The sequence below is a fragment of the Hydra viridissima genome, unplaced genomic scaffold (genome assembly GCF_058129835.1).
Source record: "Hydra viridissima isolate aposymbiotic clone 2 unplaced genomic scaffold, HvirCarnegie_v1 scaffold_1, whole genome shotgun sequence".
Classification (NCBI taxonomy): Eukaryota; Metazoa; Cnidaria; class Hydrozoa; order Anthoathecata; family Hydridae; genus Hydra; species Hydra viridissima.
The window spans coordinates 37983776-38262979 of record NW_028324300.1 but is presented as its reverse complement, the minus strand read 5'-3'; the positions used below and the strand labels follow the sequence as shown (position 1 = coordinate 38262979).

General features: G+C 29.1%; 16 protein-coding genes, 1 long non-coding RNA gene and 1 pseudogene across 39 annotated transcripts; 12 read left to right on the top strand and 6 right to left on the bottom strand.

Moving 5' to 3' along the window:
* Positions 1-8269: 8269 nt before the first annotated feature.
* On the bottom strand, positions 8270-9839 carry LOC149894852 (uncharacterized). The gene is made up of 4 exons (XM_090091449.1): positions 9740-9839; positions 9039-9308; positions 8634-8933; positions 8270-8424 (listed from the first exon to the last, which is right to left on the bottom strand). Exons 1-4 carry the CDS (start codon positions 9792-9794, stop codon positions 8318-8320), a joined length of 732 nt encoding a protein of 243 aa, XP_089947575.1. The 5' UTR covers positions 9795-9839; the 3' UTR covers positions 8270-8317.
* A 13395-nt stretch (positions 9840-23234) lies between these two features.
* Positions 23235-26507, top strand: LOC149894851 (transcription factor Jun-like). Its single transcript, XM_090099273.1, has one exon. The coding sequence runs from the start codon at positions 24603-24605 to the stop codon at positions 25674-25676; it is 1074 nt and encodes a 357-aa protein (XP_089955399.1). The 5' UTR covers positions 23235-24602; the 3' UTR covers positions 25677-26507.
* Positions 26508-42409: 15902 nt separating this feature from the next.
* LOC145189021 (phenylalanine--tRNA ligase alpha subunit-like) lies at positions 42410-50749 on the top strand. The gene is made up of 14 exons (XM_090088829.1): positions 42410-42617; positions 43017-43159; positions 46265-46402; positions 46513-46620; positions 47028-47146; positions 47261-47353; positions 48362-48490; positions 48761-48876; positions 49070-49160; positions 49421-49520; positions 49673-49841; positions 50129-50206; positions 50304-50418; positions 50626-50749. Exons 2-14 carry the CDS (start codon positions 43019-43021, stop codon positions 50732-50734), a joined length of 1506 nt encoding a protein of 501 aa, XP_089944955.1. The 5' UTR covers positions 42410-42617; positions 43017-43018; the 3' UTR covers positions 50735-50749.
* Positions 50750-64813: 14064 nt separating this feature from the next.
* LOC145192557 (prestin-like) lies at positions 64814-88414 on the top strand. The gene is made up of 18 exons (XM_090094810.1): positions 64814-65145; positions 65385-65495; positions 66597-66769; positions 69668-69838; positions 70151-70297; positions 70410-70492; positions 71023-71170; positions 75373-75483; positions 81273-81350; positions 83806-83901; positions 84052-84158; positions 84321-84387; positions 84881-85090; positions 85345-85485; positions 85833-85887; positions 87708-87817; positions 87935-87994; positions 88205-88414. Exons 1-17 carry the CDS (start codon positions 64857-64859, stop codon positions 87989-87991), a joined length of 2154 nt encoding a protein of 717 aa, XP_089950936.1. The 5' UTR covers positions 64814-64856; the 3' UTR covers positions 87992-87994; positions 88205-88414.
* Positions 88415-91474: 3060 nt separating this feature from the next.
* LOC145192409 (cellular tumor antigen p53-like) lies at positions 91475-106723 on the top strand. Of its 3 annotated transcripts, none has more exons than XM_090066667.1 (9): positions 91475-91821; positions 94623-94687; positions 96733-96773; positions 103048-103275; positions 103444-103753; positions 103913-104126; positions 105663-105852; positions 105962-106059; positions 106234-106723. In XM_090066667.1, the coding sequence occupies exons 1-9, from the start codon at positions 91793-91795 to the stop codon at positions 106316-106318; spliced, it is 1260 nt and encodes a 419-aa protein (XP_089922793.1). In that variant the 5' UTR covers positions 91475-91792; the 3' UTR covers positions 106319-106723. The 3 variants fall into 3 exon arrangements, with proteins under 3 accessions (XP_089922793.1, XP_089922806.1, XP_089922800.1); XM_090066680.1 differs by having other exon boundaries at positions 105962-106063; positions 106234-106408; XM_090066674.1 differs by lacking the exon at positions 91475-91821 and adding an exon at positions 92929-93027.
* Positions 106724-109532: 2809 nt separating this feature from the next.
* Positions 109533-121279, top strand: LOC145191901 (polypyrimidine tract-binding protein 1-like). Of its 3 annotated transcripts, XM_090076683.1 has the most exons (15): positions 109533-109679; positions 111031-111111; positions 112241-112280; positions 113158-113199; positions 113380-113604; positions 113854-114036; positions 115040-115251; positions 115331-115470; positions 117298-117419; positions 118687-118720; positions 119096-119188; positions 119927-120075; positions 120215-120282; positions 120455-120593; positions 120677-121279. In XM_090076683.1, exons 3-15 carry the CDS (start codon positions 112254-112256, stop codon positions 120746-120748), a joined length of 1506 nt encoding a protein of 501 aa, XP_089932809.1. In that variant the 5' UTR covers positions 109533-109679; positions 111031-111111; positions 112241-112253; the 3' UTR covers positions 120749-121279. The 3 variants fall into 3 exon arrangements, 1 of the variants encoding a protein (XP_089932809.1); XR_016449196.1 differs by lacking the exon at positions 118687-118720 and having other exon boundaries at positions 109557-109679; XR_016449195.1 differs by lacking the exons at positions 109533-109679; positions 111031-111111; positions 118687-118720 and having other exon boundaries at positions 112102-112280.
* Positions 121280-122601: 1322 nt separating this feature from the next.
* LOC145192729 (uncharacterized) lies at positions 122602-135587 on the bottom strand. Of its 4 annotated transcripts, XM_090084827.1 has the most exons (20): positions 135382-135587; positions 133863-133993; positions 132505-132611; positions 131367-131471; positions 130246-130328; positions 130073-130159; positions 129855-129934; positions 129199-129220; positions 128957-128992; positions 128740-128757; positions 128480-128509; positions 128362-128388; positions 128247-128276; positions 126930-126959; positions 125317-125346; positions 124190-124555; positions 123769-123855; positions 123548-123597; positions 123250-123294; positions 122602-123074 (listed from the first exon to the last, which is right to left on the bottom strand). In XM_090084827.1, the coding sequence occupies exons 1-20, from the start codon at positions 135519-135521 to the stop codon at positions 122977-122979; spliced, it is 1602 nt and encodes a 533-aa protein (XP_089940953.1). In that variant the 5' UTR covers positions 135522-135587; the 3' UTR covers positions 122602-122976. The 4 variants fall into 4 exon arrangements, 2 of the variants coding, with proteins under 2 accessions (XP_089940953.1, XP_089940962.1); XR_016451712.1 differs by lacking the exon at positions 128740-128757 and having other exon boundaries at positions 128942-128992; XM_090084836.1 differs by lacking the exon at positions 125317-125346.
* Positions 132446-135562, top strand: LOC149894850 (uncharacterized). Its single transcript, XR_016451715.1, has 2 exons — positions 132446-133660; positions 133788-135562. It is a non-coding gene; the product is annotated as an uncharacterized LOC149894850 (long non-coding RNA).
* Positions 135588-138640: 3053 nt separating the features above from the next.
* On the bottom strand, positions 138641-141857 carry LOC145192315 (ATP-dependent DNA helicase PIF1-like). Of its 4 annotated transcripts, none has more exons than XR_016452971.1 (8): positions 140923-141857; positions 140646-140791; positions 140353-140481; positions 140000-140180; positions 139546-139792; positions 139313-139400; positions 139054-139196; positions 138641-138913 (listed from the first exon to the last, which is right to left on the bottom strand). XR_016452971.1 is itself a non-coding variant. In XM_080069548.2 (8 exons), the coding sequence occupies exons 1-8, from the start codon at positions 141797-141799 to the stop codon at positions 138695-138697; spliced, it is 1956 nt and encodes a 651-aa protein (XP_079925674.2). In that variant the 5' UTR covers positions 141800-141857; the 3' UTR covers positions 138641-138694. The 4 variants fall into 4 exon arrangements, 2 of the variants coding, with proteins under 2 accessions (XP_079925674.2, XP_089945230.1); XR_016452972.1 differs by having other exon boundaries at positions 140398-140481; XM_080069548.2 differs by having other exon boundaries at positions 140074-140180.
* Positions 141858-142451: 594 nt separating this feature from the next.
* LOC145192360 (dual specificity protein phosphatase CDC14A-like) lies at positions 142452-159240 on the bottom strand. Its single transcript, XM_090089108.1, has 19 exons — positions 159072-159240; positions 158764-158854; positions 157270-157345; positions 153885-153977; positions 152469-152548; positions 151656-151722; positions 150847-150909; positions 150724-150760; positions 148992-149042; positions 147646-147820; positions 147482-147537; positions 146860-146947; positions 146368-146418; positions 146160-146215; positions 145896-145993; positions 143991-144196; positions 143732-143779; positions 143543-143635; positions 142452-143141 (listed from the first exon to the last, which is right to left on the bottom strand). Exons 1-19 carry the CDS (start codon positions 159115-159117, stop codon positions 143066-143068), a joined length of 1551 nt encoding a protein of 516 aa, XP_089945234.1. The 5' UTR covers positions 159118-159240; the 3' UTR covers positions 142452-143065.
* A 7347-nt stretch (positions 159241-166587) lies between these two features.
* LOC145192730 (cytoplasmic polyadenylation element-binding protein 1-B-like) lies at positions 166588-172815 on the top strand. 5 transcript variants are annotated; one of them, XM_090073965.1, is made up of 9 exons: positions 166588-166603; positions 167541-167619; positions 167767-168200; positions 168713-169007; positions 170198-170311; positions 170557-170652; positions 170768-171189; positions 171791-171974; positions 172563-172815. In XM_090073965.1, exons 3-9 carry the CDS (start codon positions 167805-167807, stop codon positions 172577-172579), a joined length of 1524 nt encoding a protein of 507 aa, XP_089930091.1. In that variant the 5' UTR covers positions 166588-166603; positions 167541-167619; positions 167767-167804; the 3' UTR covers positions 172580-172815. The 5 variants fall into 5 exon arrangements, 4 of the variants coding, with proteins under 4 accessions (XP_089930091.1, XP_089930083.1, XP_089930103.1 ...); XM_090073957.1 differs by lacking the exon at positions 166588-166603 and adding an exon at positions 167134-167258; XR_016447944.1 differs by lacking the exons at positions 166588-166603; positions 172563-172815 and adding an exon at positions 167121-167258 and having other exon boundaries at positions 170844-171189; positions 171791-172032.
* A 3988-nt stretch (positions 172816-176803) lies between these two features.
* Positions 176804-182033, bottom strand: LOC145192062 (uncharacterized). The gene is made up of 3 exons (XM_080069202.2): positions 181472-182033; positions 177639-178551; positions 176804-177484 (listed from the first exon to the last, which is right to left on the bottom strand). The coding sequence occupies exons 1-3, from the start codon at positions 181571-181573 to the stop codon at positions 177300-177302; spliced, it is 1200 nt and encodes a 399-aa protein (XP_079925328.2). The 5' UTR covers positions 181574-182033; the 3' UTR covers positions 176804-177299.
* A 9738-nt stretch (positions 182034-191771) lies between these two features.
* LOC149894848 (uncharacterized) lies at positions 191772-199720 on the top strand. Of its 2 annotated transcripts, XM_090085943.1 has the most exons (7): positions 196736-196853; positions 197233-197435; positions 197578-197800; positions 197906-198022; positions 198099-198278; positions 198359-198462; positions 199286-199686. In XM_090085943.1, the coding sequence occupies exons 2-7, from the start codon at positions 197250-197252 to the stop codon at positions 199565-199567; spliced, it is 1092 nt and encodes a 363-aa protein (XP_089942069.1). In that variant the 5' UTR covers positions 196736-196853; positions 197233-197249; the 3' UTR covers positions 199568-199686. The 2 variants fall into 2 exon arrangements, 1 of the variants encoding a protein (XP_089942069.1); XR_016452034.1 differs by lacking the exon at positions 196736-196853 and adding an exon at positions 191772-191870 and having other exon boundaries at positions 197906-198278; positions 199286-199720.
* Positions 191870-196945, top strand: LOC149894849 (uncharacterized; annotated as a pseudogene). Its single transcript, XR_016452031.1, has 3 exons — positions 191870-192025; positions 194792-195298; positions 195486-196945. The product of XR_016452031.1 is annotated as an uncharacterized LOC149894849 (transcript).
* Positions 199721-204017: 4297 nt separating the features above from the next.
* Positions 204018-221140, top strand: LOC149894847 (uncharacterized). Its single transcript, XM_090085924.1, has 10 exons — positions 204018-204331; positions 204422-205014; positions 209734-209849; positions 210214-210334; positions 210952-211062; positions 214333-214436; positions 219076-219223; positions 219299-219371; positions 219486-219543; positions 220761-221140. Exons 1-10 carry the CDS (start codon positions 204229-204231, stop codon positions 220858-220860), a joined length of 1527 nt encoding a protein of 508 aa, XP_089942050.1. The 5' UTR covers positions 204018-204228; the 3' UTR covers positions 220861-221140.
* Positions 221141-224186: 3046 nt separating this feature from the next.
* LOC149894846 (uncharacterized) lies at positions 224187-224942 on the top strand. Its single transcript, XM_090079934.1, has one exon. It carries the CDS (start codon positions 224187-224189, stop codon positions 224940-224942), a length of 756 nt encoding a protein of 251 aa, XP_089936060.1.
* A 5692-nt stretch (positions 224943-230634) lies between these two features.
* Positions 230635-272544, bottom strand: LOC145192558 (MFS-type transporter SLC18B1-like). 7 transcript variants are annotated; one of them, XM_090093227.1, is made up of 15 exons: positions 272136-272544; positions 267706-267801; positions 258501-258574; positions 257647-257794; positions 256724-256792; positions 256529-256619; positions 255975-256064; positions 253542-253621; positions 253343-253438; positions 253117-253214; positions 247571-247666; positions 244643-244717; positions 234376-234442; positions 234182-234208; positions 230635-230826 (listed from the first exon to the last, which is right to left on the bottom strand). In XM_090093227.1, exons 1-15 carry the CDS (start codon positions 272391-272393, stop codon positions 230809-230811), a joined length of 1383 nt encoding a protein of 460 aa, XP_089949353.1. In that variant the 5' UTR covers positions 272394-272544; the 3' UTR covers positions 230635-230808. The 7 variants fall into 7 exon arrangements, with proteins under 7 accessions (XP_089949353.1, XP_089949351.1, XP_089949365.1 ...); XM_090093225.1 differs by lacking the exon at positions 230635-230826 and adding an exon at positions 233626-233723; XM_090093239.1 differs by lacking the exons at positions 230635-230826; positions 267706-267801; positions 272136-272544 and adding exons at positions 233626-233723; positions 259190-259328.
* Positions 240766-241392, top strand: LOC149894845 (periculin-1-like). Its single transcript, XM_090093264.1, has 2 exons — positions 240766-241026; positions 241184-241392. The coding sequence occupies exons 1-2, from the start codon at positions 240849-240851 to the stop codon at positions 241390-241392; spliced, it is 387 nt and encodes a 128-aa protein (XP_089949390.1). The 5' UTR covers positions 240766-240848.
* Positions 272545-279204: the final 6660 nt, after the last annotated feature.

Genomic DNA, 279204 nt, shown 5'->3' with positions numbered 1-279204 from the left:
TTTAGTTCTTCTTTTTCTGGGGTTATTTTGTTATGGATAAAGAAATGTTCCTCTTCCAGTTGTGGGCCATTCATTTCATCATCTTCCTGATTTATAGTGTTATTATCTTCATGGTCTCCTGACATGTCTACTAATACGCTGTTATCTGAAATGTCGTTCTCCAAAGAGCATCCTTCCAAAGCTTTGTTTGGTTGGTCAGCAATTGAACAGAGAAATATGTCATCTTCATTTGAAAAGTCTCCTTCGTAAGTTCTTCTGGATAAAGCATCTGCGCTCCCATTTTTTCTTCCAGGTCTGTATTCAACATCATAGTCATATGATTGCAATAGTAAAGCCCATCTTGTGATCTTTCCAGTAGGTTCTTTGGAGTTTAATATATAATTTAATGGTCGATAATCAGTAACTATTGTAAAGCATTTACCATGTAAATAAGCATGACATTTCTTGACTGCAACAACTATAGCTAATGCCTCTCTCTCTGTTACACTAGCTTTTTGTTCTCTGGCTGAAAATTGTCGTCCTCCATATAAAATTGGTCTTTCTTTTCCGTTTATTTTTTGACTAAGAGTAAAACCAAGTCCTGTCGCACTGGCATCAGTTGTGAGGATAAACTTTTGGGTAAAATCCGGATAAGCAAGTAAAGGTTCTTCAACAAGTCTTTGTTTTAAAATATTGAAAGCTTGTTGACAGTTGTTAGTCCATTGAAATTTGACTCCTAACCTGGTGAGATTATAAAGGGGTGCTGCAATTTTACTAAAATTTCTAATGAATCTGCGGTAGTAGCATACTAATCCCAAGAATGATCTTGTCTGTTTTACATTTTTCGGTATCGGATAACTTCGTACGGCAGATAGATTTTCTTGGTTCGGTTTTATTCCATCCTTAGTTACGATGTGGCCGAGGAAGGTAGCTGATTCTTGCGCAATATTGCATTTGCTAGCCTTCAGTTTTAAGTTTGCTTCTGCAAGTCTCTGAAATACTTTATCAATATGCTGAAGATGTTCTTCAAACCCAGTAGAGAATATGATTATGTCATCAATATATATTAAACAGAATTTCCATAACTCTTCTTGTAAAACATATTCCATCAGTCGCTGAAAGGTGCTAGGCGCGTTACAAAGTCCGAATGGCATCACGTTGCATTCGTATAATCCTCGGTGTGTTATAAAAGCTGTTTTCTCTTTAGAAGTTTCTTCCATTTCAATTTGCCAAAACCCACTCATCAAATCTAGTGTTGTAAAATATCGCGCACCGTTGAGACTGTCCAGTACGTCATCAATTCTAGGAAGAGGATGTGAATCCTTTTTAGTCACTGCATTAACTTCTCTAAAATCAATGCAAAGTCGCACTTCTCCATTTGGTTTTGGAACTAAGATAACTGGTGCTGCCCAAGGACTCACTGACTTTCTTATAACGTTTGTCTTCAACATCTTATCCATTTCCTCATCGATTTGTTTGCGTTGCATAGGAGAAACTCGGTAGGGTCTTTTTCTAATCGCTGCACTATCTCCTGTTTCGATGATGTGTCTTATGAGATGTGTTCGTCCAAGCTGCTCTGGAGATTTAGCGAATATACTTCGGTGTTTTACCAATAACTTAGCAATTTCAATACGTTGTTCCTCTGTCAGCTTAGAATTTCGTATCGTTGACGCAAACTCTTTTATTTTCTCATCATCTATGATGGAGTGTTGAGTATCTATGTTTGATAGACCCAGTTCGTCTTCTGGTATTTTGATAAAAGGTATTCGGTATGTGATACCTAAGAGCGTTTCACTCGGTAATTCTTGTGGTTCCATAGATAGATTTGAAATTAACAATGTGATTTTATTATTTTCACCGGATAAAAGAGTAGATTGAAGATATACATTACTTTGATAGAGAAGTTCTGGATTTGGTTCGAAGCAATAATTACCTTTAGTTGGGAGGTTGCAGGAAACTTGTAAAATGGATGTTGAAAATGGTTTCAAAAATGTTCGTTTTGTCGTAAGGATTTCTCGGTACTCGCTGTCAAGCTGGTGTGGCTTGCTTTCTGAAATAGCATTATGCTTTAACTGATAGGGACTGTTTTCCAGAAATAATTTGCTTTCTTTAAAATTTATGATTCCATTGTATTCCGTGAGAAAATCCTTGCCAATAATAACATCATAGTTAAGATCTCTTATGACATAAGTTTTAAATGGGTACGTACGTTTTTCGATCTCGAATTGTAATATAAACATTCCTTTGAGGGATAAGGTGTGACCGTTGGCGGTGGTAACTCGTGGTATGTCACTTTTTTGTAATGTTAAATTATTTCCAGCATTCCTAAGTGTTTTGTAGATGTCGTAGCTTATAGCAGTGATAGCTGCTCCAGTATCAATTAATATTTTTGTCCGGAAGTTGTATATCTTTCCCCATATGCTAAGATTTGCTGTTTGAGGCACATTCTTCGGTTTAAACATTCGATTCGTAACTTGATCAAATTCAGGTTTTTGACTTAAATCTACATGTCTGACTGGCATGGTTGTCTCTTCTAGTATCTTTTGTTCGCAATGTTTAGGAGTGAAGTGTTGATGTGTAGCGTGGACATCAAACTCGGCTTTAGAATTATCATTAAGTATTTCTGGGTTGTTGTTTGTGGCCATTTCGTCAATGTTGTTTCGATCAATTTCTATATTACCTTCAATGTCATGGGAACTGCTTAATGAACTTGCTTCATTTTTGGTAATTTGTGGATCTTCACATTCGATGTCACTCATATCTTGGGGTTCGCAAGTTGTTGCATTAGGTTGATCAAAATCTTTCTTGTTCGTTTCCTTGTTCTCTTGTTGTAGTAGATTTCGTCCAGTAATGTTTTGTAACAAATATCGAAACTGGTCCTGTAAACAGTTCATCTCATGGGTGATCTGTTTATTGTTCTCACGCAAGTTCTGAATCTCCTGTTGTATATGTTTATCTTCTTTTTCATTTGGGGTGTTGAAGTGTGGACGATTCATTCTATAAGATGTATAATCTCTTGCTGATGCATTGTCGTAATAATCGGTGTTGGTTTCATATGGGTAACTTTCATCAAAAGTTGACATCTGATTGTTTGTGTAGGGGTTATACCCGTAATCATAACAGTCGTTTCTATAGTAATCTTCTGTATCATCATACTCCATGGTTATGTTATCCTCATATTGAAAACCGTTCTTGTGATATTGAGTCATATTATCTACGCCAATTATACGAACTGGCAATTCATTCCTTTGATTTTCATGGGTGTCTGTTCGTGTATTTTCACCGTTCCTCCGGTTGTCATTTTGTCTTCTCGGTCTGAAGTAATTATCTCTATAATTTGGTTGTGGATTATTTGAGGTAGTAGATCTCCAATTTTGGTTATTCGAATCGGGTTGAGTGTATTTATTATCCATGTTTCTGTTCCAGTTATCAAAATTTCGTGGTGTCCATTTTCTATTGTTTCTCCATCGCGGTTGTTGAGTAAAGTTTTTCCTGTACTGATACTGAGAGTTGTTATTTTGTGGAATTCTAGGATCTTGGTATTCCTGTCTGCATTGTCTTGCTAAATGTCCCGCCTTATTACATACATAGCAGATTGGTTGGTTAACTGGAGTTGTATTGCAATCCTGATTATTCGTTTGTCTCTGTAGACGCATTTTTAACTTTCTGTTCTCGTCTTTGAGCCTTGCAACTTCTCTAGTCGCATTTTCGGGATTAGCTAAATTCGCAGGTGTTGTATTATATGCAACCACTGGTGGTGCATCATTCTCAGCGAATGTTACAGTGCTAGGTTTAACCAACTGGTTGTGCGCTTTTGTCACGGCCTTTACTACTGTTTCAATTATGCGAGCGTTATCATCGATGTTAACTGAATTATTTACTCTTGCGATTCTAACTGCTTGTGTGTATGTCTCTGGTTGGCTTAAAAGAAGTTTTCTCTTTAGATAAGAATTAACTCCTTGAATAAAAAGATCTCTTTTGGTTTCTTCCGAAACATTTAACTCTTGTGACAACTTCTCTAAATTTGCTATGAAATGTTCAAGTCCTCTTTCTCCTTCTTTCAATTCATAAAGTTGGGTTTTCTTCATCCAAATACGTTCTGGTGGTTCGTACTCATTCTGAAAAGCTTGTTGAATTAGTTGTAAATCTTGTTTTGTTTGGCTCGGAAGGGATTCATAAAATATCGACGCAGATTTACTTAAGCAAAGCGGAAAAGCGCTAAGTTGTTCGCTATTGTCCCACTTGTTAAAGGTAGCTGTTCTCTTAAATTGAAGGAAAAATTCTTTAACGTCATCATCTGGTCCTCCGTTAAACTGTGGTAAACTAGACTTATCAATTGCTGGTCTAAATGAGTTTGCAATCTTTTCTAACCAATTAAGAGTGTTTCTCTCATCGTTTTGTCTAACCAGAGAAGCTTCCGCTTCTTGTTTTGCTGTAGAGTTCAAAAATCGTCTGAAAGCTTTTTCCATTTTCTTTTCACTTATCATTTTATCAATATACTCATCTCGCCAATCATTTTCCTCATGTCCTAGTGAGTCTCGATCAAAATGTTCAGTTGGTAAAACTTCAATGTCGGGTGTGGTACAACTGGGTGCAGGTGGTGTTTTTGAGTAAAATAGTGGTAAAACATTAGGATTATTGTTGTTATGAGGTGAACCTGAATGGCTCGCCATAATTTTTTTGTGTTGAAAAAAAATGATGTTTCACTGATTTATGAAGAAATTAGTGAATAGAGTTGATCTCGGTAGGACCTCCAGTGTGAGGGCGGTGGTTTTTTTCTTTTTATTTATTATTATTATTTTCTTTTTCGCTTGCAGTAAAGAGGAAGGGGAAGGGGAAGTTTGGGTTTGGTGTTGTTTGGATTAGGTATATGGAGGTTGGGAACGAGGTTAGTGGTCTGGGGAGTATTTGGTTAGGAAAGGGCTAGGTTTGGGAATAGTTTGGTTAGGAATGGGCAAGGTCTAATCAAAAAGGCTTAACTTGTATTCGCCGTCCTCAGTATGTTCTATAGTATAAAACTCAAACAAATGTTCTATTAATGTGTAATGGTAAGCACTCTTATATTTGTGTGACGTAAATGTAATGGCGCGGATATGCTAAGGTGTGCGGCAAAGCATCAAACTTTTCAATAACAATATTTAACTCATATAGTAATAACAACAATAATATTAATAATCGGAATGCAAACAAAAGTACTTACTACTGGTTCTTCTTCTCTTACTTATTTTTCTTAATAAATATTCTCAAAAATTCTCATCAATATATATTCTCTTAAAATTAACTCATGCAAATATCAATAAATCAATACAGATAATAACGCTTATCTAAAGTTACTCAAATATCTTTTCTTACCAATTCTTCTCGTAAGTTTCTCTTTAAAATCTTGATGAATACTTCTCATAAAATTCTCTTTAAATCTTTAAAAATCCTTTTCTCATAAATTCCTTTTTTTTAAATCTCTTAAAACTCTTTTTATAACAAAATCCTTTTTCTTCTTTAAAATCCTCTTTTAAATCTCTTAAAAATTCTTTCTCTTAAAATTCTCTTTTAAATCTTTTCTTCAAAAACTCTCTCCAAAAACTGTCTTCCCAAAAACTGTCTTCCCAAAACTGTCTTCCCAAAACTGTCCTCTTTTCTTTTTTTTGAACTTTTTATAGTTTTCGATTGTTTACCGTTTTCCTACTTATTCATCATTTATTTATATGACAGGTTGAATAAGTTTCCGTGCATACATCTTTTCTTGGTTGTTGTTATTTTTACTTTTCTTTTCGCTTTATCGTTTATTCATATGACAAATTCAATAAGTCTCTGTGTGTACGTCTTTTCTTGGTTGTTGTTGTTTTTACTTTTCTTTTCGGTATATCGTCTATTCATTTGACAAATTCAATAATTCTCTGCGTGTACGTCTTTTCTTGGTTGTTGTTACATTTTACTCTTCTTTTCGCTTTATCATCTTATTCATATGACAAATTCAATAAGTCTCCGTGCGTACTTTTTGTTGGTTGACTCACTCTTTTTTGTTCGAATATTATATGCTTGAGTTGGGTAAAACTTAAAGATAATGTTTACAATTTTATCATTTTCCCTCCTCACAATACGATGATTGTGTAAATTTATTTTTAGATTTGATTGATATTAAGAGGTCACTCAAGCATGTTCTGTAATAGGATAGAGTGATAAGTAACCCAAGAGTTAATAAATCTATCATTTACTTATTAATAATGCCTGGAAAATGACTGGTTTACAATAATATACTTTTGCTAATACAAAATGTATGTATGTATGTATGTATGTATGTATGTATGTATGTATGTATGTATGTATGTATGTATGTATGTATGTATGTATGTATGTATGTATGTATGTATGTATGTATGTATGTATGTATGTATGTATGTATGTATGTATGTATGTATGTATGTATGTATGTATGTATGTATGTATGTATGTATGTATGTATGTATGTATGTGTGTATGTATGTATGCATGCATGCATGCATGCATCAACTGTTATTTTATTAAATTATCTGCAAAAATGGAACAGTATAAATTTAATATAAAATAAATTTAGTATAAATGAAACAGGATAAATTTTAAAATCAAGCTTAAGTACTGGGTAAAAAAGACCCCAAAATTATTGGTTACTAAAGGGCGAAAACAAGTTGATAAATTATGCTCCAATAAGCAATAAAGCATTTTGCCAGGCAAATGGGTGGATGACGAGTGAGATTTTCTTAAAATAGCTGGAATATTTTTTGCACTGCTCTAGTGCATCAAAAAAAAACAAACAGTTCTTCTGTTAGAAGGCCACAATAGTCAAAAAAGCTTGGCAGTTTTGGAATATGCAAAAGAAAAGGGCATTGTACTATTTTGTTTTCCTGCACGCACTGTACACTCCGTGTCCAACCACTTGACGTTGGATTTTTCGGTCCATTACAAACATATTATGATCAAGAGATGCAGCCATGGCTAAAGCAACATCCAGGTAGGTAGTTTTTTAAGAAGCTGGTCTTTTTAACAGTGTATATTTAAAAAATGCTTTGTTAGTCAATGCTGTGCATACTTTTGCCAAAACTTGAATATATCACTGCAATCCAAATGTTTTTCAAAGACTGGTTGTTTGCACCAATATTAACAACTGAAAAAGGGGATCAGGCTAAGAACAAAGATGAAATACAAGTGTTTGAGAAACCAACACATTTGAAAAAGAATTCTCTCCCGTTAGAAGCTTACACCTGCATTGGATCTTCTGTTTTAACGCAAGGGCTAAGATCTAGCATACAAAAGTTGTCTCTGGTGCTATTAGCAACCCCTAAAATTGAATTGAAAAGGACACGAAAACGAGCAAAAACTGGACCTCTGAATACCACATTGGATATCCAAGAATTAAAAGATAAGGCAAAAGAAAAAGATAACAAGGAAAAAGAAAAGTTTGTTTGAAAAACAAAAAGAAAGATGATAGTTGAAGAAAAATACTGCTATGAGGAGATTAGATGAAATAATAATGAAGTTGATTTTAAATCTGATACAGCGTGTTTGTATTGTGATAAAATTTATTCGTAATTTTGCCCTAAAAAACCATGGAGTTGTTGTCAAAAATGTCAAATCTTGGTGTCGTTGATTGTGTGCAGGCATAAATAGAAGAAGAAAAAAGAGAGATGAGGACTTTAAAGGAACAGGTGTTACTGGTTAAAGACAAGCAAAGATTAACTGTCGTTTTACAAATATCGCTAACGTTGACATAAACTTTTATCCAACTACTTGGATAGAATTGAAGTTAAGAAAATTAGTGAACCGGGATCAATTATGAGGTTGAAGGAAAACAAAATTGATGCACAAATTACATGTAAAGAAGGACCAAACTTATTTAATTTTAAAGAGTAATTCGCATTTTGATAAAATTTTCTGTTATAAAATATATTATAAAGTTGATTTACAATCTTTTAAAACTTCTGTAAGTGAAGTAAATTTTGTTAGTTTATTTTTTCCCCTTAATGCATGTTTTTTATGGCTGCAACTTTCCGTAGTTTTGAGTGATTACTTTGAAAGTTTTTGGAATTGTTTATCAAAGTAAAAGTGCATTTATTAGATTTATTTATATAGGCATATATGCACCCAAAACCAGTTTTTTTATGACAGAAGATTTTGGTACGGTAAGTTTGATTTAGCGGAGTTGAACAAACTTTCAGAATTTGATTATCTCACTATCATTAGTTTACGAAGTATGTTTTTTTTTTTTTTTTTTTTTTGTTTTCAAAAAAAAAACTTTTTTAAAACGTTGCGAGAAGATTTAATTAAACTTTTAAATAGCTTCATAAAAAATCTCGACGCTTAAATTTTATTTTCGTTCGATATATTCAAGAAAACCAATTTCTCGATGATGAAACCAGAATCCGGACACCAGTAAAAATACCAGCAATATTAGCAATAAGAAAGAATGACGTTCTAAAAAGTAAGACGCGCTTCAATAATTTACTTATAAATTTAAACAAAAAAAAAAAAATTGTTTTAGAAACATTTTTAGAAAAAAAAAAAATTTCAAACCATAGGCAAATTTTTGCCATAACCCCGGACGATTCTTTACATAATACTAAAATAATTATAACAAATACTTAAAAATATAAAGTAAAAAACCCAACCGTAAGAAGACGTACCCGTAAAAACGACGACCGCCACTTCAGTCACCGTTATGCATCGATCTACTTCATAAACGAATTGATAAAACCCCTCGTGCTTTCTTGAAGCGTTTCTAATTTTAACAGCACTTCCAATAAAATTTTTTTCCACCTCAAGATAGGAATGTGGCAACATTCTTCTCTCGTTCAACTTATTTTTGAAAATCCACTTTGACGCTCCATAAAAATCCACGTTGACGCTCGTTTTTACTTTAATTGATATGTTTCCGCCTTCTCTGATGTAGATGCTTCGAGCTGTTAGAAGTTCCAATCGATTGTCTGTTTAATATATAACTTTACTTACATAGTATAAATAAAAGGGTTGTTTGTATCTTCATTTTCACCGTTTTTTTTTTTTAAAAATACAAATTTTACAAATTTTACCTGGTACAATGAGTTCAAACAAGAATGTTCTAGTAGCTTCGGAAGACCGTAAAGTTGCGTTGTAAAGACCACGGTCGTTTATATTGACTCCAGATATAAACAAGGAACCATTTTTATTAACTTGATATCGTCTTCCTGAAAATATCTGGCTTCCATCTTTAGTCCAAACAACATTTGACTTTTTTATGAATGATTTCAGTGTCAAATCATTTAAATCTAGGAGCGTGTTTCCCCCCCGACATGCAACACGTTTACGATATCCAGGAGACGCTAGAAGATATATATGTATATATATGTGTGTGTGTGTGTGTATACACACACACATATATATATGTGTGTGTGTGTGTGTGTGTGTGTGTGTGTGTGTGTGTGTGTGTGTGTGTGTGTGTGTGTGTGTATACACACACACACTCACACACACTCACACACACACACACATATATATGTGTGTGTGTGTGTGTGTGTGTGTGTGTGTGTGTGTGTGTATACACACACACACTCACACACACACACACACACACACACACACACACACACACACACACACACACACACACACACACACACACACATATATATACATATATATCTTCTAGCGTCTCCTGGATATTTTATCTGATATATATATATATATATATATATATATATATATATATATATATATATATATCAGATAAAAATTAAATGTTTTAAAAATCTACTTTGAGTCACACTGAGCCAGTAGCAGAAAAAATTAGCGAAATTGAAAAACCACATCGAAGTAAGAGTAACTTAAATTAAAGAACAAGAGTTTGAAAAAACGAGTTTGACGTCATTAGATTAAATTGAAAGTCTTTACAAATTGTATATTTCGCCAAATTGTATATTTCGACAAAATTGTGTGGAAATGTGTAAAAAAAACTTTTTTCGCGATATTTAAAGTAGAGATGCAACGAATATTAGGTTCTGTTTCTTACAATGCGTAAGTACTCCATACTTTTGAACTTCTGCTTTTGTAAAATTCTAACAAAAGTTTAACGGAAGGGATTAATAAGTTTTAAAATATAAAAAAATTTTGGATTTTAGCTGAAAGAACTTCGGTTTTTAAAGATTTCCTCCTCGATATTCTATCTGTCCGCGTTGATTTTCTAAGACATTCACATTCGCAAAACAGGAAACATTATCTACTTCCGCTTCCTTTTCCGCTTCCTTTTATTGTGCTAAAATACTTCCGTTACATTCCTAATTTATATCATATACTTCCAAATAACCGGTATAAGTTGTTTGTGATTTTGTTACCCTGCAAATTATTTCTTTTATTATTTTGTTTAGCTCTTTTAATAAATTATTGTCAGATGTATTTTTTCTAATCTATTGATTGCAAGTGAACAGGGAAATAAAATTATAAATGGTGGCCAAAGTTTCCTCAGTTGACGGTAGCGTAAATAGAATGTCTTCGAACCTCAGAGTTGACGAACATGTCATACAGTAAAATCCTCTTTCAACGAACCTTTGAGATAACGAACATCTCGTTCAATAGAATCTCTAGACGACATACGTAGTATCCAAAATCTGCTTTTTGTAAGATTTTATTTTAAGCCAAACATTTTATCTTACTTGTTAGTGAAACATTTTATCTTATTTGTTAACATGTTTTCAAATTGCATTTTATTTACTTTTTCTCTTTCGATACTTAAGAAACTTTTAGTGCTAGAGCTGCAAAAAAAGTACCCGTAAAGTAAAAAATTTTCTAGTACTAGTTCATTCATTTCGTTTCTTATAAGAAAGAATAACGTGTAATCAGACAGAAAACTTAAGCTATAAAACGTGTTACTCATGCGAAGCAGGCGATTTCTTTCCGTGAATTTTAATTATGCAACAGAATTTACGACTATTCTCTAATAATATTAAATCTTTGATATTAAAGAAAAACAGTAATTTGAAAATACGAACTTTCCATAGAATAGCAAAAATAGAATTTCCTATAACGTCCTTTGCAAAAATGTTTTCAGTGAATTAGTGTGGCTATGAAAATAGCCGTTTTTGATTTACAGAATCCTCACCATGACTTATAACATGTCTAAGGTTTGATGCACACAGAAAACTTGATTTCGAGGTAATCAAACAGGATATGCTGTTGCAAACCTGATCCCAAAAATGAAAAAACCGATGTTCGGGGAACCTCTGCATCCACATAAATTCGGACAAATAAATCAGCTATCATTTCACGGCGAGTAAACCATAAGTTCTACACCAGTGAATAGTGGCTTCAATGTTGCATTTGAGTTTTGTTTCTAATTCTGTTAAGAAAAGAGAGTCAAAATTATTTGTAAGTCCTTGAAGAGCCATGACGATGTTTAGATAAAGGAATTTAAAAAGAAAGGGGTTAGTGAAACGTTCTTTTTTATACGACTGCTATAATAAAAATAAATTTTTACGGGGGGTTAACTTAAAGTATGAGAAAAAAAAAAGTCAATAGTTTTAAATATTTATACTTTTAATATAAAAAAATTTAATAGTGTCTAAATTATTGCAATATATAACTAATAAAAGAATTTTTTAACTTATTTGATAAAAGTTTCAAAAGATATTCTAGAGATTAAATTAAGTATCCCAGTTCAAGCAAATTTGCGTGATAATTTAAGCACGAATGAATTCTCATAACATTCTATTATTAGAAATCTTTGTTATGAAAAATAAAAACCAGGTTGTAAGTACTTAAAAAAGAAAAGTTTTAAATAAAAAAAAAATCATTATTCAAAATGGCGTATATTAGAGATTTGTCGTAGGGGAGACCGGGACAAGTTGGCTACAGTTTTAGTTTTTGAGCTCTGCGCATTTCTGGGTGAACTTTTTTGAGGATATCAAACTGCAGTTCAAAAGAATATGAATTTAGCAAGCATGTTCAAGTGCAAACATTAAAAAAAAATTGTGCCAACTTACCCCGACCCGGGGTATGTTTGTTGTTTTACGTAAGAGTCGTATTGTAAAACGAGTTTAATTTATCAATATATTATAATAGCATTGTTATACAAAGATTCGAAAAACACAAAGAAGAGATCGTATATCACAGCAGGTGGTAGAAGAGTTGCTCGAGTCCTTTGTTGATTGACAGGTTACTTTAAGAGAGTGAGGTTTCGATGATCACGCTATTTATTAAGGGTCTGCGTATCGTTTCATTTCCGTATTGTTATCATGTCGATACGATGGCGGAAAAAAAAGTGTCATCGGAATAATTACGACAAAAATTCGGCATTGTAATTAGTTTAAATCCCGGTATATATTGGAACTCTCGTCAATCCGATTGACACTTTTTTTCCGCTATCATATCGGAATGATAACGATACCCTTATCATTTATACATATTAACCAGGGGGACAATAATTGTTTTATGACGATTTGATTACCGCAACATTTATACATATTAATCAGGGGCACATTAATTGTTTTATGACGATTTGATTACCGCAACATTTATACATATTAACCAGGGGCACATTAATTGTTTTATGACGATTTGATTACCGCAACAAAGCTCTCTATACTCTCAGGGTAAGTTGGCACACTATATAAAAAGAGACAAGTTTAGAAACATTAAGTATCTATTTAAAGCGCATCTTTTTTATGAAAACTCTTAATAATTTTTTCCAATATATTTTGACATTATTATTGCGAAAAGTTGTAAGTTGACACATGTTGGCAACTAGCCCTGATACAACACTGAAAGATTAATGAGTTAAGTGAGAAGGTTCCATGTGAATTTTGGAAATTGTGTCAACTTACCCCTGTAGCCAACTTGCACCGGTCTCCCCTATATTTTTTTACTTTCAGATTACTTTCCATTGATTTTGAGACCTATGTTTTTATACAATTCTTAATTAGCAAAAAATTCTCTATTAGAATCAATCATAAATATAGGGGGAGGGGGAGAAAGTCGTGAAGCGCTCGACTTCTCTCCACACCTTTGATTTTATTTTTTGTAAAGTAAATGCAATTTGAATAAGTATTTTTCAAGTGCAGAAAAAATCTGAAGTTGATCAGAAGAGCTAGTATTCTATCCCAGCAAACACACAACGTTGAAACAACGTTGAAATAACGTTGATCGACGTTGATCAACGTTATTTCAACGTTGTTTCAACGTTGTGTGCTTGCTGGGATGTTTTTAAAAAAGTAAAAAAACCTAAAAATTTAGCCTCAAAAACGATGAAGTCCGCTATATTTGGCTTCTTTTTTTAAAATAGTTTTGAAATGATTAAAGAAGAAAAACATCAAAAGGTTAAGATTGCTTGTTTAAAACAGCCTGTGCAGTTCGCTTGGTAAATAATAAAAAAAAAAGATTTAAAATCTTTAACAAAAGTACGACCATTTGTATAAAAAAAAAATTAAGGAGTATGTTTGACCTGAGCTAAATGTAGAGTTTAATGTCTGTCTGGATGTAATTTGTTCAAATTGTAGAAGAAACATCTTTTTTGCTGGAGAAACACTAAACTGGATGAGTAAATTTTCAAACTGGATGAGTGTCCTTTCTCAAGTACACAACTTAAAATTTATTTAAATTGACTGAATATCGGTTGTATAAAAATGAATAATCCGGTTTTGGATTTTAGCTTAGACTCCTCAAAAGCAAATGAATAGTTAAGCATACTATTTATTTTCAAAAAACCGATTTCAGACCATATGGGTTTTGGTTTACTTGAGAACAGAAACAATTGAAAGTAGTGAATGTTCCAGATCGTTGGTCAACAGAAGCAAGTTTTATCCAAAAAAAAAAAAACTTGACAAGACTGAGAGTTTTTTTATTTACCAAGTTAAAGAGCTGTTAAAAAGTACAATTTCCCGATAAGCATTTATTTCCACCTAAAAAATGAATAAAAGAAAAAAAAAAAAGAGAATGTGCAAAAAAAAATAAAATGAGACACAAAAATATTGTTTCGATCATTTCTTTGCATTTACCTATCCTGTATCAATGTACAAACATGGTTAAGTTGATGCGATTTTGTATGTTGTTTTAATATTAAGCTGCATCTAATCAACTGATTAAAATAAAATATTGATTTTATTAATCAAGTAAGTTTAATGTGCTGAGTGAGTTGATTAAATATTCAATATTAATCAAATTATCCCATACTAATTGGATAATTCATATTATTCAGTTGATTAAAAATGGAATGGTACTCAAAAAATCTGTTTGTTTTTTTCTTCTAATTAACTGAGACAACTTTTTATGAAGAAATATTTTTGAATAACAGATAATCACAAGGAGTTATACACTATTAGTTAGGTTAACAGGTCAAGAACCAGATGTAGTTACTTTCCTTCCAAGAAGAATTTAAAGTTGTTAAATATTTATTTATGAACGTCAATAGAAAATTTCAAGTTGTATACTAATTTAAGAGTAAACATTTTTCTTTGGGATGTCATGACAATTGTTGTTATAGAAAGGCTGCTTTGAATTTAGTTAATTTGTCAGAAACCCTTGATCCCACATCATGTGAGCTTCAGGCATGAAAAAAAAAAAAAAACAAACAAAATGGAACAAGAAGACATTGAGAGTGGCCACTTCTTTAAAATATCTACAGGCATGTAAATTTTTATTATCCTAAGTTAATAATTAAAAATAGGTTTATATGTTCATATAAAATTTAAATGCACAAATACAACACTCAATAGATATAAGGGTTTTAATTAAGTGATTATTTTGGTTGCTAACAAATTTTTTCTAAACGTTTGCATTGTAAAAAAAAAAGCGCTTGCATTGTAAAAAAAAAACGCTTGCATAGTAAAAAAAAAACGTTTGCATCGTAAAAAAAACGTTTGCATTGTAAAAATAACGTTTGCATTATAAAAAAAGGCGTTTACATCCTAAAAAAAAAACGTTTGCTTTGTAAAAAAAAAACGTTTGCATTGTAAAAAAAAACGTTTGCATTGTAAAAAAAAAATGTTTGCATTGAAATAAAAACGTTTGCATTCTAAATTTAGAGTAGGGGTAAAATACATTTCTTTTTAAGGTGGGAATCCATTAACTTTCATTGTTGAAACTTAAAGACATTAAATTTTCTTGAAAATTTTTTAATCAGATATCATTTGAAACAGTGAGGGAATTAACTTCTGTAGTGGACTAGACAAAAAATTTAACCCGTTACGACACTTGGTTCTATAGTCGTCGAAGCGATGTTCACTATGTGGCATGATGGCAATAGCCGTCTAAAACAAAAAAACGTTTTTGGACACTGAAGCTGAAGCTTAGTGTCATGTTTTGGAAATAATTGTTTAGGTTGAATTTTGTTTTCCACCTGTTACACGACTTGCAGCTTCAGTACGCACGTGGTTGCAGAGGGAGTAGTGCGATCGTGTTTTCTCTTTAAATGTGTTGTGTTATTGATACATTTAACTATATTTATTGTTTATACTGGTAAGTATTTGTTTGTTATTAATTTTAAGCTTTAGAAAAAAATTAAAAAATAAAACTTAGCATTAAACTTTGCAATCAAACACGCCCATATACTAGGTATAGTAGAAGGCAAATTTCAAAAATACTGATTCGATTAAAATGAGAAAATTTTTAGGTTTGTATTTGCTTCAGTCCCAGCTAAAATTCTCCAGCATTAGAAAACTCTTTTCAATTGATGCATTAAATTACCACCCTTCACAAATGTCTGGAAGAAGGTTTGAGCAGATTTTGAGGTACTTTTGTGTAGAAGAAGAAAATTCAAATGAACTTTTGAGGAAAATAAAAATATTTCTTGATTTGCTTATACAAAAGTTTGCGAATGTATATGCACCAAATGAAGCATTATCATTAGACGAATCTTTGTTATTATTTCGAGGAAGGCTTTGCTTTCGCACGTACATGAAAGGCAAAAAGGCAAAATACGGTATAAAGTTATACGAACTTTGTTCAGCTAAAGGCTATGTTTTGAACATAGAAATATACAAAGGCTATCGAGAAAACGAAGAGAATATGACAACTATTGAAAGTCTTGTAATGAGATTGAAGCAGTCATATTTAAATAAAGGCCATCATTTATTCATGGATAACTATTACATTAGTCTCCCATTATCTAACAAACTATATAGCAGAAAGACACATGTGACAGGAACTCTTCGTATAAATAGGAAGGGTCTGGTATAAAATGGTAATCTTTCATCTACTGGATGTAGCAGTGTTGAATTTTCACTACATCTTCAAAGATAAGACAGGTTATCAAATGAAGTTTATAGAATACAGGGAAGCAATCATACGGTATAAATCATTAACAGGATGGAAGATGTTTAGTTCAATTTAAAGGTGCACGAATCCAAACCAATAAAATGAACTATAATGGAACACAGCATTTTCCTAAGAAAATTTCCCGCCCTGAAAATTATTAACGAAAAACATATTTTCAGCGTTGTTATAAACAGGGAATAAGGAAGGAAACATAATATTGCTGCAAGAATTGCATATCAAAACCTGCACAGTGTCCTGCAGTTTTTTTTTTACGATATTCTTTACATTCTTGAGATTTAAGTACTTTTCCTATATTATGCAATTAAATTTTGTTCGCAACATCTCTCTGCGACAAACATGGTTTTGGCTTTTTTTTTGGGCGAATGATTGATTTTGCTTTATATTTATCTTTAAATCCTTCCACTTCCTGCTTTTTTTTTTCAGTAGATCGAGTCTCTTTATATCTCTGCAAAATAAATCCAACTGAAGATGGAGCCACACCGGTCAATTTTGAAATGTCAACAAGAAAAATTTCCCAATCTTTTTCTCGATTCAATATTTGTTTACTCTTTTTAACCCGATATCAATGATAACCAATACTCAACAACAATACAATCAAACAACAACACATCAGCTTTCTTCTGCTAAAAAATAAGAAAAATCTGTGAAATAGTTTTTAAGTAATTAATGATTAAAGGGTGCTGAATTTCATCGTTTTCAACTGATATTTGCGTGAAATGTCAAGCAAGTCTTTATTTTCAATCCATAAGTTGAATAAATCTGGATGGCCAACCTATTTTTTTATAGTCTTTGTTTTGGTTTTTCTCAGAGTCTTTTCAATCCTTTCAATCATACTATCAACTGCCCAAGATTTATTGTTTATTTTTTCAAAAGGTAAAACAATAACATATAAGTCTTTAGCATTAGCTACTGCTATCAAGCAAATGTCTGGTTCCTGTAAACTTGTAAAAAATTTAAATAACTTTGGACATTGCTGTTCTTCAATGGCTTTGAGGGGGTTTGAAAGTGCAATTGCAACTTTAAACTCTAATTACGAATATTCGGTTGTACCAAAGAATATTCAACAAAATATCTTTCTACACTTGTATACGATAATGCAGATTTCAGAGAAGAAACTCTTAGCGGTTCTGGAACAACCCATATTGCACATGGTATTTGCATACAAAAACTGTCTAATTTTAATAAACCAGATAATGATTTTTTTTAAGTTAGCAAGCGCATAAGGACTGTAAATGTTGAATTGAGTGAAATAGCAGTTTATTTTCTGCTGGCTGCATAATTTAGTGCGGCCGTGGCGCACTGGTTAGAGCGCTTGCATAATAAGCAAGGAGCTCCAGGTTCAGTACGAGCTTAAGACAAATTTTCGTGTCACGGTAAGGAAGGAGGCGTGAACTTCCTAGTTAAATGCACTTCCGCGGTGTGCCCTGTGATAAGATCGTTGGATCTTCTTGGGGGCACCTAAAAATAATAAAAAAAAAAAAATAAGGACAGTAAATGTTGAACTGAGTGAAATAGCAGTTTATTTTCTGCTGGCTGCATAAGGACAGTAAATGTTGAACTGAGTGAAACAGCAGTTTATTTTCAGGGAATCTCTTAACTTTACACAATTATTTGAACACAAAGATGTGGTTATAAATGATACTGACATTTGTCAGGAATATTACAGATATCTTGATTTAGCATACATCACTTGTAAATTATCTCAGTTAGATGCAGCAGGAATTTTGCAAAAAACAGATGCTAAGATGGAAAAACAAAAAATTTGTTGATCGAATTGTTGGTAGACTTGGGGATTTCCACATGCTCATGTCCTTTATGTCAGCTATAGCTAAACTATTTAAAGATGCTGGTTTACAAGTAAAATAATTTTTTTATATATATTTGCATATATAAAATATTTGAAGGTTTTCTGCCCTTAAAAAACACTTTTATTTTTGTTCTGCATGCTGTTAAATTTACACAAATATATAAATTTTGTTTCATAAGGATATGCTCATTGAGTATATCCTTAAAAAATAAAACTCTTATATACCCATGTAAATGTATGTATAATTGGTTATATATTAAAAATATTTCATATATTTATATACAATTTCGCATTTATGCAGTTACAGCTGCTAAGAGCGGTTTTTAGATCACTATTTTATATTACACGATAAAAATCGATTCACTCGATAATATAAAATTAAATCGTAAGTTTCTCGAAAACTGCAAGAGGAAAACTTGGGAACTTTTCAAATTCAGAATCAATATACTTTAAAACGCAAATTTGGAAAAAATAAATTAGTTCTGAGAGGGAGGTCAAGAAAACTGTTTTCTGATAACATTTTTACATCACGGATCGCGGTCTATGTAATCTGAAATCTTATATGTAACTGGAGTAGTGTTTTGCACTGCAGATACTGTATATACTTCTTTACTCCATCTGGTTGTGTGATCGATTATGAATTTTGCGGAGCTGTGCGTAGTGCAATTTTGCGAATATTGCGCATTGACTTTGCAGAAATTCATCGCAAGACCGTCACCAATACATTACGCATATAAAATGAACGGTACTGTCATCAACGTACATCTCCTGTAACGCAATCTTTTATCTTATCTGAAAATTGTTCTGATTGACTTGCAAGTGTCACTTTCATACCTTTAATACGAGTTGTCTTTTATTATTAGTTATTAAAAACTACTGCTTTTGTAAAAGTCTTTTAACAGTCACATTAAAATAAAATTGTGTTTATTTTCAAACAATTTTAATGCTAATTTCACACAAAAAAGTAAATAATTATCATTTGTAGAAATAATTAAAATTTGTTAAAGATAAAAAAAATTATAATTCATGAAGTTAAAAATATTTTGCTAATTTTTTTTTTTAGAAAAAATATTTTTGCATGTGGACTTATTATTTTAATATACAAAATACTATTGACAAGATATGATTAATTTTAATTTACTTATTTTAGATCACTTCACTGAGTTATTTCTTTTCAATTATCAGATTTAATATTTTCAATCCTACTGGCGACAAAAATTACGTTGTTAATTTTTTAAACTTTGTTTTATAAACAATTTTATCATCAATAGATTACGAATCAGTTTCAGTTTCAGCCTTTTAATTGAACGAACTTCAGTCATAACGTAATTTAAAAACTTTCTCTTTAGGCAAATTAGGTACGCAAACAAGTTAAAGATGCTGATCACATTTGGTATACGGGCACACTGAGCGTTTTTGGCAGGTTGGCAGAGTGTATACACTGTGTAGCAGAATTCTGACAAAATAAAACTAAATTTTTAATATTTAAAAAAAATCGAACTTTTTTTTTTTATATATTAACATCGAAGTGATAGGCTTTAAAAAAGAAAACGAAGATTATTGATCTTAAACTTGAAAGCGATTTTAACGTTGTTTTGTTTGTTTGGGCAGTTTCGTTGTAAATTAATTTGTTAAAAACCAATTTTTTAAAAGGGAAATCTAAAAAAACATGTTCTTTCAATAAAAAGAACGCAATGCAGTAAAAGAATGTGTTGTAGTAAAAGAATGTAATGTAGTAAACAGTGATAAAAGATAGAAATTATCAATATGAATAGTAATAATGACAACATGCATTTAATGACATTAGTACTTTCCTGCTAATCTATTTTCACTTTATCTAAACAGGATTTTAGTTACAAAGCTCTGAAAATCCCCCTCGATAGATTAGAACAACTTATAACTTGAACTATTTTATCCGATTTTCAAAGAAGACAGAAAAAGATCACCGAGCATAACTACATTACTAGGTTCACTATAAATAGAGTTTTGACCTACTTAGATGATTGATTGGGTAAAACAGGACTTGAAGGTATACTCTGTGATCTCGGTAGAACTCTGAGCAGACCTTAAAGTTCTATTTTACTAAAATCATTGCAAGTAGTTATCGGGAAGAAAGCACAATTAAAACAATAAAAAAAAATATAAATTAGTTAAGTTCATTAAAAGCTTTGAGAAAGTTGAATTCAATTCACATTAATACTAATGCTAAATATGCTAAATATGCTAAATATGCTGATTAACAACATCAAATCTTTTCAATTGATATTTTATGTACAGTTTGTATTTTTCTTTTTTTTTCTTTTTTTTTTTTTTGTTGTATTTTCCACACAACTCTCTCTTCAAAAACTGAATTTTATAAATATGAAAGTAATAAATATTATTTGTGATAAAGGTCAAAGAATTTTGCCGGTCAAAGAATTTTTTACAGAAACTTAACGAGTAGATCTCTGAATGCGCATGCGCTTAAATAACAAATCAAGAAATGATTTCAATAATAAGTTAAGTAAATACATTTGGAAATACATCAAAATTGTTTCGAAATTTTTTCAAACTAAACATACAGCAACCGATCATATTTTATTTGCTAAAAAAAAAAAAAGTTTATTTCGATCAATGAGTTCAGAACATATTTATCAAATTGAACTCCTCCCCCTCATCACGTTATTTACTTTTTGGGAGGGTTCAAACTCTTTTGAAATACCGGCTTTAGACTAGCTAATAAGCTGTGTTGGCGTTGTACCAAGATGAAATCAGACTCATAGAGTGTAATCTTTTTAGATGTTTTTTTTAAAGACTAAGATATGAGAGCCGTTCAGTGCACAAATCGATTAAATCTATAAACAAAAAAAAAGTTAAGAAATGCGATGAAATAATTTACAAAGACTTTTTTTGTAGTTAAATGGTTTTCATCTTTATTTTTTATTGAAAGTTATTATAAATAAAGCTATGACTGCAACAAGTGCTTTGACACTTCAATTTAGGATTTTTCAAAACGTGGAGTTAATCGAATTCTGTATTGAATGGCTCATATGATACTTTCCCTTAAGCCGGTCTAAAAAATTTTTTTTGTCAGCCAAGTTTTATTGACAGCTTTTGAACGTTTGTTATACACTTAACAGCTGTTTACAAAATGACGAACTGGTATCACGACTAATATTTATTTTAAAGTAAAATTTCTTTGCTTTAAAACGATTTTTTTTATATTTGTAAAAAAAGCTACAAAGAAAAAAGGAAAAAATTGTTTTATTCCTTTCTTTTTATCATCTCCAATTTTTGTATTTTTAATTTTAACTTTTGATTACTTTATTTAAGTTACTAATTTATTTTTATTTATTTACCGGAGCGTCATAGTTTTTGACATTCAATTAAACGCAAACAACAAGATTATGAACAACTGATTAAAGTAATTTGAAGTAAATGAGAGTAGATCACTTATATTTCCATTTGTTTTAATTTATTTTAATCTATTTTTGATATAAGATTAATTTACTTGAAGTAAGACTTGTCAATTTACTTTAAGATCACAAAATTTTGTTTTAATGCCAAAGAAAATAATGTTAAAAATATCTTAGAAAAAAAAAAATAAATTAAAATAAATTAAGTTAATTTGTAATGGTTTGGGTACTCTAAACTTAAAAACTGAATAACTATCGGAGAATTTGTTATGGAGATTAACAACTTAAGGCTTCAGTACAAGTGAATTAACAGTGCAAGTGAATTAACTCAAAATTAATTAAGGTTTATATTCAAGAAGCTTAGAGAAAACGAAAACAATATTCATAAATAAACCTCAATGTAAACACTAAAATCTAAAAAATTCAATGAGCACTTGGAGAGTACAATAAGAACCAGAGGCTAATATATATTGGACACTAAGTTAAGCGCAAAAAAAGATATATTCTAAGGAATGCGGAAATTCCAAAGATGAATTGTTAAAAATAAAGATGATTGAAATAGTTCCAAAGTTTTAAATAAATCCCTAAGCAGTAAATAGTGTTATCTCATCTCCAAAGTGCAAAGAAGAATATATTCACCTGAAATACATTTTAATTCCCGTCATCGTTATTGACGAAATATCTTCTTTATTCTTCATGGTTTCAAAATAGTCAACTAAAATTACCCATCAGAAGATTTTGCCAATATGCTCCTTCCTGAAAATTTAATCTTAGTGAAAGAGTTGTAAATAAATAATTATAATAATAAATAAAGTAAAATTATGATTGAAAATATGACCGATAACCTGAGAATAGTATATATATATATATATATATATATATATATATATATATATATATATATATATATATATATATATATATATATATATATATATATATAATCATGTCTTTTTTTTTATCTATTTCCCCTAATTTTGGCATATACATTATCCTGTAGACTAAAACTTTATTTAAAATTTCAAGGACTTGCATCCCTATTGTGTAGTATAATTACAGTCATCCCTGTCAACGTGTGATATGTAGTGTGCTTTTTAACAATGTGAGATAAGAAAAAATCAGTTAAATGTCCCAACAATAAAAATAACCCAGCAACAAATTTGTGTAATTAAAAAAGGCAAAAACATAAATGACATTTTGCAAAGAAAAGTGTGATCAATTAAACGTAAAGATTTTAGTTGATAAAGAATGATCAAGGCGAGAAAAAGAATGATCAAGGCGAGAAAAAGGACGTAGATAAACTAAGAGAAGAGAAAAATTTATTTTTTTGTTTCATTTTATAAAAAATGACATCTAGTCACTCCTCATAAAATATTTGAAATTAAAAAAAATTAAATAAAATAAGTTAAATAAGTATTGAAGTTTTTCAAATAACAAATTGATTTTTCAATTGCGTTTTTTATGTGTGTTAATATACATTACTTATCATTTATCACTTTATTATTATTATATTTTTAAATACTCCCTCTGTCCCAAAATACTGTTCCGATTTCTATTCTAAGTTTTTTATGAAAGTGGTTTTTTATGAAAGGATTTTAAGACAGAGGGAGTATATTTTCTTAAACTTGATAAATAAAATTTTATTAAATATCATATTTTGTTAAATTGACTCAATTATTATATACCAAATATATTTTTTAGTGTTGAGTTTAGTCAAAAACACAATCTGGCACGAAAATTATTGCACGCCTAACCGGATATCTATCCTTATCATTTTGATTTTTTTTAAAATGATATTTCTTTCAAATGTAAAAAAATTGAATAATTGGCTCCTCCACATCTTTTTATTCGAAACTGATTGTAATCTAACAAACGTTATTAAAGAATGAATGGCTGCTTGTTTTGTTTAAGTCCGAGCTGCGAATAATTTGTAAATTGTATTTACATAAAAATATTTGGAAAAAATCTTTATGGTACCTAATGCTTCACAAAATCAAAAGATTAAAGAATTATTAAAATCAACGAAATATCAAACCATCCTTTTGTGATTAATGTACAGGTAATTTTCTAATAGTCTTTTCATAGAGCTGTTTCTAAAAAAGAGGTGAGTAACTTTACATCAGTATTACTTGACGCAGCTTTCAATTTAAGTAAACATTTAGGTTGCTCCTTGAGGGTTGAGGGCGCTTTTGGATTAAAAACTAGTTACTCAAAATATTATGTGATGAGAAGTCAATCACGTTTCTTACATCTCTAAAAGTTACTTTAAGCAAACCAATAATTATAAATCAGTAATGAAGTTAAAATTAATTAGGGATTTGATGTGATCACTTTTACAACCAAGACAGCTAAACTGATTACATAAATCTGTTGCGGTCTAGTTTAAGTTTGCAGTAGATATTATAATGATTATTTGGTTACAGGTACAATTTTAAAATTGGAGGGCTTTTCTTATTTCATACCTTTTTTTAAAAAAAAAAAAAATTTTCCAATTTACTTTTTAATAGCAATTTATAAAAAATTCATTCATTTATCCATTTTTTTTCTAACAAATCGTTTTTTGTTTAAGTGAGCTGTTTGTTTCACAAACTTAATATCTCTTATTTTGATTATCGTCATATTATTGACGAAACCTTTCATAAAATGTTTTTCTATTCGACGAATAAGTGGCATAACTTTTTAATGAACGAAAAACGCCTTAGATGGAATAATTCGTTGTGACGATCGAAGAAATAGTCGTTTTATGACGACTCTAAGATAAACGGATTAAGAAAAACGTACGCAAACGAGTAAACTAATTTAAATTGCGTCATAGCGTGGTCCGATTTTCAATAACATAATGTCTGTAAATCAAATATCCGTAATCCAATACATCTGACCACGAATAATTTGATTAAATTTTAACCAATCAAGATCTTTTATTATCAGATAAGCCAATAGGAGCAAGAAACTAAATAAAAGTCAATCGCTATCTGAGAATAAATCATTACTCATACTCCTTAGGTCATCGGTTATATTTGTAAAAAAGCTACAAAGAAAAAAGGAAAGCAGAAGCAAAGTAAAAATCGACAAAAAGAACAGAAGTGTGTCATTCGTGTTGCTCATTAACGAAAGACATTCACTGAATAAAGTGTTGATATTTTATATTTGTTATGTCCCAAGTTGCTTTTTACGATAGATTGGTAATGAGCCAACAAAATTACGATAAAAGTGCTCTTAGCTTGAATTTAAATGGTGGGAGATCAGCAGTAAGTAGTCGAAAAAGAAAATTTTTGCAGCCATCCGCTGCTCTTCTTCAAAGTCCTGATTTAAAACTTTTAAAACTTGCTAGTCCAGAGTTAGAAAAACTTATTATACAGAATAACGGATTTATACCCACTCCAACGATTGGAAATACGAGTTTATCTCAAGTAGGCGATCATGCTGAAGACCAAGAAAGTTTTGCGCGAGGTTTTATTGAAGCTCTTCAAAAATTACAACAAGAAAATGACATCAAAGATTCACCTTTGGCTAAATCGTGGAGTTTTTCAAGAATAGGTAACCTGAGTCAGTCTAGTCTTTCTTCATCTCTGCCAACTTATCAGCAAGTTACTAGTAATAATATTTTACCTAATGTGTCAAAATGGGGCCAAGTTGATCATAATTTAAATACAGTGCCTGTGATTACTGCCAATGGGAGTCGCTATGACAATCAATCACCACCACAAAATCAAGTTAAGTACCCTACATCAACATCAACAGGTGTTGTTTCAACAATTGGATTGGAAACTTTACCAAAATCAAATTATTACATTTCAAAATCTCAGCAATGTAATATTGAAAAGACTTCTCATTCTATGTTAACTTCTGATTTATTATATCCTTCTTCAAATAATTCTTTAGTTTCTGAAATAAAAACTGAAGATGATATGCCACCATCAGTGGGATCATCAACTTCAAGTATGAATCTTGAAATGAATCCTATAGATTTGGATGCTCAAGAACACATAAAACATCAAAGGAAAAAGTTACGTAATCGTTTGGCTGCACAACGTTGTCGCAAGCGTAAGATTGAACGTGAGGAAACATTAAAATTAAAAGTAAAAGAACTAAAAAGCAAAAACAGTGAATTAACAAATCTTGCGAGTAAACTTAGAATGCAAGTTTGTGAACTGAAGCAGCAAGTTATGCATCATGTTAATGAAGGCTGTCAAGTATTTTATAAAGATGCAGAAGTTGAAAGCTAGTTCTTAATATGTTTTTGATTTTTAAAAAGAAATAGGTTAAAGTATATTTTTGCTATAAAGAGCCTTTTACCTAGAAGTTTATATATAAAGGGATTGTTTTAAGTTCCGATGCATGAATGGCAACTTACTGTATGCTAGAAGTAAATACTTTAATTTAAAGAGCTTTTTAAAAACACCTAAAAATGATGTTTTTGTTGGTGTGTTTAAAATTTGTTTTAAAATCCAAGATTGCTACCAAATCAAACTTACAATGAAGAATTCATTCCCTTGTTTTTTTTTTATCTTCTGTGAATTTTTGCATTAAATTCACTTTAGCACTAGATCCTAGCATCAAATTTTTGATCAGTTTTTTTTTTCATTAAAATATTTTATAGCTTCTGTTTCATTATAAATTTTTAAATCTTCTTTAGTGCTTCAAGAAATAAAATTTCTGAAATTGCTATTAAAACAAATTTTTTAAATTGCAAATAAAAGTTTGCAAATTTTTCATTTCTTTGTATTATTTTAGTATATATTGGTTGTACATTTTTTTAAATATGTTTTTTCTTTTTATTTATAATGGTTTCCAATCTTGATTAGAATTTAGGAGACTTGAATTTTTTGATGTTTTGTAAACGTTGGAAATGTTTCTAATTTCTTAATTTCCCATTCTTTTTTTTTTTTTTTTTTTTTTGTTTTCTTTTCTTTATTTTTCCCCCTTTTTTGTGTTACAATTTTTATACATACGCTTTGAAGAGTTTATTATAAGAGATTTGTTTATATGAAGAGAGAGAAAGATATGCAAGTTTATTTGCAAATATTTATGTATTAAATAAATCTAAATTCGTAAAATTCAAGTTTTTTTCTATTGAAGATATTCATGTACTTAAGGATCAAAGCAGAAATATATGGAATTAAACTGTTTACACGGAAATATGAAATATCTTCTTTAAATTGTCGTCGTTGAAGGAAGAAAAATCGTGATCAATATTTTACAGGCCTCGTGTATTTCATCGTGGTTTATTTATGCGATATGGTTTTTAGATAATTCAAATAAAGAGCGTATCCTTCTTTTGTCAATGCATTATTTAATGCGATTCTTTATTATGAATATAGTCCTTCTGAAAAATTTATTGGAGGCTATAGTTTGAATGATAATCTTTAACCAGGAAATTATTGAAAAAATCCTATTAACATAGATTTCCAAAAATAATATTAGATAATCGTTTAATCGCCTGCTCTGAAGATGGCAAATACCCATATCGGCAAAAATATTTCCTCTGCCGCCAGCTAAGCTTATTTATTTATCGCCAATATTCCGTTTGTGTATCTTTTCAATGAAGTTTCAGTTTATCTGTTTTTTTAACCATAAACGACTTTCTAAAAATACTTAAAAATACTTTAGCATGTTTCAGGCCGAAAAAATGCTGTCAATGCTGGTCTGCCGTCATTTTTTTTTTTTTTTTTTTTAATAGTTATGTTTTTTTAATGTTTTACAATGAAAATTTATGAAATTATTTGTCAATTTTACGGTGACATTACGAAAGATTTTATTTTGCTTAAATTTCATGATTCAGCTCTAAGATATCCAAAAGTTTATATTTAAAGAATTTTCTTAACATCTTAGTTAAAAATGCAACAATAAAAAAAATAAAGTTCTTTAATATTAAAGTTTTTAAAGAAAATCAAATTATTATGGGAACAAATTCAACAGATCCAAGAGTTTAAAAGGATACCAATAGTTCTCTCTAGCTTTTTTGAAAGATAAGTCGAGCTTCATCAATACACCCCTGGTAATAAATTATTCATTAAAATCAGTCTGTTATCGTTAAAATTACCGTGGAAAAGAATTTACCGGTAGCGAATAAAGACTTAACTATAATCTTGTTGTAAAGTTTGTAATCGTTGTATTTGATTTGTTTCTCACATCCGTTTAATAATCTTATGCTATGTTGTAGTGACGCAAATAAAATAAAAAAAAAACAGATGATTGTTTCTGTAACTATTTATATTCGTATGAATATTGTATTAAATTTTCTACCAAATCTTTTCATATTATTTCTTTATCCGTAAAGTTAATCCCTGCTTTCATCGTTCTCTTGAGAACCCAATTCTTTTACCAACTACGATTCTATAAAAGAGATTCAACTCGTTATTTCAGAATCAAGAAATGACGTAAAAATTGCAGTTGTACGGTAATACAGTTGTGTAAAAAACATACAACGATTTTTCGTAAAAAGACTGCCAAGTTCAAAATTATGTGTGTGTGTGCGTGTGTGTGTGTATGTGTGTGTGTGTGTGTGTGTGTGTGTGCGTGTGCGTGTGTGTGTGTGTGTGTGTGTGTGTGTGTGTGTGTGTGTGTGTGTGTGTGTGTGTGTGTGTGTGTAAACTCGTAAATAAATTAGAACTAAGTACCAAGTAATACGTAATTTAATGTTAACCAGTACTAAGTGCCGACTTTACGTAGCCTCCTTTTTAAATTATTTTATGTAGCTTCCTTTTTACAATTATGAGTATCTTTTCTTTTATTCGAGTGTAACAACATAAAGCTTGGTAGTTGTTTAATTTCACCGTTATTCATTTGTATTCTTAATTTCAAAGTAGTTTTTATGTACTTTTTATTTACGACAAACAAAAGTTGAGCAACAAGTATTTGCAGATGAGAGCCTGGAAATGAACTGATGAAATTCGATGAAATCTATGTTTAAAAAGTTCAAATTATTTACAAGAAATTTTTAAGATTTGATTTTTATAATTTATGCATATATCTAAAAAATTAGGGAATTTTTGTCGTCAAGTTATTTTAGCGTAGGCTCATTTAGTCGCAAGATAAAATATTTCAACTGTAGTCACAAAATATAATATCGTCTAGAAGATCGTCATTGGTCAGCTGTTTTCGTAACCAACTTCAGTGACTTGTCATACTTTATGTTGCTTCCATGTAACCAAAGTTAGATTACTAATTTTAGTGATATAGCAACGTGTTTTTAAAAACTAATTTTTAAAATAAACATAATTTTATAGTATAGAATTTGTTTTAGAGTAACTCTTAAATCTAAGTTCACTGCCAACAAGATCATTGAACATGTACCTATTCATCAGTCAGAAAATAAAAAAAACAAACTCTTAATAACAATATTAGTACGTTTTTTGCTTGTCATTTTTCCAATCAATTTACTTTCGCTTTTGTATTTGTTTATAAATTTCTTTTATTTCTTCTTGCCACAGATTATTTGTTCCTATATAACATTTTTTCTGTTAATGCATAATTATCAACCACACCACTGTCTTAAAATATACCTTAACCATCGGTAACTTATTCGAAATCTGCATCGGTTGCCATTTTTTGAGCCCTATATAAAGTTTGTTCTGTCCTTTTGATAATTTTTATACTTCAGTTTTTAAAATGATACATCAAAATAGATATTTAAAATGACTCAGAAAAGAAAATTTAAAAAAAGTTGCTATTTTTTCCTGCTTGTTTTTTTAGATAAGACATTAACGGTAGCGTGAGTTGCCGCAGGTTTTAGAAAGTGTTTATCGTAATTACCTAGAGCATGGCTTTTCTTTAAACATGGCTCTTGAAATCGAAAATAATTCAATTATTGTTTGACCTAAATAGGTTTTTTCTATTTTTTGTAAAGTCTTTTTTTACTAACAATCTTATTGCCAAGTTAATTTAGTGGCAGACCTCCAGCTTTATTATATGCAATTAATATGTATTAACACAATTTACGTTTGGCAATTGAAATCAAGTGAAAATGGAAAGTATTTAAGAATGGCAATATTTAAATTAAAGATTTTTTATTGAGGTTAAGTTATGATCTATTGCTTAGTAAACAAGCACAATAAAAAAGTTGTGAGGCAAAATACATGAGCTAAAGCATCCTTCTGAAGTCATTGTCCTTTTGCGAAGTCACTGGTTTCCTCCTTAAATATAAGTTTTACTTTTAATATCAAAATAAAATTCAATATGATGCTTATAATTACTTTAAAAGCACTATAGAGTTGTTTCCAAACTTTTCATTCTGAACCAAAGCAGGATCTGAGGGTTGGACAGAGGGACAATACCCCCCCCCCTCCAACTAAGGAGCATGGTCTCATGCCCACAACAATTTTTTTTTTGGTAATTTTTCTGTAATATTTTGTTTAATTTTTTTTTAACCTAAACTTCTAAGTCATTTTATTAAACCTTTATCTCCCCCACACTCCAGACAACCTCTCCGCTCTCCCTTCACCGGAGAGCGGAGAGGTTGTCTAAAACTTACATAAAAATATATAAAATGATACCTAAAAACATATAACATAAGAGCAGCTAGAGAAAAAAAAAACACATTTATGGTGTATATAGAAATCATTAGTTGAAATAAATAAATAATGATTTGAATTATACATAACTTGTTTGACATTTATTATGTATTCAAAATAAATTTCTTTTTTTTTTGAAGCTTCATTCATACTCAAACAGTTCTGACACTGATTCATTACAGCCATGTCTGCAAAAAAAACTGCTGGACCTCAGTCGTGCAAAAAAAAAAATGCTGGACCTCAGTCGTGCAAAAATGTTTGAGAACTTGAAGGTTAGCATATATTAGCATACACTTCTTGTTGTATTGAGAGATGTTACCTGTTAATAGGTACAATTCTCTCAATGCACAAGAATATGGAGGAGTTTTTGTGTTAAACGGTTCGTTTTTCCTTTGGGACAACAACTCTTTCTTAAAGTCCATTCTAGTTCTCTCTGTATTTTAATACATGATAAAAATATCAAAAGGATTTGGCAGGTTTTTATTGGATATAAGGTTTTGTGAAACAGTTTGATATGTTCTGAAATATTTAGGAACATATTTAGCTCCATTTTGATGATTTCAAATACCGAAGCTTTCTTGTGACAGGAGCTTACAACAGGGTTTCACTGCAGTTTGGAAACTTTTTAGGACATTTTTAAAAATGAATTTCTGAAGCACTAAAAAATGATATTCATGGAATATTGATAAAATAAAAGTTAAAGATAAATGCTTCTCTCACCTTATTATTAAATTTGGTCTCCATTTTTTATGATCACTGCCTCAAGCCTAGGACGGAAGGAATGGTAGGTGCTGATTACATAGTCTCTTGTTTTTGAGTTACAAGCACGGTAAATACATGATTTTATTGACTTGACACTTGAGTGGGCCTTTTTGCAAGCTTTATTCTCAACCACGCTCTACACACTGTAGTCAAGGGGATTTTGAATGGGGCTGAATGGTGGCCAAAAGTGTTTGGGCCAGAAATTAGCCGTATTGTCCCAAAAATATTGTTGGGTTTTTCTGGACCCACGATAGGGTGGATTGTCCTGTTGAAAGATGTAGTTGTGTTCTGAGAATGTCTTCTTCTGCCACGGCATAACATAACGTATTAGTAAGCTGATATACAAATCAGTGATGTGACATTGGCTTCTACCTTGCACCCTTTATGTTTTAAAATGTACAAATATTTCCTTAAAAATTTTACTCAATCAATTGCACTATATTACAAAAAGGGGTTCTCCAAATAAAAAGGTAAAAAATTTGAGTTTGTAAGAAACAGAGCTTGTGCAACAGGTGGTTCTTTGAACCATTTGAACCATTTGAAGAGAAAGGCCGACCAATACAAAAATGTGACATTTGCTTCTCTAACTAAAAACTCCTTCTAACACAAATCCATAAACAAAATAAAAAATTATTATTTTATTGTGGTAAACAGTTTCAGTGAAACGAAAATTCGTGCGACGTTTAAATGGTTATTTTTTTGCTTTTCAGGAAGAAAAAAATATACTTTAGCATAATTCGTAAACATTCTTTGTTAAATTTGTTTTATACGATCATTATGCATGCCTGTACTAAGCAACTTTATTTTTTCATTTCAAGTTTGTTATTATGTTGGGTTCAAAGTGCCTGGTATGAATTCCAGACATTTTTGAAAACAAGTTGAAAATAGACTTTGTAAAAAAATGCAAATAGTTCCGTAAAATAATGAATTAATTTTTTTTGTGGAGAAATTTGTGAGAATTTGCATACTTCTGCATATCTCTTGTAAGCTACATACATTCCACCTCTAATACCTTTTTCAACCATAAGTAACACATTGTAATCTGTAAGTTACTCAAACTTAACATTAGTTACTTTAAATGCTGCATCACAAGATGATTGCAGGAGCAGCGTTATATAATACAGAGTCTGAACCATTTTTATCTATGCATTCATCTCTAAAGTTTTTAATATTTACTTAAAAGCCTGGCCAAAATCTGTGAAGAACAAAAGAATAGAGTGTAAAGATATAACCATGGCCGCCGAGAGGGGAGGGTGGACGGGGAAGATTCCCGGGGCCCCGTGTATCTACAAACAATTTTTTTTAAATCATATTTTAAAAGATATAAATAGTTTTGACTTTTAAAAGATTAATTAACTTTTATTTTTAATTTTCAACGCTTCTATTGGTCCTGGGTATATAATTGATCATAATGAGGGCCCCTTAAGAAAACTTCCCCAGGGCCCGAATATTCTCTCGGTGGCTATGAATACAACTATTATATTATGTAATTATTATATTGTGTAGTTATTATATAATCTAATGATATAACTCTTATTAACTATGTAATTAATATATATGATACAGCCATGTAATTATCAGCTATAACTGTTATATACAACATAAATATGTAACTATTGACTATATAATTTTTCTTTATGAAGTTTTAGGTTAAGACAATAATCTTGTTGTTTGGGAATGAAAAAGGTGAATTTTTATGATCTTTTTTTATGAGTCTCACAAAATATTAAAACATAATTTATAAAACAAACTTTGGTTGGTTTGGTTACATCAGCTTGGTTTATATGATTACATTAACTGAAGGAGCCGATGTAACCAAAGCAACTCTTTTTGTCAAAACATGGAAGATAGAAATAATAAAAAACTTTTCAAATCAAACGTTGATCCATGGAATTCAACAATTAAATTAATTGCGCTTTGAAATGAGGAATGTTGCGCGAAATCGCGCAGTCATTCAAGCCTCTCACGCTTCATTTTAGTTGTTATATAAAAACGAGCATTTTGTTACTTTTCTCTCTCTTACAAGAAAAAAAGACCGGTCTAGCACGCTTACTTATAAATAAAAAATAAAACTCTTTACATCGTATACAAGTACTACGACAAGGAAGCCGTTAGCGGTTGGGTCATTCCATATAATAGTAAAAAAAAAAAAAACAAACTGAATAGTTATTTCTTTTCATACTATGTATTTGTGGGTAGTTTGAAAAACTTCTTTAGCCGTGAATCTTAGAATCCATATTTTTTTATAGTATAGAGATTTATTAAATTTGACTTATATTTTGATTTGGGAGCTGATATTGAGGCATACAATGTCACTTTTGACAGAAAAGTTGGGGTTCCAATAACTTGCAGTTTATAATTTGCACCTTTTATAGTCTTTGAAAAGCTAACAGTTCAAGTTCAAACCTACAGAAATTCTAATTTTGCAAAAGTATTGTTTAAATGAAGTTCGAGATATTTTTTAAAAAAATGGTGACTTTTTTACAACCGAAAAGATCTGCTGCCATCACTGCTGCAACATCAGCGAGACTTTAGTCTTATACAAACGACATTTTAAGGTGTAAAATTCGGATAACTTCACACCTGCGTTTGTATTGAAGCTATCTTAATGAGTCAAAATTTAATTTTTCATGAATTTTTTTTATCAGATTTTTAAAAATTTTAACGCGGAGAATTTGAAATGATTTCTGTTATTTGTTAAACACAAATTTTACAACTTTTGTTTTATCTGAAATTTTTGAGTTGTTGTGCAGTGTTATCCAAATATATAAAAAATAATCTTCATTTAACACTTAAGTCCGGAGTATTACTTTTGTCATTACAACTTGCAGTGAGCTTTGATTGCATTAACACAATTTCAATCTCCATTCGTTTGAGTTATGCGGAGTTAACCGGAACATACTCTGTGTGTGTGTGTGTTTATATATATATATATATATATATATATATATATATATATATATATATATATATATATATATATATATATATATATATATATATATATATATATATATATATATATATATATATAGTAAGCGACAAATTTATTCAAACTATGTTTTAAAATATGTTGTAGCAATAAAACAAAAAACAAATTGATTTTACTAATTTTAATAGAAATTAAAAAAAAAACTGTTGTAACAACTATTAATAATTTAATAATATAAACTATAAAATTTGCAAAATTAAATCTTATTTCTAAAATAAATGAAAATTATTTAAAAGTTGTGATATTAGGTAGCGTCAAAAGTATTCATACCTCTCAAAGTTTTCTTAAGTATATCCAAGTTTTTGTTTTATAGTTAATAAATATTTAGTATGAAGTCCTTGGGCATCGATTACTGTTTGTAAGGGACGAAGAATACTATCAATTACTTTTTTAAATAGTCTTGAGAAATATTAATGTCAAGCTGCCTCTAAAGCTTAAAAGAAATTTTTTTTATTGATACTGTGCTCATCCCTATTAACTTTGTCATCCAAACAATACCACAAATTCTCAATTGGATTGATATCCGGACTTTGAGCAGGCCAATCCAACAATTCTATTTCATTTTCTTCGAAACATACTTTGGTAATCTTACTGGTGTGTTTAGCATCATTCTCTTGTTGGAAGACGAATTGATCTGGTAATCCTAATTTTATTAAAGGAGGGTTTTGTTTCGTAAAATATTTACATATCCAACTCCTGTTAATTTTTCTTCAATTTTAACTAAGTTACCAACTCCGTTGTAACCAGGGCTGTGGAGTCGGTAAGCTGCTGTTCCGACTCCGACTCCGACTCCGACTCCTTGATTTTATCATGGACCGACTCCGACTCCGACTCCCGACTCCGACTCCGACTCCTTCATAAGTAACCAATTTCTAACAACAAATAGTTGTTTGTTTTACTACAGTTATTTGTTCGTAACAACAAATAACTGTAGTAAAATGTTAACATCGGCTATTTCATCACTATGATACAAATAATCCAACCACTTAGTGCTTTAAACAATATTTATAAGAAAACAATTTCTGAATAAACAACTGTTCTGAACTCTGGTTATGCAATAAACTCTTATGCAGTCGCTAATAACATTATGAATTTGTCAAAATCATGTTTGAAATATTGTCAGTTGGACAATATTTCAAACATGAAAGAACTTGTTCTTCTTTAAGTTCATATTCTTTAAGAATCTTTTCTACTGAGACCTGGAGAAATTCGCTGGTGTGATTAGTTTTGGCGTCTTTTACTGCCAATCTCTTGGTAACTGCTTCATTTTTTTCAAAAAAGAATTAAATATTGATTGCAAAATAGTTCACTCTGTTAAGAAACACAAAGCGTCCCTTGAGACATTCATTAAGTTCTTTTTTTGTTAAACAGCTTTTTCAATCACTAATTTTCTAATATTCTCTCTCTCCAGAGAAACAAAGCTAATTGAATACTTACAGTCTTTCTGTTTGTGGAGCAACTCTTTGGTGCTTGGTGGTGGCACGCCTAGCTTTCTACTAAGAATATGTAGCACAGTGCCAGACAATTTAAGTCGGGAGTTAGGGGATCACGAAGTTATATAGTTTAATGGAAGCTAGAGGAGAGCGCAAGGGAGGTGATATATGATTCTCAGTGATAAGCAGCAAAATACCCTATTGCTTATCACTGTTTTAAAGGCCTAAAAAGAACATGTCAAACTCCTTGTCCTCCAGTTGTTGCAAACTACAATTTCCATTGTGTCTGGATATCCTACAGCTTTCAGAGCATTCTGGGACTTGTAGTTTTGTAATAACTATAAAATCCTTATGAAAATTATGAAACTTTGAAAGATTTTTTTTAAACCGGAGTCGGAGTCGGTACAATTTTTCCGACTCCGACTCCGACTCCGACTCCAGCCAAAATGAGCTCCGACTCCGACTCCGACTCCACGACTCCGACTCCGACTCCACAGCCTTGGTTGTAACTGAAATAGCCCCTAACAAGTAAATTTGACAGTGGCTTTTATAGTTTTTTTGTCCAAGGGTTTTCCTTTTCTTATCCATACATTTGGTTTTTTTTTTGGAATTCTTTAGTTCAAATTTACTTTTATCAGACCATTAAACTGGTTTCCAAAAATTTAGTAGCTTTAAAAAGTGTTTTTTTACAAAGGCAAGGCGTTTAGTTTGTTTTTTTTCTCGAAATAAAAGGGTTTTTTGTGACGCGGGATCCATAAAACCCTGCAGAGCGAAGTTGACGTTGTATTGTTCCTTCAGAAATGTTCACGTTTAGTTTCTCTTTAATAGCTCTGGCAGAAATAACAAGCTCTCGGTTTACTTCTCTTACAATAAGCTCATCTAGATGTTGTTTTTGGTGGACGGCCTTAACCTGCTTTACTTAGCACATTTTCATTTTTTTTATACTTTTGTATTACTGATTGTACCGTTGCCTTGCTTTTATTATATTTTTCAGCAGTTTTTCTATACCCGAAGTCATTTTCATGATTATCAACAATCATTTGCCGAACCTCAACACAAATTTCGTAGATCTTAGGCATTTCGGAAAACTTTTGAGATAAGATTATAAATATTTTCAATTTTACTTTTGTGGTGCAGACAAAAAATGTTAAATAACTTACCAGCAAAAAAAAATCAAAAAATATACTTACAGCACTAAATAAATCAATAGGTATGAATACTTATATCGTATACAAAATTGCACTTTTAATGTAACATACTAAACATAACCAAACATAATAACTTAACATCTTAATTATCAACACAGAATTTTTCTTTATCATGTTTAAGCGTATTTTTTTTTTTTTTTTTTTTTTATAGCTACAAAGAATAAACTACTGATCTCTATAATAACTGGATAGCGCAACTCCGAGCAAAACTTCTTATTTTTTGACGCCAAAATCGCCATATTGGAAAGCCCCAAAAATTTTAATCCCGTAAGCTTTAAGTTCTGTTTTTCGGCTTATCGCTTTATCGCTTTATCGCACATATCAGATTTCATTGTTCTGGGGCTTTCCAATATGGCGATTTTGGCGTGAATTTTGATATTAGAGATGCGCTATCCCGTTATTATAGAGATCAGTGGAATAAACACGTTAGAGTATGAAAACAAAATTTTGCAATGTGCTAAGGGTTTGAATAAATTTGTCGCTTACTGTTGCGAAATGGTACGCAATACAAGGTGTTTGTAAACAAACAGATTAGCATGCTTATAATTTAACTAGTTACGTTTGTCTTTTTCATTCTTAAATTTGGTGGTCACTACTTAGTTATTTAAACTTATAAATACCTAAAATACATCTGATAATGAAGCCCTAAAATTGTAAACTGGTCAAATTAAATCCTTAATGTTAGTTTTTTTATAAAAATGAAATTTTATCCGAAATTTCCGAATTTTCGTTTCAATCCGAAAAACTCGTTTATTTAGTCATATATATGTCCAATTCAAAAACTGCTTTTTTTTTTCGAAAACCAACCGAAATTTTTTAATTCGAAAAACTTCGGAGTTATTCGAAAATTGTGCGACCAGCGGCATATCAATATTTGCTTGATGTAGATATTTCAACATTACTAGGGCGAACAAATTAATAACTGACCACGCGTTAATGGTTAACCAGTTTATAATTTACACATATTTATTAGCAGTCTATTAAAGTAATTAAATCCCTCGTTTGCTGTATTTTACTTATGCGATATTGTTTCACTAATATGAAGCCATACCGCGGGTAAAAGAGATAAAAACATTTCGTTAAAACATTCAGATTTTATGGAATGCTATATTGATTGGTTTGGTGATAAATCCACTTTTTGGATGAAGAAAAGCTCCTTAAATGGTCAACTACTGAAGCGTTTCCTCTATATCTAAATACTAATTTCTCTAATTTGAAATTTTTTATCATTTGAAAGTTCAATGTTAATCATGAACGTTACATATTTAAATTTATTTAACGAAAAGTTTACGAGAAAGAAATGTGCAAATGACAAAAACGCGCTAAAAATTGTTAAAAAATGTAATGAATAATCTAAAAATAAATCCATGAATAATTTTCAATTAAAAATATTTTGTAAAAAGCAATTTAATCGAAACTTAAGTCAACAAATCGAGAGGTTAGAATTATTTTGTTCTATCTCCCATTTTAAAAGTTGGGAGAAAATGAGTTATTAATTTTATTTAGTTATAACAACTTTTATAATACGCATTATTTTATAATTTTTTTTCAAAATAATTTCCTTAAACATAAATTATTTAAAGTATAAGTTATTATTTCTTTATAAATTAAAGCTAAAACTTTAAACAATTTTTACTTTTAGAAAAAATCAAAAACTTTCTCCAAAAGTTTAAACTTGGAGATAGAACAAAATAATTCTAACCTCGCGAAATGTTAAAACAAGTGGTAAAACTAATTCTAAGGCTTGTTTTAGAAGAAAATCCATCCAAGTGGGGATGCATCGTCCGCACGACGTCCGTAAGACTTCCGTAAGACGTCCATAAGACGTCCATAAGACGTCCATAAGACGTCCATAAGACGTCCATAAGACGTCCATAAGACGTCCATAAGACGTCCATAAGACGTCCATAAGACGTCCATAAGACGTCCATAAGACGTCCATAAGACGTCCATAAGTCCGTAAGACGTCCATAAGTCCGTAAGATGTCCATAAGACGTCCGTAAAACGTCATGCGGACGATGCATGCCCACTGGGATGGCGCAAACATTGCCAGAAGTATTGCAATTGTGGAAGAGGCAATTAGCCTCCTCCTCCCTCCCTCCTCGCTTACCATAACTTTTGTCGCAAAAACTTAATGCCAAAAAAAATATGTAAAGACCTTCCAACAGGAAAAAAAATTTAAAAATTCTGGAAAAATGCTGTAACTAGAAAAATTAAGACTGTGTTAAAAATACATTCCACTTCAGCACCATAAGAAAAAACAATTGCGAAAGTTTTCTCTAAAGTGTCACGGTAGAAATGAGTTAAGCTCTCCTTGTCCCAAAAGTAACATTTCTTTAATTATATGGTTAAATTTCCTAAGGTTGTTTTCAAACCTAAATCAAAAGATCTTAAACGATACACCGCATTAAAGTTACCAAGGGTTCAATAATTCTCTTTTTTTTCTCTCTCTGAAATTCATTTTTTTACCTTTCTTCTGGGGTTTCTTTTTAACACGCTACCGAGCTCAGGTGCTTCATTCGTTACCAACCCCTATGCTTCATTTTATTGCACTATTTTTTCAGCTGTTTTCTTTAGTTTACTTTTAAAAAGTTTTTTTTTTTTTCTAACTAAAACCTTGTTTACAACTAATATTTCTTCCATAAATTTAAACATTACGAGTACTATATACTTGCCATGTATTTAGCAAGTTTTTTTATTTGCTAATTTGATCAAAAGTTCTTATAATTTATTTTCATTTGAAGAATTTTGTGTGACTACATAATTGTTAGAAATTACCGTTTCCGGTCATTTTATCGCTTTTGCTGAAATAAAAAAAAAAGTTTAGAAAAAAAGAATGAAAAAAGGCTTAATCTTACTCTCCATCTCGCTCTCACTCTTTCCATAACTCGGATGCTTTAAACTGAACAAAAAAACTGTACAAAAAAAAAGTGAGAAAAAACAATACAAATTTCTTTCATGTAAATCCTCAACCCTGCACTAACTCGACCCATACCTCTTTGAGTGTGAATCGTGCTTTGAGTGTGTTCAGCTTAAATTAGTAAAACTCATTTATATAGAGTTTTCTTCCGGAACAATAATTACAGGGATTTGCGAATGATGCAGAATATACTTACTTGTACTCCCTAAGACTAATCTTGACAATGTACCTAAACCACGTTTTCCAACAATAACAACACTAGCTTCATATTTTGCTGCCACTTCGCATATAGCGTTCCCAACACAGTTATTGTCACTGTCTATAACAGTCAAACATTTAATCTCTCTTTCTTCGCACAAACCTTCGTATTTCGCAGTGAGATCTTTACTTTTTTGTATACTTTTTTCAATTTTTTTAAGTTCTTGATCAGGTTTAAAATTTGAGCATTTAGGGGTTTTATGAATGTGAACTAGTATAAGAGTATCGTCCTGCATGTGATAATTTGCGACATACCAATTAAAAGCATTCATACTGGCTTTACTTTCGTCGATCGCTACGCAGTTGTTCCTTCTACCTCCCATAATTACCGCCTGTGTAAAGTAAACAAATAATTTAAAAATTTAAAGTAAAAAAAAAAACAAATGAGGATTTAGCTCGACAAAATTTTAACTATTAAACAAAAAATTTTTTAAATTTTAAGTTCATGTCAGAAATGTTGTTATTAAAGTTTTAGGAATTTCAATTATCTCATCGTCATTAAACAAAAGCTCAAATTACGTAATTTTGAAAAAATTACATAAGCTTGACGAAACGAAACGAAGACTCATTAGCTGAAAGGTCGTCTTATAAATAATTGGATTGTTCTTCTGCTTTTAATCCAATTAATAGACCAGATGGTCAATTAAAAAATATATTTTACCAGATGGTCATTAAAAAATATATTTTTACCAGATAATCATTAAAATATATTTAGACCAGATGGTCTTTTAAATATACAAGTTTGTATAGATTACTCAGTTTTAAATAATGAAGATGAATCACAAATGAAATATATATTTATAAAAAATTAAAGAAGAAAATTTAAGATCATGTAATCCAAAGCTTATACGAAGACTTCAAAGCACTGAACAAAAAACAGCAAAAAATAATCCAAAATTTCTCCTTTCACTCGCAATATTAATAAAACCAGAATCATTGATGCCAACTAACAAAAATATAGTAATTTTAAGGAAAAATTCTTATTCGTTTCACACAATTAAATCTAAATAATAGTTCATAATAAAGTTTAAATGAAAGATATTTTTCATTGAAACTTTTTATCAGACAAAAGTTGTTGACATTTTGTAAAAGACGATAAAAATCTCTATTTCAACAGCAAAGTTAAAACGAACTCCTCCGTAGAATACAAAATAAATAACAACACTCCGTCATGGATTATTTAAAAAAATCCCGCTGAGCTTTTCCACTTCAAACTATTCGTTGAAAACTCGTTGAAAACTTGTCGTAGGATGTTTTTTAACAATTTGCTTTGCAATAATCTGTCTGGAAACAAAAAGTTCAAATAAGTAAATACTTACATAAGTAAATAAGCATCTAATTAAACAAATTATTAAATGAATTAATTGTAATATAATAAGAGACGTGGGGAGGTATTGTATATATATATATACATACATATATATATATATATATATATATATATATATATATATATATATATATATATATATATATATATATATATATATATACATATGCATATACATATACGTATTTCAACCCGTTGATGGACACTTGCGTCTATAACCGTCAAAGCGAAGTTCATTATAAGGCATGACGGCAATAGCCGTCATGCCTTATAATGAACCGTTGCGGCTATAGCCGTCATGCCACATAATGAACCGTTGCGGCTATAGCCGTCATGCCACATAATGACGGCAATAGCCGTCATTATGTGGCATGACGGCAATAGCCGCAACCTATTTCAAGGTGCTGAATTAATCAAAATTAAGTTTATTTAAGCAGAAAAAGTAAAACTATAATATAATTCTAATATTCTAGAAATTACAAAAACATTTAATGTTAATTTTCGAACTTCACTTGATCCTACTGGTCCGTAAATGTTTTAAATACAAAAATACTGCATTTTTTACTTGTATTTTAAATTCTTTTTTTTGGAAAGTATTTTGTAATTTATTTGAAATACTTTTTTCGAGAAGTATTTGTAATTTAAACATTCAAAATATTCTGCAAGGCCCGCGATGTTGTTTGACGGACAAAAATCTTGAAAAGTTGATTTGGCTGAAAGCCAACGGAACTTAAAACTGTATTTGAGTAATTCTCTTGTTATACTATAAATATGATATGCTGAATTAATAAATTTTTTTCACAGTAGTGTATGTACACTTATTGATGGACATAAACCACTGCTTGACCAAAAGTATTTTGAAAGTATTTTGGAATACATTTCAAAGTATTTTGTAATCGTATTTAAAATAGTAATAATAATAATAATAATAATAATAATAATAATAATAATAATAATAATAATAATAATAATAATAATAATAATAATAATAATAATAATAATAATAATAATAATAATAATAATAATAATAATAATAATAATAATAATAATAATAATAATAATAATAATAATAATAATAATAATAATAATAATAATAATAATAGTAATAATAATAATAATAATAATAATAATAGTAATAATAATAATAATAATAATAATAATAATAATAGTAATAATAATAATAATAATAATAATAATAATAATAATAATAATAATAATAATAATAATAATAATAATAATAATAATAATAATAATAATAATAATAATAATAGTAATAATAATAATAATAATAATAATAATAATAATAATAATAATAATAATAATAATAATAATAATAATAATAATAATAATAATAATAATAATGATAATAATAATAATAATAATAATAATAATAATGATAATAATAATAATAATGATAATAATAATAATAATGATAATAATAATAATGATAATAATAATAATAATAATAATAATAATAATAATAATAGTAATAATAATAAGGTTGACGCAAGCCAGATTTTATTTTGATATTTGGGGGAAGTTATATTTCATTCCGAACCTAAAGTTTCCGGTAGTACACAACTTTCATGACGTCGAATTTTGTGTAACTGAACGCATATTTTATATTCTTATATACCTTTATGCGTCACCTGTAATATAGGATTTAGTGATCGACTGTTCCAGTTGAAAGAATTGACTATTTATTTATTGTGCGTTTTTAAAGTTATATATACATAAACAACGAATATAGGTATATAAATATTGTATATATCTGGTTACTTGACCTTTATTTTGAATTAATCTTAATATTTTTATCTTAGCTGTGTGTATTCAAATTGGAGCTCTATGTTATCAATTTTCTTTATAATAGTAATTTTGCATATAAAGTTGTGACAAAAACTAGTGAAGCTGTTTCATAAAGAGTCTTAATTCAAAAGTCATAGAAACAGTTAATGAAAATGAACAGAATTTTAATTTTTAACAATTCCTACTTAAACTAAATTGAATAACAAGTTGCTACTTTATGAGAAAGATAGTTTCAATGATTTAAAACTCATCATAAAAATTCATCACAAAAGTTAACACATATTAACAACTTTAACAAAGATAAATATGGTTAATATATTATTAGATTTTACTTTTTAAATAGATATGACTGATCATATTGATCTGCTTATTTTGGAGCGTGTAGCAAATCTAGGAAGTGTTGATACCTATGAGTTATCTAAAGAGTGTGAAAAAGATCACCAGATTTTTGTTGGCGCTGTTAAAAGACTTCAATCTCTTGGAAATGTGAGTTTAAGTTAAAGTTTAAAAAAAGTTTAATAAAACCAAAGTAATGATCTAATACATCAGTATTATATTAAATGTATGTAAGTATGTATGTATGTATGTATGTATGTATGTATGTATGTATGTATGTATGTATGTATGTATGTATGTATGTATGTATGTATGTATGTATGTATGTATGTATTTACACACATGTACACAAGTATTGTCCCAAATAAATTTATACTTTAAGTAGTTGTAGTTATATTTTCTATTATCATGCAGTTTGCTCTGAAATATCAAAGTAAATTATGTCAAAGTTTATACTACAAAACCATCAAAAATTTTATTTTTTGGTGGTTTTGTAGTATAAACTTTGACTTTTATAAATTCTCTAAATAAAAATGAAGTACAATATCATAAATTTTGTTTGTCTAAAGTTTTAGTTTCTATTCCGATCAGTTTTAGTCTCTATTCTTATCAGTTGTATTTTTTACTTGCATAAAGTTAGTAAAGTTGAAGTAAATTTATAGAGTTAATTTGGAATTTTAGAGTGCACAAAATAATTTTTTAAAACAAATATCACATTGTTAGACATGTTACTGACAAGTTATATCTGTTATAATTTTAAGTATAATATACAAAGATACAATAAGAATGATATGGCATATAAGATGTGATATAACGTATAGTACAAAGAGCAAAATAGGACACAGCAGCAACATCCTGCAAGAGATTCTCATGACACTTTTTTTCTTTTGAGTAATTTTTCTCTTGTTCTCTTTTTCCTGGTGTTTAATCCATCTCTACATGGTTTGCAATTTCGGGACCCAAATATCAAATGACAGCAATCAGAAATGCAGAAATAAAAAAGTTGTTCACTGTTGTAGCATCAGCAAACTTAGTGATGTTTATCAGGGGGTCTAGGAAGCTTACAGACTACCATTTTGAAATTAGGAATAGATGGAAAAGGTTCTTTCCTTAAAGTTAGCTTCACCCATATTCTTATGGAAGAAAACAAATAACTCTACAAACAATAAATATGACAACTGTAAAAAAGGAAATGCTGGTAGCAACATCACAGGACACTCAAGAAAATTATCAGAATGTAAATGTTGTCCTTGACCTTATCCAAGTTCAAGAGAAATGTCACACAGATTATTTGGTTATCTTATGTTACCTTAATCTTGCAAATATCCTTTGTGGTATTCCCACAGCAGCTAGCATCCATGCTGTTGATATGATGTTTCATCATTAAACCTTCAAAATTCTGGTCATCCACATACATTGAAGGTGTTTAACAACACCATACACTTGCCAATCCTTGAGATTCTTGACCACAAACTTGTGCTTAAAACTGTTCCTCCAATGGAACTCCATATACTCTTTGATTAGTCAAACACTTGTGTAAGAACCTCTGTGGTCTTAAGCCAATTACAAAAAAATGATTAACAGCACTGCACCTCCGAGTTCAGCTCCGGCATGGTGTTCATTTCAATGGGAATGACTGCATAAAGCCTCTGAGAGTTATAAACAAGTTGCAAGAATTCTCTAAAAGATAATGCTCTGTGCAAGCTTTTAGTTTCATTTATACTCTTGTTGATGTTGTCAAAGCTTTTTATGTTTTCATTTATACTCTTGAAGATGTTGTCAAAGCTTTTGATTTGGCAAGAATTTGGACTCAAGTAAAGTTATATCAATCTTCAAGTTTCAGTTTTCAAGTTTCAATTTCAAATTTTCAGCTGAAACATCTAGATTTACTTCATTTCACTCATAACCATGTTTCATTCCAATTAAAACTGGCATTTAAATTTGATGCCAAATTTGAGCAGTTGCTGTTAACCATCCTAATTAAAGTGAGACATTAAATTCTAAAATATTTCAAGCAAAGTTATTTCAATCTTCAAGTTTCAACCAAAGTTCCACGCATTGTTTTATCACATTCCTCAATTCATCAAAATGAAGAAAACAGCCTTAGGGATCTTCAGTGAACAGGGTACAGAAGCTCTTCATTCCAATTTTAAGGGGTACTGGGTAAATAAAAACAAAATCACACCCAAACTTTGCCAGCCAACTGCTCGAATTTGGCATCAAATACAACAGCAACAGTCCAAATCACAAATTCCTATCAGAATATTCTTTAAAAAAATGTCTTTTTAAAAAATATTCTGATAATATCTTAATTTATGCAATGGTATAAAATTATGCACAGATTTTTATACAATAAGAAACTAATGAAGAAAATTGTTACTTCTATACAAGAAGTCAAAACTATGCTATGTACAATCAATTTCTATAGAAATTAGAAAAACAAATTAAAATTGAGAATATATGAAATTTTATTTGTAATTTTCTAAAATTTGTATATTACAAATTTTTGCAAGTAACAAACTTTAGGCTTTTTTTTATTTGAAAATAACTTTTGCTATGGTTTAAATCTGTTCGTAGAATATGTTACTTTGCACATTCCTGATTTTAGATATGTGCAAGAGCACATTAGTTCATTTAACTTCTTAAATAAAAATATAAGTTAGACTGATTTCATGACTTTTACAAAAGTAGTTTTAGCAATGAAATTTTGTACCACGGTTACATTACAACTTAATGCAAGTAGATGTTCTATTGTAAGTGTTGAAACGTTTTAGAATTTGATATCTCACTTTAATTAGGATGGTTAACAGCAAATGTAAGTTACTAAGAGTCATTTCAAAGTTGAAATTACAATTCAAACGTAAATCAGTAAAGAGCAGTTCAAAATTTGTTTAATTAATTTAATTTTACAAATTTTTTACCTGCCACAAACTGCCAATCAATAAACTACGATAAAGGTTTTTTTTTTATTATAATATTTGATTTTCTAGAGTTTTATAAGAAATTTAAAAAAAAGTTAGATTAATCCTAAAATCTAAAAAAGACATAAAATATTAAATATTTTATTTAAATAAAATATAAAAATATTTAAATCAAATGTTAAAAACTATATAAATCTAAAAAATCTATTATTATTTTAATGCACAATTACTGTGCTACAACTTTAAAGAATCAGTAAAAGATAAATATTTTATGATTGATGAAATGAACTCTTTAAATTTTTTATTCTCAAAAAATCTGAAAATATTTTTGTAGGTGATACAAGCAACATTGCGTCAGACAGAAAAATGGGTATTAACTTCTGAAGGATTGCACATGGCTGAGGCTGGTAGTTACGAAGCAAATGTGTTCAGAGGGGTTCCTGCTGAAGGTCTTTTGCAAACTGATTTACAAGTAATTCTTGTTTTGTGATTTTAGTTTTTTTTGTTCTATAAATCTTAAGAATTAGTTATTTTTTAATCTTTTCCCATCAATTAAAATTACATTTTTTTTACTTCAAATAGAAACTTTCTTTGGGAAAAAATTCTAATATTGGGTTCAGTAAAGCAATGTCTGAAGGATGGTTAACTCTTGATAAATCGTGCGAAGGTGGACCGAGAATTCACAGAAAAGTAATTTACTTGTTTCTCAGATTAAATGAAAACAATTGTTTGAATTTATTAAAACCTCTAAAAAGTTTGACAAGATTTTTAAATAAAAAGAAAGAAACAAAACTGTTAAAATTAAATAATCAAATGTTTTAAACTAATTCGTTGTGATTTCAACCTCTCAGCATTAATATTAATTTTAGATATAACACAAAACAATGTTTAAAAAAGTTTTAATAGAAGTTGGTTTTGAGCAAATGCTTATAATTTCCTCTGGTAGATTTTTATCTTTAAATTGATTTAAAATAACCAGTAACATGTTAATAATAAAGTTCAGATTTTTGTTGTTCCCTTAAAATATTTTTTTTATTTAAGACTTGTGTGCAAGCTAATTGAATAGGTCAGATTTGGTTTTATGACACTTTTTATAGGTTGATTCAATAGTTGATCATGTACAAGAAATGCTTAAAAAAATACATCTTGGCGACACTACAAATGTTGATGAATCAAAAATTAGTGATCTTAAAAAAAGGAAACTTGTTACAAAAGAGTAATCTTTTTTGATTTTTGTAAAAAAGTATTTTTATGACAGAAAGTGATTTTTATTTTTTGCTGAGTTTTTTCTAACATTCATTAAATATCATAAACCCTTATGTTGTTTCAGGGTTCTTAAAAGCTACGTTGTTACAAAAGGGGATGATTTCACATTAACTGTTCAAAAGCCTGATGCAGATTTAACGACAGACATGTTAACAAGGTTAGATGTTTTTTTTGTTTTTTTTGTTACCACCTCTTTTTATATTAAATAGGGAATAATCTCTTTTGAATTGCTTTTATCCTTCTGTGTTTTGTTTTGTGAGGTTGTTACACAAGCTCATAAGTGGTAACAAATTTTAAAGTATTAATAAATCCATAAGTATTGAAAATTGTGCTTTATACCTTTTTAATTAATATAATTAAGTTTGCATTCTTTTCTTGATGAATTTTAAATGCAATTTTAAATATTTTTTAAAAATAAATTTCTTGGTTAATTTTAAATTTTGGATTATTGTAAAAGATTTTTTAGATTTATATAGTTTTTAACATTTGATTTAAATATTTTTTTATTTTATTTAAATAAGATATTTAATATTTTATGTATTTTTTAGATTTTAAGATTAATCTAACTTTTTTTTTAATTTCTTATAAAACTCTAGAAAAATAAATATTATAATCAAATAGGGTACTTGCATAGTTTAAATTGAGTGATATTTCTTTGGTAAAATTTCTTCTGAAAATTTTGGTTCGCTTAAAATCATAGAATGATATGAAATACGTTATTAAAATGTTAATATTTAACAAAAAATTTGCTTATTAAATCAGTTTTGTGCAACAGTGACATGACGTTACCACAAGTAGTTTTGAAATAAAATTAAAAAATCATTCAAATGCAAATATATCAAGTTTGAAAAATTCCCACAAGAAAGAGGTCATCTTATGCTGCTCAATTTAAGCATACGATAATTAAGTATTCAGAAGGTTAAAGTAATTAGGTATAGGAAGAAAGTTTAAACTAAAAAAATGCTAGTACAGAATTAGAGAAAGCATGACAGTTATAAAATTTTGGATTTAATTTTGAAGATTAGTTTATACATCTAGATGTATGATTGTCAACATTATATTTATTCATTATTTTTTGATAATTTCAATTTTTGTAAGTAAAGCTTTTTTTTTTACTATGTACAATCATTAAATATTTATATATTTATAAATATTCTTTTTTTAGTGGATCATGGAAAACAAAAACATTTAAAGAATATAATTTTGATGCTCTCGGTGTCCCTCCGACTTGTGGTCACCTACACCCACTTATGAAAGTTAGAACCCAGTTTAGACAGATCTTTTTAGAAATGGGGTAATTTTGTATGTGGATTTACAATCAAAATAAACTATAATAAAAACATTTTTACATCATGTTGATACACATTTATTTCTAATCTTCTCAAATACATCTCTCATTTTCTTCTCTTCTTTATCATGCTGAATAATCATTTTGTGTTTGTTTTCAGTTTCAGTCTCAGTCCTCTTTATTTTATACATTTATTTATTTTGTTAAATGTAATATATTTAATGATAAATATTTATAAGTGAAGAAGTTTTGGAAAACAAAGAAATTTTTTCTTAGTTTCACTGAGATGCCAACAAACAACTTTGTTGAAAATTCATTTTGGAACTTTGATGCATTGTTTCAGCCTCAGCAGCATCCTGCAAGAGATTCTCATGATACTTTCTTTCTTTCAAGTAATTTTTCTCTCTTGCTCTCTCTTTTGATTATTTGCATTTTGTAAATGAGAGGTAGTTACTTCTCATTCACTATTTTTTAAATATATACTTTTTTTTCTTTTTGTCATTTTATTTGTGAACTTTATTTTTTATTTCCAACTTTTTAAAAAATTTGATACCATGATTTTTTTTAATCCCATTTTTTTTGTAGAACCACAATATGCAAGATTAGATGAATTCCCACGTGATTATTTAGAAAGAGTTAAAAATGTTCATGAAGTTGGTGGTTTTGGATCACAAGGGTAAGTGAGGTTTGGGTCACAAAGTCAAATGCTCTTAGTACAATATTTGGTTGAATTGACAAAATAGCTAATAATACTAATTATTATTTAACTCTTCCAGTGAAAATAAATTTTAATTTCAAAAAGTTCTGAATTATAGATACAAATCGTTTATCTCTAGAAAAAATGTTGTCCTCCAGTTTAATGCCTCCTTTTAAAAAGGATCCTAAAGAGGAGTTAAAAGTTAACAAAAGCAAGAAACAAAAGTTTTACTGTTTCAGGTACCAGATGAAATGGCAATTAGAAGAGAGCAAGAAAAATATATTGAGAACACACACAACAGCAGTTAGTTCTAGAATGCTCTATAAACTAGCTCAACAGGTCTGTTCTTAGGTCTAAATATTCATATCATACGAGTAAAGAAATTCTGCATTTTAGAAACTACTTTATAAATTTTTTTTTTTTTTTTTTTTGACTAAAAGTATTTTTTGGTAAAAGATGGCTGCAATTTTTTTTCAAATTTTTTGTTATAGAAAAAGTTTAGACCGGCCAAATACTTTTCAATTGACCGTGTCTTCCGTAACGAATCTCTTGATGCAACACATCTTGCAGAGTTCCACCAGGTAGAAGGTTTGGTCGCCGATCGTGATTTAAGTCTTGGACATCTCATAGGAATATTGTATGAATTCTTTAAGAAATTAGGTAAAAATAATTGTCAATTGACATTAAAGTATTTTGGTCTGATTCTTGAACTAAAAGGAAAGAAACCGAAAGAGTATTTTAAAATAATTTTTTGTTTCTTTACTTTTACTGTTTGGTAAAAACGATTTTTTAAATTTTGGATTCTGAATTAAAATATTTATTAGAAATTTGAAATATTAAATTTGAACCTTTTTTTTTCCCCGTTTTTTATGGGATCATAAACAGCTATCGTATTGTGGCGTCATCTGTTAGAGCAAACATTTTTTTAATGATTTGTAATTTTTAAGGAATTGAGAAATTACGTTTCAAACCTGCATATAACCCATACACTGAGCCAAGTATGGAAATTTTCAGCTATCACGAAGGTATGATTATTTTATTTACGACTTCCTAGAGTTCCTGTTTCAATTTGTTAATATTTTAAAAGCCTTTCGTGGGTCTTTAAATGTAGACTTTTTTAAGGGTTAAAGAAATGGGTAGAGGTTGGTAATTCTGGACTCTTCCGACCTGAAATGTTGCTCCCTATGGGTTTACCACAAAATGTATCTGTTATTGCTTGGGGTGTGTCTCTAGAACGGTAAAGAATTTATTTTGTTGGTGATTTGTTTCCTTTTGTTTTTCGGTGAATATTATTTCTTGAGTTTAGTGTGAACACCAACCCGGTATATTATAAGTTTAATAAAATTAACATATTTACAAAAAAGTTTATAGAAAGAAAAGCTTATATTGAGTTATTACTCTAGTGCTTGCTCTTTATTAGTTTTTCCAATTTCTTATTTTATAGGCCAACAATGATCAAATATGGAATAAAAAACATTCGTGATTTGATTGGTCATAAGTTAGATTTAGATATGGTCCATACTAATCCAATTTGTAGGCTAGAAAAGAATTAGAATGACGTCTTTCGATTTTTTTTTTTTTTTTTTTTTTTTTTTTTTCTGAATTTATGAGTTTAAGCAGTAATCTCATCCATATCTGTTTTCTTATTCAACGTCGAAGATTTTAATTCACGCAGTATCTAAGTTAAAAGTTAGTAATAAGTTTATGACAAGTTAATAGGAAATAAGTAAATAAGCCATGAGCACATTTTCTTGACCAAAGAAAAAAATGCTTCCACTAACAAAAAAATTTATTGTACTAAAAATATAATTGTGTTAGAGGACCAATGTTCTCAAGTTATGCCCCCCGTTGAAATTAATCCGAATGGAAGTTTAATTGAAAAGTACCTCTTTTAATACTAATAAGTCTCAATCAACTATTATTAAAAAGTACTGCAACATCGCATCTCATAAGATGTCAATCTGCATTCCTTTTACATAATTCACATTAACGCAAGTAAAAATTCCGCTGTTACCATTAAAAACACAACCTCTTCCTCCTTCAATAGCTTCGCAGAGTGTACACCTGTTACAGTATCAAAGAGAAAGTGCACTAGAAAAAAAAAGTATTTTAGAACTAATTGGGTGGGGGGGGGGGGGTAACTACGAAATCCAAAAAGTAATATCTGGAATAAAGAAGAAAACTCAAAGAGAGGAACGAGATCCTTCGAAACTTTTCAAAAATGTCTGTCTCTGCAACATTGCTTTTTGTTAACAATTTTGAAATTGTTTTGAGAATATATTTTCTTTTGTCAATTTTAATGTACGTTCAATTCATTTAATCATAATCACACAAATATAAGATCTGAGTCGTCACTCTCAGAGTTGAACGAGTTAATTAAACAAGAACAATCAAACGATTCACGAAGCACATAACCTGTAAATGTATAAATCAACTTGAAATGCTCATAACAAAGAAAAAACCATTTAAATCTTAATTGTGCTGCAGTAAGTGTAAAACAAAATGACATGTATCCCTCAGGTAATGTCGGGTTGAGACTAGGCTAAGCTAAGCTAATTGTACATTCACTATTCACAACAAGTGCCATCAGCAACAAAACATACTTATCCTAATTCTAAAAGCCTACATATTTTTATGAAGATAGGTAAGTTCTGATAGAAGATTGCAACGTTTAATGGAAGCGATGTTCTTAGGTGTTGTGTTCAGACGCTCTGAATTGACACTAGTCGCTGGGATTGCCAGAAGTGATTGAGCAAATTTACTAGACAAGAAAAAAGACTTTTATTTTGCCTCCACCATATCAGTGGACAGCCATTGCGCCCAATCGCCATATCTTTGAAATATGTCTTCACATTATGATCAAGTGCACTCGTACTTGAGACGTCAGCATCAGCAATATTGTCGTTGGTTGCAATTACTGACATTATGTTTCAAAGGATTTCCACAAGCATGTTGATTGTATTGCTAGGGTAGACTGTCACTGAGTAACGAAACTGGACTGGTGTTGGTCCTGGACCTAGTAGTTCATTGAGTAGTTCACTAAACCTTTATATGTTGGTCGCCAGCTTATTAGGTTGTTTGCAGTAAAGCGACTTGTACCTGAGATCTACCAGTGTGTAAACTGCATCTGGCTGAACCTAATAAAATAGTGCAGTATATATTAAATAAGTATGACTATGATTATATATATTAAATAAGTATGACTATGATCAGTAATGGAATTAAAGTTAAAGAAAGCTTTATATGGAAATAGGTAATTAATAGTTAGTGCGTGATTGATAATGACAGCGAATGTCGAAAAAACACTGAAATAAACATATCTGAGTGTTAGTGTGTAAATAATTTTTGCTGTTAACTCGTAAAAAGAAGGAAATCTCCGCTATAAAGATGTCTTCGCGCTAGTGAAATTCCAGAGCCTCTATTTGCAACACCACTGATGAAGCCTTCTAATTTCTTGTGTAATTCACGCAGAGCTGGTATTTTCATAGATCACGTTGGGTAACCTTCACCACACTCACCACACTCACCGTTGGGTAACCTTCACCACATAGCTCTCTGCTTGCCTATTCAAAAAGACATTAAATCATTACATAACCCTCGGCTAGTTTCCATTCATTTGTAGTGTGATTCTCCACCTTGCCAGTTAATTCAATTTCGGCTGATAAGGGCGCTTTCTCTTTTATAAGGTGTTGAATCATGTAATAGTCGGAACTCCAACGCGTTGATGCATTTATAATGAGCTCACGTTCATCTCCATTTAATTGTCTTTTTTTTTTTTGAGGCTGGCATCATTAATTGATAATTGAAGCCTACGAGCAAAGCAAGGTAAGTTTTGGCACATGTTCATGGTTGCTTTCACATTACTACGATTTTCTCAAAGAACGTATATTGTTACTGTTTTTTGTAACGACTAGCCTTCAATTGACTTCAAGAGATTTCAAGAGATTCTAATAGTGCTTTGCTTGTACGTGACACAGCCACGAATGGTTTATTTTCCAGTGTATGTAATTGCATTTGAAAATCAGCATTTAAATTTATCAAACAAAAAATATATAGGAATCCAGTACGCGAGAAGACCAAATGTCCGTGAAAAAACAATAAGATGACATGCCAACAAACTCAGTAGTAATGCGATCAATCATTTCTCGTTTCAAATTTTTGTACATAGTTGGCACAGCACAGTCCACAGTTTTGTTACAATAACTGACTGTTGTTTTCCAACTTCGTTTTCTTCCTTTTTTTATTTTTTTTGCTTCTTGTGCCCTTTTTTTTATCATGCTCTGCTGATTCCTTTTTTTATCATGCTCTGCTGATTCCTTCTTATGATAACTTCTCAGGAAAATAAATAAGCCAGTTGTAGATGAAAAAGGACAAGATATTTTTTGACTGCTTTTTCCAGTTTTACAAAAACCAAAAAAAGTATCGTTAATTTTACGCCTATCAAAACAATTCCAAATAACGCTCCTTACTCTCTCGTCCTCCATTTTCAAGCCTTTCAGTAATATTTTACTAGCACTTTACAACGATTTTCTAAATATCGAACTAAGGTTTGGAACTCGAAATATATTCAATTAATTAAACACCTTTGATTTGAGTTCGATTATCGAATAAACTCGAACTCGAAATTTCGAGTTTCGCAAACCTCTACAGGGTAGTTATTCTGTGTAATTAAATGGTCCAAACTTTGGCTTTAAAACTACAGAGGATTTTTTTGTTAGTTTGTGGTATTCGAATGATTGCAAATTATAATTTTTAACACGAATATCTAAACTCTTCCTTCCCAAAACGGTATTAATATATATAAATGTGTTAGAATGACAACTTTTTGTTCACTGCCGATTTTTTTTTACAGAATCGAAAAGAAAGTTGCTGCCGTGTTTTGAGCCTGGAAAACCAATAAATTATTTTATGATTGAAGACTACACGGGAAAACCATGCCAAATTTCCCAAATTTTCGTATTTAAATTCTTTTTATCATATACTAGTGCTTACCTATTCTGACGATGTGCATACGAAAAACCACTATTGTCGAGGACTATCGAGGTGTTATCGAGTTCTATCGAGGTGTTTTGAAATGCTTAACAAAGACTACTTAAGTCTTGAAACTCAAAATTTGATTTTTCTCAAAAAGCTACAAAAAGTGGACCATTTTTTCTCCTGTAGTCCTCAATTTTTCTTTTATTGCTGTTTTTTTATCGCCGTCTTTTATCGCCGTTTTATTACAATTTTTCTATTATCGCCGCATATTTTCTTTTATAGCTTGAAATAACAAAGTCCATTATCTTATTTTACAAATTTTTTAAAATAGTTAATGCATACTAAAACTTGCGTGCAAATATTGTTTTCTGATTACATAAGAATTCGGATAGTCTTTTCTGATACGAGTTCCATCAAGGTCATCATTCCCCCTGCAATTGTTCAAGGATTCTGTTTTATGAACAAAACTGATTTTATAAAATCATTATATATAAAATCATATTTAATAAACATATAAAATCATCTTATACGAACCATATATGATGATCATTTAAAATCATCATATATGATAATCATATAAAATAATCATATGTGTAAAGTTTTATCAGTCACTCGTCATGTTGCAACTTTGCAAAATTGCACAAAACAAAATTCCAGGTTCAAGTATCCGGGAAAAAACCCCTTATTTTTTATTTCTTGGGGGCCTAGTTTCTAGGGGGATTTTACCTTAGAATCGAAATTCAGACGCACACTTTAAAGCTACAATAAGATAAGATTAAAACTTTAGGACTTGAATCCACTATAAAAATATGCACTATTATCATTTAGGATCAGTTTTTTTTTTTGAATTAGCTGTGAAGTAGGCGTAGACAACACGTGCAGTGTGGTTGCACTTACAAAAAGAATTTCTTCTAAAATATTTTGGTTTTAATTTCATTTTTCATCTTTTTATAGATTTTCAATCAATAAAATTTCTTGTGGTTTGTCAGCCGCTGTTTCTCGACAAAGATTCATTTTGCTAAAATAGATTTTCGGACTGTAAACCTTTTTTTGATAATGAAAACCTCTTAAAGTTCATTTTGAACAAACTGCAAGGTTGAGTGCATTAGATTGATAATGCAAAGAAAATTAAAAAAAAAAAGTTTTTGATTCGTTTTTTTTTTTTTTTTTTTTAAAAAAAACAAATTAAGTGAAAATAGAAAAGCATTCGCATAAAAATCGAACCTTAAAACGTTGAACTTTAATTAAAAATTTATATAAAATAAACATTTTTTTTTTAAAAACTAATTACAATGAAATAACAAATTTTTTATTCATAAAATAAAAATTTTGGAAAAATAATTTAGTTACTTTTAACTAGATATCTAGTTAAAAATAACTAATTACTAAGAAAAGATAAATTCTTTATACATAAAAAAAAACATTTGGGGAAAATAATTTAGTTATCTTTACTAAATATCTAGTTAAATCTAGTTATTATATATCTAGTTAAAAAATAACTAGATTAGTTTTCCCAAATGTTTATTTTGTATATAAAAAATTTGTCATTTCTTACATTATGTCTTTCTTAAAGCATTGGACTTTATTAGGTCACACCACGGTAATAATTCCTGGCTTTTTTGGCGTTACTTGAGCTTTGCGATTTGCAATGTTGTTACTTAAGCGCGTGGGTAGGTTTGTGACTTGAGCACGTGGTATTTTGTTGCGTAAACACGTGGTACGTTTTGCTTCGCTTTTTTGTGCATGGTAAGTTCTGCTTCGCTTTTAAAGAAGCGAAGGCTTTTTTACTGTAGAATTTCGTAAAAACATCAACAAAATACTTTTAAAATTTACAAAAAAATATAATAATCCACTTTAAGAATGTAGAAATGCTTATCTGTTTTTTGAAATCAGTATTTAAACTTTGAAAACAGAATATCATTTTATATTTTACATCATTTATCGTTTTATCGTTTATTAAATCGTTTTATCGTTAATTATATCGTTTTATCGTTAATTATATCGCTTTATCGTTTAAAACCTTTAATAGTTTAAGGAAAATTAATTCTCACACGTTGTGTTGTTTACGTCTATATTACAGTTTTTCACTTATAAATTTTTTTTTACCATTGATTTAATCTTTTAAATACTTTGGATTGTCGCCCCAATAAAAAGTTAATATATTGAATTGTCAGATTTTTGTCGCACAAACTAAAGATAATTATAATGGATGATTCTGCACTGCCAAACTCATTTACAGCCCGTTATTCTGAGCTTAAGTGATTATAAATTGCGGTTAGAATGATTATGAACTTTGGTATGAACTTGTGCGTAAAAAAAGATCTTATCCAATTTGTATTTGTTGTTAATTATGAAATCAAATTATTATGTAGAAAGCTCTTTTGAAATTAATTCATCGGTCGAATGACCTTATCGGCATGGCGCTTTATCGTTCTCTATCACTGAGGCAAAATAAAACTGCTAATAAATTCTCAAATTCTCACTGATCTTTTTAAAAGCTAACAACTCCTGCAGATTGTTTAAAAGTTTATCTCCTTTTCCTGTATATATCTTTAATCCTTATAGAGCTTCTTCTTTTGTGATGTAATGTTACAACAGCGTTACTTATATTTTTTTAAAATTGAAATCATCCTGGTTTCTAGTCTTTCGTTCTATTCTTAACTTAAACTTATACATTTATGGCTTGTTTTTTGGATTGTACAATTTTTACTGTTTAAGAATCATACAAAAGTATTGCTTGGATTTAATGACGTAGGATTTTAGCAGGTTTGTTGGCTAAAGGTATCTGTAAAAATTTAACTCAATAATTTGGATTACATTTTTTGAAATATTAGGATCACTGCGGTGGAACTCGGTATAGGCTTATTTAAATCGATATAAGCCTTGTAACCATTGAAGTTTCATTTACAACTTGTTTACGAAGTTTTTTATAACGTGTTAAAAACGTTCTTACAACGTGATTTTAACGTGTAAGAACGTTTTTAACACGTTATAAAAGCCTCGAGATATTTCTTAGCTTTCTTTGTGTTTTTTATTTTGGTTTAATGTTTACGATTTGTGATTCGAACAAACTGCGTTGTTCTTGTTTACTTTTCTTGTTTATTTTTCTTGTTTAGGTCCATCTTAAATAAAATTGAAGCATGGAGCCATCAAAGTTCATGGCTCCATGAAAATCCTTTAATTTAAGAAACCAATTTGTATGATTTTAGTATCAACCAAAAAACTCGATCACAAAGCATTCTGATGACTCCGTAGACGTAAGCAATAAATTCAACGCAGACGTATTTATTACGTCTGCGTTGAATATCGTGCAACGTCATTGTTATGTCATTGGTTTTAGATGTTACATTAAACCAGATAATTTTTTTTTGTCAAAAGAAAATTTTTTTGCTCTCTTGATTCTACTGATTCTAACAATATATTAAATCCGAACCAAGTTTTATAAAAACAAATTGAATTTTGATTGGATAACTCGTTAAATACCTTACATAGGAGGATCAATCATCTAGGATCAACTGATTTCTTTTTTTCTTTCTTTCGTTTTTTCTCCAAAGACAAAAAAATCAAACAAAAAGCTCCTATATAAAGCTTTTTTCAAACTGTATATAGGAGCTTGTCGAGCTTGATGCATGGGCAGGTGCAGAATCTTGCTGAAAGACATGGGGCCTACCTTCAGAACGTCTTTTCATCCAAGATTTCACCACATTACTCAGATAGTCCAAGTCTCCCTAAATTGAATTAGTTTTACTTAAAACTAATTGTTAATAAATCAAACCATTAAAATGAATTATGTGTGAACTCGTATTTTTATTAATCCATTACATTTACGATGGGTTATGGACGTCTAAAATGTTTTGTGACCGGAGCTTTTTTTTTTGGATTAAGCAGGTGTTTAAAAATTTCACAATTTGTCAAGCTAGCATTCAAACATTTCCATTTTTTCTCAAAGTAATTTTTTATTCGTCAATTGTATTGTTGTTACATTTTTTTATCTGTTAAACCATACGTAAGATAATCCGCTCAAACAATGGCTAATAGTCAAAATCCTCTCTTGAAAGTAAACTGCCCTCTGGAGAAAAGAATCCATCACCAAAAATAAATTCAACCACTGCAATTCGTATTCTCGAGTAAAAAAGTTTTTTTATAAAAAAAAATTCGGTTTGTGATAGCAAATTTTTTTCATTCGAAAGCAAAAAATTTGAAATCAGAGCGTTGATAGTGTCATCAGTGTTTGACGTTATAAAATGTTTTGCTACCTGAAAACTTTAAATTTCGTTGTTTGATTTCATGTATAAATTGTTGATTTAATTGCACAAAATCAATTTTAAGTAAGATCTAAATATAATGAATTGATAATTTTAACTAATTTTTAAATGCAACTAATTCTTAATTATAGTTAAGAATTAATCAGAAAATAATTGCAAAAATTTATGAAAAATAATTACAATAGTTATTGTGCAAATTTTTCTCAACGCATGTTTAAAAAATAAGATAATGTGAGAACACCCTGAAAACGAATCCCCTCATTTCTGGTAGATTCTTTCCGTGAGGCTGTTTTCCGGGGTATGTCAGGAATTTTTTCTAGGTTTTTTCTTCTTCATAAGGTGTTTTTTTTTAGTGGGAAATATTTCCTAAAACCATAAAGCATTTTTGTTTTAAACTTATATGTATAATGGTATCATAGCAACAGATCTGTATTACCTTTTAATGCTAGTGTATTTAAAATTCTTCCGTTATGGAAACTTGTTTTAATATTAGGACAAATATTTTTAAAATGAATGAGAGGCCACTGTAAACGTTTAAAATATTTCCCTACGAAAATTTTCATCACTAACATTTAATGAAATCACCATAAAAAACCCGACAAGTATTTTTTCAATTTGCAATCATAGTTTTAAAAAGTTACATTTTGCATACACCCGTCTTGTGTCTCATAAGGAATTTTTCTAACTGTGTTTTTTTTTTACATTTTTTCCGAAATTAATTTCAAAATAAGAAAAAATTATTTTTTTAGTCGAATAAAAACAAATGCTACTGGGTTCATAAAGCTGATGAAATTCAATAAACTTGAAATCGAAAACACTCATCATCGTAATTTTTTTTTTTTTTTCTAAGTGGCTTTGTAAAGTTAAATTTTAAAAATCAATCTACTTTAATATAAATAGGCTGCCATATCGTCTGGAATTATGAGCAACGTGTAACTGTTGTTAAAACAGTTTTACAAACGTCATTGATATTTTGTAAGTGTTCATTTCCTTTATCATCGAAGTTTTTTTGATTGTGAAATTAACAACGTGCTCTCCATCTTCTCGGAAAATTTTTATTCTCAAAGAACATATTTTACCATGATTTTTGTCTTTTTGCTTTCTAAAACTTTTTTTTTTCTATGCCTCAAAATTCAAAACATCAACAAATACAATGTTGATTTTTAAAAAAATACACGTTTTTTGGCAACTTTCATCACCACGTCAAAAGAATACGACGGTAAAGCTGTAGTGGTGGAGTCACTTCACGCTGGGCAATCAGTTCAAGAATTTACTAAGTGGTTTTGGTACCCAAAGAGCAATTTTTGACATTTCAAAAAGGTTTAATGAGACAGTCAGGAATCTTCATCATCAGACTCAAGGAGATCTTCAGCGAAGATCCTATTATCTCCATCCGGAAACTGAGTAAATAAATGGATTTGGTTGAGAAATACAATCTTGAGAATAGCCATTAATGATGACCTCAGGTACAAATCCTACGTCCTGAAAGTCAGGCATATGTTGTTTGCTGAAACAAAGACAATAAGAGTGGCTAGTGCTCCCTTCTTTTAACTTCAATCAAGCATGAAGCAAACGGCAAAATCCGGTTTCTCAGCGATGAGAAAATCTTCACTGTAGATGCCAAAGTTAACAGGAGAAATGATAGATAATTATCTCAAGACCCTAAAGATGCTCATTTCATCATGACTGTTTCATGCGAAGGTTATACCACTCTACTTTTTCCAGAAGAGCAAAAATGTCAACAAGGAAGTCTACTTGGACTTTCTGAGTAATGTGGTGAAATCTTGGATGAACAGACGTTCTGAAGTTAGGCCCTATGTCTTTCAGCAGGATTCTGCACCTCCCCATGCATCAAATTTAGTATAGGGTTGGTTTGATGAAAATCTGCCAATGTTTTGGTCAAAGCGTTTATTGCTTCCAAACTTGTTGGTTTCTCGTTTAAATTTGTCCCATACAGAGTAGTTGATTGGATTACTATGTATTGGACACGTTAGAACAACAGACCGACAATTCCACCCATAATACTATTAACTCTCTAAAGCTAATAGTTCCAACTCGTACATAGGTTTGGAGGAATGAGTATGTAAGGGTGTGGGGATGCATGCTAGTTCTGTGTAATGGTAGCACTCTGAACAAATCATTTTAAGCGCGTACTTTTGTTTGAGCAAAAAATTTCTTCTTTAAAATAAAAACATTTTTTTTCTTTTTCCTTTTAGATGCTGTTATTGTCATTTATCATTTCTCAACTTAAAAAAAGTTTTCCTAACTTTTTCTTCTTTTCTCTCATGGCCCTTTATCACACGTATCCAATAATAAATCTCCCTACCCCTGTGTACCCATCCGCTTTTCCCACAGACGGTAACTTTTCTTTCCCACCTCTAACTCTTTTGTAACCTCCTCGTAATCTGACTCTTAAGCACACCCCGTGTAAACGCCCTCCCTCCCCTATTTTGCATTTTCTCGTTTTGACTTTTTATATTGGATTCTTTCTTTAGGGCGTTGGCATCTTTTCATTTTTTGCTTGTTAGTGTTTAAAATATTAATGGTTGATTTTTGGAGGTTAAATCGTTACAAATGGCATCTTGTTTAGATTTCCAATTAAAATTAATTTCCGCACTGTATACATAATGTGTATTACAGGAACTGTGTACACTATCTTTTTATTTATTTTAAATTTATATTTCTCGTTGCTTTTTTTACAGCGCAGCTAATTTATTTTAGGAAACACGTGATGTAAGCTGACTTTTTAAAGCAATAAAAAAAAATGATGTGAAATGGCAAATATAAATATTTGGTTTCACTTTTACAAAATGCATGTTAGAGAAAAATATTATTATTATTTTTATCTTCTTAAGAAGTTAAACCATAGAGAGATTGATTTGCAGAGATCAAGTTCCTTAAAGTGTGCTAAAGTTTTCTCATCGTAACGCAATGAAAAAAGAGACTCACTTTAGCCTTATGTATGAACATGTAACAGAGCTCAGTCTAGCAGTTCATATTTAATCAAGCCAACAAAAACTAAATCGTTGAAAACAACTGTTATCGTGTTCTTTATTTAATCTGTACCGGCGGTTTTGCCTATTTTTAAGCTTAGATTGTTAAGTTTTTAAGTGACCCCTCATACTGAAAACATATCAACAGTGAGTATTTAATCAAGCCAACATAAACTAAATCGTTGAAAACAACTGTTATTGTGTCCTTTATTTAATCTGTACCGGCGGTTTTGTCTATTTTTAAGCTTAGATTGTTAAGTTTTTAAGTGACCCCTCATACTGAAAACATATCAACAGTGATTACGGAAACGGTTAGTACTTGTAACAATGGTTACTAAGTTCAAACTTAAATAATTTTAAATATAGTTTAAGTTGCATGCTAAAAAGTAGTAAGTTTTAAAAACGGGTCTTGCAAAACATTTGTCTTCATCTTTCTTCCCTTCCAGAAAGCATTGCCAAACTTCACGGATTTCAAATCCAGCTGTCTTGCACTAAACAACAAAATGAATTTTTAATCTTATGAACCCATGAAGAAGCCAATTATGATCAAGCAGCACCTTTTAATTAAACCGTATTTGAAATATTATAAACTATTTGTGATCATGTGAGATATTATATGATCACAATTTTACAAAAAAGAATTATATCGCCACATGTGAGTGAAGTTTCTTACTTTAGTTAACTTTTGTCTGACGTTGGTCTAATTATTGTCAAATCAAAATATCAATTTTCTGGTACATTTGAGCCATCGAGCCAATGCCAATTTTCTGGTACATCTGAGCCATCGAGCCATCTTAATTTGAGTCTCCTGTTTACTTCTCAAATGCTTCTAAACTATCCTTTTATGTTATCCTCCCTATCCCACCTATTTACTAAATGCTTTTTCTAACAAAATAGATTTATCCGTCACCCACCCTCTAAGTTATTTATTATCCATCCCCGTTCCCCTGTCTGTTTTTTTGTTCAGATGATTTTAACAACGAAAAGAATTCCAGTGGACTAAACTAGTTGTTCAATAAAACTAATATTTTTACACCAACAGATGTCAGCTAAAATTCATACTTTAGTTTTAAAAAAGATCAATTTTTTGTGTTTGCATTTCTAAACATTTGAATTTTTAAATTGATAAAGTTTTTGCATTTCAATTTTATTGGAGCTGTGGATCCCTTGTACTTCCCCCTGGCTTCCTTATTGAATATAAATGGATGTACAACGGATATGTGTTTTTTATGAGGCTTTTAAATCCAAATGAGTACCTTCCAACATCATCCTTAAAATTTATTAAATGACAAATTCGAAAAAAATGTTTTATTTTGCCGCTTGTTATTTTTGTAAATTAAGAATTATTTATTAAAATCTCATTATTTATTTCACGGCAGTACCGTAGATTTCCTAATTCCGAACAGTCCCTAATTCCGAACAGCTTTGGTTCACTTATTGTTACATCTTTTATTTTTGTGGGATTTTTAAATGGAAAACTGATAAATAAATTGGAAGACTAGGGTAATAAGAACATGAAAAAATATTTTCAAAATGTATATTGATAACATTAAATTTTTTAATTGCAAGCAAAACATTTTTTAGAACCCTGAAAAACCAAAAATATAAAACCGACTTATATTAAAAAGACAATTTAAATTGCGTACTGTTCGATGTAGAACTTCATGGTGATTATTTATCTGAAAAAAAAATTTAAAAGTTAGCAATACTTCGTAAGATATCTTAATAACAGTACTTTTCTACATAATTAAAACTTTTCCCAAATTCCGAACAGATTTTGGAAAGCACTTTTTTTTGCAAAAGTTGGCGTTTTTATGCGCAAGTAATTAACAATATTTAACAATAGTATTTTAACGACATTAACTTATAAATGCTTTTAACCTTTTTATTGAATTTCTAAACGTCTTGTATACCTTACGTAATAAAAAAAGCTTCCTATTTGATTAATCGGGAAGCATTCGCTTAGGCTGCATTCATCCTGATACTTATAACTGAGATTTCTTCCGGTTAACTGACAGAAACAGGCAGTGGCCGTGAAGGTTTTTTTTAACTGATTACAAAAAAATAATGGAAGACAGGATCTTATAAATAGATAATGCACACTCTGAAAATAAAAGTAATTTTAAATTTTAAAAATCTTTTTACCTAACTCTAATTTAGAGGTCTACGCTAGTATAAACTATTTTAAATTGAATGCCATTTTTTGGGATTTGATATGTACGTTCGGAATTAAGAACACATGCTCCTAATTCCGAACGAAAACTTTACTTTTTAAATTGAAAAATTAACAGTATTTTTATAATAAATATACTTGTTGCTTAATATGGTTCGATTCAGTTTAGGTTCCAGTTTATTTATTTAAAAAAACTAATATGAAATTCAAAAAGTAAGCGGAGTTATTCAGCTTTAGGCACGATTTTGTCCGGAATTAGGGAAATCTACGGTAACTGTTCCAAGAAAATCATGCAAAAGAAAAAAAAAATTCGTATTTGGAACGAAACTTCTTTTTCGATTTTATTTACAACGTTTAGAAAACTATACGAAAATCCTTGCTTAAGAGTCTAAATCAAAAATAAAAATATTGTATTTTTTATAACACATAATCTCCGGTAAATTGTTTTCACATGTGTTTGGCATGTTAAATTACTTGCCGAGTTCCGAAATGTTAAATTTTACTAATTTATGAGGGACTTTGTTGTAATAGTTAGACATAGTTTAATGTTTAATCTCTTTTGTATGTTGTATATATATATATATATATATATATATATATATATATATATATATATATATATATATATATATATATATATATATATATATATATATATAACATGCAAAAGAGATTAAACATATATGCATAAATAAATAGTAAAATTCTAATATTCTGAGATTCCAAAAATTCCTTAAAACTCCTATTAAAACAATGGTTTTTAAAAAAACCAGGCACCATTAAGTTGAGTTTCCTAACAGTAATTCATAGTTCAGCCAGGTTAATTTTCCTAATAGTTTCTTAATATATTGACAATTTTTTACAGATGAGTTTTTAATGAAAAAAAGCTGTAAAGGCTTAATATAGACCTAATCAAATAATATATTGAGCATCAAATTTTGATGCCTCATCTCTCTCAAATATAACAAATTTAAATAAAAAATACACCAAGCTATGATATGCATACGCACATACAGACACACACACACACACACACACACACACACACACACACACACACACACACACACACACACACACACACACACACACACACACACACACACACACACACACACACACACACACACATATATATATATATATATATATATATATATATATATATATATATATATATATATATATATATATATATATATATATATACATGTTTACTTTTACAGTTGACAATAAAATAATAAAGTTTACATAAGAAAAGTTCTGAATGGGAGAAAGAAGTTTTTTGATCAATCGTCCAATATATACTGAAGAAGAACTGAATCATTTCCGAAAAAATTCTGGGGAGGATGAAACCAGTACTGTTTTTAAACTTGCTACTTGCCTTTATAGAAAGGTTAAAAACTTAAAACTGCATTTAACTTGCCGAAATGTTATTAAATTTATTTCTTCATTTTTCCCTGTGATAAACTGGCTGCCAAAATATGATGTAAAGAAAGATTTATCAAAAGACATATCATCTGGCCTAACACTAGGGATTTTACAGATTCCTCAAGGTGAGTTTGTTTATCATGACATATATACATGCGGACTTATATATATATATATATATATATATATATATATATATATATATATATATATATATATATATATATATATATATATATGTATGTATGTATGTATGTATGTATGTATGTATGTATGTATGTATGTATGTATGTATGTATGTATATATGTATGTATGTATGTATGTGTATATGTATATATGTATGTGTGTGTTCAAATTTTTTAGGTATGGCCTATGCCATGCTTTCAACTTTACCAGCAGTTTATGGGTTGTACACTTCATTTACACCATCAATTGTTTATTTTCTTATGGGGTCTTCTAAACATCTTTGTATTGGTAAGTAAAAAGATTATGGTTGTATAATTTTATTGCTTAAATGAACTATCTACACAATTGTCTGCAGATTCTTAAAAAAAATGATAAAGTTTTCTTGACAGGGTTCTATCATTATACTCCATTGATTTAAAAATGTTTTTGAAATAAATTAAGATTGATTTACTTTTTGGTATATCAACAATAATGTCTATTAACAACTACATGGTATGTAGACTTCAAGTTCAAATATCAAGAAGAAAATTAAGATATATTTGTTGATAATGTTTGTTTTATTCAGTTGTGACTGTATGTAGTGCCAAATATTAAATGATCAAAGTTTGCTTTATTATGAATTTATTGTTATTATTTACAAACTTCAAATACCTTTTTTTATAATTAAGTTCTAGCATAAACAACTGAAAGTAAGCTGAAAAAAAATTGCATGGTGAATAAAAACAAAACCAGAAAACCTTTTTTATAAAATGTTTACTTTACCATAAACTATATCACATTGAATTTTTACTAAAACACTCAAAAACTCAAAAACTTTTTAGTTTACAAATTAGAGTTAAAAACAGTCATCTGAGGGCATCATCATGAGGGCATCATCTGAGGACATCATCATCCTCTGAGGGTATCACATGCATATTTTACTCAGCGGTAACTTTTGTTCCCATTGTCATGTAAAATCAGGTAGTGTCATATAAAACCAGGAATTTGAGTTTTGTGTCAAAGTTATTTCTGATGTCTCATTTATATTACTGCTTTTGAAAATTGCCTACCATTCTTGTTTTTTCATAATGCAATATATTGTATATAATCTGACTTTCAATTCTTTAATGTGGATAGAAGTATGTTGTTTCTATTATCACCTCATAACTGATATTTACAAATCCAGATAAAGCATGTAGAAAAATTAGTATCAGAGGGATATCTGAACAACAAATTTTTCATGATATACATACATACATACATACATACATACATACATACATACATACATACATACATACATACATACATACATACATACATACATACATACATACATACATACATACATACATACATACATGCATAAATTGCTTACCTCCTTACAGAATTTGAATTTATAAATTATAGGAACATTTGCCGTCACCTCATTGATGGTTGGTAAAGTTGTGGAAAAGCAAATGGCTGAGGTGTCAAACAGGAATGTCACTGTTTTCTGGAATAATTCTACTATTCCTCAAAATGATGAATTACTTAGAGTTCAATATGCAGTCACTGTTTCATTTCTTGTTGGTGCGCTACAGGTATAGGTCACATGTATTTAATTTAATGAAGTATATATATATATATATATATATATATATATATATATATATATATATATATATATATATATATATATATATATATATTCATATGGTTTATTTTGAAGTTGAAGTACACATTTAAATGTTTTTTTTGAAGTACACATTTAAACATTTTTTATGAATACTTTTTGTGCAAATATTTATAACAATGTACTAAGCTCCAATAAAAATTTATATTATTTTAAAATTTATTTAAAGATTTTGAGTTATTTTCAAAAATTTTAGCATTTTTATTTTTAAGTTAGATTTGTAATAAAAATTACAAATTATTTTGCAAAAATAGTGCTCAATTATACAAGCTCACTACTTCTTGTTGCAAAATAATTTGCTAAAATCTCCAAACTTTTTCTAATGTCTGTTGATCAAACAGTGTTTTGTATGTTTTACATCTTAAATATTTGTTGAATTGTTTCACATATAATTCTGTTTAACAATTTTAAAAATTCTAAAATTCTGAATTTTAGAAAAAATTCTGTTTAGCAATTTTTGTTATGAATAGCAGATTTAAAATAAACAATTAAATTTTACTTATTATTCAGGCTGCTTTTTTGCATTTCAATCATTTAGGCTTTATATTTTTAGGCTTCATTTAAATAATAAGTAAATATAATATATAGGTGTTGGACAAAAAAATAGGAACACCAGCTTTAAAAAAGTTACTTCATTGATGCATATATATACCTGTTTACCTCATTTATGAGAGTTAAGAATGAAATAAAATTGCTTGCTTTTTCATTTTCGTAAATATCGTCGATTTAGAGGTAAAAACTATTAAGTAATGTTCTGATGAAAATTGAGTTAGACCTCACTAAATGATTTTTTATTGACATTCTATAATATGAAAAACTGGTAAGTGTCTGTAATAGTATCTAAAAGCATTTCCAATTAGAAGTTGTTAAAATAAAGAATGTCATAGTTTTAAAAGTAGTTGTTTAAAATATAAAAAAATTGGTATCCATTTTTTATTAATTTTTTTACTAATGCTAAGTAATTCGAGTTAGACCTCACTAAGTGCTTGCAGTTGCCATCGCTCATAATAATGTTGAAAAGAACAACATTATCATGAGCAATGGCTATACACTTCAACTAATCCCTTGCAGACTGGGGGGTTTAGAAAACCTGAGCTTATAATATTGATGTTTAGCCATCATTCCCTTGACATTCCATTCATGTTCCAGGTCTTTCAAGCCATCTTTTATAATGGATGGCTTGAGAGACCTGGAACGTGAATTTGGCTTTTTGCATGCCTTTTTCTTCACTGTTTTGCAGATTGAATAATCAAGTGAATTTAATTCTGGATGATGGCAAAAGGTTTCTAAAAACTGTAAAGTCATTTTGGTCCCATGACTCAGAGCTCCATCTTATTAGAAAACATACTGCCAGATATTCTATTCCCAGATTGGAATATGTGTTCCACATTCTACACAATATCACATACTTTTTCAAAAGGTATGTGATATTGTGATATAAACCTCTGTTTTTTGCTTTTTCTTTCTCTTTAATTTTACACTGTTTGAGCAACACTTTACATTATTATAGACTAAGGATGCTTTGTATAGCATACAGGTGGGGCACTGTTACCTTTTTGAACAATAAATCAATCATTTCTTCTGGTAATGACACAGTCAATGGTAAATAGCTTCTCCTCTGACAAGATTTTGATCATTGATGAGCTTTTTAAAGAATTTTAAAACTTTTTCGATTGTTCTAATCTGATAGCTCTCTGTTAAAAGTTGACTGATAGGGCTGAAAACAATGACCTCCAAAAGAGTCTTAAGAATCCTTCTCATGGTCTTTTCTTCAACTTGGTAAGTATGATTCTACTTGACATGCTTCTTAAGTTGTTCTTTAAACTTCTTGTCAATTTTTTCACAGAAGTTGGCATCTGAGAAAAAGTTGACAAGAAGTTCATCACGTTTTTTTTTCATCACGATTTTTTTTTTTTTTTTTTTTTTTACCTTAAACTGTATTTTTAGTCACTCCAGATATTCTTATCACTTCTCTAGTTGATAAAATTTAACTCTTCAGTTCTTTTTGCTTCCGTTCTTTTTAAATCAAAATTATTCTTGTTCATTTTGTTGTTATCAACAAAACACAAAAGATAAAAAAAATCCCAATCTTTTTAAGTCACACAAACTTTCTAAAAATAGTTCTGCATATTGTTGCTGCACCCTGTAGAAATATTTATCTAATTGATGCTAAAGATTGATGATTCTAAGAGATCATCAAACGAAAAGTTTCCTTGCCTTTCATGAAAGTTTGAATGTTTCAATGAATGTTTCAGCCTGAGTTGTTAAAATATTAACAGTTGGCTGTCAGTATTTCCTGGTAATGTTTTGAAATCTTTTGATTAAAGTAAAATAAGGGTATTGTAAACTTAACCATTAGTACAAAACCTTTAACCAGTGTTGCATTAAATCTTAATCTATGAAGAGGAAATTATTACAGTTTGTTAATAGACAAGTTTTTTTTTTTGGTTTTTTTTTCCATTAGGTTTTTTTATATAATTTAATTAGAAATTAAATGTAATTTATTGTAATAAAAAAAAGTTTACAAAAGTTATGTTTAAGAAATAAAAAACTTGTTGCTTGAAGCTGTAGCTCAAGATGACAGCAGTGATGAGGTCCTCAAACTTTTAGGCACACTTAGATTCCTTATTATGAGAAACTAGCTTGGAGTGTGATGGATTGCAAAAGAAAAAAGTATTTAAAGATTTATCTATTTGAAGAGCATAGAGTTTCTTTACTTTTTGAACTTTTTGTAACATGAGATTTGCTTTTACTTTAGGTTTTTTTTAAGGTTGCTTGATATCATCAGTTTTTGTATTTCTTGTAGGTTGGCCTAGCCGTACTTCGGTTTGATATTATTACTGCATATCTTTCAGACCCTTTAATAAGTGGCTTTACTACAGGTGCTGCATGCCATGTTTTTAGCAGTCAGTTAAAACATATGTTAGGAATGCAAATACCTGCAAGTCAGGCTGGAGGCTTGTTTGGTTTATTCAAGGTAACATTATACAATATACAAATGCTCCCATATCAATATCTTGTTTTAAAAATGGTAGTTTATTTTTACATAGATTTTAAGTATATTAAAAATTTTTATTTACATATACACTTTAATTTTTACAAAACACTTTTTAATTTATTAAAAAAATTAAAAAGTATTTTGTAAAAATTAAACTCAATTAAATGGTATATACAAAAATATAAAATCATCAATCTATGAGAAATACAATAAATAAAAAAGAATGAGACAAGCAATGTTTAAAATGATGATACAAATGGTGTTTTAAACTTTGATTTTTCTTAATTGTAGCTATATTATTATGTGCTCAAACATGTCAAGCAGATCAACATAGGTGTTCTTTTGCTTGGAGTTATTTGTGTAATTCTCCTTCTTCTTATAAAGTACATCAGTGACAAATTCAAGTTTAAAATTCCTTTACCAGCGGAACTTATATTGGTTAGTACATTTATTATTTTCAAAATGATTAAACAGTTTTTGTTTTTAAATACTTATTTATGATGCTACTGATATTATGTTAACATGAGTAAATATTTTGTTTTACTTCCAGGTTACAATCGGAACAGTTTTATCATATGTGTTTAAGTTTGAAAGTAAATTTCATATTCCTATTCTAAAGGATGTTCCAAAAGGGTAAAATTTTGTTCTTTGTGTGAAATTAAACAAAAAGTTGTTTTTTTTGTAGCTTTTTGTTTTCAACTTAAATTTTTTTTCATTAAGATGAAAACAAGTTGTATGGCGTTATATTTATATATTGTTATATTTATACATATATATGTTATATTTATGGTTGTTAAATTTCTTAACGCGTTGAAGACCGCATTGCAAAATTGTATTTCTCACATATGGACTGGCTTTTTTTTTTTTGTTAATTACGTATATTATTTGTGCCCACCTGTGAGCACGTGGGGCATTAATGTTATTGCGGAGTGACCCGCCAATGGGCATGCAGTCTTTAACATGTTAAAAATGGACACAAAAATAATTAGTTTCTAACTCCAAGCTTTTGTTTATTAATTTGACAACCAAAATCTGTTTTTAAAAGCAATTTACATATTTGTAAATATATTTTATCCATTTTTTTTATCAATGTTTTTTTTTGTTTTTTTTTTTTGGCTTAAAGAAAATTTTGTTTTAACTATTTTATTATTTTTATGTTTTAGCTTTCCCCCTCTCACCTTGCCAATTTTTAGTGTCATGAGTGATATGATGGTTGATTGTTTTATAATTGCTGTTGTTTCGTTTGCCATAAACATATCAATTGCAAAAGCGTTTGCCAAGAAGCAGAACTACTTGGTATCACCTAATCAGGTTTGTTTTTGTTTTTTTTTAACAAGATTGATGATCTATAGAAAGCTTAATTTTATAATTACAAATTATATATATATATATATATATATATATATATATATATATATATATATATATATATATATATATATATATATATATATATATTAGGGTGGTTTTTTTTTTTTTTTTTGAATTTGATATCACCCTTTTATTTGGTGAGGTTTAATAAAAAAAGTTCACAATTTTTTTTTGCAAACTGATGATGGGAAGTGGTCCCCCACACCTGCTTGTAACCCCTTCAGAACCCCGTTTTTGTCTAAAATGACATATTTCTAAAATGTATTAAAATCAGTTAATGTCAGTGTTACATGCATCAGTTTTACTTATTACGATTATAAAAATTATAAGAATGTATATAGCAATGACCTATTCCCAGACTCCACCCTAGAAATGATAGGTCCCGGAGCTGTTTTTTAAGCCCTTTTGAGACCTGTTTTTGTCTAAAATAATATATCTCAGAAATCTATTAAAATCAGCTTGTCCCACTGTTACATGCATCAGTTTTACTTATTAGTGTGATAACAATAAAACAAATGTATATAGCAGTGACCTAATCCCACACCGCACCCTCAGGGCGCCAGGACCCGGACCTGTTTCTTAAGCCTTTTTGAGACCTATTTTTTTCGGAAATGATAAATTTCTGAAATGTATTAAAACAAACTATTGCCAGTGTTGCATGCACCAGTTTTACTTTTAGGGTGATGACAAGTGTATGAATGTATATGGTGGGGGTAACTTGGGGCAAGGGGAAGGGGCTAAAGATACAAAAAGCTGTTATAAGTACTTAAAAAAGGTCTTTTTTTTTAACATTTCAGTTTTTTTAATTGTAAGTACCAGTGGCCCATATCCCCCAAATGGTGTTCCTCTACCAGCCATTTCTACCTAATTTAAAAATAACAAAATTGTAAATGAAACTTTTAAAAGAATTAAAGTTTTTCTTATGCGCTCAAGAAAACATATTACAAATATATATATACATATATATATATATATATATATATATATATATATATATATATATATATATATATATATATGCATATTTGAGTAGATTAAATTATTGTTATTTGGACTGTTTCTTTGTAGCTTAAGTTGAAAAATTTTTTCTATGATACTCAACTACTTGGTAGAGAAGCTGATGTTGATTGTCATTTTTTGCCAAAACTTCATTAAAGTCAGTGGCTAATTTAACTGCCCATTCTGCACAGTCATTAACCACTTTCATGGCACGAACTATCTTACAAGCAAACTTGTAGTCATCACGATTAGCCCAAGTTTTAGGAAATGATGTCAAGAATTCTTTTGGTAGATTGAGAGAGTCAAACAAGTTCATTGAGCGTTGTGTAATAAAGTTTGCTATAGAAAGTTTAGAGTATGTATAAATCTTGTTTGGAGCAAGTCTTCTATTGTCACCTGGTAGTGGTTCTTTTTGTAAGGCATTTACAATATCCATTTTCTCTTCAACAGAAATTTTATAACTGAATAATGGGAGAGCAGCTAGATCTTCACTGAAATACCATAACTGAAGTTTAATTTTATTTTTTGCAACATTTGCAACTTTGCTATCAACTTGACAATAGTTCTCAATTACTTTTAAAAGAAGGAGATCACTTATTGGTGCTTCTGTTGTCAGAGGTGCTGAAAACCAGAAGCATGCATATATTGTGGTTATGAAGAGACATATTCTTCTTAAAATCCCAATTTCTTTCTCTGTGATATTTAACTGATGATGAAAACCAAAAATTTTTGAACAGTATATACCTTTAGCCATCCATATTGCACAATGGTAAGCCCCAGGAATGCAAATAGTTGTTGTATCATTATTTTCTCCCAAAAGGAGAAGAGCTAGTCTTCCAAATTCTTTACAATCATCACATGGTTGCGTTTCCTTTAAGTATTTTCCACCACATTGGATTTTTGAGATGCAAGCCACTCTTTTTCAAATTTTTTAAGGCATCCAGCTCCGCTTTTATCACTTTCAAGTGGTTAAAACTTTGATTTTTCTATTAGCTCCCACTGGGACTTCACTCTACCAAAAGGTTCAATGTTTGGCCCTTTTGAAACAAAAAATGCATCAAACACTGCATTTGCACAGATTTCAAGAATATGATGTCGACAGGCTAAAAACAAAGCTCTTCGATTTATTGACTTCTGTATGACAGTTATTGCCCCATTATGACTTCCTGTATTACTTGCAGTTGTGTCAAAGCAAAGACCTGCAAGATGCTCCTCAACGCCAGGCCATTCATGAATGAACTCAACTACCTTTTGTCCCATTAGAGCGCCAGTACCAGCAGGTATCTCAAGGATCCCTAATAATTTCTCAATATCTAAGCCAGATACAACAATTGGCAGACATTCACGTCTGGTTCTAACAGCATTCGACAACATTTTACCATTAAAATGAACAACTAGTGGAACCAATGGTTGAAAATTTTTTCTTACTGCTATTGCAAGAGATTCACGGGATGTAGTTCGAGCTTCCATTAGAGTGGAACATAAAAATGTTAGTTTGTTTACATCAATACCGATTGCAGCTAGGGCTGGTGTGACAACCATCATTCCTTGTCATGGTGTTATTTTTGTTCGGTCTAATGCTGTATGAAAGAGTTGATTGTCAAAAATACAACGTTTGGATATTGTAATCAAGAGATGACTTGTGCCCATAGTAGAATGTTTTGAATTATTTGGACGATTAAAAGCTTTTTGTGTTTGAATTGACATATTGCAGTAAGAATTTTCATTCAAAGAGTAATCTGAATTGCAATCCATTAATGTATCTGTAGATATAATCTTACTTTCTTTATGTTGTTCAAAGCGCCTTTTTTCTTCAAGCTTGCGTTTTCTGTATTTTACAACTGCTTTCTATAACATTAAGTCTTCCAATGTCATTAACATCTTTCGGGGACCTCTCTGGTCTATCAGAAAGTGTTTATCTTCATTTATCTTGATGAGACAATCCCATTCACCATGGGCAATATCAAAAAGTGTATTCATCTTGGTAGTGAATTTTTCTTGATAGCTATGTTAAGTAGCTGGTTTTCTACTTGTGTGCTTAAACACTTGGACATGTTGCTTGTAAATACTCTTTAGTTTAGCAACTACATCAGGCTTTGCTATAGTTGGAATATTAGCTTTAAACTAGGAAATCATAACTTTCTGCAACTGTGTTGCAGGATATTGAAAGAGTTGAATTTTTGATTATCATTTCATAAAAAACTCTACGTAGGGCAACACCACTTGTTGGCTACTGACTCGGCCCATCTATTGTTGAGAGAATGTCCAACTAGCAAAACATTTGTAGTTGAGCATGTTGCTTTCTCTGAAGCAGCCATCTTCTTAAGTAATATTTTTATACTTTTTTACTATAATAGAAAGAATATAATAGAAATGCAATATATATAGTTGTATGATACACCCCCCCCCCCTATTTTCCCTACATTTTTCAATAATGAAATCAAAATATGCATTTGGGAGCGATTTTTTATAAATAATGCTGAGGAGGTAAATCTAAATTTGGTTGTACTTTCCAGTCTTCTGTGAACAATCTATGTTGTAACATTCTAATACTCTATATTATTTTTTTTTTAGATCAATTTATATAGCAGTATTTTATATGAAATACAAAATTTTGGTCAATTTAGGGTTCCGAAATAGGGTTTGGGGGACCACTTCCCATTTTCAGTTTGCAAAAAAATTTTAACTATATACTTTTTATATCAGACCTCACCAAATAAGAGGTTGTGCAATTTAAAATTAAAAAAACAATTTTTTTCCATATAGTTTTGTATGTATGTATATATATATATATATATATATATATATATATATATATATATATATATATATATATATATATATATATATATATACATACAAAACTATAAAACTTTTGTAAATTTTAATATATTCACCTTAGTTTTGGTAGGCAGTGTACATAAAACTAAGTACTGTTGTCAAAATTTTGTTCTTAAAATGTAATCATCACTCTTAATTTTTTAAACTTTTTTAATTTTTAAAATTATGTATATATACAAAGCTATAATTAATATATAATTTATAATTAATATTTTAATCATGAGAATGAGGCGAATTTCATGAGGATAACGTTGATTTACATAGTACATCAACACATATATTAATGATTATATTTATCTTAGGAGCTTTATGCTTATGGCGTTGTCAATATAGTTGGAAGTTTTTTTTCTTGTTTTATTGCATCTGGGTCGCTTTCACGATCAGCGTTGCAGAATAGTCTTGGTAGTACGCAGGTCTGTACTTTTTCTTTTTTAATGTTTTGGTATATTTTTTGTTACATTATTACAAGATGATAAAAAAAACTTGCGCATTGTGCTCATTCAACATGATCTTCTAGTGAATTTTTTTGGTACCATATTGGACAAAAAAAACCTTTTTTTCTGTAAAAAATTTGTAAGTTCTCTCTTAACATATTTACATTAAAGATATCATGTAATAACCCAAAATTCAATGAATAACTTGTAAATTACAATGAATCATTTTTTGAGAATATGGAATCCAAATAATGTTTCATTACTATTATTACAATTGACACAGACTAGAAATATGAGAAATGAGCTACTTTGCCTTTATTGAGTGTATAGTTTAAAAGGGGTAAAAGTTACTTTATTGTTTCTTCTTTCATTTTTAAAATCTAAATCTGTTTTTAAAATCTCCATGTGTCATTTCTTATTTCTCCAACTTAAGTATGTACTGACTCAGAAAGCTGTTTTATTATGTCAGAATTAGATTCCTTGAAGCACAGTTTTCTCTGGGATGATGAAAACTTGTTGTTGTTTTTTTTTTTGTTTTTTTGTGTTTTTTGGATTTTTGAATCCCAACTATATGATCATGGTCAAAAATTGTTTTAAGGTAATTCTTGTCTATTTTTTAGGCATTCTCAGAACTAAAAAATATGTTAGCAATCATATTAGATGAATATTTTTTGCTTTAAAAAGGTCAACCATGAAATTGCCATTGGATCAATTTTCTAAACAAACTATGTGATTCATTTTTTTTTATGCCACCTATTTTCAGAACATTTTTGAATTTGATAAAAATAACCATGTTTTATGGAGAGTTACATTTGCCACAACAATTTGATAATCATTAAGTTCAATTGCTGTATATTGTTTTGTATAAAAGGGAAGCACAGAAAATTTAGTAATCATTGTTATTATCAATTTTTGAAATGAAGTTGTTTCAAATTTTCAAAATCAAACAAAAAATGACATTTATGAAATTTTTTATTCAAAGAAAAAGATTATTTGTTAGTGTCAGTTGACAAAATTTAAAATGAAATTATGATTTAGAAAGTAGATGACTATTTTAAAATAAAAATTTACAACAAAGTTATGATTTAGAAAAAAGTCCCAAATCATTCTAGGGCAGTTCAATTGATGTCCCAAGCCCTTTTTCTTTACAAAATCTAATGTAATAATAATAATAATAAAAATATTAATAATAATAATGATAATAATAATAATAAAAATAACAATAATAATAAAATAATAATAATAATAATAATAATAATAATAATAATAATAATAATAATAATAATAATAATAATAATAATAATAATAATAAAAAATAATAATAATAATAATAAAAATAATAATAATAATAATAACAATAATATTAATAATAATAATGATAATAGTAGTAGTAGTAGTAGTAGTAGTAGTAGTAGTAGTAGTAGTAGTAGTAGTAGTAGTAGTAGTAGTAGTAGTAGTAGTAGTAGTAGTAGTAGTAGTAATAGTAGTAGTAGTAGTAGTAGTAGTAGTAGTAGTAGTAGTAGTAGTAGTAGTAGTAGTAGTATATATATAACTGATTCGATTAGTAAACAACATATTATTTAAAATGTATTTTTTGATAAAATTTATTCCTGTTTCACATTTTAAACAAGGGTTAAGCTAATATATATTAATAATGCTATTATAGATTCATTATTTTACAAATACATTTATACATTTTATTTAATCTTGATGTAAGTTTCATACAATCTATTTCATTTGCAAAAGATCTAAGTTGTCAAAAGTGTGTCAGAGATTGATACCTGATGAGTCCACAGTACTTCTACTACTGAAGACATGTTCTACTGGAGCACTAGAGACAGGCTCTGCCAAGACCCTGAAGGCTATTCATAACTGTGGAGGTATACTCTCTATGTCCATTGCACAGAACAAGAGGACATTATTTCCTTTGATTGTTGAGGAAGTGACTTAGTTCTAGTGCTGGAGTAAACTTTCTTTTGTCTCTTAATAAAAATGCTGAAAAAAGACCTATATCTTCAAAGCTACGCTCCTCTTGATCTTCATTATTGACAAAAAGCATAGCATACTCAGTTTCTGCAGCATTTTGCATAACTCTAGCAAAATAATTAAAAGAAAAGATTGTAAGTAAAAAGACAGATTTGTTGACAGAGAAGTTTCTATAAAAGGCAAATGGAACAACAGAACTAATTGTGGCTACTGAATTGATTGTGAACTGATTCTTCCCTTGTGACAAATATGTTGCTTCTCTAAATGGCTTGAGAATGTCCACCAATTCCTTCAACTGGTTCCACTTTCATATTAAAATAAACAACTCTTTGTGCCCACCCTTTTCTAGAAAAAGGCAAAGTTTTAATTTGTCACATTGGTGAACTGCTTGAACTTGTTTCAGTACTGATTTCAATTTTGTGTTGACACTAGCAGGCATGCTTCTTTCCCAAAATATTTTGGAAATGAAAGAAGTCACTTTTGTTTCATTCAATCTTCCACCACCAGCTGAAGAGGGTGAGCAAAAAGTAGCAAGCGCTGTTTTTTGCAATAGCAGCATCCACTGTTTGCTGATTTTCCTATGTTAGGTCATTCCAGAGCTCTGGGTCTTCAAAGTGATGATCCAGGTGCTCTGGAATTTCCTAACAATATCCTAATGGTATAATCAAGTTTTTAAAATCAAATTGTTCTTTTGACTGTGTGTGGTTGTTTTAAGTGGTTCAGGGCAAGAGATTGGAATTAACCTGTACCCTCCCTTTATCTTTTTCTAAACTGTGTACAATACCACCAATAAATCACTTCATCTTTCTGTTGAATGTTTATTGTGCCTGAAATATGGTCTATATTGTTTAATCAAGTTTTCAGTTGTAAACGTCTTTCCATAGCACTCTGTATTTTTAATGCAATTTTTTGTGACACACAAGGTTGTACTTACTACCAACTACTTTGATAAAAACTTGTTTTCTAAATGTAGACAGAGGCAAGTTGCAATTGATTAGTAGATCAGATAGTATTCCAAAGATGATAGCTTTCTGCTCTGGCTATTTTTTGCTATACAAATCAACACAGTTCTCCATAAAATGTGTGATTTCAGGCTATTGCAGTTCATTTCTGATGCTTTTGTTTGCATGGTGTTGTCCTTATCTGTAAGATGTAAATGTATTAATCAACTGTGAAAAAGTGCTTTATAAAGTGCACCCTGATGTTACTGTTGTATTACGTTTACCAAAACTGCATAGCTAGTAAACTTACTATTCTTAGTGAAGTTTCAAGCATTGAATAAAGTTGGAAGTTGTTGAGTCTTTGTCTGTAATTAAATTCCATATGCTTTGCATGTTGCAATCTTTTTTTTTTGCTAACTACACTGTTTTCTTTGCCTCCAAAAATATTTTTGGTATTATCTTAATCTTAATAGCGGTATAACGAATTAATTTCATTTTAAGTAAAACTAATATCTAACTCTAGCGTAATGCAAGCAAATAATGAAATGTTTACACTGAATTTTATTCGATTGTATAGTATGTGTGAACAGTAGCGTGCAAAAGTTTGTAAACAGCTAAATTTTTCAAGTTTTTTCATCATAACTTTTTGACTTTTCGCTGAAAATGAATGAAATTTTCAACGATTGTTCCTATAATGTGATTATATAGTATAATTTACTCAAAAAAATGATAACTTGTAATGGAAAACATAGCCGTGCAAAAGTTTATAAACAATTCCAAGCCCCATTAAGAAAATCAAAATTTCATTAAGAAAAATATATTTATATTAAAATTAATTTACTGGAAATAATATTTAACTTAAATTTTATCTAAAGAATAATGGGAAAGTCAAAGGAGTTGTTAAGAGAAAAGGAAATTTTAACAATATGTGCTGAAGAGGAGGATTTCTTATAAGCAAAATTTTTGAGCTTTATGATGTGGCTAAATCAACAATTAGCGTACTAGTTAAGAGATAGAAACCAAAAGACACTTGAAAACAAGCATCGTTCAGGCCAAAGATAATTACAGAACATCAAGATAGAACTTTGGTAAGAAAATCAAAACAAGATTCCAGCAGAAATGCTGTCAAATTAAATAGCATTTTGAGCAATAATTATGTTGTTAAGTGCAACGTTGATACTACAAAACGTTGCCTGCATCAGCATAGTTTGTTTGGTCATTGCCTTGCCAAGAAACCATTAATATTATTAAATAATTGCTCAATCGAAATGAAATTTGCAAAAGATCATTTGCATTGGACTTCAAAAGAATGGTCAAAAGTTTTATTCAGTGACAAATCAAAATTTTGTATGCTTGGTAGAAATGTTATCAAGTACATGAGATGTTTGAAAGATGAAAGATTTGCTCCTAAACATCAAATGCCAGCAGTTAAACATGATGATGACAATGGTTTGGGGATCTTTCAGTTGTGATTCTATTGGTCCTCTTGATTCCATCAAAGGCATGGATAAGAATGTATGTTTAGATATAATCAAGAATGTTATGCTGCCATATGAAAAAGACAAAATGCCTCATGGTTGGATTTTCTAGCAAGACAAAAATCTAAAGCACCTTGCAAATTCTATTAAAAAATTTTTTCAATTTGAAAAAAATTCTTACTTTAGACTGGTCCTCTCAAAACCCAGATTTAAATCTAATAGAACATCTTTGGGAACATTTCGATTGTCAATTGAAAGGTCATAAACCAACCAATATAAATGATTAGTTATTCCAGGTGCTTTTGGATTGTTGGGCAAATATCCCCATAGATGTTCTGATCAACTTAGTTGACTCTATGCATTGTTGATGTTAAGCAATGTTAAAATCTAGAGGCTATCCATCATAATACTAATGTGGTGTGATTGAAAATTGTGGAGAAATTAGAAATTATATCTCTTTTTTGAATTTTTTCATTTGTTCATAAACTTTTGCATGATTAAATTTTCAATAAAATTTAAATTTCTTCCTTTCATTACAAGTTTTCATTTTTTTGAGAAAAATTATGCTATGTAATCACATTATAGAAATAATCATTGGAAATTTCATTCATTTTCATTTTTCATTTGATGAAAAAATTTAGCTGTTTATAAAATGTTGCACACTACTGTATGTATGTATGTATGTATGTATGTATGTATGTATGTATGTAGGTAGGTAGGTAGGTAGGTAGGTAGGTAGGTAGGTAGGTAGGTAGGTAGGTAGGTAGGTAGGTAGGTAGGTAGGTTGGTAGGTAGGTAGGTAGGTAGGTAGGTAGGTAGGTAGGTAGGTAGGTAGGTAGGTATTCAATCAAACATTTTACCAAACCTAACAAACACTTTGGAAAGATTACACTGTATTAGGACTAAAACTTTTTGCAGGAGAAGTTTGCATTTCTCTCTGCAAATGATTTTTAAGCTTGAGTCATTAATTTGTGAGTTTTGAAGTTGAAATCAACTCACAAGTCAATGATTTAAGTCTGAATAGAGTCCACAATTCTGAAATTTACAATCAAATTTTAATTGAAAATCAAAATAATCAAAGATAGGCTTGAATTTTTGTTCAGTATACTTTTTCAATAATCACAATCTACAGAATAAATATATCCATTACTCGATAAAGTCATTTGTTTGAATCATAAAACTAGTTACAAGAAAGAAGATGGCTGTTTAAGCCTAACAACATCTTGAAAAAATTGAAAATAATTTACAAGCAACCATGAAACAAAACATGAAATGTATTTTAAGATCCTCTTGTTAAAGTTATAGATGAAGTTTTTGTTTTAGTTAGATATAGCGCAACAAGTTTTTATTTGTTTGATTTTAGCTTGCAAACTTCATCTCTGCTTTTTTGGTGTTGTTGGCCATGGCTGTACTTGCCCCATACTTTGAACCACTCCCCAATGTAAGTTTACTGTTTGTTTATTTATCTTGAATTTTGAAAAAATTGTTTGTCACTTGAATAATCAACAGTCGAATTCTTGCAAGAAGATAAGTTTCCTCATAAAAACCATTCTCGACCCTAGTTATTGTTGATTGCATATTTAACCCCTTATATACTGCTGTGATTGACATCAAAAATAAATTGCAAATATGTACAGAATTTAGGAAAAAACATGACGAGAGTCATAACAATGTTGTTCATGAGATCAGCAGAATTATTTGTTTCTTTTTCTTTCTTTGTCTATGTTTTTTTTAAAAAAAACACGCTCTTCTAAACACTCTGCTAAAAAATAGCAGAGCTTATAAAATGAGCTGACATAATATAAAAGATTCTGTTTGAGAATTATTAGTTTTGTTCATATTTGCTTGTTATATCATATCAATAGGGACAGGCGAAAAACACGGTAAAAAAGTGCGAAAAACACGGAAAAAACATGGCATCAAAATGCCACATTTTTATTCATAGTGAAATAACTTCAATAAGCAAAAACTGTGTTTTAACTAAGATTTTATGACCGTTTGTTCAACTTTGTTGCTGAAGTCTCTAAATTGAAATTATTCACTTAGCTCTTAGCTTACTGAATTAAAAACATTACACGACAAATGAACACAGTAGGGGAGTATCCCTTGGAGATTTCTCATAGTCTTCGTCATGTAACTGGCATTGTCTGTAACAAATGCACTGACTTTATTGAAGTTAGCGTTGAACTTGTTCAGGATCTTAATAATTGTCTGACTGACTGTCGTTGCATTAACGTTTTCTAAGTAGACCAGGTTAACTGTTACCGCCTTCATCTGCGTTTCATCAGAACTTGTTACTGGTAGTATAAACAGTATATGTAGAACGAAACAACCTTGGGAATCGCTGGCCTCATCAGTGGCTACAACAACTTAAGATGCTGCTTCAACACGGGCTTTCAATTCATCATGAGTAGCATCAAAAACTTTCGGTAGATAATCGCGCCGTAGGTGACTTGCACATGGTAGTGCCCCAAGGTTCTTCACTTTCGTCTGTAAATATTTCTTTAGCTTAGGATGATCACGTTAGTTTACCGGTATGTTAGCTGCAGTAAATGCCTCCACTAATTCAAACTGAGCAAGATTTCGTGCATTACGTGACTCAAATACCGCCTTAAATGCACCTGTTATTGTAGCTTGCTTCTTCGCACGAGTTTCATTTGTTTCATCAAGACTTTTACATTTTTGAGTGTTCATAGGTGTTAGCAAGTGTCTATCAATCGTACCTTTTCTCGTATGATCTAGTGTAACGTTACAACTTGTGCAAAAGAGACGGCCATCGTCGGCGTGCAAAGTTCCCTTGGGATACTGTTTTGCGCGCTCGGCACAAGAATCATTCACGGTGTTCATCAATATAGTTAAATGTAAGATGTTTATTGATTGACACGCAACTCGTTTACGAAAAAATGGTAATTACTAACCGGAAATGACAGATGAGTTGACGTCAAGCAATTACCACTAACAACAAGTAAGTAAGAGAATAGAGCGAGTTAATTTTAAAAAAAAACAGAAAGTCACGGTAAATCTGACAAAAACACGGATTTCTCAGAAAACACGGAAAACACGGCAAATGACGAAAAACACGGAAAACACGGCTTCCGTGTTTTCGTGTTTTTCGCCTGTCCCTACATATCAAGTTTGTTTAATGCACCCTGAGCATTAAATGAAGCAACTTCTACCAATGTGCACAATTCTTCATTACAGGATCTGTGATAAAATAAAATGAAATACTGGACAAACCAACAGTGCATGCATATTTATAAAACAAAAAATGGAATTTACTGTGGCTTTCTTGTCGACACCAAATACTTGAGATTTTACTGGAATCTATTGTCCTACACTTGCTTGGTGTTTCAAAAGGTCTTGAAAGCAGCAAAGTTTTTGCGCAGGCTAAAACTTTACATGCAGGCTAAAGCTTTGTTGCTTTCAAGAATGTATTAACAATAAAAGGAAATAAGATAATTTAAACAATATTGTAGCAAATTTTGAAAAATCATCCAATAAAATTAAATTGACTCAAATTTCTTAATGTTTTTTTTTTTTCTTAATGATTTTATTTTAAATTTAAATTTTTCTTTGGTTCAGTTCAAGGCGTTCAGTTAGTTTCAGTTAATTACCATAATTTTTTACTAATTTAATATTTGTATAAATTTTGATCTAACATTTACATTTTCTTTTGTTCTTTTGCTTTTAATGGTTGTCATATTATAATTTGGTGTTGTCATGAACTTTTATTTGAGTATTTAGCAGATTTCAGGCAATTTTGTATTAACATCATCTTAACATGTTTTTTTCTAATGCATCATGATTTTTTCAAAAGGTTCTTTCATTTACACTTACTTCAAAATTCACATGTTAATAAAATTAATCCTGTTAATGTAAAAAAAATATATATTTAGGCCATACTTGCTGCTATTGTTTGGGTAGCATTCAAAGGCATTTTCAAACAGTTTTCTGAAGTAAAACCCTTATGGAAAGTTTCGAAAGCAGATGCAGTAAATTTTTTTTTTTTTTTTTTGCAATAATTGATTATGAAAAATATATGATGTTTCTGTTATATTTCTGCTGTTGCTGTTGGTAGCAACAGCTGTAATAATTGAAAATATTTGAGTGCAAACAAATTTAAAAGAATCTATACTTTTAAGTTTATTTGGATTGCATCTTTTCTTGCTGTTGTTTGCTTTGATGTTGATATTGGGCTCGCTATTGCAGTTGGTATTAATCTCACTCTCTCTGTAATCAGATCGTCCAGGTGACTTTTTTTTTTTTGTTTTTTTGTTTTCTAATTTTTAATGATAAGAAATTTATAGTTATTAAGTATAAGATTTTTTGTAATATAGTTTGTTTTTCTGTTATTATTGTAGTAATTATTCTTTGTATTAATTTTGTATTAATCATATATCTTTTGTATTAGACCTTCTTATGCACTGCTTCAAAACTTTAAAGACACTGAAATTTATATTGCTTCATCTGGAAAAACAGTATAATGTTACTCATTTTAAATGTCATAAACTCAAAGCTTATATAAAAAAATTTACTCCGTTTTTATATAAGTTTTGCATGATTTTAATCTTTTGCTGCACTCAAAATGATCCAATCACTGCAGGTTGACTTCTAATCATGAAAAAAAGTCCACCATAATAAATTTTGAACACTCATAATTACTGAATACTTCAGGTTTAATTTAAACCTATGTTCACTTAGCACACTGTTAATTTGAAGCTTTGATTTATCATTCCATTGATTAACTGGACAATTAACCAATGGACGAATCACAGCTTCAAAAATTTGGTACAATGTTTTTGTAGCCCAAACCTTTTTTTTTTGTGTGCATCACTGTTTAGCTTTAAGTTTTTTTTACCTTTAAAAAGCAAAGTGCCAACTATAGGTTACTATAAATAAAAATTTTAAAGGATCCTTTGACTCTTTCACATAAAAATCTGAAAACTAAATAAATTTTCTTTTTTTTTTTAGTTCAGCAATATTCCTGGAGTAAAAATATTTCAATATCGAGCCCCTCTTTTCTATGCCAATGTGGAGCACTTTCAAAACAGTCTTTACAAATCTACAGTACACCCAAATTTCTGCACTGTTGTTGCATTAGATTCAACAAATTGGATCGATTTGACTGATGATAATGAATACTTCAAAGACTATTCAAATATAAATTCAAAACATGATTCGGTAATCATATTAATATGTTTTAGTTTGTTTTTATTTGTAACTAAAAATAGAAATTCACGTTTTTGATAAACAAATTGTTATGTTTATAAAAACTTTTCCTTTTTTTTTTTCTTTCTTTTTTTTCTTTTATTTTTTTCATATTCATTTTATTATTTATTTTATGTTTTTAATATTTATTTTATTATTTTATTATCGGTATAGATTCCATATTATTGCAGTCAACATAGTTGACTATTAATTTTTTGCTATTGCAGCATCATGAAAAGCCATGTGAGGAGTCAATAAGTCTTTTGTCCTCCAAAGAAAAGCTGATGAGGCGTTCAGTTCATACTGTAATCATCGATTGCTCTCAAATTTCTTATGTGGATAGTATGGGAGTTACTATTTTGTTAAATGTAAGATCTTTTTTTCTGTGAAATCATTTATTACAATTATATTTGATTTCTTATTTGTATTTTGTTATCTTTTCATTTCATAAAAAAAATAATGGCTATTTCATTTATATTTCTATTTTCAACGGGTTTTCATTTCTAAAAATTTTTTTTCATTTAAAATTTTTTCATTTGTAAAAAAAATTGAAATCCTTGTTCAAAAATTATTTTTTTTATTTTAAAATTGAAAAACTTTGAAGCATTTTGAATTTCAACTAGTTTTATTGGTGCTCATCCTAGAAAGAAGTAAAAGAATTTTTACTTCATAAGGATTTTATAACATTTAAATTGTTCCTTCCATATTTTTCTAGATATCACAGGATTTTAAAAAGATTGGCGTCAACTTCTATTTGTGTAATTGCCAAGGTAAGTTCTTCAAAATTAAACGACCTACTTTCGGCCTTATAAAAAATAGTAGACCGAACTGTCTTCCCATGTGAAATCTTCCCTACTTGTTCTGACTGAAATTTCATATTAAAGCAGCGACATAGATTTTAATTAGAGAAATTAAAATTATTTCACTAATTGGTCTTTTTACAAATAAAAATAGACTTACAATATCGGACAGAGAAACAAAATATATTTCGTTACCGTCAACTGTGAAAACGTGGTCTGTTGTTCTCCGGTATTGCTTCAGGAATGATACAACCACGTCTGGTTTTTTTTTTTGGTAGAATTTTGTAATATAGCAGTGTAAAATTTATTCTTATTCGCTTGTTTCCGAGTTCGCTCCGTTTTTCAATGAAGTTATGGCCATTTTACTTTTTAAAAACTTTTTTTACTAGTTTCCCAAATCAAATCTTTTACTTGGTTATTCAAACAAAGTTGGCGTACTATCACAAGTTATACATCAAAATTTTTGTAAATTGTCTGCAACAAGTTTTCTCCGAAACAGAGTTTTGCTAAATCAATCTTTTTTACACGTAAAAACACTCACTCAAAGAATATTTATTTTACCGCTGATGACGTAAAAAACTTTGCACATCTTTTTGTTAAATAAGTAACTGATAGTTAACACTTTTTTTCATTATTGAACTATTTATTGTGATACACTCCATATAGAAGTCACCGACATATTTGCACTGTTATTGAGGCTTTGTCCAAATTCTTCTGAATGTCCGAAATCACCCCGTTTGACGGTATTATTAAAACGGTTCGATGAATAATTTGCATAACCAAAGTTTCATTTTAGAAAAACAAGACATTCTAAAATTTACTTGTAAGTAATGTTTTTCAAAAAGTTACCATAATCCACCAATGTTCAAAAACGGTGTTTTCATCTGTTGAAGTATAGAGCATATCGATTGGTGCAAACAAAAGCGACATTGATTTTAGACAGCAAGTTAGATGTTGCAATGGCCAGATTAGTTCTCCGACTTAAACTCCATTAAAAACTTGTGGTGCGGCATTGAAAATAATCTCTGAGGCGCAACACAAAAACTCACATATCTATCAAGTGCAGATCTTGGGCTAAAATACCTGTTACTATGTGCTAGAAGTTTATTGACTTGATGCAACTCAGATACGCAATAGTTACGCATTTAATTATGATAATATCAGGTCTACCGGAAAGTTCTGTACGTATTTGGAACAACGTAAAATGCAAATTTTTCTTACCGTCAATGACTTTTAGCCTTTCTGCGATCTCTGACGTTGTCAGAAAAGGATCTTGCTCCAACATGGTCTCTACAACATCGTCATCTATTAAAGATGGTCGCCCAGAACTTGGGCGACCATCTTTAATAGATGACGATGCTACGTCAGTATGTATACATTAAGTGATAAAAATAGAGAAGCAGACATGCGCCAAATAAACATGTGCTTACCTGTCGAAACTTGTTGTGATTAAAACGGACGGAACTTTCCAGTAGACCTAATCCATACTCGAATCGAAATCAGACCTTGAAACTTTTCAATTTAAAGCGACAAAGTTAACTGCTATTTTTTTAAAAAGAACTTTTTGCCTTTAAAAGAAAAACGTTCCAATTCATACTAGGAACATTTTTAAAGTTAAAAGTGATATAAAATATTTTCATTTTGCAGGTTTTTTTTTTAACACACTGCTTGTTTTTTTTTTTTTTTGTTTTTTTTTTTTGTAAAAAACGTGAATACTTAAATCAATTTTTTTTTTCTTTTTTTCCTGCAACTAAAATCACAAAAAGTGATTTTTATTTTTATTTTTAAAGGCAACTTGCTTAAAACCCTTGAACTGGGTGGATATATAAAACAAAACGGTTTTGAAAGTATTTTTGTAACAGTTCACGACGCGGTGCAAACCGCAACCGCAATACCACACGTAAGTTGTTCCTTTTTTTTTTTTTTTTTTTTTTTTTTTGCGCACTTTTTTTTTAAACTTTCGAAACGGTTGTAAATCCTACTCTTCACAATATATATTTTTATTCTATTTTTATAGAACAATCTTGCGTGCAAACCAACGGATATTTTACTTGTGGAAGAACCGAGCGCTTAATGTGTATGTCAACAGATTTTTTAGCTTGGTTAAAGTGCAAACTCTTGTCTCGGAAATCATCTCTCTTTTAAACCAAATAGATTAACGTCATTTTTGAGAGGGTATTTTTATAAAGCGAGTCGAAAGTTTTGTTTTTTTTTCCCAAGACAGCGATTTTTATATGTTCATATTTATTGTATTATAATCTTAATTATTATGTTGATTATACTTTAGGGTAAATGAGACCATCGAAAGTCGTCTTAATTATTTTTTTAAAAAAAGGAGCCATTAGTGTGTAAATACAATGAGCTTATTGTATAGTTCAGGTTTATTACCCATAATTTTTATATAAACAATTTATGCATCATACATGTGTCATATATATCATATATGTATCATATATATTTCATATTTCTTTTGTTTAAATAAAAGCTATTGTAGCAACTGATTTGTGTTGTCGATAGAAGACTAGTTACACCGAGAGACTTTTTTTGCTAACAATGCAAGCGTCTTTCTTTCACTAACCTTTGTCGACTTAGTAATTTTATTACTTTGTAATTATATTAGGCCTTCCATGCTTATGATCCCTTTCTAGATGCTGTTACGCATTTAGAAAAATAGTAATAGAAAAGTGAATTTTTATTGAATAAGTTCCATAATGTAACTCGAGGTAAACGTTATACCTTGATTTAAGTGAGAAGTGTTAAAACATCACAAATAATGCTGTTGAAATAGTTTGTAAATTTTTCATTGTCGTCAGATTCGAAAATTTTTCGAATGATTCAAATAAAAACTAACATCCTTAAAAAGTACATAAAACACAAAATTTTCCTTTTGAAATTTTTTACTTTTAAAAAAATCTTAATTTCAACATTTTTTTCTTCTTTCTTCGATTACTTATAACTTTTTTCGATTTATGCAACTTTATTCCAGTTTTTTAGAAAAACTCGAGCTGCACAGAACAGGAATTAGGGTTAACTGTTCAATATTGGAATAAAACCCGACATATCAATAAACCCGACGTTAGTAAACCCGACAAATCAATAAACCCGGCTCCTTACTTGAATTAGATCTAATAGTTCATTTCCGAAAAACGATGTAAACAGTGAGTTTGCAGCAATTTTGCTGTATTAACCACCTTGTGGTGGCACTTTAACTTCAACATATATAAAAATTTGATATGCATATGAAACTAATGATGCGTACGAAGCGTGGAGTATAAACAGTCAGACGATTTCTTTTTATGACCTTTAGAAGAATAAATTCTATCGCATCGTAAACTTGAAGTTTCTAGAAACTTGATCAAAAGTAGAAACATATTTGATTCCTTACTATGTATATTTAAATGCTACAATTTATAATTCCCAACATATTTGATTCCCTACTGTGTATGTTTAACTGCTACAATTTATAATTCCCGACAAATTTTTTTAATAAGCCGCAATATTAACTGAGTAACAATAAAAAAAAATATCAATTCTGCATTCTGTGTTTATCAGTTTTTGTTGTTGTTTGGAAAACAGTTCAAAAAATTTTTAACTGCATTCTGCTAAACGAAGTTTAGTTAATGTTTCCAATACCTTTGTACAACTTTTTTTTTATTTAAAACAGAGAAACGTGAAAAAAACGAATATTTAAAAACGAATATTTAGAACATCTTCGGACTTGCATGCTTATTATGGGTTTTTGTTTTTTGCATTTAAACTTAATTTATATTTTGTTTAAATGTAAAAACAAAAACCCATAATAAGCATGCAAGTTTTCTTATATGAATGAATTGTTCCTTTTCAATGCACATTTCATAACGTTTACCTATTTTCGGATTTGAATAGATTTTTTAAAAGTTAAACTATCACAAACAAAAGATTATCCCAGCAGTTGAAATTCAAAAATAATTTTAGAAAAAGGTCAAATCTTGGCAAACAACTCTATTTTGTTTATTGATATTAACTGGCTGGTTGTCTACATAGCATTGCTGCCGCTGCATGCCCAGAAACCTTTATTTTGGAAAAATTACTTAAAAGCTTTATTTATTTTCAAATCTTGAATTCAATGTTTATTTTAAAAATTGATCTTTGATAAAAATTTACCTCAAAAATTTTATCAATTTATGTTTAAAACTAAAATAACTTCCTGCATAACACTTGATTACCTTACGAAAAGGTAAAAATCTAATTATTTGATGGTCACTTATGGCTGAGAGTATATTTTATTGAAGTCAGCTTTTACTTCATAAAACAAATTACCTAATGTCTAATTTTTATGTCAGATGATGCGCCAATGTTATTTTCCCTAAGGCTTAGACTTAAGAAAAATTTTAGCCCACGTTTTATCGTGCATGTCGTATGGAGATGTTTAAAAACAAATAAATCTTTGGGGGATTTTTTCAGATTTAAAGTTCAAACCGTACTTTTTTGCAAAACTAAATATCCGTGTTTGGCTCAACTATTGGGTAAGCGAGGTTAAAAAGCTAACTCTTTAGAACAATTTATCAGTTCAGTGATCTCTAAGATTTCTCTAAAACATTTATGTGTGGGTGTTTTGAGTTCTTAAGCAAATACTTTAACAAAAGGGTGTTTCATTAGATTGTTGGGCGTTAATCTGACATCAATTGTTAAAAAGTTCTCTTTTAATGTTATGATATAGCAAGAGTTTAGAGGAACTCACAGCTCCATATTTACAATTTATTTATTTTATATTTTATATTTATTTAGCGAATATACGGATAATGTTATTTGGCGCTTAATGTGTAAATATTTGGCTTACGGTTCAGTTGAATTAAAGTACTCTGAAAGAACTTCTTTCTTTAAAAGTATATATTAAAACAAATTGCAACGTTTGCAATATCAAAAAAAATTTTTTTTTTCAAATCCTAAAAAATGTACATTCCAATTTTGGTTTCGTTTTCATATTTTATAACCCAAAACTCTTTTAAAAAATCATTTGTAAAATTATTATCCGATTAAATGTACCAATTAGATTGGTGTTGATTATTTCTAAAAATCTCAAGAGTATAAGTTTATCCTCAAAGATGAAATGAGATAATAACAAATATTTTGAATTTAACTTTTAGGGCTGCAGTAATAATAAACCTTTGGTTCTAAACGTTTTAATATAGGATAAAAGAGTGACACAGTTTAATGATTTGATTAATGACCTAAAAATTTGTCAACTCAAAAGTATTTGAGGGTATCACAAATCGGTATCTTTCGAAAATATAGATAAATAGATTTTTAAAAAATAAATTTGTAGAAGTAGAAGTTAAAAACAAAACTTGGAAAGTTTAAATTTGAAAAGTTTACAGAAATAAATGAAGCTAAACATTGAAACAGATTTTGAAGCTTTAGAGATTTGATATTGCATAGGGCTTTCAAACCACCAGAAACCTCTGCTTGAATTTTTTGTTCAAGAATGTTCGTCTACGTAATCGGTAAATAATGACATCATTGTTTGCTTAATTAGAGTAACTCACAAAAAAGTATCCGTTCATATAATCATAGATTAATAAATATGGCGCATTTCAAGAGGAAAATCAAATTCTTCTATGTCAGCAAATAAAGCACGTGAGCTCGAGCAAACAAAAATGCATATCTAACTCAATATCATAAAGAGATTTTTATTAACATGCCAGCATATTTGCAGACATATCAATCATTATTTTGCATTAAAAATTGATAAAATATTAAAGAAAATTATCTTAGAAGTTTTAATTCTAACGGTTTATAAAATTAGTCACAATCTTTGCTCAAGCTATTGCAAGTATTTACGGGGGGGACGTTTGAAAAAAAAACCTAAAGGCTACCTTCGTTTAATTTTTACATAATGGTTATTTGGAATACAATGGAAGAGGGGTTCGTTTTTATTACCGTATGTGTGTATGTATGTGTTTTTATATGTATTCATGTATGTATGTATGTATGTATGTATGTATGTATGTATGTATGTATGTATGTATGTATGTATGTATGTATGTATGTATGTATGTATGTATGTATGTATGTATGTATGTATGTATGTATGTATGTATGTATGTATGTATGTATGTATGTATGTATGTATGTATGTATGTATGTATGTATGTATGTATGTATGTATGTATGTATGTATGTATGTATGTATGTATGTATGTATGTATGTATGTATGTATGTATGTATGTATGTATGTATGTATGTATGTATGTATGTATGTATGTATGTATGTATGCATGTTAATGAAGTAATAACTGTCATGTTGTCGTATACTTTTTTCCCCCTACTTTTAATTATATATTTATTGGAAATAAGAAGAATTTTGGTTGAAAAGTTAAAAGCTGTTTTTAGTAATTAGACTTGTCAACTTTTTCTTAATTTTTCTCATGTTTCAATCTCCACTTGATTTTTCTCATGTTTCAACCTCCACTTGATGCCATCAGCGTTGCTTAAGTTCAAAGACTAAACTTTAATCGCTTAAAAATTATGCAGGATTATCATTGGTGGTGGCGTTCATTTTTGACCAGTGCTTTTACCGGAGTTTATTTATTTGCTTATTCCGTACATTATTTCATGACCAAACTATCCATCTCTGGTCACACTAGCATCTTTTTATATTTTGGATACACCATGATAATGGTATTAACGCCATCAAATTTGATTTAATTGATGTAAAAGTAAAAAGCATATTTGTATTTTTTGTATGGATAAAAAAAATTTACTTTATAAGCCAGGCTATTCTTTCATCTAAGAAAGGCATCCGAATTTCACTCTAAAAATAGACATTCTCTGTGTGACGTTAAGTGATTACAAAATCCTTAAAGAGAAATTTTAATTAGGCGTGGAATTCATGTGAAATGCAGCGTTTTTGAAATTGATAAATATTTACTAATACGTTATTTGTTTTATTAAAGATTACTGAAAAACTTCCCTGGGAGAAAATATTTTTGGATTTTAAAATTCAAGTAAACTAGAGTATGTTTTGCACAACGTAATACGCATTATTAGGGCCGTTTTTGTTTGAAAACGGCCCGACACATTTTTAACTAAAAAAATCCTTTACGGCATCTCGTGCAATTATTTGGTCGGTAAGTCTTTCGAAAACATTCACACGCATGGATTTCGTTCAAAAGAAAGTTTATTAAATTTAAAAAGTTTTTTTGGTAAAAGTTTTTAAAGCGATTGGAGTTTCTGTCGCGTATCATTAAAACTTCATTGCTATGAAAACATTGCTTTTAGAAAAATCTAAGTTTTCTTATTTCAACAGTTTTATAAATACCATTTATTAATATCATATACGAGTATCATATATAAACATTTTTGTAAATATATTTAAGTCCTTTAAGTTTCATTCTTCTTTTATGATTTTTAAATCACAATTTACTCAAATAACATTTCATAACAAAAAAATTGAAAGAAACTTTTCAAAAATTTTTTCCTTCAAGCATTTCAATAAATTTTATTAATGCTCTGAAAGATAAACTGGCTTTTGCATACGTATAATTATTATAATTATTATGTATAATTATTGTAATTATTGCTAAAATTTAAATAAATTAAACATTTGATCGTTGAACTTTCCTGAAAATTCTGATGTGCCACTTTGTGGAATAAAAATTGTGAAGAGTTACCAGATTGATGCATTAGATTGGTTCTTGTACAGTGCTTTATTTTTTTATGTCTTAGGCTTTATCTACATTAACTTTGATTCATTGAGAAGATATCTAAAAATTGATCTCCCATGACCTTCATAAAGCGAATCATGCGCATATTACAAGTTACATAATATTAATTCGTACATTAGCCAAGATATATTATGTATACTATGCAAAGAATGTTTTTGTTTGGGTGAGGCAGCACCCTCCCCTTCCTATTCTCTTCTTATTGCTTCTTGAATGAGGCTATCTACTCGTGATTTTAGCTTTTTTCTTTTTTTTTAAACGAAAAAAGCTAAGCAAAAGAGGGAGGATTTCAAACGGCCAAGGTTGTGCTGAAGTTTATTTGCATCTTAACTGAACCATTTTATTTTTAAAACATTTTATACTTTTAATGAAAATTGAAATTCTTAAATTCATCCATCTGGAAGTAAATTTTTTGGGATGTTTTTGTATTATTTATAATATTTATAATATATTTATAGTATATTTTGTAATATTTATAGACTAAGTTTCGTTAAGTCTAAAATTTTGTTAAGACTAAAATTTTGTTAAGACTAAAGTTTTGTTCTAAAGAATTTCACATAATATAGAAAAAAGGAGAAAAAAAAGAATGGTTTCTACAGGTGAAAGAGTAATTTGGATTATAAGAAGTATTAATTTCAACAAAATTTCAGGATGTTTAAATAATCAAATGTATAATGCAATTTAAGACAAATCCATTTCTTTAAGCCAATTAAAAAAACGACGGACCATAACGTAACTAGGCAAAAATACGCAAATCGAGAATATAGGAACATCAATAAACAAACCTTAAAAAAACTAAAACTAAATTAAAAAAAAAAAAAATCTCCGTTAAAATTGACTTTTTTTTTTTGAATTTCTCATCATTAAATTTTTTTTTTTGAATTTCTTATCATTATATATTTTATAACTTACAATTTAAAAAGAAAACTTTTTATTTTTATTTATTTCTTTATTTCTTTATTTATCCATTATTCTGATTACTTTTTCATTTTTATCTTTAGAATGAGCACGAACCATGCGGCGCCACCAACTTGTTTCCAGCAACTGATGAGTATCCATCAGACAGGTAATTTATTTTATCTTGTAAAATTTTTCTTTTTTTCTTTTTCTTTTTATTTTTTTTCTTTCTTTCAATAAGTAAAAAACACCGAAGAAAAAAAGATTTTAAACTTTTGATAAATTAAAAGAATTTAAAATGTCAAGTGAATAAGAGAAGTGAATATTTACTTTAAATTTTTTTGTAGCAAATTTTTACCATTATAAAAGTAAAATTTGTCAATAATTTTATACATCAGCAATTCGCGCCTCTTTATTTTTACCATTTTAGTAGACAGAATTTATTTTCCTTAATAATAGAAATGATACTAGGGTAAAGATATGTAAATTACTTACATTTTAAAAGTTGAAAACACGATGAGAAAATTAGGGTAGCTGTTTTTGGTTTGGTGTTAGATGACAGGTTTTCTCACCATACTGTGTGACGGTTATTACTTGCCATACGGGTCTTTTTGTTTACGGCAAATTTTCGGCGCGAATAAATCTCGCCAGAATCTTAGGGGAATGATTAAAACTTAATCTATGAAAAAAAAAAAAAAAATTCCTGGTTTTTACTTTTTTAAAAACAAGTTAAATAAAGGAATTTTTAAATTGAACTACTTTTTGTCTTCTCCTTAAAAAAATAAATAAATAAAAAAATTAAGAAAATGTTTTAAAAAATTTATTCTGTGTAATCTCCATTATATACCTCCGTCCTTTTTTCCGCCACCTATCTCTGTCAGCTCTTATTCTTTAAATCTTTCTGCTATTTCAAACTCAAAGTTTGGCAGACTTTCAGATAGTTAAACGTGTGCGTTTCTTTCGTTCAACTTTGTTTTTAAACGCTGTTATCAACTCAAGTTGTTGTTTTAAAAGCTGTGGACTTGTTGCGGCATCATTTCAAAGCTTCCACTTTTGTTTTATAGTACGGAATAGATTTTTCCTTTTTATCGGTGTATTTTACTTGAAGCTAAACTGCGCTCGTCTCTTTCACTTGCAATTGATGGCTGTCCGAACGCTGACGAAAACGGACAATTTTTGTGTCTTAACTGCTGATGGGACGAATACAAGATTTTAGAATATCAAGAAGCCCTGGTATTTGACGGGCTGAAAATCTGTTTGAAAATCTGGCTGAAAATCTTTGTTTATACAATACTAAGACTCGAGAACGGTCGTGATATGCAGTTGTACACGGTGTCATTTTTTAAAGTTACAACTGATTAGAAAATATTTCTTAAAGCATTCTTAGTTCCGTATGATTTGATTACTTTCATATTTGCTCGTCGAGTTTTACACCGGATTTCACACAATGTTGTGGTTTTTACATTCACAAAATTTTGCTTTGTAACTTTGTAAAAGTAAAGTAAATATTGTACTTATAAATAAATTTAAAAGAAAATTTATTACATGATAATTTTACATATTGATAGTTAACTAAATAAGTTCATGTTTAAACCAAAAGTGAATTTTTCAAATCTCAAATTAAATATTCTATTGTACACACTTAAATATTCTATCATAATAATATAATATAATATATATCCATGGCCGCCGAGAGGGTGGAGGGGGTGGAGATGGAGGTGGAGGGGGATAGACGAAGAAGATTCCCGGGGCTCCGTGTGTGTACAAACAAATTTTTTAAAATAATTTACAAAAGATTTAGTTTTAACTTTTGAAAGATTTAATTAACTTTTATTTCTAATTTTCAACGCTTCTTTTGGTCCTGGGTATATAATTGGTCATAATGAGGGCCCCTTAAGAAAAATTCCCCGGGGCCTGAAATTTCTCTCGGCTGCTATGTATATATCATATATTATACTTATTATCATTATATATTATATTTTGTATATTTGAAACTTAACAACTTTTGAAACTGTTTTTAGTTTGTTTTTTTTTTTTTTTTTTGTTTTTTAATTTTTGTTTTGTGTTTTTATTTCTATTTTGTTTTGCTTTTTTATTTTCAATTTAAAAATTTTATACAGTTTAGTATATATATTCCCATAATATTATCTAACATGTTACATTCGGTATATTCACAAAAAAAAAACAAAGTTTTTTAGGTATATTTATCTTTAGTATTAAAATCAGAAGATTCTCACGATTCCACAAGTTCTGTGGTAAGTTTCATGTTTTTGTTTTTTTCTTATTTAAATTGGCATGATTTTTTGACCCAAAATAAAATTTTACGTTAGCGTGCTAATATGCACCTTTTGGTTTTGCTATGGAAAAAAATTAAAATCTTAGAACTTTGGAATTAAAAAAAAGAACATGTTGAACTAAAGACATTTAAGAAGGAAGATACAACTTAAGCAATGTCTGTGCGCCCACCTCTTTTTTTATCTACTGTCTTATTTTTGCGTCCACCTTTTTTTTATCTATTGTCTTATTTATTTACAATAAGGTTTCAAAGCGTTAAATTTTAACTGCATGGTAAAAATTCTAATTACATGGAAAAATTTATTTGACAAATTTATCAAGAATATCATGGAATAATCGTTTTTGGATTTTATCAGTTAAAACATCTAATTTAATTCTTAGGGTAAGGTTGCCAATATTGTACCCCCTAAGATAAAATTAAAAAATGTAGACAACCTACTGAGTAGAAATCTGGATTTTCAATTGGATTTCATAATTTAGGGATTGTTTGTTGTAAAGATGTTTAAAAAGCTCAAAATTTAAAAAGCGTTATGTCTCGAAGAATCAAACTAAAAAAATAGCGCTAAGAGTACAATTAAGGAAACTTTCTTGATTTCAATTACTTTACAGCTTTGAAAATATTTTATGATTTTAGATTTAAGGGATTTAAAGAACTGATTAAAAGGAATGGTTTTTATAAAATTAGAAATTAGAAATATTCTAATATAACATAACATAACACCTAACTCCCCATAATATAATGAAATGAAGTTTTTTATTTAATAAACTCTATGCAACTTGAATTTTTTTTATTCTGGAAAATGCCGAAAACAGGTATCAGCACATATGGTACAATTTTTATTTAAATTGTATGTTTACCAATGGGTTAGCTAAGATTAGAATAGAGGAGGAAGGTAGGTATTAAAGATAGTTATATTAAATAGTGTAAAACAATATATACTATATCTGTTTTAAAAACAACCACACTAAATATTGTAAAATAAAATACATAAAAACATTATTTTTGGCAAAAGTTTCAGATATATTGTGTCTGTTTTTGATTAACACCTGCACAGTCAACATGACACCAGCCTTGACATATTGGTAAAACTGAACTAGAGAGTGCATCTTTTTAAGGACTGTTTGTCAATATAAGAGTAATACTGAAATTTTTCTTTTTTTGTTTAAGTGGTGAAGTTCGTTTTGTAAGTATGGATATTTCTCTAATTGGAATCTCAAAAGGAATTTGCTAAACTTTACACGCATTTTTTAGCGGTCAGAATGGTTGCGTCGGTACAATTTACGCAACTAATCTGACATTCAGTTAGTTAAAAAATTTGACAACTAAAAATAAGATATTTTAAATTCTAGGTATTTATTTTGAATTTAGATAAATTATGCTTTAACATAAATACACTGAACAAATCATATCTTCTACTTTCTTAAGTGAAATACGCTAAGCCATGAAAACCTAAAATAAGAAATCTCCAATAACAAACCAACAAGACCTCACTCTGGCCTTAATACAGTTGGATGACAAAAAAAACAGTTGACTACTTAATTTTATTCAGCAAAGATAAAAAATAAATTAAAAAATTTCTTGTGGGTTGTAAAAATAACGAGTTATGTTAAAAGTACAATATAGACATCGGTACAATATTAGCAACCTTACCCTACGATTAAAACACCTGCTCAATAACATAACACGGGGTGTTTCAAACAAACAGCCGAGTTGTGTGTGTGTTTTTTTTTTTAGTTCTTTGAATACTTATAAAGAACAAGACTATTAAACAGTTTGATTCTTTATAAGTATTCAACCAAATAGTTTAAAGGAAATATAACTGAAGACTTATAGCAGCAAATGAACTCCAAACCAAATCAAACAATCACACAGAAATTACCAATTATTTACCGTTAGTTGCTTTGCCGATTTAGCGGTAGAATGATACCTCTGAATTTTTTAAAAATATTTGAAGACCATAGGGGGAGAAAAATAGACATGTCATATTTCGCAACTTTTGAGAAGTATGGATTTTAAAGTCTGAATGTGTTTTATTCTTTTGTAGGATTTTGTTTTATTATTTCATTGGATATATTTTTAGTATTTTTACAGTTGATTTTTCGATTTCAGTAGCTTTATCTCATTTTCACTCCATCTGTGTGTTTCTTCTTGAATTGTCGATGGCGATCTAGCTATGAGTTAGTTTAATTTTTCAGTCATTTGGGTCAGCCACGTTCATAACCCAATGAAATCCTCCCCCTTTATCTGTATTAAAAGGAAGTTTACCCTCACAGATGAAAACTGCCGTTACAAAATCAAAAGGCAATTGCTTTGGATCGCTGAATTTATAAGGAGTTGAGCTTAGGAATGATGTCTTCATTTTTAGTAAATTAGGTTTAGCTTTTCCTAATTTGTACCACTTTGCGAAAGGTTTAGTTTTTTTTGACACCTTTTTTCTCCATCTTTATGAGGTATTTCCATGTTTGACTCCTGCTTGCTGTTGTAAAAATGTCTAGAATTTCATAGAAGTCCTGAAAAAATATAAAAAATTTTTAAATGACATTACCTAACATTCAAAAACAGTACCAACAGTTACTTACAGAGCTGCAATTTTGGTTTCAAGGTCTTCGTCACAATAAGCTTTTGTCACCAATATTATAATAATCAGCTTTTTAACAGAATATTAGTTGCCTAAGTCTGCTAAAGTTACGAAAGCCTTAAAGTAAAAAAACTATTGACAAAAAATACACACAGTTTTAGAACTGTTCAAATCTAATATAATTTGATTAACTTGACACATAACAGATATTGAACTGACAAACTCAAAAGTTTGTCAATTCAAGTTGACAAACTCAAAAGTTTTTCAAATCAGCTAAATACCTATGTATTTATTTCAAATCAGCTAAATACCTATGTATTTAGCTGATTTGAAAAACTTTTGAGTTTGTCAACTTGAATTGACAAACTTTTGAGTTTGTCAGTTCAATATCTGTTATGTGTCAAGTATAAAAACTCGCAGGTCATTTCAAGTACGTAAATTAAAAAATGAAAATAAACATTTAAAAAATAAATAAGTAAATAAAAAAAAGAGGAAAACAAAAAGAAGTATGCCGATTAATTCAAACACTTTATTGTGTGGGATGTAAAAATTTTCCGTTTAAGAAAAAGATGTTGTTAATCACTTGACATTTGAATTACGAAAAAATTCCCAGTTACGAACTGTTATACATACGAGATTTTAAATTCCAAACGTTTTCGTTAGACATGACATTTTTAAGTAAAAATTCCAAAAAATAGCGTTATTTTGAAAGGCCTGGCGTAAGAGGTCGTTAACAAACAAATATGTAACACATACACAAAAAAATGATAAAATTTTCTCACAAAATTTAATTATTTTTTTTTTATTTACGTTGGTGGACACCTAACTATCACTTAATTAGAATTTGACAAAGTTTCTGTAAAATTTTTTAAAGCAGGAACGTTTACGAACTTGAATGTGAGCTAACGAAAAAAAAAATTCAAGAAAGTTATGACTGACTTTAAAATTTTTACCTATTTATAAAAAAAGAAATAACAGCATGTCGTACCTTCTCGTAACAACGTTATTTCTTAATCTTATGGAACTTAAGGTGGTAGAGCACAATTAAAATACAAATATTTGATCAAAATATGAAAAAAAAAAATTTTCATTCATCTTATCTAAAATTTTATCCTCTTTCTTTTGATGTTAGTATGAAACTGAAACTATTTTTGGAAATGTGTTAAAAATCTACATTTGCAAAATTATTTACCTTAGCAACGCCATAGCAACCACAAACATACCCTCGTTTATTATATACGTTGAGCAAAATTGCAAGCTAATTTGTCTTTTTGTTGTGTCTATCATGCTTTTTATTGTTTATTTATCAACTTTGCTTTTAAAGAAATTTGAATTTTGAGAATTTTGTTTTTCTTTATTTTGTACTTATTTTTGTTTTTTCTGCAAGTTGAGTTTTTCATATTTTATCAAGATTTCAAAACATGATTTTTTCTGATTGAATAAAGCTTTTGTTCTGAAATTTTCAGGACATATTCCTAACAACATTAGAATTCATTTGACAGATAGATTTTATTTAATTGTTTTTAAAACTCATTATTTTTAGTTTTAACTTCTTTAAACTGCTTGTAAATCGTACTAAATTTAACTTATCTTAAAAAATAGGTCATATCTTTACATATAAAAGGACTAATTAAAATTCTATCTGTTAAATGGAATAAAATAAGTTCATTAACAGATCTGCAAAGTTTAATTAATGGTTCTTAAGTCTAACTCAAGTTAACGTGTTTTGAAAACATAAGAATTAGATCTTTATTTACACTGTTTTTGCGCCATTATGGGTTTTTGGTAAAGTTTTTCAAATTTTTTTTTTTTGCAAAAACATTTCATTTCTCTTAGTGAAGCATTTCTGCATATTTTTAAAACTTTTTTTTAAATCTTTCATGAAAAGTGTCTTTTTTGTGCTCTACCACCTTAAAGCTCGTTATGCAGGTGTCTAATAATAACAAAAGAAATGGTTCACTGGAGCTGTTATTTTACTTACTACAAGGACCAATGTCAAACACGAACCATGTCATACAACAAAGCTAGTTTCTGTCTGGAATATGTTGTTTAATATTTTAATTTGTTTTTGAACAAATCCGATTCTTATTTTTAATTTAAAATTACAAAATTAACTTTTTGAACCGTCGTTTTGTCAACATGATGTTAATAAATTGTTAACACCATCTTAACAACATGACGGATTCAGTATTTGATTGGCTTATATTCTCAAATACTTATGGCAGGCGCTGATCCAGGAATTTGTAACTGTGTGGCCACATTTTATTTTCACGGTTTAAATTTCGATAAAAGATTGATATTTTAGCATTTTTTCACAGCATTTATTGATTGAATAAAACGTCGGGAACGTATAATAAGAACCGTTGTAGCCATGGCAGGAATCTATATAGCCAAAATTCGTAAATTACAGCAGACAAATTTAAATTTTTATTAAATATTCCCTGAGCGAAAAAACCCAAAACTAACGTGGCTGCCGTTAAATTTAAATTATATGGCCATTGCCACAATAGCCACCCCTTAAATCCGCGCCTGTATGTTGTTAGTTAAATAACTTTGATAAATTTGTGAAACTCGATCGAAAAATTTGAATAAAAATGAAACTTGACAAGCTTAAACTCGAATTATTTGAAAATTTTTACTATTTTACAATTTTGTATCGAAAAACTTGCAGTCTAGACCATGAAACTCAGAAAAATTGTAAAGTTATTTGAAAAATCAGAGAACGTCTTTCAAAAAGAGAAAAAAATGTACGGAAAAAACGCTTCAATTATCTGGAGCTACTCGACTTTCCTCCCTCATCATCAGTTTCCTAAAAACTCTAATCAACTAATGTTTAATCAACTATTCTTAATGGTTTTCTAAAAACCATCATCGGTTTCAAAGAAATGAATTTTATTTCAAAATAAAATGTTTCTATGTTTAAAAAAACATGTTTTTCATATCTTTTGCTGAAGCTTTTGTCTGTTCACGATAACTTAACCTTGAAAACTCAGAAACTAACAACCTGTTTGCTGTTTCTCTGTTTCTGACTCTGGAAGCCATTGCTCATATCTATCATCCTCTCAAAATATTAAAAAGAAAAACCTAAATGTGACTAAACTGGTCATAATTAGAAATTTTATGCAACCTAGTATAAAAAATGAAACTAACATAGATTAATAAAATAAATGGTTTGAGAATAAAACACAGTTTAAAACTGTGAGCCTATTTTTATTTTATAACATTTTCAGTATGTTTTTTTTTTGTTTTTTTATGTGAATTTGATAAAACAGATTTAATAGAAAAAAAGTAATGAACTAATGAACTTGTTAGTGATAAACTTCAACCTTTAACTCTCTTAATCCAACTTGGTTTTGCTAACCATAACAATGAGCTTAAGGCTGAAATTAGTGGTAATCAGAGCCATAAAAGCGTGGCAAATGTTAGGGACCCCAAATACTAAGAAAAAAAACAAAAAAAAAGCTAATGAAAAAAAAGTCTTAAAAGTCTATCAAAGATGGTTACTCTTTTATAATGTTTAAAAAATTAGAATTAGCAATTTTAATGCACTAAGTTTTTTAAAACTTTTGAAAAGTTTATTTGTAAGAACTTTTTTATGATGCTTTGAAAAAAAAAAAAAAAAAATTTACAGTAATTTATTTTACCTTATCAACAGGTTTCTTTTTTAAATGGTGACTGCGCATTTTATGGACAAGAACATTCATCACCACAGGCTCACTACAATCATATTCAACCAATAACTGGTTATACTAATGGGTGTTCTATGTTTGGCGATGTTACATGTGCCCAACCAAATGTTTCAAACATAACAAACACTATGGAGCATTCATTGCCTTCATGTCCTAGACCAAATAATTTTTCAAATAATCCCCACTTGGGACTGGTTGGTCTTGTATTTTTTATTTTTAGAATGTTTTTGGTTTTTTGTGTATCAACAGATCTTATCATTTTTATTGAAATTTCTGACCCTTGTTCACTTTTAGTTTCTACCCCTATTCATTTTATAGATATATCATCTTTATTGATATTATTGTTAGTGAATGATTTTTAGCATGGACATACTGGGCTAATGCAGACAAATATGGATCTTCCAGATACAACCAACTTTCCTGGAGAATATAACTTTCAACTTTATCTTGGTCCACATACTGATAGCGCTACAAAATCTGCTGATTATACATTCTCTGCAACGCTGAAAAAACTTTATGTTCAAAGAGCATCACAGTGCCCTTTTATGTTTAAGACAGGAAGTCGCCCCCCTGCAAATTCATATGTCAAAATTTTACCAGTATTTAAAGGAACTCATGTTTTGAGTGAGCCAGTAAGAAGATGCTCCAATCATGCTGAAGGTGAAGAAGAAGGTGCACCTTTTTTTTAGCAGATTTTTTTTGGTAGTTAATTTTTTTTTTAACTTTTTTTTTAAGATCCTGCATCAAAAGATGATAGAGTTTTTTAAGATCCTGCATCAAACAATCAAAAGGTTTAAATTAAAATTTAGCAAATCTTTTTTTGTTTTCTAGGAACTCCACGTTACCATTTTATTCGTGCCAGTAATCGTCAGTCTCACTATAATCATTCTGATGACGGCCGTTTATTTGTTACAATGCCATACAGTGGACCTCAAGTTGGTGCTGAGTACCAAGTTGAGCTACTATCATTCATGTGTTTTAACTCATGCGGTCATAGTAGCCATTCTAAGCGAAGAATCGATGTTATTTTCATCTTAGAGTGCAAGTAAGTTTATTTTTCCAGTAAATACAATATCAATGCCATATTAAAATTTGTTAACATTTAATCTCATGGTCCCAATTAGTCTTATTAATTTTTATTAATATTTAATCTCATGGTTCCTTACTTTCATTTAAGCGACATAAACCCAACAATAGCAAAAAATCTATTTTCTTGAAGAGAGAAGAAGAAAGTTGTAAAAATTAAGAAGGGGGTAAATTCAAAGATCATCTCATAATTCCTCAAATACTTGAAGGATTAATTTAATTCTAGTTTAAATACTTATAGATAGATGTACAAGTACTGAAAATCTCATTTAAAAGAGACTTATAGAAACAAAAAGAGAGAACTAATGGCATAAAAAAATGATCATTTAGAATAACTTTCTTCTTCATTGTAGTCTTTTTCTCAATCAATATATTCTTTCCTAATAACTTTCATTTTTTTATGCATTTTTTAAAAATTTTTAATGTTTTTATGCTGAAAATGCACATCAACAAATATTCAAATCAATAATAAATAAATCTTTAAATCTTTAAATAATAAATCTTTTCATCTTCTCAATTTCTTGTTTAATAACTTTAGATATAACATGTTTTGCATTTGGACAGGTCTGACATTTCATTAAATTGATATGAACAGACTTAATGATATTATTGTATGGGATATGAGAAAGAGCTTCTTAATGGCTTCAAAATCTCATGACTAATTTCTTGAAAGGCAAAGACAAATTAAGTATTAGCAGCATATTTTGTAATACAAAGTTATTGTTGTTATGCAATCAGGATTTATACTAATGATCTCAACAAGATTTTTCAATATCTGAAGTTCAATAGATGTATTACAATGGCTTACATTAAATCTAATAGAAGATTGTTTAAGAAAGGAAAACAAAGAGTTGTTTTTTTCATGCTCAAGACTTGTTGTGTCCAGAAGTTCTTTTTTTAAACTCCTTTGTTTATTACTTTTTATTACCCATCTAAATAAAGTTAGTTAATGGTATATAAAGATTTTAGATCACCACAAAAAATGTTTCATACAAAAAGCAGTAATAGCTCAAAAATTTCAGCTATTAAAAAAATAGTTCTGTATATTTTCAAAGCTCAGTTTAAACTAACTAAAAGCCCTAAGTTTCTGCTTATGCAAAATTTTAATATTGTGGTTTGTTATTAACTTAGGCCAAAAACAACCAAAACACTTTGTTGCTAAGGCTGTTGCTAAGGTGGAAATTTTATGTCTTTAAAGATGTTAGAAAAACCTAGTTATAAAAAAAAACAACAACATGAAAGAACACACATTTTCGGAAAGTTCACATATTTTCTTAAAGAACACATATTTCTCTTTTAAACTACACCAATAACAAAAATTTAATTTTTTTTTAAAAAAAAAACTGTTTTTTTACTAGACCACCTTAAAACAACAATAGTAATGAGTTTGTAGGGGGTTTTGTCAATGACCAATAGATATTAAGCACAAAATAAGTGTTGAATACAAATAAATACTAAAAATAAAATAATTATAAGAATTTTCATTATTTTTCAGTGGACATGTACTTGGCCGTCAGGTAATTGAGGTACGGGTTTGCGCTTGCCCAGGTCGTGATAGAAGCAACGAAGAGTCAGGATCACCAAAGTCTAGTTTAACTAAAAGAAACAGAACAGTAAGTGTGAGAAAGAGTGAGAAAAAAAGAAAGCTCTCTAGTAATACAGGGGATCAAGACTTTATAATCACTGTAAGTATTTAAGTAATATTAAAATCTATTTGGAAAAATTGTAATGAAGTCTCTTGCATTTAGAAAATAACTTTGCTTACGTCAATTTAATGAACAGTTTTACATTTAGACAAGTAATCCAGTTTTCTATCAAATTTTGAGGCAAATCTTAGTCACCTTGGAAACACAACTACCTCAAGCTGATACAAGTCTGGCAGATAGCATATCGTTAGTAAATGAATTTTTTTAAGGAGTTTGACTTTTGAGGATGATAAAATGATGCTTTATTTATTTGTAAATAGTTTTGAAAAATTGAAATTTGAGTTAAATGCATTCAGTAAATAAACTCATAACTTCAGCATAAAATTTTATTTCATTACAGAAATTGAATTTTTTGTTTAGGCCCAACTCTTCAATATCAAGTCCCGGGAATGTTTTTAAGGCTTTTCAAGAAATGGAAAATACAGATGATGAAGTGATGGGTTAATTCAATTTGTTTCTTTAAAATAAGCGCGAAGTTAATTTTAAGTCCTATGGACTTTTTGATGTTGCTTTTGTTATTATTAAAAACTTTTTTGGTTTTTTTTTTTTTTTTTTTTTCCTCCTTTTATTTTTTTATTTCTTAGTTAAAACAACTTGTTATTTCTGAGAGCATTTAAAAAAAGCAGGTTGTAAAATTATTTTCTAGCTTTGGTATTTTTATGTGAAAATAACCAAAAGAAATTTATTATTTCTAAGTTATAAGCATGTAAAATTAATTTATAGTTTTGGTATTTTATGCGGACCAGAAGAAGCAATTTCTTTTTATAAAAGAGAATACTTTGTAAAAATCTTTTGAAATTTTTATGAAGTCCTTTATTTTTAGAAAATATTTATGTACCGTGTTAAAAAATTTTTTATTTCCAAACATTTACAGAACTCGGGAGATCCCTGATCGGAAGTTGTCAATGTACAGTGGGACGGGCTCCTGTACTTGTAGCTTTTGCTGGTGCCTTAAAATTAGTTAAAAAAAAAAAAGAAGAAGAAGAAGAAAATCACAAAATGCTGCATTTTTATTATCCTTAATAAGAATAACGGGAGACCGAGGGGGGGGGGGGTTTCAACGGGCAAGTTGCAACAGTGCTGTTTAAAATGATTTTTTTTTTATTTCCAAATATTTTTAGTTATAAAATTTAAAACCTTAAAATTCAAAGTTGCATTTTCAAACATTTTTTTGGACTTACTGTTATCTAAAACTAAAATTATAGGAAGTAAAAAAATCTTTTTCAAACGCGAAAAGCTAAAAAAAAAAGAGAGATTTTTTTAAGGAAATAGTAAAGATGTAATGCATAAAGATAGTTTCATACAGAGGTTTCCAATAAATTTCTTTTGGAGCATTTTTCTTAAGTAAAAATTTATGAAACAATAGAAATTTCAAACTAATTTCAGACTTCTTTTCTGAGGATTTTGCAAACTTTATATTTTGAAAGTATTAAGTTCTTGCACATTTTTTTTTTATCATTTTATTTTCACAATCACAGGATAGCTAAGTTTTATGTTAAAACAATCGATGATGATTAACAATGTCAAAGATAAACAATCGATGATGATTAACATGCCATGAAGATCTACTTTATTACCCTGCAGAAGTTTTTTAAAAAAATCAACGTTGTTGAAAGTAAATATAGTATTTTCAGTTGTATTGCAAATATCCTTTGTCTCCCCAATACTAAAAGAAATTACTTCAGCTTAAAACTCAGATCTGACCATGGTAAATAGTTTCACACAGCGACAGTTCAGTTTAAAGCAAAAAAACTTGGCGGAAGTTCTATAGCCTATTGAAATGCTTTCATCGCTTTTCATTGGTTAAAAGAAACAAATAACCATTTTTGTTGCACTAAAACTCAATGCTCTGAGTAACGAGTTACAAAGTTCAACAAGTCTTTTCTGAATTTCTATTGGTTGTTAACGTGGCAGACCAAATACTTAACAGGTTTGAGGACAGGTCTCTATATTGTCAATCCAAAGATTAACAAGTTTCCACATTGTGAAGTACGTGCTATAGAGTATGCGATTGATCATTTATTTAACCAAAGATTTAAGGGATGAAGCCATGCCGAAATTGATATGATAAAGGATGCTATAGTACAATCCAAAGTTTAACTCAACCTTGATAAGCTCCAAATTTCCAGCTCTTCACCTGAAGAGAATTCATTACAGTTACCTGATAAAGAAGATGCAAGCATTGTTGCTTTGAAACAGCTCTACTGCGAACAGAATAATAGAATGTTAGATAAATATCATTAATTTATTGAGGCTAAGTGTGAAGTTGAATGTGATGTAAATGATTGATATGGAACAATACAACATTGGTATGATAAGTGCGTCCACCTTAGCAGATTAATAAGGAAATTTCTCTTTATTCCTGCCTCTTAAGCTACAAGTATTCTTATCAGACCATATAGAAGGATCAATCTTAGCACAGAAAAAAATAACTGCTAGTATTCATGAAAGAGAAAGTGTTCAACGTACTAACTTTTGTGTAATGAGTACATGACTACAATATAATGTAATTCTGAACAAATTTAAAAAAAACATTTTTTACTCAAAAAGAAAAGATCAACTGAAATTTTTTTGTTTTTTCTTCTTGATCAACACCATGCGTTTAAGAACATAAACCTCTGCTTGGCAAACATTGTAATAAATAGTTTCAATAACCTTATAGAATACTGTTCAGCCGAGGTGCAATGTGCCTTTTTTCCCATATTATCCTAAGTTAAAAATACCGTATGAATATTTTGGGGTGAAATAATTTCTCGAGAAAGATTGTTATCTGAAGTTGGACAAAAAAAATGTGAGTTTAAGTGAAATTTAGTGAAATGGCGCATGATGAAGTGCTAGTTATCATGGGTTAGTTTGTGCATATTTATTCGAGTTTATCCCATAGATTCCAATGCAAAGAGAAACGATGGGAAAATCCAAACTTTTCAAAAGATAATTTAGTGCTCCCATTTGGACTGGACTCACACAACCTCATAAATAAATAACTCGGTTCTACATTTAAGGGTAAATAAGAAAGAATATTGAACACGAACACAGCTCTTGTAGACATTTTAAAATTTTAGCTTCTTAAACACAAATGCAGAAGTACAAAAATTTTAAATAGGTATGCAGAACATTAAGTTAAAGTTATGTGTCCCCCCAGTTTTTAAAGTAACCATGTTTTACAATAAGAATGTCTTGACATTCTATAAAGGTTAGTATCCTTGTCAGAGTATGATTAAACATACTTTGTAGAGGAGTTGAAGCAGATGTTTCTGTCACAACTACACCCTCACGATAACATTTCTGTCTTTCATTCTTAAGTGAAGGATAAATATCTGCATTCTGCATTATAGATGAACTTCTGATCATTTGATACTGTTCATCAGAATAATCACACTAAATTTTTAACCTCAACGCATCTTTAATTTTCATTTTCATCGGAATCAATATTTATTTTTATCGGAAAACTAACCTCTATATTAGTTACATTATCACTCAATTTATTAGCTCCTGGTAATTATATATTTGGGTTTTTTTGTGACAGTTTTTTTTTTGGATTTTGACTCACTGTGCTCTGAAGCAAATGTTAAAAAAAGTGTTTACCACTAAAATTTCAGAAGCGCTAATCATGTTATCTCCGTAATGGCAAACATGTATCACGCAGTTTGAAACTCAGCACACATTCACTGAGATATTTTCTCGCCACGCTGCCCTTTTAACGGTTAAGCAGATCGATCTTTCTCTGGTAACACAGAACAAATTGACTTATCCAATTTCTTTGTATTTTCATCTAATTTACTCTTTATCATCTCTAAAGATCAGGGGCGCTACTGCAGTTTCTCCCCCCCCTTTTTTTATTTTTGATTATGATAGAGAATTTTATGCTGATTCAGAAAAATATAAAAACATGGACCTGAAAATCAACGGAAAGTGCTCTAATTCGAAGTCAAAGTTGTAAAAAATCCCACTAAAAACCCTAATATTCGCCATTTTTTTTCAAAACGCTTTCATTTTTAACGAAAGTTAATTACCGTTACATTGCGCAATAAAAAGACCTGGTTTCCATCAGCCTTTGTATTAATATTTTAAAGTATTATAACGAAAGTGTTATAACGAAATGAAATTAATGGAAGATTTTAAATAAAGGTTGCACGTAGAATGTGAGAATGTAGACAAATTGATGAATAATTATCATCGTATTGTACGCTGGTTTTTTTTATTAAAAAAACGGTTTGAAGGTTACTATTTCTAAATTTTACATGTGATAAAACAACTATGAACTTAGTTTCAAAAGTTCTTCTTTTAGGAAACAAAACTGTTGAATACTTTTTTAAAATTCATTACAAAAGTACATTACTTGCAATATAGTTTATTCTCTAATAAATCAAAAAACGGCTATTTTCATTGCCACAAAAAATTGCGCAAGATAAACATACTTTAACGACTTTTTTTAACGTAAAAACCATGCTATAAATTTATTGCTTTTGTCAGCTAAAAAATCATTATCTTGATATTCTCAAAATGGCGAATATTAGGGTTTTTAGTGGGATTTTTTACAACTTTGACTTCGAATTAGAGCACTTTCCGTTGATTTTCAGGTCCATGTTTTTATATTTTTCTGAATCAGCATAAAATTCTCTATCATAATCAAAAATAAAAAAAAGGGGGGGAGAAACTGCAGTAGCGCCAAGATCAGGTATGGTATGCTCTTTTCTGCTTGGGAGTAGTTATTATCTACTTCTTGTTTCGTTTTCTTAACATCATGTTGCTAATCAAGCTCAAAATCGAAAAAGTTATTCAGTTAGTCTTCTCTATAGACCTATGGGTTCGCAAAATTAACTTCTATTGTTTCACTGTAATTTTATTTTCAGAATAACTGTGGCTTTTTAATTTTGTGGTAAATAAGATCTGTGGCTTCATGCAATGTTTTCTCTAATTATAAATAAATTCATTAAGAAATTATTAAAAATTAAGCTTTATTTAGCTTCATAACAGTTTTAAGAATACTAATTTTCAAGTTTGCTGTATTTTTTAAGAAGCTAAGTACATCACTGTTTAAGGCAGTTTTTGTAACTGTCTTTCTGAACTAAATTTCTTATCTCTGCTTATTCTTTTGCTCAAAATTCTTTTTATATTATGGCAAACTGTCTTTTTAACCTGATTCTCTACTTTTAGATATCTGTCTAGAAAGCAGTGTTTCTGATCTCTTTTGTTACTTCATTGTTATCAATCTTTATCGTGTGCTTCCCCGAGAAGGTAGGCTATCTTCCTTGCTACGTACTGAGACCTTGTGAAATCCTATCATTTTTATTCCATAAGAACTATATTCTTAAATACATATTTAAAGCTTTTCAGAAAATAAAAGTATTTATTTATCAAGAGTAATATATATGCATTTGCCTTAAAACTGAGCATATATTAATATGTATACAGTTTTTAAAATCAAAGATTGCCTATTATCTACCCCTCATGATAATTTGTATGCAACTTAAATCATATTTTGTAAAAATTCTTTGTCCTGTTATAAGTAATCAATATTTTCTAAAAGTACTTGAGTTTTTCTAAGTGTTTAATTTGTTATAAGGCCTTATTTTTAAATAATAATAGTTGCTATCCTAAAGACTTTTTAAGATTTAAAAGAAAAAAATTTAAATTTTTAATTTAAAAAAAAAAAAAAATCAAGTTTTTTAATAGTTCTGCAATTTCTTTGACCAACTGATGTTTGAGCAAACTCAACCTAATGCTAACTATTATAAATAGTAACTATTTAGATAGTTAAGTAATTTAGTAAAAGTTTAAAATTTAAAAATTGTGGCAAAGTAGAAGATAAGTTTTTGTTGTTATAGAACGACAGGTTGGATTTATAGTTTCATTTTTGACTTTCCATCATAAGGTTATTTTATAAAGACCAATAAAAAAAAAAACAAAAAAAACAAAAAAAACAAACAACTAAACCACAGCTATAAAAAAAAGTTTTACCCACAATTCATGTCGCTAAACAAACTCGGCGCCACTCGGTACGTCAGTTTACTAAAAAGTTGCAGACTACACTAAAATTACATTTTCTGAAATTTTGTTCACCTTAAAGTCTAAAATTTAAAAGATTACATTTTCCCAAGGTAGTTTTTAAGTAGAACTGAAATAAATATCTAAATTAACTTAATATTTTCAATAAATTGATATTTTTGTAAGTATTGTTCTATATTTGTTTACAAACCATAAGCCAACTCGGTAAGACGTTTCTTTATTTTCGACGGGGCGCTGTCCATTTTACGCTCCGTGATTTTAATCTTAGCAGTTCGTCCGACTGCTTTCATTACTCATCTTAAACTTCCCTTCCTGTCTTTCTACTTACTTCTCGCTCTCATGGCGTCTTTTTCTTTAGGGCCGTGCCTGATATGAACCAAAGCTCGATTGGAAATAAGGTATGTTAGACAACTTGTGTATATATACTAAAAATAAACACGTGAGCATTTTCGTCGTCAAAATGCTGATGTATCCGTTAAAATCGCGTGAAATAATTATATTACACGCAAAATATGATAACATTTTTACATTAGAATCACACTGATACTGTTTTATGCTTTGTTAAACCTTACATTAAACCTTACATTAAACCAAGATAGCAAATAGGTAATAAATATGCATTGCTATGTACATATAACGTCATATTCTAATGATTAATATTAGATAGAGAAATACTCACCTTAATGATGATATTTTATGAAACTTGAAAATTAAATCTAAGTTCTAGAAAGAGATCTATAAAAGCTTTTTATATGTTGAATCTTTTTTCTTTTTTTTTTATTATCTGTGTAAGTTGCTAACTAGTCTGCAATTCCAAGAAAATATGTTGATGAGTCTTCTTTTTATTATTATTATTGTTTGTTTATGATTAAGATTGGTTTTAGTCATTAAAAGTTAAATTTAATCATTAAAAGTTAAATTTTTAAAATATTGCTTATATATTTAAAAATTAAAAAAAAAAAATTTTTTTTTTTGAGTATTCTTTTGCAATTAAATCACCACTTTTATATTTGGATTAGCTCTTTTTTTTTCGTATTGTTTGACCAAACTTTTTTTTTTTTATCTTGATTTTTTATTTTATTATATTATATTTTATTATATTATATTATATTTTATTATATTATATTATAAATAACCTGAGTTGAAGATTCTAGTGCTATTAAAAGTTACAAAATGCTAAATTTTAGAATTAAATTTTAAGATACTGTTAAGAAGTATTTTTCCTCAACCAAACATTCGAAAAAATGTTTAAAGGGTTTTTTTGATAAATTTTAGCGCACATTTCCTGACGACTCAAGCGATATGGACACCAAAAAGGTAAAATGTGCACCTTTTCAAGTTGTATAATGAAATATGTATGTATGTACGTATGTATGTATGTACGTATGTATGTATGTACATATGTATGTATGTATGTATGTATGTACGTATAAATACAAAGGAGTTTAATAATGCAATTTTTACTTTGTTAAAATAATTTTAAGATTTTTTTTCCAGTCAAAGCAAGATCAAATGCCTTCAAAAGTCATTCACATTCGACAAATACCTATGGATGCGACTGAGCCAGAAATAAAATCTTTAGGTTTACCTTTTGGTGAGGTCACAAACATGCTTCTCATGAGGTCAAAATCACAAGCATTTCTTGAGTTACAGGATGTTGATTGTGCTAAAACAATGATTAATTATTATACTTATGTTTCACCAACTATTCGTAATCAACCTGTAAGTAGTTTAGTTAGTCTTTTTCCAAAAAATTTAATTTTTAGTAAAACTGATACTAAATAAATTATAAAAATGTGATTTAAGTTGATTATCAAGCTGAAATAACAATTGATTTTCTTCTAAAATATATATGCTTGGAATCTTAAATCCAAGTGAAGTTTTTTAAAGAATTGTTATTGTAGAAGAACTATATTGCTAAAGAAATTTTGTAAACAGCAAAGTAGTATTAATGCAGAATTTATTTAATAGGTCTTCTTACAATTTTCTCAACATCAAGAGCTCCGCACTAACAACCAGAATAACCAACATCACAGAGATAATGATCATCGTAATGGAGATTCATCAGACAATAGCAGGGCAGTCAGTGGATGCGTTTTAAAAGTTATTGTTACAAACATTATATATCCTGTTACAATAGATGTCCTTCAACAGGTAATTGAATTTTTTTAACAAAATTTTTTTGCTTAGTTAAATTTGTTATAGTCTTTATTTTATTATTTTTTTAAAATCAAAAACAACAGTTAAGTATATAAAAGTTAGGGACAAGGAATAACTGATTTTTAAAAGTTTAAAAAAAAAAAAAAAAAAGTTAAAACTTTATAGTTTAAAGATCAACTTACTCAACTGCAAGTTTCAAGCACTTGAAACTATGTATACAGATTATTTAGGGTCTTAGCATAATAACAAGACAGACATCTGATAAGCAATCTAATTTTACACAAAGATTTTTTTCAAGGTGTTTTTAACCTACTTTTTAATGATAAAAGTATTCTTAGGGAAAAAAAAAAAAGAAACAAACTAACCAAAGCAAATATTTTTATAATTTCTATCTCCTGCTTGAAGTCTGACCAAGAACGTGTTTTGTAACTTCTAATTTTTGTTGTTTTTAAAAATAAAAAAAAATAGGAGATATTCATTGTTTCTCTTGAATAAAATTCAATCAAAGCTTTAAATGATGTGGCTCGATATTTTTTTTGAGTGATGTGGCTCGATATTTTTTTTGAGTGATGTGGCTCGATATTTTTTTTGAGTGATGTGGCTCGATATTTTTTTTGAGTGATGTGGCTTGATATTTTTTTTGAGTGATGTGGCTCAATATTTTTTTTGAGTGATATTTCATATTGACAAATGGTAGTAACTCCCTAATATGAAGACAAATCTAAAATTTCTTGTTTTTTCCTCTTAATCTACCTGATATTGAGTAATTAATCACCAACTTGATGATGGTTATTGTTATCAATTTCTAAAAGTGCATTTCTTTACTTTTCTTAGTTATGATTATTATTAATTTATCTTTATAATGTGTGTTGGAAAAAAGACGCCACTACAATAAACCAATTTTAAGTTTATACAAATTTTGGTTGTGCATTTTAAAATTATAAAATATAAAAATTTATATCTATGTTAAAATACAAATTTAAAAATACAACTTTAGGTGTTTCAAAGATGTGGAGAAATTCAGAAGGTGGTTACATTCATTCGCAATGACCAGTTTCATGCTCTTATTCAGTATTCTAATTCTAAAGAAGCATCAGCTGCAAAAGTACTTTTTGACAAACAGAACATATATAATGGTTGCAACACTCTGCATGTGGAATTCTCAAGAATGAGTGAGCTTACAGTTAAATACAACAATGAAAAAATGAGGTAAATTTATTTTCTTTTTTTAGCATAGTTTAGTATAATTGTGTACTCATTTAAGATATATTATTAAAATCAACTTTAGAGATTTCACAAAGCCTGACAAATCTTCGAGCTTTGATAATGTAAATGTTCAACTGCAAGCCATGCAAGCACAGATGAATCCTGGCATGCTTCCTGTTCCAAATTCTTTTCCACCACAATTATTTACTCAAGGATTTAATTGTAAGTAAAATAGTTAGAAATTAATTCAATAATCTTGTTACAATTATACTAAAATTTCAAGATGATACTAAATATAAAGTTGGTCATCTGGGTAACAGTCATTCTTAAATAACATACACTGAAATGTTTTATTTAAAACATACACTATTTCATCTTATGTTTTAAATAAAGCATCTCAGTGTATGTTGTTAAATCATAAATTTTATATATTCCCAAAAAAAAGTATACATGTATATGTAAAAGTAGCATATTCTGTTTGTGGCCAAATATTTGTCAACAGAATCCAAAAATTTCTGATAACATTGTTTCTGCTAATCCTTTGTTTGTTGATATTTTTTTGAAATTATTGAAAAGTAACTTTTTAAAGTATTTGAAAGTTTATTGAAAAATAGCTTTTAGAGATTTTTCTAGAAGAAATTGAATTCTAAAATTAAAAACACAGAAAAAGAAATTGAGTTCTAAAGTTAAAAACTTGATCATTCAAGTAAAGGAAGTCATACAAGGAAATATTAGTTTGTTTAAATTTTTTAACACTTATATGTTTACTTTTGAAGAAATTTAAAGCAACTGGATTCATTGACAAAAAAAAAAGCCTGTTAGGAAGGTCCAAAATTACCACTGAGATGACAGAAAAGTTGTTAATCCTTCTAAGGCTGATCCTGGAAGGTCCAAAGTCTCAATACTTCAATATTTGTTTTCCTGTTCCTATGGTCCTGAGACCTTACTATAGTGCTTTAATATTATGGCTACATCTTTATTCAAAGATGTAATCATAAAATTAAGTTTTAATCTTGAAGTAAATTAAAATTTATCTGGCAAAATGTAAAAACTAAAACAATATAAATTCTCTAGTGCTTAACAAGAAATGCAGCACCAAATCACTTTGATAACTGAAATTTGTACAAACAAATAAAAGTTATCAATAGTAGGATTAAAACTTTATATTTTAAGTTTTATTGTCACAAAAGGCACTACAGTATGTTTCCTGGTTTGAAAATAACTGTGAAGTGTGACACAACTAGAAGCAGTTCTATTAGCAATAATTTTCGCCTCATCTCTTCTCCTTATCATTAGCTTCAGCTAAAATGTTAAATGCCTTCAGTGATTTTCTTACTTGCACTTATCTTTTTACTCAAACACGCCCTTCTCTATTGCTTTTTTTATTTTTTTGAATGAAATGCAGTTGTTCAGAATAAATGCATAAAGGATGGATATAAATTGCTTATTAACCTAGCTGAATTAATATTATAAGTTCTAGAACAAGTTATTAATAACTAAGGTTAAATTTTTATACTGTTTGCAACCTTGGTCTTCATGTTATTTTTATTTTGTAATTTTTTCTTTAAAAAAAAAAGTGTTTAAAAGTGTTTGTTTTTTTTTAAACTTAAGTTATGTATTCTGATATCTGCAATAATCTCCAAAAATTTCAACCAAGGCCTGATAATTTGGGAAAAAATTTAATGATTGCTATTTCTGTTTATAAATTTTGGCTGCTGTATATTTATTTAAAGATCGTTCATCTAATTTAAAGTAGCTTACTAAGTACTTATGACCATCACTATAAATCCATTCTAAATTCTGTTTTAATAATCATTTTTAAGCTACACACACCAAGACTTTCAATTATCTGAGTCACAATTAATAAATATTAAGAAAATGGTACTATTATCTCATGACTAGCAACTATTACACAATTGTTTAAGATGGAAATATTTTTATGGTTTTCTAAATCAATTATTTAATTTTAATATCATCCTAATTGAAAACCAAAATAAATGCTAAATATTTAGTATGCAAATTACAAAAATTTTCTCTCTTTGTATTTAGTTGGTGGAGGTTTCCCAAATATGATGGGCAGTCTTAGTCCTAACAGTAACTTCAACCAAAATATGGGTAATAGTGGCAGTCGCCAAGGGTCTGTTCTCCTTGTAAGCAACTTAAACGAAGATGTAAGTTATGTTTTATCTAAGTTTTTTCTTAATTAAAATTTTCTTAATTTTTCTTAATTCTAACAATTTGCTTAAAACAATCAGCTTTTTTTTCTATCAAATTATCAGCAAACTTTTTTTTTACTTTTTTTTTTTTTGTAAGTGTTAAAACCAACTGAAACTATTTTGAATGCTGAACAAATCTTTATAAGACCAACTCTGCTTGTTTTTTATATTTTAACAAAATAAAGCTAAAAAATACCGAAAAAGCTGCAACAAAAAGTAAGCAAAAAGTTTGCTTGAGTTGTATTTTGTACTTTTTTTTGTTTAATGTAAAGAATGAAATTGGTTCAAACTTGATAGGAGTAGAACTTTAAAATTAATTTAGTTTTTTTGATGGAATATATTATTTAAATTTATTTTTAAAATTATTTCCAATTTTTCTTAACTAAAAAATTTCAAAATGTTTTTCTATGATAAAAGTAAAACTCATTTAAGTTTTTTTTTTTTTTTTTTTTTTTTTCAAAAAATTCATTTCATAAGTTAATAATGGTCAAACTCCTATCTCCTGTACCTAATTGCTAAAGTTTTCAATCTCAGTCTGTGTTATCTCAACCACTTTAATGGGTCCATCTAAATATAAATCATCTTAAGCAGGTTGTTACAAAGCAAAATTGTAACTATTTGCTTTCATAGTTCTTTAAAAAATGATTTAAAACATCTTTATAAGAATAATTTCAATAAGAATAATTTCAATATTTAATTTTAGAATTAAAACAAAGTGTTTGTTTAGTGTTAGATTTAAGAAAGGTCTGAAAATATTGAGTGAACATCAATAACAAAAATTAAGAATATTATTTAAAGAAACCAATAGATTGAGATGCTAAAGTTTTAATTTTCGGAAGAATGCAAACTGCATCATTTATGTCAATTATGGTTCACCAAATTTATATAAAATTAGTATTTTTTTTTTTTAATATACCTAAAAGTTGTAAAGCAAAACTTATTTAAAAAGAAAATGTTTAAAAAAAACATTTTTATTGAGTAATTTTTTGTTCAGTTTGTACCTATTTTATTCTATACATTCCAAAAATAAGTAAGAAAGGGTTGTTGTTTTTTTTGTGTGTGTTTTTCTTAATTAAAAAATATTTTTAGCTGACATTTGCTCAACTAATAAGAGTACAAGCTCTTATTTACTCTTCTGTTCTTTGTGATGTTCACAGAAATTATCCTGTGTTCAGTTCTGCTTTTAATTCTGTGTTTCACCTTTTTCATTCCGTTCTTGTAGGAAATCTCCTGTGATGACCTGTTTATTCTCTTTGGTAAATATTTTTCTCTTCTCCTTATTAATTGAAAATTTCACAAGTTTCAGAAATTAAAAATTTGTAGCTTAGCTTTTCTTCATGAAATGCATAATTGATCTTTGTAGAGTTTCTTTAAACAAGTGTGTTAATCTACTATCTTAATTCTTTGCCCATTCTACTTAGTAATCAAAATTTTCTTTAATTTAGAAAACTTATTTTTATTTTTACTAAATTAAGTTCTAATTGAAAATAACTTTTAATACATTCAAAGTTTGTTGTGATCTTTTGATTAATTCATAAATTTTTTTTGTTAAATATGCTTTGCTAAGAAGTCCAATTTGATTATTACTTTTCTGCCCTTTCAGCAATTAATTTATTTTGTTTTGTTTAAAGGGCATTATGGAGATGTGTTGCGTGTAAAAATATTGTTCAATAAAAAAGATACAGCGCTCATACAATTTGCTGATGCTCAACAAGCTTCTACTGGTACTTTTTTTTGTTTCTTCCTAAACACTTTTTTTTTTGTCAAAAATCTTTTGAATCCCATGAGGCACCATGGTAATTGTTATCATGTCCTGAAATAATTTTTTTCAATATAGCGAATAGACTTAAATCATTAAAAATAGTAATTGTAATTTTTTGTTGTTTGTCAAAGTCCTTTACTTGATAGGAATAAATTACACAGGCCAACAGTTTTTACATTTTTTTTTTGTGTAGTGTGTTTTTTTTAGATGAAACTATTAATCTAATTCTTTACAAGATTTAAATTGTTTTCTTTGTCTAAAAAAATGTTAAATATATTAAAAATATGAAAATACATTATTTGTTTTTTTACTCTTAGTCAATTATTATAGTTGATCGAACTAGAAACTTTTACTGTTGGAGTAGCTCTAATTTTTTGCTGTTATATTAATTTTTGTACAGTTATCTTTTAAGTAATTTTTTAAGTCGTAAAGTAATTTTGCACAGTTTTTCAAGTATTTCTTTGGAATTTTATTAAATAAACAATTCTTAGCCTAAAAATCTTCCCTCGCTTTTAAATAAAAAGAACAAAAAGATCATATTTTTCTTTATCTGAACAAACTTTTTGTTTATAAATATTGAAGAATAAAATGATTTGTATTTTATTATTTCTAATCATTTTTAGTTATTATTGTTCTGTATTTGTTTAAGTAAAAAAAAAAAGTCTAAATTAGGAGCTTTCTTTTTCTCTCTTTTTCGCAGCACTCCAAAACCTAAATAATGTCACTTTATTTGGTAACGAAATGCGAGTATCGCGATCCAAGCATGACAATGTAAATATGCCCAAGTCTGAAGATGAAGGGAAGGAACTAACAAAGGATTTCTCAAACTCTCCGTTGCACAGGTTTAAGGTATAAAAAAATATATATAAGGAATTATATATAATATAAAAGATATGTATAATAGTTTGTAGTATTTACATTATATTTTATATTTATAATTTTTAACATTTTTTTTTTTTTGAACACATTTTTATTTTTATTTTTTCAGAAACCCGGATCTAAAAACTTTCAAAATATATTTTCTCCAATTCAGTCTCTACATCTCTCAAATATACCGTAAGTTTAACTTCTTCAGTAGGTCTTCACAATTCTTTCTCTCCCCCCCAGTATAGGTTTTAATTGATATGAATGTAATCTTTTGTATTTGATTATCTAACTATAATAAAATTTAAAATATAACTATTTGATTATACTCAACAAATAATGATTTGTCGTTATTTTTTTCTAGTGAATCTGTAACAGAAGATGAACTTCAGGAAATGTTTAGTGAGTATGGGACAATTAATAACTTCAGATTCTTTCCTAAAGATAGAAAAATGGCCCTAATCCAAATGAGTACAGTAGAAGAAGCCCTTATTTGTTTAATTGTGAGTACTTTATCTTGTGCAATTGAGCCATTTTTAATTGGTAGTGATAATTAAACACATAGTTATTTTTTTTTTTTGTTTAGAAGCTTCATAATCGAAAGTTAAACGAGTCCAGTCATTTGCGTGTCTCATTTGCAAAAAACGAAATGCAGTGAAAATAAATGTAAATAAATCATGTTATTTATATTCACGAAAACGACCGTATTTTGCTTTAACAAGTGGAATTAGATTTTAAAACGATGTTTAGTCTCGTTAAGTCAAGTTTCAATCAATGTAATCTAACTGGCCATTTGCTTTAACTTTGTTTCTTCCTTGTAAGTTTAAAGAAGTAGGCTGCACTTACATTGTATTCTCTTTTTATGATCAGGTTTGTATTTAATTGACTCTTTCGAAATGCTATCTCATTTCTAAATCTATGATGTAATGTAAAAGCTTTTTTTTTTTAAATCTACATGTTCTTAGAGCACAGAAGACTGGGTTGTATATTGTTTGTTATTATCATTTTAAATTTTTCTTTCAGTTTTCTATTATTTCTTCATATTTCAGGTGTCGCTTTTAGTGATTTCTAAGAATTTCATTTTTATAAGCTTGATTCAGTTACGGTTCTATTGTTTTTCTCTTGTATATGGAGAGAAATAGGACAAAGAAAAATGTATATTTATATATTAAAAACAACTTGTTTTTAACTTTTTCTTAACTTTTTTCTTCGTTTGTTGTTGTTGTTTTGTTTTTTTTGAATTATGAGGACATTTCATTTGAGATGAGTGTCAGAGAGATTTTTAAGATGTTTCTGGTTATTATTTAATTGACTGAAAGATTTCGTGGTTATTTTTCTGACTCAATAGCAAATAAGTGGTCACGAGAAGTTTTGAGAATTCACAGTAAAGAATTTTTGAAGAAAAAAAAAATTACACCCAATTTGTCAAGAACTCTACACAAATCTCCGAAATCAAGAACAGAAATATGAATCTACAATTGACAACTTTTCTTCCTATCGTAGGACCCAATCCCCTTAAACATATCTTTAACTTTTTAATTCCGCTGCACTTGTGTTTACATACTACGTATATTTAACAATTCAGAGCGGAACTCGTTTTTAATTAGCGTTAAGTTTTGCAAAATGATTGCTCGTCAGTGTAATTTGAGAGCGTCATTAAGGGCCTGTTTATAAGGAAAGCGGGCTGGCTCGTATACCAAGATCTCGACGTTGTCCTTATTTCAACCTACTTTTATTTTGCGTTTATGAGAATTAACAAACTAGCCCGGATTGCTATCCAGGCCAGCTCGTTTATTCATATAAACTAGCCAGCCCGCTTTCCATATAAACAGGCCTTAAAAGGAAAATTTCAAGAAAACTTCAATATTTGGGAAGGTTACTCTTTTTAATGTCGAATGTTCACCTTTTGAGATGTTTCAATTACTGACATCAAAACAAAGCTCATTTTTATTTCTTTTTTATAAATTTGTGTTGATTTTGAATAACTATTATTTATTTCCATGGCGGCCATTGTTTGAAATTTCACTAGAATTTAAAAATTTGTGATTGATCTCACATCGATTGAGTAGGTCAATAACAATTCTGGTGGCTCATAAAATTGACCTCAGCTAGGCTTTAGCCTACCTGACCAGTGCGTCAAAAACGCACTGGTTAGTGGACCTGGATGTTCTAGAAGGTTATGGAAACAGTTCGCAGCTTCGTTTGGTTTGAAATTATTATCATCATTAAATCTTGAACTCGTGATGTTCTTAGATGTTCATCTGGCAACACGTCACGCTTCAACCCAATCGATTGATACTTTCCGAAAAACTGTCGTCAGGTGAAATTTTTAAATATAGAGTACTCACAGTGGATGTTAACTATATTTGTTCGTTTTTCCGTCTAAAATATTTGTAGACCAAGCAATCTAATAGCGATGTAACGGATTTCTGGATATCCAGTCCTAGTTTAAGACTGACTGGTGAGACTTAAATATACGACATAAATTCTGCGAACTACACAAACAAAAAATTAAAAGTTGTGTCATATACTAAAAATCAATTTTGTTAATACACTATCCATTCAATTCACCGCCCATCAATCAGACTTTTTTTAGCCTGATTGATGGAATTTCAAGTTGTATCATATACAAAAAATCAATTTTGTCAATACACCATCCACTGTAACTTTTACAACCAAGTGGACAGGTGGAGTTAATACGAACGTCTAATCTCCTCCGACATATTAAAGATATCGAGTTTTTAAGACCATTTAAAAATTTTCAATTTTCGAGAAACTGAATTTTAGTGTTACAAGAGGTGAATTTTAGACGCTTAAAAAATTTTCAATTTTTGAGAAACTGAATTCAAATGTTGTTATTTTCTCTCCGCAACCATGGCCACCGTTTTATTCTCGAGATGAAGATTTCTTCTTTTTCTTTTTACTTTTGGTGGACTCGTCACTTGATTCAATTTTTTCTTTGGATTTTTTCTCTTTTTCACGCTCTTAAAAAAAAAAACAGACATTTTTATTTTGAAAAACTTCAAAAACTTTATCGAAAATTAGTTTTAAATATAAGAATTTTTAAATCTATATATATATATATATATATATAATATATATAAAAAAAATCTATATATAAAAAAAAAAAAAAAAAAAAAAAAAAAAAAAAAAAAAAACCTTCTTCGAATGTGTAAATTTTTGTCAACAAACTTTGCAGTTCTTCTAATACAGAAAAAAAAAAAAGTAGATTAAAAAAAAGTATTTTGAACTGAAAGAGAAAAAACCAATAGTTTCATGTGTGTTGTTCCTGTGTCAACCTGTGAATTGGTCTTCCTCACTTTTAAATATTCTCAATAAAATAAAAACATTTGGAGTTTGATTACTGTAGTTATCTTAAACTTTCTCTATTTGTCTTAAGTTTATCAATTTTTTTTACAAAACTATTAAAATTGATTTAAGAGAAAATATTTGAAACCTTCAGTGCTTTCTTTTTCCTTGTCTTTGTTTTTATCCTTTTTCTTTTTCCTAAAAAAAAAACCATTAAGTTTACAAAGATTGTGTGAAAAGTATATGTAATAAAAAGCAGCAGTTGCAATTGTCTTACGATGGTCAACTGCAACAGACGTCACCAAAATTACGGTTCTTAAGTTTAAAAAAATAACCAGAAAAAAAAAAAAAAAAAACCGCTTCACTAACTTTGTCGACACTCGTTCCGGCGATTTTGACAATGACTTTTTGGATTTTTTTCGAGATGGCGACTTGGAACGAGATTTCGATCGCCTTCTAAAGTTTAAAATATAAATAAAATAATTGATTTAAAATATAAATAAAAAGCTTGATTAAAAATATCACCTGATAAATAAACATGACATTAACGTTTGGGTTAACAAGTCGTGGTTTATATTTAATTTAGGAAAGCATCAACCCATATGAGTAAATTTTATAATGTCAATTCCTCATTCTATCAAGATTCATCGATTTTGAGCTTAAAACGGTTCATCAATGAGCAACTATCAGGTGCCTATAAACTATCAGGTGTCTATAAACAATCAAACTTTGATGTGATTTTCACAAACATTTTGATGTTATAGAAAAAAAAAAACGTATTATAAAATGCCTTGATTTCTTTCGGGGGCTTCTTGTTCGAGATCTTGATTTCTTTCGGGGACTTCTTGTTCGAGATCTTCTTTTAGGACTTTTGGATCTTGAGCGTCTTCGGATACTTCTTGACCTGGACCTTCGTTTTGGACTTCTCGACTTAGATTTCCGCTTCGGAGATCGTGATTTGGACTTTCGTTTTGGACTTCTTGACCTAGATTTAGTCTTAGGACTCGCTGATTTGGACCTTCTGATTGGACTTTTAGTGAAAGACCTTCTTATAGGACTTCGTGACTTTGATCTCTTTCTTGGGCTTATGGAGCGAGATTTTCTACGAGGACTTCTTGAACGAGAAATAGAGCGACGCGATCTTCTTCTTCGATCTCTAAATGAGAATCCGATGAACTGATGAAAAATTCAATTGTTGAAATTTTTCAAAACTTAATTAGGCTACCTGTATCACGTGATATTCACGGAGCCATTATTATTCTATATAAAGAATATTTCTGAGACGTCATTTACTATAAGTAAACGAAATCCTTGGACGTAAAATATAGCTTTTTACAAGTATGAAATACTTTGAATCACAAAGTAAATTCTCAATTCGATTAGTTTTATTGTTGTTGCTTATTTTAGTAAACGAGCCTGATGTTTACAGTAAAGATAATGAATTTACATTTGAAATTTTAAAGACACGAGAAGAATAATGACGAAGTAAAGAAATAGTAAAAAGGTATGTATATATATATATATATATATATATATATATATATATATATATATATATATATATATATATATATATATATATATATATACACACATATATATATACATATATATATATATATATACATATATATATATACACATATATATATACATATATAAACATCGAATTGTAAACCAAATAAAAAAAACTTATTTAAATTTACAATCACTTATAATGATCGTAGTAAGTATTGTTCACTAGTTCCGTGTCTTTTTTTTATTTACCTTTCGTTCGATTGTTTGAAAACCCAAAAAGGAAAATTGTTACAATGCCAGTAAAAAAATGTATAACATAATAACAACTCAGAATCAATAAAAATTGCGTTGAAGATTCAACAGAAATAACTTCTGATTTTTCTGAAGACAATTTTATACCTGGAGGGAGTTCTTCTTCTTCGAGGTGACCTAAATCAGTGAAATGACTTTTTTGTTTTAACAAAAAAAATTCTAACAAAAAGTAAAAAGCAAACAAAAAAAAAAAAAAAAAAAAAAAAAAGAAAAGAAAACCGCATATTAAAATTGTCAATATTTTAACTTCCTGAAACTGCAAACAAATGTTGAAATATTTTCAGTAAACTCAATATGTTAAAATTTGGCGTTAAATCTTATTAAGAAAATTTTCACATATGTTAAATAAGCTATATAGTCAACTTAGTTAAAAGTGAAAGAGGTTCATGCCACCTGTCAGATGGCAGAGGTTGGGTTCTAGTCTTGAGAGATGATCCTAGATGATCCATAAATGGAGTAGAATTGTCATTGTGGTGAGGATGATCGATTTAAGGGGTCTGAGGTATATAAGGTAGGTTTCTGGAAGAGATGGAAAAATTAATACATTCTACAAGGTATTAATTTTGTTATTATATTAAATTGTTAATAGTTGTACTTCATAGTTTAACATTTTGTTAGTTGGTTGTATATTATTTTAACTTTCAGTTAAAACTATTAATAAAAACTTATGTAATAAAACATCTCAAGTTAATGCTGCATTTAAAATTGAAATTAAAGAATCATAAAAATATTTAACTCTGCAAAGTTCAAAAGAGCAACCTCTAAATATTGCTTAAAATTGCTAAAAATTTGTCACCACTCTAAAGTTTTTAAAATCAACATTTCTAAGTTTGTTCTTTTTTTGAACCACCTCATTGAATGCACTATAACAATCCTGAGTACTAAGAAGTCCAAGCAAACCAAAGCAGATCTCTCCTATCAACTTTACTATCAACTAAAAAATCGGATATCGATGCTCATAATGTCATGCTGTGTATTTAATGAAATCAAAGAGTGTAATCTTTTAAAGTTGTTGGAACCTTATAAAATCGGGAAAGAAGTTTTAATAAATTTAAACAGTGAATAACAAATTTACTATTAAAACTCTTCTTTCTTCTCTCTTTCAGATATTGAGAAATTTAGTCCTTGAAAAAATTCTGCATAACCTTTATTTGTCTAAATTGAACTTGATTTAAAAAATCAGAAATTTATTATTCTCAAAAAGTACATCTTTAAGTGAGGAAGCCACCCAAAAAAAATGCAATATTGAATCATTTTCAGTAATGAGTGAATTTGGATTTCTGGCACGAAGACATTAGGATAACTGGTGTAAAGTGGCAGACCATATACATTGCAAGTATTAAAAAAAGTAAATAAGGAAAGATTTCAACAATATGAAGAAACCTTGACTCCAAGATATTCACAGGACACTATTGACTTAATTTAAATAAACTCAATAGACTGTTAATAAGCTTCAGTGATAATTTTGACTTGTTCAATTGATTTGTTAGCTCCTGTAATCTATTCGTGGAGTAACTTAAAAGAATTTGTTTATATTGACTATCCCTGAAATATTTAACAGCTTGATAAAAAACATTCATGCAAAAAATAGATGAGAATGTTTAGAGAAAATTTAATAGAATAGTTTATTATGCGAAAAAGTAAAAAGAAATATTTAAAAACTACAAAAAACTATTCATCTCAATTTCCATATCACTTACCTTGAGATGCTCCTCTTTCTTCGAGGTGACCTTAAAAAAAAAATCTTAAAAAATTATTCTAAACAATTTTAATCTTTATTAAGAAAAAAAAAAAAACAACAACTAATATATTTAACAAAAAATATTCTTAAACACTTAAAAATTATACATACTTAAAATATTGGGATTTAAAATTCTACAAAACAAGTTGTTTTTGTTTAACAACTTTTAAAAAAATTTACCACATAATAAAATTAATTAAAATTATTTCACTGACTGTATCTAATCTTGCTTACTTATGATTTAAATAAAAAATCCTTCAGTGCATACGCGATACACATGTGTTTATCATTAGGGAGCGAAGATGTATCATTTAATGATTAGTCCATCAATCATGTTTGATGCATTAAACAACTCATCGTGTTCAATGGATTGAACTCAATTAGTTTGTTTGATGCATCAAAAATGATTAATTGAACAAAAATGTACCTGAATGATTTACGATGCATTTTATAAAATATATATAAAATGATATAAAATTACTTACATTAGTTGTTTTTTCAATTTCCAATTATGTTCCTTACAATGTCTTTACATTTCACATGAGAAAAAACAACTAACTAACAAATAAAATGAATTGTAAAGCATTCAATTAAACAGATCGTTTAATATATTGTCAATCATAAATCGTTTAATTAAATGACTTATTAATAAGACACATAACAATGAAGTTTTTTTGATGCATTCTAATGCATTGAAATAATCATTTGTTTTGAGATTGCCTTATTGAAGATTTTTTTTTTACTAAGATATTTTAACTTCCATACTTCCATACCCATTTAACATTTGGTTTTAGTTGTACTTTTTTGTTGAATATTTGGTTTGGAATCACTGTTTCAAAAAAAAAAGAGGGGACCATGGCCATCTTTTTTCCATAAATAAAATTCTTTATTATCAGCATCCAGTGTATGATCAAATTTCCCTTAAAAACTTGTCTTAAAAATCTTTATTTATATTTTATTTTAAAAAATATATTTTATTATAAAAGCCTTTATTATAAAAGCATTACAGTGAAAATGAATCAGGAAAGTGTAAAAAAAAAAACTTTATTCCTTTAAAAATAAAAATAAAAAATTTCAGTGAATTTAAAAAAATCCAAACAAAATCTTTCACACTTTAAATAGTTTATCCCAGATGATGAATGGACTATTTTAAACATCGCAACCTTGTTATACAAATTTAGAATGAACAATAAATCTCTGAATGTCTTTTTATCAATAATTTTCAGAAATTAGAAATCTCTTTAAAATAAAAAAAAAGTAACAAAAACAAATTTACCTTGATATACTTCTTTTTCGTATAGGTGATCTACAAAAAAAGCATTACATTATAGTTGTCAAAACAACATAAAATAATTAGAATAAACAATGCAATTTGTACCAAGCTTTTTTACCTTGAGATGCTCTTCCTTCGAGGGGATCTAAAATGTTAAAATAAACTATGTTAAACACAAAAATGTCATTGTTTAAACAAAAATTTGTAAAAATGCTTAAAATATTTTATAATAATACCTAGAAATACTCTTTTTCCTCAATGGAGATCTAAATAATAAAATCCTTATTAGCTGAGCATCATTAGCAAAACAATAAAAGCAATTTCTTTATAATATATATAGTAAAACATCATTAAACAACTCATAAAAGACAAGAAAAACAAACAAACTTTCAATCTTAATAAAATTTCAAAACAAATTAATTCTTTTAAAACATAAAATAGAAAAATATTTTGGTTACAATAAAACTAAACATTAGAAGCCTTTGGAGAAACTTGCCTTTTTATTGATCTTGACCTAAATAGTAATTCAAAAAAAAAATCTTAATCAACATTAAGCTTTACAAAACATTTTTTTATAAGTATTGATCTTCACTAAAAAAGTTATTATCCTCAAAAATTTCTCAATAAGACATCGCTTGGCAAAAAATCTATGCAGTTAAACAAATTGTTATGAGAAATGTTGGTTCAGCAAAGTTTACCATTAAACAAAATACCTTGAACGTCGGGTCCTAGAACGACTACGAGGTGATCTGGAAAAGCAAATTTTTACAAAAGAGCTCAGACTCTGAGACTTAATGTTACGTACAGTAAACAACAAAAGAATAATTCAACAATACAAGAAAAAAATAATTCAACAGTACAACAAAAGAAAATTTCAACTATACAACAAATGAATAATTTGTATGAAATAAACCAAAGTGTTTCCAACCCTTTTAAAAAAATAAACATTTGTTACCCTGTTCGACTTCTTCTGCTCCCTAAATTAAACAAACAAAAACAAAACCAAACAATATTTACAATACAAAACAAGTATTAAAAAACTTAAAACAAGTATTAAAAAAAACTTAAAACAAAGCATTTTTTTCCCGCCTAATCATCTTAGATTCATTGTTAGATCAATTTGCTTATCTAAATACTTATCCTACAAAATGGTGGTCTTTTCCAGTCTATATTCCTGTCTTACATATTACATAGCAGATTAATTTGCTTATCTAAATATCTTATCCTACAGAATGGTGGTCTTTTCTCGTCTATATTATCCCGTCTATATTCCCATCTTATATATTACATAGCAGATTAATTTGCTTATCTAAATATCTTATTCTACAGAATGGTGGTCTAGAGTTTATTCTAGGAATTCATTTTAGCAAAATAAAAAGTGATCATTATAAAACCAAATGAACTTTAAAAACCAAAAAAGCAAATAATTAAAAAACATTCAAAAGGTCAGCAAACACCTCACAGAATCTAAGAGGAAGGAAATTTCAAAAGTTCATCTTTTTAGTAAAATATCAATCAGAAGATATTTACTAAATAAAATAAGAAAACATTGATGCAAACTAGTTTATGCCCTAGGATGTAGGTTGATTGTTGAGTTAATTACAGACTCACTGGCTTTACGAACAGGAGTTCGACCAATCGCAATTTGTTCACTCTCTGGTTTGATAATAGGATGCTTTGAATAGTCCACTCTAGAAGAAAAAAAGACTATTTACAACATTTACAAGACATTTACAACACTCTATCATCTTATAATAAAACTTGTTTTTATGAGAAACTAGCAAACAATTTCACAGATCAAAATCTGTTATTAAAAGAATGTTTATTACCTCAGGCAACGCCCACCAAACAAAACACCATTATACTGTAATGCTGTTGGTACAGATTCTATTGCTGTAAACTCTACAAACGCATACCTAATGAAAATATCATTTATTAGCATTTAGTGGTCATTTTTAAATTATCTCTCAGATACTTCAGGAAACTTAGCAATTATACGTACTTGCCAGTATCTCCTTTACACATGCGTAAATACTTGACCTCCCCAACTCCAGAGAAAAATGCCATTAATTGATCAGCAGAAATCTACAATGCAATTGTTGAGTTTAAGTTAATGCAATAACTATATTTATAAATATTTTACACAAAGAATAAGAAATGTTAGCAATAGCACAATAAAAGTTAAAAAAAAGTAGTTTTTACAGAAGACTTATCATATGGGTTTTCATATCTCATATATTTAATTTTATATCATATGGATATTATTACTTATTAATACTTGGATTGTTGTAAATAAGCATTGAAAGTATTTGCATCTACAATTATTCCCATGTTTATTGGCGTATTTACATTTAGCAGTATTTACATATTTGTAGTATATATAATCAGTGTGTTTATATTTAGCAATATTTAGCAGTGTATTTAGATTTTTTTAGGTTTTGCAAACAAAAACTTGGACTCAAATATGAAGTTTTATTTTAGTTTTCAGTTTTTAAGTAATTTTTTATAGTTCTCTTTTTAAAAAAAATCAATAAAAGATTTCAAGCCCAAAATATTGATTTTAGGATTTCGAGCTTGACTTGAAATTATCAGGTTTTATTTAAATACTACGGATACTTAAAATCAAACAGGAACATTTTCAAACAAATCCATTCAAAAAAAATGTTTGAGGTTGTCAAAGTCTTATCCAAACATTTCTGTAATATTATATAGTAGTTTTTTAAACCATCCTTTAAAATTCATGAGAACAACAAACAAATACCATTCAACTAATGAGGCAATGCCCAAGGTTGCTAAAAGTACATTGGATTTTAATCTACTTATTTGGGACTTATATCTCTTTTAATACTAATTTGTTCTAGGTTTTTGTGATTACGTAACAAACTTATTGAAAATATCACTTAGTGATGAAGCTAACATATCAGTTTGATTTGTTTATTCTTCCAACAAAGAGACAGTTAAAAAAGAATTGATTTTAGTCCATATGACAGCAAGACAACAAAAATTGATATAGGCTTTTTGTAAGCCAGAGCCTAATCTAGAAACTTCAAGTTTTTTAATTTCAATTAATTGAAATAAGACACATATCAGGTCTTTAGAAAAGAACATTTGCTTTTAACTTACATCAGCTGGAATATTTTGAACAAATATAGTTCTGCGAATCTCATCAATTTCAACTGGGTCTGTAGCAGTTGTAATAACAGGAACAGGCGGAAGTGGAGGAATTTCCTAAAAATAAATTTATAACAATATAAATAAATAAAAACATTTTATAGTCTTTCGAACAAATACAAATGCTTTAAAAAAATTAGCTGCAATCTTTTTTTATGATTTTTTATACAATTAAGTTGAAAAGAGTTCCATTAAAAGGTAAAAAGAAAACAGAAATAATAAAGCCACAAAGTAAAAAAAATGATAACAAATACTATAGACAAAGCATTTTTTGCATCAAAAGACTAACTAATTAAATTGCATAACCCTGGGCTACTAGAGAAAAAAAAGATAATTCCATTTTAATCACACCTAGCATTGATTTCCTCAGTTTGAAGTTTTATTGTACTTTATTTTGATTCAGCAAAAAGATCTTATATTGTTTACATAACTCTCCATTCTACAGGTACAAGAAGTAACCTTTGAATTGCAGCAGTCAATCAATCATGTCAAAGGTTGAGCCCAGTGTCTAATAGTGTGCAAGAGAATCTATTAATCCATAATAGCCTTCAAGAAAAAATTTAATTTTAGCGTTCTGAATTTGAAAGATCCATGGTCAGACGAGGAGCAACTGGAGCAGCCATAATATCATAATCGTTACCTGAAGACTCAGCTGCCACACAGGAGTATGATCCACGTGACCATTAATTGGACTTCCATCATGTCACAATGGTTTCTTTGGGTCATAGATTGAAAATAAAAGTGATTCATCCTTTAACAAATTCCAATTGCCAACTGCAAAATGATTAAACTTTGAACCTTTATTGTACAAAACCCTGATGAAATAATATGTGGATTCTCAACCAGTAACTCTCAACATTTAACTCTCATTTCAACATCTCAACTCTCAACTGTAACTGCCATTTTATCTTCTTGACATCATGTGACAAATAATCATTCTTAAAATGTTATTTAAGTTTGTCATTAATGTTACTCACTTTCACTGAATGTTTTTAGGACATATTAGCTGATAAAATCTCTTTCTCATCTTCTTTTGGTTTTAAACTTTTTTTACTTATCTTATTTACTGCTAAAATTACTAAAAACTTACATTATCACTTGGAGGGATGTGATTCAACAATCCTGCAGTTGGCATCCCTGCATAGGCATTTATAGACTTCAATAAGCTTACACATTCGTTTTCTTCAGGAACATCAGCTAAAATTATAAAATTATCAATATGCAGAATATATACACTGTAGCATTTTTAAGGTAACAAGTATTACCTTCAATTATCTATTACAAAACAAAATATTTACCATTGACAGTGCAAAAATAAAAGGCAGAATTTGCCAAAAATGATCATTTGATCTCCTAAAGTCTAGCTGGTCAAACTGACGTGAAAATATTATAAAAATAGAATTTAAAAAAATAGAAATTAAGGGAATACCAAAAGGCAGAATCACCTTAATGAAATGAACCAGAATACATAACTACTGCTGGTTGCTTTAAAACAATGACTTACAACAATAACTGAAACAATGCCAATGAACAGAAATTTGATTGACAATTTTCGAAATAGAACAATTCTTTATTTAATACAAAAAAAAAAACTGTATAAAATGTAAAATCATAAATAGTATGAAAACAAATAAGATAAATTAAAAAAAAAAAAGACATAAAAATATTAATTGCTCTATCAATTAATATAATGTAAATCTTAGAAAACAACTGATATTATAAATATAAAAAAGAGAAGCTTGAAATTTTGAAACTTCTAATAAATGCTTTTTAATTTTTACTGAACGCTTTTGAACTGGTTTTTGTTGAACTTATATTTCATTTTCGTTATGTTTTTCTTATGTCAATTAAAAGGAGAGACAAAAATCAGTTGTTTTGAAAAAAAAAACTGAAGATGAGATTTTTTAGCTGTGCCAAAACTAACAATTCATCAAAATGGAGTTGAAAATCTCTGTACATTTCACTGAAAAATTATTTGGAATAATACTTACATCTTTAGCAAAAAAAAAAATCTTTGTTAATTAGTTCCAAGTATTTAGTTGGTCTAAAAAACTTTAAGAACATTTAAGAAAGAGGCCCTCATTACACTTGAAAATTTAAAAACTCTACAAGCTATAACTTAGTTTATTCTGTAGTACAAATAAAATGTTAATGTTTTATGATAAAATGTCAAAATGACACAATATTTTTTAGGAAGAAACATCAGTAACAGTTGCAAAAACATATTGTAGCTGCATAAAATATAAGTAAAAATATAAGAAAACATATTGTAGCTGCATAAAATATAAGTAAAAATATAAGAAAACATATTGTAGCTGCATAAAATATAAGTAAAAATATAAGAAAACATATTGTAGCTGCATAAAATATAAGTAAAAATATAAGAAAACATGTATTCAAAAACTTTAAAACTTGTCCAATCAAAGTGATAACAAATAATGTTCTTACTTCGATTGATTGGTACAACAATGAGCGCCTTATCAATGAACACTGTGTTGGTAAGATGCTGTGCTATACCACATTGTTCTGAATTATCGTACTGGATGTAACAAAGCTTTACTGCAACTTTTATGTTTTCACTAAAACAAAATGCTACCACTTAACTTTGCTGCTTTTCAAACAGTTTCAATCACAAAAACTATTCTGCACCAGTTTAATTATACTTTGTCTGTGTATTAGTCAACAACAGAAAACACAGTATTTATTGAAAATACCAATGTGTTTACATATGATACATTATTAGGTCATTAAGCTTGCTTTGTCAATGTAGAGTAACAAATATTACAAAATATCATTACAGCAAGTAAATCTCTTGCAAAACTTACCAACAGAAAGTCTTAAGATCATTTATTTTTAAAGCCATTTTTTCTGACATTTTTTTGGGAAAGATTTATGATTTATTGCAGCTTTTGGTTTTTATTCAACCTCTGTGGATTTTTCTATTTCTTTTAAGACATTTTGAAGTAAATAAGCCATATTGCTTTTCTTAAGACTCTTTTTAAAGATATTGCAATATATTGAATCATTGATAAACTTGAATTGCTCCCTAAGCTGTCTTTTAAATAAAATTTATCGCTACTTATGTATAATTTACTTATATTACAAGGTCATTATGATTTACCAAAGTGTTCTGAAAACAATGATTGTAGAGAGCTAGTGTGATATTCCATACAAAAGTCAGAAGGAGTCATATACCACAGATATTTTAGCTTTTAAAATCAAAGAACAACTTTTACCTCTGTTAAAAGTCAATTCACATGCAGCACCAGTATGTTCTTTACAGTGTTCTTAATTATGTTAAAAAAAGATTTTTTGATCTTTTTTAAAATACTTTCTCCAAATTATTTATAGGAATCTACTAGAAACACTTTAAATAGTTACAATTTAAATTAACTCAAAAATGAAGACAGAGGTTACCAACCTTTCTTTAAAAGAGTCATATAAAAAAGAAAAGCTAAATTTTTGAAATAAGCAGCACTAAGTACACATAAATATTTTTAAAAATATACCTTTTTGATGGCTTGTATTGAAACACACCATTAAATAACAATTGAAATAGAGAAATTCAATAACTTTATTTTTGTTTGTTTTCTGCTTTTCATATAAAAAAAGAGCAACCTTAGAGGATATCAACTTATGGTAAAACTGATAATAGAAAACGTGAATAAATAGAACTAATTTTTTGAATATAGAGAAACAACAACAAAAAAATGAACAGGGGAAAAAACAAGATCTAATCAGCTTGGTAAAAAAATTGACTTAAACCTAACTTGAATTTATTTATTTCAAAATTTTACTATGGAGCAGACCTTTCTTCACCTAAAAAGTCTTTTAGAAAAACAATCACATGATAAGTATCACACAAGCTTTATAGTAAATCATTAAAAATATTTGGAGAAATTTCTTCCTAAAAACATTTCTGCTGAAAATATTACTTAACCAATACACAGGTATAAATTATGCTTACTCTGAGGGATACAGCCTTATATCGGTTACTGTTCCAAGAAAACCAAATAAAGTTGCCATCTGCTGAAGTGTGGCACCTGGAGAAACATTTGTTATTTGTATGACCTTTCCAGTAAAAGAATCATCTACTTTTTCCTTCATTTTTCTCTTTCCATAAACTTTTATGCCATTTAAAAGCTTAACAAAAAAAATTTAACATCATTCAGTGAATATTTTTTTAATACTGTATTAATACAGCAATATTTAACACTGTATCAAAAAATTACTGTAATACAATATTAAAAATACTGTATTGTTAATAAAATTAATAATACAGTATTTTTAATACTGATACAATTTTTCTTACCACTGACTACATGTTTTAACACTTAATTAAAAATCTGATTAATATATTTATCAGCCTTTTCATTTTGTTTGCACTCTTTAGTGCTAAATATAATTCAACATCGAAATAAATAGTGATAACTTAGTGTAACAAGGAGAGAGAATAGCAAAAAAAAAGCTCGTCGGACAAGAAATAGAGTAATATCTTTTCACTAGAGTGACCCATTCTTACCCATTATGAACAACCTGAACTTAGACTAAAAACGGCTTTTATCTTAAGGCCGGTTTCAAAGACTGAAGTTCATTAAAAGCGGCCGCAAAGATTTTGAGTTAAAGTAAATTTTTTAAAATTCGGAAGGAAAACGTTAATGACAAAACAAATGTCACTTGTCAATCTTCAGGAAAATTTTTAAAAACTTGCAGTTCTTTCGGAACGAGCTATAAATCACAATAATTATCTCTCCAAAATATAACTCGTTTGTTTCTAACCCATCTTTTATTTGAATCAGTGTTTTTTAAAAGGGCTGGTTTGCTCAAAACCCGTTTTTGAGAAAACTAAAAAAAACTCTTTATATCTTTTAATATTAAATATACAGAATTTGTGTAATACATTTTTAAAAAACATATGCAAGAGTAACATCTTAGCACACTTTGATAATTGTTATAACATTTCGTTTGTTAACAATTAATGTATGAAATTTCGAAAAATTGGCCCTTTTAAAAAAAATCGAATATTTCGAAATCGAAACTGCTTACATTTTCCGTGTTTTGCGGCTAAAAATACGAATCAGCTGGAGAGTGATTTTTTTAAAAAGGGCGTATTTGAAGCAAACTTGCCTTTTTAAAAAAAATCGAAAACTTTCAGGTGGTTTTATTTGTGTAAGAAGATAAAATTTAAACACATTTTTAACATAAACTGATGAAGCCATCAAAGAAGGACACAAAACACACAAAAAGTGAATTTCAAAAAAAATGTCAAATCAGCCCTTTTAAAAACACTGATTCATTTACTCTCGATGGTTTTCTGGCTTCTCTTTACAAGTGTCAGTACTTATTTCTATTTCAATGTCAGGGATAATGCATAACAACTGAATATAATTTCAAGGTCTGTGTTTCACATGACACAGAATGTCGTTCACTTATAGGGCTTGGTTCGACGCATCACTGAGTTATTGTAGCAGGCTGCTACTTGGTAATGCACTTCGCCTTTGATGGTTCCCACCAAATCATATCGCGAATTCGAAATTTTTCCTCCATATCATTTTTTGCCGGAAGGTTCTCTTTTTTCAACCCTTTAACACTAATTGGATAGCTGTATATTTTGTCAATTGGGCTTATATCATTTTTGTTGGCTGAAGCATTATACCAATATATTGCTTCCAGTATTGACACTTTTAATCGTTCTGCTATTCTCTTAATTGTACGGTGGTTTCTTTCCACAATTCCATTTCCTTCAGGATTATAAGCGGCTCGAAACTTCCCTCCTCCACTGCTTTTAATACTTTTGAATTAATCATCTTAACAACCGCCTCCTCTGCCACCATCATGTCCTCCTCTGCCTCTTCCTCTACCACGTCTACCACCTCTCTTGTCTTCAAGAGATATAACTTTGTTAAGCAAGCGGTCGGGGTTTTCTCTATCTCTCCATTTTCATTTGACTCTCCATTTAATACCATCAAAAACATGATCTTCATGATCTTTCCTTTTAATTTCAATTTTGTTGACTTTATCTTTGTTCAAAACTGCTGTCCTACAATTGCTCAACCCAAACTTCGCTTTTCCAATGAAGAAATGGAGACTCCTCCTAGTAACTTAATGGAACTCATTCCGAGCATCATATTAACTCCAAATCCACTAAGATCACGCAATCGCGCACTTTAATGCTATCATCCTCAAGAGTCAGACCGATGATTCAATGCATTCATGAACCTTTCCTCATTTCATCGCTCATTAAATTATCAAGTGCCTAAAATGAAACACAAACAAAAAATGAAAACTTGTGCACAACTTGAAGAAACCAAAAAGGTTTTTCTACTTTATAAAAGAGCGATTTAATATCAACGCTGTGTCATTTTCAGTTTGAGGAAACATTTGATTCTGATTGGCCGTCTCTCCATCACATTCCTATATGGAGAAAATGTTTTTCTTTTTTATTGCTGTAGTTTTTCTTTTCATTTCTTAAATATTTTTCTAATAAGCAGAATAGAACATTAGTCACTGAATTATATTGGAAATTATTAAATCAATATTAAAAAAAAAAAAACCCGTTAAATGCAAATAATCAAAAGATTGATTGCGAAAACAAGCAAAAAAGCGTTCAAATGGTTAGAAAAACATGTTGTAAAAACGAAATTAGACTGGCAGTGGGCGTAAATGCCACCTTTATAACTACACCTGCCTTGTATTTCTTCTTCGATTACAGCTGTTTATTTTCTTTCAGTCAACATAACTTCACTTTTCAGCTTTTTGCCCATGTGCGATAAGTATGGCTGACCACGGTTGTGGAAACTTTCCTTACATTTTTTGTGTAAGTTTATCAAAAACATCAAAGAAACACGACAGAGTTTGTTTAAAAAATGTACTTGCAAGCCAATTTAAGTATATTACTTTATCAACATCAACAGTCTGTGTATGTGTGTGTGTGTGTGTGTGTGTGTGTGTGTGTGTGTGTGTGTGTGTGTGTGTGTGTGTGTGTGTGTGTGTTTATACATATATAGTCTAGCGAATGAAGTGACAAATTAAATTTGATTTGGAAATTTTAAAAGCTCTTCGAAACTGTAAATGCGTTTCAGTTATCTAATATAGCCGTTATAAAATGTTACAACATAAATAGTTTTGTAAAATAACAAAATAAATACTCTAAAAATTAATAAGTTAATTAGTATTATTTACTTAGAGAGAGAGAAGAAAAAAAAAAAAAAAAACGACAAAAAGGGTGAAAAAAACAACAATTTTCGTTTTCTTTATTTAATGATGCCAAGTTTAATACTTTAATAATCTTCGTTTTCTTTATTTGATGATGCCAAGCTTACGTCGCGTCTTAACTTGATGTAGAATTTTAGAACGTCTTTATGGGCACGAACGCAATTACGAGACATGTCGAGAACGCGCAAACCTTGGAGACTTTTTGCACGTGATAGTGCGACGTAAGCTTGACCGTTCTCAAAAACACGACCAAGCGACACTTCACAACAGTCCAAAGTTAAACCCTAAACATGAAGCGGAGTTATAAGTCTTTATTTGATGAAAATCGTTCACAAAAATGCTACTTAGAAAATTTATTACGATCAGGAGAAGAACCTTGTTATAAAATACGGAATGGTTGGCAAACAATTTACGAACTTCATACCTGACTTTTATGAATTGAAATTGCCCAAGCCAACTGGAGCGGCAGTTGCACTCGAGAAACAGCTCCGGCGAGAGTTTTGTAAACAAATCTTTCTCGTTTAATTATCATCTCCATACCTTGAGCAAAACGGACCAAAGGTAAGCCTAAAATAAAGCTGGCGCTAACTTTATCTTGCCCAATTACATTAAATTGTCTAACTAAAAAAAACAATACAGAAAGAGACGGAAAATCTACAAACAGTATGTTATTATAGTTTTACCATCTTTATCTGATAAAAACTTGATGACTACACCACGTGCACCATTAACAAGACCTCTGCTGACATCAAGATTTTTCGTCAACATTACCTATTGAGATAAAAGAAGCCAATTAGTGACAAAATAAACAAATGCTAAAACAAATGACATAGACTAAAATGAAAAGTATTGGTTTATGATAATTTATGCAACAACTCAGACACCAATCAAATCGAACAATAAAAAAAATGAATACCTGGGCTCCAACTTTCAGCTCCAACTTAGATTGGATAGGAAGTTGTTTATTCATTTGTTCAGTATATTCTTTGCTGCTATCTGAAGAAACAAACACTTTACACTCGGTTTTTAACTCCTTCATTTTCGTTTCGTTGATTTCCTCGGCGCTGTTTTTGTGAGTACATAGTCTCGTTGCCTGGATACCTGCAACCTCGATTACGTTATTTTGTGTTGCAACTAACTTGCTGTAAACTTCGTCTGGACACCTGAAAACGTTTTTATTACTTTATTTACTCTGATTTTTTTTGTACTCTAAAAATATTTTGTATTCTTTGAATGATTAAGTTATATAAAAACTTATTTTATATATGTAAAAAAAAAAAAAAAATGTGTTGATGATTAATTCAAATAAAAATGCACGCAACAGCTATTATAAATCTTTAACTAAAAAAATATTTCAAATTTATTTTTACTTAGTGATATACTAATCTCGGTGTCTTGAAACAGGTAAAATTCCCAATGTAAAAGTCTAAAAAATTTCTCTCACTTTCCCACACGAATGTAACGCAATAAGTCGATGAAGTCTTCGTCTTTTTGTCTCTTTACTTCTGTTAGCTCCATAGAAACCTGCATGGTGTCCTTCCAACATTTTGCCTGCTCATACAACAGTTATTTTTATTACAATTAGTAAAACTATTGAATGAAAATTTTGTAAAAACTTCGAGAAGTACGTTAAAAGTGAAGAGAAAAAAAGTTGAAAACTCTACTTTAAGGTTTTTTATACAACCTGGAAGCAAAATTCTACTTTAAAGGTTTTTTACACAACCTGGAAGCAAAATTCGTAATTTTGAAGTTGATTTTTCTTCTTTACCGGCGGAAGCTGCAGAAAATCTCCACATGCAATGAGTTGTATTCCACCAAATGGTAACTCAGAATCACGTACAGCACGTGCAACCTGAGATATTAAGAAGTAAATTCGTAGAAGTTGTCTTAGAACAGCAATTTACATCGCAGAGGTTAACAAAATGTGCAAAGATAATGAATAAGAATCTTACATGGAACTTATAGCAGTGTTTTCAGTAAAAAAAATCAACAAATTTTTCATAACACTAATGAAACCTGCTCAATTTTGTCAAAAAACTCAGCATCCACCATCGATATTTCATCAATTACAAGTGTCTTGCAGCGCTTCCAATTTCGAATTACAGATGGGCGAGATGCTAACTCAATGCACTGCTCTAGACTTGCTTCACCAGATCCAATTCCTAAAAAATATTTTGACAAACTACATTTTTAATTTTATAAAAACTTTTAGAACCTAGATATTTTTTTAAAACTCCTGTACATTAACATGTCAAAAAAAAAAAAAAAAAAAAAAAAGAACAAAAACAATCACCTGCAAAGGAGTGAAGAGTTACTCCTCCAATTTGACAAGCCGCAACTCCTGTACTTGCTGAAGCAACTGTTGTTTCTGGTGGCAAAGCACCAATTATTCTTTTTAGTAAATAAGACTTTCCTGTTCCTGCACTTCCAGTAAAAAAAACATTGAACCCTTGCTTTACAGCATTTATAACCCTATCTTGCTCCTTGGTCAATAAGCAGTTTATTTTTATAGCTTTACCTTCTGATGAGTTCAGATTTAACAAACTGTTATTAGGATTATCTGTTAGAATGGTTTTAGGTTCTTTTTTACTATTTCCTAGTTTCACTAAACTAATTGCTGAAGTTGAAGAAAGAAGTCTTTTTCTTGAGTTGTTATCCATAATTTCAAGCCCACGCTTGGTAGCTCGTACAGGAGTAACTTGTAATGACGAATTTGAAACTTTTGAATTTACCAAAGGACACTTAGTTATTTGCTTGTCTTTAAATGATTTTACATCCTGCAATGATAGCGGACTTATCTCTTCAAATGACTTCCGTGCATTTGAATATAATTTGACACGATCAGTTGTTGTAGACTTATGAATGCCTGTTTTAACTCTCAACAGTTTTAGAAAAGTGGCTAATTGATCAGGAGGAGCATTTGAAATTAACAAATTTGTAAAAAGTTTTTGGAACATTATTGTTGTCTTACCAATATTTACAAACTTATCTAATATACAAAACTCTTTTAATATGAATGCTTCACAAGCAAATTTGAGTAAAATATCTCGAAACTGGTCACGCCCTAGTTTTACATAAACACCTGAAAATTCCTGACGCTTTTGAATTTGTCCTTGTTGATTCAAAACTTCTACAATGATAGTGCACTGTAAGTTGCCAAAAGATTCCATTCTATTAACTTATTACCTTTAAAATAAAAAAAAAACTTTAAAGACTTCATGGCTGAAACTCTATCTCACAGCTAATCTTTACATTTAATTGTAATATGGGCCTGCTAGAACAGAATCTTGTTAAAATGTTCCACATTTAATTTAAACACTCAAATATAAACTTTCTGGAATGCTGATATTGGATGGAACTGGAAACTAAATAATTTGTTAGTTTCAATGCCTTTTATAACAATCATTAGAAAAAGTAGGCTATGAAAAAAAAAAGTACAATTGCTAATAGGTTTTTGAAAAATAGCTGAATTTATTTAAATAATAGATGTATTTAGCTATAGAGTATATAGATAACAAACCTAAACAGTAGTGAAACCAAAAAAAACGAAACAAATATAAACCATGGCACCAGTTTTTTAAAACATTGAATACAAAAAATCTGCATTTTTTATGTTTAAAAAACAAAAAAGGAAAGCAAAATTTGAAAGAGCAAATTTGAAAATAAATGTTTCAGTTTCAGAAAGAATTCATTTTAACCTCAAAAAAAAAAAAAAAGAAAAAAAAAAAGGGCTACATTTCCATGTTAGTTATTAAATGCAACAAAAGTATTAGCCAAAACCATTTTATACTTAAAACAATAAATAAATAAATATAAAAGTTCACTAATATTCCTTTTGTTTAAATTCAGTAAAAACTGCAGTAAAAAATTCTTCTCACATTTGATGTTTCTTTAATGGATTAGAACAATTTAAAAAAAAAAGCTTTATAATCATAATTATAGAGACCTTGACAATACTTTTTTAAAACCGAGAGAAAATAAAAAACTATCACTTTTTACAAAAGTTTTAAAAATGTTAAAAATAAAAATCCATTAAACTTCATATAGAGAAAAAGTTGTCACAGGGAAGTAATAATTCAGTAAAAGATTTAAAATATTAAAACAAAGACTTTGGGATTTTGATTTTCAAAACAAAGAATTTTAATGTTTTAAAAATACAAAACGTTTTACAGTTAATAAAACACACACAAAACTTTACATAAATATAATTCATATTAGACCATGAGAAACTTATCAAATATATATCATTTTACCTGTGTCTAAGTCACTAAAAATTTACAAATTGAAACTCAGTCTTTCTATCAAACTATAAGCAAATAAAAATATCTTCAGCAAAATACCTAGCTGATATGAACTAGCACATGGAGTCATTTCATTTGAAAACTGTGCCATTAAAGGTTTCTTGACCACATCGGAATGCATTACAAAACAATAGTTTAAACAATCTTTGAATATGCTGCAGTTATATTAGTTGTTAGACTAAGATCTATGTTTTTTTTTCCATTGGAACGCCTTAGAAAGGAAATTGAATTATGTTTAAAAATATCGCATTAAGATTTATACCTCTAATTTTTTAATCAAAATTTAAAAAATCTTTAATTAGAAAAAAAAGCTGTAAAAAATCACCTACCTGTTTTGTTAAAAATGTAAAATTTTTTTGTGTTTGCTTTTATTATATTAAAATAGTTAACTGTTTCTTATAATATAAATATTTTCTGATTAGTATAAATCAATTAAAAAATCCTCATAATTTAAAGGTCATATTAGATTTTGATGGGACATCAAAGTAAGACATCTATTAACTCATTATCTTAGAAAAAGTTAAATTTGTGACTTGTTAATTCATCTTATAGTAGAAAGCATAAATATTTCTGACAACAAACAGATCATTTCAACAACAAATTAAAACTTACGATCTTAACACATGATGGCTAGTTGAAGCTCTAGTAATTCTACGAGAGTTTGTTAACCGTGATTTTTGAATATTATTACCAAGTGATGAAGATCTTAAAAAAAAAAAGAGAAAAACAATTTAAGCCTAAAGATTTGAAATAGAAAAGAGAATTTAAAATTTTTTACAAACAAGATCTGTCAAAACATACCGAGGTATAGCTTGCAACTTTGAACGAGTCATCATGCCATCATTTAAACTTAGAAGTAAAATAAAAAAAAAAACTATGATGCAATATTACATTAAGAAAAAAAAATTGTGTTCATAGATTTAAACTTTTTCTTTATGTATTTTAATGTTTTTACATGATAGCAACTAAAACAACGTTATCAAATGCTGTTTTAATTATGCATAACAAACATAACAACATACTAATAACCAAACAACAAAAACAACAACTAACGACCTACTGTATTTTTGAATGAGCGGCATTCGAATTGGTACTTCGATTCCACTTCAACATAAGCAATTCATCTCCTTGAGTAATCTCTGTAGAGTCAAAAGATAATGATCGTCTTGTAAGAGGAACATCTGTATTATTTTGTTTGAGATTGTTATTGGTTTCTGCACTCTCAGAAATCAAATGGCGATACGTTGCACGCAGAGGTTTAGTTTCCTGAAAAAAAATTAGGATCTTACCATTGAAATGACTTTTCAACACATAAAATATTTTCCATTTAATATATTGGTTAAACCAATTGATTGACACAATTACACAATTTACAGTCAATCAAATTTTTAGTTTTAGAGCACATCCTCATTTTGTGACATGTAGTGAATAAAGGAATAGTTTAAGTTGATAAAAATAGTATTAATTTCTTAACTTCCACGAAACAAAAAAATATATATTTTTTCACTATTCAAAAAATTAATTTGCTAAACAGCATTAAAAAAATCAACATGAAAAAGTGTAAAATCACAGGTACAGACAAGAATACAGAAACATCAATATAATATTAAGAAAGGTATGACTAAAACTGTTGATGGTAAAAAACAAAGAAGTTAAAACTATTTGGAGAATCATAGGCCGGCAGACAACTTTGAACTCTATTCTATTTAAAATTGTTCAAGTTAAATCAACATGGTGGAGTGAACTTAAAGTCTGAGTAATGTTTAAAAAAAAAATCTACATATTATCTCTGAGCAAAGAAATTGCAAAAACAACAACAGCAACTATATTACTTAATGCATCATAGCAACAATATTAGTCAATACACCTTAGAAACAATATTTTATGCACCACAGCAACAATATTTTGAATGAATACTAATACTAATTACAGTACAATCTCTCTAATTCGAATCTCCTTAATTAAAAAACCTCTGTAATTCGACTATATGTAAAGTCACTGTGAAATGCGCTTAAGAAACTCTTTCGTTTAACTTTCTATAATTTGAATCTCTATAATTCGAAAACCTCCATAATTTGATTGGATTTTTCGGACCCTTTAGTGAGAATCTCTCTGTAAATCAATTTTTTTAAATTTCTCTTGTGTAAAAAGCTTGTTAACCATTGAGTTTTTTTTTTTCAAATTTCGAATATTTTGAGTTTTTGAAAAACGATTAACGTGAATTATTATCTTTTGTTTTAAAAACATCATGGGATCAAAGAGACCGCTTAAAGAAATCAATTTAAAGCGGAAACACGATGTTCTACTGGAATTGGAGAATAGAAAAACAAATAGAGGTTTCAAAAATCTTTGATATTCCGCCAAGCATTCTTTTAACCTGGAAAAAGAATAAAGATAAAATCTTTGACGTTTTTTGTCAAGGAAATTCGGCTAAACAGGTGAAGGTTAATATGTATTATCATGTCAACAAAGCTTTACTTAAATGTTTCAAACAAATGAGCTTATATTCAAAAAAGGCGATCTAAAATTACTGACTTTTTTTTTTTAAAAAAAAAAGTTTAAAACACATAATCTCTATTGCATTTAGGCCTAAGAATCATTATAATTCAAAAATCTCTCTAATTCGAACACAATTTTTTCCCCATGAAGTTCGAATTAGAGAGATTGTACTGTATTACAATATTATTTTTTACAATTGTCTATATCACTATTTACTATTGGCATACACACAGATATAATTTTTATATACATACATACATACATACATACATACATACATACATACATACATACATACATACATACATACATACATACATACATACATACATACATACATACATACATATATACATATAAATTAAGTATGTTAAAAATATACCCAACAACATGAACTCAAAATAAAACTTAAAATAAAAAAATTTTTTCTAAATTAAAAACCATCAATAAAAAAAAATACAAAAACCTTTTGCAATTTTTCAAGTTTGAAATCTTGGTTTGAATCAAGTAATGAGATTGAATCAACAGCATGTAAGAGATGCTCTATGTTATTTTCTGGGGGGTCTAAAACAAAGATTATTTTTTAGAAAAACTTGTTATTATCTCATAAAATATCACCAATAGGACTTATTTATTTAGGCTATGAACACTATCAAGAACTAATTACTGTTGATCTGATTTGCTATAAAAACAATAATTCAGCCATATTATTTTACTCTTCAAAACTCACCTGACTTTAATCTAGATTTATAAATATCTCCTTGTATCCACATTGCCATTTGTTTTCTAAGCACAGTAAAAAGTTTATTTACTAATCTACTCAATTTCTTTTATAATTTCATTTTCAAAAATAATTAATCCAACAAAAAATAACAATCTTAAAGGGCAATAATAAATTTGTAACAATAACAAAAACATTTGTAATAACAAGTGCATACTCTTCTAAAAAGTGTTGTTGAGGACCAATAATTGATCCTGGACGACACAACCTAAACAGCAAAGTATAATCGCAATGTTTAAAAAAAAATTCATTACAGAAGTAATTATAATTACTTTTTTTTTTTAAAAAAAAAAAATTTATAAATCAAATTACAAATAACTTATTGCAGTAAACTTTTATTTTTAGAAATTAATTTCATTGTTTTCTTACTTTGTTTCTATTTTACTAAAAAAAAAAAGTAAAAGTAGAAAAAGTGTTCTTTTAAAATCAAATTTAAATTACCATACTGGTGATTATACTGGTGTATATGTCAACTTACATACCAGTGAATAAATCAACTAAATGTATAAGTTCATTTTCAACCAAAAAAGTATTTTGGTGGTTTAAAACTGATGTATAAGTTAAGATGCATTTTTAACATCTGAAAACTTCTCAAGTCCCTAAGATATAGTCCTTAACAAATTTCTTGAACGTAATAAATTTTTCATACCGTATCCATGCAATAGACTCTGCTGCAGTAAATCTATAATGCTTCATAATGTAGCAAGCTATCAAAGTTCCCGTTCTTCCTAAACCCGCTAAAGATAAAAAAAGATGCTAGTAATTTATATATATTTTTAAAATTGTCTTCAGTTTATTATTATACTGATCATCATTTTCCTTATTTTTCTTTTAAAATTTACTAAATCTTCTAAAACTCTACTTTAATAAAAGGGTTTTAACTAATTTTAAAAACATTTAAAATTAATTTACTATATTCACTCTGTAAAATAATTTTCCGCATAATGAAAAATTATTTTTAATAACATTTATTAACTTTTGATTTCTAAATTATATATTTTTAATTGCATAACTATAGTATCTAAATTCTGTAACAATTAGTTTTTTAATATGCAATATTTTTTTAAATACACACAATTAGTATTTTGTACTGAGATGCAATAAAATACTTTTGCATATTTACTCTTATCAATATATTATATTTTGTTTTTATAGATTATGAAAATTTAGGCAAAAAGTTACTGTTATCAGTTTGTATTTAAAGAGCATATTTAAAAAGAATATTTAAAGGGGGTACCTTTTGGGTATATCTATAGAAAAAAAACCCTTACCTTTACAATGCACTGCCACAGCACCCTTAGTGTTTTCAGCAATTGTATTAAAACGTCTGAAAGATAAAACTTTGTCAATCAATTAAAAGTCTAAAAAAAGGCAAAAGTTTATTGAACATACATTAACTTAATAAAGATAAAAAAAGAAGAGAAAAGAAAATAACCTGACTATACTATCATCTGGAATGCTTCCATCAACAAAAAATAAGTCATAATGATCGAAACCAGCATTTTGGAATCTTTTTGCATCGTAGAGCTTTTTATTTAGACGGACAACAGCTTTAATATTATGTTTATGAAAGTATGAAAAGTATGATTCGGGAGAATGTTGTGGGTAACCTAAATATTGAAAAACCTATTCTCAAATCTTAAGATAAATAACTAAACAAAAACTTACTAAATAAAATTTTACTAAATGTCTCAAAATATGCATCAAAATGTAGTCATTTGTATTTTATTACATAATTTTTAACACTTTGTAAGTGTCATTATTTAAATATTCTCTACTACTAATATCTGTTTAACATGACATCTTTCAGTTTGGGAATTGTCTGCAATATGCAGGTTCTTTTTTTTTTCTTCTTATATTGGAAGTATAGCCAAACTTATTTGGATAAAAATAGTTGTACTTTTTTGGATAAATTACCCAACTAATTTATTAACAAAAGTTTTATTTATAATTTGTTTTTCATCAGAAGAACTTTATTATCATTATAGATTTCATGCAATTCTAATTTTAAAATTGTGCTAATGAGTCTACTGATCTAAATATTATTTACCTGCAAATGATGAAATAAAAACAACTCAGACAGAAATAGATTGAACATCAAACAAATAAGATGGAAGAACTTTTGGTCAATTCAAACAAAAAGCTTTGAAAAATATGAACTTTAACTATGATCAACGACGAAGAAAATTCGTCACATAATGAATGTAGTTGTCCAGATTTCATTAAGAAATTCATGTGCAATAATTGTTGGTTTTTCAATTCAAATAAAGTATTATAACCTCTCCCCTCCCCCCTTTCCCCCTCCTGGCAGCAAATGACATTTCTGTTGGTGAAAAAAGAAATTGTGGGAGACCAAATAATACTGACCATTTATTTCAAAAAATACTGACCCAATCATCACAAATACTGACCAAAAAAGTTGTACCCATTTATATCTTTAAATGTTAGTCTGATTGGTAGCATATAACCATTTGAAAATCTTAGCTAAAGGATGGTAAAGTTACAGAGCTCCTGGCCTGTTTCATGTTGATGTTACATGCTTCAATGCAAAAAAATATGTTAAAAGTGTGAACTTCATGTTAAAAATTGCAGAACAAAAGAAAATGTTGAAAGTATTTCAGAGATGAATAACACAAAATAGATGAAAACAACAAGAAAATAATAAATAAGAAATAAAAATAACTATAACAACAATAACAAAAGTAACTGGGATAGTTATACTGGGATGTTGATCATGATGAAAATAATCATGAGATGAAAAATTTATTTTAATTGACATACCATTAAAAATTTTGGTTTCTTCATGTGGTCCAGCAAGTGCAAGAAATTTCCCTAAAAAATATTAAAATTGCAGCTCATCATATGTTGAGATCATTATCTGAATATAATTTTTTTTTTTTTTGTGTACAAAAAAAAATGGCTTGACTTAATTTGATAATTCCTTTAAACAATATTAAAGTTTCTTAAAAACATTTGCTGGTTAAAAAAAATTCGATTACCAAAAGAGCTGTAACTGTTTGAAATAAAACTTTGCAATTGAAAAGCTTTCTGAGAGAAGGAAAAAAATAATTTGAAAAAAACTTGTAGTAAAGTTAGAAAAGAGAACTCAACTTTCTTGATGCATTTTTATACCTGATTAAACATATTTTAACTGATTGTTAAACTATGAAACATTTAATCAGCTTGAGATATCGATAGAATGCATTTTACAATAAAATTAAAAATCGTTGATGAAAATGTCATTATTTTGAATCTACAAATGTTATGATGGTGGTTCTGATCAAATCTCAAAATTTTAGACTCAAACTATGACTAGTTAAAAAGAAATTGTTTATAAATCCTATTAAAATTGTTTTGTTGATTCAGCATATTTTTGAGCAGTTTTTAATTTTTTTACTTTTAAATTTATTTGGGCTGAAATCTTTTCATTGCACAGTTTATTTTAGAAGTTTTAAATTTATTTAGGTTTTAACCAGTCTCTCTTTCAAGTGCCTCGCTGTGACAAAAGTGAAACTTTATTCATATAGGAATATATGTTCAGAAAGCTGTTTCTCTGAAAGTAATACTTCAATTGTTGTAGCTTTAGTTTTAGTATAGACTTTATTGTATATACTCTCACTTTGAAAAGCATGATTTGTCAAAAATTCGTCAAGATTTTGTGAAGAAAACTGTAAGTAGCACCATTAAATATAACTGCTTCAATGATTTGAATATCCTGAAGCAGAAGTGACACGGTAGTCATGATAGGTTTCAAGAAAAAAACTCTTAAAATGATTTGAATCTCTACAAGATTAACAGAAGGTGATGCAGAACATTTGCTCCAACGTATGAAATCCTTCTGAATATACTCATTACTCTGTGACATAATTATTTCCAGTAGTAACTCTCTTTTCTAGATTCATCAATTTTTCAAAAGAACCTTTTTTTTTTAAAATTCTCTTATAGTGAAAACTAAAACAAATCTGTTATGCTTTTTAATTCTTTTTTTTTATCATTCTTAATTATTTCTCTGTGATATAATATATATATATATATATATATATATATATATATATATATATATATATATATATATATATATATATATATATATATATATATATATATATATATATATATATATATATATATATGTATATATATATATATATATATATATATATATTGTAATTATTTTTAAAACTAAATTTCTTGTAACAACTCTCTTTTCTAAATTCATCAATTTTTCAAAAGAACTTTTTTTAAATGCTTTTTAATTCAGATTAAAAAAAAATTTTTTTTAAGGAATTTAAAAGTTTTGTATATTTTCTAAAACAAATATATGCACAATTGTTTTTATTCTCATGATCCCTTAAATGAATATTTTGATATTTATTTTTATAAGTATTACATTTACATTAACTTTAACTTATATATTTACATTTAACATATTTATATAATATTTATATGTTAATATATTTATATAATATACTTAGTATAAAAGAAGTATAGCATATTAGTATAAAAGAAGTACCAGGAAGTATCCAGTTGAAATCACCATTCTCGACTCTCTAAAAAACAAAGTTTTCACAATCAGAAAAAGCTTTGATTGGGTATAACACATTAAATTATTGCCTAAAGTATGTAAAAAAAAAACCTCATAATGTTCGTATTCCACAGGATCAAATTGCTCAAAATTGAGGAAGCCATTTTGAATTGCCTAAAGTATGAAGCAAAACAACATTTTTTTTGAAGTTTTTCTCAAATGCCAAACTTTTTACACTTGCAAAAAGTTCTGTTCTTAACATAGTAAAATAGTTTTTTTCTAAAAGTTTTTTTTTCTGAAGATGTGTGCTGCAACACTTAGACAGTTGCACACAATAAAGATTAACTTTCTGGGGTGTTAATATTACAGGATAAATTGCAACTTTCTCATTAAAAAAATAAAATTGCAAAAACACAAGAGAACTTGTTTTTTTTAAATATATGCTAGTATTACAGACAACTTTCTCATTAAAAAGGTAAAATTGCAAAAACACAAGAGGACATGTTTTTTTAATACATGCTAATATTACAGGCAACTTTCTTATTAAAAAAATAAAATTGCAAAAACACAAGAGAACATGTTTTTTTTTAGAATAAAATTTGTTCAGTACTTTTTTATGTTGAGGATAAAAAATCTGTGAATTTTGTGAAATCTCTGAATTTTTTTTTAATGCAGTAAAATAATCATGCAAAACATAACAAATTTGAGTAACCTAGGTAACAATCCACACAAAACTAAATAGGCTAATGTAAAGAAAACATTTTTTGAAGATAATATTTGGAGCAGATTGAGTCACACTCAGTAAGCCTTTTTTGCGTGTACTTAGGGCATATTTTTATACTTGTAAATGAAGTTTAATAGTAAAGAGAATTTATAAAAAAGGAATTTGGGCAAAAATTACACAATTTTAAAAACTAAACCTTATGTACACCATTTAATACATCAAGTATTGTTAAGTTATATGTGCATCCACCAAATGAAGCATCTCTAAAAATAAGAAAACCATACCATTAAACCATATTACCAATAATAAAATTAACCATAATATTTAGCAATATTTTTTTCATGAGCATGCTAAAATTTATTTTATAGTTTTTATTAATTTAGCATTTTCTATAAACAAAACTGCATTAAGCTCTCATAAGACTCAAAACCATTTCACATAATTTCTGTCATTTTGACTGGTTAACCCAAACTACTCTAAAAGAGTTATTTCAAAGCCTACGTAATAGTGAACCACATGACAAATTTGGTGCAAGATCATTTAGTCTATTAATGGTAATTCCCTTAGTCAGCTTAGGGAGAAAATCTTAAAGATGAACCAAATAAAGAAAAGGCAGCAATTATAGAACAGCTTTAAAGCTTCTTGTTACAGACAATATGAATGCCTTGAATAGACTTTTCACACAATATTTTGCTTAAGTTTTGTTTATTGCGGCTTTTTTTTCATACAAAAAATAAGATCAGTCCTGACTAAATCCAAAAGCTATATTAAAAACATAACTAATTAATTTATTAAATAATTTAACTATTGAAATAATATAATTTAATAAAATAATACAATTCATAATAATAAAAATAATAAATAAAATAATAGACAAAAATTGCAAAATTGTAATCAAACTTTATAATTTTAAGTTAATTACAATATATGTTGACTAAAAGGAGAAACATAGTTTACACAAAAGTTATTAATTGTATAAAGGAAATGAATTTATCATAGTTTAACAAACCTGAAAGGTAAATATGGGGGATTATGACCAGCAACAAGCGGTCTATATGCATCTTCAGGGCTCATCTTCAAATATATTACCTAAAAAAAACGTGTGCAATTATAATTTTAAATTAATTGGGAAAGCTGTTTCTCTGAAGATCCTTTTCCCAAGAAACTTAGAACTTAAGTCAAACAAACAACTTTTACACTTTGATGAATCTTTAATATTTGTTTTGAAAACTGTTTTTAATTAGTTAGGAATACGTATTTTTTGATAATATTTATATGTATTTTTGCATACTTTTAGGGGTCAAAAATGTTTGATACAAAGATTGAACAAAAAAAACTTAAACCAGTAATAAAAATACCCCTAACATCTAAACAAATTGTAAAAAAAGATTTGTTGTGGTTGCAGTGACAATGGTAAAAACATTTAAAGATCAATTGAAAACATGCAGCAGTGTTCTATTGTTACCATGAAATTTATTTGGAATATGATTCAGAAGATGATGGTGAATTTTTATATCGCTCATAATTTAAGCATGTTTTCTTTATTGGTATTATATTTATCTCAAGTGTATCTTTTATTCCTCCTGTTTCTTTCTTTTTCTTTTTTTTTTTTTTGTTTTTTTTTTTCTCCTCCTCTTTGCTCACTAAAAAATAAAGATATTCTTTTATTTCTTGTGAGTTGTTTTAAGGATATGAAAACAGCGATAAAACATTTTTGTAGCTCATTTGAGTTTCTATAACATCAAAACTTATTATAATTAATTATAATTTGTTATAAATTATAAGGTATTTTGTATTATTTTATAGAACTTTACAAAAAATGATTTCTAAAAATTTGTTCTTCATTCTATAACATTAAAATTTATTATAATTAATTAAAATTTATTAAAATTACAAGGTACTTTGTATTATTTTATAGAACTTTATAACAAAAGCTTTCTGAAAATTTTTTTTATTTTAAAGGGATCACAACCAATTTTTTGATATTAAACAACCCTAGTTAAACAAACTTTATTAAATGGAGAAGAATGACTGAGATTAATTCAATATTGTGTTAACATTAGAATACTTGCTGGATAATTAACAAGCTTGATAAAGGGATGAGCACATTTGTAAGGAAATGAGCTTACAGTATATAGTTTAACAGAAAAAATACCTTAAATTACTTAAATTAGCTTACAGTATATAGTTTAAAAGAGAAAATACCTTATATTACTTAAATTAGCTCACAGTATATAGTTTAACAGAAAAAATACCTTATACATAGATATATTTGGTCAACTAAATTCAATGACACTAACATTCTTTTTTGTGATGAGGATTCTGATTTTATTCCAATAATACTAAATTGTTAAATGGCTCATAAATGTAATACAACCAGATTATTTATGGATGGCTATAAATGTAATACAAATACTAATCTTACTGCAAAACAACCAATCAGGCATGCTGCATTTGTCCTTTTACGATTATCAAATGATGTATAATGTACAAAAACTTTTTTTGATTGTGAAGCTGCCTAAAAAAAAAAAGAAAAAAAGCCTTTTTTAATTATTCAAAAAAAAAAGTCAAGGGACAAAAAAATATTGCAATCAAAATGTTCTTTTTACCTTAAAAAGCCTAAATATTCTTCAAAATATAAATATAGTATATAATATATTACTAGGTGTATAACTTTGCTTCTGCCATTTTTTTCTCAAAATTTAAGGCTTTACTTTAAAAAATTGATAGTAATTTATGGTTCAAGGTATTGTCCATTGCTGGCCACTACTTTTTCCCATCTATCCAGCAGCAAAAAAATCCCACATATCAAAAAAACTCATCATCTTTTGACACAATCCACGAATCAATTCGATATTTCACTTCATCATAAGAACCAAAATACTGATCAGCCATGCCATGCACCATTGATCGGAAAAGGTGGTAATCAAATGGAGCAATGTCAGGAGAGTATGGTGGGTGTGGTGGAACTTCCCATTTCAGGGTTTCTAAGTACATTTTTACCGATCATGCCACATGGGGGCGGGCATTGTCATGCAGCAAAATCACTTTGTCAAGCCTTTCCTCATAATGTAGCCGTTTTTCCTTCAGTGCCCATCTAAATCGCATCAGTTGAGTTTGATATTATTTGCCTGTAATGATTTCACTCAGTTTAAGCAGCTTGCAGTACACTTTATTGAGCTGGTCCTACCAAATACAGGGCATAATCTTAGAGCTGTGAATATTGGGTCTGGCTGCCAATGTGGATGCATGGCTAGGAAAACCCCATGATTTTCTGTATTTGATATATAGTAGTGAACAATTTCCTTGCTTCTGAACCATTCACAGGGCTATGAGGCACTTAGAGATGGCTAGCTGAGTCATGTGCAATAATTCTGCCAACTCTTCTTGGGTTTAGCACGTGTCTTTGTTGAGTAAAATCGTCAACTAGCCATCTTCAAACACCTTTTCCCTTTTAATGCCATGCTGGTCTTCGATGTTGAAATCACCATTCTTGAAATGTTGAAACCATTCACAACATGTTTCTTCACTAACAGATGCCTCACCATATGTATCCAAGAGCATTTGATGAGCTTCAGCTGCAGACTTGTTTGAATTGAACATGTAAAGTAAAACTTCATGCAAATGACAAGAACTTGGCTTGTAAACTGACATTTTAAAGCTATTAGTAATATATGAAGCAAGTACAAAATCATTTATGTTTGGAATTGGTGCTTTTGACAGATATATAAAGTTGTCAAATGTCACTTTAGACCCAACAGTTCTATTTACCATGTATCTCTAATGCTGCCTATCAAAAAACAGCAGAAACAAAGTTATACACCTAATAATTATAGGGAACTATATGTAGCACATCATTAAGTGCCAAAAGTATTATAATAAAGTAACTCTAGAGTGGTCTTAAAAACTATTCAATGCATATTTGGAGAACTTGTATGGAAAATACTTACTACTCTAGAAAAACTCTACATAGTTCATCTGTAACTATTTTGTGTCATCTGTCTTGAAACTGACCTAACACTAACTTTATGAAAAAGTTAGTACCAGATCAACAATAGCTTGTACCTTTACCTAGCGGTCTTAGATTTACTTTATTGAAGATAAAACTTAAACATGTTTAGTTTAGTAAACTGGCCTTTGATTTGTATTTTAATAACTATTAAGCACACTTGGACCAGGGTATCTTTGTTTAACTGAAAATTCACCTAGCAAATATAAAACATTTCTCTAGAACTGACACACATGCAGAAACACATGCAACCTTAAGCATATTGGAGGAAAGGTCATAAAAAGCTAAACTAGTTTACTAATAATAAAAATAATTATAAATGGAACTAAATTAGTATACACCAGCAAAAATTATATATTTGGATAAATTCAGAAGACACATTATACAGAACAAACTACCACAAAATTCAGTTTTGTCTTTTGTTTAATAAATATCAAAAGCAGCAGCTTTATGTAAATGCTTTTTTAAAAAGAATAAAATGACTATCCCAAATAACCAAATAATATAAAGTAAGGTAATCAAATTGAATATTAAAGTAATTTATGACACAATGCTTCATAATTCACTTTAATATTCAACTTGATTCTGCAAAAAAAAATTTGTTTAAGAATATTTAATTAAATCTTCTGTTTATGAATTTATTAATTAGTTAGAAGTGTTACCTGTCCAAAACACTTTATACATAAAACAAAATTATTAACTAAAATTTAATCAGATTTTATATAAATATTTATTTAAATAATGACTTTTTAAAAATTTGAAAAATGATTCATGATCATATAGTTGATCATTCGACCAATTGTAACTTAGACTTTGACAGTCATTGAAAACTCATCGATTTAATTTTTTATTCTTGAAGGTCAGACTAAAGTCTAATAAACAAAAGGGATGACAACCAGCTCAAGATAACTTTTTTTATTTGAGCTTGTAAATGCAAAACTTACTTTGTATGGTATTATGAATTATATAAATAGATTATATATATATATCAATAAATTGTATAGCAATATGAATAAATTGAATTTTTTTTCTACTAAGGTAATCTTGTTCTCAATTTCTTGTAACTGTTTAATTGTAAATAATTTAAGTATTACAACAATAGATATAAATAATAAAATGCACATATTAAATTAAACAATCAAGGAATAAAGTTTTTTTGGAAACATTTTTAAATATCTTTATTAAAAAATCAATAATTCAGTTTTGTATTGAGCTTTATAAGTATAACCTTTTCAATTAAAAAAGTAAATAACAAAATACAAAGTTAGATATGAATTTCTTATTCGCATTTAAAAATATTAATAGAACAAAATTCACTATTCAGATCTACAAAAGCTATTAGTTATCGAAATTGATTTTTTTTCTTTTTTACATAACTGTTATTACTATGAGTTAATAGTTATTAATGTGATGGTTATTATCAAAACTATCATTGCTGATACTACCTCTACTACTACTAGTAGTAGTAGTGGTAGTAGTATTAGTAGTAGTAATAGTAGTACTAGTAGTAGTAGTAGTAGTAGTAGTAGCAGCAGCAGCAGCAGCAGCAGCAGCAGCAGCAGCAGCAGCAGCAGCAGCAGCAGCAGCAGTAGAAATAGTAGAAGTAGTAGTAGTCATAGTTAAAGTTTTTGAAATTTTATTAGTTTAATAATTAGTTTAATAAAAATACTAATTTATTAAATATTATAATAAAAAGTAAAGGTTATATTCTCTTAAATAATTATAACATTGTAAACTTTAAGTATTCATAAAATTGTAAAATGTCAGAAAGGATTTTTAAGATAATTTTAAAAAAAGATACCTTCAATTTTTTATTCACTTTATCTGAGTAACGATAAAGCATTGAAATATTGAGTGGCCCAAAGTCAGAGTAAAAACTAAAAATACAAAAATATATATATAAAAACCATCCACAAGCAAATATTAAAAGTAAGCAAATTTTAATAAACTTGTTACACGAATATAACAACAACCACTAATATGGTTGTACATTATTTATACTGAATTTCATTAATTTTTTTTTTTTTAACAGATACTTTTTTCAATTTCAATCTAAAACACAACTAAGAGATTTGTTGTAAAAAAGGGATACAATTTAACTCGTAGCTAAAAGAACATAGTTGTTCCTTTATGTTTAAACCATTTTTATGAAAACCAATAATAAGTTCATTTATTAAACCAAAATAAATATAATTTTGGAAGAAAAAAAGGATATATAAATATCAAATTCAAATTAGTGGGAAAATTTAAAAGTTTCAATATGAAAGTACAAATTTTTAAAAATTTTCATTTTATGAGTCTTTCTTTGAATATAAATCAAGTAAATTGGTTTGAAATTTTATTTGATAATTATTACTTTTAATCCTTTCCACTCTTTCGTCGAGTGTGGCTCGACATTATATTTCTTACACCAACTCCTGTGTCAAGTTAGACTCGACAATTTAGTAACACAATTTTTAAAAATAATTTAAATTATCAAATGTATTTTTTTTCTTTTAAATACTTAATATATCTCATTCTGAATATTCTGAATACGCAAAATACATATATTTTGTCAAGTTTTGCCTTTTAGGTACTTTAAAAAAAAAATTAGGAGTTCAAAGGGTTAAAATATTTACAAACTTTATCATTAACCACAACAACATTTAAAATAGTTTTTTTAATGAAGATAAATATAAATAAAGAAACAGTAAATATTGTATTTTAAGCGTAAAATGTTTGCAGATTCTTCTTGTTATATATGCAAAAAAGAAACTGTATTCTACTAAATCATTTCATCTAACACTTTTTATTTTTATCTTACAGCTAATTATGATTGAAAAATATTATTTAGCATTTTTTTTACGGAACTACACTTACAAAACTACACTTTGTTGGCTGATTTTTACTCTATTAAAAGCTAACAACTATTTTATCAAGTAATTTTTAAAATAATTGACTTTTTTTTTTTTTTTTACTAAACTACATTTTTTAATCTCCCAGTTTGAAAATCTAATGCTCACCTCTGATAAAATGCTTTATCAAATTTTAGAAAAAAAAGTTGAAAATACCTATGCAATAATTCAAATTATTAAAAAAAAAAAAACTTTTGTATTCTATAACTATGACAGCAATACTTAATATCAATAGATCATTAAAAAGGTGCACAGGCAACTTTTTAGAGAGATACAGAAATTCTACCACAAAGCTTTATGCTCTGTTTCCAAAATTAATATTGCATGTAGGGGCTTAAGTTAAAGTTAAAGAGCATCATAAAAATAATTGTTAAATATTTACTTAAAAAATTTATACTAACTTTTCATATATTAACTCATCATCAATACAAAAATAATGAAGAGAAGGGGACGCTCGAGGTTTATTTCGTAGAGCTACAAAGTATAGCCGATCTAAACAAAAAAAGTTAAAAAGAAAATGTAAAACACTTTAACAAAATCTTACAAAAATTAATTACAGTGTGCTTTTTATATTATCATTTTCTTACATGTACTGGAAAAAAATGATAATATGCGGATAAATTACCTGACGTGTATACCTAGCTACGCTTGCGTACACCTGACCCCAAGCTTTGTAACAAAAGAAGTTGAGAGAAGTTTTAATAAATACCTTTAATGAATTCACAGGCATTTGAAAGATCTTGATCTTCGAACATATTATAAAGAATGAGAATGTAAAATACTGTTTTTGTTAGAATCACTGTGTTAAAAAAATCTGGCTCAGACTTTGCGCCTTACTCCATTTTAAAGTTGTGTTTACGAAAATCTCGGTTGTGTTTCGCTCAATTAATACTTATGAGCCAATCAAAAGGCATAAAAAAAAAATCGCTCTCAATTTAAAAAACTGAGGTCCTCCGAATGCAAAAACCGAACTCAAGTCTGACTTCAAATGTGAAGTTTTGTTTCAAAAACGAAAACTTTGAAGGAATTAAATTAAATAGGATAAAAAAAAACTTAAATGTATCAAAAATATTTTGTATACGAATGTGACATGAAGAGGGTTGATCGACAACACAAAAGTTTTTATTTTTTATTACAAGTTTTTTGTAAATTGTTTTAGTTTAAAAGTAAGGGAACATGGGGTAAGATGACGAATGGGGCAAGATGAAAACATTTTGTTATCTTCAAAACTCAACTAAATATGAAATCTGACTGTAGCTGAGAGGGAAGTAGATTACATCTACTAGATTTATTTATGCTTTTTTTATAAATATTGTTTTCGTAATCAAAGATAATTATTAAAAAGATTTTTCCTATATTGAAGGAAAAAAAAATTTATCCACTTGTTTTTGATTTATTTCATCATTACATCACCAGCCAAAGGTAAGCAAGAACTCCTCATTCAATTTGTTCAATTTGTAAGCCACACAAGTAGTATTAAGTTATGATGACTTATTTATGTAGAGTTCTGAGTCATTTTGAAGATTAAGTAGCCTAGGGGCAAGATGAACGGGGCAAGATGACTCGTTTGTCCTTTCGCCAAAGTACATGTTTTACCATAAACCTATACTGTAATAATTTTTGTGTAGCTTAGTCATTATTACATCGCTTTATTATGCATTAAAATGTTTTGTTTTGCATTTGCTTTATTTTGTTGTGTTGTGACGTATCTTATTAACTAGAATTTAGGATATCGTGTTATTTGAGAAGATAATGGTGTAATGGAATTTACTTTTTTTAAAATCGCCATCTTGTCCCGCATACGGGGCAAGATGATAATTTGAGGTAACTTTAGTTAATGAGTTTTTTTCAGGTTTATTAACTTTTATATGGGTTTTTTTTATACATATGGGACGCATAATAATTTTTTTCCACTTTTTGATAAAGTTTTACTTATTGAAACAGTTATTGAATAAGATATAAGTGCTTTTCAAAACGTTCGTCATCATGCCCCATGTTCCCCTATATGGAAGCAATTTTAACTTTTATAACTTTTTTTGATACCAAGCGACAAAATTGATAAACAATGAAGAAACTTTGACCCAATATATTTCCAATTGAAGAAGTGACGTTTGTTTGACTTTTTGAATAGCAAGATGGGCAACAAAAAAAACATTTTCGTTTTTGTATCTTTAACTTATTTTATTCGAATTATACTAATTTTGTGCTGAGAAAAAAGAAAATGGCAACGAAATTTTTTTAATCAGCTCAAGTTTCTGAGATATACAATAGCAATCAATTTGTATTTCAGTTCATTCTCAACAGAGCAATTTGAGATAATTTACATTTTTTTTTAATATTTGAAGTACATATTTTTTTAATTACAGATATATTCTAACAGTTTTAAACAAAGAAATCATGGTATCAAGCTAACAGGTATTGAGATGATTATGAGGTATTGTCAAGAGACCGTGATCTTTTTGCATGCGAGTTCCGGAGCATCCTTATACATAAACCAACAGTAATCGGCAAGCATAGTTTTATTCAAACAACCCCTATATTTTTGTGCAATTACAGAAATATCTTGGTGGAACCTCTCCCCATGTTCATCAATAACAGCTCAACAACTGTGAGGGTAAAGAATTCTAGTTTTGAGTGGAGGAAATGAATCTTGAGGGACATGTTACATCCACGTTGGTGGTATTTTTGCAGAAGTACTTTTACCAATTTAATGTAGTTATCATCTCCTTGTTGCCTAAAAATTCACAAATCACACCCTTGAAATAAAAAATACCCTTTTAACTTTTGCATCACATTTTTGGAAATTCGCTTTTCAAATATTTAAAAGCCTGTCCTTCTTTGTTCAAAGTTTTGACAAAGTTTTTCATTAAACCCAACTTAATATGTAAGGGTGGAAGAAGAACATCTTTTGTATCCACGAACGATAAGATTTTTTTCATCAGAGTTAATATTTCTTGCAGGCTAGTGTTATTTAATTTCCCATATATATAAAAAGCAGCAATATTTAGTATACCATAATTGCATTCCTAAAAGTATGGCAATGACTTTTAGATCACCCCATTTGTTCCATTTGTGCTCATTGTAACTGATTGAGTTGAGGAGTGCTTTCATGTTTATGTAAGTCTATTTCATGTGAACTACATGAGTCTATGAATAATCTCTCTTAGCTTAGATGAGTCTATGAATAATCTTGGATCATAATTCAAACTGAACAATAAACTAATCCAAAGACATCAGTTCAAACTTTAAGACTTTAAGATTACCTTTCTTCTCAAAAAAAGAAAGCAGGTTCTGCTGCCGTTTTCTAAAACTTTGACATAAAGTTGCAGAAGATTCCACTGCTTCAATCTTGACCCTAGAAGTTCTCGCCTTTCCTGTGACAAATCCAGATCTGGAACAAGATTATTTAATTCTGCATGTCTCAATCTGTGTGGTGCATCACAAAAATATTAACACAACTGGTAACACAAAATTAGGATCATTTGATTTGGAAGAATTGTTTTCTTCTTTTTCTTTTATTTCTACTTCCATTCTGCCTTCATTTTATACTTCTAAATCATAACTTTATTACATACTTTCTTGGCATGTTGATTTGTCAAATTTTACACTAGTAAATGAAAGAAAAAACTAAGAATGGATCAGGCTAGAAACTTTAGCAAACGCACATATCTCATATCACAAGTCTTAAATATAAATAAAACATTATAGACAAACAAAAAAATCTTTTTTTCAAATAATGAAAATTTGTACCCTTGAGAGAAAATTTTTGCATTTATTTCTTAAACTAGAGCTAATATGTAATTTTTCAAATCATTTTTGAATTCAGCAGGTAAAAAAACACAACAAAATCACTGTTGGGCAGTGTTATTAGAGAAAAATTATTTAATTATCTGGAAATTTTTTACCATAAAGTGAGCGTAGTGTAACTTGATTAGGTAAAAAATGTAAATACAAGTTTTTAAATGCTAAATTTTAAAGAAGACCAGTTATAATATGTTTAGATAAGTTATATATATATGTTATTAATATATGTTATAATAAGTTATATATATGTTTAACATAAAATACCTGACGTTTTTATTCCATGGGTCTCACGCTGGGTGAGCTAACCAAATTGAGTAATAAAAAAACTTCAGGCCTAAAAAAAGTTCTGAAAGAGGTATAGCAACTGAAAGGCCCTGCTCTCCTCCTCTTACAGCCGTCCCTGGGTTTTTAAGGCCCACTAGAGCAAGTTTGCCCTGGCCTCTTTTCTTTTCTCAGCGGGTTTCGCGTAATCTGTTAGTTCTAAGTAGGTATTTTTTATTAGCTCTTTCAGCATACTAGTTTAATAGGATTTTTAAACGTTCTTTTCCAATGATTCAGACAGATTATTTTATTATTCCGTGTAATTGTTGTTTAATATTTTTTACTGGTTTTAGTGATTTAGTTGGAGCGAAGGTTTGGGTTCCATTAAAGAATGCGTACTGTTAAGTTGCAATTTGTAAAAGGTTCTTTTTCCTAAAAGATAACATTGAAATTTCATTTTGTTTTTATGTTGCTGTTTTTTTTTTTCACTTTTCTTAACTTTTCTTTATAAGTGTAATTGTGTTTATTATTAAATTTGAAGAATTTTTCTGGATTTCATTTCTCTCGGTTTTGTTAAAATGTTTTTAAAATTTCGACCTGTTAAAATTGATGCGAATAAACCCTAGAAAAATAACGCAAATAAAAAAACACGATTAAATAATGCGAACGAATTCTGTTTTAGGCATAAAAAATTTGCAGATTTTTCTTGTTACATATTTATCTTACTTTTTCTTAAACATATTTAAGCTCGACTGGTCTTTTAAAACGTAGAATGTCGGGCATAAAATAATTTTGAGATTTAAGGCTACAAAAGCTGTTTAGGGAAGTAAACTCAATTACGTGAGAAATGAAAAATAACATTTCTTCGGCAACATGAGAATTTCCAATGACGTAAATAAAAAGATAGTTGTAAAAGAATTTTTATAGTTAAAACATTAATAAATTTAATTCACAGTGAAATTTACACAACACACGATTAAAAATTAAATGTCACCAGACTGCCCTAACCGAATATGCGGATTGCTTTCTTTCTAAATGGCATGACGTAAGTAAAACCAGGTAATGAAATTCTTTATTCAGTAACTTAGTTTGGATAGGAGCAATAAACAATGTAGTTTTATTAGTTGTCTTATTTATTCTAGGGGGTCAGTACAAAAAAAGGACATAAAAAATTCAGCGGCTCAGACGGGGGTATATTAGTTCTTAAAACATTTAACAAGAAGAAAACAATTTCAGATTTGTCGAAATGCAATGTAGTTGCGGTTTTTTTTTGGTTTAAAATGACTTTTTTTGACACGTGTCGTTAGTTGATCAAAAATGCCGTACTTACTATGCTGAAAAATATTGAAGAAGCACATTTACCATGCCCTAACGACCCCTTCTCTCCTTTTTTTCCTACGGCTCTGTTTTGTAACTGTAATATATAGGTATGTGCGTATCTGCGATTTACGGCACCGATTTTAAAGTTAAAATCTGTGACCATTTTTTCACCGCGTGCTCGAGGTAGGTATCGTAAGGATGGATTTTTCTCGTCATTTTTTTTAGAATTTTATATTGACTTAGATAATATTTTAAAAGTAGAGTGTTGTAAGTTTATTGCAATCTGTTTTTTTTTGCAGTTACTAACGTTTTTAGTGATTTCATTGCTATTGAAAACTTCATTCCTGTTCTGGAAGTGAATTGACATTGAAGGGATGATGGGTTTTTTTTCTAACTTTTGAATCAATTTTATATATATATTTTCTATGTACCTGCCAAATTTTATTGAAAAATAATGACACGCTCATATTCTATTTTTGCACGCAGTAAAGGTACCAAATATTCTTCTGTTGGAGAGGTTGGGGGGGGGGGAATTAAGTTTATGAACCTTTTGTATATTTGACTTTTTTATTCATTAAAAAATTATTTTTTTAGAAAAATGAAACTTTATTTAAAATATTGGTGATTTTTTAAAAGTATTCAAAACATGATTTACACACAAAAACACACAAAAAAAACCATATTCTGTTATTAGTTGAATAAAAATATAACCGAGGCAAAGTAATGCTCTAAAAACTAAACAATGAAGTTCTATTATAAAACCACCGTAAGCCGAACGCTAATTTTTTAAGTTGGTTGCAGTTTTCCTAAGCATTCCTTATAATGAATTTTTGTCACTTAAGTGGGCATAACTTTTAGTAGGATCATTAGTTTTTTATGAAATTTTCACCATCGTTATACTGATTTAAAGCTCTTTACAATGATGTAAAATAAATAAATAGCTGAATAGTTTAAAAATTTTGCACACATACCTATAATATGCAAAGATTTTTTATGAACCTTGCAAGAAATATAAAATAGTTCAATGAAAGAATGAAATTAGAAATGACTTTAATTTCTTTCTTACTTTTTTTATACATAATTTTTATCTAATATAATGCAGTTTTCGAAAATTTTGCAAGTAAATAAATCAATAAATAATTAACAAAAAAAGATAAGATAACTACTTGTAAAATGCATTTGTGTCAAATGCGTTCTAATTTCGGAAGTCGTGACTGAGAATGACGCAAATAAAACGTTCTAAACATAGCATGACATCAGTAAATTTCGGACTAAAGGTGCGTTCACTTTTTGAACATTAATGATACATAGCTTTTAAATGTTGAAAAAGTTATTGGAGTGGAAAGTTGTTTCATGACTACTCTTCAACCATGAATAAATAAAAAATTTTATTCTCGGCTCACCGACACGGGTATATACAAGCCCCGGTTTTGTTTTTTTCTTTAATTGTAATAACTAAACCCAAGCAATTTTTACTGTCTTTTAAGTGAAGATTAACTTAAGTCATAGAAAATGCGAATTTGTTGCTGAAACAGTCAGCAGTCAGGTTGTGTGCGCAGCATTTTTTCTCTAGTAGCAAATAAAAATTAAAATGAAACAAAATTGTATGCTTAATTTAACTTTTTTTTTTGATCGTTTTTTATTTATTTATTTATTTATTTTGTGTTTTCTTTATTAGCTGTATACATAAAATAAGTTCACAACGTAAAGTGTTTTTGTAAAAAGCATGAAAATCATGAAATTAATTCTCATTAACGAGTTTTGTTCTTATTTTTCGAATTGTACCTTATTTAACAAACAAAAATTCACATTTGCAAATAAAACTAAAAACTAGAAATAAAATTATATACAAATGAATAGTCACAAAAAAATTATGTTTCTAAAAGTTGCAGGTGTTGGCAATGAGGTGTGGATGATTCATAACGGCTTTATATGATTTGTTCGATACAATCTTGTTTATAGGTTCCTTTCATAAAATTATAACGTCAACAATTTTTAAAAAGATTTTTTTTTTAAATTTATAAACGATGAAAGGTGAATTTTGTATTCTTTTTTAGTCTAAGAAAGGATAATACAAAATTTTGAGATAAAGTTTATCTCTCGGTAAAACACCAAACCCCTGGTAGGTTGTTACAAAAGGTTGTACAACAAGTTTTACAATTAGTAATGTGTTTAAAAAAGAAATCGACATTTTTAAGTATTACTTACGTCGACAAACTTTCCCTAAAAAAATCTTTTAAATGCAAGCTTGTTTATCGTTGATTGTTTTCATATTTATTAAAAATGTAATAAATACAAGTATTAAATATTGATTATCTACAATAGAAATAACTAACAATTCGACAAAGTTAAATAAAGTGAGAGAAGAAAAAAACAGTCACAGAAATTTAACAATTTCCAACAGGAAGTTGGTTGAAAATAGAAAGCGTGATAATCAAATGAATGATATAAAAATGTTTTTGATTAAAATAGTCGATAAAGAAAATCTGAAAAAGAAATATATTGTCTTTAAGACTTGATACCAAGAAGTAGAATGAGCGTAAATTAGCAAATTTAAAATAAAATGTAACTAGAAAAAAAAATTATAAATCCTATAAAATTACTATTGATATTTTAAAAATAAACTTTGTATAGACTTTTAAAACAGAATTTTTTATCCTTAATACGTAATTAATAAAATATTTTTACGATAGCAATAAATAATCTCCATTAGAACCACGGAAAATAAATAAAGAAAAAAAAGAGAAAAAAGTGTAGCAAAACAAAATAATAACATCAAATTTCATTCAACAACAGAAACACTAGTTACAACAACTACAACTGCAGCAACTGCAATTTACGCTTTCACAATAAAATGTACAAGCTATTATTAACTTAAAGCAGTATACACATTTTATTTATGTTTTTTTTTTTTGTTGTTGTATTTTTTTTATTTAACTTTATGATATGGTCAAAAGGTGGCATGATCAAGTTATTTTGTTTTGAATGAGGTTTAATTTTATGTTTAATTTTTTTTTTTTTTTTTTAATGAGTTTAATTTCGACAGATAGCTAATATTCAAAAAACTTTCGAAATTGAAAATTCTCAACCAAAACATAAGTGATTAAAACCAGGACTAAAAAAACCATGACCAAACGGTTTTAGAGATATAACAACGACTAAAAAGCCCAAATCGCGTAATTTTGAGGGCATAAATTCCCCAAGGGTAATTAGTTATTGGAGGGTAATTAGCACCATAATGATTTCAGTATTACAAATTAAATCAATCATACTATCACGTTAAACTATTCAAGTTAATAGTTTCCTAACTACAAAAAAAACAAAAACAACTATTTATAACAGATGTTTATTCGCAGATTTTAGACTGGCGTGACGAATTTCCATATTCCCTAAAGACAGCGGCATGATTTTAATTATTTCTATTACATTCCTAATATAAAAAGCCACCACAACGTGGGTTCCATAAAACATCTTACTTAGTGTAACGGAGAGGCGAATTCCTGAGATCATGGTGGGTTCTTATTTATCATTTTATAGATTAAAAATGAAATAATGTATAAACTTTGCAAAGAGTGAAAAAGAACCAAAGCCTTCAAGCTTCATGGCATGGTGTTCTTATTAACAATAATAGCTAATATTATTTTTCTTAAAATTTATGACGATCATTTTAAATTACGAGGTTGGCAAAATAATCGCAGCCTAAATCTAAGTAATAATCATAAGTGAAAGCATGATAATCATCGAATTTTTATCATGATGACTACAATTCAAGTTTCCTTTTTCTTTATTTCAGTCCACTGATGATTTTATCTCTGGAGCTTTATGCGACAGACTTACTCAATTGTTGGAACCTATATCTGGTTTGACAAAATGTAAGAAGAAAATTTCTCTATTTATTTACTGAAATAAGTTGAAGTGTTTAAAATACGTTATGCTTATTATAAATTCTTATCACATTATGTGTTGGGTAAAGCTTTTATAATTTCTAACAATAAATGAAACTGTTTTTTTTTTTTTAGCTTCATTCCAGCAAGAGCCCAGATCTCAAGCGCCTCCAATGAGCAACTTTATAGAGAAGAACAACTTAATTTTAAAAACTGCATCTCCGAACCACAATATGGCAAGTTCATCATATAATGGGGATTATTCCATTCCGCTAAGAACCATAGAAAACAGGACAATAACAGAATTTCATGGAACGCCTCGGAATTCAGAAAGTATAAAGTCATCCAAAGAACGTTCATCTGGAAGTAATCGTCTAGATTATTTAGTTTATTCTCCAGAGCTGAATTTCAATAACGGAAGACAGTTAAGTTCAGGAGATAGTTCGCAGCTATTTTGTTCTCAGCCGCCAATTAGTATGTACACGCCTCCACATTCACGGAATACAAGTCCCGATGGTCTCTCTTTATTAAAAAATCTATCTGTTGCCCAACTAGCCGCTCTAGCTCCAGTGAGTAGTTTTTTTTTTTAAAACAATAATGTTGGTATAAAGTTATGAAAGTGGTTTGTAAAAAATTGTAAATTGATAATAAACAAACAAATACAAACAGCTTTTTGAATAAAATGATTTATGCCAAAACGTTTATGTGACGTGCATAATGAAATGTCCAAACTTTTCTCCGTCTAAACTGAGACAAATTATATAAAAAAAAAAGATTGCATTTTGATTTGCAATGCTGATAAAAAAAAACCTAGCGATGACGTTAACCATGGTCTCATTAAGATTATTCTCAAATTTGACAAGTTGAAGTAACGTTCCATTTATGGTAGTAAGTTATGAAATTGCTCGATGTATTTAAACTATCACGTATTTTTTGGACTAAAACAACACTTTCGTCTGTTTATTATTTTGTCAATATAGGCTGCGTTTAACAAAAAAAGAAAAAAAATAATAATGATGATAATATAAGTTTTTTTCTCTTGTCTCTATTTATTTTACAAAAATTTAATATTTGGTTTTAGTATGGTTGTTATCAATCTTCGCCAGCCATGCCATACACACGGTATTCTCCTTCATCGCTTACACCCACACCGCCTGCAACACCCGATTATAATATTTTGTCTCCTTTGTCTACAAATCAAGAGATAGAGTTTGCTCGCCAAAGTTTACAAATGTCGACCTTTGGAATGCCTGTCAGCACAGATTATCCCTTGGAAAATATATTAATGGATCCTCGGTGGAACACTCTCGGAGATTATTACAGTGCCTCACAAGACATTCTTGAGCTTGAAAGGCAAGCCCAAAATAATGTTCATGGTAAGTGAAAACAGGATTGATATCTTCTTTCGAAACACTTTATTGTAAACTTAACTATATTTTATATATTTTTAACTTTTTTTAAAAAAAAAACAGTATTCATCATGAATATAATAATTCAAATGAAAATAAGGTTTTTTTTAAGCATCATCAAAAATTCATTGATATATTTGATTAACATCTAACCAGTATCTTAATACGAGTTTGAAAATTAAATTACATTGATAAAAAATATATTTCATTTTTCGATAAAAACCATCAAATTCGTGTTGTTGTAAATCAAACCCTCGATCAAACTTCTATGATAGCTTCAAAAAGATTTCATTTTTTAAAAGAACAGATGAAATCAATATTCTTTTTAGAGAGCTCTTCTTTTTTTTTTTTTTGGAGGGGGGGAGGGGAGGGGGGGGGGATGTGCTATATCATAGTAAACAATCAATTCGGAAAAATTATACCAACTTTTTTTTATATAACGAGTCTTGAAATAAAATAATTAAAGATCTCTTTTTATGCTTAACATTCATCTTGTCTTGTTTATCTAACTGTATAAACGAGTAATCAATAAACATACTTTTACAAACATTAACAAATAAGAATTCGAAAGCATCTTCTTAAGAGTAAAATGACAAATAACAGCTTTATAAGTCGATATAAAAAATCAGCCTGTATTTATCTTCGAATTAAAAACATCAGTAAATATGCTGGTCACAACTTCTTAATTAAAGTACAAAAAACTTTAAAACAACTTTTTAAGAATTAAGTCAGATAAATATTAGCAATAAATCTGATATTTGAACTGTTAGTAGAATCGTGTTTATGTATCAAATTAAATTCTTGATGTAGTATTGAAGTCCGTTGGTGAGCTCGAATAAAATAATCATCAATAAAAATAAAAAGTGGTCGGTCGAAGTTGAAGTTTCGTTATTAAAAACGTTGTAGTTTTTTCTTATATCAGCATTGTTTATTTAATGATTTTTATTCTAAAAAAAAAGAGTATTGCTATTTAAAATTATGTTTATTTAAAACTTATTTTAGAATTAAGTTTACTATTTAAGTTTATATTCAAAAATATCTTCAGTCAGAACAACTTGATATTCATGAAATTTGCTTTAAATTTTAAGCCTTTTTTTTTTTTTTTTAATCTTTAAATTTTGGCCTTAATTTAGAGCGCATTTCTTTAATCGTTTCAGAATCGTGCGAACCATCTTTCACTTGGAGTGGCCAGTTGCCTGCTCGAAATTACAAAAATCCAATATATTCAAATAAAATATTTTTGGGAGGGGTACCATGGGATATAACTGAAAGTAAGTGTTGAATAAAACTATTTTTAGCAAAATTTATCTAATGCTTTTTTGAAAAAAAAAAAATATTTTAGAAATCAGTTTTCATTTTTTCTTTCAAGCAAAAAAATGTTTTTGAAAATTTTTAAAATATTTTTAATTTACTCGTATATTCTTTTTTTTTTTTTTTAATTTTATCGAGTACTCTCCTTGTTTTTCAATTATTTCAAAGAAAGATAAAATAAAAATATATTGTTCACATATTTTAGCTGGACTTCAGCAAGCCTTTCGTCCATTTGGTCCAGTTAAAGTTGAATGGCCTAACAAAGATATGAAGATCCAAAGAAACCCCCCAAAAGGAAGAGGTAAAAAAAAAGATAACAGTAATATCACTAATATATACATCTTATTACATATACAACTTAGGAATGTATTATGCTATTCTTTTTTGTTTTGTTTTGTTTTTGTTTGATAATGTAGGTTACTGCTATTTGCTATTTGAATCCGAAAAGTCAGTTAAAGCACTTCTTTCTAATTGCACGCATGATTTTTCCAGCGGCGGAGATTGGTATTACAAAATATCTAGCCGTCGAATGCGCTGCAAAGAAGTTCAAGTCATTCCTTGGGTTCTTAGTGATAGCAACTTTGTCCGTTCAACTTCGCAAAAACTTGATCCTAATCGTACTATATTTGTTGGGGGTCTTCACGGAATGATTAATGCAGAAGCACTTTGTCAAATAATGGATGATCTATTTGACAATGTAATCTATGCGGGAATAGACACTGATAAGCATAAATATCCAATAGGATCTGGACGTGTAACATTTAGTAACCATAGAAGTTTTATGAAAGCTGTTCAGGCTGCATTTATCGAGATTCGATCAACAAAGTTTACAAAAAAAGTAAGTTTAATTGCCTAATAGTAATTGATTATAAATCGGTAAGTATTTGATTGATTAATAATATATTTAATAGTAATCGGTAAGTATTTGATTTAATTGCAAATTTTTGCAAAACATTGCCCAATATAATTGGATCCTAAATGAAAAGCATGAAACAAGCAAATTTTCACGAGTTAAGAGATTTTGCATCATAAGGTATTAGCACGCTGAAGGTCCATTGGACAATAGAATCTGGAAATACAGCTGTCTAAGATTTTTATAGTCGCTAAGGATTCTTATGTATTTAACTTATTATTCATTCCTCATAAATAACCAGCTATATTTTTATTTTTATTTTTTATATTTTTTTAAACAAACAATAATTGGAAAAGAACTGAGTTACTAAAAGCAAGATAGTTGGAAATGAGATTAAAGAACAAAATCCGATGATAATAATTGATTATTTTTCATACATTTATTTTTCATACATTTATTTTTCATAGATTTATTTTTCATAGATTTATTTTTCATAGATTTATTTTTCATAGATTAATTTTTCATACATTTATTTTTCATACATTTATTTTTCATACATTTATTTAGCAAATTGCATTTGTTTTAGGTTCAAATTGATCCATATCTTGAAGATTCAATGTGTAGTACATGTCATATTAACCCGGGGCCGTTCTTCTGCAGGGAGCCTCAATGCTTTAAATACTTCTGTCACTCGTGCTGGACCTGGCACCATTCTCTTGAAAGTCTACGCTTACACAAGCCCATGACTAGACATAGCAAATCAATCAATGGTAACTTTTAACATGCTTTTGTTCATAACTGAAATTTGATTATATTTTCGTCAGGTTAGAATTATTTTGTTTTATCTCCTATTTTAAACGTTGAAAGAAAGTTTTTGATTTTGTTCTATAAGTAAAAATTAATTAAAATTTTATTGTTACTTTTTTAAGAAATAACTTATTCTTTAAATGATTTATATTTAAAGAAACTATTTAGAAAAAAAAATTTAAAAATAAAATGTATTTTAAAAGTAATCATTACTTAGTAAAATTAACAATTTATTTTCTCCCAACTTTTAAAATTAGAGATAAAACAAAATAGTTCTAACCTGACGTTTTTATTAATGCCACTTTTAAGGAGTTGTTAGTTTAGAATAGAAAAAAGTTTCCTCGTCTATGGATGATTTGTTTTTTTGCTTCATTGAACAAAAAATGACTTATAACTAAAAACTACGTTTAAATAAAGCAAAACTGAAATTTAACAATGGTTTGTTTATGCTTCTGTGAAAACCACTTTCTTTTCCCAATTAGTAATAATGTTGTTTTAGATTTATAATAGATGACGGTGCTTATTTCTAGCTTTTATCCATTTTTTTTTAGGTATGATGTATTACTAAGTGGTGTTGATGATTTCGTTCAGTTAAATAATATATATATATATAATACTCTCTTGTACATAATATTCGAGTTTTTTTTTTCATTTTCCATGCAGCAGGGATTTATTATAAACTTTTAGTGAGAGCTATCATTTTCTAGTTTTTATCGCCGATTGTACCTTTTTTTTATATGTAGCAATGTTTGTTTTAAAAGTTTGTAAAAAATATCTTCTCTACATATCTATTTATTTACGACATTTTATTTGAGATTTTTTTTGAATTATATATATATATATATATATATATATATATATATATATCCCTTTAATCTGCTATCGTGTTCTTTTTTTAAGCAACTAAAAATCTACCTTTTTAAATAAAGCTTGGTTTACATTAAATCAGTTCTTTGAATTGTTTTTGCGTCGTTTTAATTAATTTTATTGGAACTTTTATTAACAAATCAAAGATTAAATTCACTAATATATCTGTAAAATTTTTTTAAAAACCATATTTATTTATGAAAATATGTTGGACTAGTAATAGTATAATATATTAGTAATTTATATAGATAAAAAATAATAAACGAATATTATAGATAAAATTTCCGTCTTCAAAAGTTTATTATTCACGCTTTTAAAACGGAACAAAAAAAAGAATAGTTACTTATAGTAGAGTTTAACAAATAAAGAAGAAAATTGCTTGAAGATTTTTTATTTCTATATTTTGTTTTTATTTGCCGATATTTGTGTGTTATTTTATAGTGACGCTTTTCAAAGCTATGAAGGATTAAACCAACCCGCTTATTTTAATGTTTTAGCTTCAATTTCATGTTGCTCTTAGTTCTTCCATCATATAAGTTCTATATATTTGGTGTGTGTGACCAAATAAGACTCACTCTTAGCTATTAGTTATATACACTTAAATACAAATACAGAGAAGGGAGATAGAGGTTATAGGTTTGGAGTCAAATGGTGTAAAGGGTAAAATTTTTGGGTTTATTAATTAGGAAAGGGCAAGTGCTTGCCCTTTCCTAATCAATAAAGGTAAGGATCAGTGTTCCTCAGTGAGTTTTTATATTCACGTCTAAGTATAAAGATAAAAAAATTTATTAAACTTCATACATTGGCAATTAATCCAATATAGAACTTTGCATTGAAGAGTTCATATAAATATCTCTTGGGAAATATTTTAGAGTATGGCAACCAGACCTCCCACATAGTGTAACAAAATATTTCAGCAGTTTAAACTTTCTATTATTTATTATCATAATTTAATAGTTATTATCATAATTTATCAACAACAGTTTTGAATAATCAATGTAATAAAATCAAATAATCTTACATTAAAATTCTGTAAGTAAATTCCAACAATAACCTCCTGGTGAATTAATTTAGTAGTTTTATACATACAACGGAAGCGATTCATTTTCTTTCTAGTAAAAATTTTAAGTCTAAAAATATTAATTTCTGAGTAATATTTGTAAAAGACAAGTTTTTTTGCCTCATCTTCATTAAGATTTTATTAGACCTTCATCTTTTTCAATGACAGCCTCTTAACCTGGACAGAAGCTATAAGGGTACTCCTTTGACGTAGAATTCCAAACTTTTGATGAGCTAAAGACTTAAGATGAGCTAAGACTAATTATGGTTTTTTGCATGCCTTGCTCTTCATAACGCTCCAGATTGAATAATCACGTAGATTCAAATCTATGCTGGATATTCAAATCTGGGCCAAAAACTTGGAAACAGTGTTGTACTTGGAAACAGTGTTGTCATTGTGGTAGGGGGTGGCGGGAGTATTTTAAAAGTTGGAGTCCAATTCAAATAAATATTTAGGAAACGGGTATGCGGAGAAAACTTACATTAATACAAAACCCTAGCCATTTATTATTGGTGCTTCAATTTAAAAATAGTTTTTAGTGACATTTCAAAATTATGTCACAACTTTTTAAAAATTTTTTTAACTTTGTAATTAAAATACAATTAATTTTTATGATTTGAAAATTAAAAAAGTATTACATTGAAAAAGATTCCGAAGAATAGTTATGGCTTTATTGTTAACTTCATCTTCAACAGAGAGAAGTCATTCAGTTTAAGCCCATACTTTTAAAAAAAATTGAGCTGAATAAAATTCTCATAACTTAATGCATAATTATATAAACTTATATGAACTTTTATCCAAAGTGTCAATTTAATATAGGGTTAGGTAGTGGTGATGCGTGGTGAACGTGATACAATGTAATAAAATTCTGAAAATTTGTATAGTACTTTTGGACCAGGAAATATGTGAAAATACCCTTCATGGGTTGTTACCAATTTTAATCTTTCCTTAGATTTTGTAAATCTTTATTATTAATTTGTAAATCTTTCAATAGATTTGTAAGTAATGACAATTCAAAAATGATATTTCCACACCTTTCTTGGTCCAGCAAAACAATTGAATTCACTTGCTACACCCCAATTGAAAACATAATTACTCTCATCAATATACTAATGAACCTTTAGGTCACTGGTGTAAAACATTTCTCTCAAAAGTACTGGAAACCAGTGGTGTGAAATATTTCTCTCAAAATATATTTTCAAACAACCACCATCAAATGAATGTAGTAAGTTTAATTGATTACAAAAACTGTCTGAGTTTATCTTCTCTTCATTTAAAAAATATTTAATACTTTAGTTGGTTCCATTCCACCTTCGTATCTTTTAATAAATGAAAATAAAATGAAAATGAAGGAATTGGTCTAATAATAAAATTGCTTGTGAAGAGGAAAATATAAATATAAATAAAATATATTATATATAAATATAATAACAAGTTGTTGGCTTGTGAAGAGGAAAATATAAATATAAATATACTATATGTAAATATAATAAATTGTATTATATTATAAATTATATATTATACAATAAATTGCCTAGAGGAAATTACAAATAAAATATAAATAGATATCGTAGAATCAATGAAGAGCGAATTAATTAGAATGTAACTTTTTGCCATGAGATTCATGATACAAAAAGCTTCTAAAGTTTCTAAAAATTTTTTTTTCTTTTTCTTCAACTCAGTTTCTCATATAAAAATCTAAATTTTCTAAACTGCCAAGTCATTCACAAAACAAATCCTATCGTGTTTTTTGAACACTTCTGTTTTATATGTCTTACAATGTGATGGTTGTGATTTCTCTTATAATGCAAGTCCGTGAATACAAAACATAAAAATGCGCAGTTAAAGCAAAAGTTTACACAAGTGAATGTTTCAAAGAGTTCAGATGTTGAAAGACTTTAGTAAAAACTGGGGTTCTTTAATTTTGCTCCTTCATTTTACAATCCTCATGTTTGTTTGTTTTTGTTATTTTTTTTTTTTTTTCCATTTTTTATAAGTCTTTTACAAGACTCATGAGAAAAAGGTTTTTTTTTTTAAGAATCTTTCTTAATAGTGTAAGTGAAGGAAGTTATGATGGGTTTAAAAAACAATCTTTATTTGTATTGGTTGTTGGAATTTTTTTTTTTTTGCAAAATCTAAAAAATTTCGTTTTTCTTGTTTGTTAAAGTTCTCTTCAAAATGGTGAATACATAATCCAGAGAAATTTGTTTTTGTGTACAAACCTAATCCACCGAGAGCACAAATCTACTTCTGCAAGACTTAGTCTGCTAGGACTTAGCATTTAGCACTGTTATACTTAAAATTCTTTTTTTAGTATCGTCGTTTTGATGCACAGCATTCACTTTGGGCATTTTATCAAACGAGCAAATAAAGTATTAAAATTCAAAATTAAATTAAGTTAGCTATGATTCTTGAATAAAAACCACACAAAACAAAATACAGAACTGAACTTAAGCTGGCCTACTGTTTTTCTGACTACTTTCTGACTTGGTAGCAACAAATCCGGCTGTGCTTTCAAGTAGGCCATGTTAAAATATTTTTATCAAGTGGGCTGTTTTTTCTTAGCGTCATCAGTAAAACTTCACCTCCCAATTTATGTTTTGATTTTTACATTTTTTTTGAGAAAATCTTTGGTGAAAAAAACTACTTTTTTTATTTAATTGAACTCTACATAAAATTACTTATCATTTCTATGTTTCTGCTAAACACTTTTATCGTAATTTCCAAAATTATTTCACTCAAAATAGTTAATTATCCTTAATACCTCTATTAATCCATTAAATATCCCTCGTTTTACTTTAAAACCCCTCATTTTACGGATCCATCGTTTTACGGTATTCCTCGATTTAAGGTAAAAGCCACAAATAATTGTAGAAACAATTTTATTAGCTATTGAATATCTAACGATAAAAACCATATTTTATATACAAATCACTAAATGCAATTCTGAAAAACGTCAAGCAGCAACTATGAGCTTGTGCACACGCTTCTTACAAAACAGAACAAAAAAATTTTAAAAAAGCATTAAGCGATCATAAATAGAAGAAAATTAAAAAAAAAAAAAAAATATTTTTAAATCTGTTATTTGTTTATGGTTTAGAAAGATTTTTTTTTTATGACTTCGAAAGATTTTTTTGTGTATCACTAAACCAAATTTTTTTTTTTGTTTCTTAGGGGTGTGTAAAAGAAAATTTGAGAACAGAAAGATCAGCTTAAATCTAGGGGATTGGAAACGAAATATAATATTTGAAAATGAAATAACTAATAGATAGTAAATAGCAATAAAAAAAATATAAAAGTTTATAAATATCGGAAAAAAGGAGAAAACAGATGGCGCTGTATAAACAAAGATCTTAAAGTTTTAACAGTTAGCAAGATGTCTTTTCGTATGTAAAGACAAATGATCAGATCTAGAAAATGTACGGTGACACCGTAAGCAACGAAAAGGCCGCTGACCAGTGTGTTTCCTAAAGTGTCGGGTTAGCTCATCAGACCTAGCAAACCGCCAAGCGCATCCAGTCCATGAGCATGCATACGGTTTTTCGCCTAAAAAGAAAACCAAACTCTTAGTAGAGACTTTCACTTCGTTTTTTGACATCATTTCAAGTACGATTGACAAAAAACAAAACAAGAAAATTATTCAAAAATTCTAAACACGAAAATTATTCTAAGCACGAAAATTATTCGAAAATTATTCTACCTGTGTGAGTTCTTTGGTGAGCTTTGAGATGCGAAGACTTTGTGTAGCTTTTTGTGCAACCCGGATGCGTACATTTATGCGTTCGCGCCGCAGCACGTCGTACTTGGTTACTTTCAGCCAAGCTTGTTGTGCTTATTGTTCTCGGTTTCGCAGTATATAAAGGATTTAACTTCGAAGTTTGAGTTGATTTTAAAAAATGTTTTTCAATTAATCTGGGATCTATATCTACGGGCGATATAACAAGTGGCCGGGCATGATCACCTTGCTTTAACTGCGCTATGTTTGACAGTTCAGTTAAGTTTACGGCAACGGGTCCGCGGTTTGTCATTATACAGTAATTTTTAGCTGGGTGATACGTTTCTAAACGTATTGTATTCTGTGGGCTCACAATTTGATAGCATTCTGTAGTTCCACCATTAGATAGAGTTGTCAAAATAAGCTGAGGGGGGACTGCCTCTAAAGAATTTGAGCTGTTAGATTGAATACTAAGAAGATTCTGAGAATCTTGTAGAACTGTTGTAATGACAGGTGCTTCAAATCGTTGACGCTGCTGTTTAGTTTCAGACCATGAGACAACATTAGCATCTTGTTTATTTAGCCAATGGCTACTAGTATCTATAAATTTTAAAGGAACAGGTAAATAATCAGTAGGAGATGGCGGTAAAACATCATCTTCAACTTTAATATAAATTTGATTTTCTTTTGATAAACTCTTGTCATGATTGCTTATCTCAATATCATCGGTTAACAGAGGCAAAACATCTAAACTCTCTTGTTTTACTTTGATTAAACTGTCTTTAGAGAAAATGTCGTCAATATTTGCTGTAAAATGATCATCTGGCACCATATAAGAATCTTCTACACTATCTGGGAGCGAATCTTCACTAGAAGAACCTTCAAACTCTTCCCACAACTTAAATGACAAAATATCAAGTAAATAAAATCTTCTTCAAGATTACAAAAAAATAAAAGAAGACATTAAAAAAAGAGATAGAAAAATATAGCTGATAAAGAATACAGTAGCAGAAAAGATCACCACAGCAGAAAAGTAGCAGCACAACACACCGGCCACTCAGTAGTAAACATGTTGTTTAAATTTAAACATCGTTTTTTTTTGGACTTGATATTTCAGGATTTTTCGTAATTTTTTTTTTTGAACCCATTCAATTAAAAATTCATCAAAATAATAACTTTATTTACTACTAAAAGTGAATTATAGTGATTTATAAAACAGGATATTTAAATAATTCCATTTTTATGGAGATATTTAAACGGCTATGATATGTCAGTTAATACGCAGCTGTGCTCATCGAATTTAAACAACTGCATCTTTTACAGAGCACATCATCTTTTAATTTGATTACCGTAAGATATCAATCTCAATAATTTGTTTCTCGTCTGTTGCTTAAAAAAAAGGGAATCATCAACAAGAACTATCTGCAAGATCACCATATATGGTAAAAACCGTAACAGACGTAATAAGAGATTAAAAAGAATGATTAAACCCGTTGCTATGGTTTTTTATCAATGCTAATGATTTGGCATGAAGGCGATGTGAATGCTTTGGCTATTATGCTGATTTTATACTTAACTAATATAGAAAATAGAAAGAAATATAAAAGAAAACAAACTTTTCTTTTAATAACAACCCTGAGACTTATTTTGAAATATTTCTTAAAATATATCAATTCTTAAAGTTGTAAAAATGATTGGAATTTGCAGAATCTTCGTCTTTTAATTTAATAAATTTATACATAAAAAAGTTAAAACATTAGACAAAGACTGAAAGTAATAAAACTCGTGCTCAAAATATTGTTCATAGTAAAATTCATGTCAGTATTTCGTTATCAAACTTATAAAATTGTTATAAAGGTTTAGTAAACAGCTTTTTTTTTTTTGAAAAGAAACCAACTGATGAATGCAACCCATTTACATAAGAAAACAATTCCCAGTGTTTCAACAGGGATGCAAAGTTTTCTGTTTTGATATTTCTGAAGGTTCATCATATAATAGAAAGACAAAAATAAATGCAAGATACGAATTTTTATGCTTAATACGGGATTAAGCTGGTATAACCAGTGACCGCCTCCCCAAAATATTATTTTATAAAACTTTTTAATGTTACAAATATCTTATGCTCATGCATCTGTTTCTATTAAAATAAAATCTAAATGATTTTGGGGTCCTCACAAATCATAAGAGAACTTCAATCAATACATCATATCTATTCTTATTTTGGTTATTTTGCAAATTTTTTCTGGTTTATTTTTAATTTTTTTCCTTACATTTGTGGAAAAAGTTTCACGCAGAAAGTTATTTTCTTGAACCAATTAAAATGAAGGGAATTTCAATTATTCAAAAAATTCATTTTTCACAACGCGTTTGTAAACAAATCCGGGATTTACAGCTCTGATTGCTCTTTCCATAATGAATTCAAAAAGTGTCTGCATTCTCTTAGATAAATAAGCAATATGCGTGTATGTATGTGCGTCCGTGTGTGCGCATGTGTGTGCGTATGTATGTGCGTGCGTGTGTGTGTGCGCGCGCGTGTGTGTGTAGGTAAGTGAGTGTATTTTAATACTAAACTTTTTTTCGATCCTAACATTTCTATAAAAATTTTCTTAACACAAAGTTTTCTTTAACAAGTTTCTTCTATTTCTTGCATTTTTATAATTCTTCGTAAAAAATTGCCGCTTTTAAAATAGGTTTCAAAGAGATAAACCAGGCGTTTAATTTTTTCGGAAAGATATTTTTCCGTTAAGATATTCTCAAATTTTTTTTCTCATTGTGTTATCGGTTACAAATTGTTCCCCCCCCCCCCTCTTTTTTTATCACCATTTATTGCATTAAAGTATTTAATATTTCTTTAAGCATAGAATACACATTTCATGATGTAATAATGAGGCAATAATCCTCCTACTAAAAGGGGAATTAAAATGTTCATATTGCCGAAGAATTTAAAACGTCCGTCTCTATGACTTGTAAAATCTGAGATAATTTGTGTTGAAGACTTTAAACAATAGGACATTTTGGGTATTGCAGTAATTTATTACTAAATATCTGCATAGCCTGAGTGTATATCTCAACGGATTTATTCATAATGTTTGATATTGTTGCGATAATGGGGCTGCTTCTTTTTGCTTCTTTAACAATATTATTTTTTTTGTAGTAGTTAAAATAATAAAATTTCTAAATATGGGCATGATAAAGTAAATCCATTATTTATAAACAAAAGAGCAGTTAAAAAAACACATTCAAATTTTTTCATAAAATTTTCGATAAAACAACAAATTACAATTGTGTTATTTTTCAAAACAAACTTTGAAATACCCGCCATGTTTATGGTGTTTTTTTGCACGAGTTTTTTTATTATTTTTCTTGATAGGGAGGAAATGAGACAAGAGTGTGAACTGGTGACGAGACCATAAAGTATTTTAACATGCATCTTAAAATGGAATAAATCTGAGAACGACCTCTGCAATGTTTTTGAAAAATGCAACTTGAAGCTCAAATATCAAAAATTAATTTTGGACGTTCAGTGATATCCGACCTTCCGACGAATCTCATGAAGCATAATTTTTAGTTTTTGAAAAACAACGGACTACCTAATGTCATCTGGATTGACATAAATATCTAACTCAACTATTACAAAAAGGATCCGTCAATAATCTTAAACTTTATACAAATCAAACTAAAAAATCATGAAGTAGAAAAGGAGAAATAAGGTTATGGAGAAAAAAAAAAAAAAAAAAAATTTAAAATCACCATCAGCGACATTCGGTAAAATGACAAATAAAAAAATAAACGTAAAGTCAATTAAAAACTTAACTTACCGATTGAAAATCATAGCTCCATTCTGAATCCTCCACAGAATGTTTCCTCTTATTAAATACCTCAGCTGTAGAAGCCAATAATGGATCAGCAACGCTCATCATTATGACTTAGTAAACAATATTCCCAAAAAATATAAAAACAATGACAATACGTCACTGCAATAGCGTTTAAAACTTGAAAATAAAGTTGCAATTGTTTTTTATTTTTACAACGGAGAAAAGTTTTTTTTAAAATGTTTCTCCGATTGCTAGTCTTTGAATTTCAGGCCTAACGAGTCTCAGCGAAAGTCTACAAGGCTGTATCATTTATTATTAATTGAGTCTGCAGAGTCTTGAATCTTCCACATACAAAAAAACGACGACAAACCAAACAACCCACTTTACTTTTTGTCCAGCGAGTAGAAACTTCCAATGAAGAAGATGCAAGAAAAGATTGGAAAGAAAGAATATATCATGGAGTATTTCAAACGTTGAATAAATTCACGAAAGTAACATCCACAATGTTGGAAACAGAAGCATAAAGCGCAGATAACAAAGCATAAAGGAATATATTATGATAAACAGTTTAGAGATTAACAGTTATTCGAGGAATCACCATATTAAACCCAGTCTTTTTTTTAATGCTCTCCATCTAAGAGATTTTTTTTCGTGTGTGTGTTATTGTCTGATTGGTTGCAGTGCAATTGTATTGCAATTGGGTTGTTAATCTATCATAATTTGATACTTTGTAAAATCATTTTCACCGCTCATTTTTAAGCTGACTAGAAAGTTGTTAACCAATAAAAATGTAATAAAATGTTAAAAAAAATTTTTTTTAATAAAAATGTTCTTTATCTCATTTCAATTTTCTTTTCATCATTTTTAAACTTAAAATAATTATCCATTCAAAGAAATTTTTGCTAAGTATGATTAATTAAAATCGTTTGGTTTACAATCGTTTTATCGTCTATTGTTTTTAGGGGCTTTCAAAAAAAGCTCCATCGAAGAAGAACAGCTGAGTTTTTTTTCCGACGTAAAACAGCGTTAACTTGATTAGGTTTTTCATGAAAGAATATTTGTGTTGACCATTCTAAGCAGTGTATAAATAGTACGCGATTCATAATGGCAAACTTTTGTTTTGTAGGTAAATACGAAAATATTATTTGCTTATCAACGAATGTCTCATGTGAACGAGAAAAAAAATAAATATTGATCTTTTCCATAAGAAGTGAAGTTTTAAAACCATAAATGACGATTTTCATTTAACCGCATATTTTTCATATTTGAATAATCGTTGCAGATTCACAAATTTGAAGTATATATTTGTTGAAATGAAACAATCATATATATATATATATATATATATATATATATATATATATATATATATATATATATATATATATATATATATATATATATATATATATATATATATATATATATATGTATATATATATGTGTGTGTGTGTGTGTACACACACACACACAATCGTGTAAATTACTCTGAACTTGTTTTCAAAAATATACTACATATTCAATTTGATTTATAAATAAAAAAAATATTGCGTAAAACCTCCTCGGAAGTCTCCCCAATTGTTTCTTAAAAATATTTATAAGAAACTTAATATGTAAAATATTAATAAGAAACTAAATATCTAAATTATTTATAAGAAAAAATATGGAAATACTTTATTAGCAATACTTTTCTAAAAAATAAAAATGATGAAATTTTTGTAAACTAAACAATCCTCAATTTTTTTCTTCTGGAATTCTGTAGCGAACAAGGTTTTTTGGTTCAAAGACGTTTTTTGAATTCTGCTTTTTTTTTTTTGGGTCGTTTTAGAATTTGTTCAGAATTTTCGTTTGTTTTTCTGCAACTGTAGCTAACTTCAAATCTAAATTTATAAAATTTTCCGGCATTAAGCAAACTAATTTGGGTGTCTGATTATCAAAACAACAGCTATAAAACTAATGTTTGCTTATTTCGCTTAAAATAAATGTCGAAAGCTTTTGGCTGAAAATATAGATCTAAAATGAACATTATCAGTTTGTGTTTCCTCCATTCTCCAGATCTTGATTCTCCAATCTATCAGATCTGGTGTTTTATTCCGAAGCAAATCCAAAGCAAATAAATTAAGTTTTCAAAACAGAACAAAACATTTCCCAACAAAAAAAAAAAAAAAAAGGGGGTTAAATTTAACTCTTGATTTTTATTTGATTTTAATTCGAAATTTTTTACAAAGTCGCAATTTTCTTGCTATGATGACGTCATATATACATATAATTTTGTACTTAATTATTTCCAGCAGATTATTTATATTGAATGATTCATGTTCTTTGTTTGAAATTGTGCTGTTAATTAGTAAAATGCAGCTTGTATTAAAAATATAGATTTTACAGAATTAACACCAATAATGCCATGATTCGATCTAATAAAAGACGCCTGAAAAAACAAGAACCCATTACAAACGTAAGAGATACGCTTGAAATGATCAGGATTTGTCGAGTGAGACAGAAAAAAGATTTCGGTTATCAAATTTCAGCAGAACTTTTGCTAAGCTTTAAACTGATTGATGTTTACAAGTAAAAAAGGTTTAAAAACTAAGATCTTAGATAAAGGTGGTCAAGCTCTGTAAATTCATACTCCTCTACTTGTACGAACTCATCAGGGGATCATGTATTTGTATGAACTCATCAAATGGTTTATATATTTATAGAGCTTTACAACCTTAAAAACCTAAAAAAGTTTGAGATAACCTAAAATACTTGGATTGACATTCTCAACATTCAGAATTTTCAAAAGTAAACAGGTTTTTTTTTGATAAAGAGAAGAGTTGAGGGATTTTAGCGAGGGATTTTAATGAGGTGCTAAAAGAGGGTATTAACTGCTTTTAAAGTAAATAGTACGTATCTTTACACGGTTGATATTTGATAAAATTTTGAATACCTTTTGTTAGAAGATTTGTTTTTATATAATGCTAAAAACAATTCTTTCGCCAAAAATCATAAAATAAATCAAATATAACTCAAAATAATAACAAAAAATAATATCTGGCTGTAAATAAAACCTTGAAAGAGTAATTAAAAGTAACAAAACTTTAAAAAATTTCTTAATAATTAAAGGTGAAGAGGAGGAGAAGTCAATATGTCAAATGCGTGAATTGATCACAGTAGAGATTCGTTCGCAAAACTAACATTTTTCAAGAGGTTTTAAACAAATTTTTTCTTTTTGTTGCTTTCAGTTGATTAAAAAAAAAAGGTGAATACAAACAATATTAGTTTGCTAATAGTAAAATTGGCAATTAGTTAACTCTCCACTTTGGTTACTTAAGTGAAAAGATTTAATAAAGCCGGTCTAATCCTTTATGTTTCGCATTTCGTAGCTCTTTAAATACTTGCTACTTGCTACTTGCTACTTGCTACTTGCTACTGGATAACTAGGACTTTTGTCAGTTTTATTGATGTTCGATTTATTTTATCAAAAGGCTTGCTATTTTTCAAATCTTGCCCCATCCCTAGAGAAAAAACCTTTTTTTTACACAATTTCTTTTGAACTTTTGATATATATATATACATATATATATATATATATATATATATATATATATATATATATATATATATATATATATATATATATATATATATATATATATATATATATATGTATGTATGTATGTATGTATATAAAATCATTAAATTGCACAAATAAATCTAAAGATTATTCCGATTTCATATTTAACTGCAATGCTAAAATAAAAAGAAATAACTTATTAAACATTTTCCAGTGTTTTTACAAGCAAACAAATCCAATATTAGCTGTCTGGTAAGTTTATAAGAAGAACTGGGAACGAGAATGATGTTTAAGTAAATAAGATTAGAGTACACTGCATTACAAATTATCTCAACGGAAGAGATCTATGGGAATCAGTTAAAAAGTTTATCCTATTTATTATTGGCGCAATAAACAGAAAAGAACGTCATGCAAAATAAAACAAATCTTAATTTTTTCAAAGCATGGGACAATGTTCGTTGAACTCTCTTTAACTCTTTTTTTACAATAAGGATGATCTTTTTAAAACGTTAAAACTCTTCGAAATTCGAAATTCTTTTGAAGAAGTTCGCAGAATTTCTTTGCTTCTTATCGTAATTTATACAAAAAATATTTTTTTTGTTTCATTTACTGTTTAGCTACAAGTCATTTAACAAATTTAATTAAAAAATAGAATAACATTAAAAATTACAGAAAGAATTATAAAATGATTTCAACAATGGCCTACTATTTAACAATGCTGAGCTTGTTTGCTTTGTAAAAATTTTACTTCAGTTTATATATTTAATTTGCAAATTAAATATATAAACTGAAATAAAATTTTTAAAAGGGTTGGAAAAAAACCCCATTATAAAGGGGTTGGAAACTAGTTTAAAAAAAAAAAGCAAAGTTTTCAAGTACCTGTAAAATCTTCAAAATTAAAAAATTTTTTGTGGCTTTTTATTTATGTATATAATGTTGTTCTTAAAAGCCTTTTTTTATTTTTAAATATCATAGATAAGAAATTTAGTATAATGAGGAAATTTTCAGGGGGTTCAAAAGTGAACAAATTGTTAGAGCTCGACAGAGGCTAGTGCTACAGAAACGCCAGAATTCTTCGAAGTTTCAAGATGCGTCCTTTTTTAGAGAAATGCCTGTTAATATCCAACGGTCCCTTTCTGAAAGGGTAAACTTTCAGAAATGGACCGTTGGGCACTAACACTTATTGTGAAACAAAATCATTGAACTACAGTTCCTAAAATTGCAGTAGAACTCAATGATCATCTTGAAAATGCAATAAGAAAACCTTTTGCTTTCAAATAAAAAACGTTGCAAAATATCTATAGTGGAGCAAAAAGCTTCAAAATGCTCATTGAAGCAATTGAAGAATGGTGTTTTCTCTGATGAATCGTTCTTTACCTTGTTTTCTACCACCGGCCATCTACACGTGTAGAGACAACCAAAAGACGGCTATAACCCAGATTGTCTTCTTCCTACTGTTATTCATGAAGGAAGATCGGTGATGATTTGGGCGGTTATATTATGGAAATCAGTCGGCCAGTTTCTCTTCATAGTGGAATACAAAACCAATATTATTTAAGTACTTTATGAGAGCATGTTCATCCTATGATGTTAGTACTGTTTCCGGAGGGAAACACAGTTTTTCAAGATAATAATTCTTCAGTTCATACTGCTAAACTGATCACTACTTGGCACAAGGAGCATTCTGGGAAAGCTGAACATCTTGTTTGGCCACCACAGTCCTTTGACCTTAAAAAAATTGAATATTTATGGTACTTTTTAGAAAAACAGTTTAAAAGTCGATCTCCGCCACCATCATCACTTAATGAACAAAGAGCTGTTTTATATGAAAAATGGATAAAAATTCGCTCAGATGCAAGAGCTCTTGTATGAAACTCTTGCATCTCCAAAACTTTGTATGAAAGTATAACAAGAAGAACTAAAGCTGCAATTGCTTCCAATGGCGGAGCAACGTCCTATCAAAATTAATCTATTGAGCATTTTCAGCTGTTCCAATTATTTTGTCCAACCCCTGTGCATCTATATCAAATTGTTAACCTAAAAATATTTAGACAACTAATAATAAATAAGAATCACATCAAGCTAAGTAAACTATCTGTTTTAGTAAATATTATTCTTTACTCCAGTAAAATCTTTTGGGCTCTAAATTATTGATTTAAAAATACAAGCAGAAATGTGTTAGTAAAACTATGATCCAAATTTCTTTTTAAAATCGTACAACTACATAAATATATATCACAACGTTTCCACAATAAAATCCATGTTTTGTAGGCACCGCCGATTCGATTCGTAAAATTCGCAAAAAGCCAATCCGACTTATTTTGCGGATTAAAACAGTCAGTTCGTAAAAATTTTTCGGATTAATAATCCGAAAACTAATTTACGAACCACTAGCGAATTTTTTTTTTGCGGATTCACTTTGCTGTTCGGATTATTAATCCGAAAACTTTTTACGAATCAATTTAACTTTAATTCGCTTAGCGAATTATACGAATCGCGTTCCGTTCGCGTCACCATTAAAAGGTTTGGTTCATGAAATTACATTTTTATTATATGCGCGTCCTATAAATAGTGGATTTCTTTTTTATTTTCAACCAGTCCTATTTGGAAATCTTAACTTACAACAATTCGTTCAACAGATCAAGTCTACTATTCTTCACTTACATTTATTATGGTAAGCCATTATTATCTTATTTTGATTTAAAAGTTAAGAATATTTCAAGCTAAATTTTTGCGGTTTTTTTTTTTTTTTTTTGTGGATCAAATTCCTTTGCGAATTATTTCGCTTTGCAGATTGCTTCAATTAGTGGATTGGTCCTATAAAGTTTATATGCTTATGTTTCTTCTACTTAAATATCAATAGAAATAAAAATAGAGATAAAAACTAATTTGAAAAGTTGTTACGTTCATTTCAACAATTAAGGCAAATAACCTTTAAATGATTAGTTCTTTTATTGAAAGCTTTATGCATGCCTCAAAAATATCATTTTTTGTTAAGACAAATATAAAGGAAAAACTCAAATAATCTGATTTATTCCATTTTTATGTTATTTCATTTTTTTCTTCTTTTCAGATGCCTAAGCTATCTAATATTTGAGAATTCTTCAACAAGGTGGAGGAAAACAAGGCAAAATGTAAGGCCTGTGTCAAGCCAAAAACCGAGGTGTCATTAGAGCTTGCTCACTAATTCAATGAAGATCTAAACAAAAGATTCGAAGGGGAGCTGATGAATATTGAATTCTCTATTTCTTATTTTTTAAATCCTAACAGGAAGAGCATGTGCTTTGTGGATGAGGGGGGGGGGGGGGGGGGGAAACTTGAAGTAGTCAAAACTGCAGGAAAGAAAGCTATGGAAGAACTGTCAAAAAAAGGAATTTTGGCTAGCCAAAGCAGTCCTTCCCCTTCAATGTTGGATGATGAAGATGATGACAACTTTGATTTCACTGAACAACTGAGGAAGAAAGTGTTTGGTGTAGGTTACATTAATCCTGGAGGTGAAACAAGCACCAAGAAAGCCATTTCTGCTGAAATTGAAAGGGGTATTTGAATTCAAAACCAGTTCCAGCAAATACAAATGTACTGGAATTCTGGAAACAAAACCAGTATACTTACCCAATAATGTCAAGGCTGGCCAGAAAAAACCTCTGCATACCTGCTGCATCATCAACATCTGAAAGAGTTATCTCAACAGCAGGGAATATATAAAGCTCTAGAAGAACCAATCTTTCAATCTCAATGGTTGAGATGTTGGTATATATGAAAGAAAACACTAAGCAACTCAGTAAAATTCAAGACATTGTGTGGCCAGAAAATGAATTTGGAAAATGATTAACTTTCTGTGTGATTTTGACTTTTTTTATTTCTTAACAAGGAAATCATTTCGTTTCATTATATATTTGATTATTATAAATAAATAAAAATGGATCTTATTTCAAAATTATTTTTTATTCTGAATCCGTATAAATCCGTAAAAATAATATCGGTTCGGATTCCAATTCGAAAAATATTTTTCGAATTGCAATCCGATCCGAAAGTATCGAATCGGATTGCAATCCAAAAAAATAATCCGAAAAAATGTTAACGAATTTTTTCCCGATACATTATTTTCGGATCAAACCAATCCGTAAGTAATTTGAACCGTTTAGCATAGATAACTCGGTGCACAATCCGCAAACCGATAAACAGTAACGAATCGGCGGTCTCTAATGTTTTGTTGTTTTTCATTGAAACAATATATCGTCGGCTTACTATCAAAACCTCCAAAGTCCGGTTTTTTCATTTTTGAGGTTTTGACTTAAATTGGTTGGTTTTCTTAATGCGCAGCTCTATGCAAAATTTGTGTATTAATTATTAATAATTACACTTATTAATGAAACTCAATTAACAAAAATCATTTTGGTGGGTCTATTGTATTTATTATCAGTTTTTTGTGTCTCCTGTAAAATTTGTAAAAAAGGACATAGAAGGTATTGATAGTAAGCCGACGATATGTTGATTTGTTTATCTTTCCGGTTTTCTCAAACTTTAAAAACAGCAACTTCATTATTTCTGATACTTCCATTTTAATTTGTTACTGATTGTTCAAATATATGTTAACAATTGTGTTTTTTTACCCCTTATTCCTCATGTTTTATTCACATAAAACCATCAGTTGCTTGAAATGTTTCAAGCACTAAAAGCAATTCATTTTTTATATTATGGGAATAGTATAAAACATATTGATTAGAATGTCCAAAACAAGAAGCCACTACAAACATAATTAGCTAATGATTTAGGTTTTAAAACACCACAAGAAAAATTTTAAAACATTTTGTAGAGACTCGATTGAAACTTAATGGTGTCATGCAGTCAGCAGTCAGAATCTACACCTTTTTTGTGATGTAGCCAGCAACATTGATGAAAACTTTGTAAGAGTCGTAACACAGTTCATACTCATATATATCTTTGGTAAATTTACCAAACTTCATTAATAGGTCACTTTTGTCGATATTCATATCAGTTTTCCACTATGGTTTTTCATCATCTTGAACAGCTGCATTCAAATTCTATTAATAATTATAAGTTATCAATAGATAACTAATATCAATAAATATCAATAAATAAATTCAATAAATATCAATAAATTGTTATGAAATGTTATTTGAGTGAAGCATTTCTTTGAATTTGAAAAAAAAAGCCACCAAATTTTAAGCTTTAAAAACTTAACAGCTGCAGTTTTGTATGTAGTAAAGCTGACTATTCCAAACGAGGTGGTTTCATGGAAAATATTCAAAGCTATAGAAAAAATTTGTTTGTAGTTTCCTGGATGTAAAGTTTGGATATAATAACTTAAAAGCTCTTTTGAAGTTAGTAGGTAAAAAATTCATCTTTCTTAAAGACATTTTGCAATAAACTCTAAGAAATTTCACCAGCTTCAAAATGAATACTATTTCAGACTTGAGAATGTAAAAAAGTGGAAATACAGAGTGCTTTGAATTTAATAAAATTAATCATATGTATGTTAATAAAATAAATGATAAATGAATATTTTAATATGAATTATATACCCTATGTCCCATAAATGTAAAAAATATATCATTGTCTTGTTCACCAAATCAGCAATTTAGAATCTTGTATGCTGTAACATTAAATAAGTTTCAATGCCACCTTTTGAAAGTGATTTTATATAAAACAATGAAGGAATTGGAAAATCTTCATCCCCTTCATCAAAAAATCTTCATCCCCTTCATCAAAAAACATTCAAAAATATCACTCACGGTCATCAGTTCTTTTAAATGAAAAACCTCACTAAAAAAAAAACAATCCTTGAGATATCTAATATTTTAAATTGCGTCATGTCTTCTGAAACCATATGTTTGATCTAGCAAAAGTAGGTTATATTTATGAACTGCCGGGGGGGGGGGGGGGACTCACGTAAAGCTGAGTTCGATAGAATTAGTGATGGCTTTAATATTTAAAATTGTAGGATTTTTGGAACAGTTCAATCTTACATATTTATCTCTTTTCAAATATTTATCTTAAAGATGATCGATAGATCACAGAGTTTTCTGTCAGCACTGATCAACATATATTGCGTTATATTACAACATATTGCAATATTATTGCGTTTTCAATTAAAATTGCTACAAATTGCTCAATAAATTGACAACTAAAAATGCAACAAAATTTTACAAATGCAATGTGTTTTTAAATGTAATTTAAATGCACTTAAATAAAAATAATTCCGATGCTTTTCTAACTACCCTTGTCATTTTTTTGTTTTACATACGTTTAATGTGTTAATAAGCAGTAACAAGGTTATTGTTAAAATATTACAATATTATTGCAATATTATTGCGACTGTATAATATGGATTTATTGCAAGTTAATGTGGAATTATTTTTATCGGTTTTAACGACTTTGAATGATTTTAATGTTCAAAGTGGCGTTTTGTACATGCGCGGAACGAACCTGTCTGGTTGGAAAATTTGTTAAAATTTTATTTGCGCAATGAAACGAAACTTTTTTAATAGATAGTACGAAAGAAGAATTTTACACTCTACAGCTGAGTCTACGTCTTCTGAAGAGGACATCATTAAAAGTAGTTCTCAGTCCGACGGTAGCGATACGGATGATAATGTTAACAATGGTAGATTTACCCAAGAAACAGAAGAAATTGTAGTATCTGAGCCTGAGGAAGAATCAAAAGCTTCCATGTTTCAGTTTTTTAGTTGTAATCCATTTGAAAATTCTTTATTTGATCCACTTACCAACAAAACGTTTATGTTTTTAACCTTATTGTATTTAATGATTAGCAATTCATTGACTGAAATCGCATTTGATCGTTTTTTGAAGACTTTGCTGGTATGTAAAATGTAGCCTACATTGTGCGATGTACTTGTAAATGAATATTGCCAAGCTAATGAAATTACCAACCAACTTGGCCCTTGATTAAAATATTTTAAAACTCAGACATCTTCAAGTTTAGTGACTTTTATTCCAAAAATTTTCTGTAATAGGTAAGCTACTGTTCAAGCTTAGAGACTTAATAAAATTAAAATTAAATAAAAATAATTTATATTTATTTATTGAATGGCCTGAAAAATGGGTTATTTTAGTGTTCTCAGGCCCTAAAAGTTATTTTTTGGCGTATTAAATTTATTTTTTTTTTAAGTTTATTGGCATAATTTTAAAAAATTACAAAAACAAAATGCATTTATTGTCTTGGGCAGACAAATGCCACTGAAAACCTGAACCAGGGTGCATTCCATTTTTTTTTTTTTTTTTTTCACAGAATTTGTGTTCGGCAAAATCAAATATACGTCAAACCTTTAAAGATTTGAATTTGAACTGTTCTTTGAGGGGATAGATTTGAATTTGATTTGACAAATATCTGGAGGATTTGGATTTGATTTTCAAATATTCACTTTGTTCTCAATTTTTGCGTTTGAAAAAAAAACGCCAAATTTTACAGGCCTGCAAACATATATATCACTTTATTCCGGGGTCTTTGCAGTGGTTTCCGGAATGGCGGTCGCCTTTCAATAACGGAAAAAAAAAAAAAAAAAAGAGTTTTTAATTAAAGTTTGTTAATATTAAAGAGAAAGTAAAAAAAAAACATTGCTTTTATGGGCATAACGGCTCATTACATTGACAAAGACTGGAACCTACATGCCAAAACTCTTGATTTCAAATCCTTGCCTGATTCCCATTCAGGTTCAAATTTATCTAATGCATTCTTGTCAGTTTTGATTGAATTCGGTCTTACAAGCAAAGGAATGGGCATTACCTTAGATAATGCTTCCAATAATAATTCATTTATGGATATTTTAAATTCCAAGTACGAAATTAAAACCACCTTTGAGCATATCCGGTGTTTTGCTCATGTGCTGAATTTGGGCGCGCAAGCAGGTTTGGATGTTTTGAAAGATGATCTTGTAAAACTTAGAACAGGAATTAAAAAAATCCGATCCAGTCCTCAATCATATTCTAGGCTCAAAGGTTTCCAGCAATCAAATTGCACCTTAAAACCAATACTTGATGTCCCTACAAGATGGAACTCAACAGCTGATATGCTTAAACGAGCAATGGAATTAAAAGTTGGTTTCATTGCGTATTTTTGCGATTTTGACTCAACTGCAAACAATCCAGACTGTTGTCTATCAATTTCAGCAGATGTTTGGAACAGGTTTGAAACAATTGTTTTGTATCTTGAACCATTCAAGGAATTTACCCAGCTCATTAGTGGTGATTCATATTCCACATTGTCTTTGGTGGTTCCTCTCTTCAATATTCTTTTGGATCACATTACTGAATGGATGACCACAAAAACCAACCCTGAAGATAATCTACACCGCTCTACAGTTGCAGCGCTCGCAAAAATGTCAAAATATTATAATTTGACTAGTGACTGCTTTACTATCTGCACTGTCCTGGACCCAAGATTTGGTATTGAATATTACAAAAATGATAAGGGCGCAAACAGCGAGTCGTATACAAAGATTATGGACACAGTCAATTGTGAATATCAAATCAATTATGCCCCAAGCAATGGTACAACTGCTACAAGCATTCAAAACGTTTCAAAATATACCCCGTTCAAATCGCGTGTTTCATCAAACCCATGTAATGAGTTTGAAAACTATTGTAATGATACAAGTAAGATAGATGGCGGCAATAATAGCAACATATTACTTTGGTGGAAATCTCGATCTGACAAATATCCAAACCTATCCAGAATGGCCAGAGATTACCTGGCCATTCCTGCTACATCTGTATCATCAGAAAGGCTCTTCTCATTAGGAAAAAATCTTATTACTGACAAAAGAAATCTTCTCTCTGCAGATACCATTCAAGCTTGCCAGTGCTTGAAGTCTTGGTTGGATTAAAAAGAATAAAAGAAGCTGTAATGTGTGAGAAATAGTAACAAATGCTGCAATATGAATAAAATTTATAGATTCAGATAACTAAAATTAATAAATGAAATAAGTTAAATAACGTTCAAATATACATCAAATCTTGGAAAGATTTGAATTTGATCTAAATTCAAAATAGGAAGATTTGAATTTGGCCATTTCAAACATTTGACGCATATTTAATCAAACTATTTGAATTTGTGCCGAACACTACACAGAATACATATCAACAACGCCAAAATTTATTTAATTTTTACCAATACACCAAAAAAAAAAAAAAAATTTTTAAGGTAATAACAATTTTGTACACCAAAAATAAAATGACATCAATTAATAATTACATAAATTAACAACATCAATTAAATAAAAAATTTTGTAAAGATACATAAATTTATTTAAAGTCGCTAAACATGGAAAGTTGCTATATTTGAAGATTTATAAAAAGTCTTAAAGTTAACTTTCTCTCTTCCTAATTATTGCAATGGTTCCATGAAAGGATTTAGTCAATTTATTTGCTTAGGCTGCATGAGCTGCAGCACGCACAGCCTAGCCATGGCTTTATTCTAAAACTCTCCATTTACATTAAAAATGGATACAGCCAGTCTATTCAGACTAGTCTTTGAGCCTGTCATATCAAGTAATGCACTGCAAAAAATGGTGCTCTGGCAGTTTAGCTCTGGCTACCATCAGAAATGGTGCCAATAATTTGTAAAAAAGTCTGAGAAAATTGGCATAAGTAGAGAGTCTTTTAATTAGGAACATTCTACATTACTGTCTAGTCTTATTTTCATTTCAACTAAGGTTGGGGCCTGGGTTGGTTGGTAAAACTTCAATAGCTATACTTTTAAAGTTTTAATTTTTTTTTTATAGATTTTCCAGTGTGTAGAAGACATACCTTCATCTCTTAAAATGATTCGTAGATTTGTTAAAAAAAATGTATTCTCCCATACTGAACCAACCCATACATATTATTGTCATGATTGCTGCACAGCTTTAGTTGACACATGTAAACTAAATCTTCATTGTTCATCACATATCTTTATATTGGATATTATTAGCCAAATGAAACTTGTTTTATCTCAAAATTTGGGAGCAATTAAATCTTATCAAATGGAAATTATATTGGGTAAACAAAAGAGTGATTTAATTTCGAGACAAAATTTTGTCGAAAATATGAAATCTAAAAATGTTTTACATATTCATTTGTTAATGTCAACTGATGGTGGAGAACCATACACAAAAAAAAAGACTACAATGTGGCCATTTCATGCAATTATTTTGAATTTACCATCTTATAAACGGTTTCTAATTGAAAATACATTACTTCTTGGTTTATGGTTCTCATCATTAAAACCTAATTGGCATGCTTATTTGAAGGTAAATCAATTATTAATAGTTATTTTTTATATTAAAATTATAGTTAATTGATTTTCCTATAGTGGTAGAATTCTTTCACTGTTCCAGCTGTGGAACAGTGAAAGAATTCTACCACTATAAGTAATGATAATAAACAACAAACAAACAACAATTAGGCATAATTACTATATTACTAACTATTTTTTAGGAGTGCATTAATGAAAAACTGTTTGAAATACCCCTTGAAATTAACAATGTCCAAGTTGTTATTCATATTGTTGGTTTGGTTTTCGATTTACCTGCAGTGGCCTCAATTATCAATCACAAGCAATATAATGGTGAATTTGGATGTCATTATTGTGAACATCCTGGTAGAACAATTGAAAGAAAACATGGTTCAGCAAGAATTTATTCACATTCAGATACAAAATATAATCTTAAAACATCTGAAATGTATGCCAAATATGCTAGATTAGCTGAAAAATCAAAAGTATCTGTATTTGGAATTAAAGGCTTGAATATCTTTAGTGAAATGTCATTTGTTAAAGTGCCAGATATGATACTTATTGATGTGTTACATCTGTTTTACGAAAATTGCTCAAAAAAACTTTTAATTTTTTTATTTTCTGTTATCAATTAACATGAAGCATTTTTTATTGGTAGTGCTGCAAAATTAAATGCTCTGGAAATCTTACTTGCTGATCAAAAAATGCCACATAACATGCCTAAGCCACCAACTATTATATCATTTATACATTGGAAAGGCCATGACTTTAAAAACTTTATTTTATACTTAGCAGTTCCATATTTTCTGCCATATTTGAATCATGACTGCATGATGATGATCTATTCTCTAGTAATTGGCATGCGCTTGTCAAGCAGTGAAATATGTTTAGATAAAGTATCAGTTATTAGCCAGCTGTTTAATTTTTATCAAAAATCATTGTCTGAGTTGCTTCCTTTATATATGAATACTATCAATGTTCATCTACTTGGTCATGTTAGCGATATTATTAAAATGCATGGAAGTGTGACAAATTACTCAATGTTTTGTTTTGAAGCTCGGCTTAGTAATTATAAAAAAATGATGAAAGGAACACATGGTCACCCACAGCAGATTGTGCAAAAATTTCTTGACTTCAAAACAGCTTCTTGTTTTTTGCAAACAACAGATCATCCTAAAAAATCTGAAATTTGTCAAGCATTAAATATTGGCATTAGTGAACAGGAAGAATTGCAATTGCTAAATCCTGGCAAATTGTTAAAACATGGTATTGTTTATCATTCAAAAACTTATGGCAAACATAACAGCTACACTTGTCAATTTGGACATAATAAGTTTGGTATCATATTGGATTTTCCTTTAGTTGACAATGTTATACATGTTCAGTTACAACTATTAAATGTGGAATGCAAGTTAGTATCTACTTTTGGTGATATGATTGGAAATGTGAAAGTTAACATTGATGATGACTTATTTTTTATTGTTGAACAAACACAAAATATTGTTGTTATTCCAGCTGACAATCTAGTTTGCAAATGCATATTAATTAAAAGTAAACTACTCACAAAAGAAGTAATAATTTTAACACCATTGAAAGAACTTTTTGAATATGCTTAGGGTGGCTAAATGTAAATTTTATGATAAATAAACAAATAAACCATGCATGTGTGTTTTTTTATACAAGCATTTTATACAAATTTACAAATTAATTTTATAAAACTTTACATAATATTTTACATAAAAATTTTACATAATATTTTACATAAAAATTTACATAATGTTTTAATAATAATTTACAATATTAACAAATTATTTTTATAAAAATTATGCAAGCATTTAATACAAAAACATTTTTATAAATTTTGTACAAGCAAGTTTTTTTTTAAAAATTTTATATTTTGATAACTTTGTAAAGCTATCGTGATTGTGTTGTTTTTAATTTTTTTCATAGGTTTATATTATTAAATAATGGCTTATCCTGGTAGAAATAGAACCAAGAAATTGGATTTTGTAGACACTCAAAAGCTTTCTTCAACATTTGTTCTTTTATGGTACAAGGACTGTGAGAAGCATGAGCGTCATACACCTCCTATATCACTTTCAAATACACTTTTTAAGCATTATTCATCCGTTGAATGCCTTGAGTTTCAAGTGGTAAGTGCATTAAAATACAACTACAGATGACAATTACCCTATATACTTTAATTAAAGTCCACCCTAAAATATAAGCCCACTTTTTAAAGATGTTGAAAAAATTGATGTAGATAAATAAATTTAATGTTTTTTTACTTAACAGAAAAATGTAGTGAATGTATTCATTGCAAATAAACAACATTCAGCTGTCATAATATATAAGGGGTCTATTACCCAATGTTGTAAATTTGAAACGTCATTGGATAACTTTATGGATGAATTTGGTGACGAAAATCCTAGCAGTGATGAAGTGAGTAAGTTTGCCCTCAATTATATTGAAGGCAATGCTGTGGGAAAAAGAAAACATAATGAAGACCCATCTTCAGGTAACTTGTGACAATTACAAGTATAATATTATATTAATTTTGTAATGAATTTACTATTCTGTGTATGTAACTACAACTTTTAATTGTTCTTGTATTTTTCTATAGATTCAGACAATATGGCACCAGTCTCAGAACGTATAGGCCTAAATGGACCTAAATACAAATCGACTCCTAAATCAAAGGTGCTGAAAAAAAAACGCGTTAATGAAGACCATTCTTCAGGTTATTTTAATAATATTATTACAATTTCGTTGATGTACTTTCTTGAATATATTTTTATTGTTCGTTTCATTTATAGAATTAGACTCATTTGCATCAGTTTCAAACTATCAAAAAGGATCGTCTAAAAAAAGTGAAGTAGAGATTATGGCTTTGGAAAAGCGCAAGCTTGACATGCTTGATGACAATGTTGGTAATGATGCTCCCAAAACCAAACACTGTGGTACACCAAAGTTGAGCAGTCTGTCTTGTTTAGAAGGTTAGTTAAAATACTGTATTTGCATAAGCTCTACCATATTGTGCTTGTACATAGAAGTACTCTATTGTTTTTAACATTAGCAATTTTGGTTGAACAAAAGAAACTTCTCGTTGAACAAAGGAAGACCAACAAACTTCTGGCTGAAATTTTGCACCCAATAGAAAATGAAACTATTAATGATAATGTAAGTCAAATTTAATTTTTGTAATTTAGTTGGAAAAAGCTCATCCAATGAGTGCAGCACTAGCTAGTATTGGCCGAATTAAAAAAAGGAAATATTGATTGCTTCAGGAAAGGGTGGCACATTAAGGTGTTGACTTTTTGGTAAATTTTTGGTATCTCTAGTTTCCAATATAAAAAACAGATGAACTTTGGTTTGAAAGTAACTGAAAAGTCATTGGTTTTATTTAAATTTTGAAAAAGGTCACCCACCATGACCCTTGATTACACACTGGCTCCTATATATCATTGAATTTTTTTTTCTTCAAAAGTATATCAACCTGGGTCTCAAAAGAACTAGAACTTTAAAGTGTTTTCAAAGTTCATAATATTTTCTACTGAAACATTTTAAGAAATAATATTGCAAACAAAATGTCATAAAAAAAGACCTTTTCAAGTTTTAGATAATTGTTTTTATATATAAAATTATTCAATTTATTTTTATTTAAAACCATTATTATTTCTGAAATCTCTATGAAATTCTGGTTCTTTTGAGACACAGGTTGATATACTTTAGAAGAAAATTCACTGATGTATGGGAGCCAGCGTGTAATCAAGGGTCATGGTGGGTGACCTTTTTCAAAAATTAAATAAAACCAATGACTTTTCAGTTACTTTCAAACCAAAGTTCATCTGTTTTTTATATTGGAAACTGGAGATACCAAAAAGTCAATACCCTAGTGGCACATTTACATATATTAGGTAGCTTAATTTGACCGTGCATTGAACAAAGTTTACTAAACCAGATTGTTTACTAAATCCGAACTCATCTGTATTATAATTTTTAGACCGTGTATCCTGGATTTGATGCCGTTTTTAAAATAAATGACATTCAAAAACGAGACCCGTGTAGCTTCGCAAGAAAATTTATTGTTTTGCGATTTGGAAAGGAGTTTGCTTGCACGCGTATTTGTGAACCAAATGGACCAACTGCACGCATTCATATGGACAAAGAAGAAGTGCGGGAAGTTAAAGGTGCACTGGACAAAGTTTTCAAGACTTACAACTGGCGTGTTGTTCGAGCGAGTATTAATCAATTTTTCCGAGACAATAAAAGTAGTAAAAAATAGTTTGGTAAAGACTAAAGAAATAAGTGACGTTTTTATTGTGGTGCGGGGTCATGAGCGATTTTAGCTATTTTTTGTTTACAATATGTTTTGAATTATTTTGTGCATGTGTTATATTTCTGTGTTAAACAAATACACAATCTATTTTATTCTAAATTTTGTTGTCGTTTTGATTTTTTAGAGTTAGCATTTAATATGAATTTAAAGTGTACGTCAATGTTAAACTTTCAGCGCTGTTGTAAAACGCGCTACTGCTGGACGCACTGCTCGTAGACGTTATTCGATTAACGCGCTACTGCTGGACGCGTTGCCGCTGCTGATTGACGCGCTGCGGCTGGATATATTGTCTAGATATTCCAGGAATGTACTTGTGCTCATTTATAATGCTATTTTAAACATTGTTCAGGTGATCCAATGCAGTTGCTCTGCACACCCTGTCTTACACTGCATATTGTATTATGTAACTAGGGTGTACAGCTGCCGCATTTGACAACTAAATTGTGTTGTCTGATTAGTTCAAAAAGCTAGGTGCATGTCAAATTAATTATATTTTATTGCAATTTTATTGTCAATATTGCAATAATAATAACTTAATTTTATTGTCAATATTGCAATATATTGCGATATTATTGCCCAATAAATTGCCAATCCATTGCAAGCGATTGGTAATATTGGCCAATTGTAATTGCAATTTTATTGCAATTAAAAAAAAAAAAATGCCGATTAGTGAGGATTCAAACGATCGACAAACTAAATCCAACAATTACGAAAATCTGAATAATTGCTATCAGAAAAACAAAAGACAGTTTTGTATGATTCATGGTTGCTATTATTGTTACCTTTCGCTTGTAACCACTTCTGCAACCTACAACATTACACTATAAATAAACATTACTAGATCAACAAAAATCCATAGTTGCGTTGTGTCTTTTTTTTTGTGCTGATCAGATTTTTTGTTTCAAAGCCAAAAAGAGTTTAACTATTTATAATTTAGTTTTTACTTTTTATTAAAATGTTAAATTACCACGTGAACTTAAATTTAAGCATTTTAACTTTAAGAAACAATTAAAACAATTTTTTTTTTGTTTTTGACTTTTGCACTTTACTACTAATATTTTGAATATATGAACAAAGGATTTTTTGTTGCACGGACAAATATCACATTCTCTGTTTAAAACATTGTCCGTACAAATATTTGTTTGTCATACAAACATTCATCCGGATATACTTTATTAAAGTATATCCGGATAAATGTTTACTTGACATATACTTGAAGCATACTTTATATACAAAGTACAAATACTTTATCCCTATTTTGATTTTTGTAATGTAAAAATAGAATATTAAGGAGATATAACCATTAATTAAAGTACCCAATTTGATTTATAATGCAATTAGAATTGGATTTAAATGGCTCTTCCATCAAAGAACCACGTCTACATCTTGTTTTAATACGGACTGGGAAGTGGAAAAGATGTCATAAGTTCTCAAGTACGAAGAAAGTTGCAAAATACAAATTTTATAAAACTTAAAATTTTATAAGCCATAGTTTAAAATATACTGGGTTAACATACCGAGCTGAATAAGAATAATAAAAACTACTTCATGGTTTAAACGACTTTCTATGGATTTTTATTGAGTTTGGATTTTGAAAAAGCAATTTTTTGAATTCTAATTTTGTATTTTTAGAAAAGGTCGAACCTTTTTTATAGTTTTGGCTTTCAAAAAGTCGGACTTTTTCAAATGTCTAAATGTTGCTTTTTAAAAAAGTTTTTGTTTTAAAAAAAAAGACCTAACTTCTTTGAAGCCCACCTTTCAAAAAGTCAAACTTTTTTATCTTGTTATTTAAAAAAAACTTTAACCTTTTTCATAGCTTCGTTTTTAAAAAAAATCCAATTGTCCGTTTTTGAAAAAGTTTTAGTTTTATAGCTTTGTCATCAAAACAATTTTCAGGAGCTTAATGAAAAGTTTTTTCAAAAAATTTTATGGCTTCTATTTTAATTAACTTTTCATTGTTTTTATTAACCTGCTAATAAGAAAAAAAACTTAAAGATATTAACCTTATAAAATATGCATCGAGATTTGGTTTTTGGTTTTTAACGAGTAGTAAAAAGTAATAACTAATTTCCCCTTCAGTCTTTTAAGATAAATTGGATTTTCTAAAGTTTGTTCAAATAGAACTCTTTACGTGTTTAGAACAGCAAAACTTTAGCAAGACTTATAAAATGCTTTGACTTGTAAAAACTTTTGCAAGACTTTAAAACAGTAAAACTTTAGTTTATTTTCATGCATAAATTTGTTATTTAAGATTTGTTTTAAAAATAAGTTTAACGGCTATAATCGAAAAGCCATTCTGTGCAATGTCTTTAAAGGTTAAAACAAAATGACATGAAAAGGCATGAAAATCATTGCAATTTTTTTCTGTAATCTTAAAGCATCGTATGTTTAAATATTCTCAAGATGCAAAATTTTTCCTAAAGATGCAATGTAGAAGATTCAAAAAAACTTTTTTTCAAAGAAAGATTTGAAGACTTTTTAATAAACCCGACTTGAAATTTTTCAAAAAGTTTAGCTTTATTCAAAAAACGATGTTTAGACTTTTTAAAACGTCTGACTTGATGAAAGGCGGAGCTTTAAAGAAGCTTAGCTTTTTTAAAAAATGACATTTAGGCTTTTGAAAAATTTTAACTTTTTGAAAGCCAAAACAATAAAAAAGTTCAACTTTTACAAAAAAATACAAATTCAGAATTTGGAAAAAGTTGAGCTTTTTTTAAAGGCGAAACTTTTCGAGAATTTTTTCAATATCTGACACCGAGTAAAAACCCACTAAAAAAAATATAGAAATGAGAATAGAAATAAAACCCACTAAAAGAAATATAGAAATGAGAATAGAAATAAAACCCACTAAAAGAAATATAGAAATGAGAATAGAAATAAAACCCACTAAAAGAAATATAGAAATGAGAATAGAAATAAAACCCACTAAAAGAAATATAGAAATGAGAAATAGAAATAAAACCCACTAAAAGAAATATAGAAATGAGAATAGAAATAAAACCCACTAAAAGAAATATAGAAATGAGAAATAGAAATAAAACATTAACGTCATCTTAATAAAGAAAAAAAAAAAGAAAAAAAAAAAAATAAAGAAAAAAAAAAAGAAAAAAAAAAAAATAAAGAAAAAAAAAAAAGAAAAAAAAAAAAAAGAGTGCTAAGGCCATTGGTTTTGCTTGAGACAGCAGAAAAAATGCTTGAAAAAAATAACAACTTCAAACAAAAAAAGTTCAAAACTCACCAAAAAAACGGTCAACGAAGCTCATAACTTTATTCTCTCTCTACACTGGTTACTATGTAACATGGTTACTATGTTACATAGTAACCAGTGTAGAGTTACAACAACAAAAATTTTTATCGTGCAGCAATAACCTATTAGATTATGCAATGATAGTCGCGCCCTATATATCAATATGAACAATTTATTATAAACATTATTACAGGGTTTATTACTTGATCGCAAACTGTAAAGTTGATCTCTGAAAACTTTATAAATGATGGAGAAGTTTGTTTTTCAGATATGGATTCAGCGAAAGGAAGGGGGAAATGCTCCATTTTGCTGGGCAGTGTTATTTAGTTAAATTCTTTCATCAGACGTGTATCAATCTTAAAAACGTTCAAAATTTAATTTTTTTTTTTATATAACAAGTTTGGGCAACTGACTTATTAAATTAATGATAAATGTGTAAAAACCTTGTTGATCCGACACTCGATCCGACATCCGATTATTGAGCATTATTAGTCGTAATACTATATAATAGTTAGTCAAAACTCCATTAGAACAAAATTTACATCTTCATATTCTTCAGAGTAATATCATTGTTTTTTTAGGACAGTGAGAATAATAATGAGATTCGGTCTTATTTTTACTTCAAACTTAACTGGATTTTGTTTCCTATCCACGGCAGCAACAATTCAGAATTTGTCTAGCATGCATTTGACGCATGTCATGTATTACTGTTATTCGTTTCGAAGAAAATCGTAAAAATCATTCACTTGTTAAACCGACTAGTGTTTTCTTTTTGCATGCTGCATACTAAAAGTATAAATAAAAGTATTACAGTGTTCATAGTTTACAAATCTTGTAGTTTGATTATACGTTGCAGATAAGCTTGCTAAATCAGATTTCCCACATTTAATCTTTTTAAATATTCTAAATGTATGATAACTTGTGCAAAAAAAAAAAAAAAAGAAAAGAAAAAAAAGGCATCTATTTAGAATTTCAAATAAGAAATGCGATGGATATTTTTAGCTCTAAATATGATGTTAATAGTTTTTCTAAAGATTCAATAGTTACCTCACAAATGTTAATAAGCTTTTACTTTCATATTGGGTTTATTAATTTAACTTTGTAGTCTTAAGTTAATAAAGTATGGTTGGTTGGTTTTTGATCTGTCTTCTTTTATTTAGGTAGTAAGTAATCATTAGGAACTCATAGAAAATAATGAAAATTGTTTCAATTAAAAATATAAAAAAGTAATAAAGTTAGTGTAGTTTTACTTTTACTGTGTCATGATGATCTGTGTCTAGATCAGTTAAAATATAATTTTAGTTACAATACAAATCAAGATAATTACAAAAAAAAGAAAACAACAACACATTTATGTATAATGACAGAAAAAGTTGAACACAAAGGAAGAGGAAGAATTTTAAATAAAAACTCACTTGGAGTTTTTAAGCCAAAAGAATGCTTAATTTCAGCTGAAGATATAAGTAAGTTAAGCCAATTTTTTAAGGCTTTCTAATTTTTTCTTGTAAAATTTGTTAAATAGTAAATATTGAGGTTCATCTCTATCATTTTAGTATCTCGCAAAAACTTCAGTGATGATGTTGATAAAGGAATTGACAATATAGTTATTGAAGCGAAAGTTGCTTCTAACAACATTCAAAAGATATCTGAAGAAATAGCTGCTAATTATTTAGCTGGAGAAACATTCAGTGAAGTAAATTCCACTGACTCTAATAAGTTATTTTCTCAGGAATGTACAAGTAAAGTTCAGGGTCAGCCATTAGTTTCAGAAAATACATTGCTAGAAAATAATGAAAATAGTGTAATAGGTTCAGATGATTACATAAGTGTAGCTTTAATAAAAGCTGTTTCTGCTCCAGAATTCATACCTAAATTTCTCTACTCATCCACATCAACCAATTTTGTACAAAACTCTGAAACATTAAATGAGCAATCAACTATTGTGAATAATGGTTTTACAAATCCTAATATATTTACTGAAGATGATGATCAAGAAACACTTAATGTATTTAAAAGCATTATTACTGATTTAACTCATAATCCATTTTCTTTTGAGGAAGCATTTGAAAATTTAACAGATTATCTAATTCATTTCTGCACAACAGAAAAAACATTGAATCAAGTTGTCAATATGATTGCAGACCAGGTTTGTTAACATTTTCTTTATACTATTACATATAGTTTTAATAAATTCTTTAATGTTTTAATTTGAGTTTTTCTCTAACTTAATTGCTTCGGTGAAATTTTCTTCCATGTATATTTTTGTTTTCTTTTAACATAAAATCTTTTAATAACTTCAAACATCCCCTACACAAGTATACATACTGTTTCATTTATATATTGGTATTTCTCAGTATTTAGAAAACCATTGCATTTTTTATTATGTGTTGTTATTTATTTTTTTTAATGGCTGTTTAGAAGGTTTCTTAATTGAAATTGCTGAGAAAGCAATAGTTCTGAGAAATATTGACAGTTCTGAGAAAAATACTGTAACATGAATTTGTTTGCTAGTGAATTAGTCATCTGAATTTAATTGTTACTTGTTCATATGAACAAAGTCTTATAATGGTATTTTTAAGTTTTTATAAGTCACATTAAGTAATTTTTTTGGATAATAATTTTCTGGTATAAGTACTGGATATGTAGAATTTGACCTGTAAAATTAACATGTGAAGGATTAAATTGTGTTAATACTTCATATGTTGTTTTGTTGCTGAGAAATATAGAACAGAAAGTAGTAAGAATAATTCTTTTTTCTCTTTAAACAACAAAACAATCCATCTGCATAAATAAGGTCTGTTTTTAGAAAGAGAAGTACCCCTTAAATTGTAGATAATAGTAATTGCATTTCTCTCTGATAACTAGTAAATGACATAACTTTAGATCAAATAGTAAAATGAAACTAATAGTGAAGTATTAATAGATCTGCGAAGAAGTCCAGCAAAAAACAAGAGCATACAGTTATCATAAATAGTTTAAAAAAAATGCTGCAAATGAAGCTAATTAACAAATCTATAGGCAGTGAACCAATATCAATTTGATGCAATTCCAGCACAAATCTCACTTATTGTGGTTAAGGTTAACTCATTGTCATTGTCACTAACAATGATGCTATTAGACCAACTAAATTAGAAGAATTGTTTTTTAGTATATAAATACCTCATAGTGCTGTAATAATAGACAAAATTTGTTAATGTAGGATTTCATTGACCACCAAGAAATGTTAAAGTTTGTTAATATATGATGTCATTGACTACCAAGAAATGTTAATCTGTATAAGCTTAAATATTCAGTAAGTGTCAGTTGGTTAAATTGTTAATGACACAATTTTTTAATTTATCTAAAATGTTGAATTGTTTGACATAAAAACTGAATTCACCATTTAGGAAAGCCAAAAAAAGCTAGAGGATGAAGAATTGAAATTAAGGCTGAATGTAAACCAAACACTATACTTATTGGAAAAGTTATTAGATTACCCCAGTACTCATAACCTCTTGTTTAAATACAATTGAAATGATTTTAAATCAAGGAAATTTCTTACCTCATCAACTGTGTTCAAAAGATGAAAAATACATCTTTTAATATGCAAATTATTGTTCTAAAAGCAGCAAAGGATGAATTTTGCAAAGATTTATAGCTGGTGGTAGATACACTTCAATAATCGTAGGCATAAAGTAAGCAAAACATTTGATTTCTTGACACTACTTTAATACCTGGATATCCATGGTATCAATGTGGTACTGCACATTTGGTAGGATTTAAATGATCTAGAGAACACCATCAAGTATCAAAAAGTGCTACAAGATCACCTATCACCATTGAAATGTATGTCAGATATTTTTATGAAACATGGTCAAAATATCAGATTGCTAAACTTTCAATTAGCATTGCTACAAGAAAAAAACTTTTGTTTGTTTGGTTTACTAATTCATAGTTTGTTGGATTTTTGTCAAATCTCAAGTTGCTGAATTGCGGAGTTGTTGAGTTGACTAAATGTTGAGCTAAAATAATTGATGTGCTTTTAAGCACATCAATTATTTTGATGTTCTTAAAAGCACATTGTTAAACCTAATTGGTTTTCTGAAAGCATATGCTCTGCTAATAATTCAGTATCATAAAGTGATTCAGCACAACCAATTTGTGTACAAAACTTAAGAGTGTTAACAGTTCTATCAACACGTTTTTTTTTGGAAACTGATGGCGCAGTATAACTTTTGGAAGTTGAACTATAGGGCTTAACAATTTGAACTGAAGAATGGAATGTCACATTAGTATAGTTCCATTTTTTATCTTTTCCAATTCGGAATTATCTCCACATTATCATGTGATCAGAGAAAAACTGAAAAGAAAGATAACTGTTAATGTTGGGAATCATTTTTGTTCCTGATAAAGTAGAAGCTTTGGAGTCTATTGTAATTACAGCAACATCAGCATTTTGAATTCCATTGCCATAATGAAGAGCCTCATAAATATCTTCTGCAGTCAACAAATTGTTTTCAGGATCAATAAAACTCCTTATGACACATTTCGCTCCTGCTGACTCTCTGTCACATTGATCTTTTCCGTGTGACCGCTCATTGTAATCATACCTTTTAAGAAAGAATTGTTTTGCTTTGCAAACTTTGTAAAGAGCTTCTAAGTAGAAGTTGCCATGATAAAATGATGCATTATCTGACTTAGCATAAAGGTTTTTTAAACAAAGAAAATCATTTCTAACATTGGCCAAAACAACATCAGCTAAACAGAGTACATTAACAAGGCTTTGTTGACATCTATAGACAACAGTGAATTAGACTTTTTTTTTCATTTGACCATTTTCATGGAAGAAGAAGACATCAACATTTAGAGTCATTCCTTTCTTTCCAAAATAATCCTTTTGGCTTTCATGGAATTTAGCTGGCAAAATTTTCTGACAAAAATCTTTCAGCCAAAAACCAGTTTCCTCATCCTGATATATCATATTAGACAGAGCATTGTATTTATTTATATATAATTTTTATTTGTTTTTATTTTAAGTGCTATATGTATTTTTTTCAAGTTCTCTTGTACAGTTCCTTTATAAAAAAGTATTATATTAAAATTTTTAATAGCAGTACTAATTAATAAGGCTGTAAAGTAGCTGTTGCTAAGTATACCTATACCATTGCTAGGGTATTTTTTTAGTTAAAAAATTGGCAAAATAAAGCTACTTCTAGGACTTCTGTAGGCTTTTTATCACCTAAGCACATGGATTTTTTTTCAGATATTGCAAGATGCATATTTAAGGAAAATAAATGACTTATACTGTTCATGGTGGACCTAAGGCCACGGTTGTTATGGGTAATCTATCAAAGCGCGTTGAATGCAAAAAGTGATTTTTGGCAGGTTACTCTTTCCCAGGTCCTTGCATGCACATGGTTTTTGTTCTAAAAAATTAATGCATGTCTTAGTGTCTTTCAAAAACACCTAAAAAAACTACGTGCAAGTATTGGCCTTAAGAGATATTAGAGCTCAAATTTAGGGTAAAATTTCAAATGCTGTGGTTTTGGACCAGGACTTCTAGACAACTGAAAATGTAATCATGTTGAATTTTTACTTTTACTGTAGAAATCTACCCAGATAAGTAAAAAATTAAAAAGAAATGTTTCTGTCATATTCATGTTGCTAAAACTACTCCTCAAAGTAGCAATTGCACTCCATGCGCAAAATTTTCTCAAAACGGGTCAAATTTTGGGACCCAATATCTCTGAAATTAATAAAAATTTTAGAAAGAAAAATTACCAGTGGCCTACTTTCATTGTCTTTTACAAAATATCTAAAACTGAGTACAATTTAAAGACATCACTTCCAGACTTTGCCTAGATTTCTCAGACAATAGCTCTTAAGTGAACACATCAATTGTTTAACTCTGATAACTCAGGAAGTCTAAAGTTGTTCTCTGCAATAAGAAATATTGTTGCTACTGCTGCAGGAGACTGCATTTAAGAAACCTATTGAGTTGTAGTTCAATAAATGAAGATGATAAATAATAAAGTAGTGACTTAAATAATTTTTACAAAATCCACATGATGCTCTAAGTGAAGACACATTATGATGTCTTTTTTTCATTGTAATAGCTTTATTGTAGTTGAAAATAACATTCCAATCTAAACAAATTTGAAATGATGTTTCCTGTTGTTTTACTAAGCTATGGTTATTAGGTAATAGTTGTATTATTAGTATCAATTGCATTAATTGATGTACTTGTTGTGTGACCATGCTTGTTCACAAAACATGTATCAATTTATGATACACATATTTTGACATTGTCAAATCTCCCCACCATTTGAAAGTAGTGTTGAAAAAAATTTGAACTTTTGGTTTAAGCCATCTTAAGAAAACCAATACTCCTAACAAATTTTAGTCAGGCATACACTTTCTTTATTTTACTTTTTTTTCTTTTTTTTTGTAACAAAATTGACACTGGCTTGTCTTGAGTTTTCCAAAGAATTCCTTCTATAAACTTAAAAATATAAGCACATTTTTTTTCAGTTATCATTGATGTGGATGAATGACAAAATTAAATGCATTTTTATAACATTTTTTCAGGTTTTTTAATGTGCTTTTAAATAAAGTTTTGTAAAAAGATACAACTTTAATGCAACTTCTATGCAATTTTATAAAAATATTTGATTATTGCAATTTAAGATGCACATCTTGAATATATTGCATCATAAAGATATCTTAAATCTATTGTAATCTTAAATGTTTATATAAAGCTTAATGACCTAAGTCACTTAAAAGTGCTGGAGCAAAATAAATGTCTAGTGGTCTGTTATTTCCAGGAGTGCAACCAATTTAGGAAACCTGCCTCAAATTAAAAAAATAGTTCTTCATTGTTTTTTAGGCATTAGATTGCTCAAACTTTCAGTACTTTGCTGCAAAGTTATGTCATCACTTTGATAAGACTAAAGCTATTGACTTAGATAATGGTGTCACTTTTCGAAACATTTTCCTCAGACGGTAAGTTTTAAAAGTTTACTATTACACAAGTTTAGCAATAAATAAAATCAGGACCATCATATTTCTGATGAGATTTTAAATTTCTGTTTTTTCTCAAAATAAATGTAAGAAGATTTTGACTTGTTTTTGTCATTTTTTCATATCATTTGCAGCCATAAATGCAGCACAGAAAAGTATGAAATGTATCTATTATGTTTTACTAATTCTTCAAATTCTTATAACCCTTGCTAAGGTTTACAAACTGTTCTAATGACCCCTGCTAAGGTTTACATATTATTCGTATGATTCTTACTAAAGTTTACAGACTGTTCTAATGACCCTTGCTAAAGTTATTTTAAATAAAAAGTAGTCTTTCTGTTTTTAGATGTCAAGATGACTTTAAAAAAGCTGAAAACTTTTTTAAAGAAACTGATAAAGATCCAGGCCTTGTTGAAAAATTATCAGATTATGCAATATGGTTTGGTGAACTCCTGGTTAATATGAAAGTAAGGAATGCAATTTTTTTGGTTACAGTAAGTTTGATTTTAAAGCAGCTTGACCACATTTAAAACAAGATGATCTACATAAATCTTTAAGTGATGACTGAAAAAAGAAAGTATTTTGTTCTTTGTTTTCTTTTCACCACTTCGCTGTTAGAAACTTGCCTCTCAAACTATATAAAATTTTATACGAAAAGCATTAGTAAGTTAAGATCTGTTATAGGAGCTTCTAACAAAAGCTTAAAAAATTGTTACATTTATGAAGCAATATCTGTTGCTTACAGGAAAAAATTTGCTTCCCAAATTTACATAAACATTTATACAACTAAGGTTAACAAGTTAATATTTTTGTTACAGGGGCTTTAAACAGGAGCTTAAAAAAGTCTTACATTTATGAAGAAATATCTGTTGTTTACAGGCTTTTAAAGAAGAAGAAGAAAAAAAAAATTATCAAGCTTGTGAGGCTTTAACAAATCCAAAACTTATTGTCTTATTCAGTTACACATGTAATTCAGAAGGGTTTTATTAAATAAAATTATTGTGAACTACTTTTATTTGGTTATTTTTTTTATCTGTAAAATATTTTTCATCTAAAGTTTTATTTTTCATTCAATCTTTTTCAGTTAAAAGATAACTTTAATCCAGTCTTTAAGAAAGCTGTGCTTTCATTTGTTGACAAGTTTTTGGAATCAGGAAACGAAAAAATGCTACTGACATTGACTCAACTGTTAAAGGTATTTAAACACAAAAAAATTACTTGATAAAAAAAAAAAAATTTATATAAACATATACGTTACCTCTGGGATTGAAGTCAAAATTTTTGATTTTCTTTTTCCAATAATAAAAGCTTTATGTTGTGATGCATTTATGAGTATCACCTAAGTATATAGAAGTTGACCACACAATCTGAAAAAAAGTGTGGTCAACCTCACCACCAATGGCCACATCTCTTTTTTTCTGTCCAATACTTATCATAATATTAGGTCTGAGAAGTCAACAATGTTTTGTCATTTTTCGGGTTAACCATGATGGCATCAGTGACTGTTCAGCATCTCTTATCCAAAATCTTTTACACTTCTGATTGTCCTATGTGATCAATTTTTCATCACTAGTTATGACACATTACAGAAATGCTTTGATTTGATTGCATTTCAGTAACACATTACAGATGTTAATTTGGCCTATCAGCTTTCTGTAAATTGTTCAAAACAGTTTTGTGATCAATGCCTAGCTTCATACCAATATTGATACAGCTAATATCAGCTACCTTGCTGACCACATTTAAGAACTTTATCAGCTTTTTAACTGACTGAGCAACCAGAGTGTGAGTCATCTTTTACATTAATTCCTGAATGAAAAGTGAGCAAACTATTTTCATGTGGTAGATTTAGATAAAGTAACTTTGCTGTATACAGCACAAGTTTTTTAAAGCCTACGTGGCATTCTTCAATTTTTCATTATGATATTGCAAAATATAGTGCAATTTTCATTTCTTTTCTCCATTTTTAAATGCAGATAACAGCCCACTGCACAACTTTTGATGTTCAGATATGCAAAGTAATGCTTGAACTGTCTTCTTTCCTATGTGCACTTAGTGGTGTTGCTGCAATCTGTATTTCCTGAGTTATTTGCACTTAGTGCAGACAAATAACTTTTACTCATAATGTTATTTTTGATAAATTCTAAACATTTATGCTACAATCATAAAATAGTATAAATTTTTTCTTGTGGTTTTAACATTAAAAAAATTAATATTACTCTTAATATAATTTTGTGTGTTAGTTTATAAATTGAATATGTAAAAAAAGATGGGTTAGCAGAATGCTAGTATATGTTAATGAAATCATGTTTTAACAAATATCAATTTTTAAACAGAAGAACTAAACAAAAAGTTTATCAATAATTTGTTTTTGAATAAATTTTAAAAAAATATAGGAATCAAAAAATTTAATGTAATGAATTATTTTAATTTTGAATCTACATTTTACATTTACCAAGCAAAAACTTAGAAAGTTACTTAATTTTTCAAAATGCTGTTTTAAATAGGGATTTTTTTTTGCAGAAAACTGAATCAGTCACAAATTTTTGCCTAACACCAAACTGTTCAGCTGACAAGCCTTTCGAATCTCCAAATTTATTTGGAGAAACTTGCCATATTAATCAATTTTGATGCTGTAGATAATCTAAAGAGTTGAATTTTAAATAAGTAAAAATGTTTAAAGTAGTAAATAAAGTTTAGAGTTTTTGTTTGAAAAAATGGAAAGAGATTTTAAAAAGACTATTGAAAATAAATTTGTTATAGGAAGAAAAAGTTAGGGTTATAAAAGTTTATTTATAGTTTTCCTTTTAAAACATTTTTTGTTATTAAAAAAGATTTCAATTTTCAATTTCTCAGAAAATAGTAGCCTTTATTTTTTTACTAAATATTTGATAAAAAGTTTATAATTTGAAATATAAAACAAATTCTTTAACTGTTTATAGCATAAAACGTTTTCATAAAACAAATTTGTTACAGGAAGTAAAGAAGTAAAAATGTTATGGAGTTTTCTAAAGTCTCACCTCTAAGATAAAAACACTTGTAATATAACACTTGTGCATAAGTATACTTTACATAAGTATACATTACCACTACAAACACCACTAAAATAAAGTTTACTTTCAATGAAAAAAACCAACTTAAGATAATGCTCAATTGCTGCAGGGATAAAACTTTTACATAAGGCTGGTGCTGAGGCAGCCTAACAAACCTTGGTGCCATGAATTATTTGATTTGACTTAATCTTATGTACTGCAATATACTATGGAGACTGCTTTATTATATCTTTATATTATATTTACATTTTATTACATTAATTTTGTGTGTTATTTTATAAATTAAATATATAAAAGAAAATGGGTGAGCAGAATGCTAGTGTATGTTAATTAAATCATGTTTTAACAAATATCAACTTTTAAACAGAAGAACTAAATAAAAAGTTTGTCAACAATTTGTTTTTGAATAAATTTAAAAAAATATAGCAATCAAAAAATGCCACTAAATTAAAATTTACTTTCAATGAAAAAAACCAACTTAAAATAGTAAATAAGTATACTTTACATAAGTATACATTACCACTACAAATACCACTAAAATAAAATTTACTTTCAATGAAAAAAACCAACTAAAAATTGGCTTAATTGCTTTAGGGTTAAACTTTTTACATAAGGCTGGTGCCAAGGCAGCCCAACAAACCTTGGTGCTATGAATTATTTGATTTGGATTAATCTTACGTACTGTGGTATACTATGGAGACTGCATTCTTGCTTTATTACAGTACTAATGTGTAAAATTATTATTTAAAGATTTTAAAACAAAACTATGGCAGTTTTAAAACTGCAACTTTTAGCTAAACATTTGCAAAAGTTCAGCTGAGCAAAATGTTCTGCAAAATATTCGTTTCATGAAAGTGAGAACATTTTTTTCTGCAAAATGACTGAATTTCCAATGCATCCCTAGTTTTGAGCTCATTAAAAATGTTTAAATTATTTTAAATATTTAAATTGTAATTTGTATATACATATATGTGTAAATTGTAATTTGTGTATACATATATGTGTAGATTGTAATTTGTGTATACATATATGTGTAGATTGTAATTTGTGTATAAATATATGTGTAAATGCATACATGGATTGTTTTGAATTTATACAAAAACCCCAGCCACTATTACAGGTGTAAATTACTATGAACATTAAAATGTAGAAATGATTATGTGTATATATATATAAATATATATATATATATATATATATATATATATATATATATATATATATATATATATATATATATATATATATATATATATATGACTTTTTTGTAGGGCATACTAATGATCTTTTGTGGAGGATACTAATGATCCTTTGAAATTAAGTTATACATTTTTACTTTTAAATTGTATAAGTTAATTTCCATAAGGTTTTTTTTAAAATACCAGTTAAGTAAAATTATATTTTAAATTTAGTTAGTTGGACCTGAGTTAGACAAAGATCGACCAAAAGACATTGAAGCTATGTTTAACAAGTTGAAGGAATTCTATTTAGACGGAAAAAAAGAACATCTAAACAAGTAACTTTCTAAACTTCATTTCCTTTGATTTGTGTTGTTAAATATGTGCTGTTTGTTGTGTGTCTATTGTTTTTTATTGTCTATTTAAAACAAATGCTTGTTTTGAATTTCCTGGATATATGACTTTTATTTGCAGTTACACCTTTCAATTTTATTTGTAATTGTATCTATCATCTTTATTTATAGTTACATCTATTATTTTTATTAAGCATTTTTATTAAACACTAAAAAAATTTGAAAACTTTAAGAAGTCTCAAATTTTGTTTGTTTAAAAATGTTTTTTTTTTTTTTTAACTAAAGAAGATTTTAATGGTATTATTAACTATTTTTCCAATAGAAAGTTTTTTAAAATGTTTATGGGTTTTTAAAGAATTTTTATTATGTAAAATTTAGTTTAGTTTCAGTTGGTTTTTAATGAAAGTTTTGGTTCTGTTTTAATTTTAAAAAAGAAGGGTCATAACAATTTGTTAATGCTACTTCATAAGTACAAAGCCAAATCTGTAGGTATCTAAAGTGATTGGCTTTAAGTAATTGGAAAATCTGTGGAGAAAATGGATCTTAAATTCACTAGAAATTCAGTGGAGAACTTTGAGTCTTGTGGATTTACAAATCACTGTCGCTTTCTCTTTATTTGGGACAGCTATGCTGGTGATTATTATGTGAACCTGGGAAAGATATCTAAAATTCAATCCATTAGTGAATTCTCCTAAAATTTTCTTCCACTTACACCAATCAAACTCAGTTTGATTAAAAAACAAAACTAAAAAGAAAATTTAAAAAAGCAAACATGTTTTTTAAAAAGGTTTTAAAAACACTAGATGTAATTTCAAAGCAAACAAACATGTTTTTTAAAAGGGGTTTAAAAACCCTGGACCAGTTTCAAGAAAACTCTGAAGTCTCTTTAAGAAAGTAGCCTATTATTTGATTATGAAAAACATTGGAAAAATTCTCAATATTAAGTTAGTAAAGCTTGTTTTACAAACAGTCTAATGTTAAATAGAGATGCTAAAAGGAAATGACCTCTGATATCCACAAACTTGCAACCCTTTGTAGAAATACTGAAGTAAAATGACAAGTTTAATACTATAGAAACCACAGCATAGTGTTCAAAACTGAAATGAAAAAGGACATTTCTAATAACTTTTAAATGGAGTAAGATATTTTGACAATTGAGGGCTTGTTCTAAAGTATTTACATAGTTATTATCATTTAAGGGGCCTTAAAATCTACTTTGGGGCTCCTCAAATGATAATAACTATTTAAAAAAGTAAAAATAACTGTAAATTTATTATGTAAAAAAAATTTCATGTTATGAATTTCATATTAATTTGGTTTCTTCTAAGTAGAAAGGAATGTCTACTAGTATAGCATCTTTATCTACAAGTTCATATCTGATCACTAATGATGGTCGTTGAAGAGAAGAAATATATGGATCTAAAGACAAAAGAACCAGATTTAAGAGATCCCTATTTGGATCTTGATAATTTTTAGGTGTGAAACTCTTGATACTGCATCACTTGTTTTGAGCTTCCTGAGCCTTTTCTGATAGTTGTCAGTTAGGAATATTCATATTTGTAACGATTTTTACACCATGAATTAACATTTTATGAACTGATGCAGGTGTATACCAACCATAATCTTCTACTAGCAATTTAGCAGTATCAGTACAATATTCATTAAATTTAGTTGTCTTGATTTGGTATATACTTGAAAAGGCATTCATTGAAATTAGTAGTCTTAATTTGGTATATACTTGAAAGAATAACCCAACACCTTTTAATTAAATTTTTGTTTAGTCCAGTTATATTAGCAGTTCATAGTTTTGGGAAACTCTTCTGGCTGTTTTCCCACCATTGGTAGTTCCTGGACCTCATGGTTGCACCTTGTCTACATGAAGAGATAGTCTTTGAAAAAATTCCTTTTGAACTTTCTTCTTCCTGATGTCAAATTCTGTTTTGTCTTTCCCTTGATTTATTTGCCATTTTTTCAATGTGAGACTATAAAATATGCAAAAATTATTCAAAATGTCTAATCCAAGTTGAAAGTTTAAATACAGGGTTGTCTGTATTAATTGGTCTTTTCTGGCAAGCATCAATATTATTTATTTCAGTTGAATTGGTTTCACAAATGACATATGTTAAAAAAGATGGATCACTGATTGTGATATACAAACTGTTGTGGGATGTAAGTGATGGTTTTTTTTACTCTATATGCTCTATTTTTACTCTATATACTCTATTCGTTTCTTTAAATTTCTGAAATTTCTTTAAAAAACCAGAAACAAATTGGCCAGCAGTATCTAGTTGAAGAAGAACAAAGATTTTTGAGAATATTTACTGCATCATATATAATACAAATCAAGACCATCAAAGTAAAGAAGATGCTGTCCTATTTATTTTTCTGTTTGTCACAGTCATATGCCTGTTTGTATTCACTATTCCCTGTGCTGCCATGAAATCACCATTTGTAATAACTTTTCAAATTTCTCAGATCATCTGCTAAGTTAAGTCCCTGCATTGTGCTTGTAGTTTTCTACAGTCATGCTTTGGTCTAACATTAATACTTATGATTTGTCAGGAGAAAAGGGGTTTGGTACTACAATTTTCATTGTCTGTTTTTAGGCTTTCTTAATTTTTACTGCTCTCAGTGGAGATTTTCAGGTAGCCTATTTAATGATATTCGAAAACATTTATGTTTATGAGTGCATAAGCAAGCTCATCAGTTTCTATTCCACCTGTTGATAAGATTGATCTAAACTGTTTATGTTGCTCAGATAAGACATGGAGTAGCTTCAATTGTTTTTTAGTTTCAGTTTGTCCTTTAGATGTTGAATTTAGTTTGTTGAAAATGTTCATGGAAGATGAGATCTTGTTTCCATAAACTCATGATGGCTACTCATTTAATGATCATATATACAGTGTGGTTCTATCCAGAGCTTCTGTCCACTTAAACTTTATGCATAGCACTGATTCCTTAACTTAATTCCAAACTAATTCCTCAATTTTATCAAAGGTGCTTTTTTTCAAAAACTTCTTTCATTACTTGTTAGGTGCTGTTATCATTAGAAACAGAAGAAAATCACGGTTAAAAAAAAAAAGAAAATGCCACATTAAGAATTCTTAATAAGAATGTGGCATTTTGTTGCTGTGCTTTTTGTGGTTTTCTTTTCTTTTTTTTATTGTGATTTACTTCTGTCCCTAGTTATCATTGCAACTCACAATCCACAACTGCAGCAGATAGTTTTTGTTGATCCCTTCTCCATTTTAGATGCTTAACATTCAATTTTTATTTGTGAATAAGTTAACAAATGTCAACAAAGTGTAAATTTTTGAAATATTAGAAATGTTTGATATTTTTTTGGTGTCTTTCTTCTGCTGCAGAAAGCACATTGAAAGCACCCGTGTGTGCACTAATAATCATTGAACTTAAAGTAGACAACACTTAAAAAAGAAATTTCTAGGGGATCATGGGAATACATTTTTGGTGTGTCACTTTGAATTAATAGTTAAAAAAAAAAAATTGCACTTAAGCAAGCTGTAACTTTACTTCATGATAACAATTTGGGATGATTTAAAATTATATTAAAAGTAGGTAGATATACTTTGAATTTCCCTTATTGGTTTTTAATTGCATGCAAATTTATTTCTTGTATAAAGGTGTATGATTAAGTTTTTTAGTTTTTTCTTAATAATTTTTTTGCTTCCCACAAAGTTTGACATTCACAGCTCAAATTGCATAGTAAATTATCATAAATTATCGTAAAATATCATAAATTATAGTAAATTTCTATCCAACTTTTTACATGTGTGGTTTTAGGTTTTTTTGGGTATCTTATAAGAAAAGCTACATGCAAAACCTTCAATTAAAAATAGTTGCACTTTTGCCATATTTGTGTTTTTTTTTTTTATATGTTGAACAATGTGAACTGCTCCAAATAAGAGAATTCAATTTTTTGTTTGAGAATTCAATTTTTTGTCTGAGAATTCAACTGTTTTGAACATTCAAAAACAACAAAAGAAAGTTTGAGAAAATTTTTGTGTTGAGAAAAATTTTTTAAAAACCAGTTTTATGTTTAAAAGGTGTTGTTTGTCTTTCAAATTTTTTTAAACTAATTTTTTTGACATATTTAAATAAATTTAAAAATGTGAAACTACTTTCAACTAAAATAAAATTAAAATATACTTTCATTATATTATTAATAACATATTGATAATATAATGTAAGTATATTCTCCAACCATAATTATATCTTTCTATCCTCTAATCCATTTTTTCCCATCCTCTTTCTACTCATATATATAAAATAAATATACATATACAAATATATAAATATACATGTATATGCAAAGAGAGAGTTTATACATAAAAATATATAGAGGGAGTATTTTATCAAGAAATGAACATTTAAGCAAGAACTTTCTAAACTTGATTTCCTTCAATTTGTGTTGTTACTTGTGTGTTGCTTGTTGTGTGCTGTTTGTGGTTTGTTGTTATCTTTTTATTGTCTACTTTCAAATGCTTGTTTTGAATTACCTGTATCTATAATTTTTATTTGCGGTTATATCATTTTTCTTTGTAATTATATCTATCATTTTTTACATAAAAGTATGTAAAAAGAAGTTTTTTTTTTTTTTGTTAAGAAATGTAACAGAAAAAATATGGAAGGTGTACAAATTGCATAGTCGTGACTGGGATCGTTCACGATCTTTGCCATCTCCTTCTGTTACTGAAATACAAAAACCAGGATTTTTTCCGAACAATTCTGTGGATTCATCTAGCAGCAAGGAGGTGCTATTTTAAGTTTTACTATAGGAAGTCAACAAATCCCTTGATTTTTTTTTTATACTTTTCGCTTTTTTCTAGGGCTATATTAGTACACCTACCACCCATAATGTTAGTACACCTATCGTAAAATCATCATCTTCAAAGCCAGTTGGTAACTGCTATTAAAACAATAAATGATTTTTTGTTTGTATAGTTTGCACATTCATGTTTTTTTTGTTTTTTTTTTTTGGTTTTGTTATTTTAATTGAGAAATTTTTTTTCTAAGATTGGAATGAATATTATTGTGGTGATGATAATGAACTAAATGATTACTTTGGAGAAAGGTGTTTGTTTGTTTTGAACCTTTTTTTTTTTACATGGCCATAGACCTACATGATGAGAAAATAAAGCAATCTTTTGCTTTGCCTTTACAAAAACCACTCCCAGGATTGAAATACTTTTATTGAAGCAAATTAAATTAAATAAAAATAAAAATAATAATAGCAAATAAAAATTAAATTAGAAATTTTTCAATTTTAATGGTAAGAAAATAAACAAGCAAGAGCTGCAAGTCTCCTTTGTTTTTTCAACTCTTTGTGATGGAAAAGCGTTAATATCAAATGGAAGAAATGAAGTATCAAGCTAATATCAATTATACAAAAAGATTAAAGCTACAATCTGTATACACAAATTTCATATTTCCCTTTATTACCTTTAAAAGTATTACCTAAGATAAATAATGCAAAAGGTAACTTTAGAGAGCTGTATGTTTCTTAACATATGCTACTCTTAAACCAATATGAACTGCCAATGGAAATTTTTAAATTGATTTGTGGAGCTTGACTTGATGTTTGGTCCAGGTACTGTTTTTTTAAAGATGGCACATAATGACAAATTTTAAGAAGTGTAAGAAAATATATATTTAAAAAAACATTGGAAATTCAAACGCAAAGAAGTAAAATTTGTCCCGAACGTTTAAAATTAAGAAATGTAAAAAGTGCTGTTAATAACTTAAAAGTTTATTTTACCAAACAAGTTGTGTAATATCGTATAATACATTATCAATAGATTATGTATTATGCAATATTACATATTACATATGTAGTTATTATGCGATATTACATATTACATATGTAATCACCAAGATTGTTTATAATCATAATTATAATCTTATCCAATTGTTGTGAAATTTTAAAAATAGGTTTTTTTTATTTCCTAAGGGATGTTTTTGAAATAAAATCATATAATGTCTATTTCAGTGTTTTTTTACCAAAACTCATCTTGTAAGACCACGGCCATTTAGATTGTGAAAAAGTTGTAATGCTAACATGAATATATGCATGTATGTATGTATGTATGTATGTATGTATGTATGTATGTATGTATGTATGTATGTATGTATGTATGTATGTATGTATGTATGTATGTATGTATGTATGTATGTATGTATGTATGTATGTATGTATGTATGTATCTATGTATCTATGTATCTATGTATCTATGTATCTATGTATCTATGTATGATATTTTTTCTGATATTTTTGGTTTGTTCATTTTTCAGCTCTTTTGATGACATCGTATTGGGTAATGATGCATTGGATTATGATGCATTTGATTATGAAGCATATGATGAGTATTTGAAACTAACTGGTCAATTATAGTATACTGAAAACCCGTCTCACTAACTAGTTAACATAGTTTCATAAGTCATCTTGTCATGTTTAATGATAGATTCTGCAAGAGATTCAACATGCGAAAGGTGTTAAAAAATTTAATGTGTCACACTCTTGATGCTTGATACGATCGTCTTCAGATTTTTTTAGTGGGCACTTTACGGGACTTTTTTTTGTGTGAATTCTTCAAATGCTTCAAAATATGATTAACTGCTTGATAGTAGTTTTGCATTATTCGTTTTTAATATATATTTTTGTAAAAAGAAAAGTGAAGTAATTCTTTATGATAATGCTATTAGTATTGCTATAATTATAATTGCTATTATTATTATCATTATTGTTGTTGTTGTTGTTGTTGTTATTAATATTTTTATTATTATTTATTATTATTATTTATTATTATTATTATTTATTATTATTATTTATTATTATTATTATTTATTATTATTATTTATTATTATTATTATTATTTTTATTTATTATTATTATTTATTATTATTATTATTATTTATTATTATTATTATTATTTATTATTATTATTATTATTTATTATTATTATTATTATTTATTATTATTATTATTATTATTTATTATTATTATTTATTATTGTTGTATGTTGTATTTATTATTATGTATGTTGTTGTTGTTGTTGTTGTTGTTGTTGTTGTTTTTATCATTATTATTAATATTGTTATTAGATTTACTTTTGTTTTGTTAAATTTATTTATGCGTTGTGAAAAGTTCAACTCGCTTCAAACTTATGGTCGGTTTTAAACTGGAGTTGTACTTTTTCCCACCTCATCTCTATTTTAAAATATCGTTTATTAAATACTTGCTTTTTTAATTTTTGTTTTTTTTTCTTTAAGGTTATTTTAAAAAAATAGTTTTGAGTTTTTTTGGTCCTTCGCACACTTTTAGTTAATTACTAAAAGTTATATATATATATATATAAATTGCATCTTTGATATTATATTTTAAATCGGTAAGATGATTTGAGGAAAGTATGTTTAAACATTCTAAAAAAATTTTTATTTACAGTTGCTTTCTGTTTTGTTTACACGATGTAAAACTGCAGTTACACTGTGTGCTTATCGCCTTGTTAATTTTTTTTTTTTTTTTTTTCTTTCGGTATAACAGTCTCGATGGGTTTTTTTTGGAGGAAATGTCCTTAAAAAATAAATATTAATATTTTAATGTCTCTGAAATATGCGGCAAAAGTCTCCAAAAGATTAAATGATTTCCCTTAGATTTTTGACGGAATATTCGGGTTTTTTTTTGTTTTTTTTTTCCATATATTTAGGAATTCCAATGAATCTCCTTAAACCTGTGGATGTGTATTTTTCAATATCTTAAGGGCAAATTCTTTATAAAAATAACTTTTCACCTGATTGAATCAACAATGCTGATGAACATCTTTAAGCACCGTTCCAGACATGAAAATGTGCTATAAAAGGCAACTACCAATATCTCGTAAAACATCCGCTGAATGTTTGTCAGCAGGAGATAATTTTACTCCATCATTGCAAATCTTTTTTGCAAGAAAATAAAAGTCGAGTTAATGGATGGCTCACCATAAAGTGTTTGTTTGTAATGAGAGCGGTTGGATGAGACTTACATATAACTTATATATTTAATGTCAATAACTTGATAATAGTAATGATAATAATAAAAAAAATAGTAATAATAATGATTTTTCCAAATGTTTAATAGTTTTTTAATTGAAGTAAAATCGTCAAAAAAATTGTTCTGCTAATTTGTGATTTATCTCATAAGAAATTTAAAAATGATTGATCCGATTAAATTTTGTTACAATTCTGTTTACCTCGTACTGCACTTATACAACATTGGTATTACCACACCCTAGTTTCGGTCTGAACTTATATGTTGCAGCCTCCGGCCGTGAGTCTGATACTTCCTGTTAACATTTATTTTGATCAATCTTTGGAGAAAAAGATGAATAATAAAAGCCAAGTAGAGTAGTTATGGCGTTTCAGGTTAATAAAATGTTTTGTGAACCCTTTTTAAAAGTTTGTACTCAACTAAATGTAGTGAATGGATTTCGTAAAACGGATGTTGTCCCTTATGTTACTGATATCTTCATTGAGTTAGACTTTATTGCAGCTGCAAATACAGGTATACCACTTGAACTAAATCAATCACAAGTTTCGGAGAAAACAGCACCTTCTCGAGACAACATTGATCAAGAACAACCTAATACTGGTTCCATATCAAATTTAAGGTCTTTTTTTACTGATGGTCCTTAGAATATCCATCTACTTTCGACACTAACAGGTTAAGATACAAAAGGAAGAGAGTCTGGTTCTACAGAGATATTAATCAATTCATCATTCAATAATAAATTGAGAACGGTGCGGTCAGGAAATATTTGTCGTAACCCATTATTTTTCGAGCAGTATGGGCCATAACATCGTCCTGTTGAAACTTTACATTCTGCATTCCTAATCAATTAATTTCAGGTTTCAAAAACTTATCTGTAGCGTTGTACCGTTAACTGTAACTATGTTACCTATGACATCTTCAAAAAAAAAAGATGATCAAACGATGAATTGGCCTGTTACTCCGTACCATTCAATGACCTTTCACGGATGTAATATTTAGGGTAGACCGGGGCACGTTGGCCCTTTGGGCAGGATGGCCCTTTTGAGTTAGTTCTATGACCATGCGCTTCGGCGCGCTAGGAATCAAGGGGAAGTTTAACAGCACTCCTCCCCTCATTCCTCAGAAGTATCACTGATATCTGACCACAGTTGCCAGTGTTATATCTTTTTATCGATTTTGGATAAGCTGAAGTATATTTTGAACAGTTTTCTTTGATGTGTTTGTGTTCACCAGTCTTCGACAGTAGTGCTATAGGTAAGTATCTTGTTTGAAGTTTAAAGCCTAAGGATTATTTTAATATACAACGTTGCACAGTATCTGTTGATGGGTTAAGAAAAAAGTAATTTTTACTCTAAACATGGCGATGGGGCAGGTTGACCCAGCACAAACGAGGCACGTTGGCCATTTGGGCTAACGTACCCCGTTTACGCATGCACATTTTTTAATTCATGTTAAATTGTTTGTGATGGAATAAAATGCCAGTGATAAAATGTTTTTATTAAAACGCTAAACTGATTGAGACTTTTTAGCCAGTTTCAAAACATTAGATAAGAATTAAGCCTAATAAATCAATTAGGTATTTAATAATTTTGTTAGAATCTCATACTATGTTGGGAATATGTAAATTTATGTAAGAATGTAATAACAGTAAGTAAGTTTGTTTTCGTAGTATTAAAAAAATTAAATATGTAAACATGTATCTAGTTTTGATTGACAACCACAGCTCTCATCTTGATGCACCAGTTCTTGATTTTTGCAAAGAAAATGGGATCACACTTTTATCCTTTCCAGAACACTGTAGCCATAAGCTACAGCCATTGGATAGAAGTGTTTATGGTCCTTTTAAAAAGTTTGTTAACTCAGCATGTGATGCGTGGATAACTGTAAACAAACGACCTATGACTATCTATGATGTACCTGGTATAGTAAGAACAGCACTTCCTAATGCTATAACTCAAAGGAACATAATGAGTGGTTTCCAAGTGACTGGAGTTTATCCATTTAACAGAGATATTTTTTCAGAAAGTGACTTTTTGCCGTCGTATACATCAGATAGACCAGATCCTGATGTTGATTTCTCCATTGCAGATCTCAATAAATCGACTGCCTCTCTGTCTACTTCAAAGGAAGAAAATTTTCCAGATTTAAATAAAATACCAGGTGCCACTCCTAACCCTTTACTTTCACCATCTCCTGAAGAAGTAAGGCCTTTTGAAAAAGCTAAGCCTCGAAAACAGAGAATAAATAGGCCTAAAAATCGGAAACGAGTTTCTGCTATATTAACAGATACCCCTGTTAAAAAAGCCTTGGAACATGAACAGAAGACATCAAAAGAAAAAAAAGAAAGGGCTTTGAAACAAAATAAAACATTTACTAAAAAGCTATTCTCTACCAAAGTAGGTGATCCAGATAATTCTAAAACCAGCAAGATTCAATCTTGTCAAACTTAGAGATAGAAACCAAACAAGAAAGATGAGAAAGATGAGATTGAAGATGAGAATGAAGATGTTTTGTGTCTTAGATTCCTCAAACCTTTCTCAAACAGTCTTCCAGGTGCAGAGTGGATTCAGTGTTCAATCTGCCATCATTGGGCACATATGGCTTGCGTAGAAAAAGAACTCAAGGGTCTATTTTATGAATGTTTATACTGTAATGATCTTTAAGTCCCATTAGATGAAGATAGTGACTAATCTGTGACTAAATATTATAATGTATGTAACCATATTAAATGCTATGATAAGATAACGATTGTTCATTTATATATAATTGTTTTCACTGTATGCACCTTTCTTACCTGAAATTTAACTAGAAATTATTTTGAGGGCCGATCTGCCCCAACCCATGGGCCAACTTACCCCAAGTAAGGGGCACATTGGCCCAAGGAACATCACCTTAAATAAAGCATTTTAAAAATTTTCACAAGTTTATTTAAGCTTTTAACAAAAGATTTTTTTATTTTATATAGTTTTAGCAACCTCCTCCCATAAAGAAACAAAATAAAACACGAAATGCGAAAAAGTTAGGAATCAAAGAAAAAAAAGCGGGCCAACGTGCCCCGGTCTACCCTAATCTTGCTACATATCAACACAATGACTGGCTTCCGATATTGGTTTCAGGAGGAGAAGATATGCTACTAAGTGTAAAAAAATTATCATCATCCACTGATGAGTTGCAGTCTAAAGATTTGCTGTCTAAAAAGTTGCAGTCTAAATGTTTTTAATTGCATAAAGAATGAAATATTGACTAAAGTGTTGCAATCATGAGCTTTGATAGGACTTTTTTTTCTTTAATGCAGCATTTATCCATTGAAAAGCAATTTCATTTTGCCATATATTTCATGCTACTCTTGCCCTTATAAGTAAATAAGGGCAAGAGTAGCATGAAATATATGGCAATTGTTTTTTTTCTCCTCGACGCCCTTAACAGATAACCAAAGTGTTCTACTTGATTCCGCCTGAAATACTTAAAATTCATTTTGTTTAAATAAATATCCATACTAAACTACCAGTATCACAATAGTGTAGTCACACTATATACACATTGATCACTCACGATTAACGCTTTATTTACTTTAGATGCATTGAATTTTAGTCTTTCAGATATCAAGTACAGAACTTTAAGATAAACGCTTCAAGATTAAATTAGACCTAGCATACACAATAAATAATCCATCTTTAAGCTTGGCAAAACACACCAATCTTAATGCTCTACTGAAGTACTTTTAGGTGTTGCGTTATAGTGTTAGTTTTTGCTCTTATTATCATCTAAAACCTTGTTCTTTAACTTCTTTCGCCTAAACTACCGATGTTAAAATATTTTGCCAACTTTGTCAATTCTAAAATGGACATTGTGAGTTTGTCTCATATGGTTTTGTAAGCCTAGTTGTAGTCACTAGCAAATAGACTTAAAAACATAGTTACCAGGCTAGTTGGCTATGGTTGCAACTTAATGGCTTAGAAACCATAGTTGCAACGAGTTTACATATTGTTTTAGGTTTTTAGGTGTTTTAACATTAATATCTTTTTTTTGTTTTGGTTTGTAAGGTGTCCCATCCCCAATAATAGATGTCACTCAAACCATTTGCAAATATTGGTTGTTGCTTAATATGTTTACGGTTGTGCAATCCTCAATGCAATATATTTCAAAAGAAGGAGATTAGGAACAATATAAATATTTACTGAAAAATGTGACTTAAAATTAAATTTAATTATAATAATGAACTTTTTTATAAGTAAAACACTTAAATACCTACCTTAAATTTTTAGAATTTTTTATTTAACTTTTTAGCGCGTTTTCTTTTTTGTCTATAAACTATGATTTTTATTATAAATTTATTGAGCGCTTTATTCCAACACATTCGAAACATTTTTGTTTTACTAAATTTTAGATATGAAGTGGTTTCCACATAAAAATTCTCAGATATTAAGTGGTTTCTACGTAAAATTTAGATCAAATGCTTGATAAAATCTATTTGTAGCTGTTTTCAGAAATCATTAGTTTGTATTGTGCATTAAGTTAAAATTAGTTTCGTGAAGTATTACCTCAGCTGTTTTATATCATGTTACATCTGACTAAAAATCTCCAAAGAATGGAAAACATACTTTCTGTGATGAAGAAAAAATGAGTAGGGGAGACCAGAGCTGGTTGGCTACAGTTTTAGTTTTTGAGCTCTGTGCATTTCTGGATGAACTTTTTTGAAGATATCAAACTGCAGTTCAATTGCATATGAATTTGGCAATCATGTTCAAGTATTAGAGATTATAAAAAAAATAATGGTAGCCCAAAAAGGGCCTCCGAAAAAGAAAAAAATATGCGCCAACTTACCCCGGCCAGGGGTAAGTTGCCTTTACACTTAGGGTATGTTGACACATCATATAAAAAGAGACAAATTTAGCAACATTAAGTATCTACTTCAAGTGCATCTTTTTTATGAAGACTCTAGATGACTTTTATCCGAAAATATTTTTTGACTTTAACTTTTATTGCCCTTAAATCGATCAAATAGACTTTCCTTCTATAAAAATAGCATCAACAGCATTTTTTTGTAACATTTTTAGAGTTTACAGGCCTGTCGACTTTACTTTTATGATTTTCGCATGTCTGTAGATCCACAGTGTTATATAACTTTAGTGAATTTACGACCAATCCAAAAAGTTCCGAGCTAGCTAGCACATTTTGCCAACTCACCCCGAGATCATTGTGCCAACTAACCCCAAAAGCTTTTTGCTCAAAAAATGGCTTATAAATCCCCAAAAACGCGAAATATTGAAAAACACAAAATGTGGCTGATTAGAGTGAACAATACAACACTTATATCTATTGGAGTTTACTTGTAGCTAATGGTATTACTTTTTAAAATTAAAAAAGTAATATTGTTACAAAATTAGTAAAAAACACAAAAATCGCTATAAGTTTTATGCGCATGCACTTGAAGCCCTGATACTATACTAAAAAATGAATTAGTTAAGTGGGAAGGTTCCATGTGAATTCGGAAATTTCTGGTGGAAAGTTTCAAAGTTAAACGCAGTGTGTCAACTTACCCCTGTAGCCAACTAGCCCTGGTCTCCCTTATCAAGTTCGAAAACCGATTGGCTAATTTGGATTTGATTTGTTCAAAACCGCCACAACCAATTTCATTTTTTGCTAATAAAATACTGCTAAATCAAAGAGCTAAAAATTTGGTGAATTTCTAAAAGAAATATTAAAGTATTAAAAGAAGTATTGAAGTATTTAAAAAACGAACTTTGATGAGCATTTTTATCTACCCGTATGGTTAGGCTCTGAGATTGTCCACATTTTTTATCCAATCTATTGGTGCCTAAACCGGTCACACCTAAAACTTTAAGCAGTGAAGATTTCTTTAATGAGTTGTTGCTTCAAGTGATCGATACAAGAATGCTTTCCTGTGGACGTCTCGCTTGAATAAATATCACGTCCAAAACGTCCTCTTTTCTATTTAAACAGGTAAAAGAATCATCCATTTCCAAAAGTGAGATTTCTAAGAAGATTTGCAAACTGGACAAGAGACGTTTTGGTATTGCAAAGCATGTATGTATGTATGTATGTATGTATGTATGTATGTATGTATGTATGTATGTATGTATGTATGTATGTATGTATGTATGTATGTATGTATGTATGTATGTATGTATGTATGTATGTATGTATGTATGTATGTATGTATGTATGTATGTATGTATGTATGTATGTATGTATGTATGTATGTATGTATGTATGTATGTATGTATGTATGTATGTATGTATGTATGTATGTATGTATGTATGTATGTATGTATGTATGTATGTATGTATGTATGTATGTATGTATGTATGTATGTATGTATGTATGTATGTATGTATGTATGTATGTATGTATGTATGTATGTATGTATGTATGTATGTATGTATGTATGTATGTATGTATGTATGTATGTATGTATGTATGTATGTATGTATGTATGTATGTATGTATGTATGTATGTATGTATGTATGTATGTATGTATGTATGTATGTATGTATGTATGTATGTATGTATGTATGTATGTATGTATGTATGTATGTATGTATGTATGTATGTATGTATGTATGTATGTATGTATGTATGTATGTATGTATGTATGTATGTATGTATGTATGTATGTATGTATGTATGTATGTATGTATGTATGTATGTATGTATGTATGTATGCACTTTCATTATTTTTTCATCAAAAATAGTTGGATTCTGTAACACTCAATGATTTCTAGTCAAGAGCATTAGACTAGCTTGCTTTGGAATCTAGTCTTTGCCAGCTTCTCCAAAGAAAAAAACCAATTTACATTTATATATATATATATATATATATATATAGATGTAACTTAATTCCCTCTTTTCCACTGCACTTTGTATTAAATCGCTGAGCGCTTTATGATTAACAGTGATTAATATCGATTTTAACAAGAACGGTATTTATCAGAATTTGTGGTTAATGCTTATAACCCTTAAAGTAGACGCCGAACTTTTGTTTTTCGATTTTTTACGATTAATAACGGTTAAAATAATGTTTTTTGTTTAAGTTATTTTAAAAAAATCTAATTTTTCTGAAGTTTCTTAAAAAAAAACTCTTTATGTGTTTAAAACCGCCAGGCTTTCGATGTGACATGTTTGGATTGGTAAGTAAAATTTTTAATTAAAGTTTATTTTAATCGAATTTTTTGTTTAATAAAACTGAATCTGTTTTAATCGAACAGCAGCTCTGCGCAATGTCTTGAAAAAAAAACAAACAAACAATCTTTGGAGGTATTGAAATTTTTTTCTGTAAATTTGTATGCTTAAATATAAAAATTACTTTAAATTAGAGTTATTCCAAACAATTTATACAAAAACTTTTATGTTTATCTGATAAATTCCGTCTTAATTTCCACCGGACGAAATGTTAACAGGTGAACATGAACGGATGAAAGAACCTAACCTCAATCTGTTTCCAAATTTTAAAATAAAGTAACCAAAAATCCCGAATATGGTTTTTTCGGTTACCTATGTGAAAATTAAAACCGACTTCATGAGTAATCATAATTTTCTTTCGTTTGTAATATTACATACAAATGAATTATGCAGTATTATTGAGCTGATATGCAACACAATCAAGATTTTATAGCTTCAAATATATAAAATAAAAATGAAAAAATATAAAACTTTCTTCAAATAATAACTTTACATTCAAATGTAATTCTAACCACGTGCTGCTTAAAAAAGTTGATTCGGTAAAGAGTTTTTCATCTGATCTTCGTTTTGAATCGCTTTGAATGATGTTTCTCTTTGTTATGAAGATCCAATAATTGTGTTATAAAAATTTTGTTGTTAAACCGTAAAGAAATGAAAATTTAAGCCAACAAACAAAAGAGAGTCTTAAAAAAAATGTCATCCACACACAGTTATCGTTATGTTGATGCATGTGTTTACACCGAACAGAATTTGACATACTGTTTCAACGGTTTGTCTACACACAGTACCGCTACTGCTTGATCTCATTAAAAAAGTGTTAACGAATAATGGTCTTGACTGAACATTGCCTTGAACTAAGAAGATCACTAAAACAGTCATCACCATCACCATCACCATCATCCCACCGCAAAAAGTCATTTCAAATATTTTTATTTTGTAATAAAATTCTTCAATTTTTCTTCAGATCTTTAAAATTTTCTGTTAAAGTTTTTTTATGAAATTTTTCGGTATAGTTACATTTCCGTTTCCGGTTTAGTTACATAATGCAAAACGTGGTTTCCTAGCAACATTCAGAGTCAGGTATTTTTTCAACAGTGTTGACAATCATATATTAGTGATTGAAATATTTCTGAACCAAGAGAGTTAAATCATTTTTTAAAAATTACATTTAAATGCATCTATCATAAAGATATTAACAAATTTTTTAACTTCTAGAGAAAAGGATGAAGATGGAAGAATCTTTAAAATTCGTTAAGAAGAATACTAAAAATAAAAAGATTTAAAAATAAAAAATAAAGTTCTAAAAGATTTTTTAAATATAACCTTATATTTAATAAATAAATTTACTTTGAAGACGTTTGAAGTTTGAAACCAATTCCTACTCAAAATAAGCATTACAGGGATTTTTTCTACCAAAGTTTAACGGAAGAAGTATTAATGCACCGGTTATAAGAAGTATCAATGCACCGGTTAAGTTCAATCCTAAAATAGGGAGTTTTGTCACGTGACATTTTATCGCGGAAAAAATATATCGTAAGTTTTTGAAAAACTTCGTCCAAAAAACGCAACAAATGATTTTGTGTAGGTGTCGAAGAATGAAAACCCACCCATGAAAATAAATAGTATATACGTATATATAGATGTTATTTTTTTAAGAAAAGGTTGCACTACAATAATTTTTTTGGAGACATCGTTTTGCTTTAGAATTGATAAAATTATTCAACTTTAAATGTTTCAGCTTTACTTATATACAAGTAAATTAAGCTAATTCTTTCGTCCCCACATAAAAATAGATTCTGCAACTATTTATTTATTATGTCAATCAGTTTTTTTTTTGTTTTTGGTTATCTAATAGGGTGGGTTTTTTGTTTTCTAAGTGGAAACTTTATAAATTTCCCCCGTCTTTAGATATTTTATTGTTAATACAACTTTTTGCGCAAGAAAAAAAAAAGATAAAGTTTTTTTTTTTCGGTGCCAAAAGTTTAACGAGAAACTTTACGGAAATATTTCATAAAATGTATATGAATTGAAAATATCAAAACACGAATATCTTTGGAACTAAATAAGCTACAGAAGTGGTTGAAACCATTTTGAAAATAAAGTATATTAAGGAATCCAATGCATTTTAAATAAAAAAGATTTACATTGGCTATAAAAATTGCCTAAGCTCCCTACCTAAAAGAAAGTTAGAAAATAACAACTTTCCATCCAAAATCAAATTTTGCAGCACTCATTTATTTACTTTGCGAACGCAAAGTTACCTTAATGTTACAACAAATCGCGAGGTTAGAATTATTTTATTCTATCAACCACTTAAAAAGTTGGGAGAATATGAGTTATTAATTTTAGTTGGTAATAATTACATTTAAAATACGCTTTATTTTATAAATTTTTTTTCTACATAATTTGCTTAAACATAAATTATTTAAAGCATAAGTTACAATTTCTTTAAAAATTAAAGCTAAAATTTTAAATAGTTTTTACTATTAGAAAAATCAAAAACTTTCTCCCAACTTTTAAATTTGGAGATAGAACAAAATAATTCTATCCTCGCGAAATATCAGCTGTGGTTCCATGTAATTCGCATGGCAGAACTGGTTAACTTATAAATACAAAGACTTGTTGTAAATATTTAGCTATCAATAAGTCTTTCATATAAAATTTATGATGAAATGCTGCAAAAAGAGCCCCTGTTTGCAAATATGGAGATTAGGGAGCCCTGCGTGGGCCAATGCGTAACTATGCAAGAAGTGAAGTACCACACAAATGTATCTATGAACGTTTATAAGGTGGAGAAGGCCAACGAGTTAAAAATTGAAAATAAAATTATACTTATGTCGAATTTCTTATTTTAAATTACTTTCTGATTATATTGCTAAACATTGATAGATTGAACCTTTATATGATTCTGTTTTAAAACTATATCACGTTTTGTCATTGACGGAAACCAACTGTTAATGCTGACCCAAATTTTAGTTAAAAATAATTTTTATTGTATCTAAATTGACGGAATTTGACTATTGCAGTATTAATTATACTGATAGAGTAAAAAAATCCTTATGGAAGTTGTTGATTTTTTGCGTGCATGACATTTCGTTCACGTGACATCAACCAAACGTCATGTGAACAAGACCACGAAAGTTTTAAATATTTTTTTTTTTAAATTTAAATTTTTTTTTAAATATCAGTTATTCACTTGTTCATCAGATGAAGACTGCTAAGAATATAAAAAGCAAGTTTCATTTTCTCAACTGTTGTGAATTCAGAAAAACTCAGGGGTTTTTTTCAACAATTTCTTATTTCCTTTCAACGATTAACTTAAGAACTTCATCTAGAAGTGAATCAGGCGTTTTTTCTATTCCATCCAGAATGAAATACTTCTTTGAAAACTGGTTATAACTAAAATTTTTTTTTTTTAATCAAATTTCTATTAAATTTTATATGAAGCTATTCTTGCATATAGAGGTTATATATCTCAAACCGTTGTTAGCAATTATATTTACACGATATTCTATATACACAGGCTTGTAAAACTTTAAAGAAATAAAATTATCAGACACAAAGTTTTACTTCTTTTTCTATCCTTTAAAAGGGGGGCAGCCAAAGACCATTTGTCTATTAAAAGGGGCAGGCAAAGACCATTTGTCTATTAAAAGGGGTTATTAGGCTGTTTTGCTAGCTTTAATTAGTTTATAATTAAAAAAAAAAAAAAAAATGGTGCTAAAAGCGCGAACTTTGATATGCTGGATCTTACCCTTGGTCTAGTGCCCCAAAAAGTCCTTCGCCTTGGTCATAAAATTCTTGTCCACGGCCTTGAACTTGATTAGTGCTAGCCTTAACTACATCTCCGATCAGAGGCAAAGTTTGAAAGAAGAAATGCTTTAAACTGTTGCAATTTTAAAAAGGGGTCAAAGCAGTTATAGAAATAGAAAACAATAAAAGTATATTTAAAAATTTTTAAGATAATTGCAGCTACTACTGTGCTGAGCGCCTTTCCCAAACAGTAAAGATGCAAAGGCACAATCCCTGAAAAAAGTTTGAGAAAATAATTTTGGCCACATTAACGAAAAAATACCTAACAACAATAACACTAGACCTAATTTTATCGCAACCATATTTTCAAGAATATCAAAAAAATACATATTACGCTCGACCATCATGCTTAACTCGATAGTTAATTGCAGGAAAAATGTTAAAACAAATTAAGCTCGATGGTATATATTAACTAGAGGTCTAACTTCACAAAAATCCCGTAAGAAAAAGTGAAGCAAGTTTTTAAAATTTTTAATGCAGGTAGCCGTTTCATTTAACCTGGCGATAATTCATTTTTGCTTTACTTTGATTTATCATTACGTCATTTCAGGCTGGCAAAACAAACCTGGGCTGGCAAAAAAAAATTTGCTTCACTGCTGAAGCGCGAATTAGATCTCTAGTTAATACATATGATTGGTTAAAAGCTAAAGATTAAAAACAAACTCGCTTACCCAGCCAATCAAAGTAAATCCTATGACCTAGAAAACAATACAATTGTAATTATATGTTGAAAAACCACTGTGACTCATATCTCTCATCTGTACAAACATAATCAATACATTTAAGTAATAGATTATTTGTGGAACTTGAGTCTATACTAGAACGCTTGCAAGAAATTCATACATTAGTAGATAAAACTAAATACCGTTGAAGCCCATTCAAAAGAAAGCTTATCTACAAGGTATCCTCCAAGAGTTGGCCCGATTACCGAACTAAACAAAACACATAACTCATAAAATAACACTGTTAAATTCCATAACAATTTTTTTTTAAAAAAATGGAAATCTTTTTATTATATGGTCATTTCGTAATCGATAGAATTTGTTCAAACAGTCAAGACCGTAAACAAGTCTGACCGTGAACACATGCAAGGTTAGCGGTTTCAACTTTAAACTTTTAATTTAAAAATTAAAGACGTTAATAAAATAAACACTTTAAAACCTGCTTTTTACAAACGTTTTCTAGAGCCTTAAAATTTAAATACAATTCTGAAAAAAGTATTCAGCAGATACTTTTAAATCCAAGAAAAAAGATAGAGGGGCCTCTGTATTTGTTATTGGGGTATGCTTCACGAGCATTATTTTGGTGGTCCTGTTGCACTATGAAGCGAAAAGCTCAAAAAGTAGCCAGAAGTGGAACTTTTTTAATTTTCACCATTTTCATTAATTTTTTTATATAATTCATTAATTTTTTTTTTTAGAACTTATTAGAAAAAAATATCAAATGATAAGAAAAATATATATTTTGGTTCACTCATGTCTACTATCCTAGTCAGAGAATTGGAACAATAATTTAATAAAAACGTTTATTACTTTACAAAATTTTGAGCTTTGGCCGCTTTTTGACCGTTTCGCTTCACTGTGTGTTGTGACAAAGTTGTGACCAATGGGTTTCATTTGTCATTATTACAACAAGTTCTTGGATTGGCTTAACAAATTTGTTGCTGTTTCATTTTTTTTACAAAAGTGAAAAATCGAACTTGAGGTAAACTCCTATAATAACAAGAGTTTACCTCAATTCCGGTCTGCTCTTTTGTTAAAGGAATTCCAATTGCTTTTGAAAAAGTTTTTATATCTAAAAAGCTCTTAAAAAATTTAAAAAAGTGAAAAGTATTATATCTAAGGAACTTATGTACAAAAAAATTGCCATTAACTAGATCTCTGTATTAGCTAGTTAATCCACTTTAAATAATGTGACCATGCAGCAGTTAATGACATAATACAGACTTTTCTCTCTCTAATCGCTACATGTTTGTACATTCTGATGATGAGAGCATCTAAAATTTGTTGAGATTTTGTTTATTTCAATTTGTTCAAATTAATCAAAATTATTTGTATGAAGAAATTTTGTGTGAGGAATGATAAAAAAATGTTTTAAAATCCAGCAAGCCATGGTTATTAATGTGAAATTTTGTTTGTCATTTTATAGCTAAACTTTTTGATTTTTATATTTTTAAGGTACTTTTTATAAAAGGCTAACAAAAAATCGCTACAAAAAATGTATAAATAGTTGTTAAATTCAATTTATTCGTGATTTGAAAAATTTTCTGACCTCTTTCTGGTCTGTATTAATGCAGCAGCCGCTAAAAAGATGAAACCTCCACATTTTTTATCACTTTTTTCTTTGTATTTCTAAAATTTACTGTTAGAAATGGGTGGTTATTTAATGGAGGGTAGTTTTTGATACTGCTTGTTGGTACTTTTTCTTGGTACTCCTGTTTAATCATTTTTTGCTTTCTTTACTTTTATTGTAGTAATTCACAAGTTTAAAAAATGTTTAACGGAAATTTCACGGACCATAATGATACAAATATCACAAAACAACTAAAGAAAAAAAAAAAAAAAATGAAGTTTTTGCCTATATCCTATCAAATGATAAACTAAATTACATAAGAACTCTTTTAAGTAGCTTTTTGCATTGTGGAGATTTCTTAAAACTTGATAACGAGGACATCTTAAAACTTGACGCGAAGAACCTCTTAAAACTCCTTGAATAATGAGTTCCTATTTCTCCTGCAAGATTCCTTTTGATCTTCCCATTTCCGCAGTTTGACATTTTTTTGTTTAAATACTGCACAGTGCCCAGGTGGTGGACAAAAGTGAAAAAAAAAATTTTTTTTAAATGACATTAATGTATACCATTTTATAGCTTAAATGTCCAGCTTTTATAAAATGAATATATTTTTGTATAGTTATCATGTCGTTTGCATTTTAGGCTGTTGTTAAAAAAGTTCTTTTTTTCAAATTTTTTTCTCAAAATATTTTTTCAAATTTAATAATATTTTTTTGCTGCTAATAAGCATAAAATAATTAATAATTTTAGAACCTCTCTTTCTATTGCTTAGTTAAATAAAATCAAGTATGATCCTTCAAATGAGTCATTGCAACACTATTTTGCACGTAAATTATGTCAAATAAATTCATTTCAAATGATGGCGTTTTTAAAGTACTTGTTTTTAGTTATAATTTCACTTTTAAAACTTTTGCGGTCCAAGGTGGTTCAGTGATTTGAGACATGAAATACATTGTCAATACGTACATCATCAATATAAATTTGATTTATTATCTGCAGATGTCCGCATGGTCTCTATTAATGATTTTTTCAAGTTAAATGATGTATCCGATTTTATGTGGCGAAAACATTGTGAACTATCTAACGATTCGTATCAGCAGATTCGCTTAGCCGCAATTGAAGCAGGCTGTAAACTGTATCCTCCTTACAATGCTGTTCAAGACGCAACAGAACAAGGTATGCCAAACAATAGAGACTGTATAAGTATAAATGATTACTCAACTTCTGTTGATCTACAAAATTTGTTAGACCATGCTGCTGCTCGCCTAGTTAGTATTTAAAAAGACTAGTTACTTCAGAAGCCTAACATTAGAAACTTTACACTTCACCATAAAATTGTTTTCGATGGACCAACAGGTCAATCAATTTACAAGCAGGGATCGAATGAAAATAACCCAAAGAATCTTCAACCAGAAGAGAGTTTTTTTCTTACTTGTATTCTTCATTTGAAATTGATTAGGTTTGATAGGTTACAAAAGAATGTTGTTTGACTTAATCCAAAACTCTCGGCCTGTACAGTTTAGTTTTAAGAAGGAAATAGTCGAAGTTATAAAGGAAGAAAAAAGGTACAGCATTCTAGATATTTATGATTTTAATCCTTACTATATGTCATTTAATTAATCAGCTGTTTATATTAATAGGTACATTAATGAGTGTCAAAAAAATATGCAGCCTACTAGTTTAATGGATAATATAACGGTTAATCATATAATTGAGCTGACGATGGCGGATGGAAAGGTTGCTAATGCTTTGTCTAAGGTAATAAATTCAAGTCAATGTTGTTCAGTGTGTGGTGCCAAGCCTACTCAAATGAATAACATTCCCCTTCTTACTCAGCCACATTTACTTCCTGATGATGGTTTAAAGTATGGTCGATCAACATTACATGCTTGGATACGTTGCATGGAATGTGCTCTGCACGTATCATATAAACTGGGTATTAAAAACATCAAGCTAGATCAGTAGAGGACAAGGCTTCTGCTAAATTAAAAAAGAAAACAATACAAGAACAAAAACAAAAGAATAACTTGGACTTGTTATTGATGTCCCTAAATCAGGTGGTTCAGGTACATCGAATGATGGAAATGCTGGGAGAAAATTATTTGAGAATGCTCAAATAGTATTTATCTTATACTTTACTGGATTTATATTTTACTGGATTTGATTTATGCTTAATGAAAATGATTTATGTTTTGTTATACAATATCCTCAGGATTGCAAATTAATCCAGATGCTTTCCAAGTGTATTTACACAAATAGATATGTAGAATTGTAATTCCGTTGCGGAAAGTTCTAGAACATATAATGAGGTCAGGGGTTTCATAGTTTTAACAGTTTTCACCAGTGAAAACTAAAGAATTGTAAACATGTGTTTGCGGTTATTTATGACGGTTTGTGGAAGGATATTTTAGGAAAGTATACGATATAAATGAAGGAGAAAATTTGTAAAAGGATATTTTTGTTAGGAAAGAAAATTATTGCAATTTATTGATTTGTTTGTTTGCGAAAACACTACAAGAATTGTATTCATGATATTATATGGCACAAAGTCTACATCGTATTTTATTACATGGAGATGAAATTGTCCAGCATTTTTCATTACATATTGGATTGCTTTCTGAAGAAGCTCAAGAATCACCCAACAAGGATTTTAAGAAATTTTGAAAGGATTTTTCACACAAATGTTCCCGAAAAAAAAACTAACATGGATGAAGGCTTTTTTGTTCGCCAGAATCCACGTATCAGTAGTTATAGAAAAAAAAGTCCAAGCAAAAAGAAACCATTCGATCCAGAAGTGGTACAACTTTTAAATCCCAGGAACTGTATAACAACACCTAAAATTAGTAACTGGCTAAATCTGAAAAACTGGTAAACTTTGTTTAATCTTTCAAATACATAAAACAGTTTTCAATCAGACTCCCACATTAACATTAGTTTAGTTTATAACTTCGTGGTTTAAAGAAAGTCACTTAAGCTAGCAACTATGTAAAATGGACGGTTGCTAGGCGTTTCAGGTGGCCCTATCAACCAAATAAAAAATCCAAGAGTGCCACTACATTCGTTGTTTGAAAAATGCTTAATCTGGTAACTATGGGGGTAATACGATAAATATGTTAAAAATTATCACAATTGTCCAGTTAATAATGATTTTGGTAAATAAAATGTTGCTTTGAAACTTAAGTATCCATTGCAAGCAAAATTTTTAACCTGTTACCGTTGAAACCGCAATCCTCAAATTAGTAAACAGTGCAAAAATGGCCTTTAAATCTTTTTTTCATAACGAGTTTTTAGTTTTGTCCAGTTAAAGTGAATTTCGGCGCACTGTGCTATGAAAACATTAAGCATCTGCGTCTCGTTATTTTTTTATTCGAGACGAGACGATGATATCCGGGACACAATTTATAAATTTCGAAAGAAAATTTATTGTCCCGGCTTATAACTTTATTCCGGGACAGTTTATTCGCCAATTTTTTCCGGGACATTTCTCGTCTCGTTATGCTTGTTCCGTTTCATTGAAAGAAAACGATTTCGAGACGCAGACCCTTAGAAAACATTGTTAAAATTGTTTATACATATATCCTCTAACCCTAACCACAACTTGTCAATTGACTGCATTGGGTAAGTTGTATCTTCTAAGATGTTTCCTGGCTGGCATTCTAACATGCTCCTCTGTTGCTGAGTATTGAGACTGAAAGGTGTTTTGAATAATAATTGCTCCGTTTTTATATTCATCATCAGTCTCTTCCGCTGAATCCGAGACCTCAGTATTTCCATTCTCTTACGAGTCATCAATTGGAACCTGACCATCTTCGTTGATCTTACCAACCATCGCCATATGGGGAATCATGACATGTTGATGACACCAGGACTGTAGAAATTTAGTTGAAAAAAATGTAGCCAGATTTCGTAACTGACGAGTATTTACGTTTACGAATCATAAATAACGATTAAAAAACCAATGAAAAAAAAATTTCATTATTAATATCTCTATCATTACTAATATTTATCTCAATAAATTCCTTAACAGTACTAATAAAAATACCAACAAAAACAAAACTTTAAAAACACTTTTTTTAAAACGAGAACTGATCTAGTGTGTGGAGAACAGCTTTCTAAACAAATAAAATTATATAAAAAACATCAACTATACAAAGACTCATAACGTTATTTACGAACTTGTTTAGCAAATTATAAAGAAAAGTTTCGTAACTGACGTAAAAAACAAATTATTACGATTTAATCTTACAATTAGTTCCGTCACTTAGAGCATGATCGTAAATCACGAATCAAATAATGACGTTTTTTACGAAAAATACTGTTATTTTAATCGATTTTCGGGAGATCAAAAGTTTCCTCGTTCGCGATTAAACTGACGCAACTTCGTTTTATCGCAATCGTGAGTCTTTTCTCTAGCTTGAACCTATCACGCTAAGTAGTTTAACATGCTGTGAACAAGAATATTGATTTTCTAACATTTTCACGATTTGTATTTTTACAGCTACTTTATTCGAAGGACAAAAAAAAAACAAAATAAAGTAAATAAGAGAGAGACCGTGTCTTCTTGCGTGCGTGCACTAAAGTGCACTCGAAAAAGCAACGCTTTATTAGCTCTGCTGTGAACATCAAAGAAACCAAGCTGAAATGCTTTCCCATCTGCATGCCCGAATCCAACACATTTTTTTTTTACCTAAGTGGGCTTATGAGCTTGTTCATTTTTCTTTCGGCCGATTTAGGTGTGCTTTCGTTGCTTTTGTTTGTTTTGTTTGTTTTTGTTTTTTCTGTGCGTCGTCTGAGTATGCGTTTGTGCCAAACTATTTTGGTGACGTGAACTTTTCGCAGAAACGAAACGCGTTTCCTCAAACGAACCACTTGTTAGTTCGTTATTACTTTTCAGCGCTCTTGTAGCACATTACTCGCAAATTAGCGCAGTTGTTATTTCCCTAACTGTTCTTTGAAAACGCCTATAAAAACGCTCTTCGCAAACACTAGCCAGTTCAAACGCAAAGCACAAGCGAATTAAAAAAACCTTCAAACCGCAAGACAATCATGGCAATCAAGATAGTTTTCATCGCAGTTTGTGTTCTGGCTGTCACAGCAAACGCAGCGCGTGTAGTGCATGACCAAGACGACGGCTACGAACACCAGAACACCGACTACGAACCAAAGAAAACCGACTACGAACCCAAGAATATCGACTACCAACCAAAACGCGTTATTTGTGTCGGTAAGAGATTGGTTGAGAATTTGCTTCAGCAAAGCTTAGCTAAGAATGTCGCGTTTTTCTTTTCTAATCGAGTTGCGTGTTTGACTAGAGCGCGATAAACTTGCTTTTAGTTTTTGAGCGAAGAAGCTCGCCGTTTAATCTTGATTTTGAACTTTAGGTGTCGACGTTACAAATGACTGCATCTATCGTGCTGACGGCAACTACGCTATTGACAGCGAGCCTCGATCTGGCTACGTAGCATGTGTCAACAAGAGAGCGATATGCATGCCATGTCCATACGGATTAGTCTTTTGCGCCAAAGCTGGTTACCGTGATCTTGGACAATGCCTCGGAAAATATGATGAATGCCCACCGCGACAATACTGATTGTAGTTTTATTCAAAATAACAATGATGTTAGAATGTTTTGTGCAGTGTTCGTTTGTTTATTAGTGTTGCGCGATTTGCGAAGATCCTAAGTGATCTATTCCGGGATCATTCTGGAGATGGGAGAAAAAAAAAAAAAAAAGATAATAAAGAGAGCTGCGGCGGGAGCAACAGCTCGGCAAGCAATTTTACAAACTTAAAAAGCCCTAAGTGAAACGGTCTTTCCCACTTTGCAAACCATTAGATGCGTTGCAGGCAAAATGTTTGAACCTGGTAGAACCCGTCAGTGTCAGTGCGAAAGATTTGCTTTTAGCTCAGAATTAGTTTTAACTTTGTCACTCTACGGGATTTTTTAAGTCGCAAACGGTTCAAAAAATTTTTTCAAGTTGTAAGCTCAGCAAAGGATAGTTCTTTCAGCAAAATTGGCTAGTCGGAAAACACCTTTGCGGTTCGCTCGGCAAAAGCCTGAAGTTTACGCCGCGGTGTTTCGGCTAACGGTTTTGCGTTGACAGACAGTTGGCGGAGCATTGGTCACGCTTTCACGGCCGAAAATTAATGCTGCTCGTTTGCATAGCCGGCCATCCTGTTAAACAGAGGCCAGTTTGTTGACGATTAACCAATCATTCAAAGCAAAGCGAAGAGTGATCGACTTTGCATGAGCTTAACTCTGTTCAGCATTTGTTTTGTCAAATACTAGCGGCGCGGTTTGCCACTCGGGCGCTCATTCGAATTGGCCAATTTCAACATGGCTTCTGACTTGACGACTAAGTCACAAAGCCACGAACAAAGGCATTCGCTAACAAATTTGTCCATGTCGTATTCCATGATCAAACCTCCATTGGCCTAGATAAACTAATTAAACTGAGAAAAAACTGCAGCTAGTGCTAATGAACAGTTCTGCCTATGCTGAGCGGAAAGAGATTTACAAAGTCGAGGGAGGTGCAATTTCATGAAAAACCAGATGACAGAAAAGCAGTTGACATATGTACTTGCGGGACGAACAGTCGGAGCCTTTAACCCAAACATATGCTGGAAACAGCTTACACTGATAAAAATGAAGCACGAAGACGGTAGGCCTTTAAACCATTGAAGAGGTGCTAAACAAAATTTATTCGATATCGCGTTAGAAGAAAGTAAAATTGTGCAAGTTACGAGACTCCTTTGCTTCTGAAGATGAGTGTAGCTTTGTTGGTGACAGTAAACTAAACTCTTGCCCACGTTTTGGTGATAAGGTAACAGAGTTACGTTACACTATTGCTTACTGCTATTATTACGGCTGTTTACAAGTTGTTACGACTTCTCGTAGTATGTCATAAATCTGCTATTAAGTATCTAACTACAGAAGCGAACCTGCTATTAAGTATATGACTAAAGAAATAAAAGAAAGTAGGTAAACTATAAATACAAAGGGCTATAGCCTTTTCTCTCCTGGCGAATAAAATGCGAAAACTTGCAGTGATCAAAAAGCGATTGCCTTTCTACCACTTCTACTGTACATAAACGTGTTGCTACCTGATCAAATCTTCGTAACTTTACGCATATCGCGAGGCTAGAATTTATTTTATCGCCAATTTTAAAAGTTGGGAGAAAATGAGTTATTAATTTTAGTTACTAAATGAATCATTATTTTAAAAGTAATCATTACTAATGATTACTTTTAAAATACGCTTTGTTTCTAAATAATTTCTAAATAATTTGTTTATACATGAGTTACTATTTCTTTAAAAATTAAAGCTAAAATTTTAAAAAGTTTTTACTTTTAAAAAAAAATCAAAGTCTTTAACTTGGAGATACAACAAAATAATTCTAACCTCGCGTTCCCAGCGTTTAAACTTGGAGATACAACAAAATAATTCTAACCTCGCGTTCCCAGCGTTTAAACTTGGAGATACAACAAAATAATTCTAACCTCGCGTTCCCAGCGTTTAAACTTGGAGATACAACAAAATAATTCTAACCTCGCGTTCCCAGCGTTTAAACTTGGAGATACAACAAAATAATTCTAACCTCGCGTTCCCAGCGTTTAAACTTGGAGATACAACAAAATAATTCTAACTTCGCGACAATGCAATGTTAGCGGTCTGTTTTAAAGAAAAGAATCAACAACAGTTTATTTTTTTTGTTGATTCAAATTTCTTCAAAGCTCGATGGTTTAAGTACTTTACTTAAATGTTTTTATAAATCGATCCTAACGAGTTGTTGGTTCTTCTAACTCTATTATATCAAGTAGGGCTTACGCATGACAAAAGATACAATCTCGAGAAGAAATGGCTACCGCGGCATAAAGTTGGCTTACAGAGAGTTTCAATTGGTAAATAAGCTTTTCTTGAGGTTTTTTTTTGTTGTTATTGATGTTTTTTGGGAAAAATTTACTCAAGTAAACAGTTTTTAACGCGTTTTACAAAACTTACTACTAAAGGAAAGAACAACTAAATATTGCTGATTTGTTTTTCACTTGCAGCACTCCGCAGTTAGCAAGTTTTTCGAGTGTTTTTGCTGACTGCGGAGACTGAAAATAACGAATTTCTGGAACAAAAGAATCAGAAATGCGAAATCGAGCGCTAGCTAAGCTGAAGTGATCAACAGTTTGAAAAGATGTTACGAAAAATGTTCGAACTAGAGGAAAGACCTACGAAGTTTTTGCAAACGTAACGATTAAATGTTAAAATTACGTGGGTTTGTAAAATTAACCGAACGACACAATTAACGATATCAATTAAAGTGTAATATTTCAATATTCCGAGGAATTATAGATTCAACTAATTAATTATTATAATTAATTCGTAACGATATCAATTAAAGTGTAATATTTCAATATTCCGACGAATTATAGATTCAACTAATTAATTATTATAATTAATTCGTAACTTCATGTAATTTGTTTGAAAGGTTCGTCGTAACTCACGTAAATCAATTAATTTGCTCGAAACTTCCATTAAAAACTGCGAGAACCATTAATTAATAGATTATAATTCTTTCCCGTTAAATTGTTATAAAATTTCGAAACTGACTATTCTTACGATAATAACTATCGAAGATTTTTCTACAAACCCATTCGTTACTAACGTACTGTTAAAGAATATTGCACACACGCATTAAAACATGAGTGATAAAAAAGAGGCAGAATCAACGTTTTGGACGTTTTTGGCACTGTTGTTGATCACGCTGACGCGTTGTCTCTGATGCTTTATTATTTAGGAATTTCATTCTCATAGGGTTAACAACTTATTTCAAAAATTATGTTTTCTCACCCTATATTGTAACAGCTCGCGTAAATTCCCGATATGACAGTCTTTGTTCCAATTGTGTCTGGTAATCCAGCCCTCCTTAAAATGAAATATAAGTGCATGTAAGTTTGCATACATTTAAATTTATATATTATAAATTTTTCTGTGATTCACTCAAACAAATTATTTATATATAATTAAGTTATAGATAATTAAAGCTTTTTATTTAATTGAGTTTTAATCACTTTTTACATAATTTTTGAATTTAAAAAAATATAAGTTGAAATTAGTTAAATTTTACATAAAATATTGTGTCATTATTGTACTATGTAACAAATCATAGACGAACATATTCACATGTATCTGAAGACATGATACTAGTCTGTATTGCTCAAACAGAGACATGCGGTGGGGGCTCAGTTATGATCTGGCGAAGTTTCTTATCAAGTGGGACAGTTAACCCTTAGGAGGGTTATAGAGATCTATTAGGGCTTCGACCATTTTTACATCTTTACAAAAATCCATTAATCGATGTAAATATACTTAAATTCACCTGTATCTTAATTTAAGCCGATGTATATACATTTCGTTGCGCCCAACTTTCTGTGTGAATAATGTGGGATTTAGGTACTGATTATAAAAACGACAAACTAAAAATTTTGGTTTGATTTTTTATAAAGTAAAAATTTGTAAAATACCAACTACCAATTAAAAGTATATATATGCATATTTATGCATAAATATACTTTGACCACAAGTCCAAAGGTGGTAAGAGTAAATTTTTGAGTGACTTTATTTTATTATCGACATTAACAAATTATTAAATGTAAAAAAAATATCTTAACGAGATAAAAAGTTAATTATAGAATATTTTTATGCTTAAATAATATACAGTAGGGTGCAAAAGTTTAGAAACACCTACTTTTTTTCAGTTTTTAACGCATAACTTTTCACAAACTTTCTCAAATAACCTGAAATTTTTACCGAATGTGCTCTATATTATAACAATTCAAAATCCATTTCACAAAATTTTTAAAACTCACGGGTCAATTAATTTTTATTGTTTTTTTGAAAAGGCTTCCGTGCAAAAGTTTAGAAACAGTATAATAACCCGCAATTATATTAGGTTTTTGTAAACAAAAGCATTATAAAAGGTCAATTTTTTCTAAAATTTATTATTTGAATTAACTTGAGATATATCAAAAGCAATGAAGTATAACTAATTGAGAAATTATTTGTGAAGCTTTATAATTCAATTACGTAGTGATATTTTAAAAGCATGGGAAAGGGTAAGGAAGTTTCAGATGAAATAAAGAAACTAGTTATAAAAGCTGTGGGGAAAAAAATGACTTGCAAAAGGATTTCTGAACTTTACAATGTTTCTAAACCAGGAATATGTCACATGAAAAGGTTTCGTAAACGCAAAACTATTGAAAGCAAGCCTCGCTCTGGAAGACCTAAAGTTACAACTGAAAAGGCTGATAGATTATTAGTAAGGTTTTGCAAGAATAATCCTCGCATGACTGCAGTGGAACTTAATTCAACTATGCATCAGTTTCACAGCACAAACTGTAGCGTTGATACTACTAAACGTCGATTACGACAAAATAATCCGTATGGTCACCGTCCAGTTAAGAAACCTCTTATATCTGCGAGAAATTTAAGAACCAGAATAAAATTTGCGAGAGATCATCTCAGTTGGACAGTTGATGATTGGTCAAAAGTCCTTTTCTCCGATGAATCAAAGTTTATGCTATTCAGTAGTGACGGAATTAGATGTCAGACGTCCAATAGGAGATAGATTCAATCCAAAATATCAGTTACCTACTGTTAAACATGGAGAAGGAAATGTTATAATTTGGCGGTGTTTTATTTGTGACAACCTGGGTCCCATTCATTGCATAGAAGGTATTATGGACCAGAGAGTTTATTTAGACATAATGAAGAACATTATGCTGCCCCATGCAAAGAACAAAATGAATCGCATTTGGATCTTTCAACAAGATAATGACCCAAAGCATTGTGCCAGATCTGTTAAGGAATATTTTCAATCAAAAAATGTCAACGTTCTTGAATGGCCTTCACAGAGCCCAGATCTCAATCCCATTGAGCATCTTTGGGAGTACATTGACAGGCAATTAGTTGGTAGAAACCCAACCAACAAAGACAATTTATTTGGTTTGATTAAAGAATGTTGGTATAATATTCCTCAGGATGTTCTCATTAATTTAGTTGATTCGATGCCTCGTCGCTGTGATGCTGTTTTAAAGGCAAATGGGTATGCCACCAAATACTAACTTTTCTATTGAAACTATTTTGATAAAAAATTGTAAATTTTGAAAGTTTTAATAAATATTTCAGCTTTATAGAAATAAATAATAATCCAAGTTCAGCTATTTCTAAACTTTTGCACGGAAGCCTTTTCAAAAAAACAATAAAAATTAATTGACCGGTGAGTTTTAAAAATTTTGTGAAATGGATTTTGAATTTTTATAATATAGAGCACATTCGGTAAAAATTTCAGGTTATTTGAGAAAGTTTGTGAAAAGTTATGCGTTAAAAACTGAAAAAAATAGGTGTTTCTAAACTTTTGTACGCTACTGTAAGTAAAAAGCAAAAATAACGAGTGGTGAGTATTATGTATTATATATCTATTTATTTATGTATAACGAGTATTATGTTGTATATATTTATTTATATATAATGAGTATTATGTTGTATATATCTATTTATTTATATATAACGAGTATTATTTTGTATATATTTCGATTTAGTCATCATTATTGTTGTTACTTTTATTCATTAATATTGTTTAATATTTTTATTTAACATTAATATTGTTACATTAATATTTTTATTGAAAAGTATCACCACCTCACACTCTCTCTGCGCTACCCATTAATCAAACTACACTATTCAAAAAAACCCCGCCCACACTATATATATATATACCTTCCTGATAATTGCATATCTGACATTATTGGAACAAGACAAAATGACAATCCCAACCCATATCCTCCCAGAGCTACTAAAACAATATACAGTCTCCTAAAGAAAAAAAAAAACAAAGAAACAATTGGTAAAATTATAAATATACTCACATAAATGTAAATAAAGATATAAGCAGAATGTAGTTGAAAAACTTCTTTGGTAAAGATTCGTTTTAAATCCAAAAAGCTAAAAAGATTTTTTTTTTTTTTTTTTACGCTACACAGAAAAAATAAGAGGAAGCAGCTTGATTAAATACAGTTTAAAAATAATTGAGAAAGCAGATTGATTAAATGGAATTTAAAAATGGTTTTTTTAAAACAAGAAATGTTATTTGCCAATATTGCTTAATTAAAAAACATTTATCTTAGATTTAATGTGCTTTTTTTTTTATCATGTGCCAGTTGAAAGCAATCAGTGTAAACTAATTTAATAAAAGGAGTTCCATTATTTCTCTAAACAGCTCAAGAGAATTCAGAGAGAAATAATGGAACAAGCATAACATAATTGCGTAGAAATGATAGATGGATCTTTTTATCAGAACGCATGTACTTTTCACAAAGTACACGCGTTCTGTGTCTGAATTATCACATAGTGTTCACATAATCACTTAGAAACAAAAAAAATTTAATATGATGCTCGTTTTATAGTAAAATAAGCATTTTAATTTTGAGGATAAGTGTCTTTTTGTTGCATTTAAAGTTTTAATTAAAAGAAAAACAAAATGAGTTAAAAAAGTTTTGAAAGAATACATTAAAATTGTAATTTTTTAAGATATATTGATTTTTTTTATTCATATCTACTCAGGCTAATTTTTTTATTATTGTGTAGGAACAATCCTAAGATTCACAATGATATTTAGAATCAAAAAGAGCATAATGAAAGTAGGTGCTACAAACTTACAATAGGAAGTAAAATATAAACCGAACTGAAAATACAAAAGAACCCTGTGCCACTCATAATAAAAAATCTTTTAAAATGCTTATTTATGGACCAATTCTGGAAAATCAAACATGAATATAGATGAAGTTAATTATACTGACTTGATTTCAATGATAAACAGAAGAAAATTACTGACTCAAAAATAATTTCCTAGTTTTTACTCGTTCTTCATACATCAAGTACAAAAAGTACTTAAGATACCCTATCGACTTGGAATTCTATAGGATTCTTATAGAACTTCTTTAAGATCCATGTATGTAGTTTTCTCGCAGCGAACACAATGTTTCAATTTTAGATCTTCTTTACTCATTAAAAAAAAACTCTCTCTACAAAAATTTCGTGTTCAGTTATACATAACAAATCACCTCAAATACACTCATAAAAAAACTATACTTATAATTTCTTAAACTATATTTATAATTTCTCAAGGTAAATACGTCATTAAAATCCGCCGTACATAGGTTCTCCCAAAGATCATAAATGGCAGAAATCTTCTCACCTCCACGTTTCTTCCACAGGTATTGCCGGCCACCTCCCAAAATTTTTTTTCCTGCAAAACGTTCTGGCTTCCACCTTCGGTTGCTTCCGCCTCCCAATCGGAGGCCGCCGTTAGAATTTTGCTTTGGAAGCAGAATTTTTTGAAGGCCACCGTCAATCGGGAGGCAAAAGCCATTGGCGGCAGCCGTCAGAAGATATTTTGGAGGCAAAGTGGTTTGGAAATTGCCTACAGTGGCCCGTTTGCTGCCGCAATCAGAAGTTTTATTTGGAGGGAGAATGTTTTGGAGGTCACCGCCAATCGGGAGCCGGAAGCCATTGACGGTCAATGTCAGAAGATATTTTGGAGGAAGGTTGATTTGGAGGTAGTCTCCAATGGTTTCTGCCTCCCAATTGGCTGCAGCCGTTAAACTGGATGCGAAATTTTTGCCTCCCGCCGCCCGAAGTTGAAGATAAAGGGGCTAAAAAATCTTTTCCACAAAAATTAATAGAGTAAATTGTCAGTTTTTGATGGGATCAAAGGTTGAACTTTTGAACAAGTCGCTCATCAGTTGAATTAAAACTGTCATTTTTTAACCGTCACATTAAATTCTTAACTTTACACATTAAATATTGTTAAAAATTCTTGATAAACCCAATATCCTTACATGCTCAATAAAAATTTTTAAAATTAATATTGGTTTGAATTGAATTTTTTCCAGTAATCAAAGTTTTTACGAATATTGAACTTTTTTTTTGAAAATGGAAAATGCGCATTCGTCGAATCAAATAAGGAGATTTTTTTTACTTGTTGAAATTTCCAGTTTGCTATAAAGTTTTTACTACAACGGTTTTTTAACTCCTCAGTAAAAATCTCATAAAACTTTTACGGTCATCATCAGGTATTTCTCCCTAGTAAGAATATTTTACGGCAAACATGTATTTTGGGGCTAACGTGCAGTTAGCGGCAACATGTATTTTGCGACTGCGTTGTATTTTGTCATTACTTTTAATCGCTTTAAAGATTGTGGTTTCTTGAAAAGCAATTGAGTAGCGATTCCATTTCATACAAATAACATTAAAATTTTCTCTTTTAGATGTTTAAATACATTGCATTATTAAAAATTTAGCGCCGCATACTGAATTAGTTGACGTTTATATTTTTTTAAAAGACAAAATATATCCAAATACAGCTAATAGTAAACGGTAGTGATTAATCGAATTTTTGAAGAAAAAAAAGCTATTCATAATTAATAATAACGAATTGTGTCATCTAGGTAAATCTGGCCATAAGGTAAACAGTGGCGGACTGAGAAATCTGGGGTCCCTAGGCTAATGACATATTTTGGGCCCCTTGTGCAAAAGTTACCAATCTGAAAGAAAAAATAGTAATATGTTGATGAGGCTTCACGCAGACAAGAGTCAGGGAGATCACCTAAATTGTGTAGGAAGGAGAACTTATCTCGAACACCTGAATACGCAATAAGACGCTTCTGCATAGCAGCCAAGATGCTGTCTATGATTTGTAGGAAAACGCTTATTCTAAACTCTTCCCTTGGTAACAAGCTAACTTTCTCTTCGTTACCTTCATAAAAAGTGGTTTGAGTACTTCTAACACGCTTATGTGCACTTAGCTCGTTGTATGCATTATTGCCGGTAAGCTCCTGACCTCTACGTTCAAACAACTCAAACTCTTTTCATAAACTACTCATGCAGTCAGTTAGTGATTGCATCAAACTGACAGCTGTGTTAAGGTCCAAATCTGTGACTTGTAGACGTATCCTTGAAACGATCCATAATGGCCGACCAGAGTTCAGCCAAAATTTTAAAATCAAGCTGATTCAGCTTCTTAACTAAACCGTCTGCTTCGCGTCTTGTGTCTGCTCTTTCACAGACATCGTCTCTAATATTCTCCAAAGCATTTTCTATTTCATGGTAAACCAACTACAAAGCCTTTGCTGCATCTACTCTAGCTGACCATCTGGTTTCACTAAGACTCTTCAAAACGTTGTTGCATCTACTCTAGCTGACCATCTGGTTTCACTAAGACTCTTCAAAACGAGTCCAGGTTATTCTGAAGCACAGACCAGCGATGCATTGAAGCACTCATAAACGAGTAAAGTTTCTCAATAATTGCAAAGAACAATGATGCTTTTGATTTTCAGTTTGCTGCTTCATTTCCTGCTAAGTTCAATGAGTGTGCAAAGCACGGAATATATTCAGCATATGAATTCCATGCCTTTATTATTGCTTGAACACCATGGTAAGTTCCAGACATGTTACTAGTATTATCATGTGATTGACCACGACTGTTTGTAATGTCGATACTCACTTTTTCTAAAAATGCCAAAAGGCTTATTGAGATCTCATTCGCAGTATGTCCACTCATGTCAAGAAACTTGAGGAAACGCTCAACGAGTAAGCAACTGTCTTCAGGTAGATATCTAACAATGCAAGTCGATCAATGTAATCGATCAAAGCAATGCAATCGATCAATGCAATCGATCAATGCAATCGATCAATGCAATCGATCAATGCAATCGATCAATGCAATCGATCAATGCAATCGATCAATGCAATCGATCAATGCAATCGATCAATGCAATCGATCAATGCAATCGATCAATGCAATCGATCAATGCAATCGATCAATGCAATCGATCAATGCAATCGATCAATGCAATCGATCAATGCAATCGATCAATGCAATCGATCAATGCAATCGATCAATGCAATCGATCAATGCAATCGATCAATGCAATCGATCAATGCAATCGATCAATGCAATCGATCAATGCAATCGATCAATGCAATCGATCAATGCAATCGATCAATGCAATCGATCAATGCAATCGATCAATGCAATCGATCAATGCAATCGATCAATGCAATCGATCAATGCAATCGATCAATGCAATCGATCAATGCAATCAATCAATGCAATTGATCAATGCAATCGATCAATGCAATCGATCAATCTAATCGATCAATGCAAAAATGGAAATGCAAAGTGTACACAGAACAAAAGCCAGCAATTCTTGCCGGAAATGTTTCTTATCTCAAAAACCATTTGCATTAAAAACGCAAGGATATTGCTACAGGAAAAGGAATTTCGGAAAGGATGAGAGTTCGAAATAACAATCATCACGAGGGTAACGGTGAAGAAAATGTTATTTTCGTTTCGCGTAAATAAGTTAAATTTGACTTCATAAAATTGATTCTAATGAGAAATTTACGTAAAAAAGTAACGTAAATTTATAAAAAAGTGACGTAAATTTTAATTTTGAAAAGGAATTCGAACAAATCGTTTACTCATAAATATTCAATCGGGAAGAAACTTTTGCTTCTAGCTCTTTCTTTTGTCAACTTGCTTGATGCTCCAACAGTAGTCTGCGGTCATGGGTTTTTCCAAATGTCCTTGATAAAGATCATCCATTTTCTTAAGATCTTGGTGGAACCGCTCTTCTTTAAATAATCATCTTGACCAAGACTCTGTTTAAGATGTCTTTTTATAAAACGAAGTTTTATACTTCGCATCGAAGAGCACTAAAGGCTTTCAACTTTCTAACAATTAAATCAGCAGAGTTTTCTGCTTTTTTACTTCCTAGAGTGTTTTTTACGACAGCCACCAACGATAACCGAGCTGTTTTTTCCTTGCTATTGATTATTTTAACAAATTTTTTATCACTTTTAAAAATAGAGAGTTTTTGAGCAATTAAAAATTCCTGCTCCTTTTCCTCTATTGACCAAAATGGCAACAACCTTTGTTTTCATTTTTTCTGGCGGTGGGAGACTAAAATATCAACTTTAGCGGTGAAAGCCATACGCTTTCACCGCTAGTTGGGAGGCAGAAGCCTATGAAGGCGGTCTCCAAATCATCATGCCTCAATTACAATGTTAAACTTGTATAAACTTAAAGCATAGAACATTTTGTCTTTTTGGAAAATGAGAATTTTTTACCATTTAATACATTTGACATAAATTTAAAAAAATGAAATTTTTTAAAGTTTTTGGAAAATCTTTTGAAATAAATTTTTTAACCATTCTTAAAAAGTCAAAAAAAAAGTTGCAAAAAAAAAGTTTTTAAAACAAACCTCGGAATGAAACTGTGAAGCAATGGCGAGGGGCCCGTAAATAAAAACATCAAACCCATGAAGAGTAAACCACCTATTACTGCATGTCTTGCTTTAATCTAAAATGTTTTTTTTTTTAAAAAAGAATTAGATAATGATAAATGGAAATAGTGATATAATAAAAAAATAAAATAACTTAAACTATTTTATCAAAAACACAGGAAATTAAATTGAATTATTTTAATACCAGTTTATCTGTTAAACTCCCAACAAATGGTGCTGACAGTGTAAAAAATCCAGCTGGTAATAAGAACACCAGACCAAGTTTTTCACTTGACATCCCCTAATAAATTTATTGGTCCTTTTTAAAAAAATGATATTAGGTTTAAAATCTATGATTGGCGTTTGAAAAACTTTTTAAAATTTATACCAACAAATATAATTACATTGCTTATGTCTTCTATATGAGCAGTTAATGTTGGATCGAAAAAACTAACTGTAATTGTTCCAAAGATGGTTGAAAAAGCTTAAAAACAAAAGCAGACCTTATTTTAACTTGGTTTCTAGACAATCATAATTGTTATCAAAGTTAAAATATAATTCATATCAAAAGAAAAAAAAATTTTTGAAAGCTGTAAAATTTGCTTAGACAACATAGAAAATTAAAACTAATCATATTAACTGCATTGAATTTGAAGGTTCAACACAGCAGAAATTGTGCCAAGGTCTAAGTTTGTTTACAAAAAGCTGCTAAAAGAATAAAGTTCAGTTACCCATGATAATTCACATAATGATGATTTAATGACTTGATACCAACATTTTTTTTCCATCAGTTAATTGCGCAACTTCAAAGAATCTGGAGGAATTTTTCATGACTTCAAAGTCTGAGACAAGTTACTCAGAATTCTTGTATTTAATTAGTGATAAATGTAAAAATTTTGAATTTAGAAATTAGAACTTTTTTGAATTAACAATAAGAATGCTATGCTTTATTGTTATGAAATCAAAAGAAAAGGAAGACCTGGTCAAAATGCTACTTGTTGCAAACTATGTCGAATCTTTCCACCCCTTTTATGGTAAATCAACAATGTGACATTAGTGATAGTGCAAATTTTGGATTAAGAATAAGTTAGTAGGCTTTATACACCCTTCCAGATTGTGTTGATTGAAAGTTTAAAAAAACTTTAAATTAACACAATATGGATAGGTGCATAAAATTTGTATGCTCATCTAGCACTAGATATTCGCAGTTACAAATTCAGATATTATCTTAAAATTAATTTTTTTTATAGGTATTTTTATCTTGTTATCTTTATCTTGTTGGAATTTCTTGTTGGATTGTAAAGAATTTGACTTGTGGGCATCTGTTTGACATTATTTTAATTGAACATATATGCAACCATTTTCAAAGAATGCTCAAAATCTGCTATATGTACTGCCATTCTCTCACTCAAAATCTGCAATTTTGTTTCTAATTTCAATTGTGACAAATGTTTCATTAATTCTCCAATGAATTCTCAAATATCCAAATGATGATGATGATGATGATGATAATGATGATGATGATGATGATGATGATGATGATGATGATGATGATGATGATGACGATGATGACGATGATGACGATGATGACGATGATGACGATGATGACGATGATGACGATGATGACGATGATGACGAGCTGTGCCGAATTATCGGTCTCGGGATCAAGTATTGGCAGTTTTTACTGTTTTTGTAGGGTATCAGTATCGCTTTCGGTGAAATAATACCAATGCTTTAAAAATGATGTAACATCAAATTGAATAACTTAGTACATTTCTAAGAAGACAATATTGGAATCTTTTATTAAAATGAAATATTGAAGCAACATATTATTAACATGTTTTATAGTTTTTCACATCATTACATGGCATCCATGGTCAATAATCAATCATTTATTTACGTTATCTTTTTTTAACATGTATATTGAAAATGTGAGAAAAAAAATTAAAATTTGTATTTGACAATACAAAGGAATCCTTTGTAGTGTTAGATCAATTTCAAGTTCTTCAAAGCAATTGTCAAAATCCATTTCTACTGTAACTTTGTATTCATTTAGTACTGTACCATTATTTGCATATACTGAGTCAATAATTTCAATGTCAGAAGCTGCAGACTAATCATTTTCAGTAACTTTGATGCTTTTTATATTTTCATAGGTTCAAATTCAACTCCACTCAAATGAAGATCTTGTTAAGAAAGAAAGCAATCCTTTGTTGAGGTGGAAATCACAGAAAACCAAAATGGCACAATTAGCAAAGCTTGCTTTAAAGTATTTAAGCTGCCCACCATCTTCTGTGGAGAGTGAAAGACTTTTTAGTATTGGTGCAAATGTATATATTGCAAAGAGAAATAGCTTAACAGGAGCTCATGGTAAAATGTTAATGTTTCTGAACTGTAATATGAGAAATTAAAAATATTTGATTTTATCTCTTCAACCTATTTTTTAAATAAAAATTTTAAAATAAAAAAAATATTCCATGTTTTTGTCTTTGAGAGAACCGGTTAAAGTATCGGTGTCAGTATCGGTATCGATATCAGTATCGGATAATAACTCAGTATTGGTATCGGTCAATATTTTGGTTTCGGCACCCTTCTAGTCCAAATTATATTTCTTGGTACCACAATTAGTAGTGAATACTTTGTAGATGACAAGTTTAACAGAACCTTTTTATAAAAACATTTCACTATGTTATGATTGGAAATTAAACCCTAAAAACACGCCCCGTCCCCCTCTCCTATCAAAAAAAAAGGAAAAAAGAAAGGGGAAACCCCCAAACTGATTGACATCTATTGATCATCCAACATATTTCTAAAGCCACAAAAACATACTAACATACCCATTAATGAAATTGCAGGAACACCAATTGACTTTATGAGTGATCCTGTCTTTATTGGTTCATTACAGTTGTTAGATGCAACTTGATAAGCTAAAATTTAAAAAATAAAACAGTAAAAGTAATCATTTCCTTATACAATCAAAAAGCAATTTATCATTCCTAATTGTTTATTTATTTAATATTATCATAATTATTTTGATTATTATTATTATTATTATTATTATTATTATTATTATCATTATTATTATTATTATTATTATTATTATTATTATTATTATTATTATTATTATTATTATTATTATTATTATTATTATTATTATTATTATCATTATTATTATTATTATTATTATTATTATTATTATTATTACTGTTGTTATTATTATTATTGTTGTTATTATTATTATTATTGTTATTGTTATCATTATCATTATCATTATTACTATTATTGCTATCATTATTATTTGCTGCTGTTGTTTATTTTGAAAATTTTTCTACAGAGTAGTTATCTACAGCGTAGTTAATTCATATTAGCAGAAAAAACAAACACCAGTTACCACTTTCAGCAGGGAGCACCCAAAACCCTACAAAAATTACCAACAAAACCATCAAGCCGGTCACCAGAAAAGGGAGTTTAAAACCACCATACTTTAAAAATGAAAAAAAAAAAAAAAATACAAAACTAAAAGTTCAAGAACAATATATGTGGCAGAAAAACTGGTTCATATGTTAAAAATACTATCTAGAAATACTTTATACAGAAGACCTCCAAAGGCTGGTCCAGCCATAAAGCCAATACCACCAAACATTTGTGAGATTCCCTGTAAATAGATAATGAATAGATTCCTTGTAAATAGAGTCTAAGTTGTTTAAAAAAAAAAACAATAATTTCTCTACTCCATTTTTCAACTATTGCTTATAGTTATCTTCTGCTTTATTGACATTCAACATTATCATCAGCAACAACTTGCTAATGTAAAGTTATTTTATGAACTCACTTCCCAATAAATTCAACAATGAATTTCTTTTGTCAATCGAGCAAAGTATTTTTTTTTTATGAATCTTGGTAAAACAAATCCCGAAATGAAAAATGATTTGTGATATCCAGATTTAGTTAAATGAAATTTTTTATTTTTATGAAGAAAGTTTACCTTTTAAATACAAGATGTTGTTAAATTAAGTTATAACTACAACTCAATTTTGACACTAATGACATAATTGTATAATAATTATACATGGCTTTAAACTCTATCAGGATTAATTATAAAAATTTACTAGTAAAAATTATATACTTGTAAAAATTGCTGATGGAATTTAAAACCACGGTTTTCTCTTTATAAATTTATGTTGTTGTTTTTTTAAGCTTATAAATTTATATATCTTTTTCTTTTTTTAATCAATTTATTTTAAACCGTATGGTCTCCTCTTTACAAACTTTTTTTGTTTTTGAGACAATTATTTTTCTTTAATTTAATTAAACATCTGTGCAGATTTGTAATTCATTATTTTGGTAAGAAATCTAGATAAAAAAATACTATTCAGGCTGTCCAACTTTTAAACTAAATTGAGCTATTTCAATAGCTCAAACTTATTGATGCAGTAATTATTTCTAAATGTGTGTGTGTGTATGTGTTTAAATAAAAAAATACAAAAATTATTTTTTCTCTTTACTCACAAACACAGTTGACATTCTATCTTCAAACAATACACTTAATATGGAAATTGATGCAGTATATGATGCTGCATTTCCAATAGCTGTAAATGAGCGTACCAAAAAGCAAAATGATATGAATGTTGTGTAGTCAGGTATTTCCGTTAAGAAACTAGAGGTTAAAAATAAAAATTACTAATAAACAAACAATACAGCTACATATATCTTTAACAGAATAAATTTTAACTGAAAAAGTATTGATATTTATTCAGAACAATGATTTATTTCAGTATCCTCATAAGTTTAAAAATAGTTTAAAAAAACTTTAATAAGTACTCTTACTTAAATTTTCTATAATTTCAGGTTTATTTTATTATGATTATGTTATTTTTTATGTTTACAAAAAATAACATAATCATCATCAAAATGAAAATTATAACAAAATATAAAAATTGATCAGTAAATTCATTTGTATAAAAACTTAAAAATGATCAACTGTCAAGATCAAAAGAGAGATTCTGTGGGATGAATGTGGAAGAGAATGAGGAGTTGGAAATGGTTTAACTGAAATTTTTCAATTAACAGATTTATTCCATCATTTGAGGTAAAATCAAAAATGACAACTGACTATCAGTCTGATTGATTATATTTACAGATTTTTAGCATGCAAAATATGCATCTAAAACCTACTTTTATAACCCTACTTAAGTTACTTTTTTAAAACAATGTTGTAAAAACTTTTAATTTTCAATGAAAAATAAAGAACTTTGTTTTAACTATTGTTAATAAAAAAAAAAAAAAATGAATAAAAAGTGCAGCTTTTTACTATTTTTTCTTTTTTCAGAATCTCTTTTTTTAAAAAGACTTACTAAATTTACCTAAATAAAATTTCAGTTGTCCCCTCAATGCTACAACCTGCTATCAATACAAACTTTACACCAATCAAAGGCAACTAAAAAGAATAATCACTTTGAAAAAGACATAACAATAAAATATATATGCACATACACATTTGGTGATAGCTTGGTAATAGAAGACCCAACATCCAAAATCAGAATTTCAGTTGCAACTGTTTAAAGTTTTCTTCTGCTTTTCAAAATCGAATTGCACATCAGTAAAATAATCTACTTAAGAGATTTTTTGTTTTTGTTTTGTAAAATTACATACATTTAGACCCATATTTGTTTCTTTTAAAAAATCATGGGGCCTTGTGAGATTATCCTTTTTTCACATTCTTCTAATATAAATATAAAATTTGGATGTAGGGTTTTAACCCTTTCATGCGCTGGGTTGTTGTATATCAACAAATTAAACTAAGCTTCCCCAACTCAAATGGTGCATTCTAACCGGTTGAAAACAATATTAGTTTATAAAAGAGAGTTGAAAAAGGCTGTAGAAAAAGTCTACTTTAACATTTCATAGTACCACTGTCATTTTGTAGATGATTTTTTTTGAATTATGTTAGTTACGGAAAAACAATTGGTACATAAAAGGGTTAATGAATTTGTTTCTCAGTAAATGCAAGAGATGAACATGGGCCTTTTGTGCACTACACAAAATATCTTACTTATAGTATTGTAGAGACAATAACTGAAGTTCATACAACTTGGGGTATTCCCCCTCTTAGTACCAAGCCACACACACACAGACACACACAGACACACTGTTCTAATAAATTTGGTGAATTAAAATTATTACGTATACGTGGTAAAAGTCACGTAGATAAACGTGATGAAAGTCATGCATTCATTTATGATTAATTTTTTTATGACTATTGTAGTATGAACCTCATGAGAATTAGAACGTTTTGTTTATATACGATTTGATGTAATAGAGAGAGAGAGAGAAAAACGCTGATACTTAGTTTATACAAGTATTTATTTTTAATATATATGAGAATGCAACAAGCTATTTCCGGTAATTATGCCACCAGTATTTGATGACAACCATCACCAGTTTATCCGCCAACTGCGAACATATATTGCTGCGATGGACATTGATGAAACAAAGAGACAAACGATAGCATTAACATGTTTGCCACCACAAATTTATTCTGCATTGGAAGATCTTTGCTTGCCGGCATACCCAGAAGACGATTCAGTAACTTACGAAGAGATCGAGGAAAATATTATAAAGCTTTTCAAACCAAAGTCATCTTTAATACTATGCTTTAAATTCGCAACAATTAAAAAGGCAAGTAACAAGAGTGGAAGGAACTGTGCAAGTACTAGGTGAAATGGTAATCAAACTAGAAATTGATGGAATATATTGGATAGTTAATTCGTAAATTGTAAAAGACAGACCATTCGGGTTTGATTTGATTGTTCGAATATATGCTATTGAAAAATTCGGAGGAGCAGTAGTATATGGTGATAAAAACCGTACTGTCCGAATGTTAGCATGTGACACGGCAAAATGTAGTACAAATGATATAAGAAGTAAGAAGAACGAAATAAACGAAGAGAACGAAATAAACGAAGATAACGAAATAAACGAAGATAACGAAATAAACGAAGAGAACGAAATAAAACATCAGGACTTTACGGCAAAGTTTGACGGAAAAAAGTGGACGGCATCGTGGAACTGGAATAAAGAGCCCGCAATTAGTAGTAAGATCCGCGACTACAAGATGCGCGAAGAGCATGAACGTAGTTACCGAAAAGAACTAAATGAATGGATCAACTCTGGCATTCTTGTACCGTATAACGGGACAATGTAGCACGACTCGAATCTTCAAATGCAGTCACACGGTCACAGCTTTTTAGTAATTTAGGTAAACTTATTGGACATTACCCGGTGGCAGGAAGTTTGCGTTTACAAGCTTCATACATCAAACGATTAGCTGGAAATATTCCATGGAATGAGTATGTTTCTAAAGATTGCAAAGAAAAAATGAATGAGTTGCTTCACCGTTTGGAAAAAGAGGACTCGGTTGGTGGGAAATGGCTGGTACCAGTGAATGGAGAAGCTGAGCTTTACTTTGATGCATCATCCATAGGACTTGGTGTAGTTCTTGTAATTGGAGGAGTAGTTGTTGAAGATGCGGCATGGCTACGACAGACGAGTGATACGCATCATATTAATATAAGTGAACTAGATTCGATACTTCGAAGGCTAAATTTAACCAGTAAATGGGATATAAAAAGACTTACACTATACAGCGATAGCAAGAGCACCATGGGATGGTTAAACGCAGTTTTAAAAGAAGAATATCGCGTAAAGACTCGAGGAATTTTTCAATTGATAGTCCAAAGACGGCTGAATACGATAAAAGAAATAGCAAAAGATATTAAGATTATTGTACAATGGATTCCATCTGAACTAAATTTGGCCGATCGACTTTCACGAATCCCTTAAAAATGGTGCAGAACAGTCTGTGCAACCGGGTTAATTCAACAGAAAGATATATGGAAAGTTCATTCATTTGGTTATTTTGGTGTCGATCGAAAATTGCAACTTTGTTTTAGCAGTAATTGCAAGTTGTAACCAGTGCAACTCCATCGATCCTTATTCCGCAAAATGAAAGTGGGTTACCATCGATGTAACGCATGTAGGTGCAGAACTGTACTTATCAATTATTGACTGCGGCCCATCAGGGTATACGGTGTGGCGTAAACTAGTAACCAAAACAGCTGCTGAAATTATCGGATAGCTGGAAGAAATATTCTCCTTATTCGGACCGCCAGTTTGCCTTCTAATGGACAATGAATTTTGTTCACGCACACTAACAAGGTTTGCTGACGAATGGGAAGTTGATTTAGAACATCGAGCGCAAGGCAATGGTATTGTTAAACCCATACACAGAGCAATTAAAAGAACAGTCGCCCTCTCACGTCGTTCAGTCGCTTTGGCAGCATTACTATACAATGAGACAATATCATCAAACTTTAAAGAAAGTCCATCGCAGCAATTTAAGTGAAAACCAACGTCGTTTATCCCAGGTGTCGATACACGTAAGAAAGCCGAAAAATATGAAGTAGACAACATATTTAAGGAAGGTGACAATGTTTGGGTAAAACCAGCTCAAAAAAAAAAATGCAATCAGTCGTGGATACCAGGTATTGTACCTGGTTGTTTGACGTCGTAACCGCATATAGGGTATTCCGACGACATATCTCACACTTGCGTCGCCGTATTCCAGACTCTCATAATATAAATGGCTCTTATAACGATGGGCTTGATATAGCAAAAAATGAAGTTGAAAACGGTCAAAGAAAATATAACGAAGATGCCGTTCAAGTTCGAAATGATTCTCAAGAATGCAACGAACAAAAGATAACGCGCCCCGGACGAATAATAAGAGCCCTACAACGATTAGACTTATGAGTTAATTCACCAAGAGGGGATGTTCTAATAAATTTGGTGAAAAAAAATTATAACGTATACGTGGTAAAAGTCACGTAGATAAACGCGATGAAAGTCACGCATTCATTTATGATTATTATTTTAATGACTACTGTAGTATGAACCTTATGAGAATTAGAACGTTTTATTTATATACGATTTGATGTAATAGAGAGAGAAAAACGCTGATATGTAGTTTATACAAATATTTGTTTTTAATATATACGAGAATGCAACACACACAGATGTATATATATATATATATATATATATATATATATATATATATATATATATATATATATATATATATATATATATATATATATATATATATATATATATATATATATAAGAGTTATGGATTTAGCTAAAGTGTTTCCAGAAATTTTGATAAACTTTCAGAAATTTTTTTTTTAATATGAAAATGACATACCAAAAAAAATCACCACTTTTTACCAACCGCTGCCATCAACTATAAAAACTGGAAATCCACCAGAATTACTTTAAAAAATATATCAATTGATGTTTTCACAACATTTTGCAGAGAACAAAAAAACGTTTAAGCTTGAGCAGTTTTCAGTTGATTGCAGTAATACTAAAGCGTGGCTTTTTTTCTTTTTTTTCTTTTTTTTCTGATGCACCTGCATAAGGTGCCGTACTTTTTCCTATTCAGTATTCTTTATGACCTAATATATTGGTATCCAACCTTTCAAATAACTGCTGAATTGATAGCAGCAACTTGCATGTATTTATGTGGCATATGTACTCATGGAAAGCCAGTGCATATGTTAGCCACCAGTTTAACTCAAAATTTTGTCAATCACTTGCTGGTAATTTAAAGGACCCTATGCAGCCCAGATTGAGCATCTATTAACCCTAAGGCACATTAAAAAACTTTTTTTTAAGTAGCTTCAAAAACTAATATTCAAAAACTTTAAAATAACTGATTTTGAAAGAATAATGAATTTAGCATCGGAAAAACTTCAGGGTTTGTATAGCTTTGAAAAATTTTCCTGACTTTTCATAAACCACAATCTCTTAACTTTTTAAGATAAACATATGCTGATTTTTCAGACTATTTGATAAAATAGATACCTTTTTCCTTGTCTTCTGTGAATCAAGTAAAAAAAATTTTCATCAATTTTAAATAAATTTCCAAAATATGCATCCATTTCTATGTGGATGAAGAAAAAAAAGTTTCTACTGAACTATGTCTTTTTACACAATATATAAGCATATAATTATAAATACAATCAGAGGAAACTCTGCAAATGATAAGACTCCAAAAAATTACTATAAATCATAAAACAGTATAACTGTCTAGAAGATTTAGAAAAAAAAAGCTTAGAATGTTCTCACAGTCCGAACTTTTTGCCAAGAAAACTCTTTTTTTTCTCTTCTCATTTCCATTTCAAACCATTCCCTTTGCTAAGTAGTCATACATCATACTTTTTTAAAACCATTCCCTTTGCTAAGTAGTCTGATATCTTACTTCTTTTCAGTATGTTGCATCAGAACTACAAAGTTCTAAGACCTTAAATCATTTTTACATGTGTAAAATGAATTTCAGGTATCATGGATCAAGTCACAAGTAACTCTGAGTTGATACTGTATATAAAGTAAGTAAAGATAAGCATTTTTGCATAGAAAATCTGTATGTTCTCTTTAAGACATCAATAGTTATTACTTGTCAAAGAGAGTAAAGACTTAATGTTAAACAGTATACTGCTTAGCATTAATTCAACTGTATTTTACTTGAGATTTTACTTATAGTACACTTAGTTTAAAGAATGCATTCTTAGGAAGTGCTAATATAGGTATTGTTCTCTTTAGAAGAGCTTTTACATAAATTGAATTAAATTAAAAAAATTAAAGAATAAATAGATTTATTTCCATTTTACACCGGAATGAATGGCAATAAACGCGAAGTTAAAATTTTTTGCTAAGACTGTTGGTATTTGTCACTTTTTGTTGATTTTGAACTAGAAACAAAAATTGATGGCAATCGGATTTCAGTATTCTTAATGCAAATGTTGCGTCTGGATAGTTTATTTATGTTTGCTTAAATCATAAATAAACTATCCAGAAGCAATATTTGTTGTAATTAAGAGATACTAACGACACTAAAACATATCTCGACACAAGATTACACACGTTTGATTCCACAGAATTTAGGGTTCGTCTTGAATAATAGGTATCTCCAAGATCAGCAACAGAGAAATAGCAAGTAGATTGTCAATTTCTGAGAATTGAAATACTTTAAAAACATTAAAACGACTGGTGAAATCTGGAAGATAAAAAAATTACGGAACGCGATAACAGTCAATTTTCATCGAAGTCAGTTATTGTAATTTTTACCAAAACCTTTGAAGGTTTTGGAAAACCGTAAGAAAGTGTTTCTTCAAATACAATTAGAAACATTTTATTTAAAAAAAACAAATGGTGTTTATGTAATCGTTAGAAAGCTGAAAATGGCGGCCTTTGACTTCTGCAAACGTCAAAGAGAGCTAACAGTTAAAATTTGGAGGAAAAAATTGAAATAAGATGAATGCCCTGCCTAGATCGATAATCAGATTTGACTCCAATGAAACTTGTTTAAGTTTGCATTTTAAGTTGGTCAGGGTCTAAATACTTCCCATAAGTTCCAACCGAAAATTGTAACAATCTTGTTAAATTAAAAAAAGATGCATAATTTGCAAATAAGCAGGTAGAGGGGGTATTTTAAATGCTAGTTTTTATTTTATGGTTTTATAAACTTTAAACGAAAAATCTTAATGCGTCAATTTTTTTTTTTAATTTTTTAACCACTCTATATTATGTTATATTATATTTTATATTATATTTTAGCTTTATTTTAGGAAACATTTGATATATTCTTTTACTGATTGCAAAGTAAATTCTGCTTTGGAAACTATATTGTTAAAGGTCAAACTAGATTTTCTCAGTGTAGCAGTCATTTAGGAAAACTCCATATGAAGGAAAAGATGAATGAATCTAAAAATGATGATTCTAAAGAAGCACTAATTTTGTATAAATACATTAGGATTCAACTCTAAAATTTTTTAACAAAGTTTTGACTGCTTGAAATTCTTCATTGATAGTCCATATAGTGGCTTTTCAATATAGTAAATTTGCCCTGCTATTAACCTGGTCAAACTAACAGCAAAATAGCATATTAGAAATTCATACTTTCTTTGTTTGGAAATAAGTAATGAGAGAAGTAAAAATGATAATAACGATTATGGATCACACTGAAATCATATCCCGCAACCTTCCAGTTAATGACTTTATTAGTTTGCTTTATGAAAAACGAACACTTCACCTTCATTTATTATTTGTTTACATCAATTGACTTATTGAGACAATTTTATTGAGAGACTGCTGAAAATTGTAACTTTTTTGTTCTCATCATCCTTGTGTATTACAATTTGGTATGATGATTTGGTGATTTGGTATCTGAGAGATGTTTACTTTAAGATGGCCTTGAGCAAGGCGTCAGCTTGGAGTGCAGGGTGCTTCAAAAGACAGTTTGCTTCATTAAAAAAAGAATTGTGTTTGGAAAATAAAATAACTCTTTTTTTAAATAGTTGTGCAGGTTAGTATAAGAGCTGGTTAGTATAAGCAGGGTACAATAACTAATCAAATTTAAACTGCAGATGATATGGTTAGCTTTTGTAGAAACCCCATTGCCTATAGATGGTATATATGTTGGTATATAGGGTTTGAAATCACTTTAGGTCGATAGAGTCTTAGGTTTATTGGGTCCACATTTTATAGTTCATAATTTTTAAGTGAAGTCGTGAAGAATGTATATCTTGATACAGCAACATGTTTTTCTATCACAGTGGAAACCGTAGTTAACTTATTTCTCTTTTTCTTTCTTTTTAACTATTTTCTTAGTGTTCAACCATGATCAGGTCAGATCAATAATAAAACCCATAAATGAGTAATATTATTCTTATTTTGTTTAACATCATGTTTATAGCACGTGGGCCAAGGTCGTATTATTTTGATCAAAACTATTAACTCCAGGCATTCAAAGAATCATTTCCAAAATTATCAGCTAGATTAATATTTTAGTGCAGATCTAATCGTATTAACTTTGTTTTTCGGTTGCTTGGTACGAATTTTTTTTATTAACTAATTGATTTTATGCGCTTTTGGTGGTAATATTATTACGCTGTTGTTTACAAGTAAATCAAAAACTTGTATTTTTGCTGGGTTTTTGGGCTTTTGAGTATTTGCTAAATAAAATCTTAAGATTAATGTCGTGTATAATCGACCTTGAGTGAAAAATTAAAACCATACTTTAATAGTTAGTTTCATTACGGGTAATAGCATTTAGTTATTTGATTTCTTATTTCTTAAAGAAAATATTAATTAAAAATGTTAATTTTAAAAAAGTTTAGTTTTCAAGAAGATATTTTCGGAGAAAAAATATAATTTTTTTTTCAAATTGTGAAATAAATGATTACCTTGGCCCAATATATGTAAAGTATGTATGTAAGTATATATGTACAATATATGTAAAGTATGTATGTAAGTATATATGTACAATATTTGCTGCTGCTTGGAAAAGGATTTTTACTTATTATAACTGATATTTTTAAACTAAAGCTGTTTATTACACTAAGTTTTTTTTTTTAATCCTATATCCGATACTCCGATAGCTTGAGTTCTTAATCCGATTTCCAATATTCTTATAGTTTTCCCAATAATCGATGTTTCGATAGTCCGATAGTTCATTTTTTAAAATATCAGAAATTTTTCAAGAAAAACTGGGTATTAGCTGAATTAATTTTTTAACATAGCGTAGTAAATAAACATACTGTTCTGGCTTTTAATTGAATTTAAACAAGCGAAAAGAAAAAAAAAACATGTAGTTTATAACCCTTACTGTAGCAGTACCGTAGGTAGCTATAATATGTAAGATACAGGACCATCCTCTTCTTTCAGCAAGTAGAGGGTTTAATGAAGACCAGCTCTCAATGCTGTCAGAGATGATCACTTGGACCTCAAAATATCAAATGCAATAATAAAGAGCACATTAACGGCCGCAGAGAAATGCAGCGGGGTGTTTTATGCTGTAACGGGTTTTGGTCTAAAGAAATGTGGATGCTACTGCTGCCCCTGATCCTTTTCTGGCGGTCTTTAGTGGCCACTATATCTTTATCTTTCATATAGTTGAAAAAGTCATCTTCCCCATCTCTGTCCTCCTCTGCCCCACCTACCTCCTCAAAGGTCTTACCTTCATTACCTCTTCAGCGATGAAGCTTCTCTGATATCGGCAAGAAAAATGTTAGTATAGTAAGAAAAATGTTAGTATAGTAAGAAAAATGTCTAGTAATATAGTAAGGCAATTTCGTGAGATTTCTTTTCACGATCATCTTTAAAATCCAAATTTTTCTGAAAATTTAACTTAAGACGTGTTTTAGAAAAATGTATAAAGTTCCTTTAAAATAACTGTCAATTTTAAAAAAGTTAAATTTCCTGAAATTTAAAAGTACTATGTGAATCAAAGTTTTACTAGCACAAGGAGAAATGTATCGTAAAATCCCGCCCCCCTCTCTCTGAGCCCTGGTGATTCCCAACACTCCATATTGGTTGAAAAAAAAAAATAACATTCTTAAAATGTGTTAACATTAGGAACTAATAAATGAATAAAGAATATCTTGGAAACGGTTTAGCCAATTCAGCATCATTCAGATAAAAAGGTTAATTAAAATAAAAACTTACAAACTTTCCAACTATCGGGGAAACTATAAACACCACGAAAGGATAAGCAGTAAAGATAAGTCCAGTCATCGAGATGCTTAACCGCTTTTTAATTCCCTGTAAAAAAGCAACTAATTAAATTTAATAAGTTATTAATTAGAACTATGATGTTGCCTGGTATTACCTTCTTAATGAAGTATACAATAAGTTCATATATCTAAAGATTAATAGAAGCATTCTTGATAGAAGGATTGTTTTTTAACTTATGGGTATATTAGCGATAGTCTTCGCGCCGTCTTTCCAATTTCAAACCTTGTTTTATGTTCACCGTATTTTTCTTTTCTAGCTTATATAGAATTTCGTTTAATTACTAAAAATATGTGCACCTCTTTAAGATAACATTTAACAACGTGGTTTTAAATATTTTTTTCTTGATGAACTTAAATTCTTTGAAAAACGTGATTTTTAACTTTTTTTTTTTTCGTTAAACTTATTAAAAAAATGTCCTCAATCCAAGAAGAACGAAAACTTTCTACTTTTGTTAAGTAAATTTTTCCAATTACAAAAAGTTTTTGGTTGATCGTTTTAAAGTTGATAAAGTTTATCAAAATGTCAGAGCCAAATAGTTGTCAAATTATGATGGCAATGACGATAAAGAACGCAGACATGCACATAAGGACATGCAGTTCGAGTTTGAAACTTGATAAATATAAAAGACTCGAGTAAGCTTGAGCTATTTTATTATCAAATACAGGGTTGCGCGCAGAATTTAGAAATCAAATTCAAGCACACCGCTAGAAGACTTCAAGACAAATTTTTTTTACTTTTTTTACCTTATTTTTTTTGAAGGTGAAAATTTGTTCGGGAAATAATTTTTTTATAGACGGCTTCAAAAAATGCATTTTCAATATCACAATCGTGGAAAAGAAAAACTGTATTAGTTCCAATTCACGCTGGACATTACATTTCCAGCCTTGTAAATCTTTTTAAGTAGAAAAAAGCTAGAGTCGGAGGTTGAGAAAAGAGAGTGAAGAATCTGAACAGGACTATGAAGCCATTGCTAAATGATCGATTCACTAGCAATGGTCTGTTTCACAACTCCTGAATTTGTTGTAAAAATCTTATTAATAAAGAATTGATTGATATTGACTCTGGTAAGTGATTAAGATCAAATGATCTTGACTTGGGAAGGTCTGAGTCAATGATTCGACCCATGTAGCCAACAGTTTAAGATATGAGTCATTCATGCAGAGAAAAAGCTAGCTACTTGACCAAAAAGGTTAAAGAAGTTGCGCTAGTTGAAGTACCCCTTGTAGCCGGGCTTGATTGGTTCTTCTCTTATGTAAAGAGTTTCTGCCAGGACCAAAAAAGCAACAATCAGAACAGCCGTTGGCTTGCAATATGCCTAAGGACGTCGTCGAGGTCATGCATGATTATCCAAAGACCATGATAGTTTTCAGCCACTATTGTGGTCTTTGGATCATCTCCTCGGAAGGGGACTTCATCCCACTGTAATTCTTCCTCAAGGGCTTGAGGGTGAATACGGACAAGTATTTAAAGGTCCTAAAGGAATGTTTAATGCTATGGATAAAAAAAGTTGCTGTTAGATGGCCATATGTGTGACAGTAAGACTCAGCACCATGCCATACATCAAGAAAATTACGAAAGCTTCTGAGAGAAGCTTTTTGTGACTGTTTTAGTCCTGAAGATTTGTCCCTCTAAAACAGGGCTTAAATCCTATGAACTTTTTTGTGTAGAGGACAATTGAAAGAGAGACCAAGAAGTCCCCGTGCAATACCAAGAAAGAGTTGGTCGCCAAGATCAAGAAAGATTTCAAGACATTGTCAAAGGATGCAATTATCAATAGCTGCATCAGATTCCGTGGTCATATCGAACCAGCCATTGATGTGCAAGGTAATGTCATTGAGTAGAATGTGAGAAGATTAATTCAGTTTTAAAATGCAGTTTTAAAATGCAGTTTTAAAATGCAGTTTTAAAATGCAGTTTGAAAATGCAGTTTGAAAATGCAGTTTGAAAATGCAGTTTGAAAATGCAGTTTGAAAATGCAGTTTGAAAATGCAGTTTGAAAATGCAGTTTGAAAATGCAGTTTGAAAATGCAGTTTGAAAATGCAGTTTGAAAATGCAGTTTGAAAATGCAGTTTGAAAATGCAGTTTGAAAATGCAGTTTGAAAATGCAGTTTGAAAATGCAGTTTGAAAATGCAGTTTGAAAATGCAGTTTGAAAATGCAGTTTGAAAATGCAGTTTGAAAATGCAGTTTGAAAATGCAGCTTTAAAACTGTAAAGTTGGTTTTATTTAAATTTAATCAGTTTCTTCCCTGAAAAAATTACATTTTTCAAAAAACATGACTTGATTATTAAATGCCGCGCGCCATATGTATTTGAACTATTTAAACTCGCAAAAACTGAGGAAAAAATTTGATTGGTTTCTAAAAATTTAATAAGCTTGATTCTCAAGTTTCTGACATTATCTAATACATGTTTTAGGCTTTTTCAATTCTATCATTAATATTTTATAATTTTTTTATATTTTCTAGTTAAAAAATTTGGTTTTCTTACTTTTAATACTTGCATTATTTTTACAAGAAAAAGTTCACTTCTTTATTTTTTTTGCAAACAGCAACAAAAATAAATCTAAAAAGTTAAAATTGCTTCAGTTGTTTTTAAATCAATTTAAATGCTGACAAAGCTAAAAATTAACAAAATCAATCTTCTCTCGCACATAAAACAAGTTTTTTAAAATTGTTTATGTGAAGGTTTGTTTGTTTACAGGTGAATATGCCGCCTGACTAAGAAAAAACTTTATCTGATGCTGATATGAGGCTGGAATGTAAAGAACTTTCTATGCAAGTTTTGTAAGAAGAAGAAGATAAGTGTTTGGCATCGGTTTCCATCATTCCATGATCTTTTTGTTTCTTGAAGCCGAAGCAGTGCTGAGATATTGCCTAACTTAATTTTGTTATTTTGATTGCTGTGTGGGAATGATAAGGTAATGATATTTATTGATATAAACAAACATCAAAACCTAATATTTGTATAAATAATAATTGAAGCTCTACGACAAAAATATTTCTTTTTCTTGTACAAAACTACTAATAACAACGGCGTTGATACAACTTAATTAGTTTTAATCATTTTTAAGTATTGTAAGAAAGGTAAAGTTTTTAAAGTGCCGTTCGACTGAGCTGTTTGGATTAGTTTGGGTATAGGAGTTGAAAACTTGAAAAAACGGATCTGCATCGATTATTCTTGCTTGTCCACATATCAGCGGTAAATGCTACACCACCAATTCTTTTGAATGATTTTTTTACTTCCTGTTGAAAAGCTTTTTATACCATGTCAAAGAATAAAGGAAGTTTTGTATCGAATATGTTGTATTCGACATGACAGCAATTTTAATTATCAACAACAAGTATTTTTTAAAATTTGTTTTCGAACAAAGCAGATTTTTATTTTCGTTTAAACATTACACAATTAACTTTTTAAACCGTCAGATTATTAACATGATGACGTAAACAAATTGCCAACACAGGAGTTAATAACCTGACGAATAAGTACTGCATTGATTTGTATTCTCAAATAAGTACTGCATTGATTTGTATTCTCAAATAATTATTGTTCGTTAAAAAAAACTTCCTTAAAGCTCATAAACTTAATAAATCTGTGAAATCTCTATCAAAATAATTGAATGAAAATAAAATATGAAAAGGTTGAACTCGAGTTATAAGAAAAATTTTACTATTTGACAAACTTGTATCGAAAAACTCGAAAAATCCGAACTCGCCAAACTTGACGAACTCGCTTGTGCTTACAAATGAATGATAATTCTAAAAATAGTAACGCGAATTTTTTATTGCAATTATAGGTAAGCTTTTTATCTTTTTTTTTTTTTGCGTGTTTTTTTGCATTTTACAGTTGTAGTTACCTCTGTGATTACAACCTTTATAAACGATAACAGCGAAAGCTTTAAAAATTCATATACTTAAGTTTTCAAAAAATCTAGAAAAACGCAAAAAAGTGCCTTGTGTAATATCAGCCTTTTTGTAATATTAGCTTGATTTTTTTAATTGGTTTATTGAGAAAAAAGGTTTTTGATTAAATGCCTTGTTCCGAAATTTATAGCCTCGATTTCAGCGAAATCGAGGCTCGTTTTAAAGATTAGAAGACAGATGTGCTAACGACACTCAAATATTTTGTCTCTAAAGTCTTGTGTTTTCCTTGTTAGTCTAAATAGATGACGTATTATACCCTCAATATACTTTTCTAAAAATTTTGTACACGTGGGAAGTTAACTACAAAACTAAACATAACTAGTTATGTAACTATCTGATATGTTTATTTTTATCATTAACTCTTTCAAATAGAAAGTGAATTAGTAAATATATCAATAAACTAATTACTTAATATATTAGGAGAACAGTAATTACTTACCTCCAGAGTGAAAAACGGTGCAATAACGGAATTGGCAGTTTGGCCAATCAAGTTGATTAACACCATAGAAATAATTACAATTAACTCTTTCCTATTTCGAATTAGTTTCTTTTTAGGAAGAGTTTTTTCACGTTCTGGTAAATTAAAAACTAAAAGCGCTTCGTTTTGTTCATCTGCCGTTTTAATGTCTGACGTAATGAAACTACTTTCTGAATCACCACTCTGGATGCTTCCATAAAATTTTGTACGAACTTCCATTGTATAGCAGAAGTGTATGAATCCACTTTATAATATCAAGGTATTTACGTTAACGATAAGAAGATTCTAAAAGAAACATGTAATCCTCAATGTTTATGCACTTCCATCATGGGATAATTGTTTTTCTATTGCTCTTAAACAATAATCTGATGTTGAGGTCTTTAATAATACAGGTTTAGTTAAAAATAATTAAATTTTTCATTCAAAATGAACTTGGATACAAAAGACCATTATGTTGTATTTTTTAACTGATCTTTTTTTTTTAAAATTAATCTCGTAACAATTTATCAACCCCCTAAAATATGTACAGAAAAAACTACATTTCTGAAATCTTGCACTGCGAATAAACTACTAATCCAAGATAGATAAGATATCGGAGTTGTATCCGTTGCCTAAGTGGCCGGTGTCCACTATAGATTATGTTTATGCTGAAAAGAAAAAAGTAACAATAACAAAAAAACAAGTAAAACAAATATTAAAAAAAAAAAGAAAACTTTGTATTTTTCTTCTTCTTTTCTCGTAACTGTTTTATTAACGGGGAAAAAAGTTACGTTAAGGACGGCTGGGTACTAAACTGCGCCAACTCAAAAACTAACTTTTTACAAATACCTTTATATTTTTTTACTAAAGTTAATTGTTTAGCTAACATCAACAATCGTTTTTCTATGAAAAGGGTCTGCGTTTGCTACGTTTTTTATTTCGAGCAATCCCTATCGTATTTCTCGTTTCAGAAATTTCATTCCAAACGATCGCGTTTTAGATAATAAAGCTGTAAAAAGCTGCAATATGATTTAAAGTTTTTATTTTTAGTTCCTACAAACCTACTAGGGATAGCACATTTACTTACTTTGATGTTAAAAAGTTACTTTTGAACAAATATTACTTTACAAAATTAGGTTAAATTATCAAATATATTTACACTTAAAAGTAATTCATTTTTTAAAAAGTAACATAGTAAAATAATATATTACATGTAAAAATTACTTACCTGAAGTTGATTTTAAAAATGCGTAACTTTTACTTTTTAAAGTAATTTATTATTACAAGTAAAAGTAATTAACATAAAGATATTATTTACTTTTTGTTTGTCTATGTAAATCAATTTAAAAGTAAGTCATTTACTTTGAAAGTAATTTAGATTAAGATGGTTTGCGAAATTTAAATAAAATGTAAAAAAAAAGATTTAATCTTTTTATTTTCCGATATTTTACGACGGTTTGTGGTGGCTTGCAAAATTTTGCTGTAGTTTTGCGAAAAACCTCGTAATTATAGATAAATACATCGGAAGTATCACAATATTATGAGTTTACACTGTAAATACGATTTATTGTGAAATTACGCGAAAATATCATACAATAATGCGTAAATCTCAAAATATATCGGAGAGTGCGTGAAATTCTGCCCATTGGCCTCGGACGACATCACAGCTCCGATGTTATACCATTCCTCACCATCGGATCACATCGGAGTCACCTTTATAAACTATTTCTCACATTGGAATTTACGCATTTACGCAATTTCTGATGGCGGGATGCTCTACTGCTAATCAAAGAGCTAAAAATTGGTGAATTTCTAAGGAGCTGTTTATATGGACAAAGGCTAGCCCGTTTGCCGAGATTTCGCCAAAAAAAATTGACATCTCGCTTGCCAGGCTCGCTCTCTTCATCATATAAACGCAAAATAAAATTAGATTGAAATAAGGACGACGTTGAGATCTTGGTAAACAGGCTAGCCCTGCAAATGAGCTAGCCCGCTTTTCATATAAACAGCTCCTAAAAGAGCATTGAAGTATTAAAAAAACGAACTTAGATGAGGATTATTATCTATCCTTATGATTAAGCACTGACATTGTCCAGATTTTCTATCCTATCTATTGGTGCCAAAAAACCGGTCACAACTAAAACTTTCAGCAGTGAAGATTTCTTTGATGAGTTGTTGCTTCAAATGATCAATACAAGAAATCCTCTCCTGTGGACGTCTCGTTTGAATAAATATCACGTCCAAAATGACCTCTTTTCTATTTAAACAGGTTAAAGAATCCATCCATTTCCAAAAGAGAGATTTCCCAGAAGATTTGCAAACTGGACAAGAGATGTTTTGGTATTGTAAAGCAATTTGATCAAATTTGACATTAGAATTCTCAACAAAAATTTTGAGTCAGGTTTCTCTTTTCATAAAAGTTGTTTACTTCTAGAAATCTATGAAAGCTTTGCTAATTTTTTCTAGATAATATTTCCTTTTTTTCTTTACATCACTCCATGGTATCATTATTTTGACATCAGTTTTATGATTTGAGGTGTGAATTAGTAATCATTTATGATCAAATAAATTTAAGTTGGTCTCAAAAATGTATGATGTATGTATGTATGTATGTATGTATGTATGTATGTATGTATGTATGTATGTATGTATGTATGTATGTATGTATGTATGTATGTATGTATGTATGTATGTATGTATGTATGTATGTATGTATGTATGTATGTATGTATGTATGTATGTATGTATGTATGTATGTATGTATGTATGTATGTATGTATGTATGTATGTATGTATGTATGTATGTATGTATGTATGTATGTATGTATGTATGTATGTATGTATGTATGTATGTATGTATGTATGTATGTATCTATGTATGTATCTATGTATGTATGTATGTAAAATTTAATGATTTCTATTCAAGAGCATTAGACTTGCTTGTTTTGGAATCTAGCCTTTGCCAACTTCACCCGAAAAAAAAAAGCAGGAATAAATATACCAAGCTACATCTATATATATATATATATATATATATATATATATATATATATATATATATATATATATATATATATATATATATTAATATATGAACATCAATAAATACGAATTTTCTCAATACTAATTTTTTATTTTATCTAAGAAATTTTTGCTAGATTATTGATACTAGCATCTTCAGCTTTAATTACAAATTATTAATTAAATTAAATTACAAACAAACTTTAACGGTAACGTCACTTTTTAATGGCTTCTTTAAAGTTCGCTTTAATTGAGCATCTTTAAAATTACGTAGGTATAAAAATTATGGCGTCCAGAATTGCGTTTTTACATATTGACCGTCATCTAAATTCATACCTCCATTTTTAGATCCGCATTTGTTGAACTGAATTTCGATTGCCTCTCGAACTTTTCTTTCAAATTTTTTGGGTTCTACTTTTAACGTCTTTACTTGATCCCATTTTATATTACATGAACATTTAATTTTATGATGCCCAATTGCAGATTGTTCTAATTTTTCTTCAAAAACATTTTTTTGGTGTTGTTTTGTTCTTGTTGCAATTTTCATTTTTGTTTCGCCGATGTATTTTTGTTTACACTCGCATTCTATTAGGTATACTCCAGGATGGCTATTTAGTGGTAGTTTTGTTTTGTTCCGTGAAGTTAGCAAAGATTTAAGATTTGCACTGGATTTAAAGACTGCCCTGTAACCTGCTTTCCTAAAGATTTTTCGAAGTTTTTGTGATAATATTGGTAGTGATATAGTTGGCATAGTTGCTTCGTTGTTAGATAAAACTATTTCATTATTTGAGTATCGTTTTTTTATAACAATATTTGCAAGGTCTTATAATTTCTTCTTTTCGTATCCATTTTCAGCAAACATATTTATTAGGAAATCGATTTCTTTACTTAAAATTTTTTTAGAGCAAATTGATAAAGCTCTATGAACAAATACTTTAAATATTCCTTCTAAGATTTTTGGATCGTGGTTTGAATTGGGCTTAACCTGAATATTTGTTATTGCTTTTTTTTCGATGTATGTTAAAATCATATTTACCTTTTTGATTATTTGTTATTTGGATGCCTAAAAAATTTAATCTTTTGTTTTCATCTTCCAATTCAATTGTGTATTTGATGGCATGATGTTGACTGTTTAATATTTGTTGAAAACGGATGGCATTATCTTTATTTGTAAATCTTGCGTGGCTATCATCTACGTACCTGAAAAACAATTTTATTTCTAACGGTGGATTAAAATGAAGCGCAATTTTGATTGGTTTATTTTCAAAAAATTGCAGGAAACCTTCCGCGAGTACTACCATGAGTGAAAGTCCTATTGGACCTGTATCTACAAGTTCGTGAATTTCTTCATTCCATAAAAAACAACATTTATATAAACACAGTTCTATTAGTGATTTTATTTCTGAAACGCTTAGTTTTGTTAGTTTATTTAAATTTGGGAAGTGCTCTAACATATCAAGAAGAATTTTTGTAGCTTCTCCCAGAGGAATTGGTGGATATAAATTGACAACGTCATAAGATACTTGTATTTCATCATTTAATATATTCCAAAGTTTAGCTGTTTTTACAAAAGTTGATGAATTTTTTAACTTTGTTATGTTTTTATCTAAAATTGGTTAAAATATATTTACTAGATATTGTGATATTCCATAACTTGGTGTCCCGATGGTTGAAACTACTAATCGCATAGGGTATGATTTTTCCGGTTTGTGCGCTTTAATTACACCATACATACGTGGTGGTACTGGGTCGCTTGGGTAAAGACTTTCATATTCTTTTTTGGTAAATCGCCCTTTTTTACTCAATTTTGATAGGTAAGTTTTAATTTTAGTAGCAAATGTAATGGTAGGGTCCTTTTTAATTATCTTTGTTTTGCCAATCTCTTGACGAATTTTGTCAATGGTTTTGTTGTGTTCGAATCTAACAAAGCCTGCTCCTTTATCAAAAGAGTATAAATTTCTTAAAGATGTTGTGTCAAACCTATGTGAAACGGAAATACCTGAAAACCACAGAAATCTTTTAGAACTAGGACCTAAATTTGTTCCAACTATACAAAATATACCCTATTTAGACATTATTTCAGTAACAGAATACACTGCGTTAAAACTAGAGTATTACAACAAAATTGAGAGTTTACAAGACTTACGCAGAAACGTGTTGAGGCAACTTAAAATGCTTAAACCACAAAAAAACAGCAACTTAAATTATAAACAGAGGGAAACATTAAAACAAATAAAAGAGGACAGAAACATTGATATATACTCTTTTGATAAAGAAAAAAACCCTTAAAGCAGACTTTTAACCCTTAAACCTGACTTTGGCTTTTCGATTTTTTACGGTTAATAACAATTAAAATAACAAGTTTTTAAATAAAGTAACCAAAAAACCCGAATACGGTTTTTTCAATTACCTATGTGAAAATTAAAACCGATTTGATGCGAAATAAAAATTTTCTTTCGTTTGTAGTATTACATACAAATGAATTATGCAGTATTATGAGCTGATTTGCAACACAATCAAGATTTTATAGCTTCAAATATATAAAATAAAAATGAAAAAATATAAAACTTTCTTCAAATAACAACTTTACATTCAAATGTAATTCTAGCCACGTGTTGTTTAAAAAAGTTGATTTGGTGAAGAATTTTTCATCTGATCTTCGTTTTCAATCGTTTCGAGTGATGTTTCTCTTTGTTATGAAGATCCTTTTATGCATTAAGAAAGCTTTATTGTTAAACCGTAAAGAAATGAAAATTTCAGCCAACAAACAAAAGAGAGTCTTAAAAAAAATGTCATCCACACACAGTTATCGTTATGTTGATGCATGCGTTTACACCGAACAGAATTTGACATATTGTTTCAAAGGCTTGTGTACACACAATACCGCTACCACCTGTTCTCATGGAAGAAATTTTAACGAATGAAGGTCTTGACTGAAAATTGTCTTGAGCTAAGATGGTCGCTAAAACAGTCACCACCATCACCATCACCATCATCCCACCGCGAAAAGTCATTTCAAATATTTTTATTTTGTTGTAAAACTCTTCAGTTTTTTTTTTCAGATCTTTAAAATTTGCTGTTTAAATTTATTTATGAAATTTTTCGGTTTAGTTTGATTTCCGGTTCCGGTTTAGTTACATAATGCAAATCGTGGTTTCCTAGCAACATTCAGAGTCAGGTATTTTTTCAACAGTGTTGACAATTATATATTAGTGATTGAAATATTTCTGAACCAAGAGAGTTAAATCATTTTTTAAAAATTACATTTAAATGCATCTATCATTAAAATATTAACAAAATTTTTAACTTTTAGAGAAAAGAATGAAGATGGAAGAATCTTTAAAATTCGTTAAGAAGAATACTAAAAATAAGAAGATAAAAATAAAAAGTAAAGTTCTAAAAACGTGTTTTAAATAATTACCTAATATCTAGTAAATAGATTTACTTTGAAGACGTTTATTTGTAAATTAAAATTTAAATTCAACACCTTTCAAAAAAAAATATTCATTGCAGGTCAGAGACAGAGGTATAGTTCTCGAAGCCAAAACAAGACTTGATCTTAACCTTTTGAGTTGGGGGTTAAGAATTAAGTCTATTTTCACGAAATTCTTTACATTTTTATTATTTGACGCTGATTTTATTGAAAAAACTATCCCATATCAAATCCAGTTGATGTTCAAATGCTTATTACTTAATAATATTGTCAGCTGTGGTTCCAAGTGGTTCGCATGATAGAACTGGTTAACTCATATATAAAAAGACTTTTGTTATAATTATTAAACTATCAATAAGTCTTTAACATAAAATTTATGATGAAATGCAGCAAAAAGAGCCCTTGTTTGCAAAGATAGAGATTAGCGACTCCTGCGTGGGCCAATGCGTAACTATGCAACAAGAGAAGTTATCACACAAATGTATTTATGCATGTTTATAAAAGGTGGAGAAGGCCAACGCGTTAAAAACTGAAAATAACAGATTACAAATGTCAAATTTCATATTTCAAATTACTTTCTTATTATATTGTTAAACT

Coding starts and splice junctions, on each gene's coding strand:
- LOC145192062 (XM_080069202.2), bottom strand. CDS start 181,573: ATGATGAGCGTTGCTGATCCATTATTGGCTTCTACAGCTGAGGTATTT. Junction 178,552..181,471: donor GGAGCTATGATTTTCAATCG/GTAAGTTAAGTT, acceptor TTGTCATTTAAG/TTGTGGGAAGAGTTTGAAGG. Junction 177,485..177,638: donor TCACCAAAGAACTCACACAG/GTAGAATAATTT, acceptor TTTTCTTTTTAG/GCGAAAAACCGTATGCATGC.
- LOC145192315 (XM_080069548.2), bottom strand. CDS start 141,799: ATGGAATCTTTTGGCAACTTACAGTGCACTATCATTGTAGAAGTTTTG. Junction 140,181..140,352: donor ATTACGAATTTTGCTTCCAG/GTTGTGTAAAAA, acceptor TTGTATGAGCAG/GCAAAATGTTGGAAGGACAC. Junction 139,401..139,545: donor AGCTGAAAGTTGGAGCCCAG/GTATTCATTTTT, acceptor TTATCTCAATAG/GTAATGTTGACGAAAAATCT.
- LOC145192409 (XM_090066667.1), top strand. CDS start 91,793: ATGGTTATTTGGAATACAATGGAAGAGGG. Junction 96,774..103,047: donor ACGATTCCACAAGTTCTGTG/GTAAGTTTCATG, acceptor CCTTATCAACAG/GTTTCTTTTTTAAATGGTGA. Junction 103,276..103,443: donor ATAATCCCCACTTGGGACTG/GTTGGTCTTGTA, acceptor AATGATTTTTAG/CATGGACATACTGGGCTAAT.
- LOC145192558 (XM_090093225.1), bottom strand. CDS start 272,393: ATGGAAGTTCGTACAAAATTTTATGGAAGCATCCAGAGTGGTGATTCA. Junction 257,795..258,500: donor ACAACTGAAATTTTATTTAG/GTAAATTTAGTA, acceptor TTTAACCTCTAG/TTTCTTAACGGAAATACCTG. Junction 233,724..234,181: donor GATTTACTTTGATTGGCTGG/GTAAGCGAGTTT, acceptor AACTTTTTTCAG/GGATTGTGCCTTTGCATCTT.
- LOC149894852 (XM_090091449.1), bottom strand. CDS start 9,794: ATGTGGTTTTTCAATTTCGCTAATTTTTTCTGCTACTGGCTCAGTGTG. Junction 9,309..9,739: donor CTGGCTCAGTGTGACTCAAA/GTAGATTTTTAA, acceptor TATATCTTCTAG/CGTCTCCTGGATATCGTAAA. Junction 8,425..8,633: donor GGCGGTCGTCGTTTTTACGG/GTACGTCTTCTT, acceptor CTTACTTTTTAG/AACGTCATTCTTTCTTATTG.
- LOC145192557 (XM_090094810.1), top strand. CDS start 64,857: ATGGGAGAAAGAAGTTTTTTGATCAATCGTCCAATATATACTGAAGAA. Junction 70,298..70,409: donor TACCAGCGGAACTTATATTG/GTTAGTACATTT, acceptor TTTTACTTCCAG/GTTACAATCGGAACAGTTTT. Junction 81,351..83,805: donor ACTTTGAACCACTCCCCAAT/GTAAGTTTACTG, acceptor ATATATATTTAG/GCCATACTTGCTGCTATTGT.
- LOC145192360 (XM_090089108.1), bottom strand. CDS start 159,117: ATGTTCGAAGATCAAGATCTTTCAAATGCCTGTGAATTCATTAAAG. Junction 147,821..148,991: donor AGAAACCAAAATTTTTAATG/GTATGTCAATTA, acceptor TTCAATATTTAG/GTTACCCACAACATTCTCCC. Junction 143,636..143,731: donor AAGTTGCAAGCTATACCTCG/GTATGTTTTGAC, acceptor TTTTTTTTTAAG/ATCTTCATCACTTGGTAATA.
- LOC149894846 (XM_090079934.1), top strand. CDS start 224,187: ATGTATCTAGTTTTGATTGACAACCACAGCTCTCATCTTGATGCACCA.
- LOC145191901 (XM_090076683.1), top strand. CDS start 112,254: ATGAACCAAAGCTCGATTGGAAATAAG. Junction 113,200..113,379: donor GCGATATGGACACCAAAAAG/GTAAAATGTGCA, acceptor TTTTTTTTCCAG/TCAAAGCAAGATCAAATGCC. Junction 115,471..117,297: donor ATTTACTCAAGGATTTAATT/GTAAGTAAAATA, acceptor CTTTGTATTTAG/TTGGTGGAGGTTTCCCAAAT.
- LOC149894845 (XM_090093264.1), top strand. CDS start 240,849: ATGGCAATCAAGATAGTTTTCATCGCAGTTTGTGTTCTGGCTGTCACA. Junction 241,027..241,183: donor AAAACGCGTTATTTGTGTCG/GTAAGAGATTGG, acceptor TTTGAACTTTAG/GTGTCGACGTTACAAATGAC.
- LOC149894848 (XM_090085943.1), top strand. CDS start 197,250: ATGGCTTATCCTGGTAGAAATAGAACCAAGAAATTGGATTTTGTAGAC. Junction 197,801..197,905: donor TAATGAAGACCCATCTTCAG/GTAACTTGTGAC, acceptor ATTTTTCTATAG/ATTCAGACAATATGGCACCA. Junction 198,463..199,285: donor ATGAAACTATTAATGATAAT/GTAAGTCAAATT, acceptor TATAATTTTTAG/ACCGTGTATCCTGGATTTGA.
- LOC149894847 (XM_090085924.1), top strand. CDS start 204,229: ATGACAGAAAAAGTTGAACACAAAGGAAGAGGAAGAATTTTAAATAAA. Junction 204,332..204,421: donor AATTTCAGCTGAAGATATAA/GTAAGTTAAGCC, acceptor CTATCATTTTAG/TATCTCGCAAAAACTTCAGT. Junction 209,850..210,213: donor CGAAACATTTTCCTCAGACG/GTAAGTTTTAAA, acceptor TTCTGTTTTTAG/ATGTCAAGATGACTTTAAAA.
- LOC149894851 (XM_090099273.1), top strand. CDS start 24,603: ATGTCCCAAGTTGCTTTTTACGATAGATTGGTAATGAGCCAACAAAAT.
- LOC145192729 (XM_090084827.1), bottom strand. CDS start 135,521: ATGAAGGAAAAAGTAGATGATTCTTTTACTGGAAAGGTCATACAAATA. Junction 132,612..133,862: donor TGTTGTACCAATCAATCGAA/GTAAGAACATTA, acceptor TTATAATTTTAG/CTGATGTTCCTGAAGAAAAC. Junction 128,389..128,479: donor AGGAAAAAGAGTATTTCTAG/GTATTATTATAA, acceptor TTAACATTTTAG/ATCCCCTCGAAGGAAGAGCA.
- LOC145192730 (XM_090073957.1), top strand. Junction 169,008..170,197: donor AGCCCAAAATAATGTTCATG/GTAAGTGAAAAC, acceptor TAATCGTTTCAG/AATCGTGCGAACCATCTTTC. Junction 170,312..170,556: donor ACCATGGGATATAACTGAAA/GTAAGTGTTGAA, acceptor CACATATTTTAG/CTGGACTTCAGCAAGCCTTT.
- LOC145189021 (XM_090088829.1), top strand. CDS start 43,019: ATGACTGATCATATTGATCTGCTTATTTTGGAGCGTGTAGCAAATCTA. Junction 43,160..46,264: donor GACTTCAATCTCTTGGAAAT/GTGAGTTTAAGT, acceptor ATATTTTTGTAG/GTGATACAAGCAACATTGCG. Junction 46,403..46,512: donor TTTTGCAAACTGATTTACAA/GTAATTCTTGTT, acceptor TACTTCAAATAG/AAACTTTCTTTGGGAAAAAA.